The 288,358-nt window shown below is 37.8% G+C and overlaps 10 protein-coding genes and 2 non-coding genes across 17 annotated transcripts; 5 read left to right on the plus strand and 7 right to left on the minus strand.

The window, feature by feature from the left end:
• Nucleotides 1-1,365: 1,365 nt before the first annotated feature.
• On the minus strand, nucleotides 1,366-12,831 carry ddx19 (DEAD/H (Asp-Glu-Ala-Asp/His) box polypeptide 19 (DBP5 homolog, yeast)). Its single transcript, XM_038298064.1, has 12 exons — nucleotides 12,615-12,831; nucleotides 12,273-12,312; nucleotides 9,706-9,795; nucleotides 9,450-9,585; nucleotides 6,829-6,921; nucleotides 6,578-6,680; nucleotides 6,363-6,477; nucleotides 6,092-6,269; nucleotides 4,424-4,661; nucleotides 4,065-4,227; nucleotides 3,719-3,910; nucleotides 1,366-3,624 (listed from the first exon to the last, which is right to left on the minus strand). The coding sequence occupies exons 1-12, from the start codon at nucleotides 12,669-12,671 to the stop codon at nucleotides 3,563-3,565; spliced, it is 1,467 nt and encodes a 488-aa protein (XP_038153992.1). The 5' UTR covers nucleotides 12,672-12,831; the 3' UTR covers nucleotides 1,366-3,562.
• A 9,521-nt stretch (nucleotides 12,832-22,352) lies between these two features.
• LOC119791750 (dynein regulatory complex protein 1-like) lies at nucleotides 22,353-27,107 on the plus strand. Of its 3 annotated transcripts, XM_038298034.1 has the most exons (6): nucleotides 22,356-22,748; nucleotides 23,251-23,623; nucleotides 23,747-23,884; nucleotides 24,503-24,589; nucleotides 24,669-24,752; nucleotides 26,925-27,107. In XM_038298034.1, exons 2-6 carry the CDS (start codon nucleotides 23,423-23,425, stop codon nucleotides 27,021-27,023), a joined length of 609 nt encoding a protein of 202 aa, XP_038153962.1. In that variant the 5' UTR covers nucleotides 22,356-22,748; nucleotides 23,251-23,422; the 3' UTR covers nucleotides 27,024-27,107. The 3 variants fall into 3 exon arrangements, with proteins under 3 accessions (XP_038153963.1, XP_038153964.1, XP_038153962.1); XM_038298035.1 differs by lacking the exon at nucleotides 24,669-24,752 and having other exon boundaries at nucleotides 22,353-22,748; XM_038298036.1 differs by lacking the exons at nucleotides 23,251-23,623; nucleotides 23,747-23,884 and having other exon boundaries at nucleotides 22,353-22,748.
• A 14,095-nt stretch (nucleotides 27,108-41,202) lies between these two features.
• On the plus strand, nucleotides 41,203-62,548 carry nek4 (NIMA-related kinase 4). 2 transcript variants are annotated; one of them, XM_038298117.1, is made up of 16 exons: nucleotides 41,203-41,451; nucleotides 43,136-43,402; nucleotides 43,514-43,711; nucleotides 45,139-45,246; nucleotides 48,465-48,619; nucleotides 50,421-50,559; nucleotides 54,239-54,811; nucleotides 54,873-54,917; nucleotides 56,561-56,710; nucleotides 56,923-57,087; nucleotides 58,715-58,781; nucleotides 59,032-59,141; nucleotides 59,258-59,349; nucleotides 59,434-59,651; nucleotides 60,625-60,761; nucleotides 62,045-62,548. In XM_038298117.1, exons 1-16 carry the CDS (start codon nucleotides 41,362-41,364, stop codon nucleotides 62,141-62,143), a joined length of 2,613 nt encoding a protein of 870 aa, XP_038154045.1. In that variant the 5' UTR covers nucleotides 41,203-41,361; the 3' UTR covers nucleotides 62,144-62,548. The 2 variants fall into 2 exon arrangements, with proteins under 2 accessions (XP_038154045.1, XP_038154046.1); XM_038298118.1 differs by having other exon boundaries at nucleotides 54,239-54,796.
• A 137-nt stretch (nucleotides 62,549-62,685) lies between these two features.
• On the minus strand, nucleotides 62,686-66,501 carry spcs1 (signal peptidase complex subunit 1). The gene is made up of 5 exons (XM_038298120.1): nucleotides 66,461-66,501; nucleotides 65,405-65,510; nucleotides 65,030-65,089; nucleotides 63,052-63,138; nucleotides 62,686-62,948 (listed from the first exon to the last, which is right to left on the minus strand). Exons 2-5 carry the CDS (start codon nucleotides 65,438-65,440, stop codon nucleotides 62,820-62,822), a joined length of 312 nt encoding a protein of 103 aa, XP_038154048.1. The 5' UTR covers nucleotides 65,441-65,510; nucleotides 66,461-66,501; the 3' UTR covers nucleotides 62,686-62,819.
• Nucleotides 66,502-66,827: 326 nt separating this feature from the next.
• Nucleotides 66,828-71,296, plus strand: glt8d1 (glycosyltransferase 8 domain containing 1). The gene is made up of 9 exons (XM_038298084.1): nucleotides 66,828-67,159; nucleotides 67,726-67,824; nucleotides 67,946-68,156; nucleotides 68,240-68,357; nucleotides 68,453-68,537; nucleotides 68,639-68,751; nucleotides 68,847-69,013; nucleotides 69,100-69,212; nucleotides 70,295-71,296. The coding sequence occupies exons 1-9, from the start codon at nucleotides 67,144-67,146 to the stop codon at nucleotides 70,471-70,473; spliced, it is 1,101 nt and encodes a 366-aa protein (XP_038154012.1). The 5' UTR covers nucleotides 66,828-67,143; the 3' UTR covers nucleotides 70,474-71,296.
• A 65-nt stretch (nucleotides 71,297-71,361) lies between these two features.
• Nucleotides 71,362-80,993, minus strand: gnl3 (guanine nucleotide binding protein-like 3 (nucleolar)). The gene is made up of 15 exons (XM_038298083.1): nucleotides 80,876-80,993; nucleotides 80,655-80,713; nucleotides 80,332-80,472; nucleotides 80,137-80,256; nucleotides 78,428-78,508; nucleotides 78,213-78,348; nucleotides 78,020-78,123; nucleotides 76,654-76,804; nucleotides 76,467-76,554; nucleotides 76,204-76,381; nucleotides 75,982-76,124; nucleotides 75,669-75,805; nucleotides 72,271-72,410; nucleotides 72,026-72,089; nucleotides 71,362-71,952 (listed from the first exon to the last, which is right to left on the minus strand). The coding sequence occupies exons 1-15, from the start codon at nucleotides 80,886-80,888 to the stop codon at nucleotides 71,852-71,854; spliced, it is 1,656 nt and encodes a 551-aa protein (XP_038154011.1). The 5' UTR covers nucleotides 80,889-80,993; the 3' UTR covers nucleotides 71,362-71,851.
• On the minus strand, nucleotides 75,871-75,944 carry LOC119791837. Its single transcript, XR_005281905.1, has one exon. It is a non-coding gene; the product is annotated as a small nucleolar RNA SNORD19 (small nucleolar RNA).
• LOC119791838 lies at nucleotides 76,885-77,019 on the minus strand. The gene has a single exon (XR_005281906.1). It is a non-coding gene; the product is annotated as a small nucleolar RNA SNORA47 (small nucleolar RNA).
• A 7,160-nt stretch (nucleotides 80,994-88,153) lies between the features above and the next one.
• camk1b (calcium/calmodulin-dependent protein kinase Ib) lies at nucleotides 88,154-151,296 on the plus strand. 3 transcript variants are annotated; one of them, XR_005281902.1, is made up of 14 exons: nucleotides 88,188-88,310; nucleotides 96,903-96,915; nucleotides 104,009-104,122; nucleotides 130,427-130,558; nucleotides 138,819-138,893; nucleotides 139,868-140,006; nucleotides 140,935-141,061; nucleotides 141,280-141,355; nucleotides 143,789-143,901; nucleotides 145,823-145,901; nucleotides 146,028-146,115; nucleotides 148,528-148,651; nucleotides 148,737-149,726; nucleotides 149,768-151,296. XR_005281902.1 is itself a non-coding variant. In XM_038298110.1 (13 exons), exons 2-13 carry the CDS (start codon nucleotides 96,905-96,907, stop codon nucleotides 148,832-148,834), a joined length of 1,176 nt encoding a protein of 391 aa, XP_038154038.1. In that variant the 5' UTR covers nucleotides 88,188-88,310; nucleotides 96,903-96,904; the 3' UTR covers nucleotides 148,835-151,296. The 3 variants fall into 3 exon arrangements, 2 of the variants coding, with proteins under 2 accessions (XP_038154040.1, XP_038154038.1); XM_038298110.1 differs by having other exon boundaries at nucleotides 148,737-151,296; XM_038298112.1 differs by lacking the exon at nucleotides 96,903-96,915 and having other exon boundaries at nucleotides 88,154-88,310; nucleotides 148,737-151,296.
• A 17,187-nt stretch (nucleotides 151,297-168,483) lies between these two features.
• On the minus strand, nucleotides 168,484-183,630 carry ccdc3b (coiled-coil domain containing 3b). Its single transcript, XM_038298006.1, has 3 exons — nucleotides 182,901-183,630; nucleotides 179,402-179,576; nucleotides 168,484-169,679 (listed from the first exon to the last, which is right to left on the minus strand). The coding sequence occupies exons 1-3, from the start codon at nucleotides 183,278-183,280 to the stop codon at nucleotides 169,386-169,388; spliced, it is 849 nt and encodes a 282-aa protein (XP_038153934.1). The 5' UTR covers nucleotides 183,281-183,630; the 3' UTR covers nucleotides 168,484-169,385.
• A 3,594-nt stretch (nucleotides 183,631-187,224) lies between these two features.
• On the plus strand, nucleotides 187,225-190,443 carry LOC119791811 (zinc finger protein 436-like). Its single transcript, XM_038298130.1, has 2 exons — nucleotides 187,225-187,491; nucleotides 188,923-190,443. The coding sequence occupies exons 1-2, from the start codon at nucleotides 187,311-187,313 to the stop codon at nucleotides 189,843-189,845; spliced, it is 1,104 nt and encodes a 367-aa protein (XP_038154058.1). The 5' UTR covers nucleotides 187,225-187,310; the 3' UTR covers nucleotides 189,846-190,443.
• A 96,977-nt stretch (nucleotides 190,444-287,420) lies between these two features.
• LOC119791833 (aryl hydrocarbon receptor nuclear translocator-like protein 1) lies at nucleotides 287,421-288,305 on the minus strand. The gene has a single exon (XM_038298172.1). It carries the CDS (start codon nucleotides 287,942-287,944, stop codon nucleotides 287,540-287,542), a length of 405 nt encoding a protein of 134 aa, XP_038154100.1. The 5' UTR covers nucleotides 287,945-288,305; the 3' UTR covers nucleotides 287,421-287,539.
• Between the last annotated feature and the right edge of the window lie 53 nt (nucleotides 288,306-288,358).

The following is a 288,358-nucleotide window of genomic DNA, read 5'->3' on the forward strand; positions in this document are numbered from 1 at the left end:
TGTGAGCATAAGAGGTTTCATGGAATCTCGTTCCATTATTTTTGACAATGAAATTTTTTTTATGAAATCCAGAAAGGAAACTTTTGATAAATGTAATCACAAAAGGTGTAACTTTGCTGGTGTCTTAGGTTGTTTTTTTTTTCCATTTTGTTTTCAAACTTGTTCAATCAATGGTGGAAACTCAATTCAGATTGAGTTTTAAGAATGTCCTTTCAAACTTTTTTTTTTTTTTCTCCAGATAATTTAACTTCAGCAACATTTGTGTTTGCTTGAAGTCCCTGCATACCAATGGAAATGCATGCAAGCCCACTCCACAAAGTGAAGAGAATGAGATCTCTAAAACAGTTTCAAAAGAATGCAAATTATAAATCCTCAATTTGAAAAATCATTTTTGAAGAAATTATGTATATTTTTTTAATAAACGTGGAAAAGAAATTGGGGGGGGAAAAGGGCACCATAGTTAATTTAAAAACCTTATTTTTGAAAGGTTTTCAACGTTTCATTTTTGGATTGCATTTTTTTTAATTTCTATTTATTAAACATGTTTTTTTTTCCAAATTTAGTTTTACAAAATAAATGTTGTGCCGTCAACATTGGGTGGAGAGGGGGTGGAGGGGGGAATTTCACTCCATAGTGTTTTTCCCTCATTGAAAGGCCTTTGAGCCTGTGACAGATTGCTTTCATTCTCTTATTAGCATCTTTAGGGACTCTTCTAGATGTTCTGGGGTTGATATATCACTAATTGAAAACAAATCTCATCAGTCTCAGACACAGAACCCATCTATTTCCTGAACAGTTGTGTCTTAAGATTTCCATGTAGTTAATACTTGCATATGACCTGTTTAAGTGGATGCGACACCTTCAGGCATCCGGTAACCAAAGAATCAACCAGAATTGTGATGGTCCACAGTATATTTAATAAGTCTAAGATATCACAGAAGAAATGTTTGAGGTGCTGCCTTAAAGTAAATCCTAATGTTGCACAAGTTGTTCACATCTGTATCTGCCTTGGCCAGTTTATCCTTTTTCTTTCCCCTTAAATTATTAAAGCTGTAAATTGTGTTGTGAATTTGCAATGATTCTCAGTTTAGAAAATCTTAGAGAAAATGAAATGCATAGGATGCCCCCATTTAACTCGATGAGGAATTGGTTGTTTATGCAGTGTAAAAAGGGATTATTTTGACTTGATTCAAATATCCAACAACTGGATATTTTTATTTAATCAAACTGCAAAGTAAAAAAAAAGCACAAGACAGATTATCAATTTAAAATATCTGTGAATGTGAAAATAGTACCTGTGGAGGCAGTGCTGCTTCTAAAAGGTCAGAATCAGCTTTCAGACACAAACAGGCAATGGAGAACAAGTTGAACCTCTATATGTTCATTTAATTCAACATATTAAGAATACATGACCGTGTTCATGAATGCAGCTCGGCTTACTCCACACCACACACCTTAAACCTATGGTTGGCTACTACGGACACAACTTGCTTAATGCCTATTTAGTCATACATGTACTAAAATTACCAAAACAAGGTGTACTACCAGCGGGAAGGCATGGTGGGGCGGGGGTGGTGTTCTTTTAGCCAAAACTGCCGTGTCTAGCGCTCACACACAGGTATTACACTACGAGTCAACAAAGTGCACACAAACATACAATGAATACATCCGGTTGTCCTATTAAAACTGCATTGAACCACTTTTTATACCTTTTAAGTGTTGAGAGCATCCCTCTGCTCATTGTTTCATGGGAACCTCTCTGTCTGCATCCATTCAGCTAGTTTGAGCAAGAAGTCCATTAACAGTCCAGGCTACCACCGTGCTGATGATCCAGGCGGTAATATCAGACATATTGATTTTTTTTTTAGTTTGTTTTAAACAGTCACCCGACTGATTTAAGATAAAATGATCAACAGTACCTCGCAAAGTCATTCATCTCCCCAGGTTACATAACTCCCTGCAAACACATGGCAGCACATTCGTTTGGGTTTTAAGTTCATAGAGTGGTGCAAATTAAAAGGATAAGGGTGTCTGATTTTTATTTTTTAAATGGATACAAAAAAAAAAAAAACCCTGGAAAGATTGGTTTAATTTGCATCTGCTCCTAATATTACTGCATAACAGTGGTCCAACGAGAAGAAAAGCTTAAAGAACTGCACAGTGGCATCTAATTGAGAATATGTGCTAAGCAAAAGTTGGTTCTATAAATCAGAGGGGCTGATTTAGCTCATTAGAAAAATCTATTCCTTCAATTCATGATTACAATCTTGCATAAATCCAATACATGTTTAAAAATTCAGGAGATATGAATTCTTTGCAAGGTACTGTAGTCTATCAGTAATAACCCTCATTAAGAATGATTTTTGCACTTCTTAGAAGTGACAAATGTAAATACTTCAGATTTGTATATTTATATATATATATTTTTTTAAATATGTACACAAGTACATGTTCTCTTTTCACGCAACACAGCGAGTCTGATTAGTATAGGTCCTTCAGTTCAAATCAGCATTTGGTTTCAAAAAGATAATTCCCACACCCATTAAAGGCTTCCCATAATTCAATATATACTGTATAGATATCAAAATTTCAAGTGTTAGTCAGAATAATTAAGCCCAATGTCTTAAAATAGCACTATCAAAATCCTATAATGCACTTGAGGAAGGCATTGCGTATTTATTTTGTAATTCACAATCCTTTTAAAATGACACAGTCTGGGTGAAGAAGGGGAACTGAGCCGAGGTCCGAACTGGAGACCCTGATTAGAAAGTTGGATGGGAGAGCGGAAACATGGAAAGAAAAACGCACACCAGACCCTGCAGGTCACGTTTTGGAGTTAAATGAGATTTTATGAGCCTGATGAAGAAACAAGACGGCTTCATTAATGAATGCCAGGACTGTTGTGATGGCAACAATCCTGGCTTTTAAAAATGATGTGAATGATGCGTTAATGGCAATGATCATTGGCTAAACCAAGACACAGCTTAATACCAGTGAGTTAGTATTCTACACACCCTGATGCTGAAGACGAGGTCATTTTAAGATCAATTTGTGTTCTGAGAATAGATATTAATAGCATCTGATAATTATCACAGATTAAGTTTGCATAGACCTAACCCTAACCCTCACCATCTGAAAAAAAATAAATTGAATGAATTGGAGCAGCATACCCAACTTCACTCTTTGTACCTACACTTGTGGCACCTTTAAATGTTCAATTTGGAACTTGTGAATCTTTATAAAACACAGAAAAGTTATAAAAAAAAATAACTAAATTGCTTATAGAGCATTAAGATCCAAACAAAGCTTTCAATTTACAGACTTTATTATACCCGTTAAAAAGTATACAAAGAGTGAAAGAGGGTATGTTCCAGAAATGTACTAAAACATTTGTCTGAAAGGAGACGCGTCCACATGTAAACATATGAGCTGTGGTGTGGTTCTGCACTTCTCTCTGACAGATGGAATAAAAAATAAAAGCCTAAAATATCATAGAAGCGTGGAGTCCCTGGGGGGAGTGAGGAGGGAAGTGGAGCTTTCTCCGCTTGGTCACGGGTTTCCTTTAGCTGGCGATTTTCTCAATTTCATCCAGATCGTCAGTGTCTAGTCTTTCGATTTTCTTATCTTTAGAAGGGAAACAAAAAAAAAACAAAAAAGAGCAGAGATTAGAGCAAGAAGTACACATGGATGAACAAGCAGAGGAGGAGAGGAGACTTACTGAAATGCTCCTGGATTCTGCTCAGGATGTTCATGCTCATCTTGCTGTCCACCATGTTGATGGCCAGACCTCTCTTCCCAAATCGGCCCGTGCGTCCGATCCTGTGGAGGTACGTCTCGTTGTCGGGGTTACCATCTTTGTCGACTGGCAAGTCAAAATTGATCACCACAGACACCTGCTCCACGTCAATGCCTGCATGAAAAAAAGAGGCAAAAGTTACATAAAGAAAAAAAAAATGAATAGTATAACCTGAACACCAAACTGTGCAGTGGCCTTCATCTCGTCTAAGTATAAATTGAATCTCTCCAGATTAAACCTACAGCTTGCTTTTCCACTCCATCCTCACCTCTAGCGCAGACATTTGTGGTCACAAGGACTTTCTCCTTTCCGTCCCGGAAGCGTTCAATTACAGCGGCTCTCTGCTCCACCTGCATTTCTCCACTAAGCAGCGCCACCTGATGGCCTTCTCTAGACAGCTCTCCTGCAAGCCAACCTGCAGTTTTCCTTGTCTGGATTGCACAGGGGGAAAAAACAGTGCAGTAGGAATTGGGCAAAGAAAAAGCTTGATTTTGGAAATAGCGATGCAAGTTTTCCACAGCATAAATTAAATCAATCTTATAATTTAGCAACAGAAATGTAAAATAAAATTACAGAATCGCATAAATCGATGACCCAAATGCGGTGACTGTAAGAAAATAAACTCACATGGCAGAAGATCATAGCCTGAGCGATGGTAATTGCTCCGTAGATGTTGCAGAGGGCGTGGAACTTCTCTTCCTTGCTGTTGCAGAGCACATAGTACTGCTTGATGGTGTCCAGCGTCTCCTCTTCTCTCTTCAGCTTGATGATGTTGGGGTCCGGCACGATGCGCTGAGCGAAGGACCAAACGCTCTCTTCAAACGTGGCTGAGAACAGCAACATCTGGCAGTTTTTGGGCAGCATCCTGCAGAAAGAAGTAAGACAAGAAGCCTTAACGGTATAAACAGTGCTGCTGTTTGTCGATTGCTTTGTTCTCTGGACAATGTTTAAGTGCATTCTTTTAAAATCCACTACGTGTCACATTAGAGCAGGTTTCTGCAACCTGCAGCTCTGGAGCAAGCACTGCTTCTTTAGGCCTTTAACGCTGCTTTTAAAAATTAAGGAACATTCAATGAATCCAAACTAGAAGTTAGTTTATTTAATGTGCACATAGAAAATCTATAACAAAAACATCTGTCTGCCACTTTGATATTTAAGTGACAGAATGAGTATTTCCCCTTCCTTTTCCACAACTATAACAATGTCCTGGTTTTAAAGCACTGGCGATTGATTTAAAAACAATTTCACCCAGAAAACACCATTTACACTGCAGTTAATTCAACATTTTTTGAAGAGCCAGGTAGGTTTTACATATCTAAAGAAAAAACAAATCGACTGAAATTTACTGCCAAATAAAACTGAGCTGTCTTCAACTTAGTTTTTCTGTTAATCCAACACAGACTCAAACAAGCAAAATAAATGATTTCCTAAATGTTGTTTAGAAAAATATGCTACTAGATTCATCACTTTGTGGCTTCTGGATAACTTGTAAACTTATCCTGCCTCCAGCTTTCAACATAAACTAAACTGGGAAACAATCATCCCTATATGTAACTGCAGCTTTATTGCTGCCAATAATGGTATTTTTTTATTGAATTTAGAGTTTAAAATAACTAATTGAATTAACCCTGATTATTATTAGATTAATAAACTAGTAGTCAACTTAAGTGGCATCAAATTTAATTGTTACGTAGAGTAATGGTACAAAGACTCTAAAACAGGCAAAGCTGAAATAATAACCTACTTAAAGCAGCAATTGAGATAAAACTTAAAAAAAATATATATATAACATTTTCCATTTTAAATTAGAAATCTTTAAATGTTTCTATCAAACATGGATAAAGTACATTTTAAAGTTTTAATTTTTTACAGTTCATATAAAATGTGCAAATGGTTCTTTATTTTCAAATAGAACATTTTTATTAAAAGTATTAATTTATTGAAAGTATTTATTATGTCAATACTAAAAGAATTGATAGATATAGCCCTGATTCAATTTAAATCAAGGAATTTAAGATCCTACGTTGAATAAAAATCCCCTTTTAAATAGTTGGTAACCTTTTAGAGGTTTATGAATTCAAAGGTTGCGTTTTGTACAGCAAATATAAATGTGCTTCATCCACTCTAAGGCTGATAAACACCGAATATGATTAAGAAGAGTAACATAACATTTGACTTCATTAAATCAGACTGTGAATACAATGAACAAATGGATTCTAACCTTTCAAAGTAAGAACATTTGAGTTAAAAATACATTCTGAGGGATTATTTATCTGACAGTGTGTCTCTTTGTACCTCTGGATCCGGATGCTCTGATCCTGGTGTCCCTGTGTAGCAATCATCACGTCGGCTTCGTCCAACACAAACACTCTGATCTTCTTGGGATCTATAAATTTGAATTTACTGCACCAGTCCAGCATTGTACCAGGTGTACCAATGACTATCTGCTCCTGCAGCTTCATGCCTCGTTGCACTGAAAGAGACCAGAGATTTTTTTTTTTACAATTAAATAAAGTGAAAGAAGAACAAGTCATTTTGACAGTTAGGTGCTGGAAGCCAAACTTACACTTATTCCCTCTAATAGCATAGACTAATTTGACTTCAGGATAATATTTGCCCATCTGCTCGATGACTTTACCCGTCTGAAGCGCCAGTTCATATGTTGGTGACACACACAAGCACTGAAGGAGATTAAATGAGAAAAAAACAAGTGTTTAAATTAAGTAAACATTTAAAAAAGCAATATACACATTCATGCAAATAAGCAGGAGTGCTTCTAACCTGGGGGTATTTGTTGTTTGGGTCCACGTGGCTGAGCATCGCCAGGACGAAGGCAGCCGTTTTCCCCGTTCCTGACTGAGACTGAGCGATCAGATTCTGTGGACTTCAGGAAACATTCAGCACTTAGACTCAAAGTAGAAAAACTTTCCAGTGGAAGAAAGCAGAACTCATCAGACGACGCTTTTCAAAACAGCTGGAAGCACCAAATAGGCTTTTTATGAGATATAGAAAGAGCATGAAGGAAGACTCACGGCTCAGCGAGCATCATGGGTAAGGCGGTTTCTTGGATTTTAGATGGTCGGTTGAACCCCATGGCATATACGCCCTGAAGAAGCTGTGGTTTGCTGCAAAGAAATAAAGAGCAAAAAAAAATGCATTGAGCAAATGGCTTTAGTTTTTCCGTAAAAATTCAAAAAATATCCACTGGACTTGGTTTTCAAGATTTGAAGACGTTTCGCCACCTCTCCAGGAAGCTTTCTCAATTCAAATGTCTGGATCCGCAGTGAGTTTGAGTCTTATATAGACAACGCCTTGTATCGCTTGGAAACATGCTTTAGTTTTTACACATTCTCTATTAAAGCATATTAGAAACACACTAACTGATGATTATTTCAGTGAACGAATTAAATCTGAATGTTTTTTGTTCAATTTCATGCTGAACCCATTTAATAAAGCACCAGTGCATCAAATAATGGGGAACTTCAATAACATAATCAGTTGTATGTCAATAGATCAAACAGAAGTAGATATTTCTTCACGTAGTTTTAATTATGATTGCAGCAAAAAATGTTTTATAATGATACTAAAATCCTCTCAAAAAGGTGTTAATTCAAAACCTATATAATGTTCAATATCACTAATTATTTTTGAAGCAAAAATTATGTTAAAGGTGAAAAAAATAAACATTATTCAAGCCGCTGCTCCTTCATTTAAAACATGGCTTCCAAAACTTTTCAACCTGTGACCCCGAAACGACAGAGCCAAAGATTGATGACCCCTAAAATATGTATAACTGTTTCACTCTAATATAAATAAATACATGCATTTTTTTAAATAACATTTCAATATTTAATTCAGAATTTTAAAGCTACAGTGTGTAACTTTTAGCGACATCTAGCGGTCAGACTGCAGACCGCAGCAACATGAACATCTCCCCCCCACTGCTTCTCCCCCCCAACAGTATGGCGAGCGTTACGGGACAAAATGTCTTCCACGACGTCCGCATCACCTACCTTCTCAAGTGATGAGGTTTGTTTACATAGATAATTTTACAGATAGTATTTCATTAGTCTGTATATGGTATAGATTTCATGTAGACTTAAAATAATAAATATACCCGTTATTTTTTCTACATCGGTGTGACGTTTTGGCGATCTCGCAATCGCTAGTTTGTTGGCTCTGCGCTGCCGTAGCGCAAAGATGTCTGCCTCCATGGCTGCGAGACCCGCTCCTATGTAATTATAAATAACGAATTCTAAGGCAACGCAAATATTAAGGTTAAGAGGCTGAGCTCGTTGATGATGATAAATAACATAGTTATGTATAATATATTACATTTCTGACTGTATATCCCTGTAATTATTACACACTGTAGCTTTAAATACATTTTTAATCATTTAAAGGGACCATTCCTTGCTGTGTACGTCATAATTTCAAAAATATTTCAATATTTGCTTGATGTATTAGATAAAAAATAATTACATTTTTAATTAACATTCACATATTAAATTAATCATTTTAAATTTATCTTTAAATATTTTATCTCATTTTGCTTTTTATAAAAGACCTGACCTCCCAGCACTGCGTGTCCCAAGCTTGTAACATCAATGAGCCCCCACACCCCCACCATAGCCTGTTCTTCCTGCCGCCATCTAAGAGGTTTTACAGCATTTAATCCAGGACCAACAGATTCTGAAACACTTTTTCCACCGCCATCAGACTGCTGAATGTTGAAAAAACTCTAAATAATGTTACAGACTCTGCATCAAACTGACCATATTAATGCGTTTTTTGGGGGGTTTTTTGCACCATGTTTTTTCTCCCACACCGATTACACTTGATCGTTGCTGCACTTTAAGAAATGGAAATGTCATGAAAGTTGTACAAAACGAAATTTCGTTTTGTATACACTCTGTGTATATAAAATGACAATAAAAGTCATAATTCCCTGGTATATTTAAATGAGTAAATTATACATCCTTTTTTTATGATAAATTGATTTATTTCATGGGACATTCACATTCATACATTCAGGATCTATTTTATTGTCTTGTCTCCGTACCCCAACTGTAGGAACCTGTCATTTCAGCACACATCACTATTTTTAATGTTTTGCCAAGTCCATTTTAACTTTTCTGAATTTATCCATTTTGTTCCTGTCTGTACCCCTTTTTTTCTCCGAAGAAAAGCGCTTACAGCAGCCAATAAAAATTTTAATACAACAGCTATTTCTGGACATAATAGGGGGTATTAATAAAACATTGCTCCACTGCAGCTGCAATCTTGATTGTAATGGTTACTGCAAAATACTGTTGCATTATGGGCGCACCTTTTGTCCTGTGATTAGTCTGGTCTGTTTTACACCTGGGAGTATTCAGCCTCACCAGACTATCTCTTTTTGCCAGGCTTTGCCACTGACACCTCAATTTCCCCACTGTGATACAATAAATGGTTTTTTATTTTGTTTACTTTTTTGACATCATGAATCTTTTAAACTTATACTATCCTTGATCTGATCTAAAAAGTGTCCAAATCATATCCTATCCTTTTTCCCCACAGCCTCCTTGCTTTGTACGTGTGACAGTGTAATGACAAAGTTGAATTCTATTCTATTCTAAAAGTTTTTATGAAAGAACACAAGGGAGACACTTACAGCCGTAGTTCCTCAAAGGACTTCACAGAGTACAGCGGAGAGTTTGGATCCTTCTGGAGAACTTCCACCTGATTTGTTGTATTTACAAGATCATTTCGTATCAGCTTGTTTAACAGCGATTGTGCCGCCTTGTCCTCTGAGAAGAAAGATAGGAAAGGCAACGTGAGCTTAGAACATTAACTGATGGGAAGATAATTGAAGGTCTGTTCCTGTCTGTTCCTGTTTTTAAGGCGGATCAACATTTCAAGCTCCTCACCTTTGTCATCCTCATCTGCAGTTTTGGTTTTGCCATCAGCTTCTGATTTTGCAGCCCCACTGCTGGGTTCTGTGGCATTAGAAACAGTACCTATAAAAAGATATATTTATAAAATGATTTTTATGGTCATAATTTCTGTCAGGATTCAACAAATCATGTGTTCTAAAATTCTAAATGCATTAAGTAGAATAAAACTCAGGAGCAACTAACGGTACATAGAAAAAGGCAAAAACCACTAAACCATTTTTCTAATCAAATGAAACCTGTGGTTGCAACTAATTATTCGGTCAATGATGTAAAACTAGAGATGTCCCGATCCAGGTTTTTGCACTTCCGATCCGATACCGATATTGTTTTTGGACTTCCGATCCGATACCGATACTGGCCGATACCAGCCTATCCGAGCATGTATTTAAGTTTAAGTTAAAGTATTTAGCCTTAGTTGTAAGACTCATGTTGAAAAGGGTTTTAGTACTCTTGATAACATCTAGCCAGCTAAATTAGGTGAGATTGAATAAAACACAATGCTTGGTAACAAGAAACTTACCTGTTTATTAAGAGATAAACACAAACTGGACAAAATTATGAATAGCAATCTGAAATTGCACAGTGAGCAGTAAAACCATAAACAGTTAAAGGTGCAAGTATTACTGTAAGTTTTAATAAAAATGCAAAACAGGGGAACACTGGCGCAAAATAGTGGAATGGATCGTTTCAATCGGCGAAACTGGAAAATACGGACCGGATTTTTTTTTTAAACTGGATCGGCATTTTACATGCTTTGCCGATACGCATTTCTTTGCCAATATCGGCGTCCCGATCCGATATGTGGATCGGATCGGGACAAGCCTATGTAAAACACAATGTTTGTATTTGATTTAATTTTAAATTAATTAGTTTTTCTCTTAATTTCTGACCACATTCTCAACACTGGTGCATGTGGATTAGTGTGTCCCACGTACATCAGTGGTGTTCAGTTTATTTTCACCTGATCCACAGTTTTAAAATCTAAACCCGTGTTTTAGATGTTCTATAAGGTTGATCAATTGAACAACATGAACTTGATGGACAGAAAGCAGCTAAATAGGACACCCTGGATCTACTGATTATTTGGTGATTAAAACTTTCTTTTGTTTATTGTTGCTTAAGCGTGAGGACAGATCGATTTACATAATTCTATATTTCATCTAGAAAATGATTTTAGAAGGCCTGGTATCCAGGTTTGACTGATTAACTGCATGAATGTGCAAACTTTGTGCAGTCGAAATCGCAACTTTCTTCATCCATTTTTAAGCACGTTTATTGTGAAAAGACCATTAATGAGTTAAAGGAATAGTACACCCAAAACATGATTAGCCTTCATTTTCTACTCACCCCCATGCTGAACAACACTCTGGAGTACTTTTTTGATATCTCAAATGCATCTGGAGATCTGGGAGGCTTCTTGCTGTCTGCTGACATTCAAATAATGGAGGTCTATGGTGCCCGAGGCAGAAAGGTCCATAAAAGTCCACAAAAAACGTGTCAATATTCCTCCATACTGCTCGTCCAATGTATTCCAAGTGTCCTGAGTGGGTAGCGTCCAGAATTTACTCGAAACGAAGTCATTTAGAATGTTTTTAGAGCATAAACAGTAGTGTATAGGATTTCCTAAAAGCGCGTTCCAGAGTCTACGGAAACCGCGGCAGACCAAACCAGATGAAAGTGCGCATTCAGCTCGGCAAAGAACTCATGCTCTTCCTCAACACTGAAGTCCTCAGACATTTTTCTTTCGTTGTTTCTTTCTTTGCACAGGTAAACATCACATTTCTTCTTCTACGCTTGCATTATCGGCAGAGCAGACGCTGAATGGGCACTTTCATCTGGCTTGGTCTGCCGCTGTTTCCGTAGACTCGTGAACGCGCTTTTAGGAAATCCTATACACTACTGTTTATGCTCTAAAAACATTCTAAATTACTTCGTTTTGAGTACAGCAATAAGCCTCCCAGATCTCCAGATGCATTTGAGATATCAAAAAAGTACTCCAGAGTGTTGTTCAGCATGGGGGTGAGTAGAAAATGAAGGCTAATCATGTTTTGGGTGTACTATTCCTTTAAAACTCAGGACATAACTCTTAAAAATAGAAAGCAGACTCAGAAACAATAGACTCCATCATAGGAGAGTCCCAATACAACTTTTAAATTCCCATAAGTACTGACCGGATAGAAAATCAACACAATCCATGAATACTTTCAATACTTACTATGTAGTTCAGACTGTTAGAATAGGCTTGAAGTGATATAACTTAAACAGAGAATAGTCAACAACAATGTGTGAGAACTGACCCATGTATGGTTAATGGGTTACATAAACGTTACACAGAAGTTTATCAGCTTGTTTATATCTTTTGTTTTGGATGCAGGCTGATATATTTTAAGGATAATACTATCTAGTGTTCAGAAATTCAATATTGGAAAACAGTAGAAATGAGTTGTTTTCATCAGTTTAATCCGCAAAGGCGATTTAGATTTGAACAACATCTTAAAATTATGTTTTTTTTACTTATTAGAACAATTTAGCTTGCTCACCGTTCTCTTCTGGTTTGTCCTTTATTTGAAGACTACTGATCTGTTGAAGGAAAAAACAAAAAACGTCAGGTGAGTAAGCAGAAGTAAATAGAATCGTTTATATCTTAGCCTGCTAACTGCTAAAGCTACCATGGGGCTAACTTAGCCTGTACCATAGTTTTGTGAGTCACAAATCTTTGAGAAAAAAAAAAGCTGCGCGTACGCCAGCAGTGTCACCAGAAAAATTAATATGGCATAAACTCAATATTTACACTTCTTTCACCTCGACAGTTCCCACAGAGGGCCAGAGCATCATTTCACACAGGCTAACAACAGGTTAGCTCTCGTTGCGTAAGTTTTTACCGATTCTGCGGCGGCTTCCTGCTCATCCACGGCCTGCGCCCAGGAGTCTGTAGCCATTACGGGACAAGATTATATACCGTGGATATATATCTGGATAAATTAGAAGGAATTCTAGCTCTGTAAGTCCACTCAGTGATTTAAAAGTTACTCCTTATTACAATGGCGTGCCAAACCCGATTCTGAAAGAGGGTGCAACCACTTAATGTCGCCGGCTTGGTGAAAGGAATTAAGAATATTCGGTCCCACCTAAAGCGCTCATTCCGCGTCCGTGTCTGAATTGCTTTAAAGCTTTAAAACCATATAAAACAGGGATTTGTAATACATCCAATATTTTTCTATTCAAATTTAGCAATAGTAATATGAAAAACAACGTTTCATAGTATAATAGAGAAATTAATAAAAATTAAAAATTACATATACATTCATTTTATTTTTATCTCTGTTTAACTATTCCCATCTATTCCCTTACTCATCAATCTTTAAAGGCACACTATGCAACATTTTTCAGTTAATTAATGTGTTCCATAACGTTATGGATGATTAAATGATTCATTTCAGGTTGAACAAAGGTATTCTCGGCCGCCCTGGTGGTCTGTGGGGGAAATACCGCACTTGCAATTGCAGGAGCACCGACCCGCACCCACAGGCTCAGAAGTCAGTCTTGCTTTACGGCGAGAACTGCTACACGCCCCCAGTTAAAAGCATGCTCATTGCTAGCACAGTGGCGATCTTTGTGCAGTTATGCTATGTTCACATCGGACGCAGCAAAATCGCGTCTGCTGCTTCATTTTTGCTGCTTGTACCAGTTAGTTCTGACGCGCAGCTGAAGCAGCTTTGCTGCTCTGGCTGCACGGTGCAAAAGTGTGTCTGACGCGCTTTGGGCGGAGCTTCACTATCCTTTCTCTGCCTTGCAGCTATATTTGCTGTGATCAGTGGGAATAAAGTAGTTTTAATATGTGTTTAAGTGAGAAAATACACCTGAAAACGTAATCAGTGCCGTCAGTTCATCCAGATTATTATCCTGCCTTCAATATTTTTTCTGTCGGAGCCGCTCAGACCCCCACATACCAGCGGTGCGCCGACAGAAGGAATCCCTTCATCAGCAGCCTCTGGCCTGGTCGCCTCCTCGCGGTTCACCACGGCAGCTGGTAGGTGTTTTTCATCTAAATAATCCAAACTGCATATTCTGCCGGCAGATTTCTGCATTTTAAGTTAATTTAGGCGTCAATAAACTGTTTAAGAGGAGTGATCATCAGCGCTGTGTCTCTCTCCCTGCGTCAGATGCTTAAACGTGCCCGATGCGCTGCTTCAGCTGCTCAGACGTGCTGCGCCTGCTGCTCAAAACGCGCCGCCGGACCTTTTGCTGCGCCTTGACGTTACGTTGCATGTAAACTCGTTGCTTCTGTCGCGCCAGCTGCGGTGTGAACGCAGCATTAGTCATTCGTTGCGTTCGCCTGTCTGCTAAGCTCAAAACAACCGCGCCTGGCTTGACGGAGAAACCAGGAGAACAGCTGAGCATATTTACGACAGTGCACTTTTACTTTCGCCCTCTGGGGGGAGCCTCGCTCCAACACCGGTTGCATAGTGTACCTTTAAGGAAAATTTGACTTCTTGTTTCAAATACATCCGACGCATGTTTCAAAAAACAGAAGCTTGTGGAGAAGAATTATTAATTGTATAAATATTCAGAAAACAAATATGTGTTTGTAATTGGTGGATGATTTTAAAGGGAAATGCATGCTTATCAAGATCACCATTGCATGGTCTCGTTCTACAACTGGTCGAAACTATGGAGCAGGCACGTGCAGAGGGGGGGGCTAAGGGGGCTTGAGCACCTGCCCCTTTTGCTCCATGATCCCAATGTGCCCTTTTGGTCCCTTTTTTTTTTTTTTTTTTTTTTTTTTTTTTATTTGACACATGTACTGAAATTATTATTATTATCTTTTTTTTTTGGCAAGAAAAACAATGCAATAAGCCCTCCGGTCACATTTTTACCTTTGACCTTTTCCGGTGACGACGCACTTGCCTCTCGCACAGTCAGATAAGGCGGCTAACTGCGGAGCTAAAGGTAGCGAATATTCCACATTACACTGTGGCCGCTGCTCATTTGGCCCTAAGCAAGATCAACCATGATCGGACGGATGCCTATGTCTTCAGTCTGCACCGCCTCTCCAATGTCAACCTGAATATACATGTAAGTGAAACCAAATGAGCCCCATGGATGATGCAGTATTGTTTGATCTAAAACACTGTTTACTCTGTGCTTTTAGTCTTTTACATTGAAAATTATGTTTTTTAATTCACAAAAAACTGTTCTGTAATGATTACAGAACAGTTTTTTTGTGAATTAAAAAACATAATTTTTGGTGAAAATACTGGAGTAGGCTTGCTACTTGTCAGACAACGGAAAACTTTGAACGTTGTATAATTTCTCTACTTTTGCAAAGAGTAGCGGTTTAAACGGAGGAAAGTATAGGACGCGGCGCGCCTTTCTCTGAAGAACTACTGAGCGGGAGGAGACAGCCAGGTGAGGAAAAGCTGTTCTTATCTATCGATTCAGTATTTTTATCATACAGACATTAGGCTGTTGTTCTTGTACTATGAGCTAGCTGCTAGCTAATGACTTTGCTAGCAAAGCAAGATAACTAAAAAGCTTTCCTGTGTCGTTAATGATAGTAGGACATTCTTCAGTATTACTTATGCAATAGGGGCACATCGCCCGTCAAAAACCTATCATCTCCATAATGGATATATGTCTGATTTTCTAATTTCCTTTGCTGCATGTTGTACATTTCATTTATTCTAGCGTTAGGTAAATGTATCTTGAAGGAGAACTCATCCAGAACTACCATGATAGATATATGATAGATATAATGTATGAAGCTGGTGAAAACAAAACTGCGCAGCTTATGCAAGGAGGATCGGTTGTCAGACCTTCTTTTGTTGGCAATCGAGAAGGATGTGCCAATCATTCACAGTGAGGTTATTAACATTTTTAAAGACATGGCTAACAGAAAACTGCTGCTGTGAACAAAAGAGAACAAAAATAGCAAAAATGCTTAAAAGTTGGAAATTTGTTTTTAAACAGTTAAATGGATTTAGTTTGGGGGGAAAAGAAAGGCAAGAGACTGAAATAAATAAGACATTGACCTTCACTCAACACAGAAAAGATGAGACAATGAGGAAGAAAAGAAAATAGAAACTGACAAGAAAAAACGAAGAGGAAAGATTGAAGAAAATGTATATAGGTACTTACAAAATACACTAAGACACAAACAGAGTAGGCTTTTCTCATGGTGACATGCATTAATAAAATGTTTGTTTTGTTCTTTTTTTTCTGCAGTTCCACGTTAAAGTTTGATGCAGCAGCCCTGCTTTTCTGAATGGACCGTCTCCATCTCCACTGTCAGTACAGCAAACCAGGCAGACATTCTTTTTATAGATTACAGTACACTAAAAGGTTGCATTGTGCCCTTGTATGCATTTTTAACAGTTTAATTCTGTAAAGACAAAATATGTCTGGTGGTCCAGCTCTGATTTACATCTTTGGCTAAATTGCAGGTTTGAATATTGTAATACTTTCCTATAACAAAATAGACCTGCAGAAAGAAATTACTAATAAAATATTTTACATATGCATAGTTCTATGTTCTATGTAGAGATTTCCCTTAGCTTTGATTGTATGTCTCACAATTTTGTAATTTATCATTGTTCATTAAACTCTGAAAGCTATGTGACTTTGTTAATATTCTGTCCTAAAATGCGATAAGATGTGCCCTTTTTTTTTTGAGCACCTGCCCCTTTAGTGGTCTCTGCACGGCCCTGCTATGGAGAGATATTTGTGCCATCGGTTTGAGCGCGCAGGAACCAATCCGAGCGCACGCAAAACCGGTCTGGCACGCGCTCAACTCTGAAAAACCCTCTCAACACACTGTTTTCGCGCTCAGTTTCATCTCTGCGCGTGCTCGAATCCGTCTCTGCTCGCGCTCGACCTTTTCTCTCCGCGCTCAACATCAGCTGTGCGCTCAGCTGTTTCTCTGCTCGCTCGACTCTCTGCGCTCGCAACTTCAGCAATGTAAATGAACCATACCATCAGCCAATCACGCTCAGCTTCTTTTCATCCAATGAAAGCATCTGTTCCTTCTTCTTCTTCTTCTTTTCTATCATGGTGGATCGCAAGCAACCTTAAGGTGCATACCGCCACCTACTGTTCATGAGTGTGTAGCAACATTGTTTTACATCTATCAAATTCCATCCATCCATCCATCCATCTTCCTCCGCTTATCCGGGGTCAGGTCGCGGGGGCAGCAGCTTAAGAAGGGAGGCCCAGACGATCTCGTTCTTTCGGTCATGACCCAGAGTTCATGACCATAGATGAGGGTAGGAACGTAGATCGACCGGTAAATCGAGAGCTTCGCTTTTTGACTCAGCTCTCTCTTCACCACGACGGACCTGTCGATCTCCCACTCCCTTCTTCCCTCATTCGTGAACAAGATTCCAAGATACTTAAACTCCTCCACTTGGGGCAGGACACCCCCCCTGACCCGGAGAAGGCACTCTACCCTTTTCCGGCTCAAGACCATGGCCTCGGATTTGGAGGCACTGATCCCCGCTTCACACTCGGCTGCGAACCGATCCAGCGAGAGCTGCAGATAACGACCTGATGAAGCCAATAGGACCACATTATCTGCAAAAAGCAGAGACGCAATCCTAAAGCCACCAAAACGGATCCCCTCAACACCTTGGCTGCGCCTAGAAATTCTGTCCATGAAGGTAATGAACAGAATCGGTGACAAAGGGCAGCCCTGGCGGAGTCCAACTCTCACCGGAAACGAGCCCGACTTACTGCCGGCAATGCAGACCAGACTTTGACACCGGTCATACAGGGACCTGACAGCCCGTATCAAAGGGCCCGGCACCCCGTATTCCCGGAGAACCCCCCACAGGGCCCCCCGAGGGACACGGTCGAACGCCTTCTCCAAGTCCACAAAGCACATGTAGACTGGTTGGGCGAACTCCCATGCACCCTCCAGGATCCTGCTGAGGGTGTAGAGCTGGTCCAGCGTGCGTTCCACGACCAGGACGGAAACCACATTGCTCTTCCTGAATCCGAGGTTCGACTATCCGACGGACCCTCCTCTCTAGCACACCCGAATAGACCTTGCCGGGGAGGCTTAAGAGTGTGACTCCCCTGTAATTGGAGCACACCCTCCGGTCCCCCTTTTTGAATAGGGGGACCACCACCCCAGTCTGCCAATCCAGGGGGACTGCCCCCGATGTCCATGCAATGTTGAAGAGTCACGTCAGCCAACACAACCCTACAACATCCAGGACCTTGAGGAACTCCGGGCGGATCTCATCCACCCCCGGGGCCCTGCCACCGAGGAGCTTTTTAACCACCTCGGCGACCTCGCCCACAGAGATTGGAGAGCCCAGTCCAGAGTCCCCAGGCCCAGCTTCCTCAATGGAAGACATGTTGGTGGGATTGAGGAGGTCTTCGAAGTATTCCGCCCACCGATCCACAACGTCCAGAGTCGAGGTCAGCAGCACACCATCCCCACTATAAACAGTGTTGGTGCTGCACCGCTTCCCCCTCCTGAGACGCCGGATGGCGGACCAGAATCGCTTCGGAGCCGTGCGGAAGTCTTTCTCCATGGCCTCTCCAAACTCCTCCCACACCCGAGTTTTTGCCTCAGCAACCATCCGAGCCGCATGCCGCTTCGCTCGCCGGTACCCATCAGCCGATTCTGGAGTCCCACAGGCCAAAAAGGCCCTATAGGCCTCCTCCTTCAACCTGACAGCATCCCTCACCGGAGGTGTCCACCAACGGGTTCGAGGGTTGCCGCCACGACAGGCACCGACAACCTTGCGGCCGCAGCTCAGATAAGCCGCCTCGACAATGGAGGAACGGAACATGGTCCACTCAGACTCAATGTCCCCCACCTCCCCCGGGATGTGTTCAAAGTTCTGCCAGAGATGCGAGTTAAAGCTCCGCCTAACAGGGGACTCCGCCAGACGTTCCCAGCAGACCCTCACAACACGTTTGGGCCTGCCAGGTCCGACCGGCATCCTCCCCCACCACCGGAGCCAACTCACCACCAGGTAGTGGTCAGTGGAAAGCTCAGCACCTCTCTTCACCCGAGTGTCCAAGACATACAGCCGCAAGTTCAATGAAACGATGACAAAGTCGATCATCGAACTGCGGCCTAGGGTGTCCTGGTGCCATGTGCACATATGGACACCCTTATGCTTGAACATGGTGTTCGTTATGGACAATCCATGACGAGCACAGAAGTCCAACAACAGAACACCACTCGAGTTCAGATCAGGGCGCCCATTCCTCCCAACCACGCCCCTCCAGGTCTCACTGTCATTGCCCATGTGAGCGTTGAAGTCTCCCAGCAGAACACGGGAATCCCCAGGAGGGGCACCCTCCAGTACCCCCTCTAAGGACTCCAAGAAGGGTGGGTAATCTGAACTGTTGTTCGGCCCGTAAGCACAGACAACAGTCAGAACCCGTCCCCCCACCCGTAGGCGGAGGGAGGCTACCCTCTCGTTCATCGGGGTAAACCCCAACGTACAGGCACCGAGATGGGGGGCAACAAGTATGCCCACTCCTGCCCGGCGCCTCTCACCGTGGGCAACTCCAGAGTGGAAGTTTGTCCAGCCCCTCTCAAGGAGACTGGTTCCAGAACCAGAACCATGCGTTGAGGTGACGTGGATCTATTAAATTCTATTTTTTTTATTTTGTATTCTGAAGATAACTAAATAATGCATTCCTTAATCTATAAATATCCTTTATATTTCCCTTATTTCCCAATAATCCTTTAAGACTCCATTCTTGGCCTGTCCTTTCAACTACTCTTCTCAGTTTCTCCCTTTCAGGTTCATATGTTTTACAGTTCATCAATACGCAAGCATTCGTTCCAAATACTACATCCGGTTAAATGAAAAAAAAAAATTAAAGTAAAAACACAATCAGGAAAATCAAACAACTCTTACAGTTATTTGGTCAGCACTCCTAACCATTTGATGGACAGAAGAAGTACTATAAAATATCTTGAATTATCTCAAATAAACTTCAGTAAAACAGTTATTAGATCATTGCCTCATCCATCTCTTTTACCTGCTATTGACATGAATTTAAATTTGCTGTTTTAAAAGAAAAATAACAAGGATATTGTGGAGCAATATGGCAATTGCCATACTGCCACACTTGTGAAAGTAAAATATGTTGGGCTCTTTTTGGCATCAAGACAATTATTCTTATTTCCACATTGCCAGACAGGACACTGTTAAAAAAAAAAAAAAAGCTAATGGACTTCAGTAACAATAGAGCTGAAATCTTTTTAGGTGCTTTTACATATTTCATGTGATATCCCAATTATGATCATTAGTGCAAAGTAAAGGGGATGTTATCTTGATGGTGTGGTAGTGTTCTTGCATTTTGCACCTTTTTCTGATCTAAGGTCAGATTGGTGATACGGACGGCTGCAAATCTGAGGAATTCTGGAGGCATCTTAGATGAAAAAGAATCCAGGTTTAACATACTGCCTGGCTAATATTTATTAATAGACAATCCCTATTAACTGTGCTTTTCCAGGCATTTGTGTAAATGAAATGTAAGAACAGGATCTCAATTTTGTGCTCTGGAATAAAAACAAAAAATCTAATTTCTTAATCAATAGAGGCCTGGATTTGGAGTCAGTTTCCAGAAACTGTCACATTTGCTTAGTGTGAATACATATAGAGAAGAGAACGGGCCCTGGCATTGATCCCTCTGGTACTCCACATGGATCAGTGCATGAGGAAGATATATTATCATCATGAACAAACTGAAATCTGTCAGATTAATATGCTTTAAATCAGCCTAGTGCTGTTTCCTTAATTCCTACAAAATATTACAGTACAAATACTAGTCTATTATCTCAGGCCATAAGAATATCATTTATGTCTTTAACCTGAGCTGTTACAACGCTATGATGAGCTCTTAAACCAGATTGAAACTCTTCAAAGAGTTCATTATGGTGTAAGTGGTCACATTTTTTTGACAACTATTTTGGCAGGAAGTTTAGATGAGACAGATTGCTCAGATTCGCAGTAGTTTGATTTGATTGATGCTACATTATTTTTTTACATATACCCTTTATTTTGGGGGGAATTGTATGACAAACTATTTGTTCATTATCTGTATAGTGTACAGTTGTCACAGGGTGAGTCCCTACAGTTTCTGTAGGAAATTGTTGCGACCCTTATGCTGGACTCCTTTCTAACCCCTTTCTCCACCAAGTTAAAGATGATTCCAGCCTTGCAATTTGAGTAATCTTCTCAGTCTGGTTAAGATGATATTACTGTTAAACCTTAAGTCCTGTTTTATAGCCATTTATTATACTGACAAGTTATTTAAAGTAAGGTTAAAACCAGTCTGAGAGATCATTGAAATAGGTATGACCCACTCTTAATCTGATCATTATTACTTCTTCCCTTCTGTTTCTCTCATTAATATTTCTATTTAATACTGACTTTTGTACTTTATATAATCCTCTTCCTTTCTTATCTTCATTCATTCATTTTTTTTTTTTTTTGCCATTAGAGGATGGGAATACTTTGGCAGGAACCATAACATTAAGTTGATTATTTTAATGCATATACTTGATCTATTTTTGTTTTTTAAGTATTTGATAATAATAATAATTTCAGTATTTGGAGAATAATTTTCACTTTTTCAAGAAATTTGCCTCTGCATTTAACCCATCCCTTTGGGGAGCAGTAGGCTGCCACTGTGGGGCGCCCAGGAAGCAGTGTGGGGTTAAAGGTTTTGCTCCAACACTCAGAGTGGCAGCCTGTGGGGGCGCACAAAAACTCAGAACCTCATGGTTCCAACCTCTATGCCTAAACCATTAGGGCCACCATTCCCCTATTTATAATAGAAATTTTATTTTTTGAAGAGAACAATAGCAGATTCAAGGAGAATGTGGAGCCCCAGCTAAACAAGTTGCAAGCAATTGGTAAAGGACACACTAACCCTCCTTTCAACCAGCTTGTCTAATTTTGCTGTGGGAGGATGAACTGCTGGCTACAGTATACAACCAACCAAACAACCAACCCCGTGACCTCACTGCTTAGAGAACTACAAAATGGTGGCCCTTACCAAAAATATTATAAACTGTGCTATGTTTTTTCTTTTGTATGTTTAGATTTTTCACGTTAGTAATGTAATTATTGATAATAGTAAAAAATAAGTCTTGAATATTAAGTTAGTTTGGTTGACCATTTAATTTCCAAATAAAAAACAATAGACTGATTTTCTAAAGCTTGCACTTACATAAGGACAAGTGTGAAATTCAAACTATTCATGATTACCCTCTCTAAACACTCCATAATATAAAAATAAAGAAAGAAGTAAAATACTTAGGAATACTGATCTGTAAAGATACAACAGTTTTTATCCATAGGAATATTAAAAAAAAATGCAAAAAACATTTTTTATTACATGGATTTCAAGGGATATTACTCTTTTTGGAAAAAATGTTCTTAATCAAAATAAACAAAATTAAACTTAATTTTATATAGAAGAGCAAATGTCATTATATTAAAAAAAAAAAAAGAAAAGAAAAAAAGAAAAAAGATACGGTTAAAAACTATTTAATGTAATCGATTTTGGTTTCATGAACAAAAATGAAAGTTAATTAGCCGAAATAATTTTATGAATGTTTAGAATCCATTTGGTTTGTGATTCCCAACTCTATAACAAGTTGATAAAACAAGTAGAATGTGCTCTTAAATTTGGATGTTTGTCATTCCAAAACTTCCTCTACTCTAAGTAAACTGTAAAAACAGCGCAAAAAAATAAATAAATACATAAAGCTTCCTGCTACGTTGTAGGTATCCTAGTTTACGATGGTCTTTGAAGGCAGCACTAGAAGCAGTTGGTGACTGTTGCCATAGAAACGTTTATTAACAAACGGCGAGCCGTTGGTGTGTCCAACAAAAGCGGACATTTTCCTGTTGCTTTTAACTTTGCTTGGTTTATATTTACGGAAAAGAAACTTTTTTAGCGGTATTCGTAATACGTGAAATCAAAGCTTCAAAATGGAGAAGGAAGAAGGAAAAACTGAAGAAAGACCAGGGAGAGTGAGTAAAAAAGTTTCACATCTTCAAAACAACCGTTTTTCTCGCCGGACGTTGCTACTTTAAAATTAGGAAGCTTTGGCAAACTGATGGTTATAAATGTTGGCACAAATCTGTAATATGCCCACATTTCTATATGTTTTTAAAATAACTAGGAAGTTTAGAAAGCTCGATTTGTCACAAACTTAAAGGTTTTTTTTTTTTTTTAGATAAATTTAAAATTAGATACATTTTAAATATTTAGATAAATTAAAAATATTTTTTAGATATATTTTTTAGAAGGGACTGAGTGGACTTGTTTCCATGGTTACTGGCTCTGGCCACAGAACTGCCCTTTGCCAGAACTTGAGGTCATCTGAAGTGATACCATATAATTTCAGAGGAATAATCAATTTTATAGGTTTCCTATAGCACTTTTTAAATGGACACCCTCCAGCCTTGAGGGTCAGCATTGAGTATTTTGTCAGAACACAGAATAATGCAAAATTAATCTCATTATCCTTAGAGGACAAAATATCTGCAGAGAGATCTGAACACATTCTTGTCAAACATCCAAGCTGAAGCTGATGCCAAAGTGGTGGCGGAGAGGAGACGGAGGGCTGCAGCTCAAACGAAAAGGTAATTACTCAGTTTAGTATGCATGGTACCGCAAATCTTAACACAGGCCTTTATTCTTTATGTATTTATTATTACTCAGAGAGGAGTTGTTGGAAAATGATTCAACTTTAGTAAAAAAGTGTGATGAAGAATTGAGAGGATTATTAGATATGAGTCAAAAATCCACCACTGAGGAAATGCAGAAAGCCTTTCACAGACAACAGCAGCTATATGAAACTCTCTTCCAAAGCAAGATGAATATCATTCCTGAGCTTCAGCAGGTAACTATTCAGTTATTATCACTATTTAGATAAATTGCTGTAATGCAGTTTTAGGCTCATCAGTAAAGGTAAAACTCATATTTTAACACCTTATTTTTATTTTTAACACCTTATGGTGAACAGGAGCTGGAGAGTAAAAATAAAACACATTTAGACATCTTGAAGAGGAATGAAGAGGATATTAATGTGATGACTGAGCAGATGAAGGAGCAAATGCAACTGAAGGTAAAAGAGTACCGGGAAGAGCTGATTCAAAAAGTGGTAGGACCGACCGCTGAGCAGGATGTGCTTTAAATGGTTTGCTAAAAGCTCCCTAATTTTCCTCGGACAGCTTTTAGAAAACTAAGAAACAAAGTCATTCTTTATGGTCATTAATTTGGTATGTATTCCATCTTTTTGTCTAAGATTCTGCCAAGAGGATTGATTATATGTTTGACATTTGATCATACCAAAAGTTTTGTCCTTGTCTGTAAGCAGGAATCAGATGATTGTTGGTGTTAAACACTGTATGAAAGACAAGGGGTACAATGACTAAGTTTCACTTCTTTATTCCCCTTTCCAAATATAAGCACTCAATTATAGAAATTACATAATTATATATATAATTAATTATACATAACTGTTGCATGTGTTAAAATGTGTAATTTTACTGGATCGTCTGAAATAAAATTACACATTCCTTCAACATGTGTTTTGTTGCATAATGATCAAGGCCAAAAATGTATTCATCCCCAACATGAATGTATTATAACCTCTTTACAAGCTCTATTTGTTTTAATGCTTTAGCATCAGAAGCCTGTAAAATCCGGGATTTGGCTCAACTTGTTTAGCTTGTTTTGCTACCATTACCAAACATTACTATGGTGTTTGTTTGGGCAGAGACATCATCAGGAGGAAATAAGTGCTATACTCAGCAATGACATGGAAGAATGGGACCAAGGCCTGAAAAAAGTTTTGGACAGAGAGGTTAGAAAACACACGCAAACGTGAAAAATCAAATATTTAGTTTTCCTCCATCCATTAACTGTGAAATTACTGATTGTAGCTCAAGGCAAGTGACGAGAGGGAACTGAAATTTGAAGAAGTATTGAAGCCTCTGGAGGTTGAATCAGACTTCGAAAGTATTGTGGTAAGTAGAAATTTGACAGAGTGTAGAGAGGTCTTACTTCTTGCAAATCACTATCTGAGGATTTAGTTTTACTTATTCTTCTTACACAATGTAAGGTTCAATGATGATATTTGTAAACTTACATAACTTACATAAATATTTATTCAAAGGATCACACTATTGACCTTGACCCTTAAATAGAAGGTAATAATTTATTTCTGATAACACTACTACACACTCTGGTGACAAACAATAAAAATAATTCAAAATAAACTAAATAAGCTTCAAACTGAATAATCTTGAAAGAACTCTGTAATGAAGGTCTTCATTACTTGGTGGCACAACACTTAAAATGTGTTAAATAATAAAAGAAATGCATGATGAAGGAAATGAAACGGATACAAACTGATTGAAATGGCTTATTAATGGTGGTTTCGGTGGCATCTCAGCTGGAACTGATAATGTCTTCCATGTCTTTTCATCTCTAGAAGATAAATTTCACTTTTAATTAGAGTTCAAGAGAGCATGTTTAGTTTTTTAAAGACACAACCCACAGCTAATATGTCTGTATGCTTTTAATGTGTTACTTAGCTTGCAGTTAAATTAAATATACCATTAAAGAGAAACTTCATCACTTCTCCAAGGATGATTAAATTCAGGTGCACTAATTACTTTCACTAGTTGTTAGGAATATAAAATAAAGAATCATGCAAACTGCTTCAATTTGCTGAATAATGGTCACTTTTAGGAGCTCAGTAAAATAACTCCTAATATTTATGCATGCTGAAGACAATTTATTAAACCTGACTGAGTTCAGAGATGCTCCCAGTTATCGTATGACTGCAGCAGGGCAAGTAAGATCTATTAGGAGCATATTGGGTGAGATCTATGTATGGAGAATCTGCACAGAATCCTGACCTTTTCCAGACACAGCACCATTTGGTTAAACAGAACTTACACTCTAAGACCATTTTGTTCAAAGAGGCATGTTACTAATGATACTGCCACCTGTGGCCAAAACACTAAACTGCAGCCCTCTTCTGCTCGTTCATACTTGACAATTTTTATTTTTGTTTTCATCTCATCTAGAGTTGCAATTGGTGTCTTGATTTGTGCTGGATGCTTCTGAAGTCGCTTCTGAGTATCCACAAAATTCATCTTGAATATAATACTTGCTAGGTTGGACCCATTTAACATGGACACGCTTGACGTCATATCCCCAGAAACGATGCAGGAACTTCTGACCTACAGTAAATTAAGGAAAATAGGCTACAGGCTTATAGATTCATGAACTGCTGAGGTGTCAGACTAAATCAGTGTTTTAGTCTTAAAGGGTCAAATAAAAAGGCTATTTTAAAGATATTTTTCAGTTAAAAACGTACAACATACAAGTAGATTATATTCACGTAAACACACTTTGAAAAGTCATAAAGAGCCTTTCTAGAGGCTGTTGTAGGAAAAGAAAATTAATGTATAAAAGCAAATATTTCACAGCTTTTTCCTTGCCACTATTTTCAATAATATAGTTTAGGATAGGAATTTAATAATGGAAAGGAATGTATGTTGATGCCATAACTTTATAAGTTTTAGAAAATTCATAGAAAGTTGAAAGAAAGGAAATTGTTTTGCAAGGAAAGGGGTACAATAAAAAGGTACAGCGATCACACTCGTTCATATCAGTGGGTCTGAGATTAAGACAGTTCAATTTAACTGAAGAAAGACTGTAATGATCCCTAAGAGGAAATTCAATGTGAGAATAACTCATAGGATTATTTTCAAGAAGTTGTTGTAGCTTTAGACAGGAATGATCTTCTGTAGCAGTCTGTCTTGCACCAGATCTGGAGAAGCCTCTGACTGAAGACGCTCTGTTGTTGATAAGCAGTCTGATGAAGAGGATGCTCACTGTTGTCCATAATTTTCTGTATTTTATGATGAATTCTTCATCTCCAAAAGTTCTAGAGGAGTTTCTAGAGGAGGTCTTGTTTATCAGCTTGTTTAGCTTTAACTGAAGCTCTAAGGAACCCCAGTAAAAAAGTAGACCCAGTATTTACTAAACATTTAAAGATAAAGCCACACAGATTACAACAAAAAAAATTACAGGTTTCCGAGGTAACAGTATCTATATTTGGTACCAGTGGTACACCCCCTGAGAGTTGCATTGCAAAGTGGTTTGATTTCTTTTCTCCTGTGCAGGATGTTTGGCTTCGTGGCGAGAAGAACGGGGACGACAACGGAGACAACGGTGTCACCTGTTTGCCGAGATGGACCCTGAGCAGCCAGCTGTGGCAATAGTCAACTTCATCAATAAAGTCATGCTGGGACCACAGCTAAGAAGATGAGGAGCAAAGTCATTGGAAACCGTGCACAGTTTAGCATCACAAGATTTTTCTGACACATTTTTAAATACATTTTGTTTATTCAAGATCTATATTTTTGTTTGCCTTTTATGCAAATAACACTTTTGTGCTATGCTGTGTTACTGTTTGTAAAACCACAATCCAGATGTAGCTGTTTTTGCAGGAAATGTTTTTTTGACAGATGTTATTTCTGCATTTTTTTTTTCCGTGCACACGGCTAAGTAGACGTTAAGTCACTGTAGTAATTTGCTATTGTAATTTAAATAAAATGCATTACTTAAAACTCTGTTTATCAGCTAATCATTCTAAGGTTTATCAAAGGGCGCTAATGGTCTTAGCTCCTGCTAGTACAGTAAACAATAGAATACAAGCTAATTACATTTGTTTGTTTTAACAGGTTACATTGTATCCATGGTAAAAACTTTGAGTCAGTGACACAGTGTGGCATTGTCTAAATTTACACCCATCAAATGCAATATGATGAGAAAAAAAAACAACTTGGCTGGATGAAAAATATAATATATATATATATATATATATAATATTTGGAGTGATTATTAGATTTTTACCTCTCACAAAAAACTATTTTTAAGTAATGGTAAAAAAAAAAAAAAAAAAAAAAAAATGGTAAATCAAGGGCCAGCACCCCCCTCCTTGGATATCTTATGCAAAACAGTACCTATTGTCACTCATTTGCAATATTCTTCTCTCTCACTGTGCAATAACACATGCCAACTACTGTGTAAACTGTGTAATTTTCTTACCCATCTCTAAGGTCAGTACATTTCTGCAGTGCAAATGCAATAACCCAAGTCAACTACTTTGTACTCTTCCCTTAGCTCTCTACTGTGCAGATATTTTTATATCTACCGTAAGTGAAACATATTCCAAGACATTATAACTTGTTTTTTTTTCTTTTTTTAATGCTTTTTCTTTGGTACTATATACACTTTTTATATTGTCTGTCGTATTTTTATCTTTAATGGCAGCTTGAAGGAGTAACCCATTGGGGTTACTCCTTCCCTGAAGGAGTAACCCCAATGGATAAATAAACTTGAGTCTAAGTCTAAATCACAACATATTTAGACCCACATTTGCAGCTAGGCAGTGATTTTTTTTGTTGTTGCTTTAAAAGATAATGTCTGAATCATTTTGTTTTTAAACAGACATTTTTCTGTACAGATACTGCTCTCCTTCTTACACACAATGTGTTATGTTAACTCTTCTTTTAATATAGATCAGAGTTCTTCAACAGGGGGTCCGCGGAGGTACTGCATGGGGGTCGCGAAAGTCTTGGTTGATTACTTTTTTTTATATTCCCTCCTGCAATTTTTTGCACTAATTAAAATGTCTTTAAATACACATTAACATGAATTCAACACACTGTAGTAAACGGATAAATGGAAGCAGAAGATGTCTTTCAGTCATCAATGCACACATTCAGCGACACACAGGAGCTCTTTCAAACCTGGGCACCATTTCATTCACAACACCTGTCCCATCAACGTGGAATCAGAAATACTTTAATAATCCCAGGGAGGGATTACTTTCGTAACATGACTCCATATGTAATAGAGTGACTATAAGACCAGTTTGATAAAACACAATTTCATACAATATATATAATTAGGGGGTCCCCGCTCCATCTCGCCATCAGTTTGGGGGTCCTTGGCTTCGAAAACTTTGAAGACCCCTGATATAGATAATTAATTAAGATGAATTAAAATACATTTTTCTGAATACCAATAATATCAAAATCTGCTTAATGAGGTCACTGTAGGTCAAATACAGTCACCATCCACAAGACAAACTACAAAGCCCCAGACACACAAAACGGCAAGATAGGGGACAAGTATAGCACACAAGTATAGCAAGAACAAAAAAAAGGAAAAAAATCCTTTAAAGACGGCAGGAAGTCAGGAGCAAAAGGAAGAGGTGGAGCCATATGGTCTAAATGAAAGGGAGTTAAGCAGCTTAGAATCATCAAAGAGCAAAGAAGTAAACAAATGTGGAAATTTAAAGTAAAAAAATTAACAACGTTAATGTTGGTTTAAGGGAAAAAAGTGAAGCTTCTGACCAACGAATGGAAAGAGAAATCAATTTTTGGGTCAGATTTGGTCATGAATGTATGTGCAGAAACAAAATCCAGAGAGCAAAACAAGACCTCTGTTCAACAGCGTTTTTATCGTATGCGTTTAGAGTCGCAAAGAGCCAGGCATGCCAGACATAAAAACAACCTACCTGGAAACTGGTAAGTGTATCCAGGTGCTAATCCAGAGTAACTACGGCTGGTGTAGGTAGTAGTCTGGAAACCTGGATAGCCTGTAAAAAACAGAGGCAATGATCTGCTTGGTCAGTCCCTCATGTAAAAAGGTTCACTTTTAATGCAGAAAATTAGCTAGGCACAAAGTATGTTTTATTCAGTTGCAACAATCTATTAACTGCTGATCCAAACAACAGATGCATTTTACAGATAAGTCACCTTTTTCTATTATGACCAATACTTTAAAATAATTTGAATCTATAGTGAAACACAAGGTCGGTTATAAAGACGCAGTAATAACAAAAAGCTTTGTGTATAATTTAAATACCAACGCTATTATAGGAAGAATTAGAGTTAAATTATAACTGAATAAACACAAATGGCCAGTAGGGGGAGCAATAAAACCACACAGGAAGAAGCTCTTGCTTTTTTTCAATGAAAATATCTTCAAACTATGCTTATGCATTCCCACTTATTGTTTTTCACTTTAAATTTTTCTGACTCTAACTAGTCTTCTGCAGTTTTCAACCGATTTCAACAATTTTGGTATCAAAACGTTCAGCTTGTTCAGGAGAATTGTGCTATATCTTTTGGTAAAGATATTTTTTTAGTTTTCACGATATTCAGCTTTTTCTGCGTTTTTTTTTGTCCCATTGAAATGCATGTAGAATTCATTTCAGCAAAATTCAGCTAAAACTTTATCATCTTCGACCTTTAACTACTGCAGCATACTTTCAGCTAGAAACACCATTCAACTTTTAAAATCTTTCCGTTTCTTTCTGCTATTACTGTTTAACTCAGCTTTTTGCTAACTTTTATAGTTTTGCTTCAGTGAAGCTTCAAACTTTAAAAGAATTTTTAAAGATTTTCAGATTTATAATGGAAGTCTATGGACGGAATTCTTCAACTGCTAGAGTGCGTGCTCTAGCTTTTGAGCTGTTCTGGTTTTTCCGAACAAATTCTTCTCACTCCCTCATTTTTCACTCAATTGAAATAAATTATACATCAAAACGTAGGGAATTTTGTCAGGATTCAGGAAATGTAACCCTCATTTGTGTGGCATGTACGGTTTTCCAACAGTTTGGCCCAGACCGCGAAGAAGTCCAGACTTCCCCAATAGAAATCCAATGAGAGACTTTCCAAAATTCACAGAAAGTGAAGCGCATTTCTCTCTGTCACTGACAGGTTCATTAAGCGTTGTCAAGGTAACCAAGCTTCAAAGGGATTTTGCCTCTGCCGCTTTAAACAGCACATTTTAATCTAATGGAGGGAGACAACACTGATTTAACATTTGGAAATGGATACAATATGACTACTGGCCATGACCCTTCCCTTCACACACAACCCCGATAGACTTTCAAAATAAGACTCCGGTGACCCTTCAAAATAAAAGCTCCTACATTAAACTCATATTTTTTTCCCCAGCATATGGCTCAACATTATGACCCAAACTCAACCACTTTTTTTTAAAAATGAGACTCTAGGACTTTTTCAAAACACACCCAACAGCAAATTTCAAAATAAAAGCCTCCCATTGCCACTTCATCTACTGCCCTAATAACAGGGAAAAAAAGTGATTTAACGATTGGAAAGTCATCAAGTATCACTGCTGGGTCTGACCCTTTTCTCAACACACAACCCTGCTAGACTTTCAAAATAAGACTCCACTGACCCTACACAATAAAAGCCTCTATATTATACTCGCGTATTAATTGATGCAAATGGCTCAGCATTATGACCCAAACTCTACCAGCTTGTTTCTATTAGACTCTAGGGACCTTTTCAAAACATACCCCGGAGCGAATTTCACAATAAAAGTCTCCCATTTACGCTCTAATACAGCATCTATTCACCCAATAACATGGAAAACCAGTGATTTCATGGCACTTTTGGGGGAGTGTTGGTCTTGTGGTTAGGGCAGTGCGCTTGTGCTCTGAGAACGTTGCAAGTATCCGGTTTGATACCAACAGCCTCCACTCTGGGTTCCTGAATATCGACCCTTAACTCCACACTGCTCCCTGAGTGCCGCACGATGGCAGCCCACTGATCCCCAAGGGGATGGGTTAAATGAGGAAAATTTCTCCAATGTGATCAATTAGTATTTATTCTCTAGGCTGCAGTGTGAAATTTCAAATTCCTGGGTTTTTTCATTGGGTGCACAATCAATGTTTCAGTTTTGTTGGAAATTTACGTATTTCTTGGTTTTGTGTTGTGAAATTTCTCGCTCTCCATTCAACCCTCCTCTTTTATCCGGGCTTGGGACCGGCAAAGTAACCTTAAAAGATACTCAGGCAGAGTTACTTTTTTATTTTTTTTATTCTTTTATTTTTTCAAACTTTAAAAGAATGAGCGTGCAATTTTACAACAAAGTGAGCTTCCCTTAAATGGTAGAGCTAACTAACTTGTTGGTCAACAAAACAGATATGACACTGTTATGCTTGATGGTATTAGTGATCATGAGGAAACACCAGCACATCACTCCCATCCTTCACACTTTACACTGGCTGCCCATTCACGCCCGTATAGAGTACAAGATTCTTCTGCACACCCATCACTGTGTGCACGGTGCGGCCCCCATGTATCTCACTGAACTGCTCACACCACACACCTCTTCCCGGACCCGGTCAGGCCAACAGCACCGTCTGGCCCCACCCAGGACACGGCTAAAAACAATGGGCGACAGGGCCTTCGAAGCCACAGCTCCCCGTCTGTGGAATGCCCTCCCAGACCACCTTAGGGCCCCACAGACGGTGGATTGTTTTAAGAAAGGACTAAAAACTTTCCTTTTTAGAAATTCCTACAATTGTTGATTTTAGATTTTCTTTAATAGGCTACGTATGCCTTTTAATGTATTGATTTTAATGACTGTCTTTTTACTCTGTTTTTAATGTTATGGTCTTTTAAACTTGTTTTGTAGCACTTTGAGATTTGAAATCAAATGTAAAGTGCATGATAAATAAAATTCATTATTATTATTATTATTATTACTTTCGTCTTTTCTTGAAGCTGTTCTTCCAGTTGTTGAATGTCCAGGTTAAACTATTGGATGTAATCTTGATGGTATTAGTGATCATCCCTGATCTCTAGTTTCCTGAGAAGGGTCTGGCTTTTCTCTACAGCCTTCAGCCTTTCTGCCTCACTTCTCTCCAAAGAGGCTCGTACCCTTATGACTTCTTGATTAAGTTCTTGACACAAAGCGCTGACGCTTTCTACATGATTAGAGATTTCAGTTTCTGCTTGGAGCCTCAAACTTTTCTCTTCTTAGAGCAACGTTTCCAGCTGCTGGATGTCATGTTGAAGTTTTTTCTGGTCGACCTCCTTGGATGTGCTCTGAGTTTCTTTTAGTTTCCGTTTTTCTGCCTGGAGCCCTACTTTCCTCTTTTCTTGAAGCTCTTCTTCCAGTTGTTGAATGTCCAGGTTAAACTATTGGATGTAATCTTGATGGTATTAGTGATCATCCCTGATCTCTAGTTTCCTGAGAAGGGTCTGGCTTTTCTCCACAGCCTTCAGCCTTTCTGCCTCACTTCTCTCCAAAGAGGCTCGTACCCTTATGACTTCTTGATTAAGTTCTTGACACAAAGCGCTGACGCTTTCTACATGATTAGAGATTTCAGTTTCTGCTTGAAGCCTCAATCTTTTCTCTTCTTGGAGCAACGTGTCCAGCTGCTGGATGTCATGTTGAAGTTTTTTCTGGTCGACCTCCTTGGATGTGCTCTGAGTTTCTTTTAGTTTCCGTTTTTCTGCCTGGAGCCCTACTTTCCTCTTTTCTTGAAGCTCTTCTTCCAGTTGTTGAATGTCCAGGTTAAACTATTGGATGTAATCTTGATGGTATTAGTGATCATCCCTGATCTCTAGTTTCCTGAGAAGGGTGTGGCTTTTCTCTACAGCCTTCAGCCTTTCTGCCTCACTTCTCTCCAAAGAGGCTCGTACCCTTATGACTTCTTGATTAAGTTCTTGACACAAAGCGCTGACGCTTTCTACATGATTAGAGATTTCAGTTTCTGCTTGGAGCCTCAATCTTTTCTCTGCTTGGAGCAACGTTTCCAGCTGCTGGATGTCATGTTGAAGTTTTTTCTGTTCAACCTCCTTGGATGTGCTCTGAGTTTCTTTTAGTTTCCATTTTTCTGCCTGGAGCCCTACTTTGCTCTTTTCTTGAAGCTCTTCTTCCAGTTGTTGAATGTCCAGGTTCATTATGTCCAGGTCACCCAGTTTCACAGAAGCTGAACCCTCCTGAAATCTTTTCTCTATATCTTTTAGTTTGTTGAAGAGTATCTGTATGATCTCTGTAGCCTTCTGTTTTTCTGCCTCTACTTGGATTCGAAGATCTTTCTCTCTCTTAATATCTTTGTCCGTTTCTTCGAACAAAGCCTCTAACTGTTCAAAGGTTGTAGTCTCTGCTTTTAACCTCAGCTCTCTTTCTTTTTTCTAGCTTTTCTTGCAGCTCTCTGATGGTATTATGCATCTCACGTCTCTCTGAAAACCCTTTGGACATCTCCAATTTTTGGAGTTTGTCGGAAAGTGCCTTTGTGATCTCCAGAGCTTCCAGTTTTTTATATTCACTTTCAAATCTGAGGTGCTTTTCTTTTTGAAGCTTTGTCTCAGCTTTGTCCAACTTCAGTTCAGCCAAACGCATTTCAAACTCGTGTTTAATGTTGAGGTGGAAAATTTGGTCTTCATATTTCATTTGTAAGTTAATGAGTTCCTTCTGGTGTTTCTCTTTGGTGTGGCAGCAGGTGGACCTCATCTGCGCTTGGATTTTGTCTTCAGCTTGCTGAAGTTTGTCCTTCAGCTCCATAATTTCCTGCTGCAAAGCCTCATTTTCTTGGCTCAGGACCTTGTTAAACCTTTGGAAGACGTTAGAAGGTTGATTGGCTCCAATATTCTCCATTGTCTTATTTTTAACAAGGTGCTGCTAAGTGAAACTGTTCTCTCAAGAATGCGTCTGGACTGTGCACTAGACTAGGCTTCTAGAATTACTTATAGAATTTTAGACTGATGATGTCATATCTATCACCATGGAAACAGTCACTGATCCCAGATCAGCCTTTCCACTGAATGGAACTTTGGTCACATGACTGCAACATAGCTAAAGATACAGGTGGATAAGACTGAGCAGATGGCATAGAACAAAGGTTCCACTTTTATATGGGACTAAGGACAACTTTAGCAGAGCTATTGGTTTTGATTGAACATAATAAAAAACTAATCCACTTCTATTATAAAGCAAAGTGACTGATGATGATATAGAAAAAAATATTCAAACATGAAAAGCATTTTAAATTGACAAACAAGTTATAGCAACACAATATTTTTTATATCCACAAAAGAATAAATAATCAAGTGGGAATGCATAAGTTTTCAACCAATTTCAACAATTTTTGTATCAAAATGCTCAGCTTGTTCAGGAGAATTCTGCTATGTCTTTTGGTGAAGATATTTTTTGTTTTGTTTTTCTCGATATTCAGCTTTTTCTGTTTTTTTTTTTTTTTGTCCCATTGAAATGCAACTAGAATTCTTAGATTTTAGCTAAATTCAGATAAAACTTCACCATATTTGACCTTTAACTACTTCAGCATACTTTCAGCTAGAAACACCATTCAACTTTTAAAATGTTTCCATATCTTTCTGCTATTACTGTTTAACTCAGCTTTTTGCTAACTTTTACAGGTTTGCTTCAGTGAAGCTTCAAACGTTTAAATAATTTTTACAGATTTTCTCATTTATAATGGAAGTCTATGGACGGAATGTTCAGCTGCTAGAGTGTGGTCACTCTAGGGTTTTCAAACATTTCACTCATGCCAAACAGCTTCAACTCACTCACTCATTTCTCACTCTATGTAGAAAAATTATACATCAAAACATAAGTATTTTTCTCAGGATTCGGAAAATGTATTCCTCATTTGTGGGGGATTTACAGTTTTCCTACAGTTTGCCCTAGACCACGAAGAAGTCCACACTTCCCCAATAGAAATCCAATGAGAGACTTTCCAAAAATCACAGACAAAAATCCAAAACGACACATATTTTCGTATCGCTGCCATTGCTAAACTGTTTGATGTACAAACATGAAACTTGGCATAGAACATCTTCAGACCCTACTAGCACTTACATTGAAGGATTTTTTTCAATATCATTTATAGTTTAGCTGTTTAGCTGACTTTTTCGGATATACGAAAACGTTGATTGTGAGAAAAATCCTCAGACTAGGAAAAAACACATTTTTACATCGTCACCATGGCCAAATAGTTTTTAGTAGGAACATGACATTTGGCATAATCGAAGCAGAGGGATGGCTGACACCCATAGTAAAAGAAGTTTTTGAATACCCTATACAGCTTTGGCTCACCACTTGTTTGTGGGGTTTTTCAGCACCTGGAAGCTCAGTGAACCTGAGGTGCGCATGTAATCAAATCAGACGAGAAGGTGGGACAAACCAGTTTGTTTCTCTTCCCATTAGGGTTGTGAAAGAGCTACAGACATGAATGTTATCCCAATCGGACACAAGGGATAGCTGTCACTTAGACGGAAATCATTTTTTGGAAACCATTTACGGTTTTGGCTCGCCACTGGTTTGTTTGGAGGGTTGGTTTGGCTTTTGAGAGCTCAGTTCTAACAAGAAGCTACATATTATTTAATGAGAGGAGCAGGTGTGACACACCTTTTTATTTCTCCTTCCCATTAAAGTTGTGAATGAGCGAGAGCCATGAAAGTTACTCCTATTGGAGACAAAGGATAGCTGTCGCTTAGATTGAAATAATGTTTTAGATACCATTTACGGTTTGCCTTCAGCACTCATTTGTTCAGAGCTGTTTTTCCCATTCAAAAAAGCCTGAGAGCGAAGGAACAATAGTGCTACGCTTTTCTCTCTGTCACTGACAGGCTCTTTAAGCATCCTCAAGGTAACCAAGCTTCAAAGGGAATGCCTACCTCTGCCACTTTATACAGCACATATTAATTTAATGGAGGGAGACAACACTGATTTAACATTTGGAAAAGGATGCTATATGACTACTGGCATGACTCTTCCCTTGACACTCAACCCTGATAGACTTTCAAAATAAGACTCCACGGACCCTACAAAATAAAAGCCTCTACATTACACTCATATATTTGTTGCTGCATATGGCTCAACATTATGCCACAAACTCAACCCCTTTTTAGAAATTAGACCTTAGGGGGCTTTTCAAAACACAGCACACAGAAAATGTCAGAATAAAAGCCTCCCATTGCCAGGGAGGCAATGGGGAAAAGAGTGATTTAATGACTGGAAAGTCATCAAGTATCATTGCTGGGTCTGACCTTTTTCTCAACAAATAACCCTGCTAGACTCTCAAAATAAGACTGCAGGGACCCTACAAAATAAAAGCCTCTATATTATACTGGTGTATTAATTGATGCAAATGGCTCAGCATTGTGACTCGAACTCCACCAACTAGTTTCTATTTGACTCTAGGGACCTTTTCAAAACACACCCCAGAGCAAATTTCACGATAAAAGCCTCGCATTTACGCTCTAATACAGCATCTATTTACCCAATTACATGGAAAACCAGTGATTTCACATTTAGAAATGGATTCTATATCACTGCTGGGCATGACCCTTCCCTTGACACAAAGCCATGGTAGACTTTCAAAATAAGACTATGGGGACTGATAAAATAAAAGCCTCTTCCTTATGCACACTTATTTATTGTGCCGTATGGTTCATAGCTATGACCCGAACTCAACCAATTTCTTCAAATTACACTACCAAGGCCTGTTGACAACACACCTAAGTGCACATTTCTTAATGAAGCTCTAACGTTTCCACTGTAATAAAGCATCTGCTAACATCGTAAGCAGATGCTTTACTTCTGTCAACTTCCAGGTAAACAGATACTTTTGGACTTTTTCTTCTGGTTAATCAACTTTAAATGTTTTGCTTTTAAAGATGAATGTGTTTCTGCCATTATTTTGCCAAATGATTCTATCCTACAAAATCTTCAGATGATTCTACTGGTTTCTGCTGTTTAAAGTTTCTGATTACTTCCTATCACATTTTGATATGTTCTTCAGCTAATTTGTGCCTCTTTTACGTTATACAGTTTCTTTAGCTAATTTTTCTTTTTTCATTCAGCATAAAAAAGCATTCACACTTTGCTGTTTCTCAGAAACAGCTTTTTCTAGTTTTATTTTATTTTTTCAGTCAAAGAGAGACTACTCTACAAATACAAATTCTGGATGGTACTTGTTTAGATCAAAATGAATTATCTTTCCATCTTATCTTAATGTTCTTTGAAATGGAATATATAAGATCCAACAGGTGTAAATGTACCTTGTTCTTTAATCAGTCCTTTAAAGACATTATTGCAATTAATAATTAAAGTGTGTCTAATTAAAGGCCTTATAATATCAGGCCTCTTCTTGTGAAGTGAAAGATCATTATTATCTCTAGATATAGTTCTCTGGTTTTGGTCTAAAACAATATTTTTGTGTGTTCAAAAATTTTATACTGAAGTAAGAAATGAAATGGCTGTTGAGTTATCCTGAAATATTAAAATAGTTCAAAATGATAACTTAAAAAAAACAGACTGTCACTACCTGACCTGTGCTTATCTGAACCATCAGCTCAATAATGCAACCAAAAAATACACTTGGGTCGCCATCAACTGAGCTTAATGTTGATAACGTCACACCAGCAACATAACATCAAGAAGGTAAATGCTTCAATTCTCTTAGCAAAGTTATTAGTAATAATTTATACTATTTAGTATACTTTAATCCTTTAAGGATATAAATAAGTACTTTTGTTTACGTAGTGACATTATTTAATGGCGACCTGTTGTACATGCTTATATGAGCTAAAGGTACAGATTGTGTTTCCAGCACAGATCAGTAGTGATACAGACATTCTGATGCGAATGCTAAAGAATAGGGGTGCCTCGATACAACTATTTAATTTCCGGCACGATACCATTATTACAACTTTAAGGATTGGCTGATGCAGATAATGCCCCCCCAATACAATATCAACATAAATCAAATATGATTTATTATGATTTATTTGATACTGTTGGGTTTTTAAAAATGTTTGATCGAGTGATGTTAGTAAAACTGAGAACTACGGTAAAATCAACAATAATAGGTGTGAGAAAAACTGACCCATGTAATATTAACCGAGGTTTTAGATGCAAGCCAATATAACCGATATTAGTTTTTAGTTAATATCAAACCTATATCAGATATTATAATCGGATCAGGACATCCCTACTAAAAATGCTCCATCACTTCGAATGTCTTTGCTTTAAATTTTGAGTGTAAAAGAGCTTTTATTGTGCATTGGATCGTCTCTAGTCAAAATATAATACAGAACAACTGGCGCAATGAGAAAGCACTGTGTACAGTTTCTAAAGAGCCTTGGTAGGATTTAATATCTCAATTTATTAATCCACAAATAAGATACAGAGATCCTTAACATTTGCTTAGGAACTTCTAATGTCCCCTAATATTAAAGTCCTTCCTGAATCTGAAATTATTTGATCCTATCAATTCAGACATTTTTAAACAATTGCTTAAAACAATTGTTTTAAAAATTAATATGCCATTGTTTAAAACTGTTTTTTAAACATTAATGGAATATTAGCTAACAGTCACTGCTGATCCTAAAGTTAGCATGCTTCTTAACATCTTTAAAATATTGTTTTTCAATGTTTTTTTTGTTGTCAATTTTTTATATGGGGGGCACAAGCAAAGCAAAACAAAAATATTAACATGCAAAACAAAAGTGGACTGAAACTTTTAAACTTTTGACAAATGAAAAACATTTTTAGTACTCAGTTTGTTGAAAAAAGTTTGAAGTTTGAAAACATAAATGGTTAATTTTCATATTTCAAAATATTGCAAAAAGATGAATCTAATGTAATGTGTGTCTAGGTAAACCATCCATGTTCTGATATACTATGAAAAACATGCAGATGACAGGAACCGTTTTCCAAGATTAAAAATTTTTTTTTTTACCAGTTTAAAAAAAGCATATTTAAAAGCTAATTTCTACCAAAAACTAGCCATTTTCAAAGCTCCTCTTCAAAAACAGTTTGTTTTCTTCATAATTAGTAAAGGGCCTTACCTAACATGCCAATGCCCAACATGAATGTATCCATCCCATAAGGCATCACTCTGGAGCGTCCCCTAGCAGAGCCTGTTGGTGTCATCACTTCTTTGGGCTGGGCTTTCTTACACTCCACCTAAACCAAAATAATAAATATAAAAGTATACCAAAGATGTAAGAAGCTACTGGTTCAAAGTTAAATTTGACACCATACTACAAATGAAAGCCTTTTTTAGAAGTTCTAGAGTGAGCCTCTCCCACCTCTTTGTACTCACTACTGGTCAGTAGGCTTAAAGAGTGCCACCATGACTTTACATTCTGTTAAAACAGTGATAGATTAGCTGTTTGGAAGTATTTGTAGTCGGGGGGATATATGCAGAAAAATATGTAGGCAGATAGCATGCATAATTAACACCTAACATGAACACTCAGCACAATTTACACTAGAAGACTACACAGACAGATTTTTTTTTTTATATATGTATATATAGTAGGTATTATCTTTATATATATATATATATATATATATATATATATATATATATATATATATATATATATATATATATATATATATATATATATATATATATATATATATATATATATATATATATATACACTTTTTCCACAAACACAATATAATCATTTTAACTTCTCATTTGCTGAGATAATCCATCCCACCTCACAGGTTGTGCCATATCAAGATGCTGATTAAAACCTTTATTAGTGCACAGGTGTGCCTTAGACTGCCCTCAATAAAAGGCCACTCTGAAAGGTACAGTTTTGTTTTATTGGGGTCTGGGGACTCAGAAAATCAGTCAGTATCTGGTGTGACGACCAATTGCTGCATGCAATGCGACACATCTCCTTTGCATAGGGTTGATCAGGTCTTCCGTTGTGGCCTGTGAAATGTTGATCTCTTCCTTCAATGGCTGTGCGAAGTTGCTGGATCTTGGCAGGAACTACATGCTGTCGTATACGCAAACAAACATGCTCAATGAGTGACATGTCCGGTGAGTACACCAGCCATGCAAGAGCTGGGACGTTTTCAGCTTCCAAGAATTGTGTACAGAATCTTGTAACATGGGGCAGTGCATTATCCTACTGCAACATGAGGTGATGTTCTTGGATGTATGGCACAACAATGGGCCTCAGGATCTCGTCACAGTAAATCTGTGCATTCAAAATTCATTCAATAAAATGCACCTGTGTTCTTCGTCCATAACAGACGTCTGCCCATACCATAACCCCACCGCCACCTTGGGCAACTTGAACCATAACATCGACTTAAAAAAACTGCTCACACACACATTGCCACACAAACTGTCTGCCATCTGCCCTGAACAATGTAAATAGGGATTAGTCCATGAAGAGAACCTCTCAAACGAGCCAGACACAGTGAAGTTGGAGAGACTCAAGTCAGTTATTCTATTTTATTCTATTATGTTTTATTCTATTCCATTCTGTTCTGTTTTATTCTTTTCTATTCTATTTTATCATATTCTGATAGAACATTACAGAGTAGAATAGAATAGAATAGAATAGAATAGAATAGAATAGAAGTCTTTAGCTTTTCTCTAATAAAAGAAAAGCCAAAGACAAGTTTTCCACTGAGGAATCATTCATGGAAGAGTTGTTACCCTCCAGGCTCTAGGTGGCGCTTCAGGTAAAGCAGAACATTGATTTTTTTCCCCCTCTCAGCCTCTGTTGCCTAGTGATGACAAACTACACAGCTCCTGATTTCCTGCCCTTTCAAAAAAAAAAAAAAAAAAAAAAAAAGAAAGAAAAATCTCATCGCTGCCTCCGAAGCTAACTCAAAGTTTTCCGAACAGTTTTCTTTATCGTTTAATCGGCGGTTCCAGAGGAGCTATGGCGCTATGGAGCAGCTGCAGTCTCCGTGTTATCTAGCTGGTTTTAACCGATGATGAATAATTATAGTTTCATCAGGGTTGTTGGGAAGGGAAGCTACGGAGAGGTGAACTTGGTGAAACACAAGACAGACCGAAAACAGGTTAGAAACAAACCAATTAACATTAACCACTTTGTTTTTTGAAGTATTTTGTGTTTTCGCAGCGATGACGCTAAACATATAGCAGATTAGCTAAAAGTCGGTTAAAGGATTTACTGAGATTTCTGTCTGTAGCTGAATAATTGGATGGTTCTAAAGCTCCAGTTGTATATCAATCTTTGTCTTTAAATAAACAAATATAAAAATAGATTCCAAAACAAATAGATCCAATGCTGGTTCTATTTATATCTCGTAAATGTTCTCAGTAATTGTACATAAATAGTAAATCTTACTGTAAAATGATCGATTATATCTCATTTTTTGACCTTTTCCACCTTTTTTTGTTAAGTTGGATCTTAAATGATCCAGCATAAAAAAATAGTGCTACTTTATTGTAAAGTAAAATAAAAAAAATACTATTGGTTATTAAAATCTATTATAAAAGGATAAAGAAGATTTCTTTTGTCTGCAATTTATCTAGAGAACAGAAAACAATGTGAACAATCAGAAACATCTGTGTGAAATACTGTCAGTTCAGTCAGTTACACTCAGTAATACTGTTCAAAATACATAAAAAAATCAAAGATCATAGCATTCAGACTTAGAATTTGCCAACTTTTATTGTCATTTTGCACCCAGAGGGTTTTGTGCAGCTCTTATAACATTTTAAATTCTTAAAGTGCAGCAGTGATAAAATGTAGACAGAGTGGGAGAAAAAACATGGTGCAAAAAATTGCATTGATGTGGTCAGTTTGATGCAGAGTCTGTGACATGATTAAGAGTTTTTTCAACAGTTTAAAGAGTGATGGCAGAGGGGATGAAGCTGTTACAGAATCTGCTTGACCTGCATCAAATGCTGCAAAGCTTCTTCCCAGAGGGCAGCAGGGAGAACAGCTCATGATGGGGGTTATGAGGAGTCATTGATGATTTTACGGGCCCGGGACATGCAGTGCTGGGATGAAATGTCTTTAATGGAGGGAAGAGGAGCCCCGATGATCTTCTCTGCTGTTCTCACCACTCTCCTCACCTTCTTCCAGTCGAGGCACTGCAGCCTCCACACCACACAGTGAGACAGCTGGTCAGAATGCTGTCTATGGTGCTTCTGTAGAAGGTGGGGAGGATGGGTGGGGGCAGGTGGGTTCTCCTCATCCTCTGCAGGAAGTAAAGGTGCGTCTGTGCACTTTTGATCAGTGAAGTGGTGTTTACATTCCAGGTTAGGGTGTCTGTGATGTGCACCCCCAGGAATTTGGTGGTGCTGAGCACCTCTACAGCTGAGCTGCTGATGAGCAGTAGAGGTGGTCAGCAGGACCAAATTCAGAGAACACAGTCTAGCACCAATTCCTAATTTAATCCCATAGAGTTTATGGTCTGTAGAGAGTGCATCCAAAATGCTTCCCTTTGGAAGAAGAGTTTATCTGCGTCACTTCCTCTTTTAGGAACAAGTAGTTCCCAGACATAATAATTCCAGGAAGCAGTTGATATAAAACACATCACACTTTCCCCATACATCAAAAACAATGTAGTTTTCCTTCAGTTGCATAATTATGCACTAATTTTTGTGGTCCATCACATAAAATCCCTAAAACCTACGGAAACGTTTGAGATTGTTAGATGAGAATGTGGGAGAGTTCAAGTGATGTTATTAGTTTGGCAACAAACTGTCTGTTCTGTTGCTGTTTTTCTCCAGTATGTGATAAAGAAGCTGAATTTAACCACATCGTCCAAGAGGGAGCGACGAGCTGCAGAGCAGGAGGCGCAGCTTCTCTCCCAACTGCGACATCCCAACATTGTGACTTACAGGGAGTCGTGGGAAGGAGACGACCGTCAGCTCTACATAGTGATGGGTTTCTGTGAAGGCGGGGACCTCTATCACAGGCTCAAACAGCAGAAAGGGGAGCTTTTGCCAGAGAGACAGGTTGTGGAGTGGTTCGTCCAGATAGCCATGGCATTACAGGTACAACATATTGGCATACTTAGCTAAAAAGATGGAGTTAACAGAGTGGTGTTTTTTTGGGGGGGGTTTGGGAATTTAGAAGTCATTGTTTTTATTGAATCTGCTTTTCAGTATCTCCATGAGAGGAACATTCTCCACAGAGACCTTAAAACGCAGAATATCTTCCTGACAAAAACCAACATCATCAAAGTTGGAGACCTGGGCATCGCACGAGTTTTGGAGAACCAAAATGATATGGCCAGTACTCTGATTGGGACGCCGTACTACATGAGTCCAGAGCTCTTCTCTAATAAACCCTACAACCACAAGGTATCATCACTTCCTTTTCTCAGTATTTAAAGGACGCTGGGCTCATTTCAAATTATTGTCCTAAAGGTTTTAAACAGCTTAAAGGTGATAGCTATAAGTTTAACACCTCCTAGCCAGTAAGTGGCTCACAAGAACTCCCCCACCCTTGTTCCAACCCTCAGTTAAACTGTTTGCCAGCTGGTTGCCATGTCTGGCAGCAGGGGGGATTTACCATTAGGCAATACTAGGCAGTTGCCTACTTGGGGCCCCATAAAACTCTGTTTACATTTATAGTTAATGCAACAATTGCTTATTTGTGCACATTAATTATGTTTTTGATAAAAATCCCTTCCCTAAAATGCCATCAGAACGCTTAAATTATTAAGTGTGTCTCAGGCCCCTCCCCCTTCAGTGTCCACCATATTTGATCAGTGCATTTCCTGCACATGTTCAGAAAGGTCCAAACAGACAGCAGCAAACCATTTGAAAAGAAATGATGCAAAGAGCAGTGTTGCCAACTTAGCTCTATTGTCTATTCTATTAACATTTCTCTATCTGTATGATGGGTCTGTTTTATATGTTGTCTTCTCATTTCAGAGGGGCCCCCTGCCTGTTTTTGCCTAGGGCCCCAACTTTCCTAAATCCACTCCTGTCAGGCAGTGTGTAGGTGGCTACCTCTAAATAGCCTCCGAACCCCTTTGCTTCTTTAAATCTACACCAACACTCAAATGCGTGACCAATGTCCATCTTGTTTTTGCTAGTTTTTTGTTTTTTGGTTAAATATGAGAAATTGTAACGCAGTGAAGAACCATTTCATGTCTGTTATGAAGCCACTAGGAGCTCATGTTGACTTCAGTCTGCTATTCCTGTTTGTGGAGAGTCCTTGGCATCAAAACCAGAAGTACATATTTATATTTTTGGACCTGTCAAAATTTACAAAACATTGATTTCTATGCTGTTTTTCCAGCGATATTAATACTTTTATTCTGCTGAACTTCTTAGAAATATTTTTTTTTTTGTTACGAATGGTTTTGATGAGAAAGTTGTAGATATGAACTTTTAAAGAAGTGTAACTGCTTTGTCTGCAATATTCTCAGGTCTTCATTAAATGGCCTAACACATCTGGGTTCCCCTTACAATTTATACTCATAAACCTTCGTGTTTAAAGTCAAACTGTCCTTTTTAATAATTTAACCCATTCAACAGCAAAATATATTTATTATGTTAAAATTTCAGTAAATACTAATACATTTAAAATGTTTATATATTTTCAACATCACTTCACAGCTAGTGGGAAAACTATTTATTTAAGTTTGGAACAAAAAAATCACAATAAATCCACATTTGGATGTATTTATAAATAAATAATTTCTAACCTCATTAATATCTTGCCAATAGTTCTTGGTGAAGGTAATATTGTGTGCAATATGTATGTTTTTTTCCCCCAGTCAGATGTATGGGCCCTGGGTTGCTGTGTGTATGAGATGTCCACGCTGAAGCACGCCTTCAACGCCAAAGACATGAACTCACTGGTTTATCGCATTGTAGAGGGAAAGGTTGGTTTCATCGTTCATCATCTTTCTTTTAATAAACTTTGAGTTAGAAATATGTGGTTTATTACTTTATTTTCAATAAGATAACAAGCACCAATTTTTTGCTCTTTGTTATTTAAAAACCGGACTTTGCTTCTACTGTTCTGCCAGTTCTTTAACCCAGCAACGATCCAGAGTAGTAATAAATTCCTCTTAAAGGAACTAGTTTCAGGACAAACTAATATTTTAACGTCTTTTATAAGTCAAGCAGAGAAAGAATTAAGGAAATTATAACTGAGGCTCTTGCCAGTCAACAGAGCTGTTGCAACATAAACAAAAAATAATTAAATCATGAACATTAGACTTTTATAATCTTAAGTGTGTCAATTTCCTCATATATTTCATCCGTAAAGGAGTTTGTCGCTTCACTTGGTATTGTTTTCATTGGGTAATAATATTATTAGGAAGACTGTGAAACGGTTAAAGTTCTAAACTAAGTGTGCGTAGCTTCTAGCATCCCTGTAAATGGTAAAATGGTAAATGGCCTGTACTTATATAACACATTTTGAAGTCAGAGGACTTGACCAAAGTGCTTTACACTACATTCAGTCATCCTATTCGCTCACACACAAATGGTGGTGAGCTATATTGTAGCCACAGCTGTCCTGGGGCTTACTGACAGAAGCTAGGCTGCAGTACACTGGAACCACCATTAGTAGGTCATTGACATTTTTCTTCAATTCATCAATTCTTGCCAGACTAACTCTACCAGACTTTGTGTCTCCATTAGCTGCCCAGTATCTCCATTCTAATTGCTTTCCTCTAGCAGTAACAAACATTAGCTCATTTCACCTTTTCATTATTGGTTATTAAAATCTTCATTAAAGATTATTATCCTACAAAATTGACGTCTCTAACTAATTATAAAATTGAGGGAGATTAAATGAAACATAAACACTTATTATATTTAAGAAGCTAAGATTTTAAACCTTCAGTCTGTGTATGATTAATAAAGATGATCCATCTGCAGAGGGGTTTGGTGAATTTTTATTTATTCTATTATGATATAATTTGCTCCCCATCTATAGATGATTAGGTTTAAAAAAAAAACCCTCAAGTGCAAAGTCATTACCACCCTCAGCTTGGAGATCTGATCAAGAGTATGCTGTGTAGGAGACCTGAAGTACAAATAAGAGATGTACCTTATTGTATTTTTGCTCAGGGACAAGTAAAAATTACTTAACCAAGAAATGAGTTAAGGGTGAAAAAGTATTTAGTAAATATGTTATGCTACTGATTAAATAAAATATAAAAATTAACAGTGTTTAAAGTTCTATGCAAATTCTGTTGTTTTAAATAATGAGATAAAAAGGAAAATAAATGTACCATGTGCAGTGATTACAGAATAACAATTTCAGGTGGAGCAAACACTTTACAAAATATAACCTAGTTTCTTTTCTATGAAGTCAAACCTTATAGTATATTACGGTATTTATATAGGTCAGAATAGGCTAAGTTACTTCAAGTAACAAGATACAGCAACTGTTTTCTGTTTTCACTTGACTTCTAAATACAGCGAATAGTAAATAACATTGAAACAGTAAATCTTGAGTAAAAAAATGAATCTCACTTTAACAAAAACTGTAGGTGTTTGTCTCTCTGGTGCATTTTTGTTTAAAATATGTTTAATAAGTTGTTGAATTCATGCTGTTTTGCACAGTTTTAACCTTAGTCAGGTAAATAACATGCTGCTGTTTTTTTTTTTGCACATCTCTGATTTTGCTGCTATTTTCAATTATTCATTACTATAAAAATGTCCACAGCTATACACTCACCTGCCACTTTATTAGGTACCCCATGCTAGTAACGGGTTGGACCCCCTTTTGCCTTCAGAACTGCCTCAATTCTTCGTGACATAGATTCAAAAAGGTGCTGGAAGCATTCCTCAGGGAGTTTGGTCCATATTGACATGATGGCATCACACAGTAGCCGCAGATTTCTCGGCTGCACATCCATGATGCGAATCTCCCGTTCCACCACATCCCAAAGATGCTCTATTGGATTGAGATCTGGTGACTGTGGAGGCCATTTGAGTACAGTGAACTCATTGTCATGTTCAAGAAACCAGTCTGAGATGATTCCAGCTTTATGACATGGCGCATTATCCTGCTGAAAGTAGCCATCAGAAGTTGGGTACATTGTGGTCATAAAGGGATGGACATGGTCAGCAACAATACTCAGGTAGGCTGTGGCGTTGCAACGATGCTCAATTGGTACCAAGGGGCCCAAAGAGTGCCAAGAAAATATTCCCCACACCATGACACCACCACCACCCGCCTGAACCGTTTATACAAGGCAGGATGGATCCATGCTTTCATGTTGTAGACGCCAAATTCTGACCCTACCATCCGAATGTCGCAGCAGAAATCGAGACTCATCAGACCAGGCAACGTTTTTCCAATCTTCTATTGTCCAATTTTGATGAGCTTGTGCAAATTGTAGCCTCAGTTTCCTGTTCTTAGCTGAAAGGAGTGGCACCCGGTGTGGTCTTCTGCTGCTGTAGCCCATCTGCCTCAAAGTTCGACGTACTGTGCGTTCAGAGATGCTCTTCTGCCCACCTTGGTTGTAACGGGTGGTTATTTGAGTCACTGTTGCCCTTCTATCAGCTCGAACCAGTCTGGCCATTCTCCTCTGACCTCTGGCATCAGCAAGGCATTTCCGCCCACAGAACTGCCGCTCACTGGATGTTTTTTCTTTTTCGGACCATTCTCTGTAAACCCTAGAGATGGTTGTGCGTGAAAATCCCAGTAGATCAGCAGTTTCTGAAATACTCAGACCAGCCCCTCTGGCACCAACAATCATGCCACGTTAAAAGTCACTCAAATCACCTTTCTTCCCCATACTGATGCTCGGTTTGAACTGCAGGAGATTGTCTTGACCATGTCTACATGCCTAAATGCACTGAGTTGCCGCCATGTGATTGGCTGCTTAGAAATTAAGTGTTAATGAGCAGTTGGACAGGTGTACCTAATAAAGTGGCCGGTGAGTGTATATTGGTTATTTTTTCTCCAGGTGAACAGTTTTATATTGTTAAAACGCTTTGCAGTACAGACACATACACTTATAGTACATTACTTTATTGTTTATCATTTAAATCTTCACAACTATGTTATTCTTATACATTTTTCTAATTTCCACATTTTTGTGACCATTAAAAAAAATAATAATTTTTTTCTCATCAGCTGCCACCAATGCCAAGTCAGTACCACCCTCAGCTTGGAGATCTGATCAAGAGTATGCTGTGTAAGAGACCTGAAGACAGACCTGATGTCAAACATGTCCTCCGGCAGCCCTACATAAAACGTCAGATCGCCATGTTCCTTGAGGCCACCAAAGAGTAAGAGTCATTTAGTCATTATCCTATTGGCTTTTTTCATAGTTACTTTCAGGTAATAAGTAAATAGGAGGCTAGAAATCAGCAGACATCACTTTTCATGGCTACAATGATAACGCTCTGCTCTGTATTGATGTCTTCTGAAGGCCCCAGACCCATGGATGCACTGTTTAAACGTATTTAGCTTTTAAATCACAGAGAATTTACCTCAGCTGTGTCAGGATGAAACTCCAGTTATAGTTATGGCCACAGTCAGTACTCATAGCCCAAGTTAAAAGATTGGCAATTAAATCTCTGATCATATAAAAAAAAATCTCAAAATACATTAATAGAATAGTACACCCAAAACATGATTAGCCTTCATTTTCTACTCACCCCCATGCTGAACAACACTCTGGAGTACTTTTTTGATATCTCAAATGCATCTGGAGATCTGGGAGGCTTCTTGCTGTCTGCTGACATTCAAATAATGGAGGTCTATGGTGCCCGAGGCAGAAAGGTCCATAAAAGTCCACAAAAAACGTGTCAATATTCCTCCATACTGCTCGTCCAATGTATTCCAAGTGTCCTGAGTGGGTAGCGTCCAGAATTTACTCGAAACAAAGTCATTTAGAATGTTTTTAGAGCATAAACAGTAGTGTATAGGATTTCCTAAAAGCGCGTTCACGAGTCTACGGAAACCGCGGCAGACCAAACCAGATGAAAGTGCGCATTCAGCTCGGCAAAGAACTCATGCTCTTCCTCAACAATGAAGTCCTCAGACATTTTTCTTTCGTTGTTTCTTTCTTTGCACAGGTAAACAGCACATTTCTTCTTCTATGCTTGCATTATCGGCAGAGCAGACGCTGAATGCGCACTTTCATCTGGTTTGGTCTGCCGCGGTTTCCGTAGACTCGTGAACGCGCTTTTAGGAAATCCTATACACTACTGTTTATGCTCTAAAAACATTCTAAATGACTTTGTTTCGAGTAAATTATGGACGCTACCCACTCAGGACACTTGGAATTCATTGGACGAGCAGTATGGAGGAATGTTGACACGTTTTTTGTGGACTTTTATGGACCTTTCTGCCTCGGGGCACAATAGACCTCCGTTATTTGAATGTCAGCAGACAGCAAGAAGCCTCCCAGATCTCCAGATGCATTTGAGATATCAAAAAAGTACTCCAGAGTGTTGTTCAGCATGGGGGTGAGTAGAAAATGAAGGCTAATCATGTTTTGGGTGTATTATTCCTTTAAAATGTTTGGAAAAAAAGTGATTTTATCATCCTTAAAAGATGCAACCATTTCCTTCAGTCCAATACAGATATTCAGTTATCAATAAACAGGGCAGATAAGGATGCATTAATTTGAATATCTGGGTAGTTAAAAAGGGCCCATAACCGATATTTACCTATATTGTATATATGAAATGAAAACAGCTAATGCTTGGAGATAGCCATTAGTAGTTAGTTTCCACACAGTTTTACTTATTAAACCAATACTGATATACTTTTTTTTAGGAACACTGTTAATTTCCATTTTAGATTTTGTTGTTTTTTTCCTTTATGAGAGGTACAGTTCCTAATGCTCTGTAATTGATCAATATCTTTACTTTTCAACTCTTCCTCCTTTCATTTTTAATGATTACCTGTTATCTGTCTTTTGGTCTCCGGTGTTTAAATGTCTGTCTTTATGTTTGTAATACCTGTAAAAGATTTTGCTTTACATATGACTGAATAAAAAGTCCTCTATGAATAAAGCTGAAACAAGCGATTGAAGTTTAAACGATAAGCATTCTCCCTACATGTCTGTTTGGGTTCCAGAAAAACATCCAAGTCGAAGAAAAAAGCCGTGGTTGGATCTGGAGATCACAGGAGCAACAGTCCATCAGCTGCTGCGTCTTGTCCTTCAAAGCCTCCAAAGCTTCCTCCATGTCCAAACACTGTTGCCCCGGTGAAGCTGGTATGTCGATAGTTATTTGAGTTATTGAATTTATCCTTTGACAGTATTATTTAAGAGTAACTTACAGGTTATTTTCTCCCTTAGATAAAAACCAGTATATACCTGCTAAAGTTTATATTCTTTATTAGATAATTTGGTGATTAATTTGTTATTAAAAAAATTGATAAGTCCAGAAAAATAAACTAATGGACTGTATAGCTAATTTCATTTAATCCAAGGATGCGAGGCTTGTTTTTATATTGAGCCACTTTGGCATCATCAAGTCTTTAACAGGGCTGATTACAACTCCACAAATAAAGCTTGATTTTAGGTTTCATTTACAAAAAGCTCACTGTTCTTTGGTCTCATTTTTAAAGGATTGTTCAGGAGCTCTAATTAAACATTCCATGCATCCAAAAGGTAGAAACAGTGAATGGCAAAACGAAACAAAATAAAAAAATATTTCTGGAAGGAAATTATGCAAGTTTGCTCTGATTCCTCACATTAAAATCTGTGTCACCAGTTTCCTCTGTTTCTAAAATGTGGGAGCCCCATACAGACGGGTTAGATTTAGCATGAGGGGATGCAATTTTTCACCCCAAGATTATGATTTTATAGCTAGTAAGGTTTCTAGATTAAATTCACCAAGGGGGCAGGGATGGGTTAGTGTTATCATGGGAGCAAAAAACAAAAGAATCACAAAAATGAAATGAAATAAGATAACAGAGTTTCGCTTTTCTTATTTTAAGCATTAATCATGATATTGCATCTGCAAATTCCTTTACTTACCTTCTCAAACAGTGCTATTTAAAAAAGAATTGACTTGCGTTTAAAATTTAGCCGTTCATATTTTCACTACAGGGTCCATAAAAGGCGCCTGGAAGAGTTCTACAGGAGCCTTGGCCCTTGCTAGCCCCAGAACTGCCCCTGTTTACATATCACAACAACTGTGTAAAACCTGGTGCTTGAAGCCGATTTGTTCATATGCAAGCTTTATAAATTAGACTCTGGGTATTCTAACTTTACTCCCATTTATTTTCCAATATTAGCTTTTATACTTTGCTAAGAAATTGTATTTACACCCTTTGAATTTTCACATCTCTTGTTTTCTCATATTTTATTGATTTATTGATATTTTTTTATATATAAAAATATTTCCCTAAAGTTTGTTTTTTTTCCTCTCAGTTTTGAGCTTAAGAATGTAAGCAAATCAGTTTTAGATAAAATGTTGAAAGGAGCTATACCTGATGAACTTACATTATTCTGAACAGGAAAGCTCTTCTTTCTTCTGGCATGTATGACACTAAAGACGCACCTCATGCTTGCAGTCCTCGAGCCTCATTCCACACATCTAACCGTCACAGATAAAATGTAACTATAGTAGAAAGTAACATACAGCTCTGAAATGCTAATAAACATTAAAAATCCCCTGTCTGGCAGAACTAGAACCTGTGTTTAAATCTAATCCTGGGCTTTCATCAAAGTTTCTCTTTCGGTCACTCTTTCCTTCTAATCAGTTATTCTTCTTCTAGGCTTGCTCACATGGCAAGATTTTAAAGTTGTTGGTCAGTTTTCAAAACATAAGGGACACCACACATGCTGATTTAAAATCAATATAGACTATAGAACGGTCCTCTTCGGGCCTGCGAAAAGCTCGATACACCGCACACAATTTCACCCGGAGCATTTAGCGGATGGTGACGGAAATCTAGCCAAACCTCTAGAGAAAAGGGTCAAGGCCGTGGATTTTTTTTGAAAACCGCCATAAAAAAAAGACACCTTCCTTTAAAGTCCTAAATATATTTTTGGGCATTTGAAATTTTCCACAGATGATGACTGCTATCAACATGTCGTTATTTATGTGTTTGTTCGATGCTTTATTCTGGAGTTTCCTCTGTGGAGTTGATGTGTGCACAGCACAGCAGATTCATGGATGTATGAGATCTTCTCATGGATGGATTGTAGATTCATTCCTGCAGTTTCAGAAACATGCAGTTGCATAATGCTCAGATAATACGCATTTCAATTGGTTTGCCTAAGAAATCTAAGTTGAGATGTTAAAGAATAAAAAAATGCAGATTCTTCCAGCTGCAGAGGCTGCTGCAAACTTTTTTAAAGTTAAAAGTTCAGCCATAAAAGCTCATCACAAAAATATGCTTTGTAAATATGAAGCAGGTCATGTCTTTGTCTCACTACCTAACATTTGCATTGGAGTCACTAACATGCTGAATAAAGTCCCGAAGCTAGAAACGTATTTGTTGGAATTTGTTAGCTGCTTATGTTGTTCCAGAAATAATGAGAACATCTAAGTTCACCTACCTCAGTTCTACAGATCAGTGACTAAACAATGACCCAACATTGCGTCTGGATGTTATACAGTTGACATCTATCACACAGGTTCCTTAATCTGCTTAGTTAAAGTGAGTTTTCCTCTATAAAAAAATGAGGGGTACAGTATCAAAACTGTTTTTCTACGGTGTTACTATGCAATGTAATGCTTTGAAAACAGTAATATTGCAGAAAATGGTTTTCAGCAGTGTTTGGCTTAGAATTAAATGGCTCCATACTGATAGTTAACATCATAGGCCGACTATAAACTGTGTCCTACAATCACCTTAACATCAGAAGGCTTTTTCAGATGGTGTCAATGTGTCTTCAGGAATGAAACCTACTTCATTTAGCCCTACTGTCTGCATCTTGTACTATCAGTCAATTTAAAAAAGTAAAAAAAAAATATCCACTGGACTTTGTTTCCAAGTTTGAAGAAGTTTCGCTTCCCATCCAGGAAGCTTTTTCATTTCAAAATTCAATTTCCAATTTGGATGACTGAGAATCATCACCAGCATATCCTTGATTTTGAGAATTGGTCCTGATAAATCCTTAAAAAGTTTGTGAATTCAATGTTAACCAATATGTGAGAACCCTGGACAGTAAGTGCAGCTAATGATGGAGAATTCATCTGCTGGGTTTGTATTTCAGCAAAGAAGAAAGCAGCTTAAAGCCACCAGACTGTGGACAATATTAATTTTTTTTAGCATCAAACATAAGTTAATTTAAACTCAAGGTAATTTCAGAACCCAAGCTGAAGGAAATAGTTATGTGCACAAACTAAGTTGTACATTTTATTCTTTTGGTGACTTTGTTGAATTCATCTTAAAATGTAGCATTTTGGGTTTTAACTGTACAATCAATAAATGTATTGATGTATTGCATGCCTCTCGGTGAGATTGTGCCCTGCATCTGACTTACTTACCGCTGATCATCTGAGAAGGTACAGTGCGCACTGGGATGTGAGCATCAGCTTGCATCTCTGTTGAGCTGTATTCAGTGGCCGCTACAAAAATAAAGCACTCTATGACCGAATAATTCATTCTGGTTTTCACTAATCTTAGAGTTATAGATTTTCAGGCTCTTAAGGCGAATTTGACTGTATTTAACATCCAAGAAACCCTGAATAGCACATTGGAAGGATAAAGAAAATGGTCATATCTTTGTCTGTTTGCTAACAAAATGTTTGTTACCAAATATTTACATTTATGATATATTATTAATGAATAAATTTTTATAAAGCTTTATGAATTAGTAATTTATAATAATTTGATAAATCAATATGTTTTCAATTCATTATAATTTTATACATTAACATTTTTCATAAATAGTTTAAACATTTGTTCACACAGTTTATCCTCCTTTATCTTAGAAAGAAGACACAGCACAGGAGAATGAAGACCAGAACGGTGTCCCAGATTTCCAACCTTCACGATCTCCACCTCCATCAGCTGACATTCTCAAAGCCAGTATCGCGCCCATGGCAACCGTCAGCAACATTAATATTGATATGGCTTCACAGTTGAATGACAATACGGTGATGAATCACATTCAAAGGCCCCCGACCATTAAGCCAAGCAGGGAACCTGCAACTCGCACCGTCCACAAAGAGGGCAAGACGAGGCGGAAACCGGATCCCTCACCTCCCCCTCCCCCTGTGACTCCCCCTCCCAGAACTGCAGCAGACGAGAGGACAGCTTCCAATGGGGTGTTAGGTATCCGTCCAAACAGAGGTGATACCTTTTCCGTCCCCGTGGAGAAACAGGACTCAGATGTGGACAGTAAGGATGACACTAACGAGTTACTTCAAGAGGCCGACGCACAGAATTCAAATGCTGGAAACATTATGGATGTGGATGGAAATGTGGACAATAAAAGTGAAACTGTGACTTTAGTCAAGCGTATTCCAGCACATCTACCACATGTTGATGTACGTTTTGAAAAGGTAAAAGAAAATGAAAGTTTTTTTATCTCACCTTTTTAAATGAGTCTCTCTGTCCTTGCAGGACAGCCTCGAAAGTACGGAAAAGCTGTTAGAACGTCCAGCAGTGGTAAGCAATAAATGTCCCATATTGTTTCCCTTAAAAATAAAGCTTTAATAGTCATAATTACAACATTTTTTGTTAGAATAATTACTAAAAATAATACATCCTTGGAATGTCAAGAGTGGTGCAGTTGCCTCGTTTTCCACAACAAAGTTTGAGCATGTCTCACCCTTTTCTGTACTAGTGTAAACATAGAAAATAGAAGAACTGATTAAAAACATCAACATTTCTGCAAACATTTTAATCTTAGCATATATTTATACAATTTAATATAGAAAGCCATAAACATACCTCATAGTCATGCAACAAAACGATCTCAAAATACATGGTTCTCATTTTCTATTTCACCTAAAATATTTACAAAATGTTGGTTAGATAGAAAAAAGGGTGAAAATAAGGAATATCCTTTTTAAATGTGTGTTCAGAAAAGGCATTTATAATCTGATTTATGAATTTTGGTTTTGAAATATTCATTTAGAAATAGGATTTTAAAGTTATTTTTTAAGTTCCAGTATTTACTAAAATACGATTCTCTTTAGTAAATTAATTTATAACGTTCGATTAGAAAATGCTTTTTAAATGGGATTTCCAAATTGCAGGATTTAAATGTTACATTGAAAATATATGTCTTTCTTTTGTGAGAGACTCTCTAAGTCCTCCATAGTGAACAGAGATATGGAACAGTGAGCATTTGTTGCTTTGACATACTGTCAGACAATTTCCCACTTTATTTCAATGAAGTGGATGGTGACTAGGATTTATATTTCTTTGTGTAATCTAACAACCCTCGGTGGGAGAGTCCTTCTGATGTTAGCAGTGCTTTTAATCTGGTGGTTCCAGTTTAAAAGCACTGTTTAAAACTTAGCACTATGCATTAAATCACTAAAGCCTTCCATATATACCATGTTAATTGCCAGCATGTCTTTGTTTAATCATGTTGCAAACATTTTGTCTTAACGCCCTACACTTTTCTATCCTCAAATCCTCGATTTCCAAGTGCTGCTCCGCCATGTAGCGCAGCTAAATAGGCGCTATTTAGGGGATAAGTTCAGGAGTATATCTAGTATTTATATTTACACACATAACCACATAAAGTTAATTCTACATCCTAGTTGTTATTAAAAGGGATAAATCCTGCACAGGACTCTATTGATTCATGTTTCTCCTCTAGCTTGCCCCCGATTCAGCAGTTCTGCTTAGGAATAAATAATATCGCCCTCTACTGACCGACAGTAACATTACGACTCTGAAAGAAATTCCTTTTAACCAGATGTTATTAATTAGATGAGACCATTTTTAACCTAATAAGTACTTAATCAAAATTTTATAAGTGAAATATGTGTTTACTTCCAAAAAAAAATACATTCTTGTTTTTTATACATTCTGAGGTGTCCAAAATATACACATCTTTACTTCTGATTACGACACCAACAAGCCGAGCTCTAGATCTTTGGTGCCAAAGATGCTCAGACGCCATGCAGAAGTTGCTGCTTCAAGATTGGAATAAGAGCAGATGTGTGAGAGTACGCCACCTACTGGGTGGGAGGAGTTAAATTGCAGCTAGCTCCTTAAGAAAAACTAGTGCAAGGTTAACAGACAATGCATTTCTTTTCTTGTGGTGTTTTGATGTTTCTGTTGTGTTTTAATAGGGGCCTGTTGAAGAAGAAATTTCTGCCGTTGCACCTAAACAGGATCAAGGTATTTTTTGCCAAAATCTCCAGATCCTTTCAGAGCCACAAGGATTAGAGCCACTCAGACGTGGGAGGCTTTCAGATCCAACTAAAGGGGAAAGTAAACAGGTAAACATGGTTTGAAATTTCACATTTCAATATAGAACTATGACATTGCAACTACACATTTTTTTCAAAATAAAATAACTGAAAATTTGTCCAGAACTGAATAGCTTTGTGTTTTTTGAAAAGTGACTCTGAAACTGCAGAAAGCAAATATGAAAACAAGTGTGATTAAAGTTATTATTATATATTTGTTATGTTGGAATGTCTTTTGCTAGTTTAAGGTAGCAGCTCCAAGACCTTTACCTCAACCTCCCATAGAGGCTGCAGCTGTGGAGAGGAAAAAGAGGACCAAGAAGACCTCAGAGGGCAAGAGTGTTGATGTGACTGCAGCCTCCACATCTGTTAGCTCATCCAAGGATGGATTATTACCTCTACCACAAGTGAGGGTGACCCTATTATCCCCTAGACAATGATCTGGAGTTTTCTCTAAGTCTTTAAAACACTTTTCTGGATCTATTTCTATGCATTTTATCTAAAAAATTACCTTGCTATTGATCGATTGTTTCACTGCGATTTTCATTTACCCTGAAGCTGCATGAAGTGTTAGTTGCTGAAAAGCTGAAACCATCTCTCCTTTTCCCAAAGGGAAGGGTTTGAGTTTAGGGAAAATATTTAGTTATGTATGGGTGGGACAGAGACACAGTCATGATGCATCCAAAATAACGATTTAGAATATATATAGCATTTAATAGTTGTTATCTCAACCCTATTTTTGTTTTCTTTACCAACCCCTGCCAAATGGCTGTCTGTCGGTCTCACTCGTCACCTGCTCTCTCTTCTCTCTCTAAAGGCGCTCAAATTTAAGATGGATGGATGGATGGATGGATGGATGGATGGATGGATGGATGGATGGATGGATGGATGGATGGATGGATGGATGGATGGATGGATGGATGGATGGATGGATGGATGGATGGATAGATAGATAGATAGATAGATAGATAGATAGATAGATAGATAGATAGATAGATAGATAGATAGATAGATAGATAGATAGATAGATAGATAGATAGATAGATAGATAGATAGATAGATAGATAGATAGATAGATAGATAGATAGATAGATAGATAGATAGATAGATAGATAGATAGCAGCTGCAGGAGGGGGCAGGGGCACCGCCCAATCACTGACTCTCTGCTTTAGAGAGAAACATAGGTAAGTGAACACGATCATCTGAACAGAAGATGATTATTAGTGAGTCACTTAGTCACCTGTCACCTGGTTTAAGGGATCAGTCCACTCAGGAACAGACAAATCCAGGTTCCAGGAATACATCAGAGCGTGACGGCAGGAACCTGTGTGATAGATGTCAGCTATATAACATCCCGTGCGTCGGGCATCCAGCTCAGACAGAAATGCTCCTGGGAGGACAGGTTCAGAGTCCCGTGCATCGAGCATCCAGCTCAGACATAAACGCACTGGCAGAATCCAGCAGTAGTCCAACAGAGGTTCAAGCGGGAAGATCAGACAGAGGGAGGGTGAGAGGGAATGGAATCAGGAAAACAGAATCACTCGGGGAATGCTGAAATGCTGGTTAAGGATTAAACTAGCCTGAAGATATGGGCTTAAAAATAAACCCCTCACTGGAACAGGGAAATGAACATTGGACATAACTAAAATTGACAGACAGGAAACTAACAGAAGGAAAACAGGGAACAAACAAATCAAACAATGATCTGACCATGGTAGCTGGAACTGAGCCCAATATAAGGACAACCGGCAGGTGGGTGAGATAAGTGATAATTAGGATCTGGACAGAGTTAAGTAGGTGAAAGGCATGAATAATTAAGGTGAGCTATCCAGGCAGATCGTGACAATCCAGCTGTTAGAATCACTATATACAACATAAATGATGCCTAATGAACTAATTTTAGCTTCATTTCAATCATTGTCTATTATTTACTTGGAAATTAGCTGGTTTCTATCAAATTAACACTTTTTGGTATCTATGCTTCATGGTATCCTTTAATGATTTTTATATAATTGAAAAATTTCATCTTTTTAGGAACGTCCTCTGACTGCCAGAGAGAGAAGACGTCTGAGGCAGTCCCAAGACAGCGCAGGACCAGCAGGTAACGCCACCTGCCCATCACTGAAGGCTGTTTCATTAAAAAGAATGCATCTTTAAATGGGTTTTTGCTGCTGTTTGAGAATTTCATAAAGGAATTTTTTTTTTTTTTATCAGAAAACCCATCCACATATTGAAGCATCATTTTCCACATACTTTTGTTCACTTAACAGTTTGACTGAAATGTTCTGTGAATTATTAGACTGTTATAAATTCAGAGGAACTCCTAGTTGGTTGTTTTCTACCTTGCCTAGGTCCTAGTGCTGTGCGAAGGTCATCGTATGATGTCAGCTCTGCTAGAGCTGAGCGACATGTCCTCTTTACTCGATCTGCTTCATACTCCATGACAGAGTCCATTAGTAAGGTAAAGTCAGCCCAGACTTTTTTTTTATGTATTTTTCTACAGTTCAGAAAAGGCAAACATTTAAAAATGTATTACCAAATACTATGTTCACAAGAGTTTGGTTTATTATCTTACAGCACGATAAACTGGCAGAGCAAAGATCAGATGAAGATGAGTGCAGCTCATCTACAAGCTCCACGGAGCGCTCCGAGGGAGACTGTAGGGAAAGGTGAGAGCAGTAAGAGCTTTCCTTCAGTATCACGCTGGAAAACGGAGAAACCTTCATGTAAATCTGCTCTGTGTACGGATCCAGAAAAACCGAATCCAGCGACATGCATGATTTGGTCCACATGATGACTCAGACTCTGAGGATGGATGTTGGAGATGCCGGACATGAGGTGGGAAAAGGCAGATTGGAGCCCAGCACGCTGCCCGAATTCAAGCTGAACCGCAGATACAGGGACACCCTACTGCTTCATGGGAAAGCCAGGGAAGAGGCGGAGAACCTTCCACTCCAGGAAATACCAACAGGTTGAGACGCTGTGGTTTATTCATATAGCCATCTGCGACCCCAGAACGTTCTTGAGTTTATTCCAAAAAAGTAAAAAAAAATAAATAAATAAATCCACTGCACTGGAAAAAAAAATCTAGAAATATTAAATTAAGTGTATTTTCCCCTTAATTTGAGTAGGTAAATTAGATAGTTTGTAAATGGAATGAGTATTTTTTCTCTTAAATAAGATAATTATATAATATACTCTTGGAATAAGACAATGCAATTGTGTTTTCTTATTTCAAGTGTAAATTGTCTTGTTCCATTGAAAAATGTCTCTTTTACCCCCTCAATCTTAGAACAAATGCACTTTCGCTTCCCATCCAGGAAGCTTTTTCAATTCAAAATGTCAGAAATAGCGTTGATTTTGAGGCTTTATAGAGTGGACCAAAGAAAAAGCATTGTTTTGGTTTAGAAAACACCCAAATTGAACCGGACTGGGCAGTCGTTGGGTGCAATACCTGAGGAATCAACTGTATCACTGTATTGGAGGTTTATACAGCCAATACAGCTATACAGTTGATTCCTTCCCTCTATCGTCTCGGCTCCAACCCCCATATAGGGGAACAGAGCACCTCCCTGTTCACCCAAGCAAAAAATTCCCTCTAACGACCCCCTTTTAGAGACAAAGACAGGTATCAGGTATTGCAGACTAACAAAGAACCCAATGACCCCCATTCCTAAGGGGTGGACCTGTTATATGATGATTTGAATGATTTGCATCTTTTCTAAGGCAAAACAAGGGTTTGTCTTAAGTCCATTCTATAAGACCTCTAACTCGACCCTATTTCCAACAATTTTAATTGAAAAAGCTTCCTGGATGGAAACCAAAACGTCTTCAAACTTGGAAACAAAGTCCAGTGGATTTTTTTTTATTTTTTTGGAATAATTATGACCTGGATGACTGAGAATCTTCCCCAGTTCTTGAGTTTAACTTCTCTGTTTCTCCAGAGGGCTCTCCATCCGGTCCAGCTAAAGTCAGACGGGCAATAGAGCGTCTGAGAACCGATGTGGTGAAAGGTCTGGGTGTTAAGCTTTTGGATAAGGTGCTTGAAATCATGGAGGAGGAAGATGAGGTCAAAAGAGAAGTAAGTAGAATAAACACTTTAACCCTGAAATAGAATCTTTAGATTAAGTGGAACACATATTTTCACCTGGGATGTCTCAGCTGGTCTTTATTTCCCTGAACAAGAAGGACTAATTAAGAGCTGACTTTTGCTGAAAAAAGAACCAATCAGATTCTGTGATTTAGTTATGAATTTAATGCCAGTTCTATACCCAAGAACCCAGCTAGCATTGCACTGCATCAGTCAGTATGGGTAACCCACCATAAAGTTCAGGAGATTCTCCATCTGTTTTTCTGTTATATTTCTGCAGATCGGCCATTTTATGCTCCACCAACAGGAATCGACTCTTTAAGGAAAGCTGCTACACAACTTTAATGAACGTTTCTGAAGATAATTAAGTTGTCACCTCAAAACAGCTTTATTGTAGTCAACCCAATCATGCAGACAGATTTAAGGACGGATTTGAAACTTTTTCCTTCTAAGGAAACTCAGCTGATTAAACAGAGAGGGGAGAACTCAGGTTTCAGCTTTCAAAAACCTACAATGCAGTAATTGAGTTAATCCCTTCCCGCTATCATCCAGCCCCAGCCCCTGTATAGGAGAACGGCGGACCTCCCCTATTCAGTCAGGCCAACAATCACCTTTAATGACCCCCTTTTCAAGCACTTAAGACGGGTAATGGACATTGCAGGCTAACAAAAGAAGCCAAATGACCAAAAATGGGTGGAGCCCTTCGTCCCTGTCAATTTGCATGTTTTCAAAACAAAAACAAGGCTTTTTTGGGCTACTCTATAAAACCTCGAACTCAACGCTTTTCCTGACATTTTGAATTGAATAAGCTTCCTGGATGGGAAGCGAAATGTCTTCAAACTACGAAACTAAGTCCAGGGGATTGTTTTTAATTTAAAAAAAAAATGTTTTCCTATTAACACTGCTAAACTTTATGAACATTCTTACTAGAAGGAAAGGGTGGAGCAATGTGATAGTGAAGCCATATGGTCTAGGAATGGGATGTCACTGAAGCTCATATATAAGTCAAAAGAGTAAAAAAGATTGGGTAGATGGGCAGCAGTGAGAGGGAGACCTGATCCAGGGACATAGAAAAGCTTTGGATTTTAAACTGTTTCCACAAAGTCCGCCTGGAAATCACAGCCAGTTCCTCATCAGGGATTGGGAGTTGAGTTCAGAGAGGAACACTAAGTAATTAAGTCTAAAGGGAAAAAAAGATGTTACATTTTAATCTATGAGTTCTAATTAAATCATAAAAGAAATTTTTATTCAGGTGCCTTTGTTTTTATTTGCAGCTGTGCCTTCGTGACCAGATGGGAGATGAGAAGTACCACGCTTATGCCGTCATGGTGAGACAGCTGAAGTTTTTTGAGGATATTGCCGTAAAGATGTGAAAAGCATGGTAGAATACACTACGGGATAGCACTGGTAACTCTATCAAATCAAACGTCCTTTTATTTATTACGGTACCTCTACCAAACTTAGACTGAAATTTGTACCAGGAGGAAAATTCAGATCTGATAAATCAATACAGATAATTATCTTGATGAGTTTTTGTTTTGACTTTCTGAGTATTGACACCAAATGTGAAAATGAGCCTTTAAAGTTAAGGATGCCTATGCAAAGTTTATTTTAAAGCTTCCCATTTGGTTTTCTCTTTTATTGTTGGAGTTTCATTTATTCATTATCCAATTTATCATATTTGTTATTTCTGCTGTTATTTGGACTTATTTTCTTCTTTTAACATGTGTAATAGATATATTGTAGATAGTGTGATTTCTAATAAAACTAAAATTTAATACCTTTATTGCTTCAGAATGATTTATTAAATGACATGTCTTTTTTTATATCAGTTGGAGATTTTACAGATATTTTGTTTAGAATGTTTTACTGTAAATTGAAATTTTAACATCAATAAAACAGAGGGCATCAGATATTTTTTTTATATTTTTAATGACGTATTATGAATGATTTTAAACTGAATGTAAATTATAGGACAAATTTCACTTTTCCATATAAAAAAAACCCCCAAAACAATTGTAATCCATGGCCAAAGGGGGAAGAGTGGAGTTATTTATTATGCTTCTTTCTCTTGATGTTGTCCTGAGGCTTTTGGTTAGGCTCCCCGCTGGCTTCCGATACGACCGGCTGCCAGGGCAGAGGGTTCCTCCTGTACATAGGCCACGGTGGCAGGGTCAGCTGGGGAGGAGCAATGAAACAGAATGGCAGCTGTTTACAGGGAATCCTAAAAATGCTGGATGTGATATGAAGAAAACAAGAGACAGTGGATGTGAAAACTTACCAGACAGGACACTGCAAATCCAGCCAATACGATGTACACGGTCCAACCAAACTGCTGAATAATCAGCCCATAAACGAATCCAATCACCTGGAAGAAAATCCAAACCATACTGATAAAACTGGACACCTGGTGGGATGTATGACCAGTAGAACTGCCACACATCTAAAATATGGACAACATTGTGTTTCAAAATCAGTACAGGGCTTTTTTCTTCGGTTGTTTATGTATTTCTGTCATCTTTAAAGCAGCTTTGTCATATCTGCATTTTGTATGAAAATGCTAAGTCATTTGTTCAACCATCAGGGATTTTTTTTATTCTACATAGTACAAAGTTCAGAGATTGACACAATCATGGAAAATCTGAATGGATTTTTGCTAAAAATGTCATGTGATCTCCCTTTTTAGTAGCAGCTTTAAAAAAACATGCAAATACATTATGCCACATTGTGTCTTATTTCTGTTGGTCAGTTCTACAAGTGAAACTCATTACACAGAATATTTACGCAATTGTTTAAATCTGTTTTAGAAATGTTGTATTTTGATAATTATGGATTACAGATAATAAAAACCCTAAATATGTTTTTTTTTTTTTAGACATTTTGAAAAATCTAATGAGACCAGTCATCAAGTGGAAGCAACTAAAGTTATTTCTTAAGAAGCGGTCTGTTTGCAGAGTACTTTAGTGCCAGGTTTACGAAGGCATGAGGGGAAAAATCTAGGTCGGGAGAGTACCAATTTCATTGCATTTACCCGCCCAGCAAGTGCAGTGATCGCAAAAAAAATTATTTATCACTCAAAATTACGACATTAGCTGAAAACGACCCACCCAGCGCCATTTTTGTTGTTTTGTACATATTCTCGCGTGATTTGAAAAAAGCCACAAGATTTTCCGCCAGATGGCGTGATTTTTGTCAACCTAGCCGTAATTTTGATGTAGTTTTTTTTTATTGAAAACTTCAAAATTTACCAAAACGACAAATAAGCTAGAAAGCGCTATCATGTCTGAGACATTGGAGAGATGCATTTAAATGTTATAGAGCTAACATGTTAAATTGGTGACCTGTTATGTTAATATTATTGTCTTGTTGCTGCATTTATTTTGTCAGGGAAAACTAATCCTGAGTCAGTTAAAAGTCAGGGAATTCTGAAATTATGTAAGACTGTGGAAACCCTGTATAAAATAACTGTATAATGATTCTCTAGAAAAGTCACATTATATTAATTGTATTATCTTGTATAAACATACTGTGACTCTAAAATAAGTTATTCATTTGTGACATTGACTTCTATCTTGTGATTTATCTTACCGGTAAGTTTTTAACCTGTCAAGTTTTTTTTTTTTTTTTAGATTTTTAACATTACAATTTGTATTTTTCCCAAGCACACAATAGTTTAAAGCAAAGTTTAGTCTGAAAAGAATGTGCAGGAAGGATTGAAAGGCGTGTTAACAAGGTAATGTAGGCTTGAGTTCACTATCTGAGGCATGCATATACACACCAGGAACCTGTAAAATTAAAAAATTCTGAATTACAAAAAACATTTAAAAAACAAACATGTTTCATTGATATATATATATACAAAAATGAATATTAGGAAATATATTTATCAAACATTATACTGGGCAAGTAAAATTGTTTCTGGGCAAATGACATGTGAAAGTCGGGCAAGTGGTAAAAATCCTTAACCTCAACCCCTGTTTGTTGTTTTTATTTGTGTGTATATCTTTTAGTTAACCTACATTCCACCACTGCTGCTGTCAAATATAATTTTCACCACTGTGGGACCTTAAAGGATATTTAGATTTAATTTCAGACAAGCTTTAAAATCAAACACCACTTACATATAATTTTTCTCTGTAAAGAAAATATACTGATTGAACAGATTTTGTGGCATATTAAAAAATATTAGTTTTCACTATGGTTTTAATTCTGTTTGAAATCTAAAAATCCCATTTCCTGGTCTGAATCAGAACATTTACCGCAGAGATTAGTATAATTCCTTGGAATATCTGCTCAGCCAGCTTCTGGCCCTTATAATCCTGCAAAAGATGAAAGGGAGAGAAGATGTGTTAGCAATGATTGCAGCATCCATTACAGTCCGTTAGCAAAGATGCTAATATTCAACTGATGTTAGAGCAGCATAGTGAGAGATAGTTTATAATAACTTCAGTTTCATTATCCCAGCTCCTATTAAATTGGAAGGCTTAAAGCTCTGCCCAAAATGAAACATGACTTTAGATAGCATATGTTACTAGTTAAAGCGCCAGAAAACTAACGTCTCAATCATAAAGCAAACTATTACTAATAATGCCTCAACTTACATCTTCCAAATAAATTATCTAATTAGTTCTTACCATGTGCGTAGGAATGGACTTGAATATAGACAGCATTTTGCAACCTGAAATTAACTGCTTAAACGGAAATAACTTTGGCTCTTGCTAGCAACACCTAGCAGATCACTTCCGGTTTCTTCTTCTTCTTCTTCTTCTTATGGGATTTTATGGCGGTTGGCAGACTTGTGAATTGTGCATTACCGCCACCAACTGATATGGAGTAAAGCAAGAAAACAGGAAACGATTCACCCCCCCCCAAAAAAAAAAAAAAACCTGTGTAACTTAAACCAACATAATACTAAATCACATTTGCCCATATAATTTTAATTTACTCTAGGTCATCTTAACTCTGCCAGTTTCTGATGGTCCCATCGGTCCTCCCATCATACTTCCAACCATCTCCCAGTTCAAATCTTTAATGTCCAGATATTTTTCTGCAGCCTTCACTATTATTTTGATTTTTTCCGTTTTTTTTTTGTTGTCTGTGCAGTACAATTAATTACTTCTACCATGAAAAGAACAAAATTTGTCTTTTTAACAATAAGTGAGTCTTCATCAATTTTTAGAGATTTCTCTAGAGGTTTGGAATTTGCCGTGTGTTGAACTGTAGGTTTGGGTTTTTCTGACTGAGATGGGATCCTTTTTGCAGTTTCAGCGTAGGTTATTCCGAGCTCAAATTTCATTTTTTTAATTTCCTCAGACCTTTTGCTTGCTTCACAGCCGCGATAGGCAGCAGTATGTTCTCCACCACAATTACAGCATTTTATTTTAGCTTCTTTTCCACATTTTCCGTACTCATGTTCTCCTGCACACCTTCCACACCTCTGTTTCCCTTTACAAACTGCTGCAATGTGACCGAATTTTTGGCATTTGAAACATCTCAATGGTGGAGGATTGTAGATTTTGACATTATAGCTTATGTAACCGATGAATACTTTGCTTGGTAATTGCTCTTCTTCGAATTTAATTAGCACAGATAAACTGTCAGATCTTTCTCCGTTTCTTGTTGTTTTTAACCGTTTTACTTCTTTTACTTTTGCACCGCTTATGTTTTCCAGAATCTCTTTTTCAGAACACTTCCGGTTTCAAAAGCTACGTTGAATGTTAAGGAAGGACCCATCCACTCAATACGTGTGCCTTTATTTAAAGGAACAGCGCTGTTTCTCAAACTCATATATCATGTGAACCCTCAAAGGTCTTTGAAGGCATTACAATATTCATTTAAAAGTCTACAGAGTATGTAAGTTGACTGAAAGATGCCTGTTGAAAATGTGACTTTCCTTTATTATATCTTTTACATCAAATTTATATTTTCTATGTATACTTTTCATAATACTCATAATACTCAAACTTTGCTCTCTAGACATAATAAAACCCTCCTGTAAAGTCAGAAAGCCAATATATTTTATCTTTTTAAACAGGCATATGTTTACCACCTATAGCTGCCGTGCAGTCGCGTTAGTGGAGGAAACAAACTTGTTGATGTTGAGTTGGCAGTTTGGCTTCAACGCGAATCCGACAAGCGAGGATTTTCTCAAAAACTGCGCCTTATAAGGAGGCATATTTAATTTCCGCGAGGAATAAACATCCAGCCGACTGTTTAGCTGTTGTCCAGTTACCACACAGCGGCTTCATAACGGTGCTCTGTGGGGGCGCCTCAACCTGGCGTGAGCATCACTTTAACCACCTCTGAATGTATTTGTCTTCTTTTCCCTTTTATCTCCATTTTTAAGGCTAGGACTGCTAATGCAGCGGCTACCATGACACTAAGGAGAGGTGAGGGAAGCTTTAATCACTCGTAATTTACACTAATTGAAATGATCAACGCATATTTGTATTGATCATTAACTGTAGATCACATACACGTTGTAATATATAAACCCCCAACAGCTTAGTGTTTACACCCCAAAAACATTACATACAACCAAAAACATTAATTTGATTTATTATTTGCCCAGGCCAACAGAAAGTAGCACATCATTGTGAAATTAAATGGTTTACATGTAAAAATCCAGAGTTCTATTTAGCTGTTTTATTGTGTTACCCCTAAATAAATCAAGCATCTGCCTTCAGAAATCCTGAACTGACTGAATAATTGACTAAATAATTAAATTATTTGATCTGACTTGCAAAGCTGGTAGACATCGAGGGGTTATTCTGTAGCAGCATAAGGTAATGGGGTTCAAATTCTGGGGGAAATTGGTCAAATTTAGAAAAGCATGCATCCCTTTCCTTCTACTTCATAGCTCTGTTTTTATCAAACAAAGTTTGTAATGTTCAAGTTCTGTTCCTTAAACTGGATTCTCATACATCTAATAACTCACATCTCATTTGATCCACAGTAAATGTTGTAATCCTCATACTGCTGGCTGTGGCCTTCCTAATTATAGTTCAGCGAAACCTCCTGAAACTAAGCGACTTCTTACACAAGGAAAACTCAGGTAAGCCTGTGAGCTGAAGCTTTACTCAGACCCAAATAACGGCGGTTCTCATATTCAAGTGTTTCTTTTTTTGTGCTACAAAGCAAAACTGTTGTGCATGTTTGGTTTTCATCCCATCCAGATGCAGAGCAGATTCTCCCTTTCGAGGCAGAACTGTCTCCGCAAGCCAGGCTAAAGACGGGGGCGAAAGGGGAGGAGATATCTGTTCTCATCACTGCCGCAGAGGACAGGCTCGGTGGCGTGATCGCTGCCATCAACAGCGTCCATCACAACAGCAAAGCTAATGTGGCCTTCACCATTGTGACCCCGAATGACACAGTGGATCATCTAAAGTCAGTCCTAAATAACTCGGTAAGCACAGGAATTCTTTAGCATCCAAGTGAATTAAAATTATCCTCTTTTTTTTCACCAACAGGGCCTGGATGAGTAACACAAAGTTAAAAGAAGTCAAATATAAAATAGTTATTTTCCAACCAGAGCTTTTAAATGGGAAGATACCAAAAGATACTTCAATGCTGGATGCTGCAAAACCAGTAAGTTTTTGCAACAAACAATACTGCAAGTCTGTCTCCATAATGTGTATTATGGCTGTTTATGTGTTTAACATTTGGTGATATGTGTGCCTTAGTTGACCTTCGCCAGGTTCTATCTGCCTGTGTACATACCGGATGCAGAAAAGGCGATCTATCTAGACGACGACGTTGTTGTTCAAGGTAGGAATAAACCCACGATAAATCAAATCAGGTCTGCTTCACATCACGCAGCGGTTAAAGTATGTAAAGGAGATTTATGGAATGATTGTTTTGGATATCAGGAGACATTCAGGAGCTTTATGAGACCAGCCTGAAACCAGGTCATGCAGCTGCCTTCTCTGACGACTGTGACTCTGCTTCTGCTAAGGGCATCGTTCGAGGGGCTGGAAATCAGGTGCTCTAGCCTTTCAGGAGCTATTTGGGTTTTTATATCCAGATCTGATATCCAGACATTCATTATTAAATAACTAATCCTGTTTTTTTTTTTAGATCAACTACATGGGGTTCCTGGATTTTAAAAAGGAAGCCATTAAAAAGCTGGGGATGAGGGCAAACACATGCTCCTTTAACCCTGGGGTCATTATTGCAAACCTGACAGAGTGGAAGAACCAAAACATCACCCAGCAGTTGGAGCACTGGATGGAGCTCAACTCTCAGTGAGGACTCACGCAGGCTAAAGAGTAGAGCTAAATGAAGAAGCGAATATGTTCACTAATCCAACCCCTTTATTTTCTTTTAACAGAGTCGATCTGTATAGTAGTACGCTTGCAGAAAGTCTTACCACGCCTCCACTTCTCATCGTCTTTTATAAACGACACTCCTCCATCGACCCAAGGTGGCACCTGAGACACCTCGGTGAGTTTGGGTTCATTTCTGAAAGTGGTTTTTGACAGAAACAGAGATTGGCCTCTTAAAACATGGTAAAACGTACATATTTTCTGGCATTATAGCGATCTGACAGTTCTTATAACTGCAGCCCAGGTTTTTGTATTTTTCAGTCCAAATATTCACTATCAGATCGGAGTCGGGACTCTGGCTGGGTCGGGGTTTTTCTGTTAACGCTGCTAAGAAAGAAAAAAAAAATGGCATTCAGTGAGATGTTTACATCTGAAGCATTTTCCCCATTTATATCATTGTTATAAAAAAATTATTATTATTTTTTTTTTTCCCACAAATGCATTCTTTGGGCTTCCATTGCTCAGAGCACCATCAAGTCATCACTTTGTATTCTTACATATGTGATTATAACTGATAAATTAGTTCACTGTGTGAAACCACAAGCTGCAAACATTCAGTTTGTCACTTTTTGTTTGCTGTGAAGCATCAGTGTTTTACAAGCTTTAATTATTTCACCCTTTAAATTAAGGTTGCCTCTTAGGTGGAGTAATTGAAATAAAAATGAGTTTTTGAAAGTAATTTGTCATTTTTTTTATCATAAAATTTCAGGAAGGAAAAAAATCAACTCATCAGATTTGTTTGGGAAAAGATTCAGATATTTGTACGCCTTGCTGCTCAGCCCTGCTATAAAGTTGCAGAGGAAATTACATCAGAAGATTTCATTCAGAGATCTTTAGTCATAATAGTTTTTTTTAACTTGTCTTTTATCCACATTGAAGCTCCATTCATTTATGAAATGGTTGTCGATTGTTTGCTCAAAGCTGTAATAGAAATAGGGCCGATGCATCAACAGACTAATATGGTTTGTTTGTTTTTGGCATCAGCCAATCTGCATATTCACAGGTTCACTAGTGCATTCAACAGCATCTCTCCTAAAGTTTTCTTTGATTTTATGTTTCTCTTTACACTGTGATTGTGTAAAATTTGTTAATATATATATATAATAAATAAAAGTCCTGGGTGCACTAAAATTATTTCTAAAAGCATTAAATTAGAGTTACCCTTTCCTGTATAAACCCTGTTATATTCCAACTCTTTAGGAACTACAGGAGCTGGAAACCGCTACTCTGCACAGTATGTGAGAGCTGCCAAGTTGCTGCATGGGAATGGACACTATAAGCCCTGGATGGGAACGTCCTCCTTCACAGAGGTCTGGGACCAGTGGTTCATTCCTGATCCCACAGGGAAGTTTCATCCGGTACGAAGACATGCAGACTGAGGAAAGACAGAAAAAAAAAAAATCCTCTTCTTGGACCTGCAGAGTTCCCTATGGAGTAAAACGTGTCTCCTTTCACCTCAGGAACTAAGCTAAACCTTTTCCTTCGCCAGCAGTCTTATTCGTCATCCTATGGATTTATGGACTTTTTCTTTCATTGACTTTAATAGCAGTTTGAAACTCAAAGGATTTTGGGTTTCTCAGTCATGAGACCATATTTGAAAAACATGTTTTGTTCTTTTTGTTTGGAGATCCCACAGATGACTGTTATGACTGTGTCCCGGGAGATAGCAGTTTTAGGTGCTCCATCAGAAATGTGGGCAGAGACCCCATGTTTTTAACTATATTAGCATTTGGTTCTTAGAAATTGGACAAATAAGGGATCAGAAAAAGTGGATCCAGTGTATTTTAGGAAATAAAAGACTTGTCTATTTGCTTTAAGGGATTAGATGCTTAAATGTCTGAAGTGATTTAGTGTAAGATGACAGATTTCACGTTTACAGAGCAGTAATAACGTTAGCAGTTTGTGCTCCCCTATGGCCTTAAAATTTGAGGGATTTCTTTTGCATGTCAGATTAATCCAGCCTTTTTACCCAGTATGTTAAAAACCTAAGCGAACCACTTAACTATGTTCTCTGAAGCGGTTATGCTGTCGTACATGAACACTAACCTCTCTTGTTGAGCTGTGGATTTTAAAGACATTAAGATCACTGACAGATCACCACTGTGTTGCCTCAGATACTGCATGCCCTCTTTGCTTTTTAACCGGTGTGCTGTTCCAAGTGTGTTTTGTACTACATCAATAAAATGTTTCCTGTTTCCTAAACTTTGAAATCACTCCTTTGCACAGAAACCTGGTCGAAGCAGTTTTAACAAGAGAAAACAACCACATTGTCACTGTAAAGATTTAATAGACTTATAGGTGCAAATCTATATACAGTTATAGATTGAGATCCTACAAATGATCTCCAGTCACACAGGTCTTTTACAAGTACTGGTATATACATAGAAACGCTTCATGGTGCAGTCAGCCACACAGACTGCGATTCTTCCGCACGGAAAATGAGTCCATGAGTTTAAACAGCTCCATAAGCAAATGGAGCGGTGTTCTTAGGAGTATTTCCATACCATGATGCAGTTTTGGCAGCCATAACGGCTACTTGGCGCATCAGATCAAATAGCAGGGAAAACACATTTATGCTCATACCAAATAGACAACTTTGTTTACATCAACCTGTGATGTAATCTGACCAATCAGCAGTTTTTTTTCCATGGTATCGGCCAGATTCATTTAAGAAAAACTAAATCAGCAGGACTGACTTCAATCACATGGTTTATGAAGCTGTTCCGAGATCTTTGTGGCAAAAATATGAGTAAATGTTCATTTAAAATCAGTGTTGAAGTCATAGGCGTCGTCTGTATGAACTGTAGAGAGGCTGATGTCGACAGGGGCAGACTGGAAATGCACTTTCCTGGGTTTATCTGAAACGAGAAGACATCAACTTACAGCGTTCATCTTTTATTGAACAGATAAAATCTAAATCGAACTAATTACTTTTGATTCTTTTCTGGGGTTTCTCATGTTCCTCCGTTTCGTCCAACTCCTCGGTTTGTTCAGGCTGCAGGAAAAGCAACTGTTTTTAATTTCTTTAAACTTATATTCAAGCAAACTCTATTGATTAACAGCTGGATCAGAGTTGGATTAGAAGTCTCCATGGAACAAATCCAGAATTGCGTTTTTGTCCTCATTTCCAGCAGGCCATAGAAATAGAGTCCGAGTAGATGAATGGTTGGAGTTACCTCATCGCCCTCACTGTTGTCCTGCTCCTCCGGCTCCGCGGATGGTTGCTCCTCAGGGATGCTGCTCACGTTCAGCAGACCTGCAGTCGGCCCTCTGCAGCCGAAGATCATGCTGCTGGAAAGGCTTGGAAATTTAACACCTGGAAAGAAGAAATCAGTAGTGGAAAAATTCAACATCCAGCATATTTTGAGATTTCATTTGACTAACAAAACAGAAAATGTATCTGTCGTTTTTCCTCTGCTCCATAATTAATAAACGAGGGCCGCAACTAACTATTATTTTGCAAATTGATTAATCTGTTATTTTTTCGATCAATAATCAGGTAGCTAAAGCTTCTTAAAATACTTTTTACATATCAAACCATGTGAAACTAATAGAGCACATTGACAGTTAAAAAATATATTTTTTAAAGTTGTAAGGAAACGTCCGTTCCAACCGTTGCAGTGCCGAATTCTCCCGAGTTGTGCACGACTTTACACGAGTGAATAAACTGAATGTGATTGGTCGATTATCAAGGGGGCGGGATTGTTGTGGCGGAAGGTTCGCAAGCAATTTTGATTGTGGCAGGTTTATCGGAAGCTTCTTGCTAACCAGTTAGCAACTTAGTGCTAGTAGGTTCCCAATAGGAAATTACATTGCGACCAAGTAGCACTAAATTGGTGACTTCGGCTACGTTCACACTGCAGGCTTTGATGCTCATTTCCAATTTTTTTTTTTGTGAAATCCAATTTTTTTTTTTGCATTGCCGTTCACATTTCTAAAAATATGCGACTTGTATGTGATCTCCTGTGTGAACTGCATTCATACAACTAGGGCTGCAACTAACGATTATTTTAAAAATCGATGAATCGGCCGATTATTTTTTCGATTAATCGATGAATCGGACAAAAAATATTTTTTATATTAACCTCTTTATTCCAAAATAAACATTTTAGGCAGAACAAACAAGCACACAAGTACAGGTTGCTCATTAACTGTACTGGTGCAATATGAAAAATAAATGTTTGTGTTAAAACTACGCAAACTTACATGAGAAATGTAGCTGTACATCCACAAAATATAGGCTACTTTGTTTCATAAAGTGCAAAAAAAGACATTTTTGTTTTTAAAAGCCCCTAAGGGGTTCAAACAATAGGCCCCCCCATTTCAACAAATGACGTTTTTTTTAGACTAGAAGAGTTCTGCCTTTTAAGACAGGAAAGTATAGCAGTTGAAGTTGCTACTTGAGAAAATACTTAACCCTAGTGATAAAAATAGCCCTGTGATTCAAATTATAAATTGTATTTGGAATAAAAATGAGAGAACTAGGGGTGCTAAAAAACACATCCTCCAAAGACAGATATTAAAATGGGAATGTGGCAGATAATTAATTGACATATTACTGATCTTGCTGGATTTTATTCTGCTTTAGTTCCATAAATTGCAGGATCTTCTTTACTTTATCTTTGCCAGAAGATTTAAACTTTAAAAGCCTTGCCCTCATAATTTGCAAGTTAATTTATTTATAAAGTAAATATAAACGCTGCTTAAGCTAATTCAAATGAAATTAAAAGTAAAATAAGTAGCCAACATTATCACTGTCTGTAACCTACTAACACGGTAAGGAAAGCATCAGATGAGCTACCTGAGAAACTAACGTTACGTTTCCCCACTTTAAAACGAAACAAACATGGTGGTTCCGTGCCATGTTAATATGTTTTGACAAAAGTTGCATGTTACGACTTTTTTCACTTTACAAAGTGCAGGCTATTTTAATTATTGTGATCAATTTGCGACGTCAATCCCGGTGCATGCGCGCTTCATTTGCAGTCTGGATGCTGAGGGTAAACATCCTGCTGATCTGACTGCAGCGCTGAGAGGGACTCCTGTGGGAGCAAGGGGAGGCGCGGGGGGGAATGATACATGCTTTCACGTAAGAGTCTCCAAAAGCCGCCAGTGACACCGTAAAAAGTCGCCAGATTTGTCGCTAGTCGCTTTTTTGAAAAATAGTCGCTGGAGGGGTCTGAAAAGTCGCTGAGTTGGCAACACTGCACCTGTGGCGCTGACTCGCTCCGCCATATTTTTTCTTCTTCCCCCGCTTCAGTCAAGTGGATGTGATGACGGCGGCGGCGGATGACGCATTAATCGTGCGACACAACTAATCGATGATGAAATTCGTTGCCAACGCTTTTAAAAGTCGATTTTATCGATTCGTTGTTGCAGCCCTACATACAACCTAAGTGTCCCCCATGCACAGTAGAGGATGCAATGACACCACAGGCCCGTGTGCACTGTGTTTATGGAAGTAAACATGGATGGTAGTGCTGGAGAGCATTCAGCGATCTTTCCCAACCTTAAAAAAATTAAATCTTTCCAAGATGGTTAAAGATAAATACTGCTCTCTGCATCATTGTCCAGCATTTTGGTTGTTTTTCTGCATAGCAAGAAGCAGAAGAGTGACCACTGTCAGGTATTAATGGCATTCAGGTTAGATGGATGCAACATGGCCGTTCAGACACAGGTCGTATTGGAAAAGATCAGATAAGTATCAGATTCAGGACCACATAGCCAAGTGGCCTGGGTTGCATTAGAAAAAAGTTGATCTCCGTTGTTCAGACTGTCATGAAAAGATCAGATACAGCTTGCATATGGGCAAAAAAAGAAAAATCGGATTAAGGTCACCTCAGGCTGCAGTGTGAACGTAGCCTTGGTAATGACACTGTCAAGGAACGCTATGGACAGCGGAAACATGCAAGAGGAGGAGAGATTTGTGTCGGAGGTCGTGGATGAGTCTCCTCCGTCTTACATGTTTTATTTAGAGGAGGAAAGCGGGGATGAAGATGTTGTGGAAGAGGATGCCAGGGCGACAGAAGCTTGGTTTGGTGTAGAAGGCTTACAGCCATACATGTTTGAGCCCTTGCCTCGCAACGCTGCCAGTTCTGTTAGCTCTACGCCTGCTGAAGACACAGACGTCCATCCCCATGAATACTGGGACGGAACTCGATGGAAAGGAAATGATTCTTATTTCAACCGTTGTGTATCTTAGCTGCGACATATGAATCAAGATGCTATGACCGAAAAAATTTGATTGACAGATGACCGTTGATATATGATTGGCCGAATTTAGGAGTACAAGCTGAAGTATAACTAACTGGCCTGCAGAAGATAACACAAAAAAAAACAAAAAAAAACAAAACAGATTTTAAGACAGGATGTTTTTAAAAATAGAAATTGTCTAACTTTTGGGACAATATGGCCTGATAAAGAGTACATTTACATACATGTTTAAGCCAGAATGATTTGACAATTAGATATGATTTCCCTTCGACTTATTAGTTCAGCATTTCCATAATATCGATCGTGATTAATCCGATTCTTTCAGCTCTAATATAAGACCCTTTTATATTTAGACGCATACCTTTCAGTGTTTCTTTGTTTCCCGCCGTCACTTTATCCAGATCCCAGCCGCTCTGCATCTCAGACACCACCTCGTCAGTCACGTAGACAGGGAGGCTGTAGTTGCTTGGCACTTTACAGTGGTAGCTTAATTTAGCTCTAATGAAACACCAAAACAGATATCTATGTGAGTAAAACTCCACACAGCCTTTTACTCTCGACCAGGAGATGTTTGGATCAGAGTTGGATTAGAAGTCTTCATAGTGAACTCCAGAAATGCATTTTGTCCTCATTTCCAAAAAAACACAGCTACACAGTAAAGAAAAGCCACCCACCCTGTCCAATCAGTGAGGAAAGTGTTGGCTGCCTGCTCTGTGTCTGGAATGCCGCCTTTCTGCAGGAAGCCGCGCTTTTTGGCCAACAGGGTCAAAAACTCCAAGGAATTCCTGAAGTCTGGGATGTTATACTGAAGCATGATCTAAAACAAGAAGGAAAGATAAAGTCCCAATATTCACCAATCAGCTCCCAATCCTCTCTGGATCTATAGCGGCCAGTACCTGCATCTTATCACACTGCTTCAACAACGTATTGACAGCATCCAGCACGCTCTCCTGACCCTCCTCCACCTGCAGGCTCCTCAGGGTCTTAGAGGCTGCCGGGTTGGACGGCGAAGCCACGACTCCTGGGCTATCCAACAGCTTCACAGCCTTTGATATGTGCACCTCCTGCATGTTTCTGATGGACAGATAAGATAACATTTATTCATGAAGAAATTAAAAATGATATTTTGGCTACATACTCTAACATTTTCTTTTCTCACTTTGTGGTGCCCTTTGCAGCGCCAACATGGCACGCCATCATCCCTTTCAAGCAGTTAATCAGGCTGCTTTTTCCTACATTAGGAAAACCTGAGAGGAAAGAATGGGGTAAAAAAAAGCAAACCTGAGAACTTAATCCATCTACACATTATGTGTCAATAAAAACAGCAACTCTGCAGGGAAGCTTACCAACTATGCCCACTTTGAGAGTGGATTCATTCTGCGTTTTAGCAGCATACGCCGTTAGCAGCTCAGCCAGACATTCGCTGCCAAAGCACACTGCCCCTTTTGACTTGTCAAGGACTTCATTGGAGGCTACGATTTTCCTCCTTCTGGCTTTCTGATGAACAGAGCAACATGTTTACCTTTAAAGTGTCCTCATCAAGTTGAAGATGGAGCATACAAACAGATTTTATTCCAACAATGTTCCACAAACGCACAAATCGGCCCCTTCAACAACAGAGGGGTCAACTCTGCGGCTTGTTGGTTGATTTTGGAGGTTATAACCAGTTCTAACAGCACGGAAACAAGCTGTTCAACCTTCTCAATCCTCCGCATCAGTAAAGAGAAGAGCGTGTCGATCAGTGATTAAAACCTTTAACACAACCAGCCCTGAGCAGCAACTAGTCGGACTCAAAGTCGGCCCATTTGAAGCACAATGAAATGAAAATAAAAACATTTCCTTGTAAAACATCATCCGTCTTCTACAGAGAGCTAAACTGGCGGGTTTTATTAATCCTCGTCTGCCACAGTCTAAATCTTAGATTTTCTGGATGAATTACATTAAAGCAGTATCAGTATGACTGGATATATGACACAGATTGATCCATTTTATCTTTGAGTCTTTAACTTCTGTCATAAAACAGGAGGAATTTGATGTGCATTTTAGAAACTTAAGGGGTTAAAACCAGTGATGCTACTGATCTTTCTTTTAAAAGAATCCAAAATTTAAAAATCTAAAGCTCTATTAATGTTGTTTTTTCCCAAATTACTGCAGGATGATAGAGACTTCAGATCTTAACACATTTTGTGGTACTATTGTGATAATGATAAAAAAATAATCAAATAACACTTCTGAAAAAACAATGCAAATTTAAAATATGACACCGGTTACATAAAAAAAGTGCGATTTAGATAATTTAAAGGCCAAAAATTTAATCCCCTTTTTCAAAGTCATCAATAGTTTAATTTACTAACCCATGTCACAAAAACTCATGTTTACTCAGAGCCCCGTTGCTGTGGAGCGATCTCTTTGGCGTCTGGTGTAAATTTCAGTTTTCAAACATAGGAGCGTATGCTGCTTTGTTGCGCTTACACGCCGTTACGCATCCCGTGTATTTACTGCTAAACAATGATGTTTTAGTTGTTATATCTTAAATTCATGACTAATACAAAAAGACAGGGTTTCAATTCAGCAGTGAGGTAAACTGTCGTTCCTATTTATTTTTTTAAGCAGGACTGAGGCTTAAATTCAGGATCTTTACGGCACAGTTTTTGATCCTTACTAGTTTTTTTCCTAAAAATAATAACTTTGGTCCTGATGTTCAAGTCTTACCACAGTTTTGCTGCGGATCTGCGTCGAAGCTTTGAAGGCTACCACTGGAAACTCCCTTTGGAAACACTCCATCCACTTCTCCACATTTTCCTTTGGTACAAGATCTACAGCAGAAAAGAAAGAATTATACTCTTGCAACTGCAAATAAATCAGATTGTTTCTCATTAGGAGGGAGATTATCATGTCTGTTTACCTATTTTTGTTAACACCAAAAGCAATTTCTTGTTGCCCCCCTTCAGTAGAACGGCCTCCTCCAACTGTGGACACCTGCATCCCAGTGGATCCCGGGCATCAAGGACTTCTATCACCACATCAGAAGCGTCTATCACCTGAGAGACCAGATTAGATTCACTTAGTAAACCTGTCAGTGCATCAGAAACGATCCGACTGTAAATTGTGAAGGCTTACCTTGTTCAGCTCAGTACAAAGGTGCTGTTTAGAGTTTTTGTTTGGAGCTGAACGCTTCTCTGCACCATTTGCTTTGGTATCCTAACAATTGGAGACAGATATGGAAAATAAAGCATTAAAGGAGAAGTTCGGTTTTTTACACTTTAAGCCCATTTTCTGTAGGATGAAATCGAATGATCGACACCAAAAGTTTGACAATTGCTCCTGTCTCTGCTTTTTGGCTCATGCAGAATCCCCCCTGGCTGCTTTAGAATGGCTTCCATAGAGCATGTCCGATAATGTCCTTAAAACAACCTTAAACGTTCTTTTTTTAAAATATGCTACTCACCGTGTCGTCGGCGCTGTTCAATGACGTTCCAAAAAAAGTTTCGTAAAGAAAAACCGTTCCTGTAGTGTTTTATTTAGCATTTTGTAAATCCCATTGAGTTCTGTAGGAATAGTCAATATTCCGCTGCCACCGGAAACGGAAATGGGGCCTGTTTACACAGTTGTAGTCTTTTCGCTTCACTCTTTGTACTCCGACGTCGAGGTGCTAACGTCTCTGTTAAACACTTTAAAAAACTCTGAAAATGGAATACGAAAGGTGGATTCTTGATTCTCGACGTCGGAGTACACAGAGTGAAGCGAAAAGACTACAACTGTGTAAACAGGCCCCATTTCCGTTTCCGGTGGCAGCGGAATATTGACTATTCCTACAGAACTCAATGGGATTTACAAAATGCTAAATAAAACACTACAGGAACGGTTTTTCTTTACGAAACTTTTTTTGGAACGTCATTGAACAGCGCTGACGACACGGTGAGTAGCATATTTAAAAAAAAGAACGTTTAAGGTTGTTTTCAGGACATTATCGGACATGCTCTATGGAAGCCATTCTGGAGCAGCCAGGGGTGGATTCTAAATGAGCCAAAAAGCAGAGACAGGAGCAATTGTCAAACTTTTGGTGTCGATCATTCGATTTCATCCTGGACCCTACAGAAAATGGGCTTAAAGTGTAAAAAACCGAACTTCTCCTTTAACTAAATATTACGTTTCATAGACAGATCAAAACAATAAATGGTACATTAAACATATATTTTTAGCAGCTATAGGAATTTCTACATATATTATGGTTTAAATATATTACGTTTTAACCTAAAATCAATGGAGTTATTAAAGTGATCATACTTCTGATACCATTTTACCCAAAAGGCAACACCCCAATCTGTTAGAGATGCATTACAGAGGGATGTTAATTCTGTTATTTTTATTTTCCAATCAAGGAAACACAAGCATGATGCCCTAATGGCTTCTGAGACTAGGAGGTGGCATTTCCTTTATCCATCTCATAGGTGTTGCTCTTTTGTATTTTTTTCGCCTGCCACACATAAAATAAAAGTTGGATAAAAAGATTCAAATGAACACAAGTCCTACATTTATAAATGTAGGAATGAAAATGTACATTAAAATTTTATTTAAAAGCCATTGTGGACGAGATATTGAACACTCATAAGGGCAGTGATGTCACTGGATGAGGAATCAGCGTAGGAGAAGTTATGACACGTTTTCTTCTCTATTTACCAGTTTTTTTTTTATGTAATACATTTTAATATGAAACATATCAAATCAATAACCAAATAAACACTCTTATTTATCAATGCTGGTGAGAAAATACATTTCTAAAACATAAGTGGCCCTGTCCTGAATTGACCAATCAGGTGACCTGTTACCGTGCGAGCTTTCTTTGCGCTGGGCTCTGCCTGTTTGACAGCAGCTTCCTTCTCCTTTTTCCTTTTCTGGGCTCGCTCCTCCTTTTTTATTTGGCGTATTCTCTCTTTTTCTTCTTCAATCTAAGAAAAAACAAATTAAAAAATTCAAACCTACATATAAGAACAATCAACAGACATAAACAAAGCTATATTGACCTGCAGCCTCCTCTGCTCTGCCTCTCTGAGGACCTCCTCCTTGAAGGGGGCGCTGTTTGGCACTCCGGGATCCTTCTTTACACGTTTTTTCAGTCCCTTCTTTTTAGCCTCTTTTCTTAACTTTCTGTTATGCTCTCTGACCTAAAATCAAAGAAAAGAAAATTACACATTTCCTGTAAATAATGCAGTGTTTGAAAACGCATACATTTATACAAAAAAAAGTCATTAGAATAGACTTCAGCCATGCAAAAAAAAAGTAAAAACCAATTTATCTAAAAGTCAATGAAGCAGACAACATATGGATTAAATATACGGCGACTTACCTTTTTCTGTATTTTATAACGTTTGGCACAGGAGACCCTCTTACTTGCTTTCCGTAACTCTGTAAAAGAGAGCGGAGAGCTCGTTAGCAATGTTAAACATTGGTTAGCTTGGGGAAAAGCTAATGAAAGCTAACCAACCGTAGCATAATGAACAAACCAACCATCACGGCATTGAATATCAGCTCTTCACTGACCCAATAACAGTGCAGAAAAACACTTACTTGGTCTTTTCATTGTGCCGCTGTGGATCTGCCAATGTGACTGAAGCCTCACACGTGCAAACAGCGAAAGCCAGGTCCTACCTCATTTCCGTTTCAGGCAGTGAGAGCAAAGGTAGCGCTGCCACCTGCTGACCGGAAGGTTTATTACACCTTTTTATCCCCACTGTGTTTATACAGTTTAGCTGTTTACATACACTCCCATTGAAGAAAAATACATTCACAATAGTAATTCAGTTAACATAAAACTGAAAAGGTAATAATAAATAAAATGTACTAAATAATAATTTTTGAAAATAAAATATTGATTTTGAATGTTTATTTAAAAAATACTAAAAAAACAACAAAACTGTCCCAGAAAATACATTGGCCATGAAAAGTAAACCACCGTACCTGTAAACAGGTGCAGAAAATGTTGCTGAGCAATATTTTAGTTCAGGGGCTCCGTCACACATGTTTTGTTTCAATTTATTTTTATGCCAGCTGATTTTTGGTCTTTAATGGAAGGGTATGTAAAATGTCAAGCACAAATGTAAGTTTTTCTCACTGTAACCACAATCTGTGCTTTATAGGCATGTTACCCGATAAATTAAGACAACACATATTATAATTGTGAGTTTAAAAGTTAATGATACAAGGTTTAAGACTTGGATTGGATTTTGTCTTTTTTGTTTACACAAGTGTAAAACAAAAAGAAATTTAGTTTGGAACAGCTCTCCGGAAAATTTCATCTTTTTTAGAGTTCAGCCTTGAAAAATAGTTAAAAATATATATAAATTTAAACATGTTTTACAAATAAAAAAAGATGTAAAAAGAAACCTCAATAGAAAGTCTTGTTTATCATTTGTAGATGGTGAATGTCTATAAAAATCAGTTTTAAAGTTTTATTGGAGTTCTTGTCCGGTTGTGTCGAGGCTTTGAGGACCCAAATGCAGAGAGGAGTAGGCGCAGATGAGTTTTCGATGATTTAATGAAAGTCCAAGGGGAATAGAAGTAAAAATCCAAAACACACACACTGAAAACCAAACAAAAACCAATAAACGTCAGGGAAAATATTCAAAGGATGCAAGAGACTTGAAAGCAATTAAAAAACATCCACACCACAAGAAACCAGCAATGAGTGAAGGCTCTGCTGCTCTTTTAAGCCCAGCACTCTGATGAGAAAGAAATATCTTCACCTGTGTAGGCTACCCAGGTTCTCCACAAAGATCCTCTCTGGAGAGATGCATAACTCACACTCACTAATACACAGGAGCCCTGACACTGCTGCCTGTTTTTTAAGCATCACTGTGCTGCTGGATGGTGAATCTACATTGAACTCCCTGCTCTCTTGGAGGTTCTAATAGCTTTTCTTCCATAGTTGCTTTGTATTTACTTTCTGCCACCAGCATGCTTTATAATTACAATAGTACCTGAAGAGACATGCACCTGATGTTAGTTTTCTAATGGACTGACCATGTTTTCAAGTGGACTTTCTCTCTTCAAAATAGATTCAAACTACTTTTAAACACTGATCACAGCAAATATAGCTGCCATTGTTACAGGCAAAGAAGGATAGGGTAGCTCCGCCCAACGCACATCACACCCACTTTTTCCACTGCGCAGAGATGCTTCAGCCGCACATCTTGTACAAGCATCAAAAATGAACCAGCATGTGCGTTTTTGCTGCTCTTGTTCCTTTAGGTGTGAGCGTAGCATAACAGCGGCTAGCTTCCAACCATGGCGTCCTGCACGAGCATTGGGGGCTCAGTTCGTTCATGTGTCAGGGTACGCACACAGGGCGGAGGGACAAGCAGACGACGATGATTGACGTGTCATTGAACCAATTGTGTACAACAGACCATCTTTTGCGATTGGTTGGGGTTATTCATTGATTTTTCACTGCAGCGGGAACCATTTATTTTAGTTTCACTTCCAGACCTTCTATTTCACTGCTTGCTAAGCGGCTGTGGGGAGATCTTTAAGCCACATGGCAAAAAATCTCCTACTGCACCTTTAAATCCTAATGATAAATATTTATATTAAAAGGTTTTTAATTAGATAAAATGTGGAACTATAAAAAACATTATTCTAACAAGATAAGAGTTCCTTACTCAGACCTTTAATCAATAATTTGATCAAATTAAACAGCCAGTAATGCTGATTCTGTTAAATTAAATCCTACTGAAAAGAGGTGAATTGAATTGAATAAATTTGGACAGAGCTCTGACATAGCAGCTGCTTTCAACTGAAGGTTTGGAACTGAATAAAGATTAGTCTGGTTAATCACTCTTAGAGATACACTTTGTGTTATCACTTCAGTCATAACATTATTTCTGTAACTACTGCTTGTACAGAGATAAGGTGAAAAAATACCGTCATTTTTAGGGGTTTATAGTAATATTTAGCTTTTCACTTAGCAAAGCAATAACAATGTTTCAATGGTTTCTTTATTACAGTATCAACACTGGGTTTGTTTTTCTTCTCGGATCAACAATCTGACCTCAGCAGGGAATATAAGGCAGTATGTGTGGCCACATGCATGTGTTCTTGGTTCAGTTAGTTTCAGTTTATACAGGGAGATTTCAAAATATCCCCTGAGTCATTCACCTTTCCTGCTGTTTCAGATCGGTGTAAAGATAAATGAGCTTTAAAATCTCATCTTAAGCTGTTTTAAATGTTTAGAAGCTTATCTTGTTTCTACAATCATACAGGGGTATCACATTTAATAAGGGGCACTCAATCCAGAGACCACCAGCAGGACTTGCACTTGAGTTTTGAGAACTTCGAATGCATTTGATAAATGAAACAGTGATGCTGAGGCGTTTGCACCAAATTGAAGTAATTCAACATTATAAGGGATTCAATTTTTTATGTAACGATTGCTCCCCAGGTGACAGCCATGTCTTATGTGCCTGGATTAAATATTAAACCGATTCCAGCTGGGAAAAAAAAAGAGCACATCCACAGTAAGATATGCAGTGAGGCCTGGAGAGGGCAGCTGCAAGCTTTGACACAACTTATCTTAGACTGAAACTAAAACTTCCCCTCAACTGAACAGAAAAGAGAGTAACTACTAATGTTGCACTGGTAGCGATACCAGTATCAGGCAGGGCCCCAATCCAGCACTAAAATGGTGGTATCGGAAAGTACCAACAAATAGGGCACAGATACTAACATTTTGTTTCAACTATTGTCAACCATTCCAGATAGGCAATAAAAATTTCTACTGAATTCACTTTGTATTTGTCTTTTTCCTGCTTCACAAAGGAAGGCAGCAGCTTCACAAAGCCATGATGGCAATTATTTTACTTCCAAGTAGTATGCAATTCTTCTTATATACACACACATCAATTTCAAACAGATGGTATTGGTATAGTATCGGCAGATACTGCACAGCCAGGTTTTGGGTATCGGGGCCATAAAATTGCATTTGTGCAACACTAGTAGTCACCAGTGTTGCACCGGTGCAACACAAGTGGTCACTAGTGTTGCACCGGTGCAACACTAGTGACTACTAATGAGGTTTACCAAAACATTTAACAGTAACTTATCAAAGTTGGCTTTCAAGTGAAACAGAAACATCTCACTGTGCATATGGGGCTTCATTTCATGTATGCTTCTTTTAATATTTTTTTTAGTTCTTTATCCTTTAAAACAACTAGTTAAACCAGTAGTTGTTAAATTATCAGCACTTTAAATCTTTTTATAATATTAAAAGACATTATTGGCCAGAGTGTGTTTCTGTTCTCATATTATTGGACCTAGTGGACCATGCATGCGGGAAAGGTTTCAACACTCGGTTTTTAAAGTATTTCCTGCTCTTAGTGTTCCCCTGACAGTATTGTTTGCTATGTATGCTCATCTGGTATTTCCCCCCCTATGATTAGTCAAATCTTTATCTCCTGATCTTGGAATCCCTGGTGGATCGGCAAGTAAAACATCCTGTTTTACTTGCTTTACTTTCCCTGCTTGCTTTCATGCATAAGGAACCCTGATGAAGTATTGAGCGGAAAACTGCAGAGCCTATAATTTACAAAAAAACAATATCACGGAATTGGTCTTATGTGAAATTTTAATTTTCTGTTTTTTTCTATAGCTGCATGTCATAATCACTCCAATTTAACAGAAATAGAGCTTCAATGCATGCAACTTTCAAATGCTAATGCCACACTTAGAATCAGCTTCACATTCTCAGTTTTTTGCCATTTTGATTAATGAATCCATGTTAAAGGAGGAACACACACCTGCTTGTAAAACTGCTATTGAGATATCAGCTGTCCAAATAATAATAATGATAATAATGAAGCTCTACACATCAAAAAGAACTTATAGTAAAATCATTTGAAATTCTAATCTTATCATTTAAGAAAACAGGTTTTAATATGAAGCTAGAATGGCAACGTATTTCCTAGGATGTAAATAGTTTATTAATTCTTAATAGGATTCTCTTATGCTTGTAAAGTACAGGTTGATTACTGGACTTAAGCCACACTCTCAAGATCAGAAACTGTATTTAGGAATGTGTAATAGACAATTAAGTCATAATTAAATCTGACAACCACATAACCTCCACTGGCTTGACTTGGCTTTTTTCAAACAGACAACATGCAGACAATTCAATTAAACTCAAAAATATTTTATTGATCAAAAAGTGAAAAGAAATTATATATATAAAAAAAGTTTTTTCAATGAGTCTTTGTATATGTTTAGAGTTAATAGATTAAAAGGACCTTCTGTAGTGGTCTGTCTAGCACCGGATTTTGAAGATCTTTAAAATGGACTTGTCCTTGCTGGAGCCCATAATGATTGATAGAAGAGATGGCTTGAATTTCCTCCTTCTCTTTCTTGTCCTCGTTGCTGCTCTACTTCTTCCACGTCTGCTTTTCAACTCAACTGTAACCTGCTGAAGTAGTTGAAGTAATAATTAATTGTTTGCCATGTTAATGACCTGCTCCCAGGTGTATGAAAAACAATTTGCAGTGGTTACTCATCATGTACTCAATTTCCAAGAATGAAAATAAATTGGCAAAAACCCTTTCAGTGCCACAGCATCCAACACCAGAGATAAAAAATAAAAAAAACTTTAGAAAAAATAGACTTTTATTCACAAATGGAGAAACTTAAGTCCTTAAAAAACAAACAAACAAAAACAAACAAAAAAACAACAACAATACACAATAACCTGATTGACGAAAAAGGTTCACCAAAAGACAGAAATCATACTAAAAAGAGATTTTCCAACCACACCAGGATGGAAAACTACCAGGCAACACCAAGGAGAGACAACAAAAAGATAATATGGAATCTTTTGCAGGGTAAAGGTCTAGATTTTGTCATCGTGCTTCTTCCATAACAGGATCTACTTGTGTTGACAACATAGATACCATATCGGTAAAACAAGCTGGGCACCATATGTGGGTCATAGCTATATCTCAAACTTTTGCACTATTTATTTAGAGCCATAAAAGTTGGAGCAGTCATGGTCTACATAATTTTAGTGCACTTTCTACTAGAGGTGCACTGATTTATTAGTTGACCAATCAATTTGCCCTGATTTCCTTTATTTTGATAGGTGAGGGATTGGCTGACACCTAGATATAAAACCGATCTTAACCACCTATCTTACCTACCTCTGAAAAGGTATAAAAATAGGCCACTGTCAATGCTCTAAACTTTTAATTTATATCTGAAAGTGTTGTGATATGCAAATAAAATAAAGTTTCCTAAAGAAAATATGGGTTTTGATCAAAATTCAAATTTTCATTTTAGGCTTTTTAAGAATCGTTATCAGTGATCGACCAGAAAATGACATTTGATGCACATCAACTTCCTACTTTTCTCTTTCATGACAAACTTTATGAATTGACATAGCAACTGTCCACACTGAGGATATTAATCCTAAAATCAGCTGCTTTGATGCAGCAAATCATGCATAATGAGCTCAATCATTGAGGGGATATTTACACAGCATATAATCTTCACTGGTACGTCATTTCTGCATTGGTCCCAATTGATATTTCAACTTTTTTTTGTAATACAGCTAAATCAGTGCTTCCCAAATATTTTAGGCTGTGACCCATAAAAATTATAATTAAACAGACTGGAGAACCCCTAAAATAAATATTAATTAAATGACTTTACTCTATATTTATTAATGCATATAAACTGAAGTGAGTATATACAATTTTAGCAAGATGTATTTTTTTTACTGAAATAGTAGTCTTATTTTTTTAATGTATTTCTTTGGATGTTTCCTTATTAAAATATGCATTTTACAATTCATTTAATATTTGAATTGGGTAAATAAATGTTACATATACTTATTTCATGGGACATTCATAATGTTATTCCTTCCATACACCTCAGGGATTACATGGCACTGATTGTAAGAACAATTTTAGGACCTTCCATGTGTCTCCTGATCCCCGTTTGAGTCATGACCCAAACTTTGGGAACCCATGATCTAAATGAACATAAACAGACCTTAGAGCAGGGGTCTTCAAAGTTTTCCAGGCCAAGGACCCCAAAACTGATGGTGAGATGGAGCAGGGACCCCCCTAATTAAATATATTGCATGAAATTGTGTTATATCAAACTGGTCCTATAGTCACTCTATTACAGATGGTGTCATGTAACAAAAATAATTTCTCCCTGGGATTATTAAAGTATTTCTGATACTGATTCCTCGTTGATGGGACAGGTGTTGTGAATGAAACGGTGCCCAGCTTGAAAGAGCTCACGTGTGTCTCTGAATGTGTGCATTGATGACTGAAAGACATCTTCTGCCTTCTGTTTACTTGAGTGTGTTTAATTCATGTTAATGTGTATTTAAAGACATTTCAATTAGTGGAAAAAATTGCAGGGGGGAATATAAAAAAGTCTGATCAACCAAAACTTTCATGACCCCCATTGCAGTACCTCTGTGGACCCGCTAGGGGTCACGGGCCCCCTTAATAAGACCTGCCATAGAAGTAAAAATTTGGTATTAATCTTTTTTATCTGAAGTAATGGGAAAAAAGTTAACTTCTAAAGATGGAGCGATAAAGGAGCGGCTCTATGTTTGGTGCAGCAGATGGAGGAGGTTGCCTGCGGCGTTATACGCGCAAAAAGCGCCTCTCCAAGCACTATTGCCTTTAGGCTGCATCAGCAGTGTCATGCACAGATACTCAGACAGCGCTCAGCAGCAGGGGTCGCTTGTAACAGCCCCTATCAAACCACCGCCTCACCTCCACGGCGGCGTGATCACAAGAGGAGGAAGGTTTCACCTGAGCGCCGCGGCTCGAGCGCTGATTGGTCCGCTGGGAGTCCAACCCTAGGGTGACGTCAGCAGGACTGCTGCGGGTGAGTCTGCCTGTCAGAGAGAGGGAGGGAGCGCTCCGATCAGCAGCAGCAGCAGCAGGGACAGACAGGACGGACGCAGTGACTGGACCTCACCGACCGACCCGCACTTTCACCGGTAAGGAGGACTCACCCTGAACTCTCAGCAAATAACTTTATCTGTTACTCTCAGAGGAAGCCCGCAAGGCGTGGCTTGTCTTTTTTTTATTGCTTTCTTTTTTTATTATCCCCACGCAACATTTAACCAGCTTTTCTTTTAAATCTGCTTATGTTTTATACTGCGCTTCATGGACATATGTTAATAAGTCAAAATGTGCTAGAAAGTCATCTTCTAAGATCCTAATAAGGTCATTAGTCTGCTTTTAAAGAGGACCTCTGTGTAAGGGGCAACTACTGAGATGAAATGCGGTTAGCAGTAAAGTGAGGGCTTTCTCAGTAGTACTGACTCAGAACTACAAAAGTAATTACCAGAGAACATTTTTATAAGGGTGGCAAGGCAATAAGCAACGCACACTGAGGGGTGGCTGAAAGTGAATAGGCACCAGAACCTCAGGGCCAATATATTGCAACAGGAAAATTAACAAGCACAACAGCCATATTTTATAAATAAAAACAAACTATACTTTCCTGCAGCCTTTGCTAACAAATAGACGCATATATTCAAACATCCATGCTGTCTAGATAAAAGATATAGTGGATACACTTCTTCCAGGTGTGACTTCTGGGCCTTTGTCATTACTTACCTACTTTTGTCAACAATTATTCTAAGCACTAATATATACATAAATTGATTATTAAGTTTTTATTAAAATAGTTTTTTTTATGATTTCACTGAAGACTCCTAGATGACTTCCAGAGACAAATCATTTTCTCTTTATCCCATAGTATAACACAACATCTAGTTCTGAAAAGAGGATGAATTGATGTGCAGAGTTTCTTTTTGTCAAGTAATTGTTAAAAATTAAATATTTTAAATATTCCACTTGAGAGTATTACTGCTGCCACCATCTGTATTAAGAGGGAAAAATGGTAGGGGTGGCCAATGATTGGCCATGGCCCTCCCTGGCCCCCCATCTAGCTCCGCCCCTGCTAATTACAACCAGAATGAATGTGGTTTAAGATGGATTTAAACTCTTTTATGTGACTGCTGAGAAATACTTGAAGCTCTGAGTGTTATTAATCCGCGGCTCACTCAGTCACTGCTGTTTCAGAGTTTTTACGATGAGCATTTCTGCTCTGCTTCTAGTATTATAGCTCTTTGCTGTCCTCCTCCTCTTTCAAGTCTTCCTCTTAATTGTGAAGCGTGCTCATCAATTAATAGGCCCACATTAGAAGATTTGTTGTGCGTCATTAACACAGGCTGACCAATGACCCCCATCATCAGCCAGTGGGTACACAGGGCTGATTGATATGCAGCACTGCTGAGGCACCATGCCAGGCCCTTGAAATCTCTCTTTTTTGTGAATCAAACAACAAGTCATGATGGGAGAGACTTGAGTTAATGAACTGTGAATCATACAGTTTTTTTTTCTGTGTTGTGTTCTGGCAAATAAGGATGTTGCATTTGGCGTGTCAGAGGAAAGCCCGCTGCTCGCCCACTGCTGTGGAGGCCTTGAGGTTCTGACTTTAACAGCTTGATAATCGTTTTTAGTGTTGTTTTTTTATGAGATATGTGAATGGAGTTCTCTGTCTTGTTGACTTTGGCTGTGTTGAGCTTCTTTTTTCATTTTATCTGAATGTTTTTGGTTGCTTAAGATTTCCTCAGAAACAATAGATATCTAAGGTGATAGGATGTGAAATATGATCTGATGACTGATCATATCGGTCCAGCTCAATCATGTTACTAAAATATTTTTTCCAATTGTTTTTCAACGTGCAATGCCATAAATACCCAAACTTAACATGTCCTCTGTTGTTTTTTTGTTGTTGTTCTTGTCACAAAGATAACCGCAGTAAATACCAAGGAATTGTTTTGTATTTTTTATTTATTTTTGGCTTGCTTTCAGTGATTTAAAGTTAGATTTTCAGTTCTAAATCACAGTCCTGTTTTACCCCAGTATGCTTGGGCATAAGGTCGCAAATTGATGGTTGGACCAGGTATGGGCTGGTAACCAATTTTAAGGTATACCCTGATATGAAAAAGTCAAAGCAGAAGTTTTCTGTCATGGTTTCTGCAGTATAAGTATTTAAAGAAAAATCTCTTCAGAGATGATGCTCAGGTTGTGAGCAGCTGCAGCATCATGACCCTCCTCCCTGCACACCTCTGTGTAGCTCCAAACTTCCACCTGTCTTTCGCCCTTTACGCTCTACTGTATGTGCCCTAGGTGCAATGAAACAATGGGAACCATAAAGCAGTAAATCTAATACGGTCCTATGCATAACCCTTCACTATTAAATACCATCCATCCATCCATCCGTCGGATAGTCGAACCTCGGATTCAGGAAGAGCAGTGTGGTTTCCGTCCTGGTCGTGGAACGCTGGACCAGCTCTATACCCTCAGCAGGGTCCTGGAGGGTGCATGGGAGTTCGCCCAACCAGTCTACATGTGCTTTGTGGACTTGGAGAAGGCGTTCGACCGTGTCCCTCGGGGGGCCCTGTGGGGGGTTCTCCGGGAGTACGGGGTGCCGGGCCGTTTGATACGGGCTGTCAGGTCCCTGTATGACCGGTGTCAGAGTCTGGTCCGCATTGCCGGCAGTAAGTCGGGCTCATTTCCGGTGAGAGTTGGACTCCGCCAGGGCTGCCCTTTGTCACCGATTTTGTTCATTACCTTCATGGACAGAATTTCTAGGCGCAGCCAAGGTGTTGAGGGGATCCGTTTTGGTGGCCTTAGGATTGCGTCTCTGCTTTTTGCAGATGATGTGGTCCTATTGGCTTCATCAGGTCGTGATCTGCAGCTCTCGCTGGATCGGTTCGCAGCCGAGTGTGAAGCGGCCGGGATGGGGATCAGTGCCTCCAAATCCGAGGCCATGGTCTTGAGCCGGAAAAGGGTAGAGTGCCTTCTCCGGGTCGGGGGGGGTGTCCTGCCCCAAGTGGAGGAGTTTAAGTATCTTGGGATCTTGTTCACGAATGAGGGAAGAAGGGAGCGGGAGATCGACAGGCGGATTGGTGCAGCGTCTGCCGTGAAGAGGGCGCTGTACCGGTCCGTCGTGGTGAAGAGAGAGCTGAGTCAAAAAGCGAAGCTCTCGATTTACCGGTCGATCTACGTTCTTACCCTCATCTATGGTCATGAACTCTGGGTCATGACCGAAAGAACGAGATCGCGGATACAAGCGGCCGAAATGGGTTTCCTCCGTAGGGTGGCTGGGCTCTCCCTTAGAGATAGGGTGAGAAGCTCGGTCATCCGGGAGGGACTCGGAGTAGAGCCGCTGCTCCTCCACGTCGAGAGGAGCCAGTTGAGGTGGCTTGGGCATCTGTTTAGGATGCCTCCTGGACGCCTCCCTGGTGAGGTGTTCCGGGCACGTCCCACCGGGGGGAGGCCCCGGGGAAGACCCAGGACACGCTGGAGAGACTATGTTTCTCGGCTGGCCTGGGAACGCCTTGGGGTTCCTCCTGAAGAGCTGGAAGAAGTGGCTGGGGAGAGGGAAGTCTGGGCCTCCCTTCTTAAGCTGCTGCCCCCGCGACCCGACCCCGGATAAGCGGAGGAAGATGGATGGATGGATGGAAGATCAAGCTACCTTTATTTCAGGCATTAGTGAAAGAAATCCCAGCATTTTACTGAGGCAGACAGCTTGGCGATTGTGCAGCAAAACAGCCCAAAACCATCACAGTATCACAACCATATCTGATTGCCATTTATATTTAGAGATGGACTGCTACCTTGGATATTTTGCGCCACAATTGGCATTTTTGTTCTTGTGACGTTATCGGCCGACATGTGCATGTGTTCACCGATTCCTTGGTGTGTTCAGGAGCATTCCCTAAGATCATAGAAGGCACATGCATTGCCACTCCTTCCATTTGCTTTCTGTTGTTAACTTTTTGTTTAATTTGTTAATAAATGTTTTTTTTTGTTTGAATTGAGGCTTGAGTAACATTTGTTATGATTGTAATTTGGCATTATGGACTCCAAGAATCAGCCAAAAATACTGGCAGCACAAAAACGGATATAGGTTGGACTATTTCAAAATAATGGTTATCAGCCTTAGACAACATTATCGGTTGATATCTTATGTTGTTCTTATTGTAAAATTCCATCTTAGATTTACGAATATAATGGGACACACCCTTTCATAAATTTCTACTTCTGTTTCATCAATATCTAACCAAATATTGTGAAAAATCAGAAGGAAAATCAGAAAAAAACCTTTATGTACATTTAGTTTTTTTTCTATTGGAGCTCTCCCATGTATACCAGTCACCCTCCATCAATCTCTCTGATTAAAAAAAAAAAAAAATTATGATAATTTTTAGATGCATTTCATGCTTTTTCTGGGGTTCCTCTTCAAGATGATTTGTAAATGTTCTCTGGCATTTTTGTTCTATTATTGCTGCAAGGACCTTTCATAATTGTAAATTTGAAAAAAAATATTTACATGATAAAAATATAATTCAGCAATGAAACTCCTTAATATAAAATGTTTTTTAACAATATATTCTTTCAAAAAATATTTTTAGTCAATTTCTATTATTTTTGATTTTGCATATTGTAATTTTTTTGAAACCTATATAAGCTGTATTTAAAAAAAAAAATGAAAATTTGTTGTTTTTTTTTAAATGTCTTCTCTTGCAATAGAAAAAAAATGTTGAACAGATTTAATGTACTTCCAAATGTTATTTTTTATGAATTGCATTATTTTCAAATTGCCTTTTACAGATCATATTCTCTACTCTTTTAGCCCAATACAAATGCTATAGCTCTTCACCAATAAAAATGTCGCTGCTAGCCTTCATGCAGACCAATAGAAATGCATCTTTCCTCTTCACCTGAGCAAAGCTGCCCCCAGAATTGAGGAAAATTTGATCTGTAAAATGTAATAAAAAATGCAATTTGTACAAGTCAATCGATAAAAGAGAAATTTTAAAAAGAGACCAGCCCCTCTTTGTAAGGTTAACCGCAGTTCCAATGTGTCAAAGCTTTGAACAAGACTCACTTCACAGACCGACATGTCAGGGTTTAGTTGTATTTTTTGTTTCTTTTAAACTTCCACTTAATATTGGCAGAAAATGTCTTTGATTTGCCATATGCAGGCCTTGGTGTTATCTTATCTTTTTCAGTTTATTTTGTTTGAAGATACAAGTTTCTTTGAAAATAGGAAACATTTATCTGATGGAAAGCAAAAAGCATTAGAAATCTGTCAAGGAAAAATATCCTTTCACAGCACTGTGTATATAAAAAAATATCGACCTGCTAATTAAACTAATTGGACATTAATTGATTGGAAAAGCTTTTATCTCTGGCTTAATTACTAGAGATCCAGCAAAGCTTTTAAAAGTGCATACTGATTTTTAGTTTCCTTTGAAGTTTCATTTGCAAATCTTCTTTTAAAAACAAAAACTCTATAAACTCATCTTTACATGTTTTTTATGCTATGATTGAAAGCTTTGTTTATAATAAGTCAAAATCCTTTTTTTTTGTTCTATAGACTAAAAAATTGTTTTTATTATTACTCACCTCACATTGTGTAAAATGTTATCATATTTTTGACATCTTGACCCACGAACAGATGGAAAGTGTATGCAATGTTAATTTTGCTTTAATTGGAACCATGCAGCTTTAAACAATAAGACAAAGTGACAATATTTCAGAGTTAAATGCTAAATCTGGCATTTTGTCATGCTCATCTATCCAAAGAGAGAAAGGATTGGGGCAGATGTTTCACCTAACATTTTCTGTTTACACCCATCATGACATATAAAAAGAAAAGTCTTTTAGTCTGGAGAAGTTGAGATTTCAAAAAGTTCTGTGGATGGAGGAGCACATTTGAAATGTTGGATCTATAGGTAAATACAGAAAATGACGGATTTTAAAAATGCCCGTTCTGCTTCTCCTTGGTCTTTTCCTTTATGTTTCCTTTTTATTGAGCTAAAGATAATGAATGGAGAAATGCTTATATAGTTTCAAATAAATCATGACTCATTATTCTCCTAGTATTTTAATGTTGGCTGACGATCAGCCTGTTTCACTCTATTACCACCACTGACTGGAATAAAGTCCATGTTGGTCATTACATACTACTAACTATTATATTCTCAGTACCACTAAAAATCCCTTTCTCTCTGGTTGATGCAGCCAGATGCTAAAACCAACCATTCCAATTTCCCTTCTGGTGCATGACGTGAAACTGGATGATAAAAATACATAACTGAGAAACTTCTAAATTTAACCTGTGGTTAAGTGGTGGTTTATGGGAAGGAATCATTAGTTGTTTCCATTATTCTGCTGATGTTTCAAAAAATAAAAAATAAAACAACCAATTTGTACCATTGGGGTTTTACATTATAAGAAAAGCAATTAAAGTCAGACATAAAAATGTTTGTTCACCCTATAGCCACCAGGCTATCATCCTCCTACTACTTCCTGTCGTCTTTTTTTTGACAATAGTAATGCTCTGATAGTAACATCTGGTTGTTAAACACGTGTTCGTATGAACTTATTTAAAAAAGAAAATAACACATCATACTCATCCTAGCACAAAAACATTTTACTGAACATTTTGAATTTTTCAAAATTGGTGTGCTTCCTATATGCACATTTATTTTGTCATTACAATTCACACAATTTAATGGTCAACCTAAAAGCAGCTAAAGTTTGGGTTGGGTTTTGGACTGAGTTTCAGTCAATGATTTTTCAAGGCAGGTGCCCTTGATTTATTTGCCTTTTTCTTATTATTCTTAGGCAGTGTTGCTTTTTCTTCCTGCTTTTACGATGTAAAAATGGTACAATGGCAACAAATGTTACACAAGTCTCAATTTAAAGGGAGATGCAAAGCATGCGCTTCATACAGGAAGTGTTGGGCTAGTAGTTAAAGCAGTGCGCTTGTGCTCGGAGAAGGTTGCAAGTACCCGGTTGGATGCCCATAGCCTCCACTCTGGGTCCCTCAGCAAAACCCTTAATCCCTGATTGCTCCCTGGATGCCACACAATGGCAGCCCACTGCTCCCTAAGGGGATGGGTTAAATACAGAGAGTGAATCTCCCAATCGTGGGACAATAAAGGAAATTTACATGTTATCTAAAGGCATGGCTGCTGAATGCGCTAATGAACCGGGAAGCAAATGCACGTATTGGCGGATGCCAAAAATATATATGGTTAAGGGTCTTGCTCAGGGACCCAGAGTGGCAGTCTGTGGGAGTTGGGCTCAAACTCAGATTCCCAGCTTTATTCCCTAACAGTTAGGCTGCCACTCCCCAATTACAGCACAATTTGAAGAATTTGTCCAGAAAAGTGCTGGGAATATGGTTAAATGATAGATTAGTAATAATTAATCTGATACTGAAATAATCACCAACCAAGGCGGTACTTACATTGAGTCATCAAATAGACTATATAGACTCTAAAAGAGACCATTGGCTGAAAGTATAATGCCCTCCAAGAAGTAATGTTTCTAGCTGGGACTTGAACATGCTTTTTTCCTGTTGGTATCTGTTTTATTTGGAAAGGATTTTTAAAATGTTAACTACACCAACAGTAGAGTGGGATAAGATCTTTATTACTGCCTGAAGAGATTTTCTTCACTTTGATCTCTTCTACAGGTTAAAAGCAAAGGAATTAAAGTAGGCTTTTCCTGCAGAATCAGCTGCAGTTTATGCAAGTCTTCAACCAACCAGAAAGTCACAATAAGATTTTTTTCTTTCAAACAAAAATGTGAAATTGACAATAATCATCAATCCTTAAGTAGATGTTTTGATTAGCATGATCAAGATGGAGTTCTATTACTGGTATTAGGATTTTTTTTCAGATGCGCAAATGATTATAACACAACTCCGTCAAGGATTGTGTTATAATGGTGACCAAAGAAAGAAAAAAAAGTAATATTTTTGTCTTCACTCCCCTGTTTTATTTAGCACTTAATTATCACCTGGAATTTCTTCTTTCCTGTCAGGTAATCAGTCAGAACAGATTACCGAGCCATTTAGGAGGGGGTCCTTATAGAGATGTCATCTCATATGGAAGATTTCTAAGATCATCCTAGGAAGGTTAATGAATCGTACAACTGTCTCTTTAAATGGTCAGGGGCATGTTTGTGTGAAGCCCTTAAAAAAAGGGTCTTATTTAATCACATGAGAAAAAATTTGGCCGTTTTTATCGAGGGTCTGTCTCTGCAGGATTGTGCTCCCTTGACATGTGTTTTCGACATTTGGATTTGTTCACAGTTTGGCAACAGAACTCCCTACAGTTTGGACCGCCGCCAGAGACGGTCCTCAGAGAGATAACATAATACTCCTACAGTTTATTTAAAACTCAAAAGGGAAACTCATTTTTTACATGATTGGTTGTGATCTCAGAGAAAAGGAATGACGTTTCGGGGAATTTAAGCAGACTTGTCCAGACGTGCAGTGTTGTAAATCTTTAAGTACGTCCCTTTCTTGTTAGTCTTACCTTGTTTGTCTGCAGTTTCATACTTTCTTTGTTTGTATGGTTGTTTAAATGATTTGTTGTATTATCTAAAGCCGCTGCTGTTTCTTTAATCTCTGTGACTCCGTGTCGGTTTGTCAAATTCAATTGTCACGTGTGTATGTGTGTGTTTCTTCTGTCCGCTGCACATCAAAGGAATGGGAAACCAGTGAGTACGGCAACTCTCTCTATGTACAAAAAAAAAAAAACGAAAGTGGGACGAATGCTGCATGTGACTTCCTGCTCAGGGAATGTGGTTATGATGTCATGCGTCTCCCAGCATCAGGCTTCTTCAGTCCTCTTGCTTCTTGGGGTTTGAGCATCCCAGTCTTCACCCACTGGTCTAAAACACTTCATCATTGGACCCAGAGGAGCCTCTTCTGGCCCTCTACATACTCATACAATACCTGCATGTGTTTTTTCCCCCTCTACGGTCCCCAATGTTTAAGTTTTTCCCCTTCTTTTGCCCCTACCTATGTCAAACTTCAACCTAATTCAACTGTTTATAGCATTTGTCTGTTTGATAAACAGACTCCCTTGCTCATCTTTGACTATGTCCTAAAAACTCCAATGGCTTGAAAACAGTTTAAATATGCCAAACAATACTTTGCAAAAGTATTAAAACCTCTCAAAGTATTTCTGAAATCACATTTAAAGTACGGTAAAGAAAACTGGCTTATTTGTGTTTAGCCAAATGGTGACTGAAGTCCTCCTTAGGTTCATTTCCATTTTTGGAGTTAGCAATTTTCTCTGTTATGTTGCATTAATTCAGTCAAATTTTATCAGGAAAGTGTGTCTAATTTCGAAATCTATGAAACCCCAATAGAGATTAGGTAATGTCTACTCAAACGTAGAAATATCAAGGCCTCATGTTTCTAAGCAGAAGGGTAACAAACTACGCCACCATCCAGGTTACTATCCTGGCTTTTCAACTGTTACACATACTGTGTACCAAGCACAACTATTTTGAATTAATCACTTTCTCGAACAGAAGAATAAGAAAACATAATCATGACGATTATATGCATCATAATTATGATTTTTATGTTAATTTAGATCAAAGGGACTCATTTTGAACATCACACTGTTTTCTTTTTGTAATGAACAGTTCAGTAGAACAGGTTTATCCTTGTACACACTACAATCTTTAGGTACATCTGTAACATATACATATATTTCAAATTACAGAAAGGTCTGAAGCAGGGGCTTGTTTAAAATCACAGCTTATGAATTTCCTCAGAGCAATTTTCCATTGCTTATCTGAACATGAAAGGTATGGAAAAATTAGAAACCAACAAAAACTTGGCTTTTCAGCTCAGCTGATTGGCTGAGCAGAGACTGCATTAGAGGTGATAGCTACATTTTTTAAATTAGAAATGAGTATTTTTTCAAATGTAAGATATCCACAGAATGACTAAAGTGCTACAGAATAAAAGTATTAATGTTACTGGAAAAAAATAGTTTATAAATAATTGTTTTTGACATTTTCAAGGGTACAAAATATGTTAATATTTTCTTCCAGTTATGATACAATAGAATATAATTTAAATGTATTGTAATAACACTAATCAATGAATTTGGGAGCTCCCAGTGTGACGCACAATGGCAGCCCACTGCTCCCCAACTAACCCTTTATTGTCCCACAATGGGGAAATTCACTCTCTGCATTTAACCCATCCCCTTGGAGAGCAGTAGGCTGACATTGTTGACATGGGGAGTGGTGCTGGGTTAAGGGTGTTGCTCAGGGACCAAAGTGGCAGTCCGTGGGAGTGGGGCTTGAACTCATAACCTGTGGATTCCAAGCGCAATGCCCTAAACACTGGGCTACCACTCTGTTACTCAGCCAACATTTGTACAGAAGGATTTTGCACTAATAAGGTTAATAGGTTGAATTTGGACCTGAGGAGTTGATAGATCCATGTAACTCTGTGATACAGTTGATAAATGGCTTCCTCTCATTCCTTAGATTCAAACTAAGAAAAAGAAAATAAAACAGAAGTAAAACAAACATTGCTTATACTGTAAGGACTGTGAGCTGGTGAGTTCAACTCTTAGGGGATTGAAGAGTCCAACCTGTAGCCATTAGCTTCAAATCAAAAAAGGAGCTGAGAGGCTCAACTTAGATTCTCATCTTAAGTATGAAAGAAATTGACAGGAAAACCTTTACCTTTCAACACTACGATTATATGGCCTTCTGAAAAAGTGCAGGATGTAGAAACATGACAAAAGTTCAAGGGGGGTGAATACTTTTGCACTGTATTAAGCTAAAAGACTGAATGGAGTTTTAGGTGCATGCTGGCATTTGCTGGACATAGCTACATGCAGAACATGAATGCAAACTAATACCAGAAAGGTTGATGCATTCAGACCTGAAAATAACTTTTATGTTTTAGTATCTCGAATTCTCAGTGCATGAATTATCATCTATGTCTTCACATGAGCAAGGTGAGATGCTACAAACAAGGTGGATGTAAAAGGTGCTTTCTCTGTTTCTCTGGCTTCAGTTTGTGCAGTTATATCCTCTTTTTTTAATGACTTTTTTCCTTCCTGGAATGGTTGGGATGTCTTGCTGCTGTGGGCTGATCAGAAGGAAGAAGATACAATGAAACATGATTTGTTAAAATAAATGAAGCCACAGTCTTTTTATTGGTTGATAATATTGTTCTGTATATAAAACTCTTCCGCAAAGTGCAGCAAATTGATTTCTTAGAACTAGTTTAGTTCAAATCTGAAAAGGCATCTTAGTTAATAAGTGTTAATACCTTATTACTAAAAGAACATCTTTATTTTAATTTAATTGCATTCATTGTGTTTAGAAGGGCAATTCTAAGATTGCAATAATTTATTTTTTATTCAAAAGAACCAGAAAGAAAATCCAAACAATGTTATCTCAACTGCAGTGCTTGCCTGTCTCAGGGGTTTCATCCTCACTCAGGCGAAGCACCGACAGCAGACAGCCGTGGTAATGTCTTCTCAGAAATGAAGTGCACTCCCTAATAAAAGGCTGCCCCAGTACAATGAAAAGCAAAGCAATTCCTGAAACATGCAGTTTACCACATCAATTAAATTCAAAGTGAGAACTTTTGTTTTTTGCTCCACAAAAATCATCTTTTAGGTTCTATTTTGTAAATAGATATGTATTCAGTTTCTTAATTTAAGTGGAATTTATCCATCAGCTTTAGAGAACATTCGTGCACTGTAAAGGATCCTCATTGGTTGAATTTGGACTTGGGCGTCGAGTTACAGTCAATTCTGTATTATTTTCTTTTTATTGTTTTGTATTAAAGAGCTGTTGTTCAATATAGGAGTTTTACAAAACGAGATTTACCAGCAAAAGTCTTTACAGACTTTTAACTGGACTTCCTCTTTGTTGCTTCCTTTAACTACATCACTGTAAATTCTGGTTGTTCAGGTCTATTTCAGTGCCACTTCCCTTTTGTAAAGACTCTGTGAATAGTAAATTAGTGTGAAATGAATAAGGTATACAACTGAAACCAGATCTATACAAAGAAACATTAGGTCAGACTAAACTTTTCCTGTTTTACATCAGGGAAGGAAAGAGATTTTTTTTGCAGTCTTTTTGCTCACCGTTTAGATCAGGGGGTATGCAACCTGCAGCTCCAGAGCTGCATGTGGCTCATTAGATCCTTCCGTGTGGCCCTAACCAAAAAAATAAAAATAAAAATGTTCATTTAAGAAGACAATAAAAAAAGATTTATCTTGTTTTAAAGCAATTTAAGTAGAGAAAATCTACAACACCACAGCAATAGAAGGACAAGGCTTATAAAAGGAATTTAACACCTTCAACTTTAGCTGTTTTTATATATTAATGTTGGCTAAATATCATTCCTTTTCCTTCATATCTATAGTGTCCCAGTCACCCTGCCTCATTCAACAGAACAAAAGCTTTATTAGGGTTTTTTTCTTCTCTTTTTGTAAATGTAACATGACCCTTTTTACCTTAAATTTTAAGAATAGAAAATCATAATTTAATTTCCTGGACTTTTAATATTCAAAAAATCTTGACAAATCTTATTTTGTTTCCTTGATTTTAAAGTGGCTCTTTGAGTTGAAAGGGTCGCAGACCCCTGCTTTAGAGCACTGAGATGATATAATGACCTTTGTGACATTTGCAATAAAATAGATAATATTACAAGCTAGAGAACATAACAGAAAATTATAGTGGTGGCAGCATCATGATGCAATATGTGTATGTAGCTCAACAAAGCAGTTCTACACAACTGACTCTGGTACAACACCTCAAAATGAGGGGGAAAATATATATATATATATTTCTTTGCAGTATTTCCTGCTCACCCTTTAGAGCAGAAAAAATTCCAGCAAACTATGATGAAAAACCTTAATAGGCTAATTTACCATAAAGGATAAAAAAAAAATGCAGAGAGAAAAGTTAGGACTAACTTAATGTCTGACAGTATAAATAAAGGGATAAAGAGCCTTTCTTAAAAGTGTGTACATGTATTAAGTTTCATCTACATTAAGTAAAAGCTTAACACCTTTAATACATTTTGAACTTCCTCTAGGATTTCTAAGTAAAGTTGAAGAAGAGCTTTTGACTGCCCATCATGCATCTGCATAGCGTATGACTTACAGAGTCTGCAAATACTTTTAGACTAAATAAGACATCAAGCTAAGCTGCTACCTGCTGCCATCAGGCTCTACCACAGCTTTGACACGTAAGATACAGCAGCAGCTCCTTGGAGTAACCATGGCAACTAATAGGAAGCTTTGAGACAGCTAATGTGTATATATTTATCTGCATATAGAGACTGAATTATCGTTGAGTTTTTCAACCAAACAGCTCTCATACAGTCTAGAACAGTTTAGTATATCATCTCTGATACACATAATAGGAAGTTGCAGAGCAGGCAGTGGTAACAGAGCTAATTTAGCGACTCGAGGTCTTTAGCTGTAGATACTTTCAGGCTCGTATGATGAAAACTGTGAAAGCAAGTTCCCCTTTAGCACCCTGAAAGAGTGGAGTGGATTCAATCTGACTGTGAAGCTCTTTTGAAGGAGGAACTGGTAAAAGGCTGTGACTCAACATGTTTCAGGTTTTTGTGTTTCTTTACATTGATCTTACATGGGAGTATTATGCAAATAGTATGTAGGTTACCGCTTATTACATACAGTGCCTTGTAAAACTGATTATCCTCTTGAACATTTTTTCAAATTATGTCTTGTTACAGTCACAAAATCTACAAGTTAAAAATTGAAAAGTAGGGGATAAATGTTAAATCGCCTCAAAAAGTCTCACCTTTATCTAGAAGATTTTACATATATTTAAGTTAAAACTTATTATAAATAAAACTGTTCTTTGAAAGTTTCAGATTATAAAACTATAAGCTAACCTTTGACCCTCTCACAGACCACTGCTTAGAAAATCAGTCCTGAATGGAAAGCATTTGGCACAGCAGTAAACCTTCATGTCCTCCTGAACTGACAGACCAGGAAATGAGAGCATTGATCACAGAAGCATCTAATCGCCATAGTAACATTATGGGCAAACCCCCCCATAAAATCCTAAAACCTGCACCAAGGGATGCAATGCATTCATTTGCATTCAGTGGTTTAAAAATGAGAGTTTAAAGTCCTACTTTTAGAACTGCTGCTTAAACAACCTCCATGCAAATCTGTCTGAGTTTGAGCTATTTCGAAAAAAAGAATCCATGCCTGCACGTCTGCAGACTATGGATTACAAAACCACACCAAAACTGTTTTTTTTTGCCAGAAAAATTTGAAAGATTTATAAGGCTAAAATAATCGGACTAATCGTAATTAATCAAATATTGAAATAATCGTCAACTAATTTAGTAATCTATTAATCATTTACTAAAGGATAAATAAATAAATAAAATAAAGATGCCATTAGATAAATAAAGCAAGATGCCATTAGAGATACAAATGCAACAGACAATATAAAAAGAGTGTGTATAGTACAAAAGAGCATAAAAACAGATTGTTCTATTGTTGATATAAAAATATCTGCACCGTAGAGAGCTAAGGAAAGACTACACAGTAGTTGACTTGGATTAATTAATTAGTATTAATATTATAGAATATTATAATGTGACTGGAGTATATAGACTTTAAAACGTGCCTTTAGCTGACAGAACAACCCACTTAGAACAGTAATTATATCAAAATTTTAAAACAACATATATACATTTTGCATTTAAGATAAAAAGAAGCTTTTTTGTCTGTCAATATTCTCTATCCACAACTCCTTAAGTGGAGAACTTTGAGTTTCTCCTGGTTTCATTCAGTAAAAAGTCTTTTAGAATCTTTGGCTATCCGATTATTAATCGATTAATCGAAAAAGTAAACAACAGATTTGCAAAATAATCATTAGTTGCAGCCCTAAAGATTTTTTATTTTCTTTCCACTTTATAGTCCTGAAATACTTTGTTTTGACCTATGAGATTAGATCTGTAAAAACTTCAAGGTGGTGTGAATATTTCTGTACAAGCGGTGTACTGAGAGTGCATAATGCTCCTGTTTGGATGTTGTTACTCTGCAGTATGAGCACTAAAGCTACTGAACCACATTACAACATTTGTATCTTTAGGCCAAAGCACTTATAATCATGTCAATTGAGTCAAACTATTAATCTTTAACTTGGGAGATAGTAGGTGTGACAGTTTCTCTCTCTGCAATAAATTCCTGCAGGATTTGCTACAAAGCTAAACCTAAGCTTGAGTCATATATTTGCTTTTTTGCCAGACTCTTTCCTATCCTTTATAAAATAAATTTGTTCAAAAGCCCAACCAAATAGCTTTTCCTTTTAGCAAAAGTAACCATTTCCTCTGTTTTTTTGCTAGAAATATTTAGAAATATTTGCAGTGTATTTTATTGATGTCAAATTAAGATATTTTGTTTTAGATCTATGATCTAAATTGGTGGTTTATTTCCATGAAAGAACAAAGCAGAGAGGATTTCTGCTTTTGTGTCCTTTCAGGCGTAATAAATGTTACCAAGTATTATTTTCAGCGCTATAATGATTCTTTCCAAAGCACTCCCACAAGGTCAATATGCACTCTAACTCAATTCACGCTAAAGGATATGCTAGTTTTGTACACTTTTTCTCAATTAATATCACTTTTGTATAAAAATGACTATTTTATGAGGGTAGCAACCAAATCAGCCAAAGCAAACCAGCATTTTGCTACCAGTTGTTTTCAGCTCTGTTTTTTTATATGTTTGATGTGCATTTCATTTTATGCTGTTTTCTTCCTTACTAGTATTGTTTCTGACTGCCACAACAAGAAGATGCCACTGGGTGAGGACGGACACGCCTGGAAAAAGAAGACCTCGGATATCAAGGAGAAATATGATTTTAAAGACATTCTGGGAACGTAAGTGTGCTTTTACCAGCAGCAAAATATGATTTTGTGGCAGATTTGACTAAATATATATGTTTTTTAAATATAGGTATCTGCAGTGGCAGTTTTAAATGAAATTCACTGGGTGGGGGTGGTGGTTCATCGTGGTTGTGAGTGAACAAACTTACATAAGGACAAAAGGTGTTCAAAAATTGTGGTCAGTGGTGTAGGTACCAGATCTGCTTGGGCCCTGTGCATGCCAGTGACATTGCGATATATGATTGGCTGAACATTGCTAAACGTTGAAGAACATTGGTCTTCAACGTTTTCCAAGCCAAGGACCCTCAAACTGATGGCGAGATGGAGCGGGGACCCCCTAATTATATATATTGTATGAAATTGTGTTATATCAAAATGGTCCTATAGTCACTCTATTACAGAGTAATGTAATGAAAGTAATGTCTCCCTGGGATTATTAAAGTATTTCTTATTCTGATTCCTCGTTGATGGGATAGGTTTTGTGAATGAAGCTGTGTCCAGCTTGAAAGAGCTCCTGTGTGTCGCTGAATGTGTGCTTTGATGACTGAAAGACATCTTCTGCCTCCATTTATCTGTTTTTTTACAGTCTGTTGAATTTATGTTAATCTGTATTTAAAGACATTTCAATTAGTGGAAGAAATTGCAGGGGGGAATATAAAAAAAAATAAAAAAATCAACCAAAGATTTTGAGACACCCATGCAGTACCTCCGTGGACCCCTTTCGGGGTCACAGACCCCCTGTTGAAGGCCTCTAATGTAAAACATAGTTGTTTGCCAAGACAAGGATAATAACATAATGCAGCATCCGTGTACCAAGTCGGGAGCCTCTGTAGTGTTAGCGGGTCTAATGACCGATGAAGTTTAACCTAACAGGTTAGCCTATTTTAGCTCAGTCAGTTAGCCATATTAAGCTAGTCTACTTTTAACTTTGTGTCAACAACCATTTGTTTTCTACAAATAGAGTAACTCTTGCTTTCTATGTCTAAAATATGGCAACAATATGTCTTTTAGTGTAAGTGAACCACAAAGACTCCTGATCTTAATATGGCTGAAGCTTAAAGCTGAGCGTGATTTCTAAAAATAAATGACCAAAATATTAAATTGGTCTAATGGACAAAAACTGGTCTAAAAAAAGGAATCTTTTTTTTTTTTTTATTAGTGCATTTGCTCTTAATTTTAGCAGACAAATAAAATGATCAGCCAAAGCAATGAGTATTTTTGCTCTTAGGATAAAATAATTAGATTTGAGTGTACAAGGAGGTGATCAGTAGGCAGGCAAGAGTCTTCCACTTGAATATACATCTTGCTTTGAAATACTGTCTTTATTCACTGTAAAAAAATTGAAATCTAAACACAAGACAATTTTTTTCTTAAATTAAGGAGTTACGTGACAATTTACTTAAAAAAAAAATTGCATTGTCTAATTTCAAGTGCATATTATCTAATTATCTTATTTTAAGAGTAAAAATACTAATTTCATTGGCAAATCATCTTATTTACCTACTCAAATTGAGTGTAAATACACTAGATTTAAGACATATTTACTTATATCTAGATTGTTTTGCAGTGTATCTTAATAAAAAGTTTCACAGCTTTAATCAAATATAAAGAGTTTATTTCTCAACAGGTAGAAGATTTAAATCCCTTTGAAGGGGCCACAGATTGTGTTTCAGTGAATCAGTACTTTTTAGTAGAGCACTTCTGCTAAGTTCCTTTAAAGAAAATTCAAAGTGCAGTGGACTTCAAAAGACTTTCTGAGCTTCTTTATTTTTACCCATATTAACTAAAAAAAAAATGTATATATATATATATATATATATATATATATATATATATATATATATATATATATATATATATATATATATATATATATATATATATATATATATATATATATATATATATATATATATATATATATATATATAGAACATTACTTGACCTTTTCATAGTGTATCGCTTTTGTTGGTTTGGTTGAAGGTTTGGGATATTTACTTATTGTGCTCCTTTGCACCATTGCAGACAGAGTGACCTGTTTTTGGAGCCGCAGCTCTGTTGGATAACGTAGAATCACCCAGCAAATCTCCAGTCGCTCTGTGTCTAATGTAATTCAGTAACACTGTAATAAATTGATGGTAATCAAATAGTCTTCTAATGCTGTGTACCTTGGTGGGGCTTCAGATGTTGAGCTTTGTTGACTCTGGGTCATGTGAAACCTTTACTCATCCCTACAGTCTCTGCAAAGCAACCAAAAAAAAACTTAATAATACGGCAAACACCAGAAACACTTTTAAAATCATCAAAAAAACATAAAAAAATAATCACTTACATTAATAGTATATATTTGTGTGCTGTTTTTCATCGATACTCTTCATCAATTTATTGCGTGAGGTTTATTTAAGTCTACCTCTTAAAATAAAGAAGTTATTTACATTAAGTTTGTTCCACTTACAGTAAAATTTAAAGTAATTCTTGAAGGATTTTGCATTTGTTTAAGTCTTGGTAGTGCTTGTCAAAAGGCCTCTGCGAAAACCTCCCCTACCCCATTGCCACGTTACTGCAAAAATGCAAAATGTCAGCACCCATTAGCCAAGATGCAGCATCAAGATCTGTGCAAGAGTCCATGACTGTAACCATAAAAGGATAAAGATTGTATTTAAAAACATCATCATTCTTCCATTTAAATCTGTAGTTAAAACATAAGTAGTAAAGTTAAAGATTTTATAGATTTATATCCAAAAGCAAACAGATAGCCTGAAAATATTACAGTTTTAATACCAGTGTCCTGCGGTGTTTGTTTAATTTTAGCTAAAACACATCAGGTACTGATTAAAAGGCATAAACTGTATGTTATATGTTGAATTTGGTTTGTTATCAAGTAGATCAGCATGGCGGGTCTTCAGTCTTGGTTTTTAATACCAGTTTAAGAGCCAGGTACCTTTGCATATTTCAAGCAGTTTGCAGAAGAACCAGACTTGTGTCTTCAGAGAACTGAAGTCGGGGTTAGTCTGCAGCAACTGTAGTGTAATTCCACTGAGCACGCTGATCTAATTTTAACAGTGTTTTCTTTTCCACAGTTCAAAAGCATAAGTTCAGTTTAAAAGTAAGCATAAATCCTCTGTTTGCTTTATGGTCATCAGTGTTTATGTTGTTATATTAGCAGTAGATGTTTCTCTAAGGCGTCTTTTCAACACACCCAGATCCCTGTTTTTCCAGGATGAAGTCATGTGAGAAACAGATCCCTCCAAGTTAAAACTTAAGTTTGTTTACTGTCATTACGGAAATGTTCCGGCCTACTTTAATGTGCCTCTAAATGTGAGGAGGAAGAAATTTGCTGTCGGATTTTGTAGAATGTTTCCCTTTAATTTTTATTTTTATTTTTTACAAGTATTCTGCACTTTGCCTTTATTTTTTTTTGTCTGCTTTAATTGATCAAATTTTACTTAAGGGATTGATTGAGGATTGATCTCTAGCAATCGGGTCTGGGTGTTTGCATGTTTGTTTGTATGCATGGATTAGAAAAAGGGAAATTATTAGTGAAATATTATCAGACAAATCAGGCTGGTTTAGTTTCTCTTTAACTGAATAAATCAAATCATTTAAAAACTTAAATCTTACTTGCTGAGATTTTTTTCTTTGTCTTATATTAAAACTTTTTGAGTTATTTAAAATTCCTGTCTGTCCATTTTCTGCTTCTTGTAATTGTGCTTTAATTTAATTGTCCATCCTATTTCTTTCAGGTTGAATATAGCTGTAGTATAAAAATCAGCCTATTCTAGTCTGCGTTGGTGCATAGTTTTGCAGTCCGGGTGCCACATATGCCCGGACATTTTTTCATAGTCTTGTTTTCTTATAACTTACTGTCAAGTGATGATGGAGCAGATGTATAAAGGGATTCATATTGTAACAGATCCCTGTAGTTGTAGATTGTGCTTCTTCAACCGTCTGAGTAACACAAATTGTCAATAAAAGCACTGTATTTTTCTGCAAAAGGTGTTCCATTTTACGTAAACTTCTTTTCCAGTTGCCTAAACTGAACTTCTCAAGCTTGATCATGACCTGGATGACTGAGAATCTTCACAGATACTGATCTAGGGCCAGTTTGGGGCCGAACGGGCAGGAATGCCACAATCTGATCAGACTCCGGATCAGATAAGCAACAAACCACAAAATATGAACCAGTAATCATCAACACTGCTGATGTGTGGGAGGAGTGTGCATAGACATTTTAAAGGGGGGGCTGTTAACCTCAATGAAAAAAAATGTAAACAAAATTGAAAAATATAAGGAAATAAAACAAAACAAAACAAATCAGAGAAAACAACAAATAATGGAACAAAATTCACTCCATATAACAGCTGGTGTGGGCTTGCTGTAGAACTAAAAGAGATGCCGTGTTTTTTCTCCATTGAATGTACTGAAGTGATTCCAGGTTACACTAACTGAACCGGTCTTGACTGTGGAAGCTGTCCCTGCAGAGAGAGGACCATCCTATCAATTTGTAGAGCGTAGGAGACTAAATTAAAGGGGACCATATCTTTTTATAGAGACGAATTAGTTACATTTTGCTGTTGTGGAAGTTTATTTTTTGCAAGTTCTTCCAATAAAAAGAAGCTGTTGGTCACAAGATGTCAATTCTAACCCATCTGGAAGAGATTTCATGGATTTAGCGATGGCGGGTCAATTGACCTAGAGTGGACTTCATTAGATACAGGGCCAGCTGAAAATACTACAGTGAGTCGCTCTGTTTACCCTTTTGAGCTTTAGTTCTGTCAATCATGAGACGGGGTAGATTTGGAAATGTCAGCAGATCAGAAAAGAGGCCATAAATCTCAAAACTGTGCATCTCTGCTCATTGTAAGAAATATAGCATAACAGGATCATAAAAACAACAGCTAATGCTCAGAGTGTTGATAAAAAAATCTGAGGCACCCTGAGGTTGCTGTTGTTATTCTATCTGTATTATAAGGCTTCTCCATTCTTAAAATGATGTCTCCTGAACCTTCTCAGTGAACGACCCTACACATGAATGAACCATGTGAGCCCTATTGATGTACTGCTCATACATAAAAAGCCTTCCTATCCTTTCAACACTTTCGTCGTCATTGTTCCAGTTCCCCACCTGCCCCTGGATCGCGGTTGATCCCGAGACATCACCCGCTCGCTGCCATCGCTCAGCTGTGCGCGCCGCATTCATTTGCCACTGCAGGATTGTTGTCTTGGTAACAACAGGAGACACTTTCCATAATGGACTCAAACAGTCTCTATGGAAACAAAGTTTTTGATTTGCTATTAATAATCCAACACTGGGTACATATGTGTGCATTGTGCATGAGATGAACCCGCTTACATGGAAGAGCAGAGAAACATTGAACACACTTTCAAAAATGTCTCTATTGATTTGTTTTTTATTGAAGCATCTTTCACATTTTGACCATAAAACCTCACACTTGAGGGAAAAAAGTGCACCACTTTAGCTTCCTTATAGGAATAATTTAATTAAATGCAAAACAAAGCACTGTGTACATAAAAGCAGATTAGTACGGTGTGCCTTGTGACTCAATCACATATACTCATATAAACAATTAATTTATAAGTCATTTGGCAAAAAGACGAGCACAAAAGTTTTCACAATCACATCAAAACTTTTCCATTAAATATAATAAATGCAATCAATATCTGCTGGGTTTTAATTATAGTGCTGTGTGTTGATTTGTTGCGATAATCTCCAGCTAAAAACCACACGTCCTGCAATCAAAACAGATGGGGATTAGCAAGACAACACTAGGCAATAGCACTTTGACTGCAATCAATTCAGATTCTCATCTGCCGTCCTTCTTTATTTTAATTTCTGTTTCTATTTTAAGCACCCGCAGCCGTTATCCATGTCTCTTTCTATTTTTTTGTGTCCAGCGCAGCATCACTGCTGCCAGAAATCCAGACCCACTCCTGGCAGTTTTTGTTGTCACCTGCTCCCTGTGTCCCAGATTCACACTGGTTTTTGCTGTAAAATAGGATTCCTGATGTATCCTGCAGACCTTTGAGTTCTGTCTAACTAAAATTTTCTTTGCAGGGATGAGGACAGAAAACGGTGCCCTAGACTGTTGACAGTTTAGGTCTACCAAGGACGGAGCTAGAAGGGGGGAAGGGGAGGCAATGGACCCCCTAAAATATAATTGTCATAAACCGCCCCATGTTATTGACATGTCACAGCAACGGGTCGATCCTGTACCACAGTTGATGCTGTGCAGAGTGGAAAAACTGTTAATATTACCTGAAGTAAAAGTTATTTAACTTAAAATGTGTTTATTATAATGCAAGAAAAGTAGCGAGTGTAAAATATTTATCAAAAAAATAAAAAGTAACTAATCAAAACTAATAAAATAACTTTGTTACTTTAAATAAGCTGAAGAAAATTCCCTATAGTCCACTCCATGAAAGGAAAGCGTTGCAATTGGCTGTGTTTTTTTTTCTTAGATTATTTTTTAGGTTCCAGTGGCCTTTATTTTTTATATTTTTTCTAAAGTAGGTAGACTGGAAGATTAAAGAGATAGGAAAGATGTAGTAAAGGTCACAGGCCGAGACTTGAACCTTTAACGGCTAGGTTGAAGACCAAAGCCTCTGCACATGGATCACGTGCTTAAGCTCTGCAACATGTGACGCAACCTTTTAAAAAGTTGATAAGATGGGAAATGCCAATTAGATGTGTTTCCATCCATTAGAGGGAATTACCGAGGCAATGCAAAAAAACGTTGTAAAACGCTGACATTAAGCTTGGTGGTAGTAAACAGGAAGTAGAGTCAGCAAGCTAGTGTGGACCACAGATCAATGATTGAGTGAGGTTTTTATAAATGTGTCATAATCGAGCAACTTTTACTAACTTTATCATGTCTGCTAGTGTTAGCGATAGTTCATGTCACCCGGAGACGTCGAGAGAGAAATGCTACTCTAATGCTGCATTCAGCAGCTTCAGGATGTGAAAAAAAATCTCATGAAAAAAAAAAAAAATAAAAATGTTTAATTGTCTACCCTATGTTTATTTTAGAGTGACCTTTTAAATTTGCCAAAAGAAGAGACTTGGCTCTCCTACAGCTTGTGACGTAGCTATTCCTGTAATTTTGGTGGGTTTGCTGACAGAGCCGGCAGACTCAGACCAGCTTCACCGACTACGTTCTATCAAAAGAGACTCAACCCATTTTTCTAAGAGTGCCACAAAGTCAATCGCCATATAGACTAGATTGGGTTCGATTTCAGGGGGAGAGAAAAACGTGTGGATGACTGAGGCAGCGTGAATGAGGGATGAGAGTCTGTGACTCACCTCTTTTTGCTCACCTGCTTGGAAGAGGGTCGGAGTATTTAACAGAGCTGCTGATCTCCTGTCTAAGTTCTGCTAAATTGACAATATAGCATTATAATGTTTTCAATAACTTAGCTTGCTTGTAGCTGAGCGAAACAGAGTTTTAAAATCTACGTCTGTAAAAACATCCTTCTCTTCATTTTTCTGTCCTCACTATCTCTCAGCAGGAGGTGACTGCTGTGAGTCCTTCTTATTAAAAAACATAGGCTGTTATTGGTGTAGATGCACAATGATTCCCATCCAAAACAAATCCTCATCAAATTCTCGGCCAGGGATCACTTTGTGTGTCTGTGTGTAATTTAAGGCGTCAAAGCTGCATCTTAAAAAAAAGCACAAATAAAATATATGTCAACCTGCATTAAAATGATTATCGGCATTAAGCAACAGCTGCGTTAACGCAATAATAACCTGTTAACATACCAAGCATGGACCACTGAACAGATCTGAAGTTTGGTTTGACTTATTGTTCCCAATCCTACCACACAACACAGACACACACATAAAACACTGGCATTTCCCTGATCACACAACTGATTTCCGTCTCGTGATACAAGCTAAACCATTTTTTGACAGCAGAATGTTTGGCTTTGTTGCCATAGATGTTATAATAAAAGTTGGATACCAGATACAGATTTTTCGATTGTTTTCTGATGTTCAAGATGTTCCACAAATTAATTTCCACCTGCGATAGTTAGACCTCAGCAGTCATAAAAGCATTAACAGAATAAAAAAGAAAAGTCACGCTAAACATTCCTGAAGTATCTCCATCTGTCGTTATGTTAAGTCCCAAGCTATCCTAAAAGCGCTGACCATGGTGAAAATATCTCCATGTGATGGGCGCGCATTGAAGGTATAGTGGAGGATGTTCTTTTTCTGCGTGGATCATTAAAATAAGTTTACGTAAGGCTGTCCCCATCCCCATTTGCTCTCACAGACTGAGTCTGCCATTGTGCAAAATCTTCTTTTGGAAAGTAAGCTTGTATGAGCAAAGCAAACAGCAACTTTTAAACAGAGTGTACACGAGGAGAAATGGACTCGTGTCTGTTCTCACACGCGATTAATAGGCGTTCCCTCTTGGGAGTGGGTACAGGGTTGTACATGTGCACTTTTGTGCAGAGGGCAGTTCTTTTCAAAAATTCGTGAAAATCCTCCACAATACCTTTAAGTTGTCGACTCTTACACACACACATATATATTAGTGCTGTCAATTGATTAAATTTTTTTAATCGCGATTAATCGCATCAATGCCTAAGTTAACTCGCGATTAATCGCATTTTAATCACACATTTTTTTTCTGATTGAAAATCATTTAAATACTCTCGATGACATACAAAAAATACATACAGGCTAGGTTTGTGCCAATGTTCTTTTTTTTAAATGAAAACAGGTCACAGACACTGATTTATGCCATAGAAACATATGGCAGGAAGATAGGGAGGCATGTAGCAAAAAATAACAAATATGTAGCCAAAAAAAGGCCCTGAAAACAGGCTGATGTAAAAGACAGTCTTTACAGTTGATACAGTCTTTTGAACAAAGACAAGCATTTTACCCTACTGCTATAAAATGTAGTAGAGTTAACATTAGATGTCAATTAACCAAGGTAATAATGAACAACTTTCAATCAATACATCAAAATCAATAGACCGACATCACTAGATGGAGGTAGTCTATGCTCTAGAAAGTTACTTTTCAGCCTCTTAACAAAAATGAGAACTCACACACACACACACACACACACACGATACTGACCTGTGGCGTACACAGACAGCAAGAGTGCCGTAGCAGATTCCATTTCACCTCAGTAATCAGTTTTCTCAGCGTATTTCAGGTTGCTACTAGTTACCAGACACTCAACTTGTTTGTTGGTGGTGGGGCTTAAAGAAAAGGCACTAGCGTCACCCAGTGTATGAGCGTCTTTTTTCCTTGAGGAGCTCCGTTCTCGAAGCCTATGGAAAATGCATAGACTGGGGGAAAATAGCCCCGCCTTCCCGCAGGCTGCAGCGGGATGTACTTGGAAAATTGTACCATAAAACCACATAGCGTTAATCTCACGTTAAAAAAATTATCGCCATTAAAATGGCCTATTATCGCGTTAACGCGATAATAACGCGATAATTTTGACAGCACTAATATATATATATATATATATATATATATATATTTATGGTACAGCAGCATACCGGCTAGGGTGGAGCTTCAAACCGTTCTTCTGAAGCTTCCCCAGAGGGTCACAGTCAACTAAAGGCATTAGTACAATGACAGACGATGACAGACGATGGTGAGGGAGAGTCTTTACACATGTAGGTGTATTCTGTCTGGGGGGGGGGGGGTCTTTTTGTCCCTCTGTTCTCCTTTATGGCAGGGGTGGGCAACTCCAGTCACTGAAGGCTGGTATCCCTGAATTCATCTTTGGTCCAACCAACCTGAACCGAATGATTGAATTACCTCATTGTGCAGTCAACATTTCCAGTGTCATCTTAATCATCTACTTACCTGATTAAAGAGTGAAGGTCTGCCCATAATTATTATGGGTCTACTTTTGTTTGGAATATTTTGGGACTAGTAGGTGATGTGAGGAGTTGGTGGAGGTAAATCCAGCTGTTTAGAGTTTAATCTGCCCATGGCTCCCTGCATGTCTTAAGTCAGGTCATGGTGGAGGAGAAAAAGTTAGCTTTTCTAGGCTTTTCAATAAATATTATTCCTTGTTATTATTATTTTGATTACATTATATATTTATTATTTTATAATTATTACTTTCAGCACTTTTGCTTCGAACTTCATCTTTCTTTTACTGCCTGTAGCACATTGTGTTTACTAATTTAAATGGGGTGGAACCAAACCTGTTTGGGCGTCTTATCCATGACGCACCCAATGTTTGAACTTGCAGTTTGGCCCTTATTTAAATTATTTAAAGATCACGACCAAAGTGTTGTAGCATGTTGGCAAAAACAAACTCTTGTTTGTTGATCTGATCTATCTGCTTTTTTCCATGGACTTCATGCTCCTGTTTGTTCACTAATGCTGTCTAGCAAAGCTCGGACCTTCACAGAGCAGCTGCATTTATTTAATTTAGGGAATTTTAACGTTACCTATACTACTCATTAAGTGTAGCTGTAAAAGCTAAAAAAAACATGTAGCCTTAATTTTCACCTTTGTGATTTCAAAACTATTGCTGGCTGTTCACAAATGATGAAATCTCAAGATGAGATCCTCAACCCCCTTTGCATCTACCGCTTCAGATCTTTCTGTTTTGAATATTTTAATTCTCTGCCATCATATAATCCTTAGTCTTGGATATTTTCAGCGGCTTCACGCTGATATTATTACTGGACTGACTGCCATAACCGTATCCCTTATAAAAGGTATTCTTAGCACTGTCGTCCCTTCTCTGCTGCGATATTTGACTTTCATCTTTTTGTGCCGTTTCTTCTCATCAGTTGTTGATCTCTTTATCTCAGAGCCTGGAAATAGCTTCAATTCAAAAGCGTTCCCACACTCGGGTGCAGACTTTCAGATTCTTGCTCTGATGACAGACTGCACTAATGAACCATGTTGACTTTTCTGACATTTAAATAGCAGCACATGTTCTCATGCTGCAAGCAGAAAGGGGAGAAAATCCTTCGCATTTTCTGCCCAGAATATATATATATATATATATATATATATATATATATATATATATATATATATATATATACATAAATAAACAAAAAAACACACGAGATAGGGGAGCAAAGAGGGGCAAGCCATGGGAGAAGGAGGAGGGTGAATGTAGGAGAGGAGTAATCATCTAAAATCGTTAGAGCTGATGGGAGCGGCCTGCTCGGCTCTGTCAAACAGTGACCCACTGGCCCCTGCCCTCGCTGCTTTTATTGATTTGAAACACAAGCACTTTGAATAGGGCTTTTGTTTCTGTGGCTCATTACACAAAATATACCAAAGGCTGTAGCCTCTTGTCTTGCTTCTTCTTCAGGCTTGTGAAATTCTCACTAGCTAAATGGTTGTGTCTCTGTCTGTTTCTGTTCCCTCTGTGCTTTGTTCTCATTGACCTTTGCCTCTGCTGCCCTCGTCTTCCTTCCTCCATCAGCGAATGAACAAAGAGGACCTTTTCTTTTTCACTTCTTTCATTTTTCCATGACAAGGAGAAAAGAGATAACAAACATTTGTGTTTGACTGCCTGATGTACAGAATTTATGCTTTTTATCACATATTAAACCATATCCATGACTAAAGGACAGATTTTTTTTTTTATTATTCATGATGAGCTTAAACAGCTGTATGAGGGGAATAAATACTAGTTCTTGCAGAATAACCCCAAATTTGTTTTTATATAAAGCCTTTTCTGTGGTTTAGCAACAGGTTGGTTGTCAAAACAAAAACCTCTAATCCACTTTTTCTTTCCGATTTGTCAGGCTTTATTAGATGAGGCTTTATTTTTTTCACCTTCTCTGAGGAGGCTTTGTTTTCTGAACGGAGAGCTTCTATAAATCTCAGCTAAACTTGTTTCTGCATGCAAGTGGTGATGTGGGCAGTTACTTCAGATGCATTAGTGAAGGGCTGAGGTCTAGTAGGTCTTGTTTTGGAGTCAACGGTCAGAATCTACAGTTTTAAAAATAGATTATTGTATATTGAATTTCTTTAGCAAATATTGTAATTTAATCTGACTACAGTTTTATTATAAGACTTTTAATCAATGTGTATTAAGGGTTTATGAACATACACCCTACACCTACATACTTTACAAACTCGGTATAGCTTATTAGGCACATTTTAAAGAATATGGCCCACCACCAAACTAGCAGCCAAAAAAAGCATTGGTGACCTTGGAAGAGCTACGGAGATCCAGAGCTTTGGTTAAGGAATATTTTTATATTCCATTAGTCACACATTCAGTGAATTTGTTTTTTACCGAGAGAAAAAAAATCAAGGAATGGTAGAAAATATGTGGATCAAGGTATTCTTGTCAGATCAGATAAAGATTTAATTTAATCTCAGTCCAAACAAGATTCAGTTTTTATGGTTAAATCCTAAAAAATATTATAATAGGAGGAAGACCTTTGCGAGGCTGATCATTTTTGTTATTTTTACGTGTCTCCAAGCTCTGTTATATAAAGGGGTTTGTGTTTTGATTCTGAGAAGGAACAAATCATTTCAACATGTATTTAGATTTGTGTTCCGGCTATTGATAAACCTTTGGAAAGTTTGGAAAAGTATTTTCCAAATCTGGATAAATATCTGAATAAAGTTAAAGACATAACCTTTAATATTTTTTATTAATCTTTTTATCGCTTCGTCTCTTCCATTTCTCTGTTTTTCTTTTCTAGTATCCTTTCTTCTTGTGTCCTTTACTGTGAAAACTTCTTATCTTTCATTCTCCCTTTTTGGTTCCTCTGTTGAGAGAATATCCTTCCTCGATTTATTTCTGTAATTCATCTTCTTTCTTCCGACCCTTACATCTCTGTGTTCCTTCCTTCCTTGATTCCTTCCTTGTTCTCTTCCTTTAGCTCTTCTTTGATCCCTTCCTTGATTCCTTCCTTCCTTCCTTCCTTCCTTCCTTGAATTCTTCATTCCTTCCTTCCTTCCTTCCTTGAATTCTTCATTCCTTCCTTCCTTGAATTCTTCATTCCTTGATTCTTTGATTCCTTCCTTCATTGATTCCTTCCTTCATTGATTCCTTCCTTCATTGATTCCTTCCTTCATTGATTCCTTCCTTCCTTCCTTCCTTCCTTCCTTCCTTCCTTCCTTCCTTCCTTCCTTCCTTCCTTCCTTCCTTCCTTCCTTCCTTCCTTCCTTCCTTCCTTCCTTCCTTCCTTCCTTCCTTCAGTCATGCATCCCCCCTTCTTTCTCTTTTCACCTTGCTCCCTTCATTGCTTCCTTGTCACCTTCCCTTCTCCTTCTGTCTCTTCTGTTTGCAGCATAAAACTAGCCTAACGTAAATTTCTTCCAAACACTAACAGATGATTCTTGTATTCATATTTAAAAACTGGCTCAGAACCCTGAGAGTTTAAGTCTGAACAAATATGAATTTGCTTTAAGTCATTGTGTGACAGCACAATAACCTTCTTCAATACTCATTTCTTTAAATTCCCATTAATAGAAGAATTTCTTTGGGGTGCAGACACAGTTGAAGACTCGTGTACAGGCAAACAAACTTTGTTATATGAGGGATTCTATTCTTACCAGTTGTTAATTATTCAGTGTTTGTATTTTGAGGTAGAATCAAACACTTTTAAATATCTGAGAATCATTTAGACAAAGGGAAACAGCCACCTCTGTGGAGCAGATGAGTCTCCCAGTGTGAGAGCTGCTCTGCTTCATCTATTTTTCATCTATCTCTCTCTGAGCTTCCTTTTTTTCTGCCTCTATTCTATAACTCTTCCTCTTACCCCATCGTTTACTGTCATGTTCACCCAATTATATCACAGTGATGGTTCACCTCAAGATTTCAGGGTTTTTTTGGCCTTACCCCTTACAATTTTCCTTTTAAAAGGACTGCCCTTATGATTCTACAATCATTTTCAATTTTAAAATGTTATTTTGTTTTACTAGTTGTTGTAAGCTGTATTTTGTCAGGATTTTTTTTCTAATCGATGATTAGAGGAGCTTACAAATCAGTGATATATAGACACTCAGGTCTGTTGGAAGCACAGCACAGGGTGTTTCTGTACTTCCCATTGAAATGCTTTCTTAGCCACTGATTAAATCATAGTACCTTATTAATAAGCTTTATGGCAACCTGTTTCATCTCCACTAACTCTTGTTTTTCCTGTTACTGACTTGTTGTACAAGCTTTATTCTGGTGACACCTTAAGACTAAGAAATTATAAATTTTATGACTCCAGAAATATCAACTAAGTAGGGAGGAATTCATTTAAACTGACATGGATTCATTTTTGAATGAATCCTCCATAATGCTGATCAGCAGAGTTTTGCATGAAAAAGATTTTTTTCCAATTCCAGCTCCATCCTTAACCTCCAGCCCTGCTTATTTCACCCTCAGCTGCTCAGTCCTACCCTGACCTAATTCAAACAGAAGTCTGCATCTCAGCACAGCTCAGCTCAGGGTGGCATAGCTGGTAGATCTTAGAATAAAAACATACGCACACACACGTCTATGCACCTACTACATGACCCACGTAAAAACACCTCCATCTGCTAACAGCATTAGCCTTCCTCTATCAGTTTTTTTAGGCACTCACTGGTTTGTCATGTTTATCCCCTAATAGTTAATCCCTCGGTGCCAAGATTCCCCACATTTTATGCTGTTTCAGTGTCAAGATCCTGAAAAAAACTCTTATGTCTAGTTCTAGAAAAAATCCTTAGCAATGCATCTTATATGCTTTACAGTAAAATTATAATTCACTGTATGGATTGGAGTTATTATGTCACTATTAGTCGGGGTTTAATTAAAATTCACACACTGTCAGTTAGAGAGACTTGATGTAAAAGTGGCTCATAATGGCTATGAGGAAAAATTTACGCTTTTGCATTGATTCAAATAAGATTTATCATCAGAAACTACCTAACATTAGAAAACTGTCCCTCCTTTTTTTATATCTGCTATCCTATAAGTAAAACTAAATATATTGATGATCCTTGCTGTTCTCTAAGGGTTATGTTCATTTTTTACACGATTAGGACTTTGTCAAATCCTGTTTACCTCGATGCCTCACTGACACGGGGCCAAATAGGAAACAAGGTTTTACATCTGGTCACCAGGAAGTTGACTTGTCTTTCAGACTAACACCACAAAACCAACTGTTAAATCCCTAAACAAACTCAAACACCTTTTTCAAACCACACTGTAAACAAAATGGGAAACTAAACTTCGATTTGCTGTTTTCTGTAATTCTTATGTTGCCATTGCAGTTAATCTGGGTCAGTTTGTCAGCCTTGACCACATACAGTGCAAAATAGTCAAACGACTCCTTCAGCTCTACTACATCTCACTACATCTCAAACTAAAATTAACTAGAAACCAGTGTACACAAAGGACCAAAATGAAGCAGGTGTTGGCATAAAACTTTGTATGACCATTACTGGCTAACAGAGAGTAAAGAGGAACTAGCAGCATGATGCGTCTAATCGAATGCACTCCATCAGCTTGTCATTACCACGCTGGAGTTCCTCTAGAAAAGCAGAAGTTTTGTAAGTTTTCTCGGATGCAGAATACAGATATGTAATAACCAGTGTTGTACCTGTTTACCTTTAACAAGAACTAGTTTGAAAGAAATGATACATTTTCATAGTTCACTTCCATATCTCCAGTTTCAACTTTAACCAGTTCTCATTTGTTATCACAATATACTTGGAAAGTATAAAAAAAATAGACAAACATTATGACACTATTTACAAGTCAGCATACTTAATATGCCATCAGTTAACATCTGTTCAATTCTCTCTTGGTTCTTTATAACTGTTTAATTTAGTGTGAATCAATTACAAAGCCCTTCATTGAACCTATGACTTATAGTTTTTTTTTTAAATCATCGAGTTCTTGTAGATCATAATGGCAGTGGCAAGAAAGCATCTCCTGTATTGGTTTGTCTTGCAGTGCATCTGGAGAAGCCTTTGACAAAGGTACTCTGTTGATGTTCAGTCATATGTCGAAGAGGATGACCAGTGTTCTCCTCAGGGATCTTCATTTTATGAAGAATTCTTCTTTGTAGAACCGTCTTGAGATGTCAGAGAGGAGTTCCAAGAGCAAAGGTGACTTTCTCTTTAAGCCTATCAAGCTGCTTTATTTACTCTTGCTTCCAACCTTACAGACAATAGCAGAAGAGACTCTGTACATTAATTTATTAGACATATGCAGCATTTTGCTGCGAAGCCTAAAGGACCTAGGCTTAGGCTTAAGTACAGTCATTTGTCTCCCTTCTTTTAGATGGAGTCATAGTCTCCACTCTAGTTTGTTTTCCAGGTGAAGTATTTATACTCCTCCATTATCTCCACTTCTTCTCCCATGATTTTAATGGAATGTGGCTTGTTCCAGTTTCTTCTGGAATCTACGGTTACCTTCCTTGTTTTGTTCACATTCATTAGCTCCTTGTATTCAGGATCTTGTCCATCTCTGATCTAACCAACAACTGCAGAGTCATCCCAAGTATTTCTGAGATGAGAGGAATTTGCCTTGTACTGGAAGTCAGAGTTGCACAGAGTAAAAAGCAATGGTAATAGTACTGTCCCCTGTGTTACTCCTGTGTAGCAACAGTATAGCAGCCTTATGGCCAATCACATGGCCAGGTGGAGTCTGCTTCAGTTTCTGTTTCGTGAATGATTTTCCAGTAATTTCTTTATTGTTTTTGTGTAAAAAATAAAAGTTAAATATTTCAATAAAGTATTGCAAAAGAGTAAGAATAGCTCTTCTGTTACAAATATGTAAATTAGGCAAATATAATGCTTCTAATGAAATCACTAAATGCAAAAACATTTTACATGACAATCTGATTCAGTGCAATCAAATAAAACGATTTAAAGTCACATGCATTTCAAGTTTATCCTAATTTTAAAACAATTGAAACATGTCAAGCTTATTTTTGCCATATGGTAAAATGTTTTCAATCTAAGGAAGCCAAGCTGATTTCACAGAGGGATTAATTTTGCAGCAATCACTCCTCCTGCATGGTGCAGCATTGAGTCGTTTAATAGCTTTGAGTCGTTACCTTTGCAGTGATCACTTACTATAAGCATGGTAAAGAAAAGCATTACTTCTTAAGATTATACTGAAAACATTGATGATAAAGAGGCAAAAGTTGACCCATTCGGCTGTAGTACATTGTGAAAAAGTGCAATATATCAGCACAAACACTGTATACAAGCTGTTAAACAGGGATAGATGGTTAATGTGAAATGCAGAGGCAGTACCTAGATGGTTGCAATATTCAACTCAAAATAAAAAGACAAAAAAGTAAGAACCTTCTCCTAAATAAACAGGTGGGACATCAAAAGATGTGTATTCTTAAAGGTGCAGTAGGAGAGCAAGCTATAGTTCCAGCAAGCTATATATTTGAACATACACAACCATGCCTCTCCCTTCAGACCACCCCTCGAAACCCCGCCTTGAAAATACATAAACGCTCATGCTGTCTGCAGCGCATCTAGAGCAGCAGGAGCAGTGCGTCTGAGCAGCTGAAGCAGCGGGTCTGGGCGCTGGCAGGGAGACAGGCAGCACTGATGATGCAGAGCGCTATGATCACTCCTCTGAAACAATAACTAAATTAACTTAAAATGCCGAAATCTGCCGGCGACACGTTCACTTTTGTTACCCTGGTTCCTGCAGTTTGGATTACGTACATGAAAAATGCCTTGCAGCCGCCGCTGCAAACCATGGGGATGCAACCGGGCCAGAGACTGCAGTTGAATGAGATTGCTAGTGACAGTGCACTGCTGGTGTACAGGGGTCTGAGCGGCTCCGACAGAAATAATATTTTAAGGCAGGATGGTAATCTGACTGCACTGACGATATTTTCAGGTGGACTTTCTCACTTCAAACTATCAAACGCATCAGACCAACTTTTTCCACCGCACAGCCAGAGCAGCAAAGATGCTTCAGCCACTTATCAGAACTAAACTTGTACAAGCATCAAAAATGAAGCAGCATGCGTGTTTTTACTGCTCCTGCTGCTTTAGGTGTGAACGTAGCATAACAGCGGCTAGCTTCCAGCCATGGCATCCTGCACAAGCACTGGGTGGTCAATTCGATCATATGTCAGGGTACGCACACAGGGGGGAGTGACAAGCAGACCACCATGATTGACGTGTCAGGAACCTGTCGTGTACAACGGACCATCTTTTGTGATTGGTTGGGGTTATTCATTGATTTCTCACTGTAGCGGGGACCATTTATTTTAGTTTCATTTCCAGACCTTCTATTTCACTGCTTGCTAAGCGGCTGTCGGGAGATCTTTAAGCCACATGGCAAAAATGCATCAGAAAAGATCTCCTACTGCACCTTTAAATATCTGCAAACCTAAAAGAACTGAAACAAAATTAGGGAGATAGTGTGAAACAATTAGAAAAATGTTGTGCAGATGCATTTTCATTTGATTGCTGATTTTTGGCATATTTGTGGTGGAGTAAATAATGTAGTCTTTCCTGTATTTTTATCGGGATTTTACACACAATTTATGTAATGTTACTTTAAGCAATGCTGGTTGTGTGTCTCTGTTATTGATAATCCAATTATGGATTATGTTTAGTTCGTCTTGCTTCCTCAGGTTCTTTCGGTACAGTGAAATTATATTCTGAAGTTCAGGATAGATGGAATGATGGACAGATGACACACTGACTTTAAACAGATACCCCACCCCCCTCCAAAAAAAAAAAAAAAAAAAAAAAAAAGACGTAGAAGCAACATAAATGTTTTATTAGAATAAAACAAAACAACCTCTGTATTAAAAGGCTTTGACAGGAGATGAGATTTTAAACACAATGGAAAAAAACTGAACAGCAGGTTGTTCTAAAGTTTAAGCCAAAAATAATGAAATTCCTTTAAGATTTAGTTTCATGCTAGCCTTAGCCAATAGCAGCTGGTCAGCTAATCACTACGTCCCCTTGAAGACATTAGACAGAAGCAGAGTAGATAGAGATAGAGGAGCTAACCATTTCAGACATAATAAAGACAATAAAGTCATCATAAGTTTTTTAAAAGATATTCTCTGATGGACCAGTAGGGAATGGACAGAAGAACATATCAAAATACAATGCATACTTTTTTCGGTTTATCCTTGGCCATATTACTTAATTAATCATCACTGAATAGAATGTATTGGGAATAGTTATCGATTTAATTATTTGTTAAATTGATTATTAATTCTTTTTGGTTCTCATTGAAATCTTTATTTGGTGAGCAAATTGTCTTTTCAGGGATCTAAACAAATCTTAATCCTGAGAACAGTCTGAGTTCTTCTTTCTTGCTTTACTTTTAATAGATAGATCCCCATAGGAAGGAAAAAAATGTATCCCGTTTATAAAATTCATTCATTCATAATCCTCATAATTGTATGAAAAAGCTACACCAAATATTGACTTTAATCAGTGTATGAGAATGAAAATGAAAATAAATGCCCGTTCAAGAGTTATAATTATTTACTAAGTTATTCTAATCATTATAAGCCAATTATAAATAATTGTTTTTTTGCTTTAAATACAATCTAATAGAATATGTGATAAATGTTCTTGATATTTTTTTTCTAATAAACAGAAATGTCCCTATTTATAATCAAGTTTTTCATACTGTCCAATTCCCTTGACAAAATGACAACTAAAATAGGTTTATAGTATATCTATTCTATATCAAAATGCAACACACACACCTTGTATTAGATTGGGCTGCATTTTTACATTTGAAGGAAAACAAAGCATGGTCTTTATATGTTTGTGGGCCAGTTTCACAGTTGGGTGTATCTCAGCTCTGATTGGACCACATGGTCCTTCCCTACATTTCTCTGACCTTTCCACAGTTACCATTTTATCATCTGTTTACAAACCTCCTTGACCATCTTCTCAGCACGACAGATGGCACAGTCCATGCAGTCTGACAAACAGGGATTTTTGTAGAAAAACAATACCGGATTACAAATAAAGAAATATTATTTCGAAGCACATCAAAACAAGATGTCTGTTTAGCGTTGTCTCTGGAAAAGTGCTGGTATTGGCACTGGCACCTGAAGCAGATGGTTACCACAGGCTTCCTACCAGCTTTGGCTAAAAGGAAAAGATGCACAGAGGACGATGACTGTTGTTTAAATCTAAGAGGACTTTCAATTATTTTTAATCCAAATGTCGACATTTATTCTGGGATTTTTTACATCACTATTGGCTGGTTTTTATGGGTAGTAGGCTGATAGGAAAAGGGGTATGAGAGAGGGGGAGAGACATGCGGGAAAGGATGACAGTCCAGATTCGAACCCGAGTCACCTGCGTTTAGGCCTCTATAGATGGGTTGTGCGCCCTAACCACTGCACCATCAAAGCACGCCTTATTGTGGGATTTTGTAGTAATTTCTATGTATGTACTGGTTTATTTCAAGCAACTAATAGTCAAATTGCACATTATAGATAGAATCTAAGCTGAATGGTTAAGCATATAGCCAAAGACTAAATTTGTTTTTGCATTTTATTCAAAACATAAAGAACAATCAGCCCATTAGCTGCTGTTTTTGACAGGTGGGAATTAAGGCAGACCATAAACAGAAGTGTTTTGGACGTCTTGCACATGTGGATTACTGTCTTGTGAACTTTAAATTAGCATGTATCTTATAGCAATATTTGCACAATAGTGTTATGAGAACACACCTAATTGTTTGGATTGTGGCAAATTAGTCTTTATGGAGGATTCAGTGGATATCAGTTGTGCTGTGTGCATATTTTTGTGTGCGTGTGTGTGTATCCGCTTCCTGGACACACATCCCGTGGGGCTTAGAAGAATGTCCTGTTTGCTGCTGGAGCAGCTCAGTAAATACTGCTGTTTACTTTACAATTTAGCTAAAGCCTTCGCTGGGATTAAGCTCCACGCAAACTCACAAAAATCATCTACAACCATTTACAGGAAACACAATGTTTATATATGACATTTAGCAAATAGAAACACTCAAAGGGAATCTAGTTGACCAAAAATAGGAAAGGTTTAGTCTGATTAAGAACAGACAGACAGAACAAAATCATAATGCTCGTTTTATGCTGTGTATTTAAATATCTAGTTTTACTGAGAAATGATTTTATTAGACGTCATTGTTTTTCAGCAACTGAAGCAGAATATTTGTCCCAAATCTCTCTCTTTGTGTTACACAGACGCTATAATCTTTCTTGACAACAGTTTTGTTTCAACGGCTAAATCTGTGTAACATCTGCTACGCTGCATCATCAAAGATTATCTTCTTTGGTTCACTCTTCATTGGTCAGAGATAAACTATGCTGAACAGGTTTCTTTCATTGTTTTCTAACCCCTGTCCCCAGGCGACAATGCCCTGCTCACTTAAGATGTTTCCTTGCATCTGATTGGTGGATGACAAATAAGATCCAAAATTGTGATGGAAAATATTGAGGAGGTAAATAATCTTGAATCGAGTGTTTTGGAGCAGAGACAGATGTAAAAGTGTAGGACGGTATGACCTGAGGACATAGTTTGGGAGACCCCAGTACACAGGAATGCTAACAACCTGCTTCTAACTGAAATACGTTAGGGTTGACTTCTTCTTTACTGATGTAAACAGCTGCACATTTCAAAAACTGCATTGGTGTTAATGTGTCAGACATGCAAAATTGTGTGTCAGACATGCAAATTCATTTTGTTTTACCTAATCAATGTCTCATTTTCGTGGCCCATCAGTATTGACTTGCCCAAACCATTTATGGGGATCTTTGATATCTGGAATCAAGATATTTGCAGAAGGTTTTGTAAATTCTGAAATCTGAGGGATTAAGTGTGGGAGTCAAGACCTTAAAAATTGATTGATTGATTGATTGATTGATTGATTGATTGATTGATTGATTGATTGATAGACTTTATTGATCCCACAGTGGAGAAATTTACTTGTTACATCGGCTCAGTAGTCAAAAAGAAGATGCCAAAAGGAGGAAATGGTGCATGGGGTATATGCAGTATATACAGTGTGTCCACACATATATATACATACAAAACAGCGGAAGTCTCTTATTTAACAATATGTTGTGCCTCTTAAGGTGTTTTTTCTGAAAGAAACCTCAGCTATCAGGGAATACCTTTTTTATGATGGGGCACATGGCCTGCAACAATGTTTTGATTAGTGATATGTGTTAAGGAACTCCAATATTGCCCAACTGCAGTTTTCTGCACCTTTTGTATAATTATTGTTGCAAGGAAAGAACAGGTTTTGTAAATAGAAAATAATACAATCCAGAAATGAAAGTTTGATAAACCTTTTATTAAAAATGTTGCTTTCTCTGATCAAGCCCATTACAAATGCTAGCGCTTGGCGCGCACGCCAAGTCCATGCTGACTGATAGAAATGGATCTTTGCTCCTCACTACAGCTGAAAATCCCGCCATCAAAAGAGAAGAGAATGTGGTCTGTAAAACATATTTAAAAAATAATGCAACTCTTAAAACTCAATCTGAAAAGCAAACATTTGAGAGAAAAAATGTTGAAGTCTTTTCTTTTAACATTTCTTTTTTTAAATAAAGAAGAAATATCTATTGTAAGCAGATGTTTTTCAAGATTTGAATTTAAACAATTATTTAATGAAAGGGGCACTGTAAATATCATACAATTACATATTTATATAGTTAAACATACTTTTCAATTTCAGCAAGATTTCACCTTATTGACACATTTAAATAATTTCATTTTATTTCAATGATGAATCATGAATACATATTTAATAGATCATTTATTTGTTGTAATAAGTCACTATGTTCACATTCACTGCTATTAGCTTTTTTTGTGTTCTTTTATTTAGATGCTTTGAAAATTACTTGTTCTTTGTGGTTTTTACAAAATCCAACCTGTATTTTTGTCAAAGTACAGCACAGTTTATGATTTTCTTAATTAAATCCACTTTGTTTGTTCCTGCTGTGACTGAAATGGTGCTCTAAAATTATAATTTATCTGCCTCACACGCCTTTTTTGACCTAAAAGCAGAAGTGTAAGACAAAAAAGAAGTGTACCAAAAGATTATGTAACAGGAAGTTAAAAGCACAAAGTTGGGTTATTGTTTAGGGTGCTCTCTTGTTTGTTGTTGTCAGTATTGACAGAAAAATCAAGTTATATTGCTTGCCTTTCCTTAATTTGTAAGGAATATCTTAGTGTAAGATTTTTTTTCATCATTGTGACATTGATTTTATTCATAAGTGTTTTAAAGCGATGTTTAGTTTTTTTTCTTAAATGTAAAGTGCATTACAAATAAAATGTGTTGTTTTTATTAAGCAATATTTTTTTGTGAAAAATAATGCAATCTTCTCTTGTAGAGGTTGTCGTAGCATTCTCAGGTTTTCTTGAATGCTCTGTGAACCAGAGTTGGACATTTCACCCCCTCTGCCTTTTGGTCTGACAAGGGCTGCATGGAAAATGTCAACAAAAGGCTACTGAGGAATTTGCAGCTCTGACAGCATCCTTTACACAGCTGGATTTTTTCCAGACCTAATGGCCTTTCTGTGACTGTGAAGGTTACTAGATGAGTTGTGACCCAGAAGCTTCACTCTTAGGGTGGTTGTGTTAGCATAAAATAACACTGAATTATTTTCCTCATCGAACTCCAGCATTTAGGTCAGGGCGGTAACTTAACTATATTGATTAGAGTAATAACTACTAGAATCTATACAGTTGATTATATTGGTATACTCAAACATCTTTCTGCACAGCATGGTTTGGCTGAGTTTTTGCTGTTTTTAGTACTGGGAATTGGAAGATTAGTGGTGTGAAGAAGGATGCATTTTAAGCTCTGGTGGTTGTGTTTAATATTAAACTGCAAAACATTCAAATGCAATCAGTTTGCCACAGTTCTATGAAAAAAACTAACTTTAGATGCATTTTTAAGTTTTTTTATTTTATTTTTTTCTATACAGAGAAGGGTTTCACACACTGTAAGTCAGAAGGTTTCTCTGTTTGGTGACAGTTGGCTTTGTTGCTGTGCAGTCCTTCCTTGTCTGTAAATGATAATGTATCTGTAAACCAACTGACAGGGAGGCTGTGGTTCCCCTCGGCCCACACATACATTTTTAGCTGCGGCTGCTTCGCTCTATTCTGTAGCAGCAGTGTGAATCTTACCTCAACGCTTAGAATGAAATGCTTTACTAAGACAGTAACATTTTGGAACATGCCTCTTTTATTTTATTTCATTTCTTGGAGTTCCATTCAGTTTGATTTATATTTTGCCTCTATTAAGCTTTTTAAGCACAAGATTAAGTCACTACAATGAAGACCAAACTGTTTTAGCTGTGTAAAGTGAATTATCTAAGATGCATCAGATTTTTTTTACACATTACTATAAAATACAACCATATTTTCACATAAATGTTATCCTCCTTAGGTGATGTTTAGTCTTCCATTTCTGCTGTTTTTTATGTAAATGAAAATCAAAAGCTGTTTTTCTTAGAAGGTAAAGTTTATTTTTTATCTAAATTCTTGATCACTTCTATCTTCCTAACTAATGTCCAACTTTTTTGTATCGATCTGACAGCTTGAATGAATTATAAAAGTCCCATGGTGTTAAAATATGGTAAACATTTCTTCTTTTTTCATTTCTGATATGACACCTATAATTGCAGCTTTGAGAATCGACCGATACGATAATGACCCGATACGATTTTAGCAAGAATCATAAATTCTTCTGTCACTTATTCTGTAGTATGTTAGAAAAGGCTTGATCAAGTGATATTATTACAACAGCAATTAAAAACAATGGGTGTAAGAATAACTAACCCATGCAGTTTTAATTAATAGGTTATAGAAATTTTAAACAGAAGCATCATCAGCATTACAATATTGGATGCAGGCCCTTAAAATCAGACCTAGATCAGATTTAATTGCCCAAAATCCCCCCTAGTTTCTTCACAACAAGGTGAGTCATAAAAGTGCACCTTGGGTCAGAAGACCTGTTAAAACCACTCGATTGTTACTGTAAATTTAAATGTAAATTCACAAAAACTGATAAAAAGGCATACCTTGTTTTAACCACGACTGTCCTGTGATTCACTTCAGTTTCAGTATTATGATTTGCTTTGTCAGATAGGCCACATTTATGATGTGAAGCAGGTTGAAACCCTTTCAGTTAATTTTGACCTATAATGTTTTTTTTTACAACCAGAATAAAAACATAAAGCTGTGAATTGTGTTACGATGTTGTCTTTATTTTGTTGATTTTAAAACCTTGTTGTGAACAAAGTAGTTTTTCTTTCATCATATTTGCTCTGTTAAACTTCACTTTTTTTAAACATCTGTATGATACATGGATCTGTGCTTTTTCCTGCATTAGAAACTCTTCCAAATTAATATTATTATATACACAGTTCTAAATGTATACTGGAACAGCTGTCACAGACTAGTGTCATTGTGTCTGGGAGCCTCTTATGCAGCTTAAGAGCAATTTAAGTTCTTATATTTTGTTCATCCTAACCCTCAGCCTCCTTATCAAACAGCCTCTTGTCTCCGTTGTGCTACTAATCCCACTAGTGTGGGTGGGTGCACACTGTACACTCTTGTGGGCCAGGAGAATAAGCAGTTATGTCACTCTTTTTACTATAAGTCAGGATTTTTTGCGCTTAAGAGTTTAGTAGAACTGTTTATCTTCATATAGGCAAACTGATAAAGATCTCCAGGCAGTGATACTTGCTGTTCATATCTGATTCTTTTATTTGTTAGTTAGTTGGAAGACAGAAGTACAATGGAAAAAAAGATAAATAAATATATTTTTATGATACACATTTGTGTATCACTGCGTTATGCAATGCTGCACTACAAAGTTGTGTAATAACATGCAGCTCTATTGAATTTTATTAAGAGGCTACATGGTTGGAATTGAGTGAAATATGGTAAACTGGAAAGATGCATTGAGAGATTTATATGATCCATATAAACGCCCTCAAATAAACCAAGATAATGTAGCCATCTAAGTGCTTTATTGCCCATCATGTGAGTCAGATATAAACCCGCAGCGTTGCGTCCCAAATCATCCCACCTGCTAACAGACTCGCCAAAACTTGAATCAGCGTCTCAGAGGCTTCAGGAGGAGGCTAATGTTAAAAATAATCTCTGATTGGCATCAGAAGGCCAAGATTTTAACCAGAACTTTTAGGTTTTATTGGCAAGTTCTCTTGCTCACATTTAAGAACAAATCCTGACTTTTCTTCCTTTGTTTTTCTTTTCTTCCCTCCATATTAGGGATACCCGTAAAGAACCCTATCTAAACGCTGGTGTCTGATGGAGGATTTTAAATACTGAACTTTGTGTTTGTGTTTTAGGGGAGCTTTCTCTGAAGTGTTCCTGGCCGAGGAGAAGAAGACACAGAGATTGGTGGCTATCAAGTGCATCCCTAAGAAAGCATTAGAAGGCAAGGAAAACAGTATTGAGAATGAAATCGCAGTCCTGCACAAGTAAGTGACCGTTTTCCTTGGAGAAGTAAAACATTTAGATATGAATTAAAATGGCCTGAGAAAGATCAGTTTCAGATATGGCTCAAAGTATAAGATACAAGGTCAAGACTGCACAGTTTTAACCAGCAAATCAATGTCAAGGAACCATAGAAAATGAGTAGCAGCAACAGGTTCAATAGGCCACAGTTTAAATTATTTTTTTCAATTGTAGGTATTCTGCTTTCTTTGTTGTAATTGTAGGATTTAATAAAAAAAAATCCACTTTTCCCAAAACCGGGATGGAGGGGAACTTAGATTTTAATTTTCAAACAGCTTTTACAGTAGTAGAATAGAAAAAAACAGTTCACACCTTATGACTAGTCACATGGTATTTGTTATTCAGATATCAATCACAGTGTTCCTCTTCTACATTACTTTATATTAGAGTAAATAACAGTCCCCAATTTCCTTCTTAAGGGATCTGACCTCAGCAGTGGACTGATAGTTATTTTTGTAAACTCATTCTCCACAATGCAAACATTCTGTCTGCGCTGATGAAGATCAACTCACCTCACAATTCTAAATGATTGTGCCGAAACCCTAGATCATACCATGACCTAGGTGGAGCATCAATCTGTTTTTCTCAGTCATATGAAAAAAATGTGAAAAAATAAAAAAAAATGTTGATGGATTTCACAGCATGTGAAATTCGCTGTCTTTTATCCCAATACCCATGTGGAAAAAATAGGTTAATCAAAAGTGTCTTAATAAATTCAACTCATTCAGACCCTGACATATTTAATGATCTATGTACATTTTAAGATGAAGATCATTCAATTTTTGTTATTCTTTTTCCTTGAATTCGGGTGCTAAACAACATGCATTTAATTTAAAATGCAATTAAAACATCTTGTTTGGATTCACCTTGTTCAAAAAATAGAAATGCTATGTGATAAAATACTTTTGCCTTCTAAAAAAGCAGAAAAATCTGTTTAATTTCAGTTTGACAATGTATTTAAAATATATATATATTTTTTTACATTGACACAGGAGGTGATTGTGAATTGTTCCGATTTGCACTGATGTGGGGAAATACAGGTCACAGTAAAAATGGCTGATCTACACAGGTCCCTGGTTATTTTTAGAGGTCTTGTTGCCTGGGTTACAGGAGAAACACAATATACAGCTATGATCCCCTCTGAGGTGAAGACTGTGGAATGAGAGTGGTGGGGGTCAGCTCACAGCTTAGACACAACTGTGACAAATTAAAGAAATCTGCAGTAAACACCTCTTGAGAGTCCTGTTTGGCTCTGCGGGATGTTTATATTGACTCATGCAAAGGCTTCATTACTCATGTTAACGCTTAATGTCTCCATACAGGTGCTGGTCATAAAATTAGAATATCATGAAAAAGTAGATTGATTTCAGTAATTCCATTTAAAAAGTGAAACTTGTATATTATATTCATACATTACATACAAACTCATATATTTCAGATGTTTATTTTGTTTAATTTTGATGATTACAAATGACAACAAATGAAAATCTCAAATTCATCATATCAGAAAATTAGAATATTACTGAAGACCAATAAAAACAAAGGATTTATAGAAATGTTGGCCAACTGAAAAGTATGAACATGAAAAGTATGAGCATGTACAGCACTCAGTATTTAGTTGGGCCTCCTTTGGCCTGTATTACTGCAGCAATGCGGCGTGGCATGGAGTCGATCAGTCTGTGGCACTGCTCAGGTGTTATGATAGCCCAGGTTGCTCTAATAGTGGCTTTTAGCTCTTTTGAATTGTTGGGTCTGGTGTATTGCATCTTCTTCTTCACAATACCCCATAGATTTTCTATGGGGTTAAGGTCAGGAGAGTTTGCTGGCCAATTAAGAACAGGGATACCATGGTCCTTCAACCAGGTACTGGTAGCTTTGGCACTGTGTGCAGGTGCCAAGTCCTGTTGGAAAATGAAATCTGCATCTCCAAAAAGTTGGTCAGCTGCAGGAAGCATGAAGTGCTCTAAAACTTCCTGGTATGTGGCTGCGTTGACCCTGGACCTCAGAAAACACAATGGACCAACACCAGCAGATGACATGGCACCCCAAACCATCACTGACTGTGGAAACTTTACACTGGACTTCAAGCAACGTGGATGAGGTGCCTCTCTTTTTTTCCTCCAGACTCTGGGACCTTGATTTCCAAAGGAAATGCAAAATTTACTTTCATCAGAGAACATGACTTTGGACCACTCACCAGCAGTCCAGTCCTGTTTCTCTTTAGCCCAGGCAAGACGCTTCTGACGCTGTCTGTGGTTCAAGAGTGGCTTGACACAAGGAATGCGACAGCAGAAACCCATGTCTTTCATACGTCTGTGTGTGGTGGTTCTTGAAGCACTCACTCCAGCTGCAGTCCACTCTTTGTGAATCTCCCCCACATTTTTGAATGGGTTTTGTTTCACAATCCTCTCCAGGGTGCGGTTATCTCTCTTGCTTGTACACTTTTTTCGACCACATCTTTTCCTTCCCTTCGCCTCTCTATTAATGTGCTTGGACACTGAGCTCTGTGAACAGCCAGCCTCTTTAGCGATGACCTTTTGTGTCTTGCCCTCCTTGTGCAAGGTGTCGATGGTCGTCTTTTGGACAACTGTCAAGTCAGCAGTCTTCCCCATGATTGTGTAGCCTATAGAACTAGACTGAAAGACCATTTAAAGGCTTTTGCAGGTGGTTTGAGTTAATTAGCTGATTAGAGTGTGGCACCAGGGGCCATCAATTTTGAACCTTTTCACAATATTCTAATTTTCTGATATGATGAATTTGAGATTTTCATTTGTTGTCATTTGTAATCATCAAAATTAAACAAAATAAACATCTGAAATATATGAGTTTGTATGTAATGTATGAATATAATATACAAGTTTCACTTTTTAAATGGAATTACTGAAATCAACCTCTTTTTTCATGATATTCTAATTTTATGACCAGCACCTGTATATCACAGAATGGGGGGGTTACATGTTTGCTTGTGCCATCCCATCATAGCTGAGCAATAGAGGAGAAAATGATTGATGAGGACCAAAAGGAGTTCGTCTTTACTAATTGTTGACTTTTTTTTTTAACAATATATTTAGGTATATAAAAAAATCACTTATTATATTTCTTTAAAATAAACATAAAAAATAGGTTATCAAACTCTTTTTTAGCGACATGAGCAAATAAACTTCCTAGTTGAAGACGTTCCTGAATGATGAGAATTAATTGGTCCATCATCACTACACATCAGAGATTCTCCTAAAGGTTTTTTTCTCCAGGAGGAGAACATTCAATATACCTGAAGAGCATCTGTACAACAACCTTCCTCAAAGCGAACCCTACTTCGCATCACAGTTTCATTCATTTTTGTTGAAGCTTCACAGCTTTAATTGAACGCGTGACGGTCAGGAAGAGAAGCGTCTCTGAAACTGTTTTAACTTAGCGCTTTTTTCTGCAGGAAGTAGCTCAAAATTCTTTATGAAGAAGTCAAATAACTTTATATTTGCTTGTCAGCAGCAGTCTGGTTGTGGAAAAAAAAGGGGGATGGTGGATTTTTTTTATTTTTATTTTTTGCAGAACACATAGCCTAATTAATATAGTCTATTAACCTAAAGCAATATTCATGGTGTGGTTGTTATATGTCAGGTACGCTGATCGTTGACCTTTGACCAAGGCGCCTTACAGTAGAACTGCAGTCAGTCCCTGGACTGTAGAGACTGACACGGGAGTGGATTTTCACTCCTGTCCCGTCCCACTCCCACAGAAAAAAATGGTGTCCCGTCCCGATCCCGATTTAGATTTAGACAACTTTTTGAACATCAGACAATTCAAACAACTGTCAAAGATAGCGCTAATTGTAGTTTTGAAATTAAATCTACATGGCCATGTGTGGAAGTGATTGCCACTGTTAAATCACAACTTATTTGGTATTTATTAGAACTAAGTTTCCTTTCTTTAGCTACACCCACAACTGAGGACCTCCAAATCTGTTCCCACTAATTAAAATCACTAAAAAAGGACCTGCCTTGAAAAGTACACTGATAGATTCTTTACAGCTAGACATCATGCTGAGATCCAAAGAAATTCAGAAACGAAAGAGAACGACTGCGATAGAGATATATCAGTTAAGGGTTTTAAAGCGGTATCTGAAGCTTTGGGACTCCAGCGACCGCAGTGACCACACTTTCCAGCCATCTGTTTGTGATCTCAAAATGAAACCAACTGGGGTTCTGCAACAACGATCCAAAATACAACAACAAATCCATTACTGAATAGCTAAAACAGCCAAAAAAATTTAAAATGAACACCTCAGAGTATACAAGTCCAAGCCCTGGATCCTACTGAGATGCTGAAGCATGATCTTAAAGTGTGGCTGGAATAAAACAATTGTTCATGCTGTAAAAGATCACAAGTCATCACAAACGTTGATTGCCTCCTAAATCAGTTATTAAGGTTTAGGAGATCAATTTTCACACAGAGCCATATAGGTCTGAATAAACCTTAATTTGGCTAAAAATAATGTAGCATTACTGAAACTGAGCGCAAAACTGCTGCTAAAGAAATGGTCAATGCTTGCTTTTGTCATGCAGCCACTGGCTCTGAGGATATTTTTGTTTTAGGAAGAAATTTTGATGAGGGATGAAAAAGTGTATCATATTAAACATGATTAAATTATTATTGTCAAATTGTCAACCAATTTAGTAATTGATTCAATGCAAGCTGGAGATAAACAGACTCTGAAAAATGCCATTAGCTAAAAGAGCAACCGACCCAGAGCAGTAAATATGCTTAAATTGTGAAAAATATCTAAACATTTTGCTCGTGCATGAAAAACTTTTTTCTGTAAATATGCTAATTCTGAACTCCTCAAGTGCAATAATTAATTTTAAGTTATCTCTTAATTCTTTAAGGAACCATTTGACATCTGATTATTAATTGATTAATAGGGGAAAAATGGACAGATTAATCCATTAGCAAAATAGTCCTAGTCATAGCATATAATCAAAGTCCTGATTGCAACATTTCACAACCTGAGGTAGACTTTTCTATGTGCCATAGATCAATGTATTGCTAAATAAGCCAAGTGCACCAAAGCTTGGGGCTTTCGGCTACTGGTAATTGCCAGGCAGACTCCTCTGGGATATTCCAATATTTCTGGAGCAGACTTTGTTCAAAGCAGACCCCTGACCATGTTTAAACTGCTGCTACCATGTTTGAGTCTTCATATAGCCAATTGCTGTTATACCTTTTGTACCATGCCATCCAAAAAGTTCAATTTTTTGCTTTGGATTTTGAACCCTTAAAGGATGCTGTTTTTGCTCATTCCCCTCTAGTTTTTGCTGAAAAATGAACCCTTCCCTTTCACATAGGCATTGAGGTTTGCAGCATCTTCATGCTCTTTGTTTTATTGCTGTACCTTAGATCCATTATGATGTATAGGTGTAATTTAGATGGGCCATCACCTGCTGTGGAGGTTCACTATGAGCAGTTTTAATTTGTGGAGAATGGCTTTCACTGTGGTTCACAGGAGCCCCAAGCACCTTAGAAATGACCTATTAAAACCAGACTATTGGATTTTACTCATAATTATTTTAGTTCTTGAATATATTTAGTTAAAAGCATTTCCTTTTTTCTCTAAGTTCATACCTAGACGGACACCCCAGCCCAGAAATTCAGCTGAAATGCAGAATATTAACCGAATGCTTAAGCTGTTATGAAGCCACACGTGACTGATCTCTCTGAAGTATTAATCTGTTACTTATCCTGGACTGAGTCCATCTCTCCCTCAACAGTGTCCTAAACAGTTGAATGAAGGTGTCCATGCACCGTTACAATCTGGATGAGTCACTGCTGTAATCCAATGTGAGCTGGAGCTGACCCATACAGAGTTCCCTTCAGTACATCTCGTACATGTGGCTTTGTGCTCGGTGCACACTAGTCTTTCCCGACTGTCTTAATTTAGTATCTCGACTTTGTAAGCAATATGCAGCGCGAACAGCGGCCTATAAAAGTGTTCATATCCTTTAGATTTCTTCACCTTTTTCATGTTGCAATCACAAATTGCAGAGATTTTCCCAGGGAGTTATTTAATTGACAGAGTCCAAAAAAGTGAATAGTTATAAAGTGGTAGGAAATAGAAATATATATATTTTTTCAAATAAATAAAAAAATTTAAATGCAAATACTTTTGTGTTTAGCAAGCCCTTCTAAATTGTTAATAGAACCATGTTAGGCTTCAGTTACAGCTGCAAGTCTTTGATTTATAGACAGGTAACTAAGGATTTTCACACATTCTTTCTTATCTCACGCAGGCAGATGTTCACATCTGTGAACAGCAGATTTCAGATCATGCAGCAGATTGTTCTTTGGTGGAAGTGGTGCGCTGAGGATGATGTGTGGTGTTAGTTTTCCTTTAACATATGTCACTTTGCATATAGGCCAAAATGTGCATGTTTTCTCAAATGATTGCTGTGCCCCATAGCATGGTTAGTTATCCCAAACAAGATGTTGAAGGCTAACTGCCTAGCATAATTTGGCTGTGCCTCAAATCTTTTTTGCTTTTGTCCCTCTATGGATGCCTAATAATAGCTGTCTAATACCGGAGCTGTAGATCTCTCCACAAAACAAAAGGCTATTTAACCTTTTCTCTGGTTAATACTTTTCTTGCCTAGCCTGTTGGTTTAGGTGGACGCCCAAGTTTCTAAAGTCATATATACTTTACTTGCCTATCTGCTGTCTTATTTTGTGTTAATGATGTGATTACAAGACGTTGCTGTTGAAACCACAAAACAGCTGGCTTTATATGGAAATTGAATTACAGCAGGAATGTATCAACTAATTGGGTGACACTTGAAAAATGGTTGCCTGGTCAGGATTGAACTAAAGGGTATCGGGGTAATATGCTCAAGATACAGATGGTCCACATTAGTAGTAAAATAAAATATTGATTCTTTCAAATATCAAGTTATTTTATTAGACAATATTTGTAATGGTTCAAAATACAAGCATCCCAATGGATCTTAAAGGTTACAATGATATTCATAGGAAAACAATCTTTTTAGTTTTTTTTTTGTTTTATATAACTATTAACCCTCCAGCCACTAGTAGGTAGCACCCTTTCTCATTTTTTTCCAGAGAATTATTATTATAAAAATCACAATATATTGTCTTTGTTAATGTATTGGGATAAATTGAATCATGACGTGTATCGAGATACGTGTCATATCGGCAGATTCTTGCCAATTTAAACCCCTACTTACATAGTTTTCTGTCTTGTTTTTAGTAGTGTTGCACCAATGCCATTTTTTGGCCCGAATACCGATACCTGATACCTGGCTGTGCAGTATTGGCCAATACTGATACAACACAGATACCATCTGTTTGAAATTAATGTGTGTATAAATGAAGAACTGCATACTACTTGGATGTAAAAATAATTGCCATCATGGCTTTGTCAAGCTGCTGCCTACCTTTGTGAAGCAGGAAAAAGACTAATACAAAGTGAATCCAGTAGAACTTTTTATTGCCTACCTGGAATGAGTGACAATAGCTGAATAAACTTTTGGCTCTGAAAATGATATTGGTGCCCTATTTGTTGGTACTCACTGATACCGATACCACCATTTTAGTTCTGAATCGGGGCCCTGCCCGATACTGGTATCGGTATCGGTGCAACACTAGTTTTAAGACAGCTTTACAGTTATGCACTACTTTTCAATTGTAGCGTACCTCAAATTGATAAAAACATTAAAGGGTTGGGGTTGTAATGTTAAAAAGGTATTGTTAGATGAACCTATTTTCAAACCTTAGTGCTTGTATACGTGACTTAGATTTTTTTAAGGAAAAAAAAGATTAATTGAAAACGAAAGTCATATATTTCATCAGGTGAGGGAGACTTTTAACAAAATTCGACATTATTAATGGAATACTGATTAGATAATAAAGTAAATATAGCAATGTGAAGCTGGTAACTCATTCTCTTACCGCTGTCACAGCACTGATGGGTGTCAAAGGGCACCTAAGCTGAGCTCAGCCAATTAGGGAGCTGCATGCCTCTGCATAGAGACACATGATCCTATCCATAATGATAAAGTGACCCAGCCCTTCGTCTTTACAATAAGATCAGATTTCCCAGCTGCAAGCACAGACATGCATATGTAATATTTAAGAATATATATAGGATTATTTCTAAAAAGTGAGATAATACACAAACAAACCATTTCTCCCTCCTTGTTTTTTCCTCCCTAACAGGATTAAACACCCAAACATCGTATCTCTGGAGGAGATATTCGAGAGTAAATCACACCTCTACCTTGTCATGCAACTGTGAGTATTCACATATGTGTGGCACTGTTATTCCTTTCTTTGTGCGAAGTGTGTTTCCAACTGCCTACTCGCGTTATCTCCCACACGCTCTTTGTCACATGCCTTGAACTGTACTCACACGCTGAACCTGTGTGTTGTATGTGTGTGTTTGTGTGGACTACCCATGAACATCAGTGGGGAGTTTGGCCTCACACTAGCAGCTTGTCAGTGTCCCACCCACCTGAAACTGCTGAAATGTCACGGAGAGGATCCAGATCAGTGCCAGAATAGAATCAGGAGGGCTGTTAATTTTGAGACTCTTAAATGTGTAAATCATTTACGCATTAATCACAGTCAAAGCAGAAAATGAAAAGCAACAGATTGGGTGAGGGCAGGAGGTGTTTGGAATAACTACATTACTATAATGTCCATATTATTTTAGTCAGTGTTGGTCTTTACATTAAGTCTTCCTAAAGGAACAAATGAAGATGCCAGATTTCTGTTTAGTAGATGAGAAATTTGCAGAGTGAGGTCTCCATCTAGTGGCCAAAATCAGCAACTGCGTGGTGCTATGTAGATTTTTTTTAGAATTTTTTTTAAATTAAAGTATATATATATATATATATGTATATATATATATATATATATATATATATATATATATATATATATATATATATATATATATATATATATATATATATATATATATATTTTACATTTCACTATATTGACAGTGTTAACTTAAAAAAAGTGTTGTGTGTAGCCGTTATTAACAACTTCAGCACAGAAAAACTAGAAGTTGTTTGCTCTGGTTACTGGCTGTAGCAGCGAGTTCCTGTTTTTTTTCTGTTTCCTCCTGTTAATTTCCTCTCATGTTTTTCATACAACCTCCTTTTAGCACGTCTTCAGCACCTCCTGTTGTAAAAGCTATAAACTGGTTGATATTTTATATATTGCTGTTAATATTATGCTGCATGTATCCCATTCTGCAGGGTGTCCGGCGGGGAACTGTTTGATCGTATCATAGAGAAGGGGTTCTACACAGAGAAAGATGCCAGTAAACTCATTCAACAGATTCTGGATGCTGTCAAATACCTCCATGATATGGGCATTGTGCACCGTGACCTCAAGGTCAGTCTGGCCAAGCTGCATGCTTTTTATTTCTGCCCCCATTTTAACTAATATTTGATTTCCCCTGCCAGTAACACAAATATGTTGAATATTGATTATACATTTAGAAAAGACTTGTTCATTTGTATTATACCTTGCAAGACTTTCAACCTCTTGAACTTTTTAACATTCTTTCACGTTAGAGCAGAGGTGAGTAACAACTGGTCAATTAATAATAAAAGGTTATTTTAGCAGTAGTTTACTATACTGTACTTATATTTTAACTTGAGTAAAAGCTTTCAGCTTGTTTGTCCACAGTGAGCAGCTTATTGTACCTTATTGTAAGGATCGGTGTGATGTTGGAGAAAATGGATAGAGAAAATTGTTTCTTCTGCATTAATTTGTCATTTTGTTATCATTTTATTTATTGTGTTTTTTATTTATTTCAGTCTGGAAAATAGGACATAATGTCTAATTGCACCGTTAGGTTTTACATACTTTAATGGTCAGTACTTAAATAGCTTTTCTAACAAATATTGTTTTTACTCTTGAGTAATTTCTTGAAGGACTACTATTTATTTTTAATTGAGTTTGTGCTATTAATAGTGCTACTTGAGTGAAAGTTTTGAGTACATTATTATATTTTTGATTCTTTTTTGGGGGATTTCATGTTAAAAACAATGAAAAATAAGTTAGCAGATTGTGAAGCTTTAGGAAAAGAAAATGCTTTTGAGACACTACTTCATGTCTGTCACATAAAATACATTTGTAGGTCAATGTATTTAACTGTAAAGCACATATAATAGTAAAAATTATTTGATAGTGTCAAGGTTTTATTAAAGGTTTGTGTAGAATGGGGGTTTAAAACTTTTTTTCATCTCCTACATATAGGAGACGGTGCTTTAAACGCGCCTCTGTATCTAATTATGTCTTTCTCCTCATCTTACAGCCAGAGAACCTGCTGTACTACAGCATGGAAGAAGACTCAAAAATCATGATCAGTGACTTTGGTTTGTCAAAGATCGAGGGCTCTGGCAGCGTGATGTCGACAGCCTGTGGAACGCCTGGATATGTAGGTAAGATTCAGAGACAGAGGCAATCTGATTTACTCATCCCACAAATCATGTAATGCTGCATCTTCCTATGTTGAAAAAATACTGAAATTAATTTTTAATGTGCCTAAAAGCAGAGCTGAAAGAATTCCCAAAATTTGCTCATCAGGCATAGGACTTTTTTTATATATATATATATATTCTGCATTAAAACCTGCAGTCTATTCTCTTCTCTTTTTCAGCTCCTGAAGTTTTAGCGCAGAAACCGTACAGTAAAGCTGTGGACTGCTGGTCTATTGGGGTCATAGCATATATTCTGTGAGTACAAGTTTTTGGTGGCGACCATCTGCAGGACATATACCCTTACTTCCTCTATGAATCTAAAATAAGTGGTGATGCAATAACTGCATATATTCACATTTAGAAATCTGATGTAGGATCAGTTTTTTACAAGTATTGGATTAAAACTAAAAGAAACAACAGGGTAAAGTCACAAATTTTTATATCAGTATTTATTTATTGGTTATGATTGATCTCATAAAAGGATGAAACTATTAAATAAATAGTGATTAGTTTTAGGTGGCTATTTTGCTATTGTGTTAAACATAATTTTTTATGTAGTCATAGTTTTATTGTTTCACAAGGAATTTGTTCATCCCTTATTAAAAAAAATTATTAAAAAAGCAGCACACATAGACTTACGAGTAGACAGGGGTGGATAAAGTACTCAACTTAAGTTCTTGAGTAAAAGTACTGAAACTGATCGTCAAATTTTACTCTACTATTTGTGTAAATTACTTGGTCAAACATTTACTTAAGTTAAAGTATTGAAAAGGACTTTACATTTGAAAGTACTTAAGTATTCAAATGTACAAATAATATATTAATTTTCAGCGTAATTTTAAAGAACCTGTAACTTTCAGAAACCATCTGATGTATTGATGTGTCGAACCACTCTTCTGCAAATCCTACACTACTTATAAAGAACTTCAACATAGCTATTTTAATTTTTTATTTAAAAACGCAAAGCGAATACAGGAGAGTCTTGATTCTCCTCACACTTTCACTATGGAATAGAGATTTAAAGGTTGAATCTATTACCACAAAAAACACATACTCTGATTTGAGAACTCCTCCGACTGAACAACTCGGCCACATGGCAACAAATAATGCCTTAATAAAATGAATAAACTACAAACTGTCTGCTTTGAGTTTTTCCAAAGTTGTTGAATGTCATTTAAGTCTCTAAAACATCGGTGTCCAAATTCAGACTTGAATGGCTGCTGTCTGCCATGTTTTAGTTCCTCTCTCTGGAGGTAGTTACTGCCTCCTCAGCACTGCAAAGTCCTGCATTTCCCTGCTAATGAGCTACCAATTGATTCCGGTGTGTTGAAAAAGAGAGATTCAAAAACATCCAGCATACCTGTTCTTAAGGATGAACTGTGTGAGAAACATTGTTGAAAAATTGCCTTTTAAGAAGGAAAAACAGCAACAGGGGATTACAAAGCTGAGCTGAGCCAAAAGGAACAAGTGACCACTAACTTCCTGGGAATCTATTGATGTTGGATTTACAATATTTGACTTTGAAATGCAGTGGACTGAAAGTTGTATATTGCCCATGAAAAAAAAAAAAAAAAAGCAATTACTCAACTGAAGTAAAGATAGTCAAAAAGTTTACTTAAGTACACTAATGAACTAAATATACTCCATTACTTTCCACCACTTCAAATAAATACAGTTTTTTTGTTCTTCCATGTAATCATGTAACTCTAGTAACAGGTACTGTAGGTGTCCAGCCATATGTTTTCAGCTGGACTGCTCAACTTTTAATGTTGTTAACTCTGAAAAATGTTGCCGAAATACGTAAGATTAAAGGGGTCATAGAATGATTATATAGGGTTCTTGGTGCTGATCCTTAAAGGGGTTAAAGGGGCTGGTCCTTAAGGTCTCTGAATAGGGTGTGTAACATTGTTTGGGCTGAAAATGGCATATTTGCTGTTCTATGAGCCCTAATTCAAGCCTGGTTAAAAAGCCCCAGAATGAAACGACAGGTTTTCTTCCTTTTGTGGTATGCTCATGAATATTTAGATGAGTTGTGCTCTGATTGGTTGGTTTACAACGAGCAAAGCTGCTGAGCAAAGACGCATCATACCAACAAGCACACACTCACTGAAACATCAAATTGTTGATATGGTAGGGCGACCAGACGTCCTCCTTTTCCTGGACATGTCCTACTTTTCATAACTAAAAAAATGTCGGGGGGGAATTCAAAATCATCAGGGATTTTGGTCGACTACAGTGGAACCACCACTGCTGAGGTCCGGTCCAGTCAGCGACCCAGCAGTCCTTCCTACTAAACTTTAATAAATAAAGAATGCACATGATGTTTATTTCATTTTAGTTATTGCTTCTGTTTTGGAACCATGGTTGTAATCATGGCATGAACATTGAAGAACAGTTATATAAATAAAAAAACTTCTGATTCTGAAGAGGCTTATTCATTGGATTTAAAGTACTTAAAAACTTTTAATAGGGTGTTAAAAATACTTTTTTATCAGGTTAATTTTTCTGTATTATAATGCTTCGTTATGGGTCTATTCTAATGTTCTGATATTTGATGGTGTTTTTTTTTAACCTGTAAGCAGATGGTCATACACAAATAAATGCCAAATAAAATATTCAAATGTATTAAATATGATTGTATAGTGTAAGTTAGGAACCAATGAGCTGTTCTCTCTTCTTTTATTTTAGGCTGTGTGGATACCCTCCCTTCTACGATGAAAATGATGCCAAACTGTTTGAACAGATCCTGAAAGCAGAATATGAGTTTGATTCTCCTTACTGGGATGATATCTCTGATTCAGGTACATTGCATTAGAAAAACCAATTAATCTGCCAATATAGTTTTAAGATCTCTTTAGTACTTAAGGTTTTTCTTATGCCATGCTTGAAGCTCCATCTTAAATTAAACACAGGATTTTTTGCAAAACTTGAGCAACGAAACATATATGTTTTTATCCTATTTATATATTCAGATGAATTTTAAAACAATCTGATTTTAATTGTAGAATCAATCAAAGAAAATATTAATGTAAAAACTTTAAGGATTAGAACTTAGAATTAGAATTAGAACATGAATAACATGAAAAGGTTTTTTCAGGTTTGTTAAGCTGTTTGTAATAAAACACTACATAATTGAGGATAATTGGGTTCATGTTGTACCTTCTTTTAACATGTTAAATTCAGAGGGGTTTAGAACTGATTTCCACCTGAAAGATAAAGAATATCTCCATTGTTACCAGGTGGTAAAGGTTAAACCACAAAGTCCAAAATCCACTTATGATAGAATAAGGTTATATTTGCCAAGCTTCAATTTTAAAAGTGTTTTGACAGAATGTTTGAGCCTAAATAGAAGCTCAACACGGGAAGCAATGATCTGACATAAACAGACGGGACGCCGCCTACCTGCAGCAGCAATGAACTACAAGAAATCCAGATGTTAGCAATTGATGCAACTACTTAATGAGTCCTTAAGGGCTGGTTATACACCATTGTGTTGCAGTGAGCTTGTCGAAGATATTTTTGATATATGCCCAATTCTGAAGCGTGGTCTGCGCTATGTTATTCCACGCCACAACACAAGAGGGACAATCACAAACTAGCTGTGGGTCTGGATACGGCCATGGCGGTGAGGAAGTGGGGGAAAGTTTGCGTGACAACGGAGGGACATCAGGTCGAAAAAGGGTCCCAGCATTCTCTCACACCTGGCTCTTCTAGCTGGTCCATCTTCATGAGTCGTTTACCACAATGGCGGTCATACAAACAAAACAAGCCGGTAAGGTACCAAACAGGAAATACGCATAGAACGTATGTATATTTGACCAATCAGATACCTCACCGACAATTTTGGAGGGGTGCAGTAGAGTATCCGCAGAAGGGGCGGGGGGCACATTTGCATTCACTGTGACACACGCAGACGCCTGGTTTTCTGAGTATAAATCAGCCTTTACTGTGCTTCAATGCCTTGATAAAACTGACTGCTCAGACGAACAGGCTTAAAAGCATTGCTAACACCAGTAGCACTATTAGCAAGGACATGTACTCACATGTTTATTAACTTTACAGTGACATCAGAAAGCTTCCTGAGCTTTAGCTCCAGCTTTAGTGAACTCTGATGGTTCAACTGTTTTCCAAGCTCAACTCCAGTTTTTTCCCCTTTGGAATCAAATGATTAAATAATTGCATTTTATTGATCTCACATTGGAGAAATTTACCTCTGCATTTAACCATTGGGAACCTTGGGGAGCAATGGGCTGCCATCATGGGGCACCCGGGGAGCAATCTGAGGTTAAGGGTCAGAGAGATGGAGGGGGTTTGAGCTCACAACCCCAGGATTTCAAGCACTAAGCTGTAACCACTAGGTTGTCACTCCCCAAATCACGCATCATCCTGCTCCTTTCACACTGGATATTGCATTTTCATTTATTTGTTTTGCTAGTACTCGCTCGCCTCCATTGCTTTAGCTTGTTGACCAACTGAATGCATGGGCAGTGATGTAATCCTGGTCAAATGATGTTGTTATGGTAATATATACACAGAAAGGCTGTATTTAATAACAAACTGAGCAAAAGCAAAGCTTAACAAACACAAAACAAATACCAGCCCTGTTTAAACAACAGTCATTTTCTTCATAAATGTCATGTTTAACCAGAGTGAGTTGCTGCCATCTACATTTTATAAATTTTATACAATATAAAAATTTTTATTCTGTCTGTATTTTCACAGCTAAAGACTTTATTGTGCATCTTATGGAAAAAGATTCGAACATACGTTTCACCTGCGAGCAGGCTCTGCAGCACCCCTGGTATGCCTGCTATGTTCAGTCCTTGTTTTTCACACTTTATTTAAAACTCTTCAATTCATCTCCTTAGAAATCTGTTATGAAAGCAAAATAACCTGACTCTGTTAACTCTTTTCTTCTCTGTGTCAGGATTGCTGGGGATACCGCCCTGGACAAGAATATTCACGAGTCTGTCAGTGCTCAGATCAAGAAAAACTTTGCAAAAAGCAAATGGAAGGTCAGTCTGAATCCCACAGTTCCCTTCCAAAATTAACCCAGATTTAAGAGCTTTCTCTATCGCTTTGTAGCAAAAAGCTTGGACTTTAAAATAAAAAGAAAGCAATAAATATTTTCTAAATCTTTCTTTTGAAATGGGTAGTTGCATTTTCTTTCAGCTCACTTTATTTGAAACCTCCAGGATAGAGACCAGTGCAACCAAGGGCCAATCTGTTGCAAATGTTTGCTGCAATATTAGGTTATAGTTCAATCTTCCAGGCTTTAGCATACCATATAGATCTGTTTAATTGATTATTATCTGAAATTACAAAGCAGATGAGTTCATCTTTTCCTATTAAAATATGGCTCTTCCCCAAAATTGACAAACCTAAGCTTGGAGAGCATTAATTAGCCTGTTCTAACTCTAAAGGAGTTGCAGAGATACAGGAATCAGGCAGAAGAATCTTTAATATTAAATGTTTAATTCACCAATATGAGATTTATGGAAGAGTATTAGCCCTGCAAAATATTTAAATATAAGTAGTTTTTTTTAAAATACGTTAATTTTTTCTTGAATTGGGGAGGTAAGTGAGACACTTTGCCAATGGAACAAGACCATTTACATTTAAAATAAGAAAAAAACAATTGCATTGTATTATTTCAAATGCATATTATCGAATTATCTTATTTTAAGATTAAGAAAAATAATTATAATTATTTACCTGCTCTAATTAAGGCTAAATACACTTAATTTAAGAAATGTTTACTTATTTCTAGATCGTTTTTGCATTGAGGAAGACTCTTCTGTCTAAAAGGATGATATCCCCATGTGCAGTTTGCTACAAGCTATTTGAGGAACACAGCATAAATGTGAAAGACTAGAAAGGAAAATGCTGTACATACAGCTGGGAAATGGATTGTGCAAACTGTAGAGCAAAACTGAAGGAAAACATGTTGGAGATTGCAAAAGACTTTATTTCTGGGTGGAGGATAATCTACTCAGGGGCCAGTGGCCCTAAATTTGCAAACAAAACGAACCAGAGACAAAAGGGCATGCTTAAGATTGAAGTGTGTTTATGTTTTAGAAAAGCACAGCAAAGTCCAGACAAAAGTGCAAATCTGTCACCAAGATTTTAAAGTACTCTTCCTAGACATCTCCTCTTACACTGCAAAAAAAATTAATTTACATAAGTGCATTTTTTCTGGAATTGAGGAGGAAAGTTAGACATTTTGGCAATGGAGCGAGACAATTTACATTTAAAATAAGAAAGAAAATACATTGTCTTTTCAAGTGCATATTATCTAATCTTTTTCTAAGAGTGAAAATACTTACCCCATTGGCAAACTATCTCATTTACCCACTGAAATTAAGGATAAATACACTTAATTTAAGAAATGTTTGTGTATTTCTAGATCATTTTTCCAGTGTATCTTATTGAGCTAATTTACAAAGAAACATGTTCATGGTTTCAGTGTCTAACTGTCTAATGTAGGGATGCACGATATAATCGGCCCCCTATCGGTATCGGCCTATATCGGCCTTAAAACTGTATATTGGACATCGGCCACCCCACCGATATTTAACCCGATATTTGATCAGCTTCTGAGTTTCTAAAGTCTAAAAAAAAAAATATATATACTACTTCTTCTTCTTCCTCAAAAACTTATTTTTTACAGACTTAAAAACTTCTAAAGACGAGGGAAAAAACATTGATACATTAAAATATCATAATATCTTCATATGCTGATATATTGCCATTTAAAAACACCATATCAATCTCTTTTACTAATGAAATATTGCTATATGTCATCGTTATGCTACGAAATCCCCCAAAAATTCACGAAATTTTGCCGTAATTTTATATGTTGATATATTGACGCGGTATCGATCTATTTTACTAACAAAATCTCACAAGAATTTGCAAAATATCACGAGAGTTTGTAACAGAACGATGAAATTTCACAAGATTTTGAAAGTAAAATAGATCGATACCGCGTTTTTAAAAATCAATTTGATATCAGCACATGAAAATATATTTGAGTATATTATTTTTTAAAGTGTCAGAAATGGATAACAAAACTGCTATTTTCAATGACTACGTATTTTTGTCCAGCTTTAACATCGTTATCGATATCGGTTACCGACTACATGAGTTTTAAAATATCGGCATATTGGATATCGGCCAAAAGCCCAATATCGTGCATCCCTAGTCTAATGTTCTACAGTATAGACTCGGGGAATACAAATACACTACACACTACACACTAAACAACAATACTATTTTAAAAAGTCCCCCTGTAGGAGCCTTCTTAGCTTTTCTTGTTAGCTTGTTGGAATATTTCAATGCGCTTTCAAATTTGTAGCGCAACTAAATTAATTGTAATATTTTTCATGTGCTTTTTTTGTTTTTGTTTGGTTGTTCGGGTGCTGCAGCAAGCATTCAATGCCACAGCAGTGATCCGTCACATGAGGCGCCTCCAGCTGAGCACCGGCAGTGAAGGCCCCAGCCCCACCATGCCCGATGCATGCCAGGCTCATCTGCTAACGCAAGAGGAAGGTAATGGTCCCCATCTGTTTACGTCCACCCAGTAATTTGTTTTTTTGAATTTATTTAGTTACTGTTTTTTATTTTTTTATTTCAGAGGCACTCTGTGAAGGTGGATGCTCCCAGAACACGGACGGAGGTGCTGACGCTCTGTCAAACTGCACCTACCGCTGCCACCCAGCCAACAGTGTGTGATAGTTAACCCACTTCATTTACCTGTCAATCCCAAGTCAACTTTCCAATTTTAACCCCCCCCCCTCTCCCTCCCCTCGGTGGAACCTGAGGCACCGTCTCCCCCTGCTTGTCTGGCTGGGAAAGCGGCGCCATTCCAACCTGTTGTCTGCAGGGGGAGCAAGACGGTTGAGTCTGAGAGGGAAGACATTTGAGGTGTTGAAAAGGTGGAGGGGGGAGACTTGCTGTCATGCTTATGCACCATGGCAGATCATTTTAGGGGATGAGTTTAAATAGATCAAAAGGAAGAAGGGAAGACACCCCCCTTCCTCCTTCAGGTTGGGGGGGGATTATTTTTTTGTGTGCAAAAAGCAAGACAGCGTTTGCTGGACGTTTTATTTTAATAAAATGTTTTCAATTTGTCTTTTTATTTGTTTGTTTTATCCTTTTGTATTTTTGTGTTATTACCTTCCTCCTTTAAGAGACTTTGGAGTGTTAATCGCAGTACAGTGTCTGCATGACAAGGAGACTGCCCTCCCCCTTTGCATGATGTACTTTAAAAACACGCACTGTATTGTTGAAGTACGACCTCACATTATACCAGTGAAACAGGATATTTGGAGATGTTTTAATGACACGTGTTGGTATTTCAGATTTGCAATTTATGTCTTTAAATCAACTGGTGGAAGAACGGTCTGTCTAATGAAAAGGACACCATGCAGTTATTTGTGATGTAGCCTCTTGCTGTTCCATTACAATGTTTTCATGAAGTGTTCAGGATTTTGGGGAGGAAAAAAGATTTCCCTCTTCAGCCCCCCCAAAAAAGTTCAAACTTCAGCAACAGCAGATGTATTCTCGTCTAAGGTGCCTTTTAGTATATATAGTTTTATGAGGTGGTAGCTTTGCTTAAATAGTGGTTTCTAAGGACAGATTGTTTCTCATATAAACCTAGAGAAGGTTTACCATAGGTTGGATGCACAAACCAAAATAACTATTTAAAAATCTCACAAAAATCATAGTTAGGAAGAATTAAAGTGTGGAAAAAAGTATTTTTATATCCCGTCTGTAAGATGAGTTAAACTTGCATTAAAAATACTTCATAAAAATATTAAGATAACATTTTTAGGAATAATTTATCTTAGGTCTGCAGGCTGTTGCTGTGTAACTAGAGTCTTGTTATCTTAAATTTTAGGTGAATGACGGTTAAGAGTCACACCGATTATCCAAAAGAAAAGAGATTGATCTGGCTTCGTAAAAACAAAATATCACCAGGCATGTAAGCCACTATAAATCCGTAATGAAGAAAACATTCCTAACATTTCATTACAGCTCTAGCTTAAAGCTCGAATAACTATTTTACCAGATTGTTTTTTAAAGAAATATTCAGTTTATTGACTGAGCTGATGCAGCTCATTTTTCAGTCCTGGTAGAAAAGATAGGCTAAAGGACTTTGTGCTTCTAAGCCTGAAATGAATCTGTCCTTATAATATATTGCAAAAATGTTAAGTTAATTGGATAATTGCTTGTATTAATAAAAAAAAAAGGTTAAAAGTTTTTGTAAATATGGCTTGTTAGATCTCAAATGTTGCAGAATGTTCACCTCTGCTTTTCCAAGGTATTTTCCCCAGCCTTATGTACAAAAAAAACAAAACATCAAAAATCTGCTTTAAATAATTTATGCATCAGACCAACATAAAAGTTTACTCAGTCACACATAGAATTTTTTGGCATTCTTTTCTTTTTGTAAAATACTTTACTTTGCACATTTTAAGATATCTATTCTTTTAAAGCATGTTTCTAGCGCTGTTTACCATACTTATTTTTGTACTGGATGTAGAGTTGCTTTATGCAAATGTTTTTGAATGATTTGCTGGGAAACCAGTGCGAAAATCCAACTGGCTTAAATAGACAGGAGAAATTAGAATCTTACTTAGTTGTGAGCTTTGTTCACTCTGACCCTTTTATTCTTTCCTACTGATAATCACTGTTTATATTAAGGCTCCTGCTTTTTTTCTCTCAAATGTCAGTATTTGGTAATTGCTCTTTATGCTGGATGGATTTACCCGGGAAATTGCTGATATTGCAAAGGATGATCATAAAGGGAGAGATTTTGCCGTACTTAAAATCCCACATAAGGTTAAAGAGCTTATAAAAGTGTAATAACATTTCAAAAGGTTTACTAATCTTGAATGTGCTGCTTAGGAAAGTATCTTTGAGCTTTGCTATGCAGGTTTATTGGGTCGTTCTTGTGATGTATTCCGACTGTAACAAAACTGGTGACTCCACACTGCAAAGTGCATTTAATAGAGTCATTATTTTTGCAGGAAAAAAAAGAAGTTCAGTGTGATTAGTGTGTTTGTTCTGAAGTACTGTAACATTGAAGCAAAAGAAGCACAGGGGAGCTCAGCGAGAGTCAGCCTGCTGACAGCTGACTCGATTTACATCTGATGTACTGATGACAATTAAAAGAACTTTACTATTTTGAATTAGTGTTATGTCTTTATTTGTATTTTTTTACTCTAATCATTTCTTTTGAAAAGGGATACAATTTTCTTATTGTGTTGATGTTCTGCATGCTAATGACATTGCAAGAAAATATTAATTAAAAGTGTTAAATTAACCTCTTCTAACTGAGAATTTTGGAGAAATCAGGGATTTTTAGTGGAAGTACTTTTGATACTTTGGACTTTCACTACTTTGTCAGCACCTCACAAGGTTGGAGTAAATAGTTAGAGGGACCTTTGACCCCTCCATAAGGAAAAATCTCTCTGATAATGGCTTCTCTTCGCTCATCTCACACATTTCTCTTTTAGACCATAGGCTTTCAGGCGGTTTACTCCTAAAAGACCATTTAAAGTATGTTTTCTTTTTGTCAAAATCAAGCCTTTATTTACATTTTTATGCCTAACCATGTGCATGACGTGCTACGCCACATATTTATTATTTTATTCAAACCAGACCCAGCAGGATTGTTGTAACTATAAAGCTTCATAGTTTAATCTGACCTGAGCCTACCATTTCCGGTTAAATTGCCATGATCACATATGTGATGAAAGGAAAGATGAGTTCTTTTAAATTTTTAAATGATAGCTCTGAATATAGATTTATTACAAGTTTAGTCCAATTGTTTTTTTGTGATGATCAAGGCACATCTGTAGACTTGATTGGCATGCTCTCCAGTCTCTGCCTTTAAGAAGAGAAGCTAAAAGTGATCTACCTCTGTTCCAAATCATATTTGTACTCCAGGGGAACAAGAAGTCATGGATTATTTTTGAAACGTTTGTAGACTGATTAACTTAATGTGTGAACCTCTTAATGTGTTATTTTGTGTGAATTTGTGAAAAACTGATATTACTGAACGTTTTTTTCCCCTTTGAATGACTGCGCTTAAATTAAAAGAAGGATTTTAAAAAATTCTTTTAGCTTTTAATGGTATAGGGGAGGCTTTTCATTCAATTTTTGAAACAACTTTAAAGAAAATGCACATGCACAACCCTGTACCCGCTCCCAAGAGGTAACGCCTACTAAATGCGTGCGAGGGCACGTAGGAGCCCATTTCCTCTCTTGCACTCCAAATGACATTGGAGGGTGCCCTTGGGCTCACTGGCAGAAATTAGGCTACCATACACTAGGGGCACCGGTAATTCGTGTGACTTGCTTCACAAATCAGTATTTTTGTCATAAGCATTTAGCCTTTATGTGTGGATGCCTGATTATCTGCTGTAAACATGGATCTACTGTATATTATGAAAGAAGTTACATCTATTATCTAAAAACCAGCAACTTGAAACACTTTCTATCTTGCATGATGCTTTTCCACCTAATTTAAATCCCTATTTATTTTTACACACTTCACTTCACGGTCAATTTGTAGTTTATGCTGAAAACAGTAATACAGGCTGGAAATAATTTAGTCTGTTGATCTGCCTCTCTGGAATTTCAGTAAGTAATGCTTTTCTCTGTAGCTCAGTACTGTTTAACTTCATTCCATCAAATGGCCTTGTCGCCTCTTGGAGCTTTGTCATGACGGTTTTACTTCACGTTTTACCATGCGAGGCCTCTCTCGTCCTCTCCAAAGAATGCTGGACAATTACGGCCTGTGGTTTGGCTCCTGGGAGGACCCAGCGAGGAGAAGACGAGGTTAAACGTGGTGGTTGCCCTCACCCAGCAGACAGTAGATGGAGTAAAAACGATGTGGTCCACCCAAAAACAAAGGATTGGTTTGAGATAATGAGAGGGATTCTTTGTGGATTACAAGGTGGAAAAGTGCTGAGAGACGCGTGTTTGGATGTTTTAGATTGGAAAATAAAGTAAGATCATGCCAAAAGTGCAGAAAAACCACACATCGAGATATCTGTTTTCAGTTTAACCACAAAATAAAATCCTCTGCATGGAGATAAAAATTCTGCTTATGTTGCATCCTCCTCACAGAGCAGGCTGCTGCCCATGCCTGTGTGGAATGTGAAACAGATTTGATTGAGAGATGAGCCAAGACATCCACTGTGATGATCGACTGGGCCCTGTCACTTGTGGGAGCTGATTTATTTCTGCGCTGCTGGTAATTTAAATCGTACAGAAGGGCTGAAAACAAATTGCTGATGAGGGAGTCTGAGAAGATTTATGAAGCAGACAGTATCCTGTGAACAAAGTCACAAAATCAGAATCGCATCTGCTGTGGATGTGAGCAGAGATATATCAAACCAAAGAGGAACTGCTTTAGATATAACCATCATGTGACGTTTTTGCAGTTTTTCTACCTGTCATATCCTAAAGCTCTTTGTAAAGGTATCGACACCCCTTGAACTTGTTCACATTTATTGTTTTTTATGAACTCTAACAGGATTTAATGTAATGAACCAACACAACATAGGGCAAAAAAACATTTTTAAAATATGTCCTACAACTTACCATCTGATATTGTTGAGTTAAACCTCTAAACACACAGAACAGCTGGATGTAGACTAAAAGACAAAGTACACACAGCTGGACTCTGTTTATTCATTAGGCAATTCCTGATGACAATTAACTGCGGTAGATTCAGGGTTATCACAATACAGGATAGTGAACACACAATTTCTGATGTTATTACTAAAAAAATACAATAAGTAATTTATTATGGTTCCCCTTCACAATCAAATGTCTTTTCAATAAAAAAAACATTGTTGTTTGCGGCTATGATTTGTCAAAAGGGGAAAGTTTAAAGTACCGAATATTTTTGAAAGAATTCATATAATCCTAAAAAAGAGCAGCAATGCTGGTTAGTAAGTGATCTTTTTTGTCTCCACTCCAACAATAACAGGTCCTGAATATTTTTGCAATGCAAATTAATACCCTGCTTCCACTCTCTGAGCTTATGTGGCATAAGAATGAAAACATTGTACCTTGAATCAATCTTCCTTGTATAAACTGAAATTATTTGGGGTTAATCCCCCCCCCACACACACACAACTTCATGCATGAACTAACACACCGCTCTTATTCGGACTTCACATCTGTCAGCAAAAGGCTATTGCATTAATATCTGTCAGGAGGTTTCTGTGCTTATTAACTCTTTGCTATCCATCAACAGCATTGCTGTCATGGGCAAGACATGATTCAACCTGTTGAGACTTCTACTCACTTATGGTCACCTGCAGAAGACAGAAGTAAATGAAATGAGTCACTCTGTTGGAGGTTTTTTTTTGTGGCCACTTTTAGGTAGGCTCATGAAATAAAAACTGTCATGATGGGTTAACAGAGAGGCCCAAGATGCAGAACACTGACGACTCAGAGGGAAAGTTTAACAAGTTTATTGTTTGCACAAGCATGAAATAAATGAACAGTTGACTGGTTCTGGTCTGGGACTGGTTCACTGGAGTCTGTGAGAGAGACAGTTCTGTTAGCGAAGGCTTGGTTGGGATTGATCTTGGTTGTGTTCAGGTTCGTACCTTGAAGTGCGTAGATGAGGCTTAGAGAGCGGAACTGTTGGGTCCGGAGATGATTTGGTTCTGCAGAGTCCGTAAGCTGTTTCAGCGTCTTACTACTAGAGACGAGTTTGACCTTGGCTTGAGTTTCCAGCTCGGTATCCAGAGCTGCTAGGAAATCCAGAGAGTGAGTCTTCAGGTTTGGCTCGGAGGGCAGGCTCGGCAGGTCAAGCTCTTCCAGAGCTTCACAGGAGAAAAACAGGTAACCTGGAAGCAGAGACAAAAAGGGTTAGAACCCAAACAGGACTCAGGAGTAACAAGGTTCTCAGAGGATCTATGGCTTAGGTGCTAACAAACTGATTAAGACACTGCGGCGTCGAGGCAAGGTCTGAAGACAGCTTATGTAGTCTGGTCCTCCAGATGAGATAATCAGAAGCAGGTGCGTCGACAGCTCAGCTGAGAGGAACCAGGGCGGACTCTGCTGGAGAAAGTTGGTATTTCTCCAGCTCCCAACAAAAACGAACCGAAATAATTTGGAAATATTATAACGGCATAAGGAATTGTAAAACATTTTATTTAAAGGTGCCTTTAAAGTCAAAGAGAAGCGGCCATTCCAACCGTTGCATTTCCGAATTCTCCAGACTGGTGTACTTTACACTAGTGAATAAAGTGAATGTGATTGGTCGTTTATCAATGGGGCAGGATTGTTGTGGTGGAAGGTTTGCAAGATAGTTTGGTTGTGGCCGGTGTCTCTGAAGCATCTTGCTAACCAGATAGCACCTTAGTGCTAGTAGGTTCCCAATGGGAAATTCCATTAGGACCAAGTAGCACTAAATTGGTGACTTAGAAATGACAGTAGCTACATTTACATGGACACAACTAATCGGATTGAAGGCCTGATCAGATCAAAAATGTTTCATGTAAACATGTCAGACTGAAGGTTCTAATCCGATTCGGTCCGATCGGATCTAAATTTAATTCCGAAAGAGAGAGGTGGTTTTTGCCGATCGCCATTCCGATTGGCGTCCATGTAAACACCCATTCGGATCTTAAGAGTAAAATAATCTTCACTGCGCATGTGTGCGACGTCAGCGTGACGTTTTTCCGCCTTGTCAACAATAGGAAACCACCGGTCGCTCTCGCTCTTGTTGTGAACAACATTCACTCAAGTTCATTCAAAGCTGCAGGAAGCAGGAATTTATCCTCCTCCTCTTCCTCTTTTCTCTCTCCACAGCCCACTCGCTCTCCCACGCCGGTTCAATCGCTCATTCTCTACATTTTCTCTCAGACATTTCGCTGCCAAGCGCTTTTTTCCTCCTCTCTCCGTTTTTCTTTCCGCTCGCTCTGAGCGCATCGTTTGTCAGGCCTCCCAAAAACCAGAAGCAGACAGAACTGCTAAGTTTGGCAGGAAGTTCTGCGCATGCTTAAAAGATTTAATCTGATCCAACGCTTGGTACATGTATACACACGTCATGATCGGATCATTTCATTTAGTGTCCATGTAAACGGAGATTTTGAATTTCCGATCAACCAAGGTTTGGATCGGATCGGGGAAATTTTGCGCATGTAAACGTAGCTAGTGTCAAGGAACGCTATGGACAGCGGAAACATGCAAGAGGAGGAGAGTTTTGTGTTGGAGGTCATGAATGAGTCTCCCCCGTCATACAATTTTTATTTAGAGGAGGAAAGCGGGGATGAAGATGTTGTGGAAGAGAATACAGAAGACATACATGTTTGAGCCCTTGCCTCGCAACGCTGCCAGTTCAGTTAGCTCTACGCCTGCTGAAGACACAGACGTCCATCCCTGTTAACACTGGGACGGAACTCAGTGGGAAAGGAAATGATTCCTATTTCTTATTTCAACCGTTGTGTATATTAGCTGCGACATATTAAAATGTGATTGACAGATGACCGTTGATATATGATTGGCCGAATTTAGGTGTACAAGCTGACGTATAATTAACTGGCCTGCATAAAAAAAAAAAAAAAAAAAAAAACACAACACAGATTTTTAGAAACATTTTTTTCACTTTTAAATAGAAATTTTCAAAATTTTGGGACAATATCGTCTGATAAAGAGTACATTTATATACAAGTTTAAGCCAGAATGATTTGACATTTAAATATGATTTCCCTACGACTTTAAAGACTCTCAAAGTCAAAAATAGATAAAGCCGGTGGATAATATAAACAGAAATTGTATAAATGGCTGTGCTGGTAGACAGGATGTGATTAAGTAAGATGGGCAGGTCTAAACAGGTGGGTTTTGGGCGGGGTCTTAAATGTGGTTAGCGATGATACTGTACGGAGGTCCAGAGGAAGAACATTCCAGAGTCGAGGGGCGATACACATGCTAAACATTACCCACCTTCTGAAAAAAAAAAAAAGATGTTGATATGGAACAAACTCACATGTGTGTTTTTACACACGAATATGTTTGTCAGTTTAGATTTGTTATATAAATGAAGGTACCATTTCAGCGTGTCAGACTAGAAGCCAGGGAAACATTTAAATTCAGAGCTTCTGCTTCCTTTTGAGCCGACAAGGTGGAATTTTTCTGCATCAGTACTATTTTAGACCAACCCCCTCACAGGATTTAAAGAGGGAAACATAATAGCTGTATGTTCACTGGCAACATTCTTTCCACTGCTGGAAATGCTGTATTACTGTTCTTCACACTAGTTGTGCATGCAGGTTTTTACACACAAAGCTCTGCACACCACACGCCTGCCCAAACGTCCATGGGCTTTTTGTTTCCAAGGAGCAACTGTTCTTGTTATCTTTGGAAAATGTCTTCATCAGCAGTTCTTCAAGCTTTCTAAAACTTTTAAAAGGCTTGAATTTTTTAATTTGTTTATATTTCCTGCTAACAGGCTTTGGTAGAGTGTGTTTAAAAATTGGGAAAGAGGACAATGACAGAAGTTGAATAAATCTGAGATATGCATCATCATTTAGCTGATCATCAGCTGCATGAAATCTTTTTAGATAACACACTGCAAAAAAGAACCAGAAATAGGTAAAACGTCTTGTATTTTGTGTTTTTATCCTTAATTTAAACACGTAAATAAGATGGTTTCCCAATGGAATCAGTATTTTTACATTTAAAATAAGATAATTAGATAATATGCACCTGAAATAAGGCAAGAAAATTTGTTTTTCTCATTCTAAATGTAAATTGTCTTGTTCCATTGGCAAAGTGTCTCACTTACTTCCTTAATTCAAATTAAAATGCACTGTATTTTAAGAAAAAATGACTTATTTAGATTTCAATTTTCTGCAGTGCATGTCGAAACTATCATTGCATGTCTGCTAAAAAAATGTTGGAACAAAAATGTCTGCGTGATAAGATGTTAGAGGAAAGAGACTAAAGATTCAATGTAATTGTTTTTGCAGATGCAACTCCTCTTTCTCATCCCATTCGTGGTCATGCTGAGGTGAAAAGGGAAATAAAGTCCCTCCTTGATGTTTACTCCTCCTTTGACATGTCTGGAAAACCTTAAAAAAAGAAATTGATTAGATTTCCAAACCAAATCAACAAACAAACTTCATTTGTCAATTTATCCACTGCAGGACCAATCACAGAAGAGCGATGAACCTTCTTATGGGGTGCCAAAACTTTCCTTTATTCAAAGAGCACGGTCACTTTTCGTCCAGGAGGTCACATAATAACCAATAGCAGCATTTTAAGCATTAAAGGCCTTGTCTTTGTAAAGGAGTTAAAGACAATATGAATAAAAGAAAGGCATCAATCAGAGTTATAAAAAAACAAAACAAAAAAACAACTCTGACCAAAGAGGAAAACAGGTATGTATGAAAATTATGCCCTCTGTTTGAATCTCCTGGAGCATAAAATTCAGCCCATCAAAGAAAATCAGATCAGCAAGTTTACCTCTTAAAGACATTAAAGCTTTTACAGTTTCCTTCTAAAAGTCTGGATTTAAATCTCTTCATCTGACCCTAAAGAGACCATTCATGCTCTAAACCTGCCCCCAGTGTAGCTGATTGAAAAAGAAGGTGGGTCTAAATCCTCCACGGTGATCTTATCACCATTTATCACATTTCACCTTTGCATGGTGAATGCATCCATTTCCCCTTTAGAAATGAAAATGCAATTTGAAAAAAAAAAAATTTTTTTTTGTTGATATTCCTTGGGGTTCCCTTTGTGACAGAAAAGCTAAGCAGGACACATATTTCCACCCTGAGTTTATGTCTAACATCTTTTCCTTTTATGCTGCTTGGACATGTGTTTTGAATGCAGGGTCAATTAAACCCCAGCAGCTAAGCCAAATGCAGTCTTTGGCTCACAACAATAATCAGCATGGTAACATTGTTTATATCCCAAAACCATTCCTTAGCCTCATGCCTCCTTCGGTCAGCAGCCCCCAAAGTGGTGCAAAAAGTACCTGCATGTTGTTTTAATTTGCACCAGAAACAGTCCTTTTAAGGTGCTGAAGCACAGCAGGGGGACTGAGACTTAACTAAACACTGAGATCACCTTCCTCTTCCAAAGCAGGAATGATATGCTTTTTGATTTTTTTGTCATTTTAACATAAATCATCACATTTTTTCCAGTAATATATGCAATGTATCTGAAAGTCTAAGACAAGTCTAAGAACGGGTTTTGAGAAGATGAGTTTGTAAAGATTCCAGGCCCTTGAGGTCCTGAATGACTGTACAAACCACGGTCGGTAATTATAAACAGAATCGGGAGAAAGATGAAAAATGAGACATGGAGAATATCTGGCAGATTGAGGAGAGCCACTAATTTTCCACTTTTGGGAGAATTCACTCTGCAATTAGGGTCAACCATTGCCAGAAACTTCGCATGCAGTTTAAGCGACTTGCATTAATAGCACATCTGATGGAGGACTGGGGTTTTAAAATGACGTCAGGAGAAAAAGAAAACAAGAGGGGTTTGGAAGATGGAAAACCATCTAATGCTTTAGGGTTGTGTTTTTGCACCTTTTAGTTAGTCATATACACAAAATGGGATGTCACCATGTTTGTGGAGCCATTTATTCAAATCAGACATGTAAACAGGATGCAGATCGAAATTCTGGGTTACCTCAGATTACTCTGCTGTAGCACACAGCTGACAGAAAGATAAATCAAACAACACTCTTTACCACTGTGTCTCAAAATATGCAACCTTTCCCAATTTCTCAGCATCTAAACTGTTATCTTATTAAAGTTTTAGACACTAATTTTTACAACCAATAAACTGGAAACTCCTCATTTTACATCAAAACAAAAAGTTATTTTTTGTAAATCCAGTGTCTAGGAAGGTGTAACTTTACTGAAAAAATGTTATATAAATAACTGTTTTATAACTTTGAAGGGTTCAGGACATAAAAAAAATGACTTGTGGTTTTGATGCCAACATCAAGAAAAAAAGGATTCTGCACCAAAAGTTGGTTTAAGTCATGTGAGACAGAGCTCAAGTGTTGCCAGATTCTAGTAGAGTTTTGATAGAGACTAGATAGAGCCAGGAATGATTTTTCTGAGTGTTACAGTTCTCAGATTCAAGCCAAAAAAGAGAAACACGGTAGACAAATAAGGACAACAACAATCTGTCAAACTTGAGCACTGGTTCCGACTTAAGGAAGCAAAGTGTCTATCTTCTTTATGAATTTGTAAGTTAAATGTTTGGTTTGTGTTGAGATTAAATAACAGGGGATTCTGTTTCTACATCAACTCCCCACAATTTGTTGATTGACAGGGTGTCACGGCTCAGAACAGAGGACCCAGACTGATTTGTTAAAAGCATTTTTTTTATAAACGAAGGATCTGCAGTAACTGCAGGGACGTCAAAGGCAGAAATCCTCTGCAGAGGGTAAACTCAGGTTAGTGGCCACGTAAATTCGAGGGAGGATGATTACCAACGTGTGAGTTACTAAACTGGTCTTAAAGTTCAGCCTGTGCCCAGAAGAAGGGATGGATTTCAGCCGAATGGCTGCCAACAGCACTTGGCAAATATTGGCCAGAGAGTTCCAGGCACTGAAGCCTTGAAGACCGCAGAACTGGATGACAAACAGATCCAAGTAAACAAAGGAAGGCAGGACTATCTAGAAGGCAAAGCCAAAGTGGGTGTCTAAGGAGTTCACAGTGGTCCGAGCCAGAACATAAGAGATCCGAAGAGGTACCGAAGAGAAATCCAGGACGGTGTCAGGAAGCAGGTCCAGGTTCAGTCAACAGGCAGAATCCAGCAGGAGTCAGAGGACAGGTAAGGTAAACAGATCAGAACAGGAACAGGCAGGCTAAGAGGTTCAAATGCAGAACAGGTCAGGATCAGGGAATCACAATAGAAACAGGTGCCAGACAACTCTCACCAAAAGCTGGAATAATCTGGCACTGATGACTGGGAGCAGGCAGGTTAAATAGAGACTGGAGCAGGTGACATAGATTAACGGTAATGAGAAACTAGGCAGAGCTAGACAGGTGAATGGAATTAACCATTAAGCCTGTCATCAGCACCAAGAACATGACACAGAGAGTCAATCAATTAAACAGGAGATAGAGATTAAGTTCAATCATTTATTTATCAATGATATCTGCAGAGACAGATGAAACAGAAACCTACCTCTGTCCTCTAGCCTTCAGGAGCAGTTGGAAGACACTTCACCTAATCTTTTTTAAATGCACACCGTCCCTACTCCTCAATCTGCCTTTGCAAAATACGCCATGACAAAGCCAGAATCTTTGGACCAAAACCTCCTTATCTATTACAGGTATTCTTGTTCCACATAGAAGTTTGTTATTGTCCGCTTTTGTAGCATACCACCTAAAAGCTTGATCAGTGCACCATATTATTTTCAAGGCCGGATATTTGCCTTTAAATTTGTATCAGTGCTGTTTAATTCTCACAAAACTAAAAATAGTTCAGTAATTTTCCTTTCCGATGATAAATTTGAAAGTGATATGATACTTTGCAAAACATTTATGATTACATCTTTGTGATCCATCATTCAGTTGACATTGTAAGCCAATGCATTTATTTTCCCACACTTAGAACTAGCAATAGTAGCCAGGGCATCTAAAAAATGGAGAACCAAGAGCAGACAAGCGTACCAGTTATTGGCTGGGAGTTAAACTAGCAGCCATCACCTTAAAAAAAAAAGTCCTAACAATAGAAAAGGAATGATTTTGGAAACCCTTTATCTGGGAACATTGTGAGCTCAGATATTATGCACAGGCTTTTTACATTGGATTGGTTTGTACTAAAGTTTATGCTGTTTTTATTTCATAGCTGCAAGTTAGAATCCGTCTAATATCAGCCAGATAGAAAGATAGGGCAGCTGTATTATTTTTACAACCGTATTTGAGTCATAACCATAGTGCTGCACCTCCACAGGCATTCCTTACTGATCACAGTGTAAAAAAAGAATTGGGAATACACACATTGGAAAAATACACACATTTAAATGTGTGCATCAGACCACTAATTTATGAATATGAAGAGTCAATATAAAGAGAGGGATTGGGATTGATCAAGGTCAGTATTTTGGACGTTTAGATGCTGCAGCACACTTAGATATGTTTTGGACATCCTGGTATTAAATGATCAAATAAGTAGCATCCGAGTGCTGACACATTTTTCCATTTGATAACATATGAGGCAAGCGTACACTACGTATAAGGGTGTGTCTCGAGTCAAAACTCATCTTTTTATTACTTGAGGTTGTTTTTCATTAGTAGCCTATACTGTTGCCTGGCAAAAGCCTCAGCACTGATCTCTGAAACCATTTCTCCGCCTTATTTAGAATACAATTTTCAAGTCTACTTTTGTGTTCAAGGTCGTTCTTGATAATGTTCTAATTTCTCTGGGTGATGGTGGAACAATAAGACCTTTCAGACTGCCGGCCATCATTTCAACTGTCAAAAAGCTAGATTTAAGAGATGCTCACAGACAAAGGAGATTATAATTAACTGTTTGATGTGACAGCCTGATCACATATTCCTCAGAGAGATGGGGAGAGCAGATAACGTTAAATTCTTTAGGGTACTGACTTTTTATGACCTGATAATATGTTTAGAAAACCTTCCTGGGCATAGGAAATAAACAGTCTCAACACAGACTACTCTCTCTGAGGAACTCAAAATAAACATCACCGCATACCAGAGTCTTCATTAAATCCTGCAGAGCAGAGGTAAAGGTGGTGTTGACACGCTGCGTCTTCGCCCGGTACATCCAAGCAATATGGCGGACCAAAGAGGAAAGAGAGCGGAGTTGAAAAGGACATTTTTCCCTGTAAGGGACCTTGGTAAGAGGCATGAGGAGTCACAGGGATTAGTCATAAAAGAGGTCAACCAAAAAGAGAAAATGTAACTCAAGCAAACTGTGCCCAAACTAACTGAGGGCCTAACCAAACATAACTGACCCTACAAAGTGTGATACACTAGGGGGAATTCAAACAAATCAAATAATCACAAATTACAAAACACAGCAGTACAGTTATGTTTGGCAATAAACTAATCTACATCATAGAAAAATGAAAACACACAAATCCCAAAACAAATCCTAAGTGAAAATGCAAATATTATAAAAATAAGGAAAATTCAAATTCTCTCTCTTTAGCAGCAGCTGGTGGAACAGTCCAATTTACCCTTCTGCATTTAGCAGATCTGAGCCCTGGCTGCCATCTTTTGTCTGGCCAAACTCCTAAGCACCATGGAAGGTAGAAAACAGATTAGTGACAAGAACACACAAAGAAATATGAATAAGTGGATGCAAATACAGATAATTAAATGTGCACGCTTACAAATAGAACACATGCATTTGAACTAAGAATGAAGTTTTATTGCAAACTAAAGTATGTGTATGGATTAAATAAATACAGTATAGTACGGACTTTTAAGGTGTGGCCATGGGTTTGGCCATCACAGTCCTGTCCATCTGTTTTTAGCTCTCGGATGAACAGGGCTGTAAACATCGTTTAATTTCACAAATTGATTAATCTGTTGATAATTTTTTCCTCAAGTAATCGATTAAAAATCTGACAGTAAAAGGTTCCTTAGAGCTAAAAGCATAAAGGCATATTTTACAGTCTATACTCCAGCTAATGATTTATCGATCACTGAATTAGTTGAGGATTATTTCAGAAATTGATTAATCACGATTAATTGTTTCAGTCATAATTCATGTGGATTTGACATATTTACAAATTTTATTGGGCTTATTTAGCTGAAATGGAAACAGTGAAATAAGAATTGAAGCGATTTTTTTCTGAGTTAGGGTTGCTCATTCTACTCAGACATCAAACCTCCTTTCAAATAGAAGGAAAACATTTCATATCTTGCATGTTTTCATCAATTTAAAGATCTCCATATGATAAAACATGGTAACCCTAACCCTCTAGTATCTTAATGTTCGGCTATTAATATTAATATGATCAATCTACTGTCAACCTTGATCTAACAGAAAAAAACAATACAGAACAAGTCAGTCTATTCATCTTTAAATATTTCTCTAATATGGTTCAACTTTTTATGTGATGTGTTGAACATTTTTAATGGTTTCCACATTATCCAGTAATGATCTCATCATCACAATAGAGTCACACACAGCTCTTTTATAGTGAAAAGCACTTTAATTCGGCTTCATCTGTTCTCTGATGCAGCTGCACCCATAAACGACCTCATCTTTCATTTACAATTAACCTGCAAGAGATCAGATCATAGTTTCTAACCCTGGAGCTAACAGCAGCAAGGAAATACTCTTATTGAACATCCCCCAGAATGATGTGATGCAGTTATAGTTTAAAAGCCAATATCAACCTAAAATAAAAGATATATCCTAATAATCATAAATTCAGTCCAGACTGCATAGCTTACACCCCCTGCTGCTGACCAGTCCCTATAAAGTCTCATAACATTCAAGATGGAAAATATGGCAGCCCTAAAGCTTTCCCACGTGTCACCGCCAGATACAAAAACAGATTGTTGGCGGTAACAACAAACATATGAGCCATGACTCCTCCTGGCTTCCATCCGGACCTTTACAGCAAACACAATCACTAACGGAACATTTACAAGTGAAGAGTGAAGGGTGGATGGGAGTCATGATGGGGGGAAAAAAAAAGAAAAAAGGAAAATCAAATTAGTTTTTGGCTCCAGTCGGAAGCTATAAACTTTCTTTCACAAAGGAAAAACGAATGGAGGAGGAATTAAAGGAAAAAAGGTATTGCACAATAAGTATAACTTGTCAGGATCTCTCAAGCACCGCTCAGTCTGAAATTTATTTTATATAATCAGCTAGTTTGTTTGAAAGCATGGAGGTGAAATAACTTCCCAACATAAAAAAAACAAGCAAAAAACAAGCTGCGTTTCCTGAATTATTCCAAAGTATGAACTTCTAATGAGCATAATGGACCTGAGCGATTTTATCTGGAGCTACACGTATGCTAACTATTTTTATGGCTCGCCAAGATGCCTGGGCTGCATTTTCCTTTTTCTCTGGGATTTCCAGCCTGGGCTTAATGTTTAGAGTTCAGTCTTCAATCAGAGTACTACAGTAAAACAGCCATAAAATCTATGATTAAAATCACATCAGTTGTTCTACTGTAGCTGTAATCAGATGACAGTCAGTAAATAATCACCTGAATTTGTCTGTAAACATTGTTGAGGAGGTGTTTTCACTGAGATCCAAAGTAATGCCAGCTGAGGTTTCCATCTCCTTGTAAAAGTATTTATACAACTTGAAGCTTTCCATGTTCTGTTACTTTATAACAACATCGTATTGTGTTTTTTTTCAAAAAGTGACAGACCATCACAAAGTCATGTAATGAAAATAACAAAAACTAAACCTAGCTTTGAAATTCTTTTTCTCAAGTACAAATCTGAGAAGTGCTGCATAAAGCACCGCATATAATTACTGCAATCCCATCTAGAGGACATTTTTGTTTCTGCAAAATAGCCTAAGCTTTGTCATAGTACATCAAGATAGTTTGTGCACATCATGTTTCAAATCTTGATACAGATTGTCAGTTTGGTTTAGTTCTGAATTTTGAATGGATACATTTACATTTAGTATGCTCTGGTTTAACTTAACTGTAGTTCTGGTTGTATATTTATAAACCGTCCTTTATTAATGTGAACTTTTCCCCCAGTTTCAAGCTGTCTGCAGCTTCTAACAGATTTTCTTCTGTGATTTTTTGTTATGTATTATCACCATTCAATGACGCATATACTATGACTAGTTTCCCTGTCCCTACAACAAAATGCATTCCCACAACATGATGCTGCCACCACCAGGTTGTTGCATTCATTGGGGTGGGATATATTGATTTTCTTCCACACACAGCATGTTAAAAGGAAATTTGAATGATTCAGTTCTGATCTAGTCTGACTGGTGGACCTTCTGCCATATGTATACCATCTTTGCTACATGAAATGAACTTAAATACATTGTCATTGTTGTTTTTGCTTTCTTTCAAAGAAAACTTGTTTTAACCACACTTCAATATAGACCCATTAGTTCACCAGAACACAACCCATTATATGCTGTGCTTGCTGATCATATCAGTGTAGCTGAATCAATGTCTTAATGTGAAGTCATACTCTCTCCATCTTCAAGAGATGCTGCTATGCAAGATGTGCAGTGGATATGATAGCCGAACTCTGCTTTAAATTTCTCCACAACTCCATATCTGACCTTACTGCGGTCTCCCTGTGGCTCCATGATGCTGTTTGCTCAAATTTCCTAGGAAAGCGCAATCCCAGAACAGATGCATTTATGGAGTCTAAGAACCACTGGAAGATGGAGTCTATTACTTTAATGACCTCCAAAAGCATTTGATAGAAAAGTATACATTCAAATTCACTTGTCAATTTTCTTGATCATTTAAAAGATATGAAATTATGATTCATTTTCTTTTCTCTTCCCTTTTATACCATACATACTGTTTGTTTATTATGTAATATTTCAACAAAATTAATAAAAGTTTGTATTTGTAACAGGGTAACAGCGCTTATTTTTGCTCCTGTAGACCTTTGTTCTTATTTTAGTTTGGTTGTGTGGCTCTTTTTGTTGGCAGTGTTGCATACATTGTCTAGTTTTCTTTAATATTTCATGTATACTTTTTTAAAATACATTTTGCTTTGTCCTGATTTTTATGCTAAATTTTAGTTCTTTTTTAACCCTTTGCACAGAAACTACAATATTGGCTTAATATTTTGCTTCTTAACTTAATAAAAAACAGAAGCGACCATCTGACTAAGACCAAAACAAAACTCAGCAAGTAGTGGAGCTACACAAAGGGGTGTTCTGGCAATGCTTACTTAGAAAAACGTACTTAGCAGAGAATGAGTTTAGAAGTACATAAGAAATGTTTAAAAACGAGTGGCAGTTGTTTGAGAATTGAGTGCAGTTTTTTGTTTCTTTACTGACCAGCATAGTCTTACCTGAGTCTGAGAACTGTTTATGGATTGAATAATCAGACACAAGCGGTGTGTTCTGGCCTTCAGATATGGGGGAAAGTGAAAACAGTATTTGTTCTATATCTATCATGTTAGCATGAATACAAAGGTCAAAATAACACTTGTGCACCTTTATAGCAGGCTGTGATGTCAATTTATTAGCCTTCCAGTCGGAAACATCTGGAGTTTTTATCTGAAACCAGGGCAGATGGAGTTAATGTTACTGGCTGTCAATCTAAAACTGAAGGATATCTTAACCGATCAGATTCTGCTGGATTAGAATGGGGTAAAACCGGAACAGCTAGAGGAGGTAACAGCTTTAGACAACATGAAAGGAGGCTAAATGAACAAATCATGTCAGCAGAGAGCCAGCTCAAATAGCCTCCTCAAAGGGACCACCTCTAAGCAGCCACATTGTTTGACATCTGTTTTGCAGCTTGGCTCTGAGCAGCGGTTTGTGTTGAGAAAGCAGTGTGCATATATCATCTTTGGCCCACATCCAATGGGGTCTTGGCCGCTGGCTAGGTTGTCCGATGCAAACTTTTCACGAGGAGGACAAAGAAACCAACAGAGGACAGTGGTGCTGAACTGTTCTCCCCAAACATACAAAGTTTAACTGCAAAGCCACCTAATAAAAAAGCAAAACACAAACATCTTTTATTTGCTTTTCTTCTCCTCCCTTTTCAGCGCTGCGTGTCACCCTTTTAGGTTTCTCCCAACTCAACCATGTAAGTAAACCTGATTTAGGTTTCCTGAAAAGTGTTTGAAATTTCAAAATGATTTAGAGCATTCAGAAAGCGTTTAGTTCAGCTCAAGCATTACGTTTGATACCGTATCAGTTTTTTGGACACTTGTGAATTTATTAGGTGTAAAGCTCACTGAACATGCTCTGTCTAAACTGTGTATCCTCTGTTTCTTTTAAACATACAAGGGATGAGATCATTCCTATTCTGACTGGAGGTTCAGCCACATATAACACCTCTCACAGCTCTGTCCTTACTCTGTTTCTTGGCGAGACACATTTCCAGACACATTTATCTTACAATATTAGTGTTCCAGATTTTTAAACATTAAATTATGTAGGCCCCCTGAGTGCACCAGTCTCAGGAAACAAATCGCAAGAAGCACATCTGATTTAGATTTTAGCATTAAAACATTTTTTTTTCCCTTGCTGACTTCTAGAATCTAGAGTCCTCTGCGAGACAAGTGGATGTAATCTTAAAAATATAAATCTTCCCCACTCAAAACTCTACCTTCAGTGGATCAAGCCGGAACCCTTTACTGATAGTTAATCCTGTTTGGTTTTTATCACAAGAGTTTATAACAAAAGCTGTTCAGGCATCAATAAACAGGAAATGTTTTTGAAAAAAGATAATTTATTTTAAAAAAGGCTGCATCATTCATTATTAAAAACAGACGTTACAGAAGTAGAAAAGCAAGAATGAACCTTCATCTCTGACACAATAAACCGATCCTGTACATCACCAGGATGGAGATAAATGATGCTCTGCACCAAATACAGAAAGACTCTTTAATTGGACGTAAACTGAAAACACAAAATCACTCAAAGAGTGATTATTTAGAGAAATAACGTGGTTTGAATTTATCTGCGGCAAACGAAAGCTGAAAAAAAAAGAAATGAAAAAAAAAAACTTGTTCACATGCATATGTTGTATAAAGAAACAGGTTAACTTTAAAAAAATATATAATTAAAAAGATTGAACTTGAGATATCAGTATCTCATTTAAATGGACTGTACAGCTTTATGGCATTACGCCTCGTGGGACTTTGAAGTGTTTTAACACACCGTATTGCATTTAAAAAAAAAAACATTTTTAACTCAACACTTAGCAGTGTAACATTGCTCATTCCGTTAGCGATCTTGAAAATGATAGATTTGTGCAATATTGTAAAAATATTGTAATAATAAACCACACGTTGATTGTAATAAAAGTGCTTAACAGGTCAGCATGTAACATTTTCATTGTGGTTTTAAAGATAGATGGTTAAAAAATCTAAAAGATGTTAAAATGCTTCATCTTTTTTAAACTTTCTAAATCTTAAACTGTTGCAAAGTTTACCTCTTCAGCATATATTCTGTGTTTCATCTGCAAGCACATAATATCGATAAAATGCAAGACGTGTCCAGCACTAAAAGAACAAACATGTCATTAAAAGCTGCATCGTGTGCTTTAATGCTGAATATGTGAAATATGAAATAGCTCTTTCTGCTGTGGCGAGAAAAAAAAAAAGGATGCCTATGTTTTTAGCTTCTTTGAAGGGACCTTTTTAAGGCCTTGGTTCTTCTGATCCTGGGTAGTCTCCTGGTCAGGGTGAGTTTGGGGCATATGTGACTCATGGAGTTGTTTAAGGCTGCAGATTTGTTGCTCCTTTGATGTTTCTCGCTGGGCCAGTCGTAGGAGACGTTTCAAACTCTTCACCTTTTCCTTCAGGTGACTGTTTGCTTTCTCCAAGGTACGTACTTTCTGAGAGAGATTCCTCACTCTCTCCTCCTCCTCAAACAGAGCTTTCTGAACTGTGGAGCACAACAGCTGGGAGGAGACAGAAAAATAACAAGCTTGTTTATTCAAGCCTAACAGCAAAACATCTTATGGTCCTAAAAGACTGGGAAGTGCATGAAGATAAAAAAAATGACACTTGAGTTCAAGATTTGTCATTAGTTTAATATCACAGAGGTTGGTCCCAGTTAAATTGGTCAGATTGCAAAATATTGTATCTATATTAATTTAAAAACATTGGAGCAGGAACAGCAAAACAACCAAAAACAAATCCTGAATAAACATTGATAAAGGTTCTTTACCCTTAACATTTTTTTTTCACATTTGTCATACAGCAGTTACAGATTTTAATGCTTTTTATGGCTTTTCTTTATTCCCACAGAAAATCCCAGCGTGCATATTTATTTCCCCCTTTAGTTGAATACAACATTTATCCTGCACAATGTCATCTGCAGTATAATGTGTGTTGTAGACCGATCACATGGTAAATTCAATTCAATTCAGTTTATTCATATAGCGCCAATTCACAACACGTCATCTCAAGGCACTTTACAGTTCATGAGATCATACAGTCAAATTGATTCAGTTTTCTATCTAAGGAAAACCAGTTGATGGCATCAACTTATTGACTCAAATGCCATCCCTCAAACTAAGCATGCTTGTAGCGATAGTGGAGAGGAAAACTCCTTTTTAACAGAAAGAAACCTCCAGCAGAACCAGGCTCAGTGTGAGCGGCCATCTGCCGAGGCCGACTGGGGTTCAAGGAGACAGAAGCAGAGTTAAAAAAGGCAACTATAAAAGGATTTGGCCTTTTTTCAGTGTAGTCCTAGTTCTCTGACTGTGACTAACTGTATGTGCTCTCTACTTCATCTGACATGGGAGCTCGCTCAAGCTCGTCTGCCTGGCTGTGTGTTTCCTGAAAGAGGCAGTATGTGGAGCTGGTTGAGATTTGCCTTTTGTATTTTTGCTTATATCTGTATGTCTGCTTCTGTCTCCTTGAACCCCAGTCAGCATCGGCAAAATGACAGCTCCCACTGAGCCTGGTTCTGCTGGAGGTTTCTTAATGTTAACGGTATAGGGGAGGATTTTCACAAATTTTTGAAAAGACCCACCCTCTCTACTTAAAAAAAACAAAACAAAAAAAGAAACATGCACAATCATCGTAGTCTCTGTAAAGTTTTTATTTCTGATGCGTTTTTGTTACCAATTTACCAATTGACAATTGATGAACAAATGTGACCAAAAAAGTTTTATAAAGTTTTTAGGGTTGAGTCACAAGTTGTTGTCACATGTTTAGATTAAATAAACAAAAAATAAATCTACCATGGGTCTTTAAACTACATGCTGCTATCAGTTTGAGCCTAAAAAGTCCTAAAAGTGTGGGTCTGCGAAGAAGCTCCTTTTGGGACTCAGATCTGCTCCTTGGACATGGACCTTTCCCTGTATAAGTCACATGAGGGAACGCTGCTGACAGGCCCTTTGGGCCATGAGCCTGTATCAACAGCTCGCAAGTCATCCAACAGATTCCACTGTTTGCATAGGAAGGAGCCAAGAAAAGGGTTTATTTTGGATGCCTGTTGATTAAAACAAGGGATTTGGGAACAGAAACAAAAAACACTGAAGGGGAACAATGTGAAGACAATCATGTTTCTCATGCCTCTTGTGTGAAGCTAGGTGTGGAGATAGTGAGAAAGAGCCAAATTAAGAACTAGTTTCAAAATAAGATTTTAAACCCGAAATAATGGATTTGCATGATCAGATTTTAATGAAAAATAGTGAGAAATTTGATTGGATGTAAACAGACAAGAACTCAAATCTGAAAATGAAAAGGTTACAATAATAACACCAACAAAAACTTAAATAACAACACAGCGATCCGGATAAGCAAAGTGACTAAATCTAAGCTGGAGCTAGAGAAAGGATAACATGAAATGGTTCCCCTGTTTGATTGAGACACTGGTGTGAGCTGAAACCCAACAAGCCTGTGAACCTGAAACAGACGATCCAACGACCTGGACCTTTCCCTTCTGAAACCAAAAAGAAAAATTACGTCCATATGCCTCTAGCTGTGTTTCTCTGTGCCAGAGCGTGGATTTCCTCAGCAGACTCTAATGCTTCCACATGGGCCATTGGGACAAGCGATGTAAATTCCCTGCCATCAGATAACAACCGCTGAGGGTTTTGAGGAAATTTAAAAAATGTGCTGCGGACCCACATCATTGGTTAGTATATTACTTGTTGTAATATTAGCCGCCGACTCTTTCCATGGGCTCTAACTTTGGTCCCGGAGGAAATTTCTGGCAAAGTACGAAGCTTTAAAATGGAAAGAATCATATTTAGACAACGAAGAGTGAAAAATATGACAAGCAGAAAACGTTGAATTTATTTTACACCTACAAATGACTTTTACATGAGCAAATATTCAGTTAGAGACAGACGAGTTGTGCTCTATGGCTGTCAGAACCACTGAAGTTAGCTTGGAAGGGCAACAGCTGTATTCAGGTATTAGTTCAGCGAGATTTTAGCAACATTTACTGTAAAAGGCACTGATTTTACAGCCTCCTATACATGATATGCTGAAACTTTTCCTCTTAAGAAGCCTTTATACTTGGAATCATGGCGGACATTGGAGATATAACATTTAAGAACTGAACCCTGGAAAACATTTGAAAATAAGACTTGCATATAATTTGGCCAGATGCTATTGCATGGAAGGTTAACTCAGGGCTTACTATTTAAAGTTATATCACTTTAACCCTAGATAAGATGTTATGACTGAGTAATAAGTCAAGTAACTTATTGTAAGTGAATAAAGAGATCTAAATTACACATGGAAATACATTTGTATTTAACGTGCCTGGATGGAGGAAGGAGATGCAGAAGGGGGACATGCCCAAGAGAATTCCTAAAGCTTGTTTTTGGTGCATAAACTGTTTTTTTAATACAATCTTCAACAACTATTGTGTGACTGGTCAGAAATATCACTCAATGTTAATGCAGAAGTTTTTTTTGGACTCGAGGGGTTCTGCACAGTTCTTTTAAAGCAGAGAGACAAATAAACTTTATCGCTGATGCACAAATAAGACAATGCAACACAATTCTGTTGAAATATCCTAGCCAGAACAATCTTGTTCTTATTGTTTCTACCATAAGTAATCAACCTTGATGGATTTTCCTGCATCTTGCTGCATATGCAAAGGCCTTAAAGTATCACCTAACACAGTATTAGCGCACAGGTTTAACAGATGATGGACTTTATCACCTGCATGGAAGCATGATGGTTCCCAGCTCCCTTTCAAAGTACAGTAAATGTGACTGTTCCTACTCAACAGGCTTGGTTATCTCCTTCACTTCATAATGCAGTTCTTTGATGATACTCTGATAATGATACTTTGATAAATAAATATGAAAATGTATACAAATATCAATGAGGATTTCCTTACGTATTTTTTATGAGTATAACAAAAGACTTCAACAATTTACTGCAAACTAGCTTAAACAACCCATAATGTACATAAGTGAGGTCCTAGGATCTTGGCTTAAATATAATCCAAGTCATCTAAGAAGTGCAGTCTATCTCAACATTCTTCTGTAAAATAATAATAATTGAACTTTATTGATCACACATTGGAGAAATTTACCTCTGCATTTAACCCATCGCCTTGGTGAGCAGTGGGCTGCCATCGTGGGGCGCACAGGGAGCAACCAGGGGTTAAGGGTCTTGCTCAGAGAGCAAGAGTGGCAGTCTGAGGGAGTGGAATTCGAACTCACAACCTCGTGATTCCAAGCTCTATGCCCTAACCAATGGGCTGCCACTCCCCGTAAACCATGCCACAGGTAGCTGGACACAAATGGCCAATCAGTGTCTCATAATGTTGCATCTCATTGAGCTCTGAAGATGAAAATTGAATGTATCATTTTCATCAATGCCAACTACGACTATACTCTAGCCATAAATCAGATAATTTGGGATTACCAGATTAACTACAATTAGAATAACAAGCTAAAAGTATATATATCTCTATATTGCATGTTTAGATTTTTTGAGATACAACCAACCAATGAAGTGAAAATGTTCAAGGTTTCTTTTTTTTTATTTGCTTGGGAAAGAAAACAACCAGCATGAAAACAGTACATGACCGTATGTTTGTCCTTGGAAGGTTTAGTGCTAAGTATGTTTTGATGAAACTCCACTGCTTTATACAATAAATATAAACTTTTACATATTGTGTCCGGCCTCCGGATGCACCCAAGGCCAATATGTCCAAAAGTTTATGTTAACAATGACTCCAGATTATAGATTATTATTAACAATGTTAGAAACATTATTAAAGTATATGTAATCACAGTGACTCTAGTCTCAGTTACTAAAAGTGACATGTTAAATAGAATTCAGTCTGAATTTGGTTTTAGAAAGAAACCTTACCAGTCAGAATAGAACTACTTGTTTTGACCCTAAACATAATATTTTTAGATGACCTGTTAGAAATTAAACCCAGGCTGATACGTTCACAATTCTACTTTTGACATATTATGGTTATTAAATCCCCAGACAGCACCATTTTTTTTCCTTATTTTTTATTTTTAGTTTGTTTTTTACTGTAGTCTAGAGGGGATTTTGCGATTTGGTGTGATCCACTTTAATTAAGGGCTAGGTCTGTCGCCATTGGTTGCTTGGTAGATAAGTAAAAACAAAGTGATACAAATTGTGTTTATGTATTTTAAAGAGGATTACTTATCCACACAATATTGTGATCCAAAATGTACTTTTGTATGTATAAACACAAGCCTGAGTCAAGAGTCAACGGATATACAAAACCATGGCAGATTTTTATTTTGTATAAATAGCTAGAAAATAATTATATACAAGGAAAAAAAAAGATAGGAGTAAATTTGATTTAATAGAGCAGCAAACAATATACAGCCATATGTCAAAAAAGATACATGTAAAAAAATAAGATTTTCCAGGGTGTTATTGGGGTGAGTAGGTGCAAAAGTAAATTGTTTATAAAAAATATATATATATATCTATATATATAACATCAGCTTACAAAGACAGAAGAGGAACAAATATCCTAAAATTTGTTTTTAAAATGTACTGTGCATCATTGTTTGGATCATGCTTTAATGAGATGCATCTTTTTTGAGAAGTCTTGAAGCTATTTTATGTTTAATAGTGTTTTTGAATGTTCCATCCCTGGCTTTCATTTTCTTAACAGTTCAGTTATTGAGTTTTGAACTCTTTCAATTTTTCCTCAGACATTGTGAGCTCTTTGTGGTACCAAACCTCAGGAAATGTGCTTCTGGTTTCCCATGCTCTAAGAACATTTGAACTTGCCAACTTTTTCCCGTCATTTCTTTGAAAACAAAGGGATGTAATACCTAATCCTTTTTTTTGTGCTCTGCACTAAGTCCAATGTCTGGGTCTTTTAAGTGCAAAACTGTTGGAAACTGTTGGGAAATCGTTACAGCTAAACCAAAATTATTTGACCAACTGCCTTATAAAGAGGCTCTTATAAGATTAAAATATCTATTTAAAAAAAAATAAGGTGGTTGGTTATAATTTCTTATTTCATGTCATTAAGTAGCAAATTTGGGTTCCAAACATTTAGAGGAAGAGGGAAAAGTAAACAGATGTAACGCAAAAATCAAGTCCTGAATTTTTAAGGGGAAAACCCAAGTCAGAACAGGGGACTAGTCCAAATCAAGGCTTAATTCTTCAAGGGGTAAATTAGCTGTTGGTGCTAAGTCCAAGTCAGATTGACTCCGAAAAGGGAAAATCTCAGTCAACTCTTAAATCATAAGGACAAATCCAATTCTAAACTCAAGTCTCAAGTCTAAGTCATTAGTCTCTACTGACTGTATTTACATTTAAACATTGTTTGCATGCTATCCACTCTTCTAAAAACACATAATGTTGTTAGTTATTATTTTGAAATAAATATCTTTAAGCACAACACACAACATGCAGATGTAACCCCTTTATCTTTTTCACAACTTTTATGTCACAAAATTATGACTGAGAACTTATTCCAAACAAACAAAACTGTATCAGGCACACAAAAAGTTGTGTTGCTTCACACAAAGGGGGACAGGAGGGTCTGTTCCAACTATAGGGGGATTAATTACACTTAAGGCCAATTCATGCTTCTGATGCATAGCCTCTGCGACCGTCCAATCTGTCTCTGTGCGCGACCACGCCCCCCCCCCCCCCCCCCCCCCCCCCCGCAGAGGTTCTGCAACCGTCTCCGCGCACCTAAAAAAATTCTGACTTCGCATCGGACGGTCGCAAACCCGCGCAGACCTCAAGCGGAAGTCCGCAGACAAAAAGCAGCTGTGATTGGTCCTTGGTATGCCTTTCTGGCTGTCTGTATGGTCATCCTCTCGATTCGGTGCCGGCGAGCGGCATTTTAAAAAACCGAGGAACAACTACAATGGACAACTACGAAAAAAGGTTAATCGAGAAGGTCCAGAAATACAACCACATGTACGATGCCTCAGACAAAGTATATAAATAAATATATCCTTTTTGATGTCTAGCAACTCTAGATCCATCTCTGTGACTGTGATATCTTTCAGACGCGCCATTGTTGTTTTGGAAGATAAACACTCCCGCCGGCGCCGCCGAACCCGCTGAAGTTCTCGCGGGTTCTTGAATAGGCTCCTCCTTGCACTTTGGTGGGAAACTGCTGTGTGTCCCTGGAAATTCCAGAGAAGCAGAAGCAGACCAGCAAAACTGGTTCACAACCAGACCCAAACGACATTTGATGTGTGCGTTTGCAGAAGTATAATCTGCCCTACTCTGTTGGGAGGCTGTTGCCAGGGTGCTGGAGATGAGAGTCCAACTGATAGTGCGTTTTATGTCCGGGGAACAGTGGACCAGCTCTACACCCTCATCCACCCTGTGAGGAAATGCTTATTTCAGCAGTTATTATACAGGATCATGTTCTTTCAGCCATGACTGAGATTTCATGGCCGCAGGTGAAATTAAGAACGGCTACTGATTGGTAAATTGAGAGCTTTGCCTGTTAGTTTAGCTCTCTTTACCACAGCAGATGGGTGCAGCATCCATATTGCTGAAGCAGCTTCACCAATTTGTCTGTTGATCTCATGCAACATTCTACATTTGTTTGATTCATGAAGATGACTCGAAGTCTTTATCCAAATACCTTAAACCTCTATGGAGGACGTGCTTTGATGGTTGGTATAATAAGTGTAATCAGAACTGTGCTGACAGTAAGGAAGGAGCTATAGGATCACTAAGCAGTACGCTTCCTGGAGCTTCGGGACCCCCGTACATCTCTCATAGCTAAGAGATCTATGGTTGCCCACAATCCTTTGCTTGGCAGAGTCCCTCTTACACAGTTGAACAAATATATACATTATTTCGTGACACATACTTTGTGTAACACATGCAAATGTACACAGCTTCATGTTTTAGATTTGATAAGGAATATCTTAAATAGGGCTGCAACAACGAAGCGATAAAATCGATAAAAATCGACTTTTAAAAGCGTTGGCTACGAATTTAATCATCGATTAGTTGTGTCGCGCGATTAATGCGTCATCCGCCGCCGCCGTCATCCCGTGGAAGAAAAAAAATATGGCGGAGCGAGTCAGCGCCGCAGTTGCAGTGTTGCCAACTCAGCGACTTTTCAGACCCCTCCAGCGACTGTTTTTCAAAAAAGCGACTAGCGACAAATCTGGCGACTCTTTACGGTGTCACTGGCGGCTTTTGCATGCCGTGGGGCGCCTCCCCCATCCCAACCCTTTCTCCCTCTCCCTCTCAGCGCTGCAGTCAGAGCCGCAGGATTTTAGTGAGGAGTTTACCCTCAGCGTCCAGACTGCAAATGAAGCGCGCATGCGCCGGGATTGACGGCGCAAATCGATCACAATAAATAAAACAGCCTGCGTGAAAAAAGTCGTAACATGCAACTTTTGTAAAAACAAATGAACATGGCGCGGAAGCACCACTGTTATGACGCAGCACCTGAAAAGGAAACATGTTGGAGCCTTCGATGGCAGTGAAGAGAGCTGATCAGCAGGATGAGTAACCATGTTTGTTTGGTTTTAAAGTGGGGAAACGTAACGTTAGTTTCTCAGGTAACTCATCTGATGCTTTCATTACCGTGTTAGTAGGTTACAGACAGTGATAAGGTTGGCTACTTATTTTACTTTTAATTTCATTTGAATTAGCTTAAGCAGCGTTTATATTTTCTTTATAAATAAATTAACTTGCAAATTATAAGGATAAGGCTTTTAAAGTTGAAATCTTCTGGCAAAGATAAAGAAAAGAAGATCCTGCAATTTATGGAAGTAAAGCAGAATAAAATCCAGCAAGATCAGTAATATGTCAATTAATTATATGCCACATTTCCATGTAAATATCTGTCTTTGGAGGATGTGTTTTTTAGCACCCCTAGTTCTCTCATTTTTATTCCAAATACAATTTATAATTTGAATCACAGGGCTATTTTTATCTCTATGGTTCAGTATTTTCTCAAGCAGCAGCTTTAACTGCTATACTTTCCTGTCTTAAAAGGCAGAACTCTTCTAGTCTAAAAAAAACTAATTTGTTGAAATGGGGGGACCTATTGTTTGAACCCCTTAGGGGCTTTTAAAAACAAAAATGCCTGTCTTTTTTTGCGCTTTATGAAACAAAGTAGCCTATATTTTGTGGATGTACAGCTACATTTCTCATGTAAGTTTGCGTAGTTTTAACACAAACATTTATTTTTCATATTGCACCAGTACAGTTAATGAGCAACCTGTACTTGTGTGCTTGTTTGTTCTGTCTAAAATGTTTATTTTGGAATAAAGAGGTTAATATAAAAAATATTTTTTGTCCGATTCATCGAAAAAATAATCGGCCGATTCATCGATTTTTAAAGTAATCGTTAGTTGCAGCCCTAATCTTAAATTGTTCACTCCTTTTGTGTAACTTTTTTTTTTGTAGTTCTTTTCCAGAAGGATGTTGTCCCAAGTGTTATTCATGGGTGTGTCAGCCTTGTAAGGACATCCCTAAGCTTGAAGGCTGTCTGGATGCTAAGCGGTGCTGGAGGTTCTTCTTAGTGTTGACCCAGTGAAAGGTGCAGAAACAGGAGCTAGAAACACGAGGTAGGACGTACACATAAAGGTATTTGGATCAAGGCCAGGATTGGTGAACTCCTCTACTTGAGACAGGAAATCCCCTCAAACCTGAAGAGGCCATGCAACCCTTTTCCAGTTTGAACCATGAACAATGGCTTGGATGAGCTGATCGTCTTCCCGGTCGTCTTGCACTCAGCTGTGAACTGCTCCAGCACATACTATAGGTCTTGGCTGCCCTCCAGGTTTCACTGGAGTCGAGGTCCCCCACTAGAATGATGGAATCCCTGCCAGGCTCGAGGGTGAGGTCGCTAGTTTCAATTTCATTGCCATTATGAAGACTTTTAAACCACTTTCTCTGATTGGTCACCAAGATCATGTTCTCCTTGGGAGACCCTATGTGTTATGCACACATAAGCTATATACAGGAAAAACTAGAACTAGAATTAGGGCTTGATAAATAAAAGTAATGACATGTGGACAAACAGAAATAAATAAACAAGGACTATTAAGGATAGGTGTTTTTTTAATGTCTGTTTTTAAAAAAAACTTTCAAAGCCTCAAACTTATTTTTTAAAATGCATAAACTCTCAAAGATTTAAAGGACCCATGGGAACCCTGTTTGGTAGAAATGCGGCTTAGGTAAATATTATTTGATGCCTACATACCCGGCTGTCCTCTTGAGCTTCCCACTCCGGGCTGAAGCTGTGGACTTGAGTTCCAGGTGTGCAGTTGGAAAACTGGAAAAGACTAGCAAACAGGCGGTGGTTCTCTGGAGTGTCGGGGAAGATGGGATCCTGGAAATTAACTCCATGTGGAAGAATGTTGTAGTTTTCATCCATCCTAAATGACATCAAAAAACCACACAAATTCTCTTATTTAACAAGAATAACTTGCATGCATGTCCAACTTTAAACTCATGCAAACACACATGCAGAAAACAATGACCAACATTCAACAAGAGTCACTTAAAATGCTTGAAAATCATCATCCTATTCTTAATTTTTATCTTTTATAGATATACCTTCCCATGCTTAAAGAAATGTTTTTACATTACTAAGTAGTTTTGTTACTAAAATGTAATCTTGTGTCATTGAAAAAAAGTGTTGATGACTGAAACGAGTGAATTACAAGGTGAAAGGGATTTATGGAGAAAGCTTCATATCTTCAGGAAGTGGTCTTCATCTGGATTTCATTTCACGGCCCTCAGGGAGCATCTTTGGTCTGGCTGTCCATATCAGAGGCTGCGCTGTCGGTACGTTCAAATGGAAAGGGGAAGTTCATGTTTTACTTCAGCAGAAGATGTCAAAGGTTAGACGTTATCAAGAGAACCAAAAACTATATGGACTTGTTGATTCAGGGTTACTTAAAAGAACCCTAGGAAGCCTGAAGAAAATAATGAAATAAAAGAACATCAGGTAGAGCTGATAAAACTTCGTAATTTTGAGTATTTATTAACAGACAGTAAATAGAACAATTTTTAAAGCAAACGTATGACTTTAGCAGCACAGTCAGTCTGTATTTATGGTTCCAGAGGGAGATGGTCTCTTCAGGGTTAGACTCTGACTGATTGGAGAAGCTATTTCTGTTCTAGAACATGTTTGAGGGAGAGAGAAAAACTCACCCAGAGAATGGATAACAGGTCTTCTGTAAGTTACTATTATTAAGCAGCATAAAAACACTGCATAAAATGAATCTGCTGGGGGTTTAAAGTGCAGCCACACCTTAGAAAATCTAAAAGCAGCATTTAAAGCTGTATCTAATGTCTTCAACCTAATCCTCAATTGATTTCAAAAGGTTAATCCGAGGTCAAATGTCACCAACAAATATAATTTAATAATCAGAACCTGGTGTAAAATATGCAGACCTAAAATTTTAAAATATGATGAATCATATTAATTACTGCATATTAAAATGATATAAGGCATGCAATGTTATACTGTATGCCTCCCTGAAGCTTACAGTATATTATAGACCATGACAAACTGGAGCATAAATGCAAAATTAAAGGAAAAGGACGAAATGGTTTTCTAGTAATTTGATAGATTAAATCCTACAAGTATATAATGCATTTATTTCAAAAAATGTATTCGAATTAATACTATGCGGAGCTACCCTGTCTGTATTTATAGTAGCAACTGAAGCTCTGTGGCGTACCTTTGCTGAAAATATTCAATGGCATACACCCAAATGTTAGTCATTGGGTTAAGAGCTAGGATGAGTTTTGCCAGCGATTCTTACTTGGATTTAGGATTTAGACTGAACCTTTCTGTCAAATGAATAGACTTGGAACTAAAATCAGGGTTTTGTTCCAGCTGGAAGCTAAACCTCCATCTTTGGCTGCCAATAGCAGGGTTTCTTCACCCATTACTTAGCTGCATCCAGCTTTCCATCAGCTCGGACTAGCTGGCTTGACGAGCAACCCGACAGCTTGATGTGCGACTGTGATCTGTTACAGTTGCCATGATCCATTCAGATTGATGTGCAAAGTTGCTTTTTCTCTACTAGTACTATTAGATGGATTCTGAAGATGCTGCAGTGATCTAGAGCTCATGGACCTTTCAGCTGAATCTTTGATCAATGCTCTTGCACAAGCCATAAGATAAGATGGATGGCCTTGTTTTGGCACAGATGCAACTGTACCACATTCTTTTTTTATTTCAACTTGTTGACTCAAGGAATGCCCTTTAGATGCTGCTTATTATTTTAGGACCTAGGTCAGCTTTAAACGGTCTCTCTCTGGCCCGTCTGCTCCGTCTTGAGGTCTCTGTTTTGTTGTTAGTCCATGTTCTCTAAAGTTGCTCCACACTGAACAGGAATTTTGCAAATTTCCCCTGATGCGATTCTGATGCTTGTGCTGTGAGTATCGGCCGATACAGAGTAACGATACCAGTATGTTACAAAAAAATATCATAATCATATGAGGCCTGCATGAATGTGATATGACTGTAACTGTAGGCCTGGTTGAGGTCAAACCATGGAATGGAAACATGAATGAATAAAGATCATTTAAGCCATTTTTTTTATTTTTATGAAACATTATAAAAACAGCACTAGTAGTAGAAGTAGCAAGCTCTCCAACAGGTGTCAGGTAATCAGCTCTTCACTCATCTAAAATAGCAGGTGGCAGCACAGAGCAACTGTTTTAAGAGCGGCAAAGAAGAACTGTGTCAGAACTAACAGAACTAACAAGAAAATGGATTACTATTTTAAATTATATGGTATCGAAACAGTGCCTGCACTCCAATACTCAGGCAAGCGAACGCACATAAAGTGACCTTTTTTTTGGTATTTTTTTATGCATCATAATGAAACCCCAGAGACTTTATTTAGAGCAGCAGTATTTCAAATAAGATTTAATTATAAGGATGTGTACTGGTTTCCAAGGTTCAAATGGCTGTCCAGAATTTAATTCATGGATATCAGAGTAAAGGGGTCTTTAAACAAATGTACACAACACATGTTTAGGAAAAGTTTTCTTTTCTTTGTTAAAAGGTCTATAAAAAGCATTAAATTCCTTATATTTATATGCTCATATATCATGCTCCAGTATCACCTAAAGTACCAATAAAATACATAAAATTTTCCAAAAACGCAAAAAAAAAACCCCACAACCGGACTCTGTTTTCACTTTGTTTTTGTAAACAAAGTCCAGCGTTGTTTTATTGATCAGATGTGTCTTTTCACATGCAATATAAGTTCTTAACAATTTTAGAGTCAAAGTAACTCCAAACTCAATAAAAGTAAACAAGGAGTTAGTGTCAGGCTAGGTTAATTGCTGAATTTTCAACCCCAAGCCACATCTGTAAGGGTTACAACCAGGTCATGCATGTCATATAAGGCCAGCTTTAACCTCTGCACAGCAAGTGTTGGAGCCTCCAACACTTGCTGTGCAGAGGTTAAAGCTGGCCTTATGTTTACCTCCAACTTGGAGGTAAACGACTCAAAACATAACAAATGATGTAGTCTTTAAAAGTATATAGTATTCATTATAAAGAAAGTGGAAATGAGGGGGAAAAACTGCAGAGAAAAAAAGTGCAGAGAGCTTTTTTAAATATATTACGATGATGTATATAACTCCTAAAACTTTAACCCAGCTGCATGCATTGGGAATTTTCAATAATGACTCAGTGAGTCCCATAAATAAATGATGTGGACGCTGTTCACCTTAGAAAGAAGTAGTAATTGTTGTTTTCGGTGACGCTGTAGGTGAAGCAGGGTAAGTATCCCAGACCGCTGATGTTGAGCCTGGATCCTGCAGGGACCTCCAGCATGGAGCCCCAGGACTGATCGCACTGCAGCTCGATCTCTGCGGAGAAGAGCAGGTCGGTGTCGTGCTGCCAGGGCAGGTAGTTATAGACGCTGTAAGACTCTTTGTGCAGAGCCAGGACCTTTGCGAAGACGATGATCTCCGCCAGCTCCGCACGGCACGCTTCCGTCTGCGGTCTCCAGTCGTGGGGTAACTGACATCCCCAGCTGCCACCAACGCTGCCAGCTGCCAGAACAAGCCCCAGAATAATCCACATGGTGCCACGGAGAGGACTCATCTGCTGCTCCGCTGGGCGCACCAAGGCGCACAAGACCCGGGATGGAAACAACACAAGGGGAAAAAAAACAAACAAAGTTATTTGACATATGCGTGCAGTGATGCACTTTCTTCACCCGGCAAATATTTCCCTTTTTTTCTTCTTAAAAAAAGAAAAAGAAAAAGTATTTTGCAGGATAAAGAAGTGGAGAAGACCGCTGTAGTGTAAACTTGTCCAAGCAGAGCTGGAGCTTAAGCACACCAGCATCCTCTGGAAGAAACTACCTCTGGAAGGCAGAAAGACAAGCAGCAGCAAGGATTCATTGTTCAAAGATTTCTGTAAAATGTTCTCCGATTTACAGGGAAATTAAAAACTAGTGTCTCCTTCCCAATATTTGGACATTGTGTCATATATTTGAACAAATCCTCGGAAAAGTACAAACTTTTAACTAATAAAACTATAAAACATCTCTGGCGCCATCTGGTGGCCAAGATGAGTAAAAAACTCTGAGTTATTCCTTTGAATTTTTAATTAATTTCTTCTCTGTTGATATTTACGGAAGAGGATTAGGGCCACTGGAAAAGAAAACAAAAAACCCCAACTTTTTTAAAATTTTTACTTCAGTTTAATATGGGGAAAAAAGTCAAAATTCTGACTTTAATCTCGGAAATCTGACTTTTTTCTCAGCATTCTGACTTTAATCTCAGAATTCTAACTTTTATCTCAGAATTCTGACTTCAATCTCAGAATTCTGACTTTTAGCTCAGAATTCTGACTTTAATCTTAGAATTCTGACTTTTTTCTCAAAATTCTGACTTTTTCCCCATATTAAACTGAAAAAAAAAATTGTAAAAATTTGTTAACTTTTAAAAATTTTTCAGTGGCCCTAATCCCCTACCGTAAATATTTGTAAGAAAGGGGGTATCTTTTAAAAAACAAAACAATTTAAGCTGAGCTTTGTTAGATTTTTCCTTGTTAAAAGAGAATAATTGTGGCATGAAATACAAATAAAAAGTTTCATTTTTAATAATAGATTTGTTCAAATTAGTTATGACATAAAAACAAATATTTAGGAAAAAATGGTTTTGGACCTTTGGGTTACATGCAGGGGTGGGAACTACTGTACCATTACAGGTTTTTGCTGAAAGAAATGTAAGAAGGCTGTTTATGACATTACTTCGTTAAGTAGTTTTAAGCAAAAGTCTTTTTAAACAGAGTAAAGCTACTCATGTGTTGATTTATTAAAAACACTTGATTAAATATTTAAAATTTATGCAATTAAGCAAAGAAAAAAGGTAATGTTTTGTGTCAGTTCTTATATCTTTATGGGTAAAATTAAGCAGTTCAATAAAATGCTGACTAAACTGTGGTCGCTCACACTGAAGACACTGCTGGAGGTGTCTTCCTGTTAAAAGAGAGTTTTTCCTCTCCACTGTTGCTACAAGCATGCTTGGTGTGAGAGATTGCCTTCCAGTCAATGAGTTTATGCAATCTGGTGAACAGTAAAGTGCATTGAGATGATGTGTTGTGAATTGGTGCTATAGAAATAAACTCAATTGAATTGGTTAGAAATATACTTATATTTTCAAATATGTTTTCTTTTTCAACATAAAACTTGCGAAAACAATAATTTATGTTTCTCTGCAGGAAATGTTATCTTTGCTTCTGAAAATACATGGATTTCCCCACTGCATATTTAAAGTAAATGTGTATGACAAAAAAATAAATTAGAAAAAAAAACATCTATATAATTTATTTGCCATTTTTTATGCCTACTTTTGCATTACAGGTGCTGGTCATAAAATTAGAATATCATGAAAAAGTAGATTGATTTCAGTAATTCCATTTAAAAAGTGAAACTTGTATATTATATTCATAAATTACATACAAACTCATATATTTCAGATGTTTATTTTGTTTAATTTTGATGATTACAAATGACAACAAATGAAAATCTCAAATTCATCATATCAGAAAATTAGAATATTGTGAAAAGGTTCAAAATTGATGGCCCCTGGTGCCACACTCTAATCAGCTAATTAACTCAAACCACCTGCAAACGCCTTTAAATGGTCTTTCAGTCTAGTTCTATAGGCTACACAATCATGGGGAAGACTGCTGACTTGACAGTTGTCCAAAAGACGACCATCGACACCTTGCACAAGGAGGGCAAGACACAAAAGGTCATCGCTAAAGAGGCTGGCTGTTCACAGAGCTCAGTGTCCAAGCACATTAATAGAGAGGCGAAGGGAAGGAAAAGATGTGGTCGAAAAAAGTGTACAAGCAAGAGAGATAACCGCACCCTGGAGAGGATTGTGAAACAAAACCCATTCAAAAATGTGGGGGAGATTCACAAAGAGTGGACTGCAGCTGGAGTGAGTGCTTCAAGAACCACCACACACAGACGTATGAAAGACATGGGTTTCTGCTGTCGCATTCCTTGTGTCAAGCCACTCTTGAACCACAGACAGCGTCAGAAGCGTCTTGCCTGGTCTAAAGAGAAACAGGACTGGACTGCTGGTGAGTGGTCCAAAGTCATGTTCTCTGATGAAAGTAAATTTTGCATTTCCTTTGGAAATCAAGGTCCCAGAGTCTGGAGGAAAAGAAGAGAGGCACTTCATCCACGTTGCTTGAAGTCCAGTGTAAAGTTTCCACAGTCAGTGATGGTTTGGGGTGCCATGTCATCTGCTGGTGTTGGTCCATTGTGTTTTCTGAGGTCCAGGGTCAACGCAGCCACATACCAGGAAGTTTTAGAGCACTTCATGCTTCCTGCAGCTGACCAACTTTTTGGAGATGCAGATTTCATTTTCCAACAGGACTTGGCACCTGCACACAGTGCCAAAGCTACCAGTACCTGGTTGAAGGACCATGGTATCCCTGTTCTTAATTGGCCAGCAAACTCTCCTGACCTTAACCCCATAGAAAATCTATGGGGTATTGTGAAGAAGAAGATGCAATACACCAGACCCAACAATTCAGAAGAGCTAAAAGCCACTATTAGAGCAACCTGGGCTATCATAACACCTGAGCAGTGCCACAGACTGATCGACTCCATGCCACGCCGCATTGCTGCAGTAATACAGGCCAAAGGAGGCCCAACTAAATACTGAGTGCTGTACATGCTCATACTTTTCATGTTCATACTTTTCAGTTGGCCAACATTTCTATAAATCCTTTGTTTTTATTGGTCTACAGTAATATTCGAATTTTCTGATATGATGAATTTGAGATTTTCATTTGTTGTCATTTGTAATCATCAAAATTAAACAAAATAAACATCTGAAATATATGAGTTTGTATGTAATGTATGAATATAATATACAAGTTTCACTTTTTAAATGGAATTACTGAAATCAATCTACTTTTTCATGATATTCTAATTTTATGACCAGCACATGTATAATATATTTTATTCACAACAGCATTCAGTTTGAAAAATTGCCAAAGCGAAGACATTATGTTACAAAATGATCATAATAAATAATACTAAATCAGTGAGATAAAAAAAAAAGGTAGGTGAAAAAGATGTTTAAAGGCGACACAAAGCAACGAAGGAGAATAACATTTAAATTTAAAGCAGCAAAAACTACAATTAGTATTTAAAGTCTTTGTGTCGAGTAAGGTTGCATCTATTAGTTATTTCTGTTTACTCTTTTAAATGTTATGGCAATTTACCATTATTGTTTTGCTTATTTTTCTTTATTTGTTTATTTCATTGACTTATTATTTTTATTGACTTAATTCATTTTTTATTGAGGATTGTGCTACTTAACACATTATGAGATCTACAGTTCATCTTTCTGGATAAATAATATTGTAGTCGAAGTAAAACTTCTCATTATTCCAAAACTTAGGGGGAAAAAACATAGCTTACACATATTTTTAAAATTTACTTATGATTAAATCCAGTTTTATTTTTCAGAATAAGAAGAAGAAGAGGGGAAAAGAAGCGAAGATTCGGAGGAAAGACGAAGAAGAAACGGATCCATGTCACGTGACAGGGAAAAGCATCCTTTTCCTTGATCCTAGGGTCTCTGTTCAACCCAACAAAATGACCAAACTACAGTTTTTAAACGTCTTTCTGACTGAGCGCCTCATGCTTGCTGCACAGGAGATTTACAAATCTGTCGAGGACACTATTCTGGAGTACCAGGAAGAGATAGCGATCAGGGAGAGGGAGAACGATCATCTGAGACGGAGGCTCCGAGACGCTGGGATAGAAATATGGCCAGGTTAGCCACTTCACGGTGCTAACGGTGCAACTGTTTAGTAACAATGCCCTGCAACATAAGTGTTGTTCAGAGTATGATTATGTGAGGCAAATATCAGATTTACATATAAAGTACATTTACAGCACTGTTAAAGGAATAAAATTGCATTAAATGCGACTGAGGAGGGAGCTAGCATGTTAGCAACCTTTGTTCGCTTAGCTAGCAAGCTAGCAGACATTAAGAAGCGTTTCAATTTGCCTTCATTTAATGTTCTTTATTTGTTCGTTGACAATTTAGTTGTTCTAATTCTGCATATCTGGAAGCATCAAGTTGATATAAAATAAAAAAGCGTGTTATTTCTTCAAATAATGTTGTAGTGAGCTCTGTTGGGGTTTATGTACCTGCTAAAGTTCTGGGTAAGGTTTCTTATCTGTTTTGGGGGGAGAAACGTTTTTTTTTTGGGCATATTTTGCATAAATTAATTGTTTTTTGCTGTTCACAAAAGATCAACTGTAAAATACAGTTTCTGAGAAATAATTACTCCAATAAACCGAAGAAGTCAAAGAAACTATTGTTTTCCAAGTTGTGAAATATGTTTCTTGATATTCCACATTTAATGCTATAGGCAGTTTAATCTCACCGTCGCTATAAGTGCAAATTTAAATATTATAGCAACGAGCTATAAGGATTAAGTATTTATTATTTAACTGTCTTATTTAAATGTTATTAATATCTTGTGTGGGTCACAGCTAGGGTTTGGAATTGATAAGAAGCAGAGCTCACCCCTTAATGATGCATCAGTCTTATAGACAGCACCTGGATCAGCTTCTCTGATTGGTTGATTCTCAGCATCCAGTTGGAAAAGTATACATTTCCCAAGTCAAGCATCCGGCCACTGAAAATTTAGGTCTGGACTCTGGAAATGCTGCGCTGACCGTACTTGATGACCCAAAGACCCTCAACGCTTCTTTATTTACTTTAGATTTGCACCAGATACCCTAATGCTAAAAACGCGTTTGGTGCAAACGCACCATTAAATTGTTGGAGAAAGGCACCAGAATCAACCTTCCTTGTCCCCCCAACAGATTTTGATCCTCTTTTTGAGGCCATTTAATTTTCCAGAACCTCAAACTATTAAAACTCAAAGAAAATTCTGAGCAAATATCTCCAAGTGTTGCTTTTAAAAAAAAATCTAAGATAAAAACAATTAATTTGGCTCTTTGTGAATAGGTACACCCCAACACACTCAAACAAAAACAAATAACAATCGGTTTGGTAATAAGAAAATCCAAGTGATCTTTCACATTGTTTTAGAGGTATTCTTTCAAACTGTAGTTTCTCTCCTGGACCTCTAAAGTCTCTTAAATGAACTTCCTTTTTATCGGACCTCTAAGTCATACTTACTATATGATTTTTAATATTAACCATTATGCTTTGCGTCACCTTTTCCAGATCGCCCGTCAATGGCGCTGTTGGAGGAAGAGGACAGTGAGCATCCACGTCGAGAGTGGAGTCCCAGTATGGGGCATCAAGAGCGCATTCCCATTCAGATCAAAGACAAAAGGGACATGAGACCCAACCAAGGAGATGGTCAGCTTCAAGGACATGGCTCCTGCAGCACCACAGAAAACTTGTTCACCCCTCCCCGTGTAACGAACGAATACCCTCAGGAAGGACCCCACACATCCAGTATTCCTCAGACTCAGGGTGTGGAGAACAGGGAGCGGGATCCTGCGTCTCGTAACGCGTCGAGGCACGTAAAGGGCGAGAGCGGAGTTGCTCACAGGGGTCCTACATCATCCGCTGGCGGCGGTGCCCAGCCTCTAGCACCAGTCAACCCAAACTGCTCAAATGAGAGCAACATTGACATTATTGCTGCCGAGAATGGTGGACAAATGGGTGGAGCTAAGGGAGCTGTGTCCGGCGCCAACAGAGAACAAGCCCTTCTAATGAGGAACCAAGGAGGCAATGATTTGGAGTGCCCCCATCAAAAATCCCCCCTCCAGGGCCACATGTCATCGTTCTGTTGTAAGGTCTGCGGTGAGGCCTTCAGTCACGTCGGACACTTGCACGTCCACGTGCAAGTTCACACTCGAGAGAAACCTTACCGCTGCGGAGTGTGTGGAAAATGCTGCAGCTCCTCCGGCAGACTTCAGGAGCACCAGCGGAGCCACACGGGAGAAAAACCTTTTCGCTGCCAGATTTGTGGAAAGGGCTTCACTCAGATGGCTCATCTGAAGGTCCACATGAGGATCCACACCGGAGAGAAGCCGTACAGTTGCCCCGTGTGCGGAAAGTGCTTCAGCCGCTCCGACAAAATCAAAAGGCATCTCCAGACGCACAGTCGGGAAGGGACCTACTTCTCAGGGCAGTAATGGAAGCTATTCTGTTGGGGAGTTATTATGGAAAACCTTTCAATGAAAAGCTACAGCCGCTGCCACTAACAAGGCAGGTCTGCTTTGTAAGAAAGTAGATCTGCTTCTGTAAAAAAAACTTAATCAAACTACTCAGTCCCATTTTATATTTTGTAATAGCCACTTTAGTATGTTATTTACAGTGTTTTGTATTTACCAACATGTATTAAATTAGACACGATTTGAATTATTTGCTAGACTTTTCTGAATTATGTAGCATTTTTCTGGTAATACAGTTAGCATGAAGTCTTCCACAGAAGTCCTGAAACGGATGTATTAAGACTAGCAAGAGTGACCAGCATTTGGTTACTTTTCACTCAGTGACTCTTCCTCTGTGTGTCTGAAGTTTGTTTTCTTTCTTGTATTCATCTTAGAATAAATGATACATTGAATTCTTATATTTTTTTTGGGGAAGGAAATCTTATTTCAGAGGTGCACCATGAAACAAGTTTAAAACATATATTCTGCAGCTTCACAAAGAGCTGCCCACTATGATTTGCCTGTGTCTGGCAAACATATTTACTTTAAAAAAAAAAAAAAAAGTCCCTTATCTCTATTTGAGTTGCAGATATCCTAATTTTGGTTTATGATTAGAAGGATTTTCTTTGGGACAGAAGCAGCTGCAAATAAACCCACTACAACCTGTGACTGGCAATTGTAAAACCTTGTGTCCTAAAAGAGGATAGCTAAAAAGCTCCTAACTGGACTCCATTTTTGATGTCTGAAATGTAAATATTTTCCTTCAACAACTGATTTATTGATATTTTTATGGCAAGTCCAATAGACTGGGGCTGGGCAAAGATTTGATGAAATGAATTTAAACTTTGTGTTTATGACAATGACATTTTTCCACCAATGACCTCCTTAGGCTTCCATAGCTCAGAGGGACATCCAATCATCACTTTATGCTATTTGATGTCTTCTCTTAACTGATAAACTAGTTCACCATCTGTTACCGCTAGCTGCTAACATTTAATGTATTTCATTGTTTTGAAGCCTAATTGCGTTATGAGCTTCATAAAGCAGCGAAATGTGCTTATACGTGCACCCCCCCGCCTTTATTTTTTTAAAATAAAAACTAGTTTCTTAAATAAATGCAATTTGTCTTTTTTATTAAGTAATGAAATAAAAATAAAAAAAAAGTAAAAAACTTGATTAATTCAAATTGGAATTTGGTGAAAAAAGTATAATTATAATATAATAATATAATATAATAGTGCCAAAGGCTTTGCCATAATGCAGAAAACTTACAGCCTGTTGGAAAACAGAGGGAAAACGTAGCATGTACTGCAAAACAAGTTTTGAAAAGTTTCATGCTCTCAAACTCTCAAAATCCCGAGTATAAAGCCTTGGTTTGCAAACACAGCTAATTATGATTGTATCATTTCTGACTGGAATTTGAAGAATTTCCTTTCTCTGTCTCCTTTCTTTTAGTGCCTAATTCTTGCTGAGGAAATCACTGCCATCTCTGTCACACATACCTGAATGCCCACATGTCCTTACTATCTTTAATTTGGAGCAGTCTGCTTTAATCTTAGTGCTGTATCTTTGCCTGCAGATGCACAAATCAACTTGAGCCAAGCTGGTGTACATTGAACTCCACTTTTGTAGGAGTTCAATGTACACCAGTATTTCCACAATGTTTTGATTTGGGACATTCTTTAATTCACATTTAACACTTTTTAATTTTCCAAACTGCTGGTTGAATTGTCATAGAATAAAAATACTTCCTCCTTGCAATTGTGGCTTATCCTTAAACACAAGTTATCTTTCTTAAGGTTAAAGTGCATTTCTATCAAGAAGTTGTATAAGATGTAGTCAGATGTGGTTTAACAGAAATTGAGATAGTTTGATGCTGAAATAGCCAACTGAGATGCACTGCAGATTTCAGCATAGAAAACACAAACAAGACTTGAGTATGAATGGAGGTCGTTACTATAAAAAGTTCACCAGAGGCTTGTTCTAAGGTGTAAAAAACCTTGATGACTTGAGCAGAAAATATGTTTAACTAAGCAACATTTTCTGCCCGAAAAAACATTCAACACTCCTCCATTTGCTATGATTTGCTGCAGGTCGAAGCAAATCTCTCAAATTCAGAAATGCTGAACGACGGTGGCAAAAATGTGATCAAATATTGACATATGCTTTTTATGACCAATATTAACTGTAGATGCTTAGGTGAGAATGTAGATTTGTTAAATTCAAATATTTGCAGTAGTAACACGTTTACAACACTAGGGGGCACACTTATCACTTTCATTTAAGGACGCTTTACAGCACTTTTGCACATTTCAAAAGAAAGCAAAGCTATGATTCAGTAGTGTGGATGATTTAGATAAGCATGGCTTCTTTTTTAAAATTCCAGTGCTATCAGATACCCCACCACATAAATAAATAGGCCTCACACATATGTCAAATGCTATGGAATAATCTTCCCTGTGATATTTATCAAAGGTAGAATAACAGTTAATCTAGTTTCAGCCCTTGAGACACGTCTGCAGCCAGTATAGATATAGGAGGCCTGTTCTGAACACTGGTCTCCACTAAAATGTCACATCTTGTAAAGGTGCCAGCAAGAGACAGATTGTGAACAAAGCAGGAAAGACAAGAACCCAGAAGCCAAAGGGACAGCAGGCTGGAGAGATCTCTTACATTTTATTGGCTCATGTCAACTTTCTGTACAAAATTAACACACTTTGGGTTTCAGTTTTTTTCCCCCCATTCAAATGAATTTCTTTAATTGACTGAAGCTTTTAAAGTTTTTAATGCAAAATGTGGAATTTAATGAACTGCAGTGATGACTAATTTCACTTCATTTTCACTATGATTGTAAAATAAACAAGAACCTATTTATTATTTAAGTTGCTACAATACAATAAGGCTCCCCTTATAGATGACTGATAAACACTACAGATAATAATTAATCTGTAAACACTTTATAACTCGCTATTTGGAGGCTAACAAAAGAAGACCCCCATTCCAAATGGGTGGACCCTTTCGTCTATTCCAAATTGCATGTTTTCAAAACAAAAACAAGGCATTACTGGGCTACTGTATAAAACTTCAAACTCAACGCTATTCCTGACTTTTTGTACTGAAAACGCTTCTTGGATGGGAAGCAAAATGTCTTCAAACTTGGAAACAAAGTCCAGTGGATTGTTTTTAATTAGCTTTTTTTGGAACGCTTTATAACTCATTTATAGATGTCTATTATACATTCAACATATTATAGATGCTAAAAAATGCCTGCAAATAATCATTGCACTTAATAGGCTTGAATAAACGCTTGATAAAATATATAGTTTAGCTTCAGTATTTTGCAAGGAACCTATCTTTTTTTCTGTATTGCCCTTAAATAATGAATAACAAACACTTATGAATGAGATATAAAGTGTTTTACAGGGTTATTAACAATACAACTACAATATATGTATTGGCCATCTAAGGGTAGCTTTATTATAAAATGGTACTATATTTAATAATCTTTTTTGTTCATTTGATTGCTTTATATCATTGAATATGAGCAGGAAACCTAAGATGTTGGACTAATTGCTACTTGTAGTTATATGTAGATACATTTAAAGTGTAAATGAAGTGACATAGTTTTCATCATAATGCTCAGAGTATCATAGGTACAGTCTAATTCTTTTAATCAGCATAGAGCTACCAATTTAGTATTCAATGCCTAATCTGATAGCTAAAAATCAGAATGATCTTATTATAAGTCAAAGTTCAAAAAAATGTATTTGCCCTTAATTTGAGCAGGTTAATAAGATGATCTGCCGATATAATGAGTATTTTAGCCATTAGAATAAGATACATAGATTTAATGCACAATTATAAAGTTGTTCTTTCATAGCGAATATAAATAATCTTATTCTGTAGGTGAATTGTCTTAATAACCTGCTAAAATCAAAAGAGAATTCACTTATTTAAAAAAAAAAAAAACTTTATGTACTTTCTAGTTCATACTGATTTATTTTATAGCAGTGTAGACTTTCTTTTCAATTTCTTTAGGAAATGTGCTAACAGAGTCACCGGTGTGTATTTGTCCAAAGTCGATCCGAGAAATCATCTGAACTAGATATCAATCTCTATGACTTTATTATTTCAAAAATGCAGCAGGGTTTATCAATAATCGACATTATACTAATGAGAAGTTACACTTCTGGGTGATGGACGGAGCAGAAGAGATTTGGAAGCTGTTTTCCTGAAGAAAAATAAATAAATCTATACTCTAGACGTGTCCCTACTGATCATTGGGCACAAACATCTTTGCTAATGACTCCAAACTGTAGAAGAACACGACTAGTGGGACCAGCGAGGCCCCTGAAAGGTAATAACACAAGGATTATGGTAAATAATGGAAGGAGAGGCACTTTTCACAGACAGACTCCATTTTTGGGAAGCATCTCTGCCCAAAAGCAATGAGTTTCCCTAAAGTATTGAAGCAGATGTAACTATTTGCATCCACACTTGTACAGTATGTTTAAGAGCATCTGGGTTTTATAGAGCATGGGGGTATAAATAATTAATTGAAACAAAAGCCAACATAGACAGTAGACATGTGCATGCATGAGAGAAAATGACTGCCAGAGCTGACCTTAGAAACACATTAGTATCCTGATCAGAGGTTACTGCTTCTTTTACCGTTATCTACAGTCTTTAAAGTGGGAAAGTTTGAAAATATCCAGCAAAGTAATAGAAAAAACACAAATAAGTTGATCAAAATTACCAACCCCAATGTAGAAAGTCCAGGCAGATGTTGCTTCTATCTTCCCCTTGTGAAAATGGAAAATGTCAATTTTTTACAAATGGCTCTAAATATATATTGTGGTGGACAGGAGTGACCTTCAATGCAATTGTCCTTTTTAAAGAAGTGGTGCGGAAAAATCTGCTGTTGTCTAACTAGGTTGTTAAGTTAAAGATGATCATTAATTGAAAAAACTGTAACATGTAGCTGTTCATTCAAACTAATGACTGTCCCTGTAAACTGGATAAAATTATAGACTGGACTGTGTAACTCATTCTTTTTGGATTTTGAGACATCAAGTTTGATTTAACCTGAACTAAATACAAAGGACCCAAAACATTTTTTTTTTATTTCTCTCAACATGTAGATATTTATTCATGATTATTAATGGTAGGGTAATTTTTTTGTTTGTGTCACATGTGAATTGCGGTTTGCACGCACTCAGAGCACGTGATCAAGTCCAAGTCTCAGGTCGTAAAAGAGCGCCATTTTTGTCATCTCTACACAAGTAGCAAAGCAGTTGCATATAATCAATGTTATAGCTGGCTAGTTAACTAGTTAGTATTAGCTGGCTGACGTCTGAGAGGGTTTAGGCATTTTTGCTAACAATATGACAATGAATAACTAACATTAGCGAGGAAAAGGCCCTCGCTTGTTCAACCGGGCTACATCCAGAGCTAAACAAACATTGCTTGAAGGTACAGTGTGGATTTTTGTTCAGGTTAAATGCTGGATACCAAGTGGTGTCAAAAGTACACACATGTTACTTAAGTAGAAGTATAGATACTGCAGCTTAGTAAAAGTTGGTAAAAGTTGAAGTATCAACATGACCTCTTTACTCAAGTGAAAGAGAAAAAGTATGTGTTCCAAAAACTACTTAAAGGAATAGTACACCCAAAACATGATTAGCCTTCATTTTCTACTCACCCCTATGCTGAACAACACTCTGGAGTACTTTTTTGATATCTCAAATGCATCTGGAGATCTGGGAGGCTTCTTGCTGTCTGCTGACATTCAAATAATGGAGGTCCATAGCGCCCGAGGCAGAAAGGTCCATAAAAGTCCACAAAAAATTTGTCAATATTCCTCCATACTGCCCGTCCAATGTATTCCAAGTGTCTTGAGTGGGTAGCATCCAGAATTTACTCGAAACGAAGTCATTTAGAATGTTTTTAGAGCCTAAACAGTAGTGTATAGGATTTCCTAAAAGCGCGTTCACGAGTCTACGGAAACCGCGGCAGACCAAACCAGATGAAAGTGCGCATTCAGCGTCTGCTCTGCCGATAATGCAAGCGTAGAAGAAGAAATGTGCTGTTTACCTGTGCAAAGAAAGAAACAACGAAAGAAAAATGTCTGCGGACTTCAGTGTTGAGGAAGAGCATGAGTTCTTTGCCGAGCTGTCAGCAGACAGCAAGAAGCCTCCCAGATCTCCAGATGCATTTGAGATATCAAAAAAGTACTCCAGAGTGTTGTTCAGCATGGGGGTGAGTAGAAAATGAAGGCTAATCATGTTTTGGGTGTACTATTCCTTTAAAGTATAAAAGTATAAATTAACCTTAAAAAAACAGCCAGATGCCACTATATGAATTGAGTTCAAATCATATAGTTCAAGTTAAATTTTTCGACTGTTTGAAAAAATTCTTTGAGATAGGGCCAAGGATGAGGGAGGTCTTGTTGGTCTCCATCCCCCGATACGCGATGGAGACCTTTCAGACATTTCAACATCTTTTTCTGAATCCGACATTGTAGCATGGCATAGACAATTCATGTTTGCAGTTAGAAGAACACCTGCTTGCTTCTGAAGATTTCCTTTAGCTAACCAATGAGTGTTTGCGTTATATGACTCATCCAATTACACTAGTTTTCACTAGATGTGATCTGCATTGGATGGAGCACATGACGTGAAATAAATATGAATAAACATTAAAATGAAGCCAAGAGTAACGAGTAGTGGTTGTTTTAAAAATATAAGGAATAGAAAGTACAGATACTGATGTGAAAATGCCAGAAGTAGGAAGAAAAATAAATAATGGAGTAAAGTATAGATATCTAAAAATTGTACTTAAGTACAGTAACAAAGTATTTGTACTTCGTTACTTGACAATTCTGTGGATACCCCGCCGTCACTGGCAGCGGGTGCCTCCAGTGTTATAAAGAGCAGGAGGGCTGTTGTGGTGAGCCTCTTAGAGCCTCTTAGCGACGGACGCAAACTGCTACAGCTTGCCGAGGTTAGTTAACCTCAATTTACTTCACTGGGATTTACACCATTTAAGGCTATATTTACAATTAATAAATACATTAAGAGTATTCTGTTGGCCAGGTATTTTTTTTTATAGAGTTTGTAAGATGGGAAATGGAAACTATTTTTGAAGTAAAGTTAAAATGAAATGTGAAAATTGTAATTTGGTTATATTTAAATTAATTAATTGTAGATGCAAACAGTAATTCATGTTAATTTATAAAAGTAAGTACATTAGGTTGGTTCAATTTCAATATACACTCACCGGCCACTTTATTAGGTACCCCATGCTAGTAACGGGTTGGACCCCCTTTTGCCTTCAGAACTGCCTCAATTCTTTGTGGCATAGATTCAACAAGGTGCTGGAAGCATTCCTCAGGGAGTTTGGTCCATATTGACATGATGGCATCACACAGTTGCCGCAGATTTCTCGGCTGCACATCCATGATGCGAATCTCCCGTTCCACCACATCCCAAAGATGCTCTATTGGATTGAGATCTGGTGACTGGAGGCCATTTGAGTACAGTGAACTCAATGTCATGTTCAAGAAACCAGTCTGAGATAATTCCAGCTTTATGACATGACGCATTATCCTGCTGAAAGTAGCCATCAGAAGTTGGGTACATTGTGGTCATAAAGGGATGGACATGGTCAGCAACAATACTCAGGTAGGCTGTGGCGTTGCAACGATGCTCAATTGGTACCAAGGGGTCCAAAGAGTGCCAAGAAAATATTCCCCACACCATGACACCACCAGCCTGAACAGTTGATACAAGGCAGGATGGATCCATGCTTTCATGTTGTAGACATGTTGCATCCGAATGTCGCAGCAGAAATCGAGACTCATCAGACCAGGAAACGTTTTTCCAATCTTCTATTGTCCAATTTCGATGAGCTTGTGCAAATTGTAGCCTCAGTTTCCTGTTCTTAGGTGAAAGGAGTGGCACCCGGTGTGGTCTTCTGCTGCTGTAGCCCATCTGCCTCAAAGTTCGACGTACTGTGCGTTTAGAGATGCTCTTCTGCCCACCTTGGTTGTAACGGGTGGTTATTTGAGTCACTGTTGCCCTTCTATCAGCTCGAACCAGTCTGGCCATTCTCCTCTGACCTCTGGCATCAACAAGGCATTTCCGCCCACAGAACTGCCGCTCACTGGATGTTTTTTTCTTTTTCGGACCATTCTCTTTAAACCCTAGAGATGGTTGTGCGTGAAAATCCCAGTAGATCAGCAGTTTCTGAAATACTCAGACCAGCCCTTCTGGCACCAACAATCATGCCACGTTTAAAGTCACTCAAATCACTTTTCTTCCCCATACTGATGCTCGGTTTGGACTGCAGGAGATTGTCTTGACCATGTCTACATGCCTAAATGCACTGAGTTGCCCCAATGTGATTGGCTGCTTAGAAATTAAGTGTTAACGAGCAGTTGGACAGGTGTACCTAATAAAGTGGCCGGTGAGTGTATTAGTTTGGTTCATCAACTGAGATGTTCAGAAAATCATTTGGAACAGGGCAAAGATTTAAAGTCTGGTCAAGTGCAGTATTATTGTTTACTTTAACACAACATAATCAGGTCATAAGAAATGATTAAATTGAGATTCTGTGAAGTCAAATATTTTAGATGTGATATCTGGACATCATTTTTTGAAATTTAGCAAGGTTATACTTTTTCCAGTGTTTATACATGAGCTGTGTGCTGATTTTCAACTCTTTTCTCTGTAGGATTATCCAGCGAAGAGTCAGTGTTCTTTACCCATCTGTTCACGGCATGCTGTCTCGCTCACAGATGGTTTTAAAATTTCTCCTTCCCTTTAATGAAGATCATCCTGCTGATAATGATTAACATGTTCACATTTCCCCCCCAAAAAAGACTTGATTTTTATTTATTTTTAGGTTTTTTTTAACTAATAAACATCACAAAATAGGCTTCATGCTGAATTTTTCTGTCTAGTTAATGTGAAGATGTAGATAACTTCTGATCAAGGCACTTTTTGCTAGTTTGGAAAAAAGTCCTCCCATAATAAAGTCCTTTTTTTGTTTGTGGATTTGCATTCATCTGTCAGGTTTGAATTTTCATGCCGGGTGATGCTGAGAGGAATCATACCATGCTCTGTTGGTTGGATTTTCAGAAGCTCTCAAAGAAAAACAGCATGGCCATGGCGTGCTGTTTTTCTTTCAGAGCTTCTGACCACCTTCTCACATTTCCCCCTTTCATAGAAAATAAAGTAACATTTTCATTAGAATAGAATAGAATAAAATAGAATAGAACAGAATAGAATAGAAAATCCCTTTATTGTCCCACAATGGGGAAATTCTGGTGCTTACATCAGCAAAAACATTATAAAAAAAATTTAAAAGAATAACATAGTAGTGAAGAGTTAAAGATAAACAATAAAATACTGTACAGTAAAGTGTTTTAGCAATATAAAAACTATGCAACTGTAGAATAAATAACCAATATACAGCAATGGACATTTTTACTGTAACTTAAATAGACTATGGTAGAAATTGTGCAAAATCAGCATGAATGTAACAACTTATTGAGGTTATTTGGAACAGTGGTGGTTATAGAGTCTACAGAGCTGCTGGGACGAAGGATCTGTGATAACGCTCCTTGGTGCATTTAGGGTGCAGCAGTTTGTCACTGAAGTGAGACATTATCCAACAGAGTTTAATGTAGTTAGGATCATTTTGTTTCCAACCACTTGCATTGTGTCCAGAGGGCATCCAATCAAAGGGATGTGTGATTTAAATCATTTTTAGAATGTATCCTTTCGTCACGTGACAACTTACCCCAAAATGACAGAAAGTCAAAAGGTTACCCAAACAACCATGTTTGCTAATGCAAGCTCTGTCTTAATATTAGGTTAAATCAGAACAATGACCGGTATGACTGGGTGCCTTATAGGTATAGTGGAGGATTTCCCCTGATTTTTGACAAGATCCATCCTCTCTACTTTAAAAAAAAATGCACATGCACAACCCTGTACCCGCTCCTGATAGGGAACAGGGTACTCAGAGAATTGCCTATTAAATGCCTGTGAGAGCATGCATGAGTCAATTTCTCCTCGTGCACGCTCTGTTTAAAAGTTGCTTTTTGCACCTTTCATTAAAGCTCACTTTCCAAAAGAAGATCTGCAATTTTTCCACTATGTCAGACTCACCACCGGTAAGTGAAAATGGGGATGTGCATGTAGGACGGCATTACGTAAACATATAACCAGAAAGATTGACAATTAGGAGGACCAGTTATTTAGATGATCCAATGTTTTGTTCTCTTCTCACTCAGTCCAAGAGACCCACATGTTTCATTAGTGCTAACTTTAGTTCAGTACAATTTTTGGGTACCCTGCCCACCTGCCCAGGGAAAAAGCTATTGAGGTGATTGGCCGTTAAATCACAAATTGTTAAACATCTTTTATAGTTAAATAATTTTTAAACAGAGAACTGATTCCAACCTCTTGGAGTCCTCATATAATTTACTGTGTGTGCCTAGGCGGAGGTCTGTGCTTTCCCAGAGAGGTTTTCCAGTTTATTCATAATTCCAAATAATTCTACATTGCCTGTTGTGGTGAAAATTGTTACAGAAGTAACTATTACCGGTACTATTAAAATAACACTAATTTAATCCCAAACTAAGTAAAAATAACATAGGCTTTGTTATTCCTTCAAGTCTGATCTTCAGCTGGAATCGCTGGAATCACATTTTTTTTAGGTGGCCTTTCTTACTACTTCCTACTATTAAATGAAACCGCCATCAAACTATCTGAACGGTACTTGAACGCGTGCGCAGATAACAGAAGGAGATGTCAAACAGCAGTGCCCTGTTTATGGAAGTAACAGTGACTGTGATTATTTCCAGAAGTGTTTAATAGTTTTGTTCAAAATAAAATCCTCACAAAAATTAAGAAAGACAATACGTATATTAGCTGGCATCTCTCCTTGTTTTTATTAGAAAACTGTTGACCAGTGGGAGCTGATCATATATTTATATATATATATATATATATATATATATATATATATATAAAAAACAACTGTTTTCTCACCCCTCGTGGGGTGGTATGTGTCATCCTCAAGCTCGGGTCCTCTACCAGAGGCCTGGGAGTTTGAGGGTTCTGCGCAGTATCTTAGCTGTTCCTAGGACTGCGCTCTTCTGGACAGAGACCTCTGATGTTTTACCTGGAATCTGCTGTAGCCACTCTCCCAGTTTGGGGGTCACAGCCCCCAGTGCTCCAATTACCACTGGCACCACTGCTGCTCTTACTTTCCACATCTTTTCTAGCTCCTCCTTCAGTCCTTGATATTTCTCAAGCTTCTCGTGTTCTTTCTTCTTGATGTTGCTGTCAATTGGGATTGCCACATCTATCACTACTGCCTTCTGCTGTTTGTCGATCAACACGATGTCTGGTTGGTTAGCCATCACCTGTTTGTCAGTCTGGATCTTGAAGTCCCATAGGATCTTAGCTTGGTCATTCTCAACTACCTTAGGAGGTGTCTTCCATTTTGACCTTGGGACTTCCAGCCCATACTCATGGCAGATGTTCCTGTACACTATGACAGCTACCTGGTTGTGGTGTTCCATGTATGCACTTCCTGCCTGCATTTTACACCCCGCTGTTATGTGCTTGTACTGAGTGCCTGTTCTTGTGCTGCCATGATTAGTGCCTCTGTGCTGTCCTTCAGTCCAGCCTTTTCCAGCCACTGGTAGGATTTTTTGATATCAGCCACTTCTTCTATTTGTCTGTGGTATACGCCGTGCAGCGGCTTGTCCCTCCATGATGGTTCTCCTTCCTCTTTCTTGTCCTCACTTTCGGTTTTCTCCTGCCTAAGGTACTCACCAAGCCATTTGTCTTTGGGGGCCATCTCTCTGATGTACTCCTGGATCTTCGTTGTTTCATCCTGGACAGTGGTCTTGACACTCACTAGCCCTCGGCCTCCCTCGCTACGCTTGGTGTACAGTCTCAGAGTGCTGGATTTGGGGTGGAACCCTCCATGCATTGTGAGGAGCTTTCTCGTCTTGATGTCAGTAGCCTCTATCTCCTCCTTTGGCCAGATTATTATACCAGCGGGGTATCTGATGACTGGTAGGGCATATGTGTTGATGGCTTGGATCTTGCCTTACTCTTTGTAGGTATTTAGCTGTGGCAGTCTTTCTTGCCATCTCCTCGTGGTTTCCGTTAGCCTGTGGCACCCCAAGGTATTTGTAGCTGTCCTGAACATCTGTTATGTGGTCTTCTGGTAGTTCAACCCCCTCGGTTCTGATCATCTTCCCTCTCTTTGAGACCATGCGACCGCACTTGTCCAGTCCGAATGACATCCCAATGTCGTTGCTGTAGATCCTTTGAAAAATCTCCAATATGTATCTGACTTAGTAATACATATGGAAGTGGCAAGACTGGATTTTTTTTGGGAATGAAAAGATCAGGATGGGGCCGTTCACACTGCAATGAAAAAACAGTCAAATGGGTCACATTTCTCCTCAGTGGGAAAGTAAAGTTGTGTAGAAATGATTGGTTGACATATCTGTCCCCTTCAAGTTCAAAAATGCTATCTGCACCCCTGTGTGGACTAACACACAATGAAAGCTTTCCAGCACATTCTCACACACTGAGACATGGTTACTCTATCCCAGATCACATATCCTGGAGTTTCCATTAGACTTCTCTTTGGCTGATTGATCTCCCCTCCATTGGGAGCGAATGGCAAGATTACTTGTATGGCTGTATGATCCCATCTCTATCTCAGCATACGTCACAGCCTCTGGAGGACTAGGGAAGTAAAAGGACATATTGCTTTTCTGCTGGAGCTTAAGTGATAGAAAAAGGTAATAAAAAGTGTAGCTGTTGAACTCATGCTGTGATTTGTAGTGGCTGTTCCCAGTCACCAGTTAGAAACGCTACTTCACTATGCATCTAGACTCACTTTCACTCTAATTTTAAGAGTTATTTTGTATAATGTTTTATTTAGTCATTTTATTACAAAACAAATTCCCATTTTCTGTTTATTTAGATAACTGTATCAAAAATATTAAACAAACCTAAGGAATAAATTGACATAGACTTATGTTAATATATTGTAGCTATATCTGGTCTGTTCCTGTTTGGCTGTGACTCCATCCAGCTGAGCTGCTGCCATCAACACCTTTGTTTATAGATGTTCGAGATCGGCCTATTTTTCAGTGTAGTCCTGTTTCTCTGACTGTGACTAACTGGATGCGCTCTCTTCATCCTCTGACATGGGAGCTGGCTCGGAACTCGTCTGCCTGGCTGTGTGTTTCCTAGAAGGGGCTTGCTTTGGGGCTGGTTTAGTTAACTTTTGTATTTCTGCTATTTATTGTGTCTCTGCTTCTGTCTCCTTGAGCTCCAGTCGGCCTCGGCAGATGGCCGCTCACACTGACCCTGATTCTGCTGGAGGTTTCTTCCTGTTAAAAAGGGATTTTTCCTTTCCACTGTCGCTACAAGCATGCTTAGTGTGAGGGATTGCCTTGAAGTCAATGAGTCGATGTAATCAACTGGTTTTCCTTAGATAGAAAACTTTGAATCAATTTGACTGGATGATCTGGTGAACTATAAAGTGCCTTGAGATGACGTGTGTTGTTACTGGCACTATATAAATAAACTGAATTGACTTAAATCCTAAAAGTTGGGTGAAATATTTCTGTGGTGTAAATTTGGGATTCCTTAGCATATCAAAGAAGTACGTCTTGTTTATTTGATCAATATTATAAAAGTACATTTACAGGAAATATAGACTAGATATATTAACAAGACTGACAATCAAATTAAGTTTTCTAAAAGTCTCATATTATGATATATATTATCTAGGAGTATAAAAAAGAAAAGTGCCCCTAATAGATGATTATTAAAATGCTGTTACTGTTTCATTTAAGCCATTTATCTTAATCTGATAGCAGCCTAACATGCGAGTGTAACATTTGAAGAATGGACAGTAATTGTAGAAGGTCAGATCTGACATTTAAGTCTCGCTTTGAAAATGGCACAAGTCCAGAAGCTACATTAATGGAGAGACATGCACTGTCGTTGTTAGATAGTCTCTTGTGAGATCTGCGTGTAAGAGGAATCTGACAGCTCTCATTGTTAATTACACAAATAAATAACCACTGTAAGAATTCCCTACAACCTGGGAACATATGTGCCTGGAAAATATAGAGGTAAAGTCTGGCTAAGTGAGCATCAGGCCCATTTCTATCATCACAGGCTGATGGACTGAGAGAGTGTTCAGGTACATTCGCACATAATTGGGCTTTTCTGTTGGAAATGCTGTTGGAATATAGCACCTACTATAGGAGACATAGTGATGGCAGAATCATTTTTTATTATTAGAAGTGACAGGAAAGCTGGAGATATTTAATGATTTGATGAGGAGATGGACTGAGCCAAATCCTTTACCAAGTGTAAAGGATTTGGAGGATAAAGGAAAAACGCCTTCAGTATTTCATCCTACCTAAAAGGTTTGAACAAGTAAAGTTGTACTAATTAAGTAAACATGCCATAAAAGATGTAAACTTTATATAACTCTAATATATTTCCTGAGCAGACAAAACATTCACAGCTTAACTCAGTACCACCCTAACACTGCCACACAGATGGATTCTTTATATAATGATTTGACGAAACCATTTAAAGATAGGGAGAATAGACATAAACATCAATATTAACTAAGGACCAGAAGATTTGGTCCCTGCCAAGCTGGTGTTGTAATCAAGGCTGTAACTTCATAATAATTGAACTTTATTGATCTTACATTGGAGAAATTTACCTCTGCATTTAAGCCATTGTGCGGCGCCCGGGAAGTAGTGTGGGGTCTTGCTCAGGGACCCAGAGTGGGGGCTGTGGGTATCGAACTGGGTACTTGCAACCTTCTCAAAGCACAGGCGCACTGCTCTAACCTATAATCTAACACTTCCCCCACAGCTTCAGGATTCAACATTTCTCTAGGCATTTTGGGATAAAACTGTTTTCTTGGTTTTTTCCCATAGTGTTTCGTTCAATTTCTGCCAGATATCAAGCTGCAACAGTCACGGTTTAGTCCGTATTATTTATTAATAACCATAATAATAGATTATTCCCCCAATATTAGAAACAGCTACAGTTTTACATAATGTAAATATACTATTTATTATTGTTTGGCTCCATTTTAAAGGGGACATCCATTGCTTTCGTTCCAGCCAAGCTTTCTTAGAAACACGGAGGTCACATGACCTTTTTGAACCATAAATTGCACACATTTTCCCACAATTTCAACCTGAAATATTGCATTTATTTGATCCCAATGGACTCAAGGAGCTTCAGGGAACCCAAAACCAACAACTGCAATACCAAATAGACTGTCAATTTAGGAAAACTATAATACCCTAATTATATTTCTTTATGAATGGTTATGTGAGGCTTAAATTAGAACTCACTGGCTACGGCCAATTCACCTACATACATTCTTTAAGTCCAACCAATTCATCCATTTTCTGTCACACTTATCCCAAGTGGACTCGCGAGGGGTGCTGTTGCCTATCTCCAGCTGTTTACAGGTGAAAGGCGCTGTCCAACCTGGGCAGGTGTCCAGCCCATCACAGGGCAACATAGGGACAAACAAGCAGTCACGCACACACTAACACCTAAGGAGAATTTAGAGAAGCCAATTAACCTAATAGTCATATTTTTGGACTGTGGGAGGAAGCCAGAGTACCTGGAGAGAACCCACGCAAGCTCAGGGAGAACATGAAAACTCCATGCAGAAAGACCCCGTGCCAGGAATTAAACCTGGAACCCACAGCTCCACTGAGCAGCCCTCATACCAATTCAATTCATATTATTTATGTGGATCCATTTCACAACACATCATCTCAAGGCCCTTTACAGAGAAAATACAGTCAGATTGATCAGGAAAACCAGATTGCATTGAGTCATTGACCTGCGCGACATGCTCCTCCTGGATGCGGTGATCTTTGTCTGCATTTTGTCTAGACAATTGTCTAGAAATAATGACATTATACACAATTTTAATAGTAAAAGAATAGGCCAGAAATGTTTCCATCCTTGTATAAATAAATAGAATTCACTGGATGTGACAACTCATTACAAATGAATACTAATGATCAAATCAAAACAACAGTACATTGACCACAAACATAATTTCTAAAGCTAATTAATCAATTCTGACCAAACCGTAACTTTGACAGCTTGACATCTGGCAGAAGTTGATTCAAAAAAAAAAAAAAAAAAAAAAAAAAAACACAATAAAAACAACCAAAACACTTTAACCCTAAAACGCCTACTGCCTTATTTTCTTCCCCCTTGGCCACCCCCCCAGTCAAAACATGAAGAAGCTAACTCCACAAAGAAGATAACATAAAAAGGAGAAATATAATTAGCAACAAATTAAAAAAAAAGAGAACGCCATTATCATATTAGTGGGATACATTTCTAAAATATATATGTTTAACTGCAAAACAAATGAGGTGAGTGTGTGGACTGTTTTAACATTCTTCTAGAATGACGACAATAAACATACAAGAGCCACAGGGAAACAAATTGGGTTAAAGTGTATTTATATTTTAGAACTGATCATTGAAAGTCCAGATCTAAATCAAATAAAAGATTTTTGAGGAGACTCAATTGTTGTTTACGGATGCTTTCAAATCCAGCCTCGGAGCAACTTTTCAAAAAAAGGGTTTGCCACAATTTCAGGCTCTAGATGAGAAAGGGCGGGCCAAGGAAGGTTCACAAAAACAATGAGAAATGTCTGTTTTTCTCTTTTTAAACGGCTCCACTGACCAGATGTCCATAGTAATAAAAGTAATCAACATACGCAAAGAACCCAAAGCTATTTCTTACACATAATATGTTCTGGGTGAAAACACTGGAGCAACAGAAGGAAAAATTGAAAACACTGTGAAAATAAATACATTTTTTGCTGAAGGATTTTTCAGCAAAAAATGAATCCTTATAAGGGACACTTGTCATGGCTGGTTACGATGGTGTGTTCTTCCTTCCTCTTATGGATTATGGCTCTGAGGCTTTTCCACTTCATTAACCATAATAGACTAAACGGTTTTGATTTATTTGCATGTCTGATTGCTGAGGCTAGAATGCATGACAATACAACTATTAGAGATACATTTACTCAGAAAGTTATATATGTCTTATTTAATCCTGTGCATCCCAAAAGATCTGCAATAGTAAATACAAATGTGATGTTACACATTTAGTATTCACCTACAGGGGTCAATACATCTGGATATATGATAAAACATAACTTATTTCCTTTAATTTGATCCACAGGCCACTTGTAAAATCCTTCAAGCACATAGAAGTTGTTAATTATTTTTTGACTGTAAAATATTTGAGCAATATTAAGATTTTTCAACAAAAAAGGAAAAAAAAAAATACATAATTAGAATAATAATAAAGATTAAAAATGACCCAGGGAAAACAGTACTTGCATATTTAAAGAACACAAACTGGTCAGTTTGTTCACAAAAGACAAAAGCTGGGAATTCTTGGTAAAATTAAACATTTATAGGTTTGCACTTAGCAGGGAAATTTAGGACACTCTATTTTTGTCCAGGGCTGCACAGTGCTGCAGTGGGTAGCACTGCTGCCTTGCAGCAAGAAAGTTTCAGGTTTGAATCCCGGCCTGGAGTCTTTCTGCATGGAGTTTGCATGTTCTCCCTGACCATGCGTGGGTTCTCTCCGGGTACTCCAGCTTCCTCGCACTGTCCAAAGACATGACTGTTAGGTTAATTGGCTTCTCTAAGTGTGAGTGTGCATGGTTGTTTGTCCTGTTTGTCTCTGTGTTGCCCTGCGAGGGACTGGTGACCTGTCCAGGATGTACCCCGTGTGGTGGATGATCCTCCTACCACCACATCGTGTTAGTATTTTTTTCTTGCTTTATATTACAGTTTATGTTTAAGTTGGTTATTTCTTTTAGACAGGTATTTTCTCATGGGTGCACACTTTGGTTAATGTCTGTCTGAATGGTTTATTTACACTTGTTTTTTGTTTGAGGTGCTGCTGAAGCAAACCAGCTGGAGGAGGAAACCTGGAGCATACCATTTGTTTTTTTTGAAAGACTGAAAGGGGAGACTTGTTTAAAGTTGTTTTTAAATAGTTAATTTTGTCACTTAAATACTCACTTATTATTGTTTCTGCTAAGTAAAAGTTAGTTTTGCTTTATTTGTTTCATAGAATGGTTTAGTTAATTTTGTATTTATTGGTTCTTTTGTTATGTTGTCCTTCCCTCATGTGGCAGACTTGGGTTACTCCATCCCTATTGGGGTGCAGATTTTAGTTCTTTGTTTGCTGGTCAGTTTTTTGTTTGAGTTTGTTCCTCAGTTGACCTCAGTTAAGTTGGGCCCAGGTCCATGTTATTTATTATTTAAGTTATTTTGTATTGCTTTTGAGCCTTTGTTAACCATGTTTGACACAATTAAATGAAAACACTTTTAAATGAACAGCTTTTTTCCTTATTTAAGTTTGGTCCCTCACACCCGCCTCTCACCCGTGGACAGCTGGAGGTAGGCACCAGCACCCCTCACGACCCCATCAGGGACAAAAGTGACGGAAAATGGATGGATGGATATTTTTGGGCAAAATCCAGGATCCTTTTCTTTGAACACCTATCTAGAAAAACATTTTCTAGAACATAAATCTCCTACTTGAGGCTAAAGCACTTTAGGGACGATCAGTAGAAACCAGACAGCAATATTTTGTGAACAAATGAGAACCATTTAATGTTTTAACCTCAACATGATTTAATAGCTTTAACATTTCATTTATTTTCAATCAAATGACTTAACCTGATGATATGTTTAATAGATTAATGGATTCTAACTATCCTCCAGTTTCTTTTAAGCTGAGTTCAGATGAAGGTCGGGGTAAATCTAGCTGAAAGTCAGATCTCTCTATCTTCTTTTAGCTCAACCCTGTGGGGGGAATAAAGACATTACATTTGTAAAGTCTGCGCCTTAATATGTGGAACGTGTTTTAAAAAACGGACAGAGTTGTCAGTATTTTTTATCAAAGACTGTTATTTTTAATTTACTAAATTCTTAATAGTTTTAGTCACACTGTTAACTTCTAAAGTAAAAAAGAAATAGAAAATTTTAGAAGATTAGATCCTTCCTGTCAAGCCACTACCTCATCTCTCTGTTTTCCTCTCTTTCAGAATATTTTTCAAATATTAAAACTACATGAAAACTGATATAGTGCTAATTTTCCTATATGAAATTTTGAATCAATGTCCTTTTATTTTAGTTTCTGCATTAGGAATCAATGTAGATTCATTTTACACTCCAAGCCTGATGACATCTTGATATTGATTTAATCAGTGAAAGGACAAGCAAAAGGACAGGGGTCAATACCGAAAGAAAAAAAATGTGTATACAGATAATAGTTGATCTGTCAAACTGTGTGAGATTTAGAAATAAATCTATACACAACTCAGGAGAAAAAAACGGACTGAAAGTCTTTAGGAAAGCAAGAATGCTTTGATGTTTAGGTTTGATGATTTGTCTGTCTCTGAGGAAAGAGGTGGTTTTGGAATAAAGCTACTGGAAGAATGATTCAATGTTTTAATAAGTAACTTTGATTATTCTTTTTAAGCATAATTTCATCTTAATCCTTTTCTGATTTATGCTGTGTCAAGAGTATCGAAGTAATACAGTAAGACATCAACATGCTTTTATGGAGAAATTGATGTCTTCCTCATTTGTAACTTTGTAGTATAAAAGTGTTCAAGAGAGATATAAAAAAAGGGTAAAACTCTTTTTACATACGTTTTTTGGCTTCAATTAAATGAAGGATCACAGTTTTGCATTCTCAGCTGTGAACTAACTGTGGCTTTAGATGAATCTGTGTTGTCATATAGACCACCTGCTGGAGTCTATAATAGGCCTCACAGGAAATTAACCGGTTAGTAATTGGATTAAATGTTCAAGTCACACAGAAATGCCAGTGACAGTACACCGTGTAAAAAAAACCCTGAATGTGTAGAGCAGCATGCATCCATCCCTACAGGGATTTTATAGAGAAAAGCAGCATCAGTTTTGTAGGGGATAACCATGAATTGTCTGACTAATACATTGTTTAAAAAGGCAAAACATTAAACCAGCTCCGTGATTAGATAAAAAAGCTTACTCATATTTCATCCTAATCCAGTTCTTTCCTCCTGATATATGTTTAATTGATCGTTTCTTCTCTTGCCACCTCACCTTCATAGTTTCTTGCCACAGCACTATTTCCATCACCTCGACCCCTGCTCTCACCGTCTCCTGCGGCCTGATGCCTTCTCGGCCTTGTCGTCCTATTTCATAAAGGGCTTTGCAGAGATGATGGCTGCTTCAGTGCAGGTACACAGCTTGAAGCCGTAAATCTCCAGGGTTTTATGCACAGTCATATTTCTGATCTTTCACATGAAGGTCTTTTCATTTTAATGGTTGTGATTGGCCATAAGTGGGGAAATAAATTGCTCTGTTTTACGTCGCTCTGGGGCATGACAAATCAACACACAGAGCAAAAACTAGTATGTTGACATGTTGGAGGGAATATCAGCAGGCCTTCTGTCAAAACACCTGCAGAGTGACAAACAGACCCTGCTCACCAGACCACCGCCCAGCAGAGCTTTGAGCTTCATAAAAGAGCTGATTTAGTTTTCCAGTACATGTGCCTCTAGAGGAGCTACAACACCATATTGTATAAATTGGTTATAAATAAAAATTATGAAAATTTTTTTGAATGATTAATACTAACGAAACCCAAAATGAAGCATTTGAAGAAAAATACCTTTTTCTTTTAGCATTAAATCTTCAACGACATACAGATGGATTTTTTTTTTAATCTGTTGGTAGTTATACAGAGATATAGGCCTCCAGTAAGTACATCTTTATCAGAGGCAGAGGTGTCAAAAGTATTAGTATGTTTTTTTTTTACTAAAGTAGAAGTATAAATCCTACAGTTTAAAAACACTTTTGTGGAAGTTTATCAACTTTAGTGTCAAAGCAGATGTAATGCAGGGAAAATACTAATGAAGAACTAACTTATTAAAGGAAAAATTTGTTTACAATTTTTGATGATAACTTCCTCATACTTAAATTTTCTTAGTTTTATAACTAATGGCAACAGTGCCAAATTGAACTTTGGAAGATCATAAGAAACTATGTATTTTGTTTATGGTGAACAACAAGATGGTTGGTCCAACCACAATGAAATTGTCTGGATGAAACAAATTATTTTGATGTTTTTAATTTTCTTTAAAAGTACCAACAGGCCATAATGAAAATGAGCTTAAATGAAACAAAATTTAAGAGTATTTAAAAAAAAAAAAAAAAAAAAATGACTCCAGTAAAGTATAGATAGCCAACAATTTTCGTTAAGTAAGATAATGAGGTATTTGTACTTTCTTACTTGACGCCTCTAATCAGAGGTGGGTAATATTGTTATCAAGTAAATATTTTTACTCAAGTAGAAGTAAAAAGTAGCCTTCCAAGGAATTCCTCAAATAAGAGTTGAAAACCTTTGCAGCAACTAATAATCTGCTCCACAAAGGCTATGAAAAGGACTGGTGACAGAAGGCAGTACTGTCGGAGTCCAGTGGCGGCCGACCAATAGAGGGCGCAAGGGCTCCACCCAACTCATCAAATTACCTTGATTAAGACATAAAAAAAACAAATAAAAATAAAATCATTAAATCAAAAAAATATTAAGAAATATATCAATGATGTTTTAAGGATGTCCAAGATAAAAATCTCATCTTTAATGACGAGTAAAGCTGCTTGTTTTGTCGTCGGATAGGTGACGTATTTCCACCATGGGGTGCGAAAAACCTTTGGCCATTGACTGTCATTAAAAGTTATACATACAGTAGCTCTTCTGCAATGCAAAAGATAGAACCAGGCTGGTATGCAGCCTCCTGTGCCCAAAGCTGAAAGCAACTTTATTTGCACACCACCTCCCACCACAGTGCTGACATCACAATCGCCTGTTATATAGTTGGGCTTATTGCCAGGTTCATATAATAGTTTAGCAACAAGGCTTGGCTAACTGCATGCAGCAAGGCTAACGCTTTATTCTGCTTTCCCTGCCTCCTTTTTCAAACGTCCGGATCTGAACCAGCATGGATAAAGACAGGTATGACTAATTTAAAGCACTTTTCAGAAAATGTTATGTTTTTTTGTTGTAAGCATTCATCCAAACATACTGGTGTGATACCTTAGCATTTGATTTTTTTTCGGTATACGTCTATTTTGAAGTTATAGACCCCCATGGAGAAAACTCCACTAGTCGATACTTTTGGAGTCCAACATTCAGCAGGAACAAGTCCGAATTAATGCAAGTACCAAACTCCTTATCCACCTAATCCACTTGTACAGAGACCGGACAGCCCCTAGTAAAGGCCCCTCTCCTCTCCAGCACCCTGGCATAGGCCTTCCCGGGGAGGCTGAAAGAAAAGATCCCCCTATTGTTGGAACGCACACTCCAGTCCCCCTTCTCATGCAGGGAACCCACCATCCTAGTCTACTAGTACAGAGGCCCTTTTCCTGACCTCCATGCAATATTGCAGACGTCTGTCAGCTAAGGCCTTGTTTTCTGACCACCTCGGTGAATTCAGCTTGGGTGAACAGATTTGAACTAATTCAAACCCTAAGAACCGCCTCTCTTATTCCTTCATGTCTGCCAGATTGAGCAAATCCTCAAAGTATTCCTTCCACCGTCCAAAGAATTCCTCTTTCAGTTTCAGCAGCTCCCTAATCCCACTGAAAACAGTGTTAGTAAAGCAATGCTTTCCCTTCCTGAGGCACTAGACGGTTTGCAAGATTCGCTTTGAGGCTATGTTCTCTCCAAACTCCTCCCTGGCCTGAGTTCTTGCCTCTGTGACCTCCCAGAAGCAGCAGGATTGGCCTCACCATACCTTTTCACTTCTGGGGGCGGGCTTATCCTCAGAGTGAGGAGCAAAGTTGTATTTCTATTGGTCTGATAGAAATTTGAAAAAAAAGGCAAAAAAAATGGAACTCATAAATCTCAATCTGAAAAAGAGAGATTTGAAAAAAATTCAAAAACACAAATTCTATAAAAAATGGTCGGACATAAAAAAAAAAAAAAGTCAAATATGAAAAAAAATCTTTTGAAAGTGGCAACAGTGGTGTAACAATAGGAACTATTGTTGAGAACCTTTGTTTACTTTGAGTTTGGTGACAGTAAAAGCAGTAAAAATGAATAAACTTAAACAAGTGGTGTCAGATGTAGGAGTTCTCCCTGCAACCAATAGGTTGTTGTTATAAGCTATGGCTCTGGCTTTGAAGGACATTACACTAATGAACCATTTTTTTGTTCAAACACTACGAAATTAGATTAGTAGTTGGTTACCAACCAGATAGGTAAAATTCAACCAATATTTTGTTGTATTAATCAGTCTGTTTTTAGGGGGTAAAACTACAGCAGCACTAGCATCCAATACAACAACTTAACAAAACATGAGTGAAATCAAAGCAATTCAATTTAAACTCAAAAGACTGCTTTACAACGAAGAAAGATACGTTATAATTTACAGTACTAAATCGGTTTCTATTTAATCTTTAAATGGAAAAAAGACTCCTACTTCACCATTACTACTTTGTCAGCCTTTGAATTGCTTCTACATAATTAAAGACCTCTTGATCTGTTTCATGCTGTTGCTCACTCTTCCACAAGTGTACCCCTCTTGCTATTATGTAATCATATGAAGCAAAGCATGCTGATCATTGTTTCCAAGATCTTTTTATGGCCTTTCTGCTCCACTGGACGGTTTTAAGTGGGGGACGATGGGAGGGATGAGAGAGAGAAGAGAGACAGCATTGAACAGTTTACAAGGAACCTGCATTAGTCCCACACAAGCCCCTGCTTAAACAGGGTTTTCACAATTGTTGAGTTTGACAGAAGCAAGGTTTTATTTAAAAAATAGTTGGTATTTCAACAATTACAGTTTTAGAACAAATATATATATATATATATATATATATATATATATATATATATATATATATATATATATATATATATATATATATATATATATATATATATATATATAATTTCACCTTGAACATTTAACCTGTTTGATTTGGTTACTGTTGTAAATGCAAAATAAATTAAGAACTGCAGAATGTGTGAAACTTCTATGATGTTTTTCTGCTTCTTGAGAAATGCCCAAATGAAAGGGTAAGGGAACCATGGGTTGCTGGGTGGTATATTTTCTAAACCTTGGATAAGAGGTCTTAGAAATGAAGATAGTCCCTTCTGACGGTTCCGCAAAAAGTTTTTGAGGCTTTTAGGATTACATGAGGATCAGTAGTGTCTCATACAGGTCCCTGGAGTTTCCCTGTTGTTTTACTATCCTCTAAATTATTCAGACTTTTTAAAAATCAATAACATTTCTAAACCCACTACATGTTGGTTGCATTGCTCCAGTAAGAGAAAAAGAATCAAGCCAGGATATGTGCATGTTTTTATCCAGAAAGCTTTAAAATGCTCACAATGTCCCTGGTTTGGGTTTTGATTTTCATTTCTGTCTATATTACTTATTTCTCTGTTGTGTTATTTAATTTTTCTCCGCCCATTATTGTTCATAGAAGTCTCATATAAGTTAATTCTAGGTGTTTAACTCTCTATTCTGTTGTCATATTATTTGTTGGCCAATTTTGGTTCCTGCGTAAATTCTTCTCAGCTTATTTTGATGTGACTCATCTCCTCTACATAGTTTTTAAGTGTGCCAGGTTGGTTAGTTTTGGCTGGTTTCCATAGTAGTTGTTCCAGTCCCTGTCCCTGTGTTTATTTCCTTCATGTTATGTAAGTTATTTTCCTTCTCCCACACGCTGATACGCTGCTGCTGTTTGGGTCCTCAAAAACCTACAAACATGACAAAATCCTTACATAAAATATACCAATTAGAAGTGGTACCTATGAGGCAGAACAATGCTACTCTTTGTTATTTTTCTTATATTCATATTACATGAACCGTGCGTAAGTAATTTGGCATTTTGTGAGCAAAGTAATGATAATAGCATATACTGTGTTGCTTTAATGAATACATTGTCTGTATTCTGTAGGTCCAGAAACATCCCTCCTAAAAGATGAAAGCATTCTCATAGCTTAGAATAATAAGCTTATAAATACATGGAGCTTTGTACCCAATGGGAGACACAATTTTTAATCAGAGTAGCTGGATGAGGAGCCTTACACATATTACCTCTACAATAATGGGGTGTGGGGATCGAACCTGGTACTTGCAACCTTTTTAGAGCTCAAGCGGACTGCTCTGACCAGTTGGCCAACACTTCCCTAAACCGAACTTTATGGATCTCACACTGGGAAATTTAACTCTGCATTTAACCCATCTTCTTGGGGAGCAGTGGCATGCCATTGTGAGGAACCTGCAGAGCAGTGGGGAGTTAAGGGTATTGCTCATAGAGCCAGAGTGCAGGCTGTGGAGATTGAACCAGTTACTTGCAACCTTCTCAGAGCACAAGTACACTGCTCTAACCCACAAAGCCAACACTCCCTTAAATATATCTGGAAACGTGTTGTTGGTGACCGTTGTACGACACAGATCATACAACCTTCCACTTTCTGTTGGAATGGAGGACCATCTGTACTCTTTGCAACAACTCTTTGTCCAGCAACTAGGGTCTCCCCCCATCAGTGTCAAGGTTTCTGAAGAGGCTTGAACCCAACACTCAGCCAAAAACAAAGTTAGAGTAAAATATCTTTTTGAAAACAACAAAGCAAAGGTCCTGTCAGAATTGGGTGTCTCTATTCGTCCAGGTTCTGCTCCTGCAGGGCAGGGTCCAATTTGAGAAAAGGAATCTTGAGGACTTGGGGGTTACAGAGAGCCGAGGTACAGACATCCACAATACATCAGTTTGAAATCCTTTTCCAGTCCAGGGTCATGCCTAGAAGATAACTCAAATAAGTTTCAAACATCCATGGGGCTTAATCAGTGTCAGAGTTTGGCAAGGTTCAGCAACAATCAGAAAAAACACAGCTCACTCATAGGTAAGGTCAGGGCATCGACAGTGGTCAGGGACAGGCAGGGTCACGAAACAGGATAATTCTAGACCTATGAAGCAGGTCCTGAAAGCTGTGAAAGGCAGACCATCTTGCACAGAGTAGGGGAATGCCCAGGAGGGACCAATCAGTGCTCATCAGGAGAGGGAGAGTGAGCACAAACAGGGCAGTCAGTTTGTCTTTTATCCTACACTGGAAGAGCTCCATTGCAACAGTTATCAGTTTCTGTTTTTATTTAGTCTGAGAAGCATAGGAATATAAGCTTCTTCTCACCCTTTAAGTTAAACTACAGCATCTGTCACAGTGGTTTATAACCTGCTAGTTATGTTGACATATTGAAAACTGTTACGCAGGTCTAAATGGGAACAAATGTAGTGGAGTGTGTTAAAATTCAAGTCCTGTCACACTTTTAAGACAGTGTTGATTTTAATGTGTTCACAGTCTAAAAAGATACATATGGGACCAAGGTTGATAAAGTCAGAATAAATGTTTAAATCTAAATAGATTGAAAATGCGTATTATTTCTATTCATAAAAAGTTCTCAATGAGATTTTACCCTACAGTCATACTACTCTTTTGACATGACATCATTGTTTTGTCATATTGGATTTGCTTTTTTAGATTTAAAGGTATTGTGGAGGATTTTCTCGAATTTTTTAAAAAGACCTACCCTCTCCACTTAAAAAAAAATGCGTGTGCGAGAGCATGCACAAGCCCATTTCTCCTCGCGCACGCTCTGTTTAAGAGTTTCTTTTCTCATAGCTCATACAAGCTTACTGCCTCCGAACATCCGCCCTAACTCTAAATCCCTGAATCACTGTGAAGAGCGGGAACTATATAGTGAACTCAGTCAACTTGCCGTTCGGACAGATTATCACTTTCCCGTTGGTTCACTGGGCAGTGCCTGCGCCATCTTTGTTAATAGTCGCTGCTGTCGGGTAGCAGCAGCTTATGACGACAGCCGGCTGCTGTGACAGCAAATCCCATAATGCTTTGCGGGGAGAGCTCTTCGGGATATATCTGCCTCTTCTGAGGCCTTTCACTGCATGAAAAGTGAGATTTTCGTCCCCGTAAACCCCCGTAAACTCCCGCAGATCTGCCTGATTTTCGTCAGTTTCCGACAATTTGCAGCCCGTGCTTGTCCGCGTTTGTCGTGCCACAAATTGTCGGAAACGGACTCTGACGTATGTGGAGAGCGATCAGCTGTACTAATGGCCCTAATTAGCATATGAATGCAGCAAACCCGCGCGGCTGGCCAGGTCTGGCTTGAATAACCTTCTCAGTATTGGCTGAAACCACTATTCTCAAACAAGTGAAATCGCTCGTGATTGGCAGCAAAACCACACGTGGCCACGCCAGGCTTTAATTTTCTTACTGAGTATTGGACGGAACCGCTTCCTTTTAAACAAGTAAAGTCGCTCGTGATTGGTTGGCATATATATATATATTTACATATATATTTATTCATATATATATTTATTCATTCATATATATATATATATATATATTCATATATTTATTCATTCATATATTTATTCATTCATATGCTGTGTATTTATGTTATCCTACACTACTACACAATTATTATGCTACCATCAAGGACATGAATGAATTTATACAGGAAATGAAGATTTGCCAGGAAGCTGTTTATGCAAAGAAAGAGCTTTATTAAAACACACACAACTATATACAACGCGTATCCAAACACATGCGTATCTAAAAATTACAACTCCGTGAACGGTCCGTTTGCTTCCTCGGGGTTGGAGGTAACAGGCAGCATTCCCTCCGAGGCAGGTCCGATGTGCAGACGCCTACTGTGCGTGGCCCTGTACTTCGGCATCGCTTCTAACCGGGACTGCAGCTTAACACAGAGTTCAGTGAGATCCGGCCTACGAAATGGCGGCGACCGTACAATCCATCCAGAGACACCGCCGACGACGCCATCTTCTTCGTCGGACATGAGGTCGACGGTAGCGGACTTACAGAGTTCCACTTCCTCATCTGATAGCACACTCTGCCTCGCCTTCAGCAGCTGAAAAAAAAAACAATGAATCAGCGCACTGCATATGGACACAACACATCTATCAATGCACCTGAAAAATAGTCACCAAATAAAGTCTTACCCTCTTTCTTCTGGCCCGACTCCGAGCAGATAGCCTGGCGGCCTCCGCACGCAGCGTGCTGGCTAGCAGCGTGTATCTGAAGCTCCTGCATACCGTCTCATAATACGTCTTACAGGCAGCTGGAAAACGATTAAATGAGAGTGGTATGAATAAAAAAAAAAATCAAACGCAAGTCACAGTAACAAGGAAGGAGAAAACATTAAAACAAGTCACTTACACACAATGTCGTCTTTATCAACATCGTGCAAATCCGAGCAAATAGGAGGTCACCGCCTCATTGTGAGGCGACTGTAGTCTGTGAAAAAAAAAAAAAAGTACAGCTATGGTCGGTATCAATCCGTATCCATGTCCTTTTACCGCATATTCTTTAAACCTTACCCCTGCTCCGGTTCATAGCGCCTGCAATTAGTTTCCGAGTTGTTAAGACGGCATATTGTTTCCTGTGAATCACAAAAAATACACTTTAATAAAGCTTTAGGCTAGGCTGCTTTTAGCTTACCTAGCTAGCCTAGGTTGTCTTTAGCTTGCCTAGCTAAGCTAGGCTGCTTTTAGCATAGCTACCAGTAATCGAACATATATTTACCGCTAGCGTGGCGCTGTGCACCCGTCTTCTCTTCCTCGAGTTCGTATATCCTGCAAAGTTGCTCGACTGCAGAGCCGCCATCTTGTCCTCTATGGACTACAACCTGGAGCGCATCGAATTCTCCAGCTGAGTGAGGCGTTCATTCATGTCGGCAGTATGTTGGGCAAGCTGACGAGACAGTCCGCTGATAGCAATCAGCAGTTTCTTCTCGTCAGTCTGCGGGCTGGCCGAAAGTTGTGGACTAAGAGCAGTTGGAGGCGAGTTGAACGCGAGACGTCGTGCAGCCATTGTTCACGTAACAACAAAATACAAACACGGTAAATGGAGATGAAGTTCTTCTAAGTGTAGTAACACAAACATGTCTGCTAATATGCTGGTCTCGCGAGAAGTCGTAGTGCACAAAAGCTCACACGTGATTGGACGATGGGGCCGAAGGCTCATCAGGCTCCTCCAATCACATACGACGTCATTGTTATACGGAAGGACTCGCGAGAAGAGCTCGCGTCGCTCCATTCTGGAAGGTGGCGGTAATGCACCTATAAATTGTTTGCAATTGCAATTGTTTGTCTCCATAAGATTGAATTTGAGCAGGTGGACGTTAGAGATAATAAATGCAACAACAAGTTTTTGAATCAATATTCTATAAATAATATGTACCCAGGAAGAACAAAAAGCACAGCTCTCTAACAAAATTTTAAGAAATCTATGATAGTCAAAATTAGGACAAATTATTTGAAATTCCCAATTCCTCCTAAATATAAAGAATTACAATTTAAAATAATAAATAACATATATCCTTCAAATGAGTTTTTAAGAGAGAGATTTAAGTTTAATGTTGAGAATTGTGGCTTTTGTACAACTCAATTGGAAACAACTAAACATCTTTTTTATGAATGTAAAGAAGTATTAAACTTATGGGATCAACTTCGAACCTTTCTGTCTTCTAAAACAATAAATTTAGATTTTATTTCCTGGCAAAACATTCAATTCGGTTTATCCATTAAAGAAAAAAATTTTGGAATTTTTAATCAATATTCTAATAATTGTAACAAAGTATTATATCCATAAATGTCGCTATGCAAAATGCTCCCTCTCAATCTCTGCTCTCAAAAATGAACTTTCCCTTTTCAAAAGATGTCTGAGAAAGATGCAGAATTTAAATGCAATTAAATTGTTTGAGTTAATTGAAGAATTTCAGTTGGTAGTCCCCACTGATTAATTTACTTTAAACCCTATTATTATTTTATTTATTTTTATTTATTTTATTTTATACTTTGTTCCAGCCTGTGCATTTAATTTTATTTTTCAAAAGCAGGAGTTGTGATATTTCTTCTTGTATTGAAATATTTGTTATTGACTTGTTGTTTGAGATTGTTATTGTTTTCTTATATATTCAATAACAAAAAAAAAAAGTGGAAATCTAAAAAAAAAAGCCAACTGATTCTGATTAAAACTAATTTTTGAAGTAAATTATTTTGTGTATTTTCTTTTACATAACATTTGCATACACAGTAATCTAGCGTACTTTAATTAAATAAATCAATTCAAGCTAAAATGTAAGAGTCTATAATTAGGCTATACTGGGCCTGATCTATTTCTACCATCTATTTGGAGGATATTTATTGCCACACTTTGGGCCACTTAAAACCAATTTAGCATGCTGACCTATGCTGACCTATGACCTTATGACCACAGTGTACCAATCTTCTGATGGCTACTTCCAACAGGATAATGCGCCATGTTATAAAGTGAATCATCTCAGAATCATTTCTTGAAACTTTTCCACTTAAGTAATTGTGAATTGAGCATATTGACAGACAACATTTTATTTTTTATCTTAAATGCAAATTTAAAAAAAAATAATTACTGCTCTAAATGTATTGCTCTGTCAGCTAAAGATCTGTTTTGGTCTCTATACTTTAATTAAATAAATCAATTCAAGCTAAAATGTAAGAGGCTATACCTGATCTCTTTGTATCAGAGATTTTCTTACCCAGGGTTGCAGGGGGGGTAAAACCCCCCCTGCAACCCTGGTTTGCATTTGTATAGCTCACAGCATGTTCATTTACATGTTAAAGCCTCCCCTAGAATTCCATGGGGGGGAGGCATGGGGGGAACACTGCCTAAGAAATTCCATGTCAATTTCTGACAATTTACGGGAGTTTACGGCAAGGCCTGCAAATTGCCGTAAACTGCCGCTAACCTGAAGTTCCACGACAATCTACAGTGCCGTATATTGACGAAAATCCCACTTTTCATGCAGTGTTTCTTTTCTTCTCATACACTCCGTAGACACTTTTTCTCTTACGACAATTTTCAAAGAAACGCAGTGAGAAAGGTGAGCTTCAATGACTGTTTGAAACCGTAGCTCACCACAGATATACGCCTGAAAGTGCGCATGTGCAGAAAAAGATAGCTAACGGGAGGAGCACGTAGGACGGCCTTACATAATCATATCACCAGAATGATTGACAATTAGGAGGACCACTTATTTAGATGATCCACCTGGATATAAAAGATCATCCTCTATACCTTTAATTATTAACAGAATGAACTTCCACCATCTTGTCACGTAATGTTAGGCGGAGTTAAGCAGAAGCAGGTCATGTATAATGATGGGACTTACTGTATAAAGACAGAAATTATTTAGATATTATTAGGATAACAAACTTTCACAAGACTTACCCAGGATTCCACAGAGAAAAGGGAGTAAAGGCTCCCTGCTGGAAAAACAAAGCCTCTAAAAAGATACCAAAGCAGTGTGTCCCTCATAGAAAGCAATTGAAACCTGCAGGAATTTGCACTCTGACGGCATCCCATTTTTTAAATATGCAATATCATTCTACCATTGAGAGGCACCGAATAATAATCCAGACTGGGTAGTTTAAACAGTCTGATTTATTGATTCCTGAGTATGAGAAACTTTATATGATGCAAAATATCATTAGTAATTAAATCAGTACTAAAAGTACATATAAATGCAATGCTGTTACTGTACAAATCAAAAAGACAATAAAACATTTTCTATTAAAAGTATTGAGGTAAATTCAGCTTATAAAAGACAAAAATTATCATTCACTGTCTTGTTCATCGTATTATAAGTTATTTTAAGGAGGACCAGAAAAGATGTTCTTCAGTCACAATTGAGAACAGAAGGACCCAGCATTCAGGCAAGACAGAAAGTGGGATTACTCAAAAGGCATTTATTAAAAACAAACGGATCTGTGGTAGCATAGGCGAGGGTATCTGAGGCATCTGGAAAGAGGAAAACAAAGGTTAGTGATCACGTAAATCTAAGGGGGGAAGATTATGAATGTGAGTCACTAACCCGGTTTACAAGTCCAGAGAATGAGGTAGGATCCAGCCGGTGGGCTGCCCAGAGCGTCCCAGATAGTGCAGCCCCAGAGAACATGCAGGAGTCTGAAACCAGGTCAGGCAAACAGATCAGAACAGGAACAGGCAGGTACAGTGGTTGAGAGGCAGAACAGGTCAGGATCAGGAATTCAGAAACACCAATGAACTCTAAAAACACGATCACCACTGGATAGAAAGAACAAGATTACACTGGCCCTGATAAATGGATGCAAGCACCTTTAAAAGAGGCAGGAGCAGGTAGATTATCTGAGACATAATCAGATGATCCTCATGTTTAAATCTTATTTATTAATATTTGTGAAAAGCTTCCTGTCAGGAAAGTAATAATTTTAATGTTTTCCTTTTAAATTATAACAATAAATTAGATCATTTACATCTAACTAGAAAAGCTGACTGATGGTTCTCTTTCTGATATCCCTGTCTATCCCAGCAAGTCAACAGAAAAGCAGAACATTTTTAATTTATTACCCTCCTGTTAAACAAATATAACCAGCTTTCACTCATAATGATCACCAGCCTAAATTCTAACTTGTCATAAATTTTAAGCCGAGTGGAATAAAATCAATATCCCTTAACTAAGGGGTAGACGAGTTGAAATGCTTATTGCATGTTGAAAAACCTTTATAATCATTGAGTTAGTATTATTATTATTGTATATATATATATTATATTTCTATTAAGTAAAAATGGGTGAGTAAAATTATGAAAATCAAACAACTTCAATTCAATCTAAATTTAACTTTTAAAATATTTTGTCACATTTGAATTATATTTTCTCTAATGTATACGAATAGCTTTATAGGTTTTTCATGACTGACACAGACCTATTATTATTATTATTAGTAATCCATTTACATAGAATACATCTAGATATTGCAAAGAGCTAAAATTATAAACTGTCTCTTAAAGATTTGGTCACAGGCGTTAATCTAATTCTATCTAATTCTTTAGGAGGACAGATTTTGTTTTATACTTTATATGTTAAATATATACATTATTTGATTACTAATTACATAGTGTAATTTCTACTTCCTCATTCTCCCTTTTTTAACTTTAAGTTTGAACAAAGAAATATTTTGTTTGCTAAAGATCTAAAGCATTCATGTAAGTACAGAGACATCATGAAGAAGAATATTAAGGAGAATTCATCTTTGGAAATAACCCTAACATCAAAATCGAGACATAATCCACGTGTTTTAGTACACTAATCTAGGTTTCAACAAGATTAAAATATCCTCTATCATTTGATCGTTCAGCCTCCATTCTGTTCTCTACGTGGTGCAAAAAATCCCCACAGTGTTGCTGCTGCTGCTGCTGAAGATACAATGACCTACCTGGAGAGAAAGAGACTATTTTAAAATGCTTGGAATTGCTGCTGTCTTTTTGTGAGAAAAACACATTTCTAAATTTCTGCCAAAAAAGTTGTAAGCTATCATAAGTATGACCCCCCTTTGTAGCTGCACACTACCACAATGAACCCAGTTCAGGGCTGTGTAATGGGTTGGCAAAACATAACAATCATAACACTCTATGGATGAAATGGCCTTCTTAGCAGAAAGATGTTCTTCTTAATAGAAGATAATCAAAACATTTAGAGGTGCAGGCGGGTAGGATGGTGGAAAAAAATAAATGTTGACCTAATTCATCAGTTATGCAGCGACATTTATTGTTTCCTCCAATGATATCGAGAAAGAAGATGCAAGTCTGCTGGTATCAGATTTAAATACTGTGTTTATATTTGTTATCTTAAATGCTTACATTCCTTTTTTTTTTTGATATATCAGAGTTCCATATCTTTTATGGTCCTGTTTTATGGTACTCGGGATTAAAAGGAAACTTCACACACAAAGGCAGGATCTGGCTTTCAATCTAAAACTAAAGGCCAAACAGTCTCTCCACTGATGGAGTACATTTATTACAATCCCTTTGTGCAGCAACATTACAATAATGGAAGTTATTATCCCTCTCAATTCTCCATTTTATCTGGCTATTCATTTAAGCCATGTAAATGACTTCCATGGCTTCTAACTTCTGAAACAACCTACCGTAACTAATGCAGATTAAAAACATAAATGGATCATGACGTTTTACTTGTACTGCACAAGATAGAGAATAGTTTTAGTTTGTCCCGGCATCTGCTGAAACGCTACTGATTATCTAATCTGCAGTAAGAGTTTATACATGTTTATTCATTTCTATTGTCCTGTGGAGACATTGTCTCTGTAGATAAAGTTTAATTCAACGTATTCCAAAATTTCTACTGTTATAACAGATCCGTGTAAATATAAAATGTAGGCTTCTAGAAATTGTTTCTACTTTTAACTAGATGAAGCAAAATCAAGTTATAGTTTTTTTCATTTGATTTAAACTGGCTCTAAATTTGCTGTTCCTCAGCTTTATATTAAAGTGGAAATATATTGTTAAACCAAACTAACTTAGACGCTGTAGTGTCCTTTCAGCTTCATCTTCCATCGTGCCAAATTTCTAAAGCATTTTACAGTTTACGAGACATCACTAGTATTACCAGTGTATTCAATCGGTAGCAATAGAGCGAATCAACCCTGTGATGTCACTGCTTAGAGTACTGCTACATGGCGAGACCCTTGCGAAAAAAATTATAAACAACTGTCTGTTTCTACTTTTACACGTTTACATTTCTCGTGTTTGCAATATAATTTTGGATAATAGTAAGACATGATCTCGTAAATTAAGTCTTTTTGGTTGACTGTTAGGTGCTGCACCGTGATGCTGTTGTCTTGCAGCAAGAGGGTTCGATTCCCAGCCCGTGATCTTTCTTGCATGAGGTTTGCATGTTCTCCCTGTGCATGCGTTGGTTCTCCCAGATACTCTGGCTTTCTCCCACAGTCCAAAAATATGTGTTTGGTCAATTGGCTTCTCTAAACTATCCTTAGGTGTAAGTGTGTGCATGCATGGTTGTGTGTCTTAATGTGTCTCTGTTTTGCCCTGTGATAGAGTGGCGACCTGTCCAGGATGTATCCTGCCGCACCGGCCCCACCGCCGGACTAATCGGGAGAAAATGGATGGATGGTTGACTGTTTCATTTCCACTTATCCCACTAAGTATAAAATAATCTTTTAAAGAAAAATTTTCCTGATTTTTGATTTATGTTTGATTTCAGAAAATAAAATAGAATTATATCTGTTAAAACAACAAAACAAGCAATTATGATTCTTATTCATGGCCTTGGGTTTTTCCTCAGTTAACATGTTGTTCACATGTATCTGTGGGTTCTCTCTGGGTACTCTGGCTTCCTCCCATGGACATTCCTATCAGATTGGTGATTCTACATTGTCCATAGGTGCACTGTAAAAACTTCCACTGTAAATCTCAAAATGAGTAAAAAAATTTCTTAAAATAAGTGTTTTTACCCTTAACTTGACAGGATAAATAAGTTGATCTGCCAATGGATGTTTAGCCTTAGAATAAGATAATTAGATATTATGCCCTTAATATAAGAACCTGCAGTTGTTGTTTTCTTATTTTAAAATTAAATTGTATGTTCCATTGGCAAAAACTCACACTTACCTGCTCAATTCAAGAAACAATGCACTTAATTTAAGCAAAATGTACTTGCTTAGATTTTGCTTATGGTTGTTCCTTTCTGTGTTGCCCGGCAGCTCTGTTGCATCTCTTTAAGTCCATGTCAGTACACAATTATCCTCACATTGATACTTTTGAAATGTCTCATCCTTACAGGATCTATACCTTTGTTCTGTAATTTAACCACACATTATTGTACAAACACATTTATCTCTCCAACATGGAAACCTTCTCCCTCCTAAAATTGTGACTGCATGTTCATATCTGTTTATATCGGCATATGATTGTTTATATAAATGAAAATGACATCCTCAGGCACCTGGGAAATTACTGAACAGGGGAACAGACTTGTGGAGCCACCGAATTATCTTTCCAATACCTTGTCTGATTTCTTCTAAATCATTTTTTTCTTATTTTAAATCTGGGTATCAGAAGCTTACATAGACACAATCATGATCTTGGCTTTTTTAAATTGACATAGTTATGCTAATGCATGTAAAATCACAACTTGGAAAAAGGTTATAAAAAATCTATTATTCTTAGCAAATACAAATTATTGTGCTACCTCTAACCTACCTGAAACAACAACAACAAAAAAAACCTTTAATTTAATAGTTACCAATCTTTTTATACAGTATATGTTAAATGGTCACCTTTGTGAGTTAAGCTCTCTTATATCTTAGCTATTAGCAATAGAAGCAATTGTTTGCTTCATTACATGAGGCTCAGCTCTTGCATGTCTGCATCATCACTTGAGCGTGAGAAAAGAATCAAGAAATAGAAAGGTGAAAATGTGGAAAAAAAGGGTTGCCAGCACAGATGGGAACGGTTAATTAAAATTGATCGAAAAGTCAAGGGGATGAGGCCAGGAAGATGGCGACCAGGAGATGTTTGTTTACATAAGCCTGACTTTTATTCATGCATCGATCAAAATATTGCTAATGGAGTCATGAGATGTTTTTTACTCCTCACTGAACAGGCAGAGAACATCACAGAGTCCAAAGAAGTAAGCTTTCATTTTTTTCTACTTGCCTTGATGAAAAAAATGTTGTGACATAGAACCTTTTTTCCCTTCTTAGTTGCAAAAATATTCCTATTCAGTTTCTTTAATTAAGTCTTGTTTGAGGTCACTGATTCTTTCTCCCTTTCTGTTTCTTTATGAGACTTTATGATGTGCAGTCAACTCTGACAGGAATTTTAATAAGGTGGATCATAAGGGAGATTATGTTTAACAATATCAGACACAACATTCACTCACTATTTCTAATTACTATGGGTGTCCCTATATAACTCTTTCATTTACAAAAAATACAGATAGTGCAGCGTTTTGTGTGAACCAATATCAACATAGACCCAATACTATATCAGAACTAATCACACACAATTTCATAACTCATGTTGAAGTGTAGGAAGGTAGAATAGGTTTTTATCATGTGAAACTACTCAGATAATTATAGTTGACGATAGGTCTGAAAGCAACAGACAGAGATCATTGTAGACAGTCATAGGCTACGTTAACACTGCAGGCTTTAATGTTTAATTCCGATTTCTTTCTGAAATCGGATTGTTTTGAGTGGTCATTCACATTTCCAAATATATGCAACTTTTATGTGATATCCTGTGTGAGCTGCATTTGTATAACTTAGGTGTCCTGCATACAGTAGAGGACACAATGACATCATCATACAAGTAGTAAGTGTGCTCTGTGGCTCAGTCCCATTACTCACACTAGGCCCTAAGCCCCTCTATAGAGTGCACACATGGAGGAAGTGCACTTAATGGTTCGATTGTCATTCACAAGTGCGCAAAATCTGGAAAATTTGTACAGTACTTGCATCCCACATCATAATAGAATGTAAGTGCGCCAATCGCTGTTTTTGCAACATTACTGCTAATAAAATGCTTCAGCCTCAACATGAAGGTCGTTTGTATTTGCATATGTTCACTAAAATATGAATTATTTTGATCATTAAACCCAAAAGCAAGTGTTTTATTCAGTACATGCATTGGAACTGACTTATTTTAACCTTATCTTGACAATAAACAATTATTAGTGTTGTACCGATACCGATACCAGTCAGGCGGGGCCCCGATCCAGCACTAAAATGGTGGTATTGGTATCGGCGAGTGCAGACAAAGGGTCACCAATACCATTTTAAGGGCCAAAAGTTTATTCAACCATTGTCACCCATTCCACGAAAGCAATAAATAAGTTCTAATGGATTCACTTTGTATTAGTCTTTTTCCTGCTTCACATATAGGCAGCAGCTTGACAAAGCCATGATGGTAATTATGTTACATCCAAGTAGAATGCAGTTCTTCATATATACACACACATCAATTTCAAACAGATGGTATCGGTATCTATATGTCTAAAAAAAAACCAAAAGATAAAAAAAGTTCCCTTAGGGGTATGTCTAAACTCCTAAAACTGTTGAAAGAGTGGCCTTGCTCATATTAGCAGATGCACAATTTAACAGCAAGCAAACTATATAAAATTATAACAAGAATATAAAGCGTGGTTGTGGGAGCATCTTGTTGTATGAGGCTCCACTTCAGTATCAAAAAAGCTTGTTAAGGATGTTGGGAATATGGTGATGTGTGACGTACTTGTTAGTGTTGATCTTGTGGCTTTTTCGGGTTTGATTCCTGTCTTTGCATATCAAACTTCCCTCCTCACCGGTGCGGTCTGTCTAAGTACAACTAGATAAAAGCCATGAGTGGAATTAAATCCTCAAAATAGAGTTGATGGGAATTCAAGTGAATAATCAGGTCAAGGTCAGCCTGAATTATATAAAATGTTTCCAGCAGCTCATGCTGCACAAATTAAAAGCAAAATGAGTCAAAAATTGTCAAAGGCGTGACAGTGTTGCATGCATAAGTACAACAGCATGCAACTATTTTTTCGATCTCTATTCACACAAAAAATAAAAATGAAGCACATACTATACTCACTACCACATGTTTTGAGTTTCTGTATAACACAAAATTCAAGGTTTTTAAAATAAAATTATTATTTTAAACATGGCTGTACATTCAGCCCAAGGTCTCTTTATCCCACCACAAAAAGCTTTGGAAAAATTGAGGAGAATGTTTTTGTTCTTTTATAGCTTTGGGTGGAATTAGTTTGTGATTTAATATCATATGATGGAGGGGATATAAAGATAAGATAAAGCTTTAAATAAACTGAGTCACAATTGATTCTCTTATTGAGTTATGAAGCCAGTGCATCAGTGCATCTGACATGGATGCAGTTTACCTCTGTACTGAGTATAAAGTGCTGAATGTGTGTCATATTTGAAAAATGAGTGGCCGAGAGATTAAATTCTGCATTAACAGTAATGATGGATGGTCTCTGAAGCCCCAGTCACTTTGTAGTCCACAAGTGGTTGATTGAACTGAGTTACTTATAGAGTCATTCAAAAGCCAGAAAGGTTTGGTGTTCCAACCCTTCATATAAACTTTTGTTTGTGTGCAGAAAATAATCTGTTACATTTAAATGAATCCATTCTTCTTGTTGATTCAGGTTTAAAGAACTCTAATTATTTTAAACTTCATCCTTTTTTCTGGCTGGTATTAACACTTTGCTTGAGAGTTTTTGCATACATCTGATGGGGAATCTGTGGAGAGAGCTAAAGATTTGGATGACACTTTCCTTCAGAACCTCGAAGGCCTTAAATTAAAAAACCAGTAGAAACATGAAAAAGCTGATCAGCAATCATATGAAGGGCTGTACTGGTAATAAAGATATATATCCATTGAGAGGAGTATGCATAATAAGAAAAGTCTAAATGATTTTTTATTTGAAATTTGAAAGAAAATATAGTCTGTAATAAATATAGATATTTTTTCGTAAAGATTGATAGTCCTTCAATATAGTTTTGTTACCTATGTTATGAGTATATGTTATCTTATAACTTATAACTAACTTGTGTGAGTATAAACAATTTTGGACTAACCTGTCTATACTTTTTCATTTATTTTTTAGTGTTTAGCCCAGTTTCTCTCCTAGACATAATTCTGGGCTCCGCTTTTATTGTGATTAATTGTATGCACTCTCTTTCAATTCAGTTTATTTATATACCTTCAATTCACAACACACGTCATCTCAAGGCACTTAAAAGTTCACCAGATCATACAGTCGAATTGATTCAAAGTTTTCTATCTAAGGAAAACCAGTTGATTGTATCGACTCATTGACTCAAAGGCAATCCCTCACACTAAGTACTAAGTTTTTCCTCTCCACTTGTGGCGACAGTGGAGGGGAAAAACTCCCTTTTAACAGGAATAAACCTCCAGCAAAACCAGGCTCAGTGTGAGCGGCCGTCTGCAGAGGTCAACCGTGGTTCAAGGAGACAGAAGCAGAGATACAGAAGGCAGCTGTAAAAGGCGGCTCCATTCAGGAAACATACAGCCATGCAGACGAGCTCTGAACCAGCCCCCATGAGAGGATGAAGAGAGCACAGCCAGCCAGTCACAGTCAGAGAAACAGGACCAAAAAAAGGCTGATCTCCAACATCTATAAACAAAGGTGTTGATGGCAGCAGCACAGCTGATATTTCTCTCAAAGATGGAGTCACAGCCACACAGGAACAGACTAGATGAAGCTACAATAAGAAAAAGCAGAGAGAGCAGAAGGTTAGGGATTGAACTAGTGGGAGAATAGAGATAGAATGAAGCAAAATGACTGTGATGCAGGTGGAGGCCCCCATCGTGTCCTGGATTGTTGGTTACCTGATGGGCAGACCACAGTATGTACGCCTACAGAACTGTGTGTCTTACAGGGTGGTCAGCAACACTGGGGCCCCTCAGGAGACTGTCCTCTCCCCCTTCCTCTTCATCCTTTTCACCTCAGACTTCAACTATTGCACTGAGTCCTGCCACCTTCAGAAGTTTTCTGATGACTCAGCAATTGTTGGCTGCATTGAAAAGGGTGAGGAGAGCAAATACAGGACTGTGGTGGGCAACTTTGTCACTTGGAGTGAGCTGAACCATCTACAACTCAATGTGACAAAGACTAAGGAGCTAATAGTGGATCTGAGAAGGACAAAAACACCTGTGACCCCTGTTTCCATCCAGGGGGTTCCTGTTGACACTGTGGAAGAGTATAAGTACCTGGGAGTGTACTTTAACAATATGTTGGACTGGACTAGAAACACTGAGGTGGTCTACAAAAAGGGCCAAAGCCGACTCTTTTTCCTGAGGAGGCTGAAGTCCTTTAACATTTGTGGGGCGATGCTGAGGATGTTTTATGAGTCAGTTGTTGCACGCTCGGGCAGTGGGCTGAGGAGGGCCGGTGATGTTGTCGGAGAGGAGCTGGACACTCTGACCACCAAGGCAGAGAGGCAGGAGGATGCTGTCCAGGTTTCAGTCCATCTTAGACAATGACTCACATCCTCTCCATGACACACTGGTCCAGCAGAGGAGCTCCTTCAGCAGAAGACTCCTCTTACCCAGATGCATCACAGAGCGCCACAGAAAATAATTCCCGCCTTTGGTCATCAATCTCTACAATGCCTACCTCAAGTGATTCAGAAACCCCCACTCTGTAAGTGACATTTATTCATTCCTTGCACTATTTTTGCACGCCACTATCACCTTACTTGGATTCATAGTTATACATATGCATATATATATATATGTATGTGCTCTCTTCGTCCTCTGGCATGGGAGCTGCCTTGGAGCTCGTCTGCCTGGCTGTGTGTTTCCTGGACGGGGCCGCCTTTTACAGCTGCTTTTTGTATCTCTGTTTCTGTCTCCTTGAACCCCAGTCGGCCTCGGCAGATGGCCGCTCACACTGAGCCTGGTTCTGCTGGAGGTTTCTTCCTGTTAAAAGGGAGTTTTTCCTCTCCACTGTCGCTACAAGCATGCTTAGTGTGGGGGATTGTATTTGAGTTAATGAGTCAATGCAATCAACTGGTTTTCCTTAGATAGAAAACTTTGTATCAATTTGACTGTATGATCTGGTTGAACTGTAAAGTGCCTTGAGATGACATGTGTTGTGAATATGGCGCTATATAAATAAACTGAATTGAATTGAATTGAATTGAATTGTATATATATATATATATATATATATATATATATATATATATATATATATATATATATATATATATATATATATATATATATACATATATATATATAACTGTATCTGGAGCATGTAACAAAAGTAATTTCCCTCTAGGATAATTAAAGTATTTCTGATTTCAGAATGATGAAGTAGGGGTAACTATGTCCTCCTTGGCCATTCAAGGCTTTATATCATCCCTTTGCAATGAAACTACTCAGAACTATCTGCTTTGCAGTTTGTTTCCTAAACAGAGCCATCTATGGAACTAGTTTACAATTTAAAATAGAAAGTATTTATGGGTCAATGATTACTGCATTTTTTTTGTGTCTGTCTGTCTCTGTCCTTTTGAATCCCATTCTACTTTAGTAAAAGGTCTTTTACTCTGAGCCTAGTTCTGCTGGAGGTTACTTCCTCTTAAAGGGGAGTTTTTAAAGGGGAGTCTCCTTTCACTTTAAGCATGCTCAGTGTAAAGTATTGCTGCAAAGTCACTTTACAAAGTCAATGCCATTACTTGCTCATCCAGTAGGAGAGAATTCTGCAAAATCAATGACTTGATGCAATCACCAAGGTTTCCTCAGAAAGAAGTCCTTCAACACGAATCTCTTTGTTTAATTTGCCTTGGGGTGATATGTGTTGTTAACTGGTGCTATTTAAATGAATTAAACTGAATGGAACATTAGCAAAGCTTGACATCATGCACATCATCACTTTCGGTACAGTAGCAGGTCCCTCGTAAAGGTCATGGTAGATCATCTCCAGATGATAAGATTTAGGACGTGAGAGAAAATGAGCTAACGTAGGTTAGTTATTAAGTGTGCATTTATAGTTGTTTAAACTTAAAGGACCTTAGCAACACTTTTATCCTGTGTATATATTTTTTATTTATTGTCAAACTAGTTAGTTAATTCTGCAGGCATTTTGCATATATGAAGTGTATCATCCTTCTAGTAGAGAGAAGGATAATCAAATAAGGATGATGTAAGGAGAGAAAAGAATTGTGAAAGCTGCCCTGAAGGTGGTAAAAGGATGATAAAAGGGGAAACCTGCATTTGAATTTGAATTTAAATCTAAAAAAGTAATTTTTCCTTAAAATAGGTGCCTTCTATTTAAATTGAAGAGGTAAATGAGACACTTTGCCAACGGAACTAGACAATTTACATTCAAAGTAAGATAACAACAAGTGCATTGTATTATTTCAGGTGCACATGATCAAATTATCTTATTCTTTATGTAAAAATACTAATTCCATTGGCAAATCATCATATTTACTTACCCAAATTAAAGGCAAATACACTTAATTTAACTCATTTGTACTTATTTCTAGATCCTTTTTGTAGTGTAATAATTGTTGTAATATGCTATTATCTTTGCTGTTCTACAATATGTAGTAACTTTGTGCAGAGAAGTTGAAACATGCCTCTATTTGTTTTCCTTTTAGTCACAGACCACATGCATGTCTGACGACACCATAAAAATTGAATTTTCTCATTGCTTTATCTCCACTGTGTTACTTTTTGTGAACAGGCAACCGTTTGATTGTGATATGCAAATGATCTCTGTCTCTGAGCACCGTCAGCAAACCCTGAAATTGTTGGTTACAACATGACAGCTGAGTTCACACCTTTCCGCTCCTCTCCTGGTGTGAACAAGAAGTCTTTGGAAGTGTGTCCTCTTTTCAGTGTTTATGTCACTGAGCCCAGTAGAGTCGGATGACCTCACCATTAGTCTTCACCAGTTCAGCCCTGCAGAGGCATGTAAACAACAATCCAGACCGACAAGTGAAAGTGATAAGCTTCTAATGTGGATGGCTTGTATCAGTCAGAGTCAAACTCTAGACCTTATTTAGTAATCATATGCCATCAAAAACATGTAATTATTCTTCAAATGTTAAAATTTTGATTACAAGTGCCTTCATTCTTTGAGCAGATATCACTGCACACATGTAAGTCTGAAAAAGTGAGATATAATACTAAGGTTTTCAGTTTTTAGTCACTAATTGAAGGAAGTGAAGCTGACAGGGAATCATGTAGGACCACGTTGTGGCATTTGGGGATGAACACTTGACAATATTTTCTGCAGGGGGATTCGTAGCTCAGATTGAGATAGACTGCAGATTCTTTTTCAGTGGGACTAAGCAGCAATTCAGTGGCAATTTCATGGATCTGGCAGGAAGAGAGACGCAGTTACAAATGATAACACATTGGCTTTGGTGGGAAAAAAACAAAGTAAAATCTGTCAATCTGTCAATGGCAAACAGTCAGTTTTGCAGTTGCACAGTGTATATACAGCAGGCCGGACAGACTCGTGCATAAATAAATATGCACTTAATCATTAAAATTCTTACGTTTCTATTTGTTTTAAAAATAGATATTATCGCAATGTCATCATAATGTTAAATTTTCTTGTAGCTGCTCTGTTCCCATATTCTATTGTGTGCCTGAGAGCCTTTAATTTTGGAGTCTGTGTCGTAATCGTGTCTCTCGACAGCTGCCATTGTGGCCATCTTATACACACAATGTATTGTTATGGTTAGCCACACAAATATTACTGAGCCACACTCCTTAATATGGTGGCCATAATACTAGAAGAGCTGTGGCTTTGTACTTTATCCAAGTCGTAATAAAACATTTTGACAAAGCAGCATCTACATATATCTCAAAATCGCTTCGGGGTCAGTAAGCACAACCACAAGGAATCTATGTATAAAGCGCACTGGATTATAAGGTGCACTGATGCTTTTCTGAAAAAATTAAAGGTTTTTAAGTGCGCCTTGTACTGCATTTGTTTATGTCAGAAACAAATGTTACCTGATGGTTCTTAACTTTCTAATACAGTTTATTGCATATTTGCAACAATAGCCGTCAAGGGATTATAATCACACTGTTCTTGTTTTAGTAAATTTTTTTCTGTTCACTTCAAGTTAGTTCACTGAATGCAGAATGAACATTATGCAATAATAATAATAAATAAAAAAAATAATAATAATAAAAATAATCCGGACACACAGATGTCTGGTTTGTTAAATTATGTCAGTTTGAGTGGAGGTTTTTAGAGGACCCAAATGCAGAGACGGAAGCTGAGGTGGTTTCTTGCAGATTTAATGCAGTTCCAGAGGCAATAGAAGCAAAAGTCCATAAACAATATACAGAAAACCAAAATCCATGAGGCGTCAGGGAAAACACACAAGAGGAGCAAAGAAACTATAAGAAACCAGCAATAGTAAACAAGAAGGGTACGAAGCAGAGAGTGAACAGAGACTGGCCTAATCTGTAGACATGGAGCAGGTGTGGATGGAAGAATCTAGAAGAGAGCTGTGGGGGAGGAGACTGACACAAAGGGGCAACAGAAGGTAAACAAAAACTGAAATACAACCAGAAAAAAACAAAGAATATAGATGAAACCAATGAAAACTCAAAAAGAAAACTTAAACAGAATCAAAATCATGACAAATTCATTGTTTTTCATTATGTCGAAAACAGTCAATTTTATTTATGGAATTTGTATGCAGCAAGCCTATATATCATTCAATAAGTATTGGTTTTATAAAGTGCTCATTGAAGGCCACATATTGCTATGATTTGCTCATTATGTGCGGGAACAAAGATTTTATCAACATCGGTCAGATGTTGATAAAATCCCCAAACTCTGACTGACAGCTGCTGCCTTTAATCAACACATGTCTTTACTTTCTCAGGGCTTCAATGATTTTACTTGCATAGTTTAAGTTTTCTCGTGCAAAAATGCTGGGTTTATATAGTCCTGCTATTTTTGTTTTGTTTGGAATAGTGTAGCTCCTGTTTAATTTTACTGTAAAGTATGTTTTATTTTTGTTACATTGCTTGAAAATCTTTCAGTGTCATACCTATTTAATAACTAATTGAAGGCTGTCAGTGTACAAAAGTGTAAACACAGAAGCATCTTATTTTTCTTTTATTATAAAAAAAAGCATCACATCTATGTAATGATATTACAACTGACTTGTGAAATCACACACCAATATGGTGCAGATTTTCAATGTTTTCAAAGGTGTAGACCAGGGGTAACCAATAAAAAAATCATTGGGGTCCGCACAAAGAAAATCAACAACCAGTAAAGGTCTGGAGATATTTTTAATTATAATCTGATACTTTAAACAGAATTTAACACTGAAATAAAATGAGGTTTTTATGCATCCATGTTATACATTGACTTTTTAAATAAAAAAAATATATAGAAAGAAATAGAGGTTTTTCCATTTTAAAAAGTGTTTTTTGAAGTAGAAAATAACAGTTGTTCAGTTTGGTATAAAGACCTTCCTTATTCACATATTTTATAAAAATCCTGAACTGACATTTTTTTTCTCTTCTTCTTCTTCTTCTTCTTCTTCTTCTTCTTCTTCTTCTTCTTCTTCTTCTTCTTCTTCTTCTTCTTCTTCTTCTTCTTCTTCTTCTTCTTCTTCTTCTTCTTCTTCTTCTTCTTCTTCTTCTTCTTCTTCTTCTTCTTCTTCTTCTTCTTCTTCTTCTTCTTCTTCTTCTTCTTCTTCTTCTCTTCGTCTTAATGAGAGCAGTGGGCTTTATGCTGCCCTGCAAGGCTTTAAACCTGGGTTTGAATGGAGACAAAGCCATTCTCAAGCACATATCAAGGGGCTCATTTTGAGCCTGGATCAATATTTATCTTTGATTCTGGAGAATCCTGCTTCACAGCAGCAGGTTGAGCCAAACATACTCTAAATGTACAGGGTCATCTTTGAGCATGCCATTTCACTTTTCTTTCACCAGTTCACAGCAGTTCTTCCAGCAGTCCACACTTTCTTTCACCTTTTCTCATCATCTTCTCCTTCTTTCGGCTTGCCACAGGTTTGCCTACTGTGTCTAAAAGTAGCAGCAGCAGCAACAAAGACTGATAGCAGATCATTGGCTAATTTTTATCACACGTAGCCTGGTCAAGGACGCTCGGGAGGGCTTTACTATACAAACAGGAGAAGCAGTGCAAGTGAAATTAGACTCTGCCCTCGGACAACATGCAAGGCAAGGCAAGGCAAGGCAAATTTATTTGTATAGCACAATTCAGTACAAAGACAATGCAAAGTGCTTTACATGATTAAAATACAGGAAGATAAAACAGAATCAAAGCAAGTATGAAAAAAAAAATAAAAATAAATAAATAAACAAATAAAATAAAATAATGCAGAAACAAAAAAAGAATATTAAAAACAGTTGGAGGTTTTTTTTAGATTACATTTATTTATTTTATGATTTATTTTTTTTTATTATTATTTTTTTTTTATGGAGAAGAAGAGGACTTTGTTTGTTCTAATTTTCCAGTATTTGATTTCTAATTATCTTTAAAGCTGTTAGCATTTGATCAAAAATTTCTCCTTGGGCAGTTGACAATTCCCCAGAACCTTGCCTTTTGTTCTACTACCATAGAACTGCAAAACCTTTCCCATTATCTACAGGTAATTTAATTCCGCCCGATATGCAATTTAACTCTGCCCGATACACACCAATCCTATGGTGCCAACCTGGATAACTGGGGGGATCCCACTCTAGCTTACCGACGTCTCAGTAAAATTAAGTACCTTCTCGTGGCACCTACAACCTTCCTCTCACTCTTAGAGAGAGCCTCACGTTCCTATGCGAGGTCTTTTGGTTCACAGGTGGAACAAAACCATGCGGTAATATATAAATATTTTAAATCAGATTGGGTCCAGATTAACCAGCAGGTGGGTCCGGATCCGTGACAACTGGTGTAGACCATTAAATGAATGATTTAATTATTGTTATTTATATATTCTAATTCATGACAAATTATATTCCATAATTGAACCATTAGTTCTATTCAAATTCCAAACATTAAATCCTAAAAGTAATGTGACTAGTTACTTTCCCAACACTGGTTATGATGTTAAATGTTACAGCCTGAAAAGTCAGAAAAGATCAAGAACAGTTGATTAAGTGCTGGATCAGCTGTGGCTTGTTTTTGTTTTGTGCAGTTATGTCATTTGGTCACTTAAATACTGTCTCTATTGTATCATTACTTTCATTATTAAAGTAAATAAAACACATAACCCTTATGTACCGTAGCCTGGGATCAATAAATCTCTTCTGGTATGATTTGTTGGTATTCTTTGTGGTAAAATTCCCAAATTCACTATAAACAACCCCCCCGTAATAAATCTCTGGAGCCGCCACATATCCATCAGCAGTTTTCACTTGGGAAATATGCTTTCTGTCTGTTCCAATTTAAATTTAGAAGCGCCTTCAATGATTTGTTTGCAGTAAAACAACATAGTATTTCCCAGTGCAAGCAGTACATTGAAGCCTCATTTCTATTAGTAATCAACATCAAATTTATAACATTGCAGTATCAGGGATGCTTGTGTTTTTTCTTTGATTTTTATACTTGGATTTCTTGTGTCAAACAGCTTTATGTAAAATAAGAGTTTATACATATATTTTTTTTTATTTGAGAAAATGATGCAACCTTGTTGAGAAACTATATATCCCGTTTATTTGTGTGTGCAAAGAAGGTCTGCTAATGAACACCTTCTCCGTACATTAGTAAATAAAAATAATGAGACCTGTCTTAATTGAAGAACTGTCAGGACCTCTCCATCATTTGACATTTTCGAAATCCCATTTAAAAATTTCATGTTTATCCTTTTGGCATTTATTTCAACCTTAGCATTTTCATCTCTTTTATTACTGTTATCATTTCTACTTCTTTTTTTGGCTCTCTTATTGATCTTTCATTGAATTGTTTTCTTCCTTTCCATAGAATGTACTGTAAGTTTGCTAACCCTTATTGTTTTTAATTATGCTCATTAATACATTTTATATGATTATTATAATTTCATTTCATTCAGAAATCTTGCTAGATCTTAATGATTATTATAAAATAGCCCCATACTTTCTATCTGCTTGAGAAAAAATAAGGCATATCTCCATGACAGTATTATTTTTTTTCTAATTTAATCAAAGATTAGCAGAAAGATGTCTGGTCAGATTCTTCCCCCTCCCCTTCACACCCACAGGCTGACCCACTTTCCTGAGGTTTACATGGATCTTCCCATCTATCATTCTAATAACCCTCCAAGGAAATGAATTGAATGGTATTAGTGGTCAGGTGTAATGGCTTTATATTCCGATTGATTTATGTTCCTCATCGCTCACTAAGCTCTTACTCTTTAAACTCACTTTGTGGCTTGGCAATAATGGTAGAAGAATCTTAAAACCCTTTCTTTTCTCAAAACTTGAAATAGTTTCCCGAACTAAAGCAAAAACATAAACACACTCTGTTCAGTCCTCCTGATATAAACCATTTATTAAGCTGAGCCAAAATAAATGATGATCATTTCAAGTATGCTCCAAATGAGTTTACATGTGAGGTGGTTAAAAACAGGGTGACACATTCTGCTATTTGGCAGAAATGATAAAAATCTAATGGAGTTTTGAAAAAGTAAAGGAAAAAAGAGGATGGCCTTCAGAAGACATGTTCAACTTTTTTTGTCAACAGTAAATTTTACATAAACATTTTTAAATGGTTTTTCATTTGTTTTTATTATTTTGATGTTTTTATTCTTCCATATTATAATACATTCTATTAAATAGATAGAGTATATTTGTTCCTAATTTTTTAGCATGAGTGGGTAGAGTATTTTATGGACAAAATGGGACACTGAATGCATTAAACTTAGACATAGACTCAACTTTTTTTTATCACTTGGGATTACTCCTTCGGGGAAATTCTGGTTCCAGTAGCTTATATAGAGTACAAAGAGCTAAAGCAAGATGCCATTAAAGATAAAAATACTACAGACAATATAAAAAAGGTGTATATAGTACCAAAAAAGCATTCAAAAAAGTTGTAATGTCCTGGAATATGTTTCCCTTAGATATTCAAATATCGCCACAGTAGAGAGCTAAGGGAAGAATACATAGTAGTTGGATTATTTGGATCACTTGGATCATTGCACTTGTACTACAGAAATGTATTGACCTTATAAATAAGTTTAACAAAAATTACACAGGCTACACAGTAGTTGGCATGTGTTATTGCACAGTGAGAGAGAAGAATATTGCACATGAGTGGCAAAAGCTAATGTTTTACATAGGATGTCCAAGGAGCGGGGGAGCTGAGGTAACAAGGAAAAAGCTACAACCAGGTTTCTATAGACAATTTAAAGGAAATGACTCAGCTGTAGGGTATGTACGCCATTTTTATAGTGTGGAGCATCTGATTTTAGTATAGAAACTAATTGCAAACAACAGTTACTTTTGTTTCTGTTGTATTATTATATTGTTTCTAGCAAGAGGTGAAAGCTGAGGTTCTTTTTACAGATGTGATTTAAAAACTAACTAATCATGACGTTTCCTTGAAACAAACTAAGCTACATTATCAGTTCTTAATGTCTTTACACATGTAATCCCATTAAAGACATTTTCAGAGTGAAATGTTAATAATCTAAAAACATATTCCAAAAGCATCATGAATAAAAGAATTCTGAGGTCACTGAAATAAAACATAATAAACAAAACAAAAGGAATGTTAACAAACCCATTGCAAAATCACAGGACATCTGTACTTTTACTTGTTGTCATTAGCTTATCTGGGACCGGCTTATGGGGACGTGGACATCTGCATTTTATTTTTACGATAACTCGGTGTGTTTAGGTTCTGAGCATTAAACTGACTTTAGCTTCTTACCCTCCTTCAGATTACTGTTTCATTCCTCGAATGAAACTCCTGACATAACGTTGAAGATAACCTACCAATAAGATACGTTTTATGAAGATTATGTCCATGAGTCTGATTTATGTACTTTTTATTGTTGATAATAAATGCATCAGACATATGCTTCTGAAAAAGTGTTTTAAACACAGCCAGGCCATCTTCTCTGTTGTTTACATGTCTGCACTTACAAAACAGTCCCTGAAGAGAACTTTCCTTGCACTATGTTTTTAATTTCCTCGAGTCACAGACCTAGATTAATATAAGGCTAATGAAAATGAATTTGCCTCTGTGGAAGGGTTATCATTCCTAATGGAAATTAAATCTGTCTTGTTTAGCACACAAAGTTCTTCTTAGCTGTCTGGTTATTTTACCAGAAGGTTTTGTTGTTGTGGTGATTTTGGGTTATTGGAGGTTTAAAAAAATCTTACCAAGGGCTCAAAACATTTAAAATGACTCCCCTTTAGATGAATTGATCTTTTTACTAGATAGATGACTCTTCTATTGCAGATCTCTACCATCTTGAATTTACTATTTCATAAGAAAGGAAAAAGACAGAAACAGTATAATATTGAGGTTCAATCAAGTGCATGGTCTGGATCAAGTGCATGGTTTGGGGGCCGATGTTTATTTTTTTTATGCTCTGATTATTCTATTCTATTCTATTCTATTCTATTCTATTCTATTCTATTCTATTCTATTCTATTCTATTCTATTCTATTCTATTCTATTCTATTCTATTCTATTCTATTCTATTCTATTCTGTTATATGCTATTGAGTAGTTTCCACTACTTTACATTACAGCACAGTTCAGAGAAACAAATATTTACCTCCTTACAGATGTTTTTCTTTTTACTTTTTTAATGTTATGTTCCTGATAATCAACACACTTTCAAATTCTGAGGCATAAAATAATGCATTACCTGTGTCTATTTGTTACTTTTTTTCCCACTCTTCCTGGTAAAATAACTTGTATTCAACTACACACAGGGTTGTTTTTATAAATTGCCAACTGTTTCTACTCTAAAGGTCACAATCCTGCATTTTAAACAGGTTTAAGTCTGGACTTTTTTTTGGCCACTCATATATGGTTCCATGCTGTAAATGTTGCTCTGATCTGAAAATGTTGGGTTAGTTTTATGCCTCAGGTAACAGGGCAAATTCTTCCTCCCAAAAATGCTGCTTTGGAACCAAAAGCTTACAAATAATTTCTAATGAACCAAAACATTAAAGGAGGACAATAATCTAAAACCTAAAACACGTTAGTCAGAAAACACTTTTTCACAGAAGATTATTTGTTTTTATTTTTATAAATGGGACAAATTATTGATTTTTTTTTAAAGGTTTTTCTTCATTTAGGCATGAAAACCAAGTAAAATCTGAAGCAACAATCAAATAGACACATATTGCAAAAAAGGATGGTCAAATAAGGAAGGGGCTTAGTTAATGTGTTTGGCCTGCATATTTCACCATTATTCTAAGCAGTTAACAAGATACATTGCTTCTTTCTGCAATGTTTATTTTCCTTTTTTTTTGTGTGTGTCCTGTTTTGCCAATATTGCTCAATATAGTTCCACAAGCAGATCATTTTGGTTGCTGCTATAAGGTTTAGCTCTGTGCTCATATACAAAGCTTTACTGAATATGTGCTAGGGAAAAAATCGTTTACAATTTACACTGCGATGAAAAGAGAGGTGAGAAAGAATGAAGGGATAAGAATTAAGGGGGGAGAGAGAGAGAGAGAGAGAGACAGGAAAGATGGATGAATGGAAAGAAAAGAGAGCAAAACAGCAGAACAGAAAAAATAAGCAACACAGAAGATATACAGTGGCTGCTATCAGTCTGATTGGGCAACTTGATGAGATGACAGGCAAAGAAAACAGAGAGAAACAGAGAGAAATAACAGCAAAAAGAAGACAACAGGCAACCAACACAAACATCAAAATAGCCTCAAGAGGAGCGAGTATCCCTTAAATCAGGGGTCTTCAATGTTTTCCACGCAAAGGACCCCCAAACTGATGGCGAATGGAGCGGGGACCCCCTTATTATATATATTGTATGAAATTGTGTCAAACTGGTCCTATAGTCACTCTATTACAGATGGAGTCATGTAATGAAAGTAATTTCTCCCTGGGATTATTAAAGTATTTCTGATTCTGATTCCTCATTGATGGGACAGGTGTTGTGAATGAAAAGGTGCCCAGCTTGAAAGAGCTCCTGTGTGTCGCTGAATGTGTGCATTGATGACTGAAAGACATCTTCTGCCTCCATTTATCTGTTTACTACAGTGTGTTGAATTCATGTTAACGTGTATTTAAAGACATTTCAATTATTGGAAAAATTGTAGGGGGAAATAGAAAGGTCTAATCAACCAAAACTTTCACGATCCCCATGCAGTACCTCCGTGGACCCCCTGCCTTAGATATCCATGCGAGGGTAGGGCCAAACCTATGGTGATTACCGTACTATTCTGGGTGGTAGCAGCAGCTTAGTATTTAGTATTACTGTATATCTGTGAAAACTTGCTATGTTTCTTTTCTTTAATAAATAAAAGTGAGCAGATGAGCTTTAAAATCAGCATCACAAGACAAAGCAAATGATGTGATGCAGCAGCCTGACACAAAAGCAGCATAACAAAAAATGTAATGATAGAAAACTGCAAATGTATAAAATATTTGTCTGTTTAATGTTAACAGAACTTTTGGATGAAGTACAATAATTGCTTTAGGATCAAAAAATGTTTGCTTCTATTGGAATAAACTAAAATGAGATGTTAAAGAGGCAATAGGAATAAGATCCTTGCTTTGAATGACTTGCTAAAGATGTCCTGAAAATATTCCAACTTACTAATGAACTAATGAGATAAAAACAAAAAAACAAAACCGTGTTTTAAACTAGATAAATTACTTAAATTGTTTACTGCAACTCAGCTGAAGATCAATGACTTTCTCACTTTGAATTTTAATCTCAAATTTATTCAGAAAAGGTTGCAGTACAAAGCAAATGTTGCCATGCATTATAATATGCTCATTCATCCACATCACACCGGGCTGGACGGAGCGCGGCGCCTTTTCACCGTCATTCTGCTCTGGCTGCCAGCATATAAATGAACACTCACTCACCAAAACATCTTTGACATTAAACTGCCTCCTAAAAGATTTTGCTGGATGCAAAAGCTGTTTTCAATTTGATTCTGACTGACAACAATCCATTATTCTTTTTTAGTATGCAAGATGTCCAACACTTTTATAATTGTTGATCTGTGAAGTCTGGGTTTTCAGTTTAAAAAAACAACTGTTTTTTCTATTCAATCCCACTACGTGGGTTTCCAAATTCCCAAATGCACCACATGTATCCATCCTCCAGGGAAATTTAAACTTGAGTCCACCTGATATATAAATTAAGAGAAAATGTTCATGCCTTCTAGGGACACTGAGCGTTTAAGAAATTATACTGGGTGGTCTAAATAATAGGAGGAGTAAGTCAAACAACCATTCTAGTTAAACATGTGTGGGAGGTACAATTAGTCATTATAATGTTACCCAGAGGTACGTTGTCTTGAGGTTTCAGCTACCATACATTTAGAAAAAGCAGAAAGCACCCATTAAAGCTACAGTGTGTAATTTTCAGCGACATCTAACGTCCAGACTGCAGACCGCAGCAACATGAACATCTCCCCCCCACCGCTTCTCCCCCCCAACAGTACGGCGAGCGTTACGGGACAAAATGTCTTCCACGACGTCGGAATCACCTACCTTCTCAAGTGATGAGGTTTGTTTACATAGATAATTTTACAGATAGTATTTCATTAGTCTGTGTAGGGTATAGATTTCATGTAGACTTTAGATAATAAATATACCCATTATTTTTTCTACGTCGTTGTGACGTTTTGGTGAGCTGCTTTGCATGGTGATATAAACAGACGAAGGAATTGTAGTCATTAGTTTAACAGCGAGATTGTGTTCACTAGAAGAATATATATTCCCCGTTTACAGAGTCCAAGTCTTGTTTGTGGCACGGGGGTTACAAGGCGAGGAAGAGGGAGAGGAAGAGGGCGAGGGCGTGCAGCTAGGGCCAGGCGAGAGAGGGGTGCCAGCGGGGTGACTAGAGCAGAGGAGGAAAGGCTTGAAGATCTCCAAAGGAGCCGGAGAGAAGAAACCGAGGTATATATCCAGAAAATTATTTTACAGAAAATTACTGAATCATTACCTGTGAAACGTCAGGGACGTTGCTGAATAAGTATACTGGAGAGTAACAGCATCATCACGCAGCATGTTATTGTTTTAGACAGGTCTGAGCATCCTGTACTCCAAAAACTGCAGTGATATTAGACAATTGTGTGTGTAGGATTAATTACCTGTCCAAGAGAAAACTGGCAACTTGAGCGTCACTTTGAAAACCTTTTTCCTCCATCAGTGACTTCCATCGTGTAAATGCCGTGCCAATGTTGATCCGTGTTTTTTGCCGTTTCTTGTCACGCTTGAGTTTATTCTCGTCGTGTTTCCGCTTCTTAGATGACGGGGGTTCAGTGTCCGCCGCTTTTCGTTGTGATACAGAGTAGGCATGATCCTCCATTCGTCTGATGTTTGGCCACACAGTGCCAAACAGTTTGCCAAGTCACTCACGCCTGCCGCCTTGTTCACCTTTGTTGTTACTGAAGCGCCGTATACCTGCTTCTTCTTCTTCTTTGGTTTCAGGCAGACTAAACGCTTCTCAGGCATAATACTGCCATCTACTGTTCAGTACCATCTCAGTTCATCTCTCTCAACTTGCCGTAGTTATTTTCGAGCGTAATGGGAGATCTCGCAATCGCTAGTTTATTGCCTCTGCACTTGCCGTAGAGCAAAGATGTCAGCCCCCATGGCTGCGCGACCCGCTCCTATGTAATTATAAATAACGAATTCTAAGGCAACGCAAATATTATGGTTAAAAGGCTGAGCTCAAAGGTGATGATAAATAACATAGTTATGTATAATATATTACATTTCTGACTTTATATTCCTGTAAAAATTACACACTGTAGCTTTAAGACAATTGGACAAAAAGACTCTATCATGGCTGTGCTTCCTCATTGCTTTCCTTCTTTCCTTTCAAAGCTTAGAAACTGAATATCACTACTGACTAATGCAAAGGTTCTTTTTTCTTGGTGCAGAAAAGGGTGTTGACTGCATAACAAATAACATGATGCATGTAGAAAAAGACATTCCAGTTTTTAAGTGTAAAGTTATTGCAACAAGTCAAACATTCAGAGGGAAAAATTTTTTGTTATCTAAGGTGGAGTCCAAACACATTCTGTCACCCATGAACTTTTCTTAACCAAAGTCAGAAATTATTATCCTGATAAAAACAAGTATGTGGAGATGTTACATCGTAAAAAAGGGTTCAGTGAAGTAAATAACTCAGAAGCCTGTTCTGCAGTTCAAATAATTCACATTGCTTTATATAAACAAAGTTTTTGGGTAGTTTAAAAAAATGTTAATACCAAATTTGAAAAAATGTTTTTTTGTGCAATTTCAATGAATGTTGTGTGTTTGGAGAGGAATTTGGTGACTTCAGTCAGGTGTCTTGAAACGTGTCTTAATAGTTAATAATAGTCCCTCTCCTGGCTGCTGCTGGTTGGTTTTTGTTGTGGTATGTGGTTTTATTTAAAAAGGTTAAAGATTTCAATCAACATGGTTACAGTTGTAACTTGGACTGTAAACCCCACCTCATTGGTCAAAAGGGCACATAAACACTTGTACTTCCTGCAGAGAATAAGGAGAGCCCACCTGCCCCCACCCATCCTCACAACCTTCTACATATGCAGCTGTCTCACTGTGTGCCGTGGAGGCTGCAGCGCCTCAAACTGAAAGAATGTGAGAAGAGTGGGGAGAACAGCAGAGAAGATCATCGGGGCTTCTCTTCCCTCCATGAAAGACATTTCATCCCAGCGATGCGTGTCCCGAGCCCGTAGCATTACCAGTGACCCCTCACACCCTCACCATGGACTGTTCTCCCTGCTGCCCTCTGGGAGGAGACTTCACAGCATTCGATGCAGGACCAGCAGATTCTGCAATAGCTTCTTCCCCACTGCCATCAGACTCCTAAACTGTTGAAAAAAAAACTAAATCAAATCACAGATTCTGCATCACACTGATAACACCAAACCAAAAAAATGCATATTTGCACCATATGTATTTGTCTTGAAATGCTCTGAACCATACCCGGACTGGCCATAGGGAGAATCAGGAACATTCCCGAAGCGCCGGCCTGGGATTGGCCTGCTGGCCTGCTGGCCTCCCCTTCTCTCTCTTTTTTTTTTAAAGTCTGCCAGTGCAGCAGTGGCGCACCTGTCAGAGAGAGGGACAGACCAGGCCACTTTGGCCAGTAGCATTTGAGGAGGGACACAGACAGCAGTGTGTGGAGGAAGGGGTGTGTGAAAAGTCTTGGTGCAGGTTGCTGTGGTGTGTGTGAGCTAGTGAGCAGTGCTAGTGAGAATAAGAAGCAATGGACTTGATCTTAGAACATGGTAAAAGGAAGAGGGAAGGCGGCGCAGAGAGGGAGAGAGACAAAAAAAGAAAGGCGTTGGAGGAGGATGCAGCCGAATGCAGAAAAGTAACAGCCCCCATCCATGGTGCCATTAAAATTTTTTTGAAAAAGTAATTTTTATAAAAACATGCACACAACATTTTGTGTTTAAAGTTAAAACACAGTATGAATACCAGTGACCCCAGAGGTCTCTGGTCAGGGGGTGGAAGAACATATGTTTGCTATTCAAAGCGATGGTGATGACATCACTCCTGCTGGTGCTTCACGAGAAGTAGAGCATTTGGGAGAAGATACAGAACCATTTGTACAGTAGAGCAACAACATGCACTAAGTGACTTGACCACCAAACACTACCATTAGACATAAATGGCTCTCAGATTAAATACGGTCTTTCTAGGCACGGTCTTTCTCCCTGAATTGTAGGGATGCACTGATTCACAGGCGAATCAGAAATCGGCTCTGACATTGATTAATTAACTGGATCAGATACCGGACCAAAGATGCCGATCTATTATTTTCATAATTTCTATATCTATTGATATCATACTCAGCAAAACAGTTCTGAATGTTGGACTTATAATTTTACGATTGCAACAATTATTAGGTCATCATGCAGAGCAAACACAGCACCTAGTGATAACTTATATCTTTGTTAAGTTGTTATTAATTTTAACAGTGTTGATGTCAAGCATGATGCCTTTACTCACATGGCGAGGTATTCAGGGTTATATCATTCAACAGTAGTATTGGATCGCGATTGGCCGATACACTTACTCAATTTATAGTATTGGTATGGATCTGAGATAAATTGAATGGGTGCATTTTTATTGAATTGGCAAATTTTTGTTTATTTATGTCATGATTTTTTATGCCTTTCAAAGTTAACCTTATGTATGTATATGATTAAATGAAACTAAAGAGTACTTGTTGTTACAATGTATTATGTATTTTACTCAAAAGAAAAACTTGCGAACCCTGCAGAGCCGATTCTCCCTATCTGCTTAGGGAGCAAAATTAATAGCAATTACTTACACACGTATGAATAAAGCAAAGTACCATTTTGTGTATGATTTTGATAAAGGAATAGAATAGAATTCAGCTATATTGACATTACACTGTCTCTGCATTTAACTCATCCCCTTGGGGAGCAGTGGGCTGCCATTGTGCGGCGCAAGGGGAGCAGTATAAGGTTAAGGGTCATGCTCAAGGACCCAAGAGTGGAAGTCTGTGGGAGTGGGGCTTGAACTATGAACCTCTGGGACCCATGCACAACGCCCTAACCATGAGTCCGCCACTCCCTCGATGTAATAACATTAAAACATTGCTAAGTGCTGCAAAAAATGCATAACACATACCCATACATAATAATATTATATATATTATCTCTTCAAACATTGCAGTTCCTTGGATATTTTTATGTTCTAATATTGGTCATATATATATATATATATATATATATATATATATATATATATATATATATATATATATATATATATATATATATATATATATATATATATATATATATATATATATATATATATATATATATATATATACATGAGAGCGAAAAAGAGAGAAAACAGAGAAAGATAATAATGCAGGAAGTACACCAATGTACTTTTATCAGTGGTTTATGTTGCCTGAAAGACTCGCTGATTAGATAACTCCTTAAAAATCAACCACAGGTGTTTAGTAATCTGTGGCAAACCAAAGCACTTATTGGCAGACCAAGAAGCAGAGCTCTTTCAAAGATAATTCAGTCCAGTTCAAAAATACTACATTAATCCCAAAGGGAATGTTGTAGTAACTCATGGGCATTTTTTTATGAGATGCTATAGCTGTTGATAGTTGTAGGCAGGAAGGATCCAACAGCAAAAAAAGATAAAAATGAGTGAAAACAACAATAGTAAGATGCTAAGCGATAATATAACTTTAAATTAATCAATTGAAAGTCAAGTCAAGCAATCTTCCAAACATCCTACGCACCAGGTTGTTGATTAACTTGCAAGTATCTGCTGGTATAAAAAAAAAAGCATTTTTTGGAGATAATAAACCTCAACCACCCCCTGGTATTTAAGACGGTTCCCTCTACTCCTTGAGATAAACTCATTGTTCATAATTTTCCTCATTACTTTCATCCGCCCCATGCAACAGTGCAAAGAAAAGAATCAGTCTGACAGAATTAAGAATGAAGATAGATAAGACAAATAACAAAAACTGTTCTAAAAAAGGATAATTTTTTTTGAAATAAGTATTTTGCCAAAAATAAGCTAATAATTTTATAAGATGTACTTAAAGAGTATTTTTTACCTCTAAAATATGATGATTGAAATATGATGCACCTGAAATAAGATTTTTTTTTCCTTTTTTTAAATTTACATTATCATATTCTGCTGGTAAATGTTCTTAATTGCCAATTAAAGCAAGGGATTTGAATGAGAACTGAATTCTGTTTCAGTTTCTGTTGTGACAGTAGAGATGTATGGGGGGTTGTTAAATCCCTACATCTCCAGCTCACATCTTTATGTCCATCTCTTAAGTCCGCTATCATTGTTCCCATCTCAAATGGCAAACAGTGGGACGTGCTTAAACAACCAACATCCCACTGCCACAGTCCAGTAGTGACAAAGCCAGTATCAGCTCAAATTAAAAGAACTGCTAAGCCACCATAGGCTCTTTCCAATTTCAATATAAAACACAGAGATTCACTGTCAAAAAAACAATGCTGTCATCCATAAGCATTCACACCTTTACTGAAGAACAACATAGATGACAGTCAAATTCAGCTTAGCATTGTGCTGTCATAACACACAGACTGAATATAAAAAGGAAACCCTCCTTCTACAGCTGAGTGTTTACCTCTCAGAGAGCAAGGACCACAGTCATTTAGAACTGGAAACCAGACATCAATCACTGCTGCTTTAAGCACAGGGTTTACTGCCGATGACCCCACTTCCTCCTCATCCCTGACTGCATAGCCTCCAACACCAGCAATTTTGAAGTTCTTGAATGACAGCACAATAAATGAGTTGATTACTGATGGATGGGAGATGTCATGCTGCTACAAGGTCTGCTAGCCTGTAAGGCAAGCAAACAGACAACAAGGAGAGGATTATTGGTTCTAGAGGGAGGTAAAGAGTCCTATTATTAGACTGTTAATGGCTCAATGACGTCTATTCACTCAGAAGGCTCATACAGAGTTTTTACACGTTTTGTCACACTAGAACTTCAAATTCAATGCAGTTCAATGTGATTTTATGTAAAAAGCCAACATAAAGTAGTTAGGAATTGTAAAGGTGGAGGAAATGATGCATGATTCCCCCCTTTCTTCAAAGAAAAGCTGAGAATTGTTCAATAGTCAATACTTTGCAAAACCGCATTATGATGCAGGTCTGTTGGGAAATGTGTCAACAAGCTTTGAGGATGTTGGGGAGTTTTTGTGTTTTTCTTTTTTGCTAAATAGGTCGAGCCCAGTCAGACTAGATGGGGAGTATCAGGGAAAGGCCATTTTCAAGACTTGCTAAAAATTCCCAATTGAACTAATATCTGGAGTTTGACTGGGTCATTCCAGCAAATAAATTTTGCTTTAAAGCAATCTAATGTAGCTATGGTGCATTTTGGCTCTGAGGGCTGGACTGGCTTCTTTGTGGCTGCCTATGGGAGCTGCTTGGACCCTGCAGCTGAAAAGCTTCTTCTAGTCAAATTGAGCTTAACCTCAATTAATAGCACACTTTCTGTCTAGATATGCAGTTTTTAATAAAGTCTCACCACTTTAGAAGATTAGAAGAAGAAGAAGCAACAGAAGAAAGAAGAAAGTTTTTTTTTTCCATCACTATGTTAGTGTTGTTCTGTAATCCTTGTTGTTTTTGAGAAAATTTTTATACCAGGATAAAAGAGCCCCCAGTGTAAAGGACTGGTTATACTCCAGCAGCAGTGTGTGCAGTGAGCTTGTCGCAGGTATGATGCAGACATTTTTGATTTATGCACGATTTTGAAGTGTGGTCTGCGCTATGTTATTCCATGCCACAACACAAGAGGGACAATCAGGAACTAGCTGTGGGTCTAGATCCGGCCGAGGCGGTGAGGAAGTGGGGGCAAGTTTGTCTGACAACGAAGGGACATGAGGGCGAAAAGGAGCGGGGATCTAGGTGAAAAAAGGGGCCCAGCATTCTTGCGCACCTCGCTCTTCTAGCTTGTCCAACTTCACGAGTTGTTTTCAGCAATGGCGGTCATACAAACCAAACAAGCCAGTAAGGTACCAAACAGGAAATATGCATAGTCTAAAGCGGATGTAGATTTGACCAATCAGAGGCCTCCTGTCAGCTGCACCATCTGCGTTCACATTTTGGAGAGGTGCAGCAGAGTGCCTGCGGAGGGGGAAGGGACGTCTCTGCGTTAACTGTGACACACACGCTGACGACTTGGTTTCGAAGTATTAATATGCCTTAACCCCCATCCAAATATCAAAGATATAGTGGATGATGTTCTTTTTCTGGGTGGATCATCTAAATAAGTGGTCGTCCTAATTGTCAGTTATTCTGGCTATATGTTCACGTGAGGCCGTCCTACATGCTCGTCCCAATTTTCACTTACCTGTGGTGACTCTGACATAGTGGAAAAATTGTAAATCTTCTTTCAGAAGGGGAGTGGCGGCCTAGTGGTTAGGGCATAGAGCTTGGAATTCTAAGGCTCTGAGTTCAAGCCCCACTCCCACAGACTGCCACTCTGGGTAAGACCTTTAACCCACTGATTGCTCACCGGGTGCCCCACGATGGCAGCCCACTGCTCCACAAGAGAATGGGTTAAATGCAGAGGTAAATTTCTCCAATGTGAGATCAATAAAATTCAATTATTATTAGAAAATAAGCTTGTATGAGCTATGCAAACAGCAACTCTTAATAGGGGTTCCCTCTCGGGAGTGGGTACAGGGGGTGTGCATGTGGATTTTCTTTTAAAGTGTAGAGGGTGGGTCTTTTCAGAAAGTCATAAAAAACCTCCACTATACCTTTGATTTAAAACAACATTAATTTGGTTCATCCGAACAGTGTAAGTCAGTAAAGATGCTTAAAGTCGTAGGGAGGAGATTTTGAAATGTCAAAACATTCTGGCTTAAACATGTGTATAAATGTACTCTTTATCAGACCATATTGTTCCAAAAGTTAGTTTAAATAATCCTGTCTTAAAATCTGTGTTTTTTCCCCCGTTATCTTATGCAGGCCAGTTAGTTATACGTCAGGTTGTACACCTAAATTCGGCCAATGTATCAACGGTCATCTGTCAATCAAATGTTTTCGGTCATAGCATCTTGATTCATATGTAGCAGCTAATATACGCAACAGCTGAAATAAGAAATCAGAATCCTTTCCTTTCCCATTGAGTTCCGTCCCAGTGTTCACGGGGATGGACGTCTCTGTCTTCAGCAGGCGTAGAGCTAACAGAAATGGCAGCGTTGCGAGGCAAGGGCTCAAGCATGTACGGCTGTAAGCCTTCTACACCAAACCAAGCTTCTGCTGCCCTGGCATCCTCTTCCACAACATCTTTGTCCCCGCTTTCCTCCTCTAAATAAAAGATGTATGATGGAGGAGACTCATCCACGACCTGCGACACAAAACTCTCCTCCTCTTGCATGTTTTTTGCTATGTCTCCTCTTGCAGTGTTATTGCTAAGTTCTACTTGGTCCCAATGTAATTGCCCATTGGAAACCTACTAGCACTAATTTGCCAACTGGTTAGCAAAATGTGTCCAATAAACCGGCCACAATCAAACTTGCTGGTGAACCCTCCGCCATAACAATTCCGCCCCCTTGATAATCAAACAATCACATTCACTTTATTCACCTGTGTAAAGTCAGGAAGGACATTGGGGTTTGTCATGATGACTAATATTTGGCAGTAAGGAAGGAGGTAAGAAGAGGAACTAGGATGCTTCCTACCAATGACACAGTTAGAATACGGACCTCGATATTCCTGTTCTACGTATTAAAGCTATACAGAAGGCTGGAGGATGTTGGATTTCTAGTTTCAGCACAGCAGCAAGAGCTCCTTTCTTACCCTGGATAGTTTTCTTATTGATAACTCCCTGAAAGGTGAAAAAGACCTCGGCACAGTAGGAGCTACGATTATAACTATTTAGAATCAGGCATTGTGTTTTTCCATCCTTTGGTCTTAAATTTTATTGGTATGTGTTTAAGGAGCACATTTGCAGAAAGTCCATACCCTGCAAAAACAGATCTGAAGATAAGTTAAGTTTTCTTATGCAAAGTTTGTTTGACCTTAATTTTTAGTTAGTGAATAAAATAATCTACTTATGGAATAAGTATGTTTGGTCTTAAATATGATTATTAGATTTTTTTTTAATTAGAACTGAGATGATGGGGTTGTTTTTTGTTTAGTTTTAAATGTATATTAAATACTCTACTGGCAAAATGTCAAATCAAGTGAAAAAAAAAAATATTTTTGTAAATTAATTTCCAGAGTCTCTAGAGTAGTTCCTAGAACGGAACCAAACTTCTTTATCAGCTTGTTGATCTTCTTTATGTCATTTTCTTTTATGTTGTTACCCGATGATGACACATATAAGTACTGTACAACTCTGCACAACAGACCTGCTGCAAACACTATAAAGGATTTCCTATATGTTTCTGTTAGATACTTAACCTTTTTTTTTTTCTTAATTTTTTTAATCTCTTATTCTGTCTCCAACTTGTCTTGAAGGAAATCTTAGGTTACCTTGCTGTATGGACAGATCATTTCACTTGTTTTGTGCACCTTTTCCTTCCTGTTTTCAGATCCTCTTTATTGTAGTTCAATGTATATTTTTGTTTTATTGTTTTATTATTGTGTTTTGTAGTCTGGTAGTAACATGTGCGATGGATTTAGACAAAAGTGGACAAAATTGGAATTGATTTATAAGGGAAAGGTTTTTACAGTGCATTAATAGGCAATTTCTTATAAGTGCCACCGCATCAATAGAATGAAAAGAATAAAAGTGATGATTTTATTTAGCTTCTACATGCCTATTTTGGTGTTTGCAGATAAATGCTAATTTTTTTAAAGCTCCTTCAAGAGCTTCGTCCACCTGAGCCGTTCTCCACAGGTTGCTGTATAATGGTTCCTCTGTCATCTCCTCCAAATAATACTGGCTTTGGTTTGGTTTCATAATCTAAACCTGCTTTAAACTTCGCCACAACTTCGGCTCTGACCGTTCTGCTATGTCATTTAGTCCTCATAACGATGGGCGGTTCTTGACAGCAGTGAAGTGGGGCAAGTGCCCTTGTAGAAGTGGCCCTGGCCCCTGTTATGACTGAAGACATAAAACCAAATTATGTTTATATGATACGCTGTGACACAGAAACTGTAACTGACTGGTTCGTTGTCAATTTTAATTATTGAAATTTAGAGATTTATTTTAAATTATATTATATATTTATTTATTCTATATATCTCTGATATCAACTAACTGTACATTTAATCCTGCTGAAAACTTTAAAATAAGGATCCTTGGCAGACCACTAGGTTATCTACCTTTGATCATACAGTAACTTTACAACTTCCTCTTTTTTCTGTTAAGATTCTAACTTACATCGTTGTTTCATTATGGGGTGGTGTTTATACCAATGCTGACCTTGTCTAGCCCCTTTCTGTTGCAATAATATTGAATCAGATAGGAGCTAGACATCTATTTGTGTTTGCAAGATGCTGCGGCAGTTTTAGAATATGTCTCATCTACAGCAGACAAGAGGCAGGCAGCAGGAAAATAACGTTTAAAAAACTCTCACCTTTTCTCTTAAGCTGACTGACGAGATCGGGCTCTGATGAGGTGAATTTTTTTTCCAAATCAGACCACTGTGCACAGTTAGAGCAAAGCGACTCAGAGGTGATTAAGGTCATACAGAAATGTAATAGCAATTTCTATGATTAGTTTTTTGCACGCAGGGAAGAATTTAATAGTATTTTTCACTTTCCAGGGTTGTATTTGCAGTTCAGAGGGCTGCTGTACTCTTACATGTGATAAAAAAAACAACATTGCATCAATAAAGCATCCTCCTTTAGCTGACAGGCTAAAATTTAAATTAAATTTCTTTGCATTACTGCTGTTGATAGAAATCATAGCAAATGCGAAGTCAAGGACTGTGAGCCTGATCAACAAACTGCTGCCCACAGGCCAATACACTTCCCCTTTTAAGCCTGTAGATTTAGGAAGTCTTTTCTCTTTTTGTAAATAAAAATGTACACAGCAAAACTATAGATTAACATTACCTCCATTTTGCTATTTTGCTCACGTAAAGTTTTTACTGCAAGCCACATATTCTCTCCACACACTGCTCCTCCTCAGTCAGTTCCCAGTTTTCTCATTCACACTGTAATCCTGCATGGTGCAACTACTTCCTTCGAGCTTCAGCAACTGCTCCAGAGGGGAAAAAAATACTTTAAGTAATAAGAAACACAGATGTTTGAAAACATAAAAGGAAATGCGTTTTTATAGGTGGTTTTTATTGTGTGAGTTTTCTGCAAAAGTCAGGCTGTGGGCAAAGTGGGTTTTTGTTATTGTAAAAGTAGTGCTGCAATTATACCTGCTGCTGTGAACTGGGTGGGAGTTGGTCAATATAGACTTGTTGAGTCATGGGATACAGTCAATGTAACGTTTTATTTATTTGATAATGAATATAGAGCTTAGAGAACTGGAGGCAATAGAATGTTTTTGTTTTCCTGTCTTGTTTTTCCATTGGAAGTGTCCAAGATAAAGTATCTGATAGGCAGTAAGGGAATATTAAATGACAGTGTACACTGTGGAAGCATTTTCTCAGAACAAATCACACGGCTTAACCATAACATGACTCAACGATAAGAAATACTTTAAAGATCTTCAGATGAGTGACATGAAAAAAGGATGATTCACAGTTTTCTGGAACTATGAAAAAATACAGTCATTTTGCACAAGAGAGTGAAGAAATTGTGTTACAGGAAATAAGGGTTTTGGTTCAGCATGGTAGAGGTTGCGACACATTGCTGGGCATTGTGCTTTCATCAAAAAGCTCGCTTCTCAGCATTTGTAGTTATCAAAAAGCCAACTTACCGTATATAAGATTAACACTGAGGTCCTGATCTCACCTCACCATGTGTCTGAGCATATTAGTAGGCAGTTATTTTATCTTCTCATGTCTTTTCATACAATAACCCCCCATTTTGCAAACGTATTTATACCACTTGTTTTTACCAAAAATAAACAACAAACATTGAAGTTTTTCATCAATTACCATAAATTAGAACATTATTGTATTCATTCCCTCTTACTGACATCTTGGAAGATACATATCCACAGTAATATTGCCACAAGCCTTTTAGGTTATGCCTCTACCTCCTTTTTGCATTTATAGAAAGATTTTATGGTTTTATTTCTTTTTAATATAAACCTTAACATCGACTGACAGATCCAGCACACGACTTTTGTTTGATCTAAATCGTACCACTGTAGCAAGTCTAGCTGGAAATGGAACCTTTTCAAATGTCTTAAGTCTTTTGCTGCCTTCAGCAGAATATGGACCAGTATCAACATGTATTGGTCCCAAATATCTTCCCACCAACTTTTAGTCACATTAGCCTCTATGCAAAAGACAATTATCCAAAATGTTTTTTGCTAAATCAATAAGATCCCAAATAAGGAGTGCTCAATTGCTTGTGCAAGCAAAATTTCACTTACTATCGGGAGGATTTAAGAAAGGAAGGCAAGGGACCCTCTGGAATGAGAAGGCAACATTTGATTTTATTAATGTGCGTAAATAAGTAGCAGCTGCATTAGCCACAGATGCATGAGGAGTTTTATGGTGCCCTCAGGAACATGGGTAGGGGTTGCCTAGCTTTTGGTCATGCTAAAGGGAATTTTGGCTCTACATAAAGTTAATTAGCATAACGTTGGTGATCTTCTAAGATTGTGTGTGTCATCACACTGCCTGTCTGTTCACTGAATCGGGATCTGTTTCCCAGCTCCATTCTGTATTGTCCTTTAGTACGTCTTTGTACCTCTGATCTCCTGGCTCTGACCACTGACCACGTCTTGGACACTGGCTTTGGCCATTCCCTCTCCTGCCCTCCTTCGTCTGCTCGGGTTTGATCTCCTGCCTGACCTCTGAGACACCAGAACCTGGGACTCCGAAGGCAGGCGTTCGCCGCGCCTTGTTGGCAGCCAACCGAGTGGAACCAATCTCATCCTCTGAGCTTAGACTGAACTATAGGACCAGGTTAGTGACTCACCCATTCATTATCATCCTCTACCCTCTACTCTCCGCCAGATACACATGGTCACTAACCTGTGGTCTCCTTCTGCAGAGATTTATGCCTTAGATATCGACGCTGTTCACTGCAGTTTTGTCTTTTATTTAGTTTTGTAATATATAACAGTCTTTCTACCTCAAATACTGGGTCCTTTTGTTCTGAGCCTGACAGTGTGCACAGATAATAGTTGGAAATGTGCTGCAGGCACAAATTTTTCTGTGCTAATGACTGTCACCATTGGCACAATACAGGCAGAAATAGGTTTTTAAGCCTATACGAATGTGTATGATGACATTTTGCCTTTAGATCTACAAAGCATTTATTGGTTTTGAATGACTTCACATTTCCAATTCTGAAAAAAAACCTTTGTCTTCAGAGCAAAGCCAACCTTCCCTATCTAGTTGCTTTCCATGATGTGACGTCATTGATCACAGCACTTCTGAAGACTTGACAATGTCTGAGACTTCTCACAGCCAACAAAATGATTTTCACCAATTAGACTTTAGCTAAAAAAACGAAACATTGCTGCCATGTGCCGATTATCGGCTAAGATAACACCTTTGTCTGAACTTTGAGGCAGTCATTGTTCTCTGCATACATTACCCTCTGATCAGCAAAAGTGGGCAGTTGTTTGCAGTTCTGGCACAGCACGGTCAATGTAAGGACTTGCTGGGGGGCATTCTTATGTAGATATTCTCCACCCAATCATTTTCACGGGAAATGGAGGGTCTGCTGCTCAGACAGCAAATCTAATGAGAATAAAACAACCCAGATACAGCTCAGTGGTTGATTTTGACAAAAGATTATCAGTATAACATAGTTAGAAACTAAAAAGAAGTTGATTTTCCATTATGTATTTAGAGATTATTAAACATAACCTTTTGCCTATAAGATGACTTGGAGAGACAAACACTGTGAGACAGCTACTAGCCTTTCAATCTTTCCAACTCTCGAAACTATTTTTCCAGACATAAAAGCCTTTGTTGATTGAACACTGTCTAGTGTTTAGTAATTAAAACAAAAAGGGGAAACAAAGGAAGAAAAAGATGGTTTATAACCACAGCTGTGTATAAGCCATAAGACCAGAAAAAAGAAAGAAGTGTTTCCTTTCATCAAACAGAATTTTTGACTTCTATGTAGAAGACCTTCATATTTATCAGCGTTGCTTTTGAAAGGCAGAGTTGTTGAAAGCTCTTTTTCACTTGATCTGATGATTGTAATAAAGGCACACAGTGACAAGCTCAAGGCAACGCCAAACGCCTACAGCTCTGTCCACCCTCTAAAATTAATCAGCACCAATGAAAGGTATACCTAAAAATAAAGTCAATATGTCTAGGCCCTGGTACCTCTATGGTGCTTGAATTAATAAGTGAGAGACAATAATAACCAGTTTCAAATTAAGTTTTTTCAACTAAAGATATCACTGCTATCTCTACTCACTTAATTTCTGCCTGTATAAATATGTTAAAATGCACAAAGAATATCATCTCTCTCCAATGTGCCAAATAAAGAGAGAAACAGAAATAAAAAATATAAATTCATAAAACTAAAAGGGCAATCAGTTTAAGGTTTAATAAAGAAATGCAGCTTAAGTGAAAATTCAGTCTGGAAGATTCTTATGAGCTTAACCTAAACTACCTGATGTCCCTCGTCCAGCTCAGTCCAACTCACCCTCTGGCTTGTTCCACCTCCAATGTCTGGGCCCAGGGGAATGGTAAATGGACTCTATTTATATAGCGCTTTTTCAAGTCAGGAGACTTGACCAAAGTGCTTTAGACTATATTCAGCCATTCACTCACATACGATGGCAAACAGCTGTCCTGGGGCTCACTGATAGAAGGTAGGCTGCCGTTAACCGTTGCCACTGGGCCCTCTGACCACCATCAGTAAACAATGCGGGGTAAGTGTCTTGCCCAAGGACACAACAACACTGAAACCGGGGAGCCGGGGATTAAACCATCCACCCTCGGATTCCAGGACAAACTCCTACATCCGACGCCACTGTCGCACCTTAGGAAGACTTACTAGACCTATTAAAGTAGGGGAACACTAATCTTTTCCTACATTACTCGTCCAAGCAAAAGTTGATTCACAGCATCAAAGTCTTCTGTCGTGGCCCATGCGCCAGAGTACTTGTTTCATTTATGTCTTTTTCTGCTTCTGTCTCTTTGAACCCCAGTCGGCCTCTGCAGATGGCCGCTCACACTGAGCATGGTTCTGCTGGAGGTTTCCTCTTGTTAAAAGGTAGTTTTCCTCTCCACTGTCGCTACAAGCATGTTTAGTGTGAGAGATTTCAGTCTCTCTTGAGTCCTCACAATCAGCTGGTTTTCCTTAGATGGAAATATGTTGAAGAGTATGATTATGTTACTTGTATAAATATATTGAACACAACTACATTTCTTTATCCTCCTTCCAGGGTTTTGCATACCAAATGTATTGGTTCTGCTATCCTCCCTTTTTTACAGCCTGAAGGCAAATGTTAAGTAGGAACTAAAACTTTAAACAATTACTGATTAAAAAAAGTTTAGCATTCTGGAGATATATTCCTTACCTAAAGATATATTCTTTAAAGAAGCTGGACTACTTTCTTGGAGTCCAGCTGCAAAGCATATGCTCTCGGATCACATCAGTCTTGGTCGGAATCTAGAGGGGAAATATTTGTTCATGAGCTTCATATTTACACTAAAATGTCTTGTGTTTTAGTTAATGATTGTCTATTTGTCCTTATTTATATATTTTTTAAACAAAGCGGAGTGTGTATGACGTCATCCGCCTGCTGGCTACCATTCATTCATCCTGTCCGCTTAACTGCTGCTAGTTTTACTCACATGCTTGGAAGATGTCTAGTGCTACTACCACAGATGATCTCGCTCTCGAGATAGAATTGAATGATTCAGATTAGCTAGCCGAATGAATAGAAGGGGTAGAGCGTAGCCGACTGTGGCCTGGGCTGCCTGTCACAACTCCAGTCTGGCACGCGGATGACGTCATACACACTCTGCTTTGTTTTAAAAAAATATAAAGATAAAAAATATAACCTCGGATGTCTGGGGGACAGTAATTCGCCTACATGTTATGAATGCTGGCGTATCATAAAGAATAAATTATGAACCGTTTAGTTTGTGCCTTCAAGTCGATCGCCAATAGGAAGACGCTACTTGGATTACAAAACCGAATATCATCGGGAACGGCTCCAAATTACACAAAACTAATATTGGTTAGTAGAACATGATGTAATAACGTAAAATCGAGGGGGCCAATGTAAAAAAAACAGTGTTCCCCTTTATGTTCCCGCTGAGCACTCTTGGGATATCACTAGAATAGAATAGAAAATCCCTCTTTTGCCCAACAATGGGGAAGTTCTCGTATTTAAAGCAGCAAAAAGATTTTAGAAAAAATGGTCACACAAGTATGGATAAGAATGTATAAGAATAACACAATAGTGAAGATAAACAATAAAATACTGTAATGAATAAAATACTGTACTGAAGCATCATAGCTGAAAGAAAAATATGACAATATGATAATAAAAGATGGTGTGAAACAACCAATGTATTCACTGTTTTGTTACACATAAGAGTTCCAGATAACTAAATTATTACACTACACTCAGGATGAGAAAACAAAAAAGTTGTTTTCTAATGATTTTTTCATTTATCAATTTAGGGAGGGGGGGGGGGGGGGGGGGGGGGGGGGGGGGGGTTCACTCAAAACAAACTTGCCCAGTGTTAAAAAGTAATCATGCCAATTTTTTTATTAATAAGTGTCATTTACTCATTATTAGCGTAATTACATTTGTCTCAATTTAACTTTTAGATTCAAAATTCAGTTAATTAGCCCTTGTCTGAACATAAATTCAAGAAAATAAATAAAGACATTTCTCACTGTCTGTGAATTTTTTTAAGCCATTTCTAACATTCTTAGATTCCAGTGTATCTGAATGAGAAGATCTATCCATAAATGGAGAGAATATGCAAGAGGAGCAAATGTTCCCACCATTGAAACTTCTTAATGAGCCTATTAAATATTAGAGAAGTCACAAAAGAACCAAGGAAAATGTCTAAAATACTGCAGGCCTCACTTGCTTTAAGGTCTGTGTCGCACCATTTAACAAAAAGTGGAATGATCCAAAATCACATCCTTTAAAATCCTCTAAAAACAAACTTAAAAACATTTTTTAAAGAAAAAAGGGTTCAAAATTAACTTTGTTATAATAATGTTACAATATCAATGTCTTTCATGGGGCCCCAAATGCCTTGCGGAGCCTCACCAGCCTGATTTACTTTGTGAGAAACTCAGAGTTGAAGCCTCAGGTTGAGGCCTCAATAACTGCCTGCATCAAAGACTACCTGACAAACAAACCACAGTTTGACTGAAGAGTCAATTGTCTAATCAAGCATTCAGCAGCTTAGGAGCACCATGCGGGACAGTACCTTTTCATTCTGTACAACTCTGACTTCCAGTACAAGGCAGATTCCTGTCATCTACACAAGTACTTTGATATTCTGCAGTCATTGGGTGCATCAGAAATGGACGAGAAACTGAGGGCTGGTGAACCGCTTTGTTGCATAGGATGGAAATAATCTGGTCCTGATGGCAACAAGATGATTGTAGATTTCAGAAGAAACAGGAACAACTTGAATCATATTGACATCAAAGGAAAAGAAGTGCAGGAGTATAAATGGTGTTCACCTGGAGATCAAACTACACTAGTGTTACGGCCCTGGGCCTTGTGGGTTGTTGTGCAGGTGTCTTGGTGTCCGTTTTCATGCTCCTCCCCTTTGCAGGTGACTCGGATCTGGTGATTGGGCGTGCAGAGTATTTTAACCTGGCTGTCCCTGTCTTCAGTGTCGCTGGCTTCCCGCAGCGTCCACTCTGCAGCTGGAGATGTTTGGTGGCCAGGCCTCAGCTTCCCTTCTATTGCACCTTTGATACTGATTTCCACAATCCATGGATGGTTTTTGTGAATAAAGACTTGTTTATGCGTGCTTTAACCACGGCATGGTTTCATGTTTTTGTTACGACCATGAGCCAGTCGTAACAAATGGGGGCTTGTCCGAAGCTGAAATCCTGCAATTCGTAAATTTGCTAGTTTAATTGTGTGATGTATTTCACTCATTGTTTTTTTGTGTTTGTAGGAGTGAGCAGTGACGTCGTCGTGTGGGTTGCACACAGCTTTGTTAACCCGCTTGCTTTTTGTGGGCAGCTGTGGCGTGTTTGATAGGTGGGTCCAGTTTTCAGGTGAGTGAAATGCTTTGGGCTTGTGCATCAGTGATGGTTCTGTTTTAGTGGCTGTGTCTCCTGCTAGGATAAGAGGTGCTGTCGCTTCAGACTTCACCTGTTTCTTTTGATAGTGTCATGGGGGTTTGCGGTTGGCGTTCACTGTGCAAGCAGTGATCTCGGGGGCAGTCCATAAGATTAATTTCTTACTGGTTTTGTGCTTAATCAACCCGCCGCCGATCCACGTGAAGAGCCAGGAATCAGTTGATCAGGTGAGTCATGGCAGGCAGGCAAAGTATAGTGGGGACATGGTTACTTTGGACCCATTGTGCACTTGCTTCAATTTGCTTTCACTTCACACTGTATTTGGCGCTTAGCTGGCGTTTTTTTTTTCACTTTGTGGCGTGTGATCAGTTTATTTTTTTTCCTCCTTTCTCCTCTTGACAATGGAGTTCGTTTTGGAAAATTTTATAGCTGATCCGTTGTTGGAGATGTTTAATAGTGCTACTAAAAACGATCTCATAGCCATTGCTGCTAATTTTGAAGTGCCTGTGGTTAAACAAGAGAAAAAGGGAATTATTAAAGGGCGATTGTGTGACGCGTTGGTTGAACAGAAAGTTTTGCCACCTCCTGCACCAAATACCCAGGTTGAAATTGGTGCGTTTAATCCTGAGATACGCAAGTTGGAGTTGGATTTGGAGATGCATCGTTTAGAGTTGCAGCATCAAGTTGAGATGCGCAAATTGGAATTGGACGCAGCTGTGAAACGCGACTCGGCGCATGGTTCTGCTGATCAGGACAGCGGTTCTGTAGCGGCGGAGTTTGACATTAATAAATGCATTCGCTTGATCCCACCCTTTTCAGAGTTGGATGTGGACAAGTATTTTGTCTTATTTGAACGTGTGGCTAAGACTCTCAAGTGGCCTAAGGAGGTTCGGCCGTTGCTGTTGCAGTGTGTATTTACTGGTAAAGCACAGGAAGCCTATGCCTCGCTGTCGCCTGGTGACAGTTTGAGTTATGATAAAGTGAAGAGTGCGGTGGAGAAAGCTTATGAACTTGTGCCCGAGGCGTATAGACAGAAGTTTCGCCGCTATAAAAGATCCGACAATCAGAGTTACACTGAATTTGGGCGGGTCAAAACGGCCTTGTTCAATCGGTGGTGTGCTGCACAGGATGTAAAAACCTTTGATCAGCTCCGCGATCTACTGTTGTTGGAGGAATTTAAAAATGGCTTGCCGGAAAATATCGCAACTTACATTAATGAGCAGAAAGCTAAGACTGCGTCTGAAGCTGCGGTGTTGGCAGACGAATACGTGCTGACTCATAAGGATTTTTCTGATCATGTTGGTTTCAGACATTCTTTTGGGCGATGTGGGAACCGTGTTGATTGGGTTGATGCTGTCGCTAAGTCGGATGGGGCCAGGCAGTTTAAAGGTCCGGTGGTTCGAGATGATCGTGTCTGTCATTATTCTCACAAACGCGGACACATTAAGGCGGATTGTTATCAGCTCAAGGCTGAAATGAAAAAGTTTCAGACTGCTCCTAAAGGTGTTGGTTTGGCTGCACCGGTGCAGAGTCCTTTGAAGGACGCAACGAACGTTCGGTCTTCTGAAGTAGGCGGCTCGTATCAGCCTTTCATTCGTGATGGGTATGTGTCACTGCCGAATAATCCGGAAAAGGTTCCAGTTAAGATTCTTAGGGATACTGGCGCGTTTGACTCTTTCATTGGAGCTGATGTTTTGCCGTTCTCGGTTGAGTCTGAGACGGGTGCCTGTGTTCCGATTCGGGGAATGGGATTGAACGTGTTGTTCGCTCCATTACATAAAGTGTCTCTCGAGTGCGAACTGTTTACTGGTGACGCGCAGTTGGCTGTGCGCCCTGCTTTGCCGATTGACGGGGTCTCTGTGATTCTGGGTAACGGTTTGGCTGGGACACGTTTGTGGGTGGACACTGTGCGGTTAGATGGGCTAGTTGGGTCGGAGCAGATTACACGAGTCATTTCTCAGACTGACGGGAATGACAGGGAGCTCCCGGATGTGTTTACTGCATGCGCAGTTACTCGAGCCATGATGCGTGCTCGGAGCGGGAAAGAGGAGGAATGTGTGAAAAACATAACTTTTCCATTGTCCAGTTTCCCTATGTCTCTGTCTCGCAGCGAGTTTGCGGCGGAGCAGCAAGCTGATGTTTCTCTGAAGACTCTCTTCGATCAGCTGCGCCCGCTGACGGAAATCACGGATTGTGCGTGTGGATATTTCCTGCAGGATTCGTTGTTGGTGAGGAAATGGTTACCTCATGCTGACATTGTGGGTGAGCCAGTATTTCAAATTGTGGTTCCCCTTAATCTCCGCTCCACAGTGTTAAAAGTTGCTCATGATGAGTCTGGCCATTCTGGTTTGCGTAAAACGTATGACAGGGTTCTCAGACATTTTTTCTGGCCGCTTTATAAAGTTCATTTGTAAAGCACTTTATAACAATGAAAAGGACGTGTCGTCTTACATTAAGAGGTGTCATGTCTGTCAGCTCATTGCTAAACCAAATCAGGTTTTGAAACCGTTTCCATTGAGCCCAATTGTTGCCGCATCTGAGCCATTTGAGCATTTAATAAGTGACTGTGTTGGTCCGTTACCTCGCTCAAAGGCTGGTTCATTGTATCTGCTCACTGTAATGTGTCAGACTACACGTTATCCAGCAGCCTATCTACTACGTTCAATAACTTCGAGGTCAGTTGTACGTGCTCTCACCCAGTTCTTTTCGGTGTTTGGCATCCCTAAAGTCATTCAGTCTGACCAAGGAACGAATTTTTCATCACATTTGTTCAGTCAGGTTTTGAAGCAGTTACGGGTGCGACACAATAAAGCAACAGCGTATCATCTAGAGAGTCAGGGGGCGTTGGAGCGTTTCCACCAGTCTCTGAAATCTCTCCTGCGAGCCTATTGTACAGAACTGGCGGGCGACTGGGAGGAAGGTTTGCCGTGGTTGATGTTGGCTGCCAGAGAGGTAACCCAGGAAAGCACTGGGTTTAGCCCAAACGAACTGGTTTTTGCACACAATGTGAGGGGTCCGTTGGCTGTGGTGGCGGACGGGCTTAAAGAACCTGTCCCACCGACTAACTTATTGGATTATGTAAATGGTTTCAGAAGACGCTTGTATCTGGCGCGTGAACTCGCAAAAGAGAATCTGACTAAATCGCAGAGGAATATGAAAAACTTATTTGATCGCCGTGCTGAGACTCGTTCATTTCTGCCTGGTGATCGAGTGTTGGCTTTGTGCCCCGTTTTGACTTCTCCTTTTCAGGCGAGGTTCGCTGGTCCATATACAGTTCTGGAGAAGGTTTCCGACCAGAACTACTTAATATCAATGCCAGAGCGGAGAAAGAAAAGCCAGTTGTGTCATGTCAACATGTTGAAACCATATTATGCTTAGGAGGATTTATTTCACCCACAGTGTAATGGCGTTGCCCCAGCGTGTGCCGCAAACAGCCTTGCTGGGGGGCGCGAGACTTTCAGCACCACGGACAGCGCACTGTCACCTGTGTGAATTGACAGCGGCACGGATGGGTTTAACAGCGCTCTCGTTCGTGGGCGTCTTAAAAACTCTGAAACTTTGGATAAATTGGACACGTTGTTGGCTCACTTACCTGCAGATCGGGCTAAACAGTTAGCAGAGCTGATTGGTGAATTTCCTTGTTTGTTTTCAGACACGCCAGGTCACACGCATCTGATTAAACAATGTCGTAGCTGATGCGTTATCTCGCGCTCCAGTTTAGTAGCCTGTTTTGTGCTTGTTTTCCCTTTTTGTTTCCTATCCTTAAAAGAGCTTCTGAGTGCACCAGTTGCTGGTTTTGGAGTGAGGAGGGGAGAACCTGTGCATTACATGTCAACTTGGCTAAGTATAACTAGTGGTGAAAGCAACATTTTAATGGTGGCTGGGTTTGTTTTCACATGGCGAGTTAGACAGCAGCAGGGTTCCCTTTTGGAACCTGCTTTTTTTTATGGGTGGGGGTGTTACGGCCCTGGGCCTTGTGGGTTGTTGTGCAGGTGTCTTGGTGTCCGTTTTCATGCTCCTCCCCTTTGCAGGTGACTCGGATCTGGTGATTGGGCGTGCGGAGTATTTTAACCTGGCTATCCCCGTCTTCAGTGTCACTGGCTTCCCTCAGCGTCCACTCTGCAGCTGGAGATGTTTGGTGGCCAGGCCTCAGCTTCCCTTCTATTGCACCTTTGATACTGATTTCCACAATCCATGGATGGTTATTGTGAATTTATTGTGAATAAAGACTTGTTTATGCGCGCTTTAACCACGGCATGGTTTATCGTTTTTGTTACGACCATGAACCACTCGTAACACTAGAGACAGAACTGTGATGCTTCTACAAGAAGGCACAGAGCAGATTGTACTTCCTAAGGAAGTTTTAGTCCTTCAGTGTTTTTCAGCAAGATGCTGCATATGTCAAAAAGTCTGTTGTGGAGAGTGTGATCTTCTCTGCTATCATCCACTGGGGTAATAGATGCACAGCTTTATCAGAATATCAGCTTTATAAGCCAAACAAGCTGATAAAGATGACCTCTAGAAACTCTGGAGATTATTTCACAAATAAGAAGAGTGTCTTCAGTCAAATGCTTCTCCAGATCCTATGTAAGACAGACCACACCTATAAAAACTCATTGAATTATGTACCTTTGGGCTTAATAAAACATATTTTTTATTGAATTGAATTGTGATAAATTCCGGTAGCTGTGCACGAGTATTTCTAGTATTAATGTATCCATGGATGAATTTTGTAATGACTTCTGCTGCAACCTAGTTTTTACATTAATTCCAATCAACATTCATGTAACACAATTCACTTTTTTCAAACCTGAAAAATGAAATCTTTGAACTTTTTTGCTGTTTGTTTTTTTCTGTGTGTTTCTGTGTCATTTGCCAATATAGCTCTGGGAATACATGTAGCCCTGGACATAATTTGGGGGAAAGACACGGCGGACATGTCCCCTGCACTTTTTAAAAAGTAAGTTTTGGTCCCCTGCTGTAAAGGCTCAGAAGAGAGGACAGTAATCAAGGCAGACAGACAGATAATTCAAAAGTGATTATTTCAAAAGGAGATCTGCAGATCTGCAGTTGCTAGAGTGTCAATCGAAGAAATCTCTGCAGAAAGGAAACACAGGTTAGTGACCATGTAAATCTGACAAAGAAAGATCATAAACGTGAGTTAATAACCTGGTTTACTATATTCATCTGTACCCAGAGAATGCAATAGGATCCAGTGCTGGGCTGCCAACAACATGCGGCGGGCGCTGTCTAGAGTGTCACAGACGCTGCAGCCATGGAGGACGTAGAACAAGCAGGAGACCAGATCCAGATGAAAGAGGGCAGCATTTTCCAGAGGGCCAGGAGATCAGAGCTCCGAAGAGGTTCCAGAGGAAAATCCAGGTGACATTTACTACTGTAATTTAGACATTTGTTTTTGTGTTTGGTGACATAATCTAGAAGGGTTGCAATATCATTTTTGTTAATTTACACTTTTAAAGAAGAGACTTCTTTAAAAGTCAAAGTGTGAATTGCATTCAAAGAACTGTGTGAAAGCCCTCCTAAAACACCTCCACTGGCTCCATAAAGCAGCATATCCACTTCAAGATCCCCCCCACATTTTAAAGCTTTCAATAACCTTGTAATAATATTCATTTTATTAAAAGTTTTGATAAGTCAAATGTATTATTGTTATATATTATTTCCATCAAAAAAGAAAAAAAAAACGATCCTGGTCACTGGAACAACGCAGACATGGGGAGGACTACACCCACCAGAGAAGGATAGACGAAAGCACCTGGAACCTGACCCCTGAAGGGGCCATACCCCAAAGGGGCCCAGGCCCTGAGGGGCCCGACCCCTGAGGCTATAGTGCTATGGTCCCAAGGGGTTGTGGTATTGTTAGCAATTACGTATTCTTGTTTTTCCTATTCTTTATGTGCTCAAAGGGTCTTGCTATATTTTGTTATTTTTTTTTCTTTAAGTGTTAGCATATATCAGTTAATTTTACTTATTTATCATTGTTGAGTTTCTTTTTTATTATTGTCTCCTCTTTTTCCTTTACAGCTGGTATTTCTGCCTCCTCTTTTGCTTAATTTTCCTTTACATTTCTGTCTCCTTTAGCAAAGGAGGGGCCTGTCTTCTTTCTCCAGCTCCTTTACTACTGGTCAATAAACAGAAGGACCAAGATTCATTTGCATATCGATTAGGCATGCCTGCGCTTTTGGCCATTTCACAGCAAATTCATCAGATTTAAAGTTTTAGTATTAAATATGCTATATTTAGGTGTAAAGTAGCCTAATTTATATTAATATATACTAATATATATTAGGCTACTTTAAATGTTTCTCTGATGAACATGTTTACACCTGTTTTAGGATAAACAAACATTTTGATAATCAGGCCAAAAATACATTAAAGTTAGAAAGCTTTATTGACATCAGGAAATAAAGGACATAGGTGATCAGATCCTGACATAAAACATCAGTGCTGAATGCAGTTGATCTGCATGAGCAGATAGATCCATGTTACAACCGTGTTTGCCACAGAGTGTGATACTGACGGTGGAATAGAGGCTGGACAATGAGGGGAGCCATAGGGAGACTGGTTGAATGAAGGTTATGAAGTGGCAGAGAAGGGTTGCAGTTCAGCAGGACAGCAAGGATCAAATCAAATCAAAGTTCATTTATAAAGCACTTTACAACAATGAAAACCTGCAGACCGAGGGACAGGTTGTTCAACAGTTTAGGTGTGGTAACTGTCACAGTTTTGGTTCTGTTTTGTTTTCTTTTGAGTGTTCGGTTTTGCTTTGCTCCATGTTTTCTTGTTTTTGTGGTTAAATTCTTATTTTGTTGTGTTCTCTGGTTATTTTTCAGTTTTCAGGTTTTTATTTGTTGCCCTCTGCTGCCCTCTTGTGTTCTCCTTTTCCCTAGCTTCTTTCCTATTCTGCTCTGCTCACACCTGCTCCCAATCTGCTCGTTAGTCCTCTCTTTGTTTTAGTCTCCCATATATACACTCTCTGTGCAGTTCTTCAGTACTGGTTCCTCGTCTAACTTCCTCCAACTCCCTCTCTCTGAGTCTTCCTCCTCGTGATAGTTTTCCCCCCTGATGTCTCCATGGTGTCTGTTATTTTTTTACTTTGTTTTCATGTTTTGATTTTTGGATTTTGGATTCCTGCCTCAGTTGTTCGTTTACTCTTCATTAAATCATCAACAAACTCACCTCTGCCTCCCTGCCTCTGCATTTGGGTCCTCAAACCTCAACCCAATCCTGACAGTAACCACTAAGGAACAATCGTCCCACTGTTTATACCGGGGCCTAGGGACGTCCAGAACCATTTGATGTCCTTAAGAAGCCTTAAAATGAGGGTATCAAAGGTATGGAGCTGCAATTATAGAACAGTAACAGTTTTCCAGTCTGAATTTACTTTTATTTAAGTATCACATTAAAACTGCACATTTGATTATGCTTAATGAGCACCATAGGATTTTGTGCAGCAAATAAAAATTATTTTTGTAGTTTCAGCTTATAAATTAGTATAAAATAGCATCATAGTCTTTTTGACATTTACAAGAACATCTTTCTTTTAAACTAAGTATTTTAACTTTTTGTGGTAGCCAACAAATAAAATTGTGCTTTGCAATTTTAGCATAAAACCAACTATTATGTTTTTATCATTATTTAACTTTTTAATTAAAAACAAAATCCTACATTTGTGTTGTTTTGTTCATTACAATTTAAATATTTAATATCATGAAGGACACACACAAACACACACACAGACACATACTATGCCCCTTCAACACAAAACCACACTTTTATTTCTACCCATATTAGGACTTTATAATAACTTTATGCAAAACCCTTACATTTACTCTAGCCCTAACCTTAATTTAATTCATCCATACCCTTAAACCGACACCTTACCACAAGCAGTCAGTTATTAGAATGTTAGTATACCACAAAATGGTTTAAAATGGACTATTATCTAACCAGTTTGAAATAAGTTTGTTAAGTTGTGCAACAACATGAGAAAGGTCACTGTTCCATTTAATGGGGAACAGGTGTTAAATGTTATTATGAAGAATTAGGTTGTTTTGGCAATGAGATAACGGTCATTTTGAAAATTGTTTAAAGTTGTATAAAGTTGGTGGGAAGCTCGTTAATGTTTGTTATATGATGAAATAGACTGAAGTGGTAATGTTGGCTTGGATGCAAAATTCTGATATAGTGTTTGGACTTGTTTGTGTTAACAGTGTGGTACTTATCAAAACTTGAAGTCTTGAATAAAAGGACTGAGTTAATGCTACTTAAAAACTTTAGATAATAACTTTGTGTTATGTGTACTTGACATTCCTACTAAAATTACATAGATTCAATACTGAAACTCAAAGAAATATTATCATTATGAGGTCAAGGATCATTAAGCTTGGCTCCTAAAGAGGTGGCTGTTCTTTTTGACTCCCAAAGCCCAAAGGGTCTTTATCTGTTATCATCTGTGACCGCTTAATTTAGCTTAAATTGGCAAATCCAAGCATTTTCTGTTGCTGATCAATCATTTTGCAGTGTTTTATTATTGTGTTGAGTGACCTTGTCTTTGCCTAATTGTGTGTATTTGTTCTGTTACAAAAGAGGTATTGTTGTTGTTTTTTGTATTGTTTCATTCAAACTTTTATCTTTTATTAAACACAAAAATAACTAATTATAATTTCACAAAAGAGAACCATTACAGAAACAGATCCCGTATTCTCACATGTGATTGGGAACAAGGCCGCCATCCTGTCAGTCAAACAAATAAAAGGTTATGTAATATTTGCAGCTCTAAACAACTTGACTGACTCAAGGATAAACGACTCTTCGGATGTTAAAGGTTGTAGACCCTAGTTCCAAACCAAGTCCAGAGGTAAATCTGATTGAGATGCTTTAGCATGAAGTCCAACAGGCTGTACAAACTTAAAAACTATCTAATGTGTCTGAATGAAAACAAGAAGAATAGGTCATAAAATTCACCCACGATGATGTTATCATCATTATTGCATTGGTTAGGTTTTCTTTCTTCAAGGAAAAAAAAATAATTTAAACAAAGCCCTTAATAATACTTAGTTAATCATCATGATGGTTTTAATATCAAATAAAAGAAAAACAGAAAAAAACTATACACTTTTCCTGATACTGTATACTAAAATCCTCCTTTTTTGGCTGTACTGAAAATCATTAATTATAATTCACCTAGGCTTCTTACATCTACCTTTCTAAGACACACTAAGTACATACTAACCCTAACCCTAGCCCAAAACCAAAGAGTCAAATGATTAAACAGATGTGAAGATTTTACTATAGTTCGTATTTAAGTGTGCTTTAATAAGATGAGGTTTGTGGAGCAGCGGGAGAACATTTTCAATTTCTTCACATTTTGCTAGATTTGCGACTGCAGCTCATAAAGTTTCCCTCCTCTGGGTCAACAAATGAGCTGCTGATATGAAGTCACCCCAGACTCACAGCGAACAATTCGCTCCATTTAGAGCTGGCGAGGCTTGATGAGAAGCTGCACGTTCTCTCCCAAATTATCATGCTTCAACAGCCACCTCAGATCCAACACAATGAAGCCTGCTGAGAGCAGGGACACATTCAGAAGGCTCATAAGGGCTCATTTTACATTTTTTTTTCTTTGAAAGTTTGACATTTTGTAACAAATAATGACTCTCATTTATCCTCTAATCTTGTGTACGTTTTATGACTTTACAACCACAAGCACATCAGCGTATTTTATTTTACGCAATAAAAGCATTGTAGATTGGTGTATAATTGTGACTTTGGTTACTATGGAGATGATTTCACAAAGTAAATGTGTTCATAAAATGAAGTAAATTAAGAACAATGGTGAATATTCTCTTAAGAAGATCATTAAACACCATTGTCTTCAGTTAAAGGCTTTTGCAAACACAGTGCAAGACAGACTGCTAGAAAGGTTCAATCCAGCCTTCAGTGATCAACATCTACAACATGGCGTTGGAAAAAGAACTCCAACTTAAAAGTCACTGGAACTTTTAATTTGAGATCAATTAAGTGTTTTTTTTTATTGTATTGTTTCATGATTTTTGTACTGATGACTGGATTATTAGTTCATTCCTTTCACCTGCTTAGCTCCGCCCAGTTTTAATCTGCCTTCATCAGTTCCACCTGTTCCAGCTCCTATTTATGCTGCCTGATTTCCAGCCATCAATGCCAGATTATTTGAGCCAAGTGTGAAAGTTTTCTAGCGAACCATGTTGTAATTTGACTGTCTGATCCTGACCTGTTTCTGCCTCTAGATTCCTGAGATTTGGTTTGCCTCTGTTCTGGTCTTTTTTTCCCCTTTTCCTTTGTTCAGACTGCTGTTTGGACCTGTTAACGACCTTGGATCTGTTCCCTGACTCTGGCTTGGATTTCCCCTTTGGTACCTCTGCATCTCTCTGATCTTCTCTGAACTCTCTGGGCGGCTCCTGTCGCAAGCTGTGGAGAAATCATCTGACTGGTTCCCACTCCTTCCTCTGGACATTCCTCTAGAACCAGGTTAGTGACTCACATGCTCATTATTGTTCCAGGTCCTGTGGTCACTAACATGAGCGTCTATCTCTACAGAGAATCCAGCAAGCTGGTCCCAGCTGATGATCCACGCAGTCCAGAAAGCATGCAATAGAGCGCTTAACTTTATACTAACCTGTTTGCTTGAATTCTGGGTCCTATTTTCTGAGTATCCCCTCAGCACAATGCTGCCACTACCATTTTCCATGGTGGTGCTGTTGTATGTCTCTGTCACAAATAATGTTTAACATATAGGCAAAATGGTTTAGTTTTGGTCTTATGTGACCAGAGCACCTTTCTCCCCGTGTTTGCTGTGTTCCCTCGACTGTAAGTGGTGAACCGCAGATGCAGCCTTGTTTTCAGTCATCCATAATTTTCTTCATAAGGCGAGATGTTTCAGAGTGTATTGCAAATAGATATCCTGTCAACAGATTTAAGCTGTGAACTTCTCCAGATTTTGAAGTATTTAAAGTTTTCTATCCAAGGAAAACCAGTTGAATACACCGAGTCATTGACTCGAAGGCAATCCCTCACACCAAGCGTGCTTGTAGCGACAGTGGAAAGAAAAGCTCCCATGTCAGAGGATGAAGAGAGCAAATCCAATCAGTCACAGTCAGAGAAACAGGACTATACTGAAGAAACAGGCCGATCTCCAAGATCTATAAACAAAGGTGTGGACGGCAGCAGCACAGCTCATATTTCTCTCCAGTATGGAGTCACAGCCAAACAGTAACAGACGAGGCGAAGCTACTATGAGAAAAAGGAGAGAGACCATAACGTAAGAGATTGAACTAACAGATTCTGCAGGTTTTTGAAAGTCCTAGAGAACCCTCTGAGTCCAAAGCTTCTGGAACTCCATGCATGGTGGATCCCCACAGCTCCTGTGTCTCCATCAACCTTTCTGACTTTAAACTATACCAACCAAATAGTTTTCATCCCTCCTGTCACTCTCCATTCTAGCCTCTCCACTGTAAACCCCAAATCACTCTCAGCTTACTTTGCTGTGGCTTTGCTCAGTAATTATGACACATATATAGAGTGCCCTTCAGGACCATCCCTAAGCTCCCAGTTCCTGAATATCAAATAATGAACCATCTATGATCCCCTTAAATGATCTAACCACCCCCCTTTCTGTTCACCTGCTACAGAAGCAGAGTTATCCGCACCTCTTGACTTTCTCCTGATTTGTTGTTTTATAAAATACATAGTTTTCCTCTTAAAGATCTGGTTTTGTGTGTGGGCCAATGTTTCCTGCAGTCATGACTAAATTAAATCCGATGTCTAGTCTAATTTAGTAATATGGTCAGTTGGAGGCATTGGATTTTATCCAGTAGTATAAAGGTAAAGGGAACCAAATACATATGTACACTAAACATAGTTGGCTATCCTTTAAAAAGAATCGCTTTTAGTAGACCTATGTTGAAAGTGTGTTGTATTAAGACAATGCAATTTTAATTTCCAAATACAGTCCCTTGCAGAGGAATTGTGCAGATAAGTGATTATTTGTGTTAACAAGTTGTTTTATAAATGAAAGAAATGTTGGTGTTTATGAAAGCTGTTTATGGAAGCTGTGAAAGCACTTTTAGACTGAAGGAGCCAACCACCTCCCATCCACTTTGTAACTGCTAAACAGAGACCATCTAATCTTATGCACTTTTGAAAACTGTTCTGGGATTTTAATTAAATAAAAAGCTCTTACAGGAAAAAGGATTTGGAATCACTGAGGGCTAATAAGGATAAGAAATAAATACACTTAGCTGAGAAATACTGGAGTGCCTGTGAACTGTATAGCATTTTGGATTTCTAGCTTGTTTAAGAGCCACTTCCTTCACACTTAATGCTATGGCTTTGCAAAAGTATTAACACCCTAAGAGGGTTTTCACATTTTGTTATCTATCAATATGCTCTCCAATGTGATTTATCTGGATTTTGTCTGACAGGCCAACACAAAATAATTTCTTAATGTGAATAAAATGGAATTTCTTTCCATTTAACTTACAAATGAAACTCTGTTATGCGTTTGTGTTTGCACCTCTTTATTCTGACACCACTGAATAAAATACAATGCAGCCACCAGTCTTCAGAAGGCATCTGTTCATTACATCAAATTACCTTGTGTGTTTTTTTAAACTTTTTTTTTTCTAAGGATGTTATTTAAAGTATTTGTACTTCTATTTAGGAAAAGAGTTAAGGTTGAGCTATGTTTGATCTTTCATTGAAAAATATAGTGGAACTGCAAATTCTTCCAAGACATGGACCTTCCCCTGATTTTATAGGAAAGGTTAAAAGACCCCCGATTAGTCTGTTAAGAGTAGAAAACATCAAAGCTGTCTTTTATTAAAGTGATATTTAAATGTCAAATAATTCTGGCTTAAACATGTATATAAATGTACTCTTTATTGATGATATTTTCCCAAAAGTAAAAAATATATATATATATTAAAAAAAATCCTGTCTTAAAATCTGTGTTGTTTTTTTATTTTTATCTTATGCAGGCCAGTTAATTATTCGTCAGCTTGTACTCCTAAATTCAGCCAATCATATATAAACGGTCATCTGTCAATCTAATTTTTTCGGTCATAGCATCTTGATTCATATGTCGCAGCTAAGATACACAACGGTTGAAATAAGAATCATTTCCTTTCCCATTGAGTTCCGTCCCAGTGTTCACGGGGATGGACGTCTGTGTCTTCAGCAGGCGTAGAGCTAACAGAGCTGGCAGCGTTGCGAGGCAAGGGCTCAAACATGTAGGGCTGTAAGCCTTCTACACCAAACCAAGCTTCTGCCGCCCTGGCGTCCTCTTCCACAACATCTTCGTCCCGCCTTTCCTCCTCTAAATAAAAAATCTATGATGGAGGAGACTCATCCACGACCTCCGACACAACACTCCGCTGTCCATAGTTTTCCTTGCCAGTGTCTTTTCTAAGTCACCAATTTAGTGCTACTTGGTCCAAATGTCATTTCCCATTGAGAACCTACTAGCACTAAGTTGCTAACTGCTTAGCAAAATGCTTCCACAACCAAACTTGCTTGTGAACCTTCTGCCACAACAATCCCGCCCCCTTAATAAATGACTAATCACATTCACTTTATTCATGTAAAGTTGTGCACCACTCAAGAGAATTTGGAAATGGAACGGTTGGAAAAGCCGACTTTAAGGAAGGAAGGAGGAAATAATTTTACTGATCAAATTTACTGTTTGCCACAAGCCTCATATGGATCATTCTCAACAAACATGTGGAGGAAGGTTTTCTCGTCAGAAGAGACCAAAGTTATTCATGGTGGATTGAAGTTGTCCTAAATGCAAAACTGGTTTGCAAAAATGTTCCCCATGGAAATGTCGTTGTTCAGATACGGAGGAAGCTGAATTCGGCTATACTGTAACTCCTTCTCCTAGCTTGACTGTTGGTTTTTCAGACTAATATATCATTTTAATTAAATGTCAAAATAAAGGACAACATTGTTTCAATAATCACATAATAATCCTAATTTCAGAGACCTTTTAACTACGGATGATCTAAGCCTGATAAAATCTTATATATACGGTAGTTTTTACCACAGAGACACGCACCAACTTGTTTTAGCAATGACTATGTGGATGTGATTCAGTTCCTCTTTTAAGTAGTTTCATCCTTAAACCCTCCTGGTTGCGTTGGCTTCCTTTTACCTTCATCTCCCCATCACCAAAAACACAAATAGCTGCTGACAAGCTGGAGCTAAAGGGTGCCAACATTAAGCAAGATCCACAGCCTTTTCTTTCCTTCATCTGAATTTTAAACTTATGATGTAGCGTGACAGCATAGACCAGAGGAACCACACAATGGTAGACTTAAAAAAACAAACAAAAAAAAACTGATAAAATCTTCTTTTCATGCTAAAAAACCTGTTTTCAAGGTTTCTTCCTGTTTCTGCTGCACCTCTGTCTGAAAAAGCCCCGGTTTATGTCATTTAAAAGAAAAATTGTTTCACTTTTCTTTCCTTCTCAACAAGAGCATTTGTCACATTTTGTGCAGAAGGTCACCACTACATAAATCACATTACAGTGATAATCATTCATAATGAAAATATAGTTGTTCCAGGGATGACAAAGTCCTATAAATCTGGCTGAATATTGACTGGGAAGTGTAAGTTACTAAGCTGAGTTTAGCTCAGTCTTAGAAACATGAGTTTCATTGTGATGCTCTAAGCAGAAGTCAAACTCTACAGTCAGATGCAGAGTGACAATGTATAGCAAAGCCTGAACATGACTGCATCTAAAAAAGCTACCCTAAAGCTCATAGAAAACTTTATTTGGATGAAAACATTTTCTTATTTCTGCAAATAATGTTTAATTATTCAAAAATTGACTAATATTGTCTTGGGGTGGAGGGGAGGGGAGCAGAGTATGTTAAGGTGAACATACATGTATTGATGTCAGAGTAGAAGCTAAAAATGTTCTTTTATTTCTCATCTATACTAGAAATGAAATAAAACCTTAAAGGAAAAGTCAGGTCACCAAAGAATATTCAGTGGATCATTATCTATAACTAAAACTAATACCTGATTTAATGAATTTATCGTTAATCACAAAAAACAACAACAATTGTCTTCACAATCACTTACTCAGGGAGCGGACATTTTTTCATTTTCATTTTTTTTTCACATTAGATTAGATTAGATTTAACTTTATTGTCATTACACAGCTACAGGTACAAGGCAACGAAATGCAGTTTAGGTCTAACCAGAAGTGCAATAGCAGCAAGTGCAGGATAAATAATGGTTCCATAAATACAGGACATGGGTTTCTACTTAATGAGTATAGAGATGAATACCATTATAAATCATGAATATAATATATAGATCACTAGTGTTATGAATTAAATTTACAGCTGGATATGTACGGAATATAATATACAGGTAGATATGACTATAAAAAGGGTTTTTACAGTTATGTACAATAGCACATATACTGAGGGGTTTTACTATAAAATGAATAAATAAAGTTTGGACAGAAGCTATCTAAATTAAAGTGCAGTGGAAGGTAATTGCATATTACAGTTAAAGTACGTTATTGCAAATCTATATGTAAACAATTGGTACTGTGAATAAACAGTCGGCAGTGCATATCAATATTCAGTCAGAGTGAGTAGTGCAAGATGTATATAAAGAGTTGTTACAATAGTAACAGGAGTGCATCTGCAATCAACAACAATTATTGAAGATTTCAAGATTACTTCACCATTGAAATTCACAAGAGCCATAGTTAAAGTGACAATGCCCATATGCATAGCAGTTGGGTGTTGTAGTACATACAGTAGGGTAAAAAAAAAAAAAATTATTATTTCGTCTTTCCGATTCACAGTCCTCCATGGATGGGTTTGTCATTGCATTGCCAACTTGAAGAGGGAGGATTTGTCATCAAACTCGTGGCCAGAGAAAAACCACTGAATATGTAGCCATCAAAAAAGAATGTTTCAAGATAACTTGGATAATAGCCCATAGTGAAAAACACCAGATACAGCACTGGGACTTGATCAACTGCCGATACCGCACCATGACGTCACAAACCGGTATGTGGCAGTAGTGTTGTTTTACAAATATGGATGTCTCCAGTAAAGCCCATTCAAATTCAAATTAATTCTTTCCTGACCAGTATATAATAATTTCACTTTTAAAGTACTTTCAGAAGTTTTAATTCTGAATATGACTGGACTTGGAAAAATTGGACCTGGAAAAATTGACTATTAAAAAAAAACAGTTTAGGAACACATTTATTTGTTCTTAGAAAGTTTACCTCATATTAGATTGTTCACACAGTAATTATAGATATTGCACATACTGTGTCTTCTAGTTTAAGTTCCTCTTTTCATTTGCTGGCTTCGGCCTTCATTTGGCCAAGTTTGCACGCTCTACCCATGCATGCATGGATTTTCTTTCTGGCAGTCCAAAACAAGCATGCTGGGGTAATTTTCCGCTCTAGGGAACCCTTAGCTAAGCCAACCCAAACCAAACCAACCTTGTTTATAAAGCCAAACTCTGACTAAGGGATAAGTTGTGCATGGTGAATGTCCTCTGTGTCATCTGCATCTCAGCTAAGGTTTTTATCTAAAGACACATAGTTAAACAGTTCAAGCATTTTAGATGTACTTTGGCTCATGTTTGTTATACAGCTATTTTAGGACATCACAAAGCCATGATTTAAACATGTTGTGCATTTGAAATATAGCTTTAAAATGCTCCTTTAAGGTCACTGAAGACCTTTAGGCAAGCCAGGCCAGAATCTCCTCAATAATTTAGATTGGCAGTGAAATGCACTGATGTCGACTGGAAAAGATGATGCACATGTTGCTGTGAAATGATAGCGTCTATGCATTTTATGCTTGCATCTCCAGAGTCTTAAAGGGATGGTTAAAGATTTCTAAAGTGGGATTCTGCTGCAAAAGAAATAGTTGGTTGCACTTCATTTAAAATAAAAGTAGAAAAAAAAAATTAATTTCACTCATCTTAAAAAGCAAATCCAAACGTTCTTGTGGTTTACATAAAATCAATTTGTAAACCTTTAAACTGTCGTCAGTGTTGCAACATCATTAAGCAGATACTACAGAAATCGTAATGATTTATGATGAAAACTAAGGTAGGGAAGATGTGCAAAGAAAATACTTTTTTTTGGATACTTTTCTTTTCCAACTTCCTCTAATCTTCCCAGATCTTAAAATACATATTAATCACATGGTTGTAAATCAACATATTTGGGTATCTAGATGTGGTCAAGGTGACCAGTTGAAGTTCAAATCAAACATCAAAAAGGCGATATAGAGCATTTAAATTCTCTTTGTCAAACAAAATGAAAAAGAATGTATGGAAAATAGGTTTCTGTTTTAATGAGGTGAAATTTCACCAGCATCATTCCAACATTGAAGTTTGGTCAAATTCTGGCTTTAACCTTAAGGCTCTATTCTGTCTTGAATCAACAGTTCAGACTGTTGCTGGTAGTAATGTTAAAAGATAAAATATATATTTTTTTTTACCAATTGAGCATCTTCTAAATGTCACAGCCAAGTATCATTGCTGAGTATGCCCGGCCGTCCTTTATGACCACACTATACCCACCTTCTGATGTCTACTTCCAGCAGAATAATTGCATTACAGAGCTAAAATAATCACAAACTGATTTCTTCAATATGATGTTTATATTGCTATTTTCCCCTGCTTTCAACAGTCGAAAGATCTAAAACAGGAGATTAATTTCATGGTTGTGCAGCCAACAAATCTGCTGCGGAAACATGAAATGATCCTGTCAGTATAGGACCAACATCAGTGAGGATTACTTAGGTTCTTTATGAAATTGGTGGGATAAAGAATAAGGCCTACTCTGATTCTGATTTAGGGTCTTACTTTCCAATGGACATGTTTAGCTAATAAAGTTGCCAAGGTGTGTTTCTTGCATTACCATGGAACTACGGTACCAGAAAACCAGATGGTGACAATTGACACAGCTACTTTATAGAGCCCAGCTGATAATTAGCTCTTGTTTCGGCGAACTCCAGCTTTCATAGTTCATTCTAATTGTCCAGTCTTATCCCTCTTGGAGTCAAACATTTTGCCATTTTTTCCCACACTAGATGTTGGACTTTTCTTTAGTGTTTAAACAACTAGACTTGAAGGTGCTAACTGGCTTAGCCTCATTACTTCCTATAGTTGACCACTTCGGCATATGAGCAGTACTGTCACACAAAGGGCTTTATTCACTAACAAGTTGAGCAAAAGAAAAGCATAAAACCAAAAAATCACAATAGTGACGCAGCAGCAAAGAAAATGGAATTATCCAATTATCCTTGCAATTATCCAACGAAGGCCCCAGGGCCTGATAACATACCTGGATGGGTGTATAAGGAGTGTGCAGATCAGCTGGCTGGTGTCCTCACAGACATAAACCCTAAACCCATTATTCCAGTCCCAAAGAAGCATCTGGTCAACTCACTCAATGATTACGGGCCTGTTGCACTGACTCCAATCATGATGAAGTGCTTCGAAAGGCTGGTTAAAGAACACATCGTCTCCAGTCTGCTGCCAACATTCAACCCTTTCCAGTTCGCCTACTGACGGAGCTGTTCCACTAAGGTTGCCATCTCTGCTGCTCTCCACCTGAGCTGGCACACCTGGAGGAGAAGAACACCCATGTGGATGCTGTTCCTGGACTTCAGTTCAGCTTTCAGCACCATCATCCCACAGCATCTGATGGGCAAACTGGAACAGCTGGGATTCAACACACCCCTCTGCAATTGGCTACTAGACTTCCTCACCAACAGACCTCCGTCAGTCCAGGTCGGACAGAACACCTCTGATGTCATCAGTCTAAGCACAGGCTCCCCTCAGGGCTGCGTCCTGAGCCCCTTGCTGTTCACCCTGATGACACATGACTGCGTCCCCAGATTCACCACCAATCACATGGTGAAGTTTGCAGACGACACCACGGTGATGGGCCTCATCAGAGACGACAACGACAAGAACTACAGAGAGGAGATGGAGCAGGAATGAAAGATATTTCATTCCAGCGCTGCATGTCCCGAGCCCGTAAAGTCATTAATGACCCCTTACATCCCCACCATGGACTGTTCTCCCTGCTGCCCTCTGGGAAGAGGCTTTGCAGCATTGGATGAAGGTCCAGCAGATTCCATAATAGTTTCTTCCCCACTGTCATTACACTGCTGAATGTTTTTTAAAATGGGTTATTTTATTTATTTAAAAAAATCAAAAATTAATGTTAGAACTGTAAACACACAGTCATATGTTTATATTACTTTTTTATGTATTTATTACTATTTTAAAGGCTGCACTTCAAAAAAATGAAATTTTCTAGAGCTGAAACGAAATTTATTTTTTTTATACACTCGTGTGCACAAAATGACAAAATAAATCGGTCTAAGTCTAAAGTCAGCAGGATCTTTTAATCTTTAAAAAAAAACTTTGTATGCCACCTGAGTGAGGTACTGGCAGATACATTTACGATTTCCTCTGAAATATGTTGAAAATCCAAATTATATTTTTTTATTTCTTTTTATTAATAAAAAAAAAAAAGAGAAATGCAAATTTCAAGCCAATTGTGTTATTGGAATCCAGAACAATACCTTATTACCTTTGTAACATTAAAAAATATGGATATTTTGATGGCAAAAAATGAATGTCAATGTAATAACAAGAAATGCCAACTTGCCCGAGTATATTAAGAAAAATAACAAAACTGCTTCTATAAGAAATTAATGAAAAACACTATGAGTGTGAAAGAAACAAATTTTTTTTGGGTCAACATAACCTTAGAGGCATTAATGCTGATACTGGCACTTACATTCTTTAGTTTATGAACCTAAATATAATTGTTCACTAGGCTTATTAACTTTGTAACTTTACTTTTTAACTTTTCAATTAGCATTATTTACCTTTTTTCTTGACTTGTTAACTTTTTTTAACTTAATTTAAAGTAGGTAATATCATTTAATTGGTCAAATACCAAAATAAGATGTACGGGACATGTACATGTATCTTTGCTGAATGGCTGGATATAGATCTTGGGGTTGAAAGCATTTAGTAATATTAATTAAAAGGTTACTATAGCAACTTTTTTTTAAAGTGCTTTAAATGGAAAGCAACTGAGACAATGTGCTAAACATAGCTGCAAACTATGACATATGCATCAAAAGAACAAGAATGTACTAGTAAGGTTTAAGAACAATAAAAAAAAAACAATAAAACCAAGTTCAGCACAAACAGGGTCAAACCCATGCCTCATTTATTTTAAAAACCAAAGAATAAAGACAGCCAAGTTTTACAAGATTTCATCTTTCAAACAGGCAAGTTTTTCAAGACTTTACAAGATTCCATGGTCTACAAGAAGTAGTCCATGAAGGAGCAGTTCCTCCAAAAAGGAGGAGCAGTAATGGAGGAAGTCCTTAACCCTTTGACCTCTCTTAGACGTAGATACCTGTAGGAGCCCCCCCTATACAGAGAAGGTCAGTGGATAACCCAGATTAGAGAGGTAGGACACGGAAAGTTCATTCAAACCCAAAAACTTATTTTTAAATGAGCTCTATGATTGATGTCATAGAAACAGAGGGTTGAGTAGGAAGCAATTTCCTGTGGGAAAATGATCAGCGTATAAACAGCTGCCCAAATGTGTTGGTAGTTTAAAAGGTGTGAACATAAACAGATAAAGCAGACTTCTGAATGCCATGACATTTCACTTCTGACCAAAAAGGTTTCTGTTACTCTCAACAACAGTTAATAAGACATAATATAACAATAAATAACACAACATAAAATAAATAATAAAAAATAAAATAACAATATGGTCGGCTATGGGGTCAGTGCTACTTTAAAAACTAAGAGAATCAATTAAGCAGACTTATTTTTAAGCACTGAGGAATTTTGATGTCTTAAATGTAAATCTTCAAGAAACCATCATCACCATTGGAAAGTAAAACTAATCAATATTCATACAGAAGAGTAGGAGGCCACCTTGTCTTCACAAAGGAAGATCAGTGGTAGAGCATCACCTCCTACTTCTATGTTCTGTATAAATAATTATAGTTTTTTTCCAAATTAAAATGTTAAAGTGGTTTGAGAATGTGGCTTAAACATGGTTTCAAGATTAGAATAGCAATCAAATAATATGCAATGACATGTGGAGCGTTTACCTCTTCTCCAACTGGAAATTAGGAGAGTTACTTAAAATGTTAAGCTTGTATCTCCATCAAAAGAAGCACCTTAAAAAAAAGGAAACTTTACTCACCCCTTCTAACATCAGCCATCAGAGACCCTGTTTTGCTATTGTTACTAATAACTCTCAGATGTTCTTTTGTATTTTTGCTCAAAGGAGACTCGCGGGAAGCTGTTTACTGTCTTCAAGGTGATTGAGGGAAGCCCTGCCACTGATCATTTTCCACCTCCTGTTTATGTTTCTTCTTGCAACCTAAAAGTCACAAAATTGCTGCCAAAAAACAGGTTCAATTAAAGAAAATGGAGATGAATTTCTGCTTGTCTGAGTCCATGCTTCATCTTCCACTTCGCTTTTATGCATCTTCCAATTCATATGCTTCTAATTTGCATTTTTATGTGTTTATTTCAATGCATCTGTCTTGTAACAGAGTGCAGCTGTTTTCCACTGATATCCCAGCTCATGTGTCCAATATTGTGTCTCATAAAACACATGACCATCTGTCTTCCTCGCTGGTCCTTATATTGTTCATCCATTCGAAAGTATTTAACTTTTATCGCTTTTTAAATATTCCTTTGCTTTTGGATTCCAGCCTTTAGCCACAGTCACATCCAACTCAGTAAATACAGCTGTAGATAACCCTCCATTATGACATCTTGGAGTCTGATGGCTTGAAATAACGGAGTACAAGAAATGCTACAGTTGTTTAAATCAATAAAGCCATTATGATATTTAGCAAATACCTAAATATTAAACACTTGATAAATACATTAATTAATTAATGTATATTTATATAATTTAATGACAAAATAGTAAATAATCAAAAATGAAAATGAACTGATTAAGAATTGAAGTTATTATTGAGTCATATAATTACTATTCTTTTATAATAAGTCAACATGATTCCTTTGATGCAGCCCATTATCAAAGACATCAATCCATTAATGGGTTTTGTCTAAAACTTTCTAACGTCTGATTTGATAACCTGAACAGACTCTGGGTTTACCAAAATGTGCCCCCATTACGAACCTACTTGCCATTTTGTACATTCCTACTTTTTAAGCCTGCAGCAATCAATTATTTTAGTATCACATGTTTTTACCAATGAATTATTCTTAAGCGAAATTGTTTTAGTAAATCAATATTTCTATATAAGCAAATTATATCTCCAAAATGATTATTGAATATAGCTTGTGGGGAAGCTTCTTTAGAGTGGAGGTAGAGTGCATGACCCACATACTGGCTGTTGCAGGTTCAAGTCCTCATCTGATCTTTACCATACTTCTAAACCATTTTCCTGTCTCCCTACTCTTCTCACTAGAGCTTAAAAAAATCCATCCATTTTCTGACACGCTTATCCCAAGCGCTGTACTGGTGCCTATCTCGAGCTGTCTTTGGGCGAGATGTGGGGTACACCTGGACAGGTCGCAAGGCACATCTATATATATATATATATATATATATATATATAAATCTGCACCTGTGGAAGCAGCGCATCACCGCCTGTGCGTATCTTCTAAGCCAGCCGAGAAGTTCCACACTTAATCACTAGGCTGTACTATAAGTTGGGCCTAACTGGAGCGTTGCTTATGTAAAGATTAAACTCCCCTTAAAGGAAAAACTTTAGTCAAAATCCCCCCTGTGGTCGCTTACCGATCTAAGTTCCTGGGAGTAAAGCTTTGTTAATGCTTGAAGTGTTTGCAATGTCCGCTCGGCCAAATTACGTAATTTATGGCTTCGACAACCCTCTGTGAGGACTCCATGTGTAACTTTGGTCCACACGGACCCTGCGCAGAGGGGCGTGGAAGCCCTAAATAAAAACATATAACGATAAGATACTGTATGTTTTGGGTAAAAATCATCATATTTCACTCTTTTGCAGTTACATTTTCCAAACATTTCGATATGACAATGAATGTCTCATCCAAAAATATTATTTTAAAGTTGCTTTACAAAAGAATTCCTAGAAAACAAGCTTATGGTTTGAGTGACTCAAGTTATCCTGAGCTACCTCTTTAGTTATGCTACTATAGGCATAGGATGCTATAGCTCAGAGATCACGGATTAGCGTACCGTGGTCCGGATCTGGACCCAACTGCTTACTAATCCAGACCAAACCTGATTTAAGACATTTATAAATTACTGCATGTTGTCCGACAACAGTGTCTAACTTCACTTGCACAGCTTCTTCTGTTAATATGGTAAAGTCCTTCAGAGAGCCCAGCACAAGGCTACACGTGATACAAATGATCCAATGAGCTGCTGTCAGTCTGGGTCGCTGCTGCTGCTACTTTTAGACACAGCAGGCAAACCTGTAGCAAGCCGGGCGATGGGAAAGAAGGAGAAGTTGATGAGAAAAAGAGAGCAGAGAAAGTGTGGACTGCTGGAAGAACTGCGGTGAACTGGTGAAAGAAAAGTGGCGTGCTCAAAGATGACCCTGCACATTTTGAGTATGTTTGGCTCAACCTGCTGCTGTGAAGCAGGATTCTCCACCATGAACAGAATCAAAAATAACTATTGATTCAGGCTCACGAATGACCACCTTGATATTTTTGAACCTTCTTGTAGGGCATCTTCAAGACCTTTTTAAGAGCGATTTATTCAAACATAACTGGGGGGTGTATCTATGTATAAAAGCATGGAAATTATAGGATAAATTAAATCATCTGTACCAAGTTCTTGCTGTAAAAATCACTGACATTGTGTGTCGTTTAATCGACGCTAATAAAAAAAAAACAGCTAGAACAAAATCTATAATAATACGTCATTAATGCTAGCAGAGAATGTATGTAATCTACAGACAGCAGCTTTAAGTGAAAAACACAGCACATACCCAGTAAGCACAGGGAATATTAACATGTCTTCGGAAAAAGGTATCAGTGCATAAATGTATATTAAAATAGAAAAAAAAACACAAAAAAAAACCTTGGGCTAAAGCTTACCTGCAAAACTATAAAGCTGATAATACATGAGAAGACACAGGTGAACTGGTAAACGGAGGGCAACAATACACAGAAAGCAGGGAAGTCTGGAAAGCCTTAAACTGGATAACTCCCTGAGTTATCTCTTCTATCATCATTAACTTTAAACACAGACTGATAAAACTCAAAGTGACTCATTTAGCTGTTGCTACCAAACCTCATAGTCACCATTTTGAAATGTTTTTTTTTTATTTTTTGCTTAGCATGATGTTGATCCACTGAATCTATGAGAACAAATGTTTGCCCAGCTGCTGCATGTCTGATTCAACAGTTATTAAAAACTGGGGTCTCCTTTGCAAACTGTCCCTTTAAGACACATATGGTCTAAAAATTAACCCCAAACAAATACAGCATATTTAGAACAGTGTAGAAAAGAAGAGCTTTACAGGACTGCTGCCATGACAAATGTTCAGATACTGACAGAGAAACCTTCCAAGCGCCAATATCTAAGTCTACTCCCAAAGTTGGAGGTTAGAGGCTCTGCCTGCTGCGCTGGACTCCATCCTAACGTTTATATCCTGAGGCTTTACAGAGAGGGGGCAGGCTGTATTCCTCATGACGTGTTCTAATAATTATACAGAAGCATCAGCTCAGTGATTAGCTTTTTTTTTTCTTTTCCAAAATTATGTTTTCCTCAAAAACCACGATGAAAAAATGTGAATTTCAATTTTTTCTGAGCTTCTTAGAACTAGTGTGAAACTGCTGCAAGGCTCCAGAGGTGCAACCTTAATCTGAGGAGGTCCTCACCAATACGGATCTTGTAGTTGCCCAGAAAATGTCCAGCTTGTCATGAAAGGGAAGAACTAATAAATTAAGTCTTGGGGGGAAAATAAAATAAAATACCCTAAATGCTTCTTTTTTGGAGTTAGCATTCCTGTTTCCCAACAGCAGGTTCTATAAGGACCAGTGCATCTCTTCAAAGTCTACGGTTTCTCCCAAGTTTGTGTCGGTCTCCAGCAGGCTCATGATCACTGCCATGGCTGCTTCGCCGTTGCTCAGACTGTTCAGGCTGGCTCCGACAACACTGTCCAAATCCAGCTGGGAACTCTCCCCCATAAGAGAGTCTCCTCCTGAGAACGAAGCCCCTTGAGGCTCACCCTCCGAGCTAGACTTTCCAGGAATCTCCATGTCAGAAGTTTCTCCATTTGGCACACTGTTGATCTGATTGAGAGTCTGGGGCGATTTATCCTGAACCAGACTGAATGGACTGACGTTCCCACTGGAAGGTGATGAATTCATCTTGTTAAAATCCAGTAGCTCGTTGGCAATCTGTGTCCCAATACTTCCAGCGTATATCATGGTTCCAGATGAAGAGGAGATGCCTGGTATGACTGGAAGGGACTTCTTGCAGTCTTCTGAAGCCTTGGAATTGCATTGATATATGCTTTAGAATGGCTTTGTTGTCCAGCGTGTCAGATATCGTAGTTGCCTGAGGGCATAGGGTATAGATACAGATGTTTTATACCACACTCACTTCACTCACATCAACTTCTTATATCTTCAATTTAGAGGTTGTTCTAGAGCAGGGACAATGGGGGCCAGAGCCCCTGTAGATCATTTTCCTGGCCCCTGTCCTGAAGACATTCAAAGAAATTCTAATGATGATATGCGCTGGGACAGACATGGTTACTGATGGGTCCTTTGGATCTATTTACTTTTTTTTTCTTTACAAGTTATTTTTTACTAATTATTTAAAAACAATAAGGTGACAGC

This window comes from Cyprinodon tularosa, unplaced genomic scaffold (assembly GCF_016077235.1).
Source record: "Cyprinodon tularosa strain WSP-4 unplaced genomic scaffold, ASM1607723v1 ctg40, whole genome shotgun sequence".
Lineage (NCBI taxonomy): Eukaryota > Metazoa > Chordata > Actinopteri > Cyprinodontiformes > Cyprinodontidae > Cyprinodon > Cyprinodon tularosa.

Coding starts and splice junctions, on each gene's coding strand:
- spcs1 (XM_038298120.1), bottom strand. CDS start 65,440: ATGCTGTCTATATTCAAGTCCATTCCTACGCACATG. Junction 65,090..65,404: donor AGTCCATTCCTACGCACATG/GTAAGAACTAAT, acceptor CATCTTTTGCAG/GATTATAAGGGCCAGAAGCT. Junction 62,949..63,051: donor GATTTGCAGTGTCCTGTCTG/GTAAGTTTTCAC, acceptor GCTCCTCCCCAG/CTGACCCTGCCACCGTGGCC.
- glt8d1 (XM_038298084.1), top strand. Junction 68,358..68,452: donor TGCTGGATGCTGCAAAACCA/GTAAGTTTTTGC, acceptor TGTGTGCCTTAG/TTGACCTTCGCCAGGTTCTA. Junction 68,538..68,638: donor CGACGACGTTGTTGTTCAAG/GTAGGAATAAAC, acceptor TTTGGATATCAG/GAGACATTCAGGAGCTTTAT.
- gnl3 (XM_038298083.1), bottom strand. Junction 78,124..78,212: donor TTTGGTGTTAACAAAAATAG/GTAAACAGACAT, acceptor TTTCTGCTGTAG/ATCTTGTACCAAAGGAAAAT. Junction 76,555..76,653: donor TCTCAAAGTGGGCATAGTTG/GTAAGCTTCCCT, acceptor CTTTCCTCTCAG/GTTTTCCTAATGTAGGAAAA.
- ddx19 (XM_038298064.1), bottom strand. CDS start 12,671: ATGGCTACAGACTCCTGGGCGCAGGCCGTGGATGAGCAGGAAGCCGCC. Junction 6,478..6,577: donor CAAACAACAAATACCCCCAG/GTTAGAAGCACT, acceptor AATCTCCTTCAG/TGCTTGTGTGTGTCACCAAC. Junction 3,911..4,064: donor CACAAATGTCTGCGCTAGAG/GTGAGGATGGAG, acceptor TTTTTCATGCAG/GCATTGACGTGGAGCAGGTG.
- nek4 (XM_038298117.1), top strand. CDS start 41,362: ATGATGAATAATTATAGTTTCATCAGGGTTGTTGGGAAGGGAAGCTAC. Junction 57,088..58,714: donor GATTATTACCTCTACCACAA/GTGAGGGTGACC, acceptor TCATCTTTTTAG/GAACGTCCTCTGACTGCCAG. Junction 59,142..59,257: donor TGACAGAGTCCATTAGTAAG/GTAAAGTCAGCC, acceptor ATTATCTTACAG/CACGATAAACTGGCAGAGCA.
- ccdc3b (XM_038298006.1), bottom strand. CDS start 183,280: ATGAGTCCTCTCCGTGGCACCATGTGGATTATTCTGGGGCTTGTTCTG. Junction 179,577..182,900: donor AATTACTACTTCTTTCTAAG/GTGAACAGCGTC, acceptor GATGTCATTTAG/GATGGATGAAAACTACAACA. Junction 169,680..179,401: donor AAGCTCAAGAGGACAGCCGG/GTATGTAGGCAT, acceptor GTCTCCTCCCAG/CTGTTGTGCTCCACAGTTCA.
- camk1b (XM_038298110.1), top strand. Junction 140,007..140,934: donor TTGTGCACCGTGACCTCAAG/GTCAGTCTGGCC, acceptor CTCATCTTACAG/CCAGAGAACCTGCTGTACTA. Junction 146,116..148,527: donor TTGCAAAAAGCAAATGGAAG/GTCAGTCTGAAT, acceptor CGGGTGCTGCAG/CAAGCATTCAATGCCACAGC.
- LOC119791833 (XM_038298172.1), bottom strand. CDS start 287,944: ATGATATACGCTGGAAGTATTGGGACACAGATTGCCAACGAGCTACTG.
- LOC119791811 (XM_038298130.1), top strand. CDS start 187,311: ATGACCAAACTACAGTTTTTAAACGTCTTTCTGACTGAGCGCCTCATG. Junction 187,492..188,922: donor TGGGATAGAAATATGGCCAG/GTTAGCCACTTC, acceptor CACCTTTTCCAG/ATCGCCCGTCAATGGCGCTG.
- LOC119791750 (XM_038298034.1), top strand. CDS start 23,423: ATGTATTTATTATTACTCAGAGAGGAGTTGTTGGAAAATGATTCAACT. Junction 23,624..23,746: donor TCATTCCTGAGCTTCAGCAG/GTAACTATTCAG, acceptor TATGGTGAACAG/GAGCTGGAGAGTAAAAATAA. Junction 24,753..26,924: donor CAGACTTCGAAAGTATTGTG/GTAAGTAGAAAT, acceptor TCTCCTGTGCAG/GATGTTTGGCTTCGTGGCGA.